The following is a 229,171-nucleotide window of genomic DNA, read 5'->3' on the forward strand; positions in this document are numbered from 1 at the left end:
AGTAGATTGGTATTTGAAAAACATTCTAATAAAAGCAACAATAACAAGGTTAAAATGGTTCCATACAGCTCGTCTGGTAGATTCTAGTCTCTGAAAAGCTCTGAGATCCCCTGTTGATTCGAAAAGACATTATTTACACCCTTAACGCACAGTTGAGCTCGTGCAGAGTCTTCAGAAAGGGTGCTGACTAACTCTTTTAGCTTCGCAGCTACAGTGAAGACCCTTAAAAACGGGTGTAAAAATCACATTTTCCAAACAATTTATGATCTCAGGGCTTCTGGAGACTTGGATTACGCTGAACAAGCTGAATGGAACCGTTTTATGCTTGTTTTTCAGTTGTTTTATCACGTTTTAAAACAAGTCCTGATCTAGGAGGAATACTGCAACGCTATGTTGTTGTTGACACTCCAGAAATGTTTTGTGGACTACAAAACTTCACCTGTCTTTTCCGGGGGGAAAAGACAGTTACTTTTAGAAGTAACTTGAACAAAATTAAAGGCACTATATTGGACGGCATCACGCTCTGCAGGTGTTTGTGATATTGTGGCCATGAGCCCCTGTGTGTGTAGCTTAGCTGCTGTTCATAAATTGAAGTGCATCACGGTCAAAACACTAAAAGATGCAGGAGAGAAAATGTAATCAGGTGGACGTGTTGCTGCAGGCCAGCTGTTAGCAGTGTGCAGCATTAACATATAACTAAACTGTAGTAACAAACACAGTAAATACCAAAAAAGAAGTCAGTGTAGAGTCGACATATCCTCAAGTCATGTTAATTTTTTGAGAATTGTTGAGGCTGCAAAAAGGCATAAATTATAATTCTTTAAAATATAGACACATATTTTATTCAATCCACATATAAATCTAATCAAAAATAAAACACAACATTTATTTGTGTGTTTTTTTATAAGAAAGACACGTTATTTTAAGGTAAACTATACAGAGGATCGGTCATAAACACAAGCAAAAAAACAAAAATACACAATCTTTTGGGTGGCATCCGGTGCTTTCTGCCTCTCTATCCTCTTTCAGGCAGATGTGAGCAGGCGTCACACAATTAAACACATATCTGTATAGGGTCACACTCAAGAGGTTGCACTTTTACCATCTGCTGTTGCTACGGCAACCCATTCTCTTTCCAGGTCTCTGGTGAACCGTTAACAATGAGCAGCAGGAGCAGAGATGGCCTGCAGCCCCCGTCATGGCCAAAAGAGGGCGCTCACCTCTTTCAGGACAAGTGCAGCATGAAACAGGTATTTTGAAAAGGGCTGAAGATCAAGTGTAAAAATGCTTGTAAATTATTTATAAAGCCATATTAAAAGTGTCTAGTAACTATATAGTCACAACATCTCCCTCATGTATTCTAGGCGTCCTCCACTTCTGGCTGGTGTGTAAACAACATGGCCGTTCTTTGTTCTGAGGTTCTCTCTGTTTTCCCCGTTGAAGGGTTGTTTTTATTGAGTTTTTTTCTGTTCAGTATGAGGTCTAAAGGTTACAGGTGTTTGTTACTCACATTTTAAAGCACCCCCAGGCTAACTTTTGTCTTTAGGGTGTATAAATAAATCTGACACGACTCGACAACACATCCAAATTTGTGTATGAGTTATTTGATTGATGGCACGGTAAAGCCTGGTGGTCACTTTGCTAACGCATGCTCGTGGTGTCGGATGGGCTAAAACTGACTTTAGCCAAAGCGCGTTAGCATGCTTCGGGGGGCTGGTGCCAAGTGTGTGGGCGCATTTAAAAAAGGTTGCTGGTAGCTTCGTATTGATCAGGTCAAAGGTTTTTGGTAACGGAGCGGTTGCTAAATAGTGGCTTTATTTGTGGAGCTGAATAAACAGTGATAGCAACAGCAATGCTGGTGGCGAGGCATAAAAATGAAACTGCCTATCAAGCCAGTGGGGCCAGCTAATGTCAGATTATAGGTCAAAACATTTATTAGCATTAATGCTGAGCTACAGTAGGGATCCTCATCCAACTTTTGGCACAATTCATAATGTGTACTGATAAAAACGGTGAATAAAACTGGCAGGATGTGAGATTCAAATCTTCTCAGAATATCATCATCTTCCTCAGGCATATTAATCGATTGATTGACTGATATTGTTTTATTTCAAACAAGTAACAAAGCAACAGTTAAATAAAAGCTCTCATAAAGAAAAAGAAATAAGAGTGAACCTGTACAACGAAATTCAATAAAGACAATTCAGTTTACATGTTCAAAAAGGAGTGGGAAGTTTAGAATGAGCATACATAAGAACACCATTTTATATGATTGGCACTTTAAAGGGGCACAATTTACAATATTAATGAGGTGATAACACAAAGTTAGAAATATGTACTTTTTCCCATGACTGAATAAACAAGCTGTTCTCAGAGGAAAAATAAGGATAACAAGCTAGATAGGTGGCAGGGTCCGCCAAATAGAGCAAGTCCTTTAAGGGTCCGTTTGTTTATTCAGTCATGAAAACAAAGAGAGTTTGTTTATTTAGCTTGTTAAGCCAGAAAAAATAAATCTTTTCTGATTACAATTTCTCCCCCGAAACTACATAGTGCACCTTTAATAATGAGGCGAACTAAGAAGATTGCAAATTACGTTGCACAAAAACAACAACAAACCTCAAATATCGAAACATAATGCTATTAAATCTTTGCTAAAAGTACCTTAATCCCCCATACCCCATAATCACATATTTCCCTATAATTCTACACTTTGTGAACACTACTAACTTTAAAACACATACATTCCTCTATGTATGCATAAATAAACACAGGGAATGTACAGTGGATTAGCTACTTGGTTTAAAATACTCTTTGCCCACCTGATGCTGTAATTCTTGGAAGTTGCGCTGATTGTTCTCACAACACTACAGATGCTTTCAACAACTCACATACACATTTGTAACATCTGAACCAGCTAAGACAGATTTTAATGGTACAACCAGATCTAGTTTGCTAAAGCTACCAGACTGATATTAGCTCGTTGTCTATTCAGGAGAGACTTCCCACTCAAACTAAGTGATGGATTCATGATTAGCTTGTGCAACCCAGTCAATACTTAGAAAAAGAGCAGGAGTCTAACTCTGAAATGGACATAATCTATTAATTTCCTCCATTATAGTAGCAGACAGACAGAGCAGTCGCGCCCAGAGCTTCACTGTGGCAACGGCAAATGAGGAGGTGAATTTAGTTTAGCTTGAGTGCTGTGTCCCTTAACACGGCAATCCCTCTGAAGACGTATGACACACAACCAAAGGCTATGCAGCGGCTGAGGTTTGGTTAATCGAAGACTAAAAAGATATTGGCAACATTAACCTTTCGAGCACCCTTTTTTTCTCCAGGTAAATATGCACGTTAATGACCAAATAAGCAGGAGATTGTGTTGTTCTGCCCAAGGCCAGAATAGATTGTGCTCGGCTGCACACATAAGAGAAGCAATTTACGATGTTGTGGTTTTTCTCTCGCCTTAAAGCGACACCACCGCTCTCATGGTATCTTTTGTTGAAAGGTATCTGCAAGCTGACATCATCTAAAAAATCAACAGTTTCTAATATATATCATCACACGAAATCAGTTGTATTGAACACTGGGGAAAAAAAGCACTTTAAATCCATCCTTTCAGTAGGGAAAATCTGCTTTAGATGTGTAATTATCACATAAATCACTATAATTACACTTTATAAATGAGTATTGTGTGTCTTCACTTTTTCTCTACCGTGTTTTTTTTTAATAAAAGGCTCAGATTGAAGCCTGGTGTGAAAAAAAAAAAACATGTTGTGTTCTGATGTAAAGTGCCATGAAAGGCTCAAACGCCTACCTCACATAGAAAACCATTTAACATCCAAGGAAGTTAAATGTCACGACCACCAGGGGCTGCTGTCATGCCAGTTACAAGCGGCTCAGACTCATATTTCCAGTGACATTCAACAATTCAACAGCAACCTGTTTTTTAATGGCTTGAGAGCAAGAAGATCATGTAAACAGTGTATTTATAGAATATGTAACCGGTGCAATATCAACAGTGATATACAATAGCTTCATATGCTTATATTCCTGCTGTGTTTCCAGTAGCGGGCTTGTAACTGCACAAACATCCGTCGCGCTAAATCAGGAAACTGCTCCGTGAAAATAATTAGTTTATGTTTGCATCATTTAGAAAATGGCAAAATAAAAAAGCACACATGAGGTTTTAGTGAGAAAATGTGGGATGCTTTCAGTCTACTCAGCAGACACCCACAGAGGATTGATATTTTTAGATCAAAGGTACATAGAACATCCACATAATGTACTTTAATGCCCTTTTTGTTGTGATTTTGGCATCCCACTAGAAGCAGACTTTTCTATCATCTCTGAATACCAAAATGCACGCACGCACACGCACACACACGCACACACACACACACACACACATCCACACACAGGTCTTTAAAGAAATTTACTGGATAGACATTTGTCATAAAAAAACTTTTTTGCAGTTCATCATTGTCAGCAGCTTTTTTTTGATGACCGGCAGGCTAGTCATTTTTTTTACACCTGGTGAGTCTGTGTGTGTGTCGTCATGGCAAAATGTGGTTCCGGAGACAACGTTTGTAGCGGGAACGAGCGCAGAATCTGCTCTGAGGATCTTGGCAGGTGTCTTTATGTCCGTCGGTCTGTTGGTGACAACCGTGTGAGATGTAGGCTGAAGACTCCCCAGGTGTGTAGTTGAGATAAAAAAATGAAGGTGGGGTTTGAAGATGGCCGTGGTTTGAGCAAAGGAGGCCGGAAGTAGACAATTTACACCTCATGAAACTTTACAGATGTGTAGTTAAGATCAAAATGAAGGCTGAAATCGAGGATGGGTCTGATCCGGCCCATCAGCACCGACTGCTCATGCAATATTGTTATAATGACAACGGAGAAGTCGTGGGTCAGAACTAGGGCTGTCGTGATATCTAAGTTTTACAGGACAATTATTGCAGCCAAAAGAATTCACAATAACAAGATATTACATGTAGTAATCCTGCTCTCAGTCCAATTCATCTTGACTCTGTTTATTGTGTGTTTTGTCATCATACGTGTGTAGGGAGGCGGAGAGAGACTCTCTACGTTATCATACATGTCTGTCGTTTCAACATGATTTTGCACAGCAGTAGTAAATCAGTGAGCAGCGGCCACACGCTAGCTAGCTAGCAGTTCACTGTTACTGTGCGTTTTGCCCTTATTCTCTATTGTGTGCGGCTGGCAACCAGTGTTAAAGCCTATTACCGCCACCTACTACAAGACAGAAAGAAGCATAAAACTATTTAATCTATGAAAACCATGAAAAGTGCCAATCACAATTTCCTGAGAGACAAATCCGTCCATCCATTTATCCGTACGTGCTTATTCTTGTGCAGGGATTGCTGGGAGCTGGAGCCAATCCCAGCTGACACTAGGGGCAAAGGGGGGTACATCTTGGACAGGACGTCCAGTTCATCGACACACAGGGACAAACAACCACCTGCATGTAAAGACGTTAACGGAGCAGTTTGTGTTTGACAGAACGCTGTAGATCCAGTTTCACTTGTGCACCCTCTGTACCTTAGATGTTATATACACTGTAGCCGGCCCCCTTATATAAAAGACACATTGAAAGGTCACACCTGTGACAACTGTCAGCCGGCCAGCATCTCAAAAAATATATATCACTCACGCGTGGAGCATATGGCCAATCTCTGTCCCGGCTGACCCGTTTCATCTTTGCACAAAATTGCTTCAAACAGACAGTGACAAACTGGCTCATTTCTATGTCTACCAACTTGTGGGCGTTTTTAGACAGTCAAAAGCTCAATTTTATATAATCAAATAACAGCAGATAGTCTGTGTACCCCCAGAGTTCAATAAAAGGATGACACACTGATGAAAAGATGCGAGACACAAACATCATGTTTTGTCACAACCATCAGATTATGGTTTATTTCAGACCGAGGGTCCTCCATGTGCCCCCCTCCTCCGCTGTATTCTTCTTCCACTTATCATCATTGTTATGCTTCAGCTCTTTAAATCTTCCTCCATCAGATTGATTCAACGCTCATTTAACAAAGGAGGACTTTTACAGTGAAGTCTTGAAAAAGCAGCACAGTCGCCAGGATAACATTTTTTGCAGTTTATTTCTGCAAAGCACGGACGCGTTCACATTTGTACGTGTAACCGGCTACGTACCGCATCGATCATATCACCTCCAAAATTACATGTTTATTACCTGACTTCCATATCAGGAGGTGCGGGTGGTGGTGGAGTTACAGGTGACCAGGCTGGCAAGCCATAGTGTGACGACATTGGACAGTTTGTTACACCCCAGGACGTTTTCCAGCCGTCTCTGTGGCGACAAAACTGGTTGTTTTTAAGAAGACCATGTCACATTTCCAGCTGTGTTTGTGGTGACCAAAACCATATAAATAAACCCCCGGAGTTTGTGGTGACAGAAGCAAGAGTTTTGAATGAGACCTCTCGACAATTCCAACTGTTTTTGCGGCGACAAAACTGGGTAGTTTGAAGGAGACCTTGGGATATCTCCAGCTGTGTTTGTGGTGACAGAAGCACGTACTTGTTAAACAGACCTCGGCACATTTCCAGCCCTGTTTCTGAGACCATAACAGGGTGTTCTGAAGGAGACCTCGGGACGTATTCCAGCCATCAATGCGGTATCAAAACTGGGTGTTTTAAGAAGACCTCAGGACGTTTCCAGCTGTGTTTGTGGAGACCAAAACCGGGTATTTTTTCACGGGAAGTCAGGCGATCTCCAACCGCGACAGATGCAGGTCTTTTTAAGGAGACCTCTGGACATTTTTCGGCCCTGATTGTGGTGACCAAAAGAGGTGTTTTAAGCCAAACTGAGTGGTTTTTGTCCTTAAACATACAGAGGGCCGTGACATAAAGAAACTCTAAGTTTGAACTCAACTGTGGTTTCGCAGAAATGTACTGTGCCAACATTTATTCTGCAGATTGGGTCAGAAAAAAACAGGCACACGGGCTCTTTGTGGGGGAATGAGTGAGCGGACGGAACAGCCAGAAACAGGCCAGAGCTGTCATCAGCAGAGGGGTCACTCTAAATCATACAAGTTCTGCAGGAGCTCTAATGAATCCCATCAACAAAGTGAAAATCTCGTGACCTCGGGAATTTGCATTTTGAGTAATTCCCCCTAATGTGTCCATGAAATGGGAGACGTCTGGGGGCAGGCGATTATGCCTCGGTGGCTAGTCTTTTTTCACTGGGATTTTCACTAGTCACCGGAATTAACATGGCTTAAATTCTCTCCGCCCCATAGCTAATTGAAACAAGTAATCTCCGGAGTTCGCCTTGCACAGAGGGGACGAGGGAGGACTCAGCAGCGTGACATGTTATCCTCCGAGCAGACACGTTCAACAAGACCGTTGCCCCCCCCCCCCCAGAAAAGCAAAGCAGGAGCAGAAACGACTCCCCTGGTAGAAATAACTTTTGTATCCATTCTCCACGGCTAAATAATTCACTTATTATGCTAACTGTGCTAAACAGAAATAGAACGCTGGTTTGAGGAGCTGACAGATGGGAGAGCGTCGATGCTTTGTAGGGTGATAAAGAGATGTAAAACACTCTGTTCAATAATGTGCACAAGTGAGATCTGAATCCATTTTTTTTTTTGTCTTTTTGTTGTTGTTGTCGATGCACGGTTTATACAGTCCCCCGACAGCCTCGCTAGACTGCCAGTCAGTCTAGTCGTGTAGCTGGAATTTGCTCCAGCAGAGGTGGGGATGAATATTCAGAGGCTCAGCTGCCTCCAAGGCCCACAGAGACAGGGCACACACACCCTCCAAGGACCCCCCCCCCCCCCCATCTCTCTCTCCACACACATACACACACACACACATACACTTTCCCCTTGATGTGGTGGAGTCGGTCCAACACTCCACAGGTGTGACCCCACTCAGACCTGTGAAAGCCTCCACACACCACTCGGGCCCCTGTGATCAGGGGAAGGCAGAAAGAGAGGGAGCAGCTGCGCATATGCAGGAAGCAGAGGCAGTATTATCAGCACGAGGCTTCTATTGGACATCATGGAAAATTAATCAATCCCTCCTCCTCCTCCTCCTCCTGCAGGATGGGAGGTTGCACCGATGCCAGGGTTCAAACTGATTGATGAGGAGATTCTTCTTCTTCTTCTCTCTTTAGCAACACACTTTGTAGACTTTTTTTTGTGAAGGTTAATAACCAAATGATTGATCAATCAATCGCATGAGAGTCTCAAATAATAACCCTCCGTGCCTGGTTCAAAAACTCACTTCTCACCTTTTTTTGGGGGGGGGGGGGGCAGAAGGATGTCGGACATCATTCAGCAGGCATGCCCTCGAACACGATTCCACACGCTCTGCTGCAGAGTGCTGTCCGTCTGTGACACACACACACACACACACACACACACACAATTGTGTCAACAAGATTGACTTTTCTCACTCGGTGATTGGACTTGATGTGTTCGTCAATATCCACGCGCAGCATTCTATAAGCGCCGCAAAAGGTTTTTTTTTTTTTCTTCTTTTTTTTTCTCTTTTTTGCGCAACAGCACCTGTAGAGAAGCCAGAAGCGTCATATTTCCAACAATCACACCACGTCTGCCTGCTGCTGGCTGTCAGCGTGAAGACTGGATGGATTTTTATTTTTTATTTTTTGTCTTGCAAGTACCCCCCCAAAAAAACTAAATTACCCATTCACTGCCTTTAAACAGTGAGATTCTCTATAAGCAGACACATGCGGTATGATCTCCAAACCCTGACACACTGAAGTCTGTCTTTTAAACAAATGGCTGCAAAAGGCTTCATCTAACATGCTGTAATCTGGCACTCACACCTTTTTCTCTCTCTCTCCCCCCCTCCCCACACACACACATGCATTGATGCTGCATTTCTTCCCTGATAAAGGCGGTGTGTGTGTATGTGTGTATATATGTGTGTGAGTGTGTGTGTGTGTGCGCGCGCGCTGCGATGCATTTAACATCAATCACATCCAGTGCACGGGGCGCATACACTCTCCCGTCTATCAACTGGAAAGTGCTCACGCCTAGGGTGCGGGATGTGCGCCGCTCCGCTCCGTTATCCCGTTCAAATCTGATCCTCTCATCGCGGGGAGCTGTGTAAATGTGCGAGCGAGTGGCCCTGCCGGACGCGGACATCTATCCCTCCACCCCCACCACACACCACCACCACAGTCTGCACAGACAGGAGCCCCTAAAGTTGGGGACTTGAGACTTTTTTTCTTTTCTTCCAGCAGCACTTTTTCTCGCGGACGGCGCTCGGAATGGTCTCGTTGGATCGACGCAGCCTCGAAACGCGTGCGGATTCCCTTTGGATACTATAACAGTGTTTAGATGTTTTTTTTGCTTTGTTTTTTTTTTTTTGGTGGAGGGGGGGAAACCCTTCCGTTCGCAGCTTGATGGACTCAACGAGACGCGGTTTTGCTTTGGATATGGGTCACTTCTTATGAGAGGATCCTTCGCGGGCAGGAGAGAGGGGTAAGTACAGCCACCCAGGCTGCAAAGGAAAAAAAAAAAAAAAAAAAAAAATGGGTCATCCACGGTAATCAATTGTTTGGAGAGGTGGGGAAAAAACATCGTGACTTAAATTTACTGAAGTGCCAAGGCGGGGAAAAGAAAAGATGCCCACGTTGATGCAAATCTGGAGCATTTTCATTTTGTATTTCTCATTCTGATTTTTCTTTTATTTATTTTGCATCAACCAGTTAATGACTCATGGTGTTAGGACAGTTTTTGAAAAGTGCATCGCCTGTAACGCGCGGTGCAACGCCCCGGAGCGGAGCTGCAGCGGTTGTATTTTACGCGTTAAGGCGCTGCGTGTTTGTGCGGAGCTGCGCGCCTCCCGCGCTGCGCTGCAGAGGCGCCCCAAGTCTCACGAAATGTGATAAGAGAATGACTCAATATCCGAACTGCTGGAGCCACAGGGAGGGCTGACGTGTGATTACACTGACAGCCTTTTTTTTTTTTTTTTTTTTTTTTTTTGGAGCACGGATCAGACCATGGAGACGTCTTTGCAAAAGAAGAAAGAATAAAAGAAAAATAAGAACCAGCCTCTTCTTCTTTTTCTTCTTCTTCTTCCTCTTCTTCATCACCTGCTCCCACAGATTTATCTCATCTCCACCTCTCTCTCTCTTCCCCCCCCCCCCACTCAGCCCTGAAACAAGTTGAGTCACGTAGGGTTGGGGGGTGGTGGTGGTGGTGGGGAGCACCCCTGCTGGGTGGTGTCTTGTAAGTGTGTGTGTGTTTGTGTGTGTTGGGGTAGTGAACGGTGTGTGAACCATCGATTGTCAGTCACTGTGCTGTGCAGATGTGCAGCCTCCTGGCAGTGGGAGCCAGATTGGAGGCAGTGGTGGAGCCGCTGATGTGAGACTGCTGCTCATTGTACCCCTGAGCAAAAAACTTTAATGGGTTACTTGGGCATGCATGCTTGTTACTGTGTTGACAGGAGTGCGTGTACATGACGCCTTGACTCCCGTGCAACGCTTGCATCGCGAAACATGGCCGGAGGCGGTGGTCAAGCACAAGGTACCTGACACACAGTGCAGCCCTGGTATCCACACCGCCGCCTCTCTTCCATCCTGCTCCCTCTGGTTCCCTCTTTTTTTTTTTCCTTTTGTGGGGCCAGAGATTAGCTTTGTGCTATCTTACTCTCATGGCTTCAATTCATGATGATGATGAGGAGAGGAGGAGGAGGAAGAGGAAGAGGAAGAGGAGGAGGAGGAGGAGGAGGAGGAGGAGGGTGGGGGGGGGGCTGCTATGATTGGAGCGAAATATGCCATTGTCTGCATTCCCTCTGAACTTACAGCCAAGAGGGGAAATGTGCCTCATATCAGTGGGTAATTATCTAAAGAGTCTGACTCAGCAAAAGGGGAGATTTTAATTCAATCACGGGCCAGCCCTCTGAGCGCTCCCACGAGATAGATTTTATGTCTTACGTCGGGTTATTCTTGTTGGCATGTTCTTCACAACCGCGGTGACTGATAGCCTACCTGGATCTGGCTACAAAGCACGCTTAAGAAATCTCCCCCAGAGAGAGATTGGGAGTGAATGCTGGTAGCTGGCAGCGAGGTGCGGCAGGGCTTATTCAAACAGCCCTAGATTTACTTTTCCCAGCTTCGCCTGGCTTATCTCATCCTCTGAGTTAGTTTAGCAAGTGCAGACTCAGCGTAAGACCCCTCGTTTTTTTTTGCTCGCTGCTAAGTTCTTGTTAATACGTCACGGGGGCCAGAGTGTAAGCCGCTCTGAGGAGATAACTGTAGCATTGCCTCATTCTCTGCTTCATATTACATGAGGAGGCGCCGGCGCACCGTGGAAAACACAAGTGCTTCTTCTTTATGTCGCTCTGTTGCTATAGGGGTGGTCCTATAAGACATCACGTTCAAGTGGTGAACGATCAAAGTGACTGGAATCACTCCGGCAGAGGAGGCGAGGCTCGATTCCTGCTCTCCAGTATCCACATCTCTTCCACGAGCGAGTCTGCGATAAACAAACATGTGCACTGTTTCCCAAAACAGACCTGTGGTGAAATTCCCAACAGACCCCCATTGTTCCCCTCTTTTTTTTGTGCTGGAAATGGGGATGTGTGTGTGTGTGTGTGTGCGCAGCGTAGAGAGCCCAGGTTCCAGCTTCCAGTCTCCTCCCGGCAGACGCCATCTGCTCGCTGGGGAGGTTTTCCAAACAGTCCCGCAGTAAAGACGGAGGGGGGAAAATGAGAAACATGGCTACACTACAAACACAGCACGCTCAGGTTTTTCCCTCTTTTTTTTTTCTCCCTCCCTCGCTGCAAAAGGAAAAACAGGTCTCTTAATCTAAAAGAAGAAGTAAATGAGCGTATAAATACATGAGTAAATGAAAAAAAAACAAAAAACAGCAAACCCTGCCCTAGTTCGTGCCCTTCGCGTTGCATTAGCACACTTACAGATGGATTTCCCTCCTGTTCATCCAGAGGCGTCCATTAGAATTATCGGTGATTTGTCAGGTTTGCAGGAAAACATGCCATTAATGGACGGCATGTCGCCACCAGGTAACGCTTCATTTTACAGGTCTGCAGATTTCACGGTTAGTAGGTGGTAATTACCGAGCAACGTATCGGAAATTTCTATGAAATTACCGCTGAATGACATGGTTTCATGATAATATCCTGCTATTTTTCATAAATAGCAGGATACTTCTGTAATGCAGTTTCAAGGAAGCTTCCCACTGGTTTCTGCTGATCATGCCGTCTTATTTCCCAACGAGTTTCTCTCCTATTTCCCCTCAACGGGCCACTGAGTCGAAGCGAGTCGTGGCAGCTTAATTTCCAATAAGTTTCTGGCTAACATCCGCTGATCACGCCAATTTAATTTCCAACTACTTCCAGTCTAATGTCCCCTTAGTATTAAAAGAATGCGTTTTGATACATTGACCTGCACAAGTTGAGCAGAAACAATAACGTTAAAAGCGGGGCTTGGTGGAACTTCTGTGTTGTGCTGGAAGCCGGTCGTTTCTGCGAAACCACACAAGCTCAAGCTGTAGGTTTCTTGATGTTGCAACTTCAAGTTTGTTTGGCTTCCGTTTTGTATTTCTCTCATGTCACAACACTGTGGTCATGCTCTGGTTAGGTTCAGGCACAAAATCCACTTGGTTATGGTGAGGAAGACAAAGTGGTTTGGCTGAAAATCTATTGCCCGCCTCGTATCTATCGCCTCGCAATGTATTTTCATTATGTATTCGGCTGGAATATTTCGGCAACAAATTCAGCTGGAATATTCCTCGAGGTCTACGTATCAACACTCGCTTCTGTGTCACGAAAACGTCTGAAGATGGCGAGACTTCCCAGGGAAAAATATCCAGTCTTGATCGCCACAAACACACGGCTGGAAATCGCCCGAAGTCTCCTTGAAGACAGGCAGGTTTGTCAGCACAAACACAGCTGGAGATGGCGCGACTTCCCGTGGTGTGACGCTTACAAATGATGGAACACAGCCATTGACTAATGACACGTATCTGTTGTTTGTAGAAACTAGTTTGAATAAAAGGGGCTCTGTGGAATTTTCCTGTTGCGCTCGACGCTGGTCGTTGGTCATTAGCGGACTCCATTTCTAAAATAACGTTAGCTACTGTTGCTTGGAGAACGGCACTGAGTTGAGCCACTCGAGAACGCGCATAGACATCCTATGCACTATTGAGAAAAATACAACCCGGGTTCTTCACAAAGAAATCCACAGTCCAGCAGCAGTAAACAACATCAACAAATCATCCAAAGGCCTGTGTAGGCAACTGAGGGGGACGGCGAGGGTCTCATTTGTCACGTCATGTTACAATCTGCTCACATATTGACAGTAAAAAAGAGATTAATGTGTATAAATAGCTGCCATTCTTTTTACATAGCGCTCCTTAAAGCTGCAACAGCTCGTGATTTTAGTGTAGCGGAACACAAACAACCTGGACGTTTCCTGGAAATTAAATTAAATAAATTACCAGCTATTTATGTGCTTGTTGGAAAAGAGCAGAATACTGTTATTAAATCATGTTGGGCTCATTTAAAATAGGTTGCCTGGTATTTACCACCTTCTTACCATGAAATTTCCAGACCTGTAAAATGAAGTGTTTTGTTAGGGTTCTACATGTTGACAGTGAAAGTCTCCGTGATATTTAAGCCCATAGATACGCAATGGGTTTAAATCGCATGAGGAGGGGTTCATGAAGACGATTTATTCTGTACTTTAAAGGAGCACTGTGCTAATTTCTACGGGCTTTTAAACAACGACAGATTCATCGATACCAGAAACAGCAGTTTGTGCGACCAAACTTGAGATTTCGAAGTCCTACAGCTCGAGGAATAAAGGACGATGACCGAATCTATTCCTAAAATGAAGGTAATGGAAGGTACTCTGACAGGGAGAAGATGTCCAATTCTTCGGCTGATGGATGTAGATTTAATGTTTGTCCTTGTAACAGGTAATCACATCCAAGCAGGCGCTATTATCTCTCGAGGTTCGGCTATTTCACTTTTTGTGCGTCGGGGGTCGTCCATTTTTAGAGCAAAGCAACAGGTAGAAATTAGACCTCCGAATAGCATTTTAATGTCGGTAATACATCTTTTGAAGTAATTTGCTCCTAAATATTGACTTCCATTGACGAGTATGAATTTCCCAAAGAACACAGATTTGGGCCCTTATTATATTCCTGACATATCATTAATTCTGAAACAGTGTGGAATAAAACGATTGGATTTTTATTAACAATGGCGAAGAAACAACAACAGAAAGATCCCGAAGAGTGATGTTGTGCATTTCCTGAGTCATCATACACACAGATTCTTCCCGGGGCAGCGTTGTGTGAAATGGAGTGTGAAATGAGTGCACTTAACATCCCTGCAGTGGATTATACACATTACCTTATGATAGGGTTCGAGAGCATCTTCGCCTCTCTCCCGCGAATCTGTCATTGGGTTATGCTCACCTTTGCTCGAGTCCATTTTAATGTTTCCTACATGCCTGGGCCCATTTGTTCGATCAATCCGTAACCATGCAGGAGTTCAAGACGCGAGTGAAACAGTATCTTCAAATAATACTTTACATTTATCTGACCTCGCGCAGGATTCTCCTCGTCTGTGTCTCGTACATCGATTGGCAGAAAAGTTTCTCAGGCTGACTTTTTAACCTGTTTGAACTTTCTCCTGCTCCTCAGTTTGCCCTTATTTATTAAGGACTCCACACTCATCTAGAGGTGGTGGTGTGGCTGTCTTAATGATCGAAGGGAAATGTGCTTTTGTGCTCATTTATATGAATAATAAATGAACACCTCTACCGAAGCAGCAAATTCAACTCAAAGCACTTTGACACCCGTAAAAGCAGCTAATGCACTGTGCAGATTTTGGTTGGTTTGTTTTCCGTTTTGACAACTGGCCTAATGTAGACGACATAGCGGCACATTAAAGCAACACTATGTAGAAAATTGGCCTCGTGTGCGATTTGGCACCTCCCACAGTGCCTGAGTTCAACACCACGACCGTAAATACCAGTCCAAGGTGTGTAACAATTTGTGAGACGTAACATAACTAACTGCAATCAAAACTCATGATGTCGTAACAGTGTTGTATCTTGAAGTGAACGTGTTTGTAACGCTGTGATCTCTCCCTCTCACTGAGGTGACATAGTGCAGAAACAGGCGATAGAGGGGCGAAGAGGCTGAGACGGAGACATCATTCATCCTATTACGATACACTGCACCATCAAAAAGCTGCTATTTCAAGGGGAAAAGGTTACATCATGTTGCTTTGATATTATTCAAGATAAAATTTAATTATCATTATACAACCAGGAGTGTAGAACTAACCGAGGGCTTTTGTCCCTTTATGCTACTCACAAAAAAAAAATTATATCACTAGATGATAATAATAAAACATAAAAATAAAGATTATTTATTTCAGGTGAGGATGAATTAATATTGGAAATTGTAAAAATGATCATTAATATTATGCTTTTATGTATACTAATACATCTGCAGTGATTAAATGTTAGTACTGTACTTAATTGCAGTTTTGTACTGTCCTTGAGTCTTTCCATTTTCTGCTACTTTGTATTTCTACTCTAATATTGTACTTTTAACTAAATCTAATTACTTTAGTAACTAGCTACTTTGCAAATTGCTCATTTTCAGGTTCATACATTTATTCTGGATCACTACTAGAATAGGTAAACATTCTTTAATGCTCAAAAACACATCAGTTTTCTCATCCCGCTGCACTTTATTCTCCTTCTGTCTGAAACGCTCTATTCGAGGTCCGGTCTCTTTAAGGATCCTCCTCCCGAATACCCGGTCTCCTCTGATTGGTCCGCTCACACACGCCTGAGCCAGCACCGCTCACCGTGTCAGTGGTTGACTCTGTTGTGTTTTCACCTTCCAGTTAGCTTCATTTCTATCGTGAATATGACAAAAAATTCTGCAACTGTGTGACATGATGACATAGTGTGATGTCAGGGAGTCACAGAATTAAAGGCGGGACTACTGACGAGGTGTTTCAGGAGCAGTGTTTTCTGTGGGAGAGAGGAGTGTTGGAGTTCTTTTAACTTTCAAGATCTTTTACATGTACAATAAACCTAAATAATGAACTGAAAGAAAGGAGAAAAAAATGAGCAAGCTGATAAGGTTTCCTTTAATTGGTTGTATTGACAGTCACATTTGAAAACACGGATTCTGATAATCAGTGAAAAGCTTTAAATTGGATCCAGATTCATAGTTAACAGTGTGTACATACATGGAAATACATGCGTGATATTTTCTCGTCACATATGAGTTTTGAGTACTTTTTACCACACTAATGCTAAATTTAAACAATGCAGCATGTTGTAAACAATGTAAACATATTTGATGATGACCTAAAATACAAGAAAGATACAAAATAAGGGAAGAGCAACTCCTTATGGAGATCAGTGGTCCCACGTCACAGACAGGTACTATGGAGGTTTCACTCCCTCACTTTTACTTCCTCCACCATAAGTGGCCTCGACAGACCAAAAATTGCACCTGGGGAAAAGTGCTGCATTCCAAGAGTAAAAGGAACAACAGGGATCGCAGTTACAGCCTCGTGTGCCCACAGGTTCATTTCTGCTGGAAATGACTGTAACACAGCTCTGGGAAAGCGAGACTGTAGAGAACCACAAACTGTAATAGATAAGTAACAGAAACAGCTGGATTGAACACGAGCTCACAGAAATGAAATGTCACCATTTCCTCATAAATCTCCACAAACAAATGCATCAAATACATCAGACGCTGATGATGTGGAAAAACTTACACTGGCATGTTGAAAGAATCATCACCCATTAAATTGCTTTGGCAAACATCTGCCTTTCCACAGATTCAGCAGGAACGGAGCAACATTAGCATTCATTTGTATTTCTGCCCACCTGGTGACTGCTGGACCCCGATTTACCCTCTTTTAGCCCTGTTTGTAGTTCTTTGGCTGCTACACACCTCACCAGCTCGTCACTAAAGTAACTTTCCACCGCAGCGTAGGGCTCGACTCGACTCGCTTTTGTACCGAGTCCTCTCTCTACTGTGTTTCTCACTGCAGATAGTTACTCTTCAATGTAAGCAGGACTCGGAGCTGGTCGTCTCATGGTGTCGTGCCTCCTTTACTTTTCCAGCAGTTGGGGAAACAATACACAGAAGCTTTACTGTGCTCTTCAGAAGCTGCAGCCTTTATTCATCAACAAACTGTGATCACATGCATTTATTGCTAAACTGACAAGTTCACTGCAAACCCTTTCATCTTTCTTTTCCTCTCAACTACACACTTAATACATGAAAACATATGAAGAGGCCACTCTTATAACAGAGGATATGGAAAGGATAGTGTTCTTGATGCGTTGAGGGTGTGTTGTCTTTCCTTTTTCTGGGCTGCCACTTAAAATTTGGGTCGCGAGAATAAAAAGATTGCAGCTGCTATTGATGGTAGCTCGGCAATTTAAAAATGCTGAGCTTGTGCAGGATGCCCCAAGTTGCTCAAGCGACAATTCTTTGATCAATCAGTGCCTCGACCAAGGAAAATATACCAGGTATTCAGAATCTAAGAGATAAAAAGTGAGTCGAGTCATGTCGAGCTGCACCATGCAGTGGAGAAACAGCTTAACTCTGTTAGCTGTTTGTTGCGGGGCAAGTCGCAAACAGTGAGTCAGTGAAGCTTGTTGGGTGTAAACAGCTGACTACAGTGGCCTTACAGCGATGTCATGAGTGAACCAAAACAGTGAGCAGAAAGGTTGTTATTGCCTCTCAGTTGATAGTAACAGAGGATTCAGGTGACAATTCACAGTTCTCTGTTGGTTTGTGATAACTTATTTTTTTTTTACTAAAAGCACACACGTTTTCTTCCTGTTGAGTTTTCATTTCTCCGTGTACAGGTACTGTGTGTTAGCAAGTTATGTAACATTACTGTCATATCTTTCTTTTGGCTAGAAATGCATTGTAATTGGCGCTAATCTGCCATTAGCATTAGCTAAACTGACGCTAACCAGTGTTAATAGCTAACAAACAGCTACACCTGGAAGGGGATGTCACTGAGAGATTTCACCTTTTTTCCATGTGGACATTTTAATTGACATAAATCAGACAAAATGGAGATTTCAATAAACCCGTAGAGGGAGAAAACAAATGCGTGACGAACGATCCTTTCGGTAATCATACATCAGACCGACTTAAAACCACATAATGCGAGCTGTGCCTTCCCTCCCTGAACCTCCCGCGGCCCTCAGCCTTCCCGCAGGCTGCATTAACATATAGACCTAGGCATCTCCAAGACAATATATATTAATGCTCAGCACCTCAACGCGTTCTTTCTTTTTTCTTTTTTTCCCCCTCGACATGAAATTATGGCTGCCATAAAAAAAGCGAGCTGCAGCCTCTTGTGTTCTTTTCTCTTCCACCCATAGAGTGACAGTTACAATGATACCAGAGACGAGAGCCTCGGCTCAGAACGAGAGCTCTGACAGCTCTGGTGTTACCCATAACAGTTGCCTCCTATTTTCCCAAACTATCGCCTGTGATTTCTTTTGCTGCTATTCATGTAGGGGTTTGTGCCATGTTTGCCGATTTCAGTGCTTTTTCCTGTATTCCATCTGCATAATGAAATAATGGAAAAAGGAGCTGCTGTCATGTAGGCGCAAACCACAAACCATATTTAAAATGTATTTTATTTCTCCTCTAATATAGATAGATAGATGGATAGATGGATAGATAGATAGACAGACTTTCCAATTCTGTTTGTCTAGTTGAGCTCAAGTGTGGCTGGAGTAAAAATTTAACACCACAGCAACACTCCTGCTCAGATATTCTTTCCACCTCTGAATGTGGGTGTAACTGGACAGGAGGCACCGGTCCACTGTGATCACGCTGCACTGCACTCCTATATATCCCACTTGTGTTCACTTTCCCTTGAAACCTCCAGAGGTAGTTTAAAAATGTATTTTTATCTGCAGCTTTTTTTCTTTTCTTTTTTTTTTCTTTTCCAAAACTATATATCAAGAGTTTATTTTATTATTTAAAAGTTCATGGTTTTTTGGTGTGCAGGCCTGCATTGTTGGGTTTTTGTCGGCGTTCTTCAACCAGATCCAAGTAAAAGACGTGGACCAAAGAAAATCTTTCCGGTCATATTATCTTATTATTATCTTAAAGGGGCACTATGTAGTTTTGGGGAAGAAATTCCAATTTAATGACGTGATAATACAAACTAGGAAATCTACATTTTTTCCATAGCTGAATAAACAAGCTGTTCTCAGAGGAAAATAAGGTCCCCAGAACACTGTTTGAAGCTACAAAGGTGGCAGGGTCCGCCACAGATAAACAAAGTGAATCAGTATGAACTTGTGTTTTGTCCTTTAAGGTCAATTTGTTTATTAAGTCATGAAAACAAAGAGTTTGTTTAGTCATCAGTCAAAGATTAACATTTCCCTCCCCAAAACAGCGTAGTGCACCTTTAAAGAAACATAAAAATGAAAACTCAGTCATTGTCCAACCATCCCCATGTAGATGGAAAGTCAGGAGAAGTTTTGTAGTCCACAGAACAATGCTGGAGTAGATGCCCTACATGAACTGGTTACATAGGCTCAAACAAGTGTACACATGTAATTTTGGACGTTAATCCTCCGGTGAAAAGTGTTCACAATGCCTCCAGACTGCACAGAGGGATTCAAAGCTGAGATTCAGATAAAGAGCGATCGGCCACAGCCAAAGTCTTTCTGGATCATGTCGTGGTCGTCTGTGGCGATCCAAATGTTTGTGAATCGTGTTTTTTACAATTTACTTTTGAATGCAGCTAGAGGATTTAGGATTCAGGGTCCACAATAACAAACAGACAAACAAACAAACAAACAAACAAACAAACAAACATATCTGGCTGGGAAGGTATGAACGAATGACTTACTGTGTCTCCCCTAAAAACCCTCTCTGGAAACACGAATGCATCAGCGTGGCAAACATCTTACAGACTACAATGCAGACAGGATTGCTGGGAGCAGAGGGAGATGAGTTGTGCCCTGAGAAACGACCACCTCAATCTTGGCCCCCGCATATAGACGAGTGGTATCAGGAATGAGCCGATAACCGGCACACCTGTCACACATCGAGCACCATCAGTGAAACTGAGCACACATTCATAGCACAACAAAATACATCCACAGTCGCATCACTGTCATTCGGTGCTCTGTTGAAAGATGCTCAAAGCGCCGACTGAGGAGTCAGATGGCCATTTGCTGAGGGGTTCGTCAGTATAAGCAGCCATGCTAACGTCACAACACAGGAACAGACGTGTAAAGGAAGACATAACTAATGCAGAGGTCCCCCTATTGCTGTTTTCATTCCATACATGCACCAGTACTTACCTTAAAGGAGAACTTTGGCCGTTTTTAACCGATATCCCTGTTGATCGAGGTTACCGAGTGCTGTCATTAGGTAAAATAATGAGAACATTTGGCACAATATTTACCGAGTATCAGAGCGGCAGCTAAAGCGAACCTATGGGGGCAGACATAACCGAAAGTGAAACTTAAGGATGTCTGCCCCCATAGGTTCGCTTTAGCTGCCGTCCTGATATCTGGTCAATATTGTGCAAAAAATTCAGGTTATTTTTCCTACTCACAGCACTCGGTAACCTCGATCAACAGGGATATGAGTTAAAAAAGGCAGAAGTTCTCCTTTAAGTCCTTATAGATGGTTTTACCTCCTCCTGTTTGTTGCTGGTTGGTTTGTTTGTTTGTCAGCAGCGTTACACAAAAACTACCGAACAGATTTCCACAAAACTTGGATGGAGGATGTGTCTCAGCACAGAGTAGACGCCATTAACTGTTGGTGTGAGTCTGGATAAACGGACGGTTCCAGGATTGTTTTTCTGGGAGATGGATGGATCTTAATTTTAAAAATCAGGCGTCTTAGACGGCTGGTGTCTGTGAGTGAGTACGATTCGATTCACATCCAAATAAAAATCAGGATCTAGCGGATTTGAATATATTTGATTTCATACTGGATTAGGCTTGATTGAATTAAAGGGGACTGTTGGGCCTTGGTGGACACGGCGCCAATGGACTAAATGCAACAGATTTAACCGTAAAGCTTCCAAAAGTCTCGGCGCTGAATGGTGCGACGAGTATGAAAATGATGTAAATCGTGCGGCGGTCGCAGTCAACAGATTTTAACCCACTTATACACCTATAGGAAACCCCGCGTTCAAGAAACATTTCCATTTATATACTAGTTCAACAATTTGTTGTACCGAATACATTTTCAGATTGAATGAGGCAGATGTCAAGCTTTGTTAAAATCTTTCCATTACCTTAGTCCAGCACGTTGAGTGCCTGAACAGAAACAGTAGTAATGAAAAGTTTAATAATCCTTTAGTTTGCTATGAATGGATGTTGTTTTGCATGAGCAGATGTAAATTACAAATACACAAATCACATTCTCTGTCACATCTCTGATACTTTAAATCGTTTTAAACACTTTGTGGAATTACATTTTTCTCTCAACGCATTTCTCTGTCGCAAGTTAGTTGTACAGCAATATTTGCAGGCGTCGTTTGCGGAGACATTGTTTTGCAATAAATCACGAATTAATGTGCATATTGCAGTTTTTCAATCTCGTATGTGCGACTATTAAATGGTTTTAAAAGTGCATATGGAATATCAAAGCATTGCAGTGTAATTTAGCCCGACACACATTGATTATTCACTTTTAACAAACTCTAACTTTGCGGCTATGAGTCTGCTTCAGTCGCGTGTGTTCATGTGCGAAAGGCGAATACCGTAAGTGGTCAAAAACAACTTTTATGCACTTTTGTTGGAGTTTATGGCAAGCTTTATTGTTGGCTTCTATTATGGTATAAGGCTTTCTGTGTGGATTGCATGTTCTCCCCTGTGCTTGCGTGGGTTTCCTCGGGGCACTCTGGTTTCTCCCACCATCAAAACATGCACAAGTAGGTTTATTCTCCACTCAGTACCCTTGACCAAAGGCACAGGCTACGGTCTGGAGTTGTGCAAGGGTTAACCCGTGCCCACTGCTCCCTCAGGATGGGTTAAATGCAGAGTACCAGTTTCACCATGTTGCACGATGTGATCAAATAAAGATGCTTCGTCCTCTTCATAAAAGCTTTGCCTCCCTCAGCACAAATCTGCAACTCCGCCTGTGTTTCCAGGAGACGATGTTGCGGCAGTAGATTTTCAACCAATGTGATCAACAGCACTCCCCGACATTATCATCAAAACACAAGATGAGAGAATATCTTTTGGGAGAAATGATGAGAGTTCATCGAAGGAGCACTGAAGTTCCTCTGGCTGCTTGTGACGGCCATTTTTAAATCACTTTATTGGGCTTTTTTCCATTTAATTTCTCCCTTAAATGTATTTGAAACTGTACTTCCAGATTAGCAGTTTGTTACAAATCCATTATGGCAAATGCTTCCCATATACTTTAAAAATGCTGCTTCTATCCTACGTATTGCAGTCAGGGGTCGAGTAGGATCCACTTCAGTGAGAATAACACCCTAAAGGAGGTGTTGAAGGGTCTTCAGTGCACACAGGTTGGAGGACGGTGCAATGGAGAAGTCTTCTTCTGTCTTCCCAAATGTATTCCCATGTAATGAGCACAACTATGAATTATACATTCCACTTTTTTAAGGCTGTGCATGAACCTACACCCATTCAACACACTGAAGGTGACAGGTTTGTTGAGTGGATTTCAGGTCAGGAAGTGACAGTCATATATAATGAAGCCTTGCAGATGTGCTACTTTTTGCCTTGCTGCTGCTCTGTTGCTTCACTGCCAATTGGGATACCATGAAATAAAAAAATAAAAAATCTGTTGTTTTAATGGTGTTTTGTGCAGGTGGAGTTTGTTTCTACAATGACTCCCTCTGTAGCAGAACATGTCTATGCAGCCCTCATTTATAAACAGTGGTGCCGATAGTGTGGCTGCAGTTATTGGCTCTGACGTCAGCATCACAAAGGATACCTGCCGACCGCTCCGGCTCTCACATTGTGAGTCTTCCGGCTGGAGGAAGGTGTTTGATTCAAAAAAATGACTCTCTCCTCAGAAATAGATTTCCGAGCTCGCTGGGATGAGATTAGTGTGGTGCAGGTTCTGGAGAATCGACAGAACACGAAAAGAGCTTTATAGCTGGTATATGGCTGATGTGCCCTGGCATTAGTGTCTATGGGCACTAAAGTGAAGCCTGAATCCTCTGATATTCTGCGGTGATTCATTTTATTTCGCGGCGGCTGATTAAACTGTCTCTGCCGTCGTTTTAACAAAGGGTGACAGGATGACAGCTTGACAGAGACCTGTTTTGTTTTGAATCCGCAGTGCACCGTTTACAGCTAACAGTGGCATATCAAAGTGAAACTTGCCATCACTGGCGCAGATGTATGCAGGCACACAAAGGCGACCTGGCATAAACGTATGTGATAATAACTCAGATGCGACGCCATCGTGGCAATTTAGGGTTTCAAAAGTGGTTGCAAGTGAATGTGCATGAATGTTTTTGCACCCACGGTTTTGGTTTTAACTGGTTCCTGTTTTATTTTGGCGGATATATCCTCATGTGCCTTGTTGTGACTTTCCACTTCCTGTCTTTGTACTTTCCCTCCCATTTTTCTGTGTATACACCTGTGTGTGATTTGTTCATTAGCCCGTGTACGCTTAAAGTGATATTTAGGTCTTCTGATGTGGAGTTAGGTACTTATCTCTACTCAGTGTGTTGCCACCTAAAATGTATATATATCCGTTAAAGTGTGTGCTTTGTTTTTAACATTAATGGTGCCATCAAACAGCCTTTTGGTTTGGCACCACATTTCCTCGACCATACGTATTCTCAACGTCTGTATTCCTAGTTTTTTTGTTTATGGGTTACTACTGCTTCGTTTCCAGCCATTCTGTAGCCAAGTTGCTACAATATAACAGCATGTTAGCAGTTAACCTACCTGCAAACACCTTTAACATGTAAGGCTACCACACAAACATAGCATATCACTGCTTTATAATGCTTGCTAGTTGCCCGTTGCAACAGGATGTGGAGGTGAAGGTGGCGGCGTTATTACATCCAACAAGGCAGCCAAATGGACGACCAGAGTTTAAGTCATGCCACTGGATACATTTGCAGCCTTTTCTGCGGTGTCAAAACTGGGCGTTTTTTAAGGAGAGCTGCAGGCATTTCCAACGTTTACGTGGTTACCAAAATCAGGTTTTTGTTACTGGAAGTCGCACCATCTCTATCCGTGAGCGTAACGTGAGTATTTTAAGCCAAACCATGACACTTTCCTAACCCTAACAAAGATGGTTTTGTGCCTAAAGCTAAACAGAGCAGGAACTCAAGCATTGTGACAAAAGATAAAAATGTATTCAACCTAAACTAACGTAGAAATGCAACATAAAGACACATCCAGTTTGAAGTTCTATGTGGTTTTGCAGGAAGGTACTTGTCTTACATTAACCTTGGCAATTGGTTTGCTTTTTGCCTGACTTTTGTTTTCGGATTATCGGCTTTTAAACATCGGCTCTTATTAAAGCCCACTTTCAGCTTCTAACCCACATGCTCAGATTTATGCATTGGGGTCCTCTTTTGACAACACTGACAACGTTCTCCCGACGATGATTTTTGATTTATGGAAGATTTTACTGAGGAAGGAAGGTGTAGAGAACATGAGGGACACGCAGAGGGGGATTTGTGCTAAATTGAGGTGAGCGCCAGTTGTTCTTATTGCTGTATTTTTCATATCAAAGCAAATAAAAAAAGTCAAGCGGACTTATCAGGGCTCACACATGTTAATATTTACTGAATCTCGGTGCTAATATTGCCTTAATCCTCTGCATGAGGGTATCATTAACATGGGCCTCTTAAAATAAAATCATAAACCTATATCTCCTCTGACCAACTGCTGTGCCAAACACATAAAAGGCAGAATACGATTTAAGTTCTGTGAATATCCGTCTCAACCACATCCGCCCACACTTAACATGCAGAGCTGTGAAAAAGCACATGCACACGGCACACTGAGAAAATGATACGTGCTCAGGAATAAAGACACTTATTACAGCGTGCTATACACATGACGTATCACATACTGCATCAACAAACATGCAAATCACAAATGCACGCAGGAGCTAAGGGGGCGGATGCAAAGAGAGCGAGTCCGTGAGCTGTATGAGAGCTCCTCTGAGATCTCTCTAGCCCACCGTGGGTGTTTTGTCTTTCCCGCGAGGGATGCTCGTTGTTTTGCGGAGGCAGGTTCAGCTCCAGGATTAATGAAAAGCTCCATCTTAGTCATGAAAAGAGCATTTTCACAATCTATTTAACATCATGCATACCAAAGGCTCACATTAGGCGCTGTTGACTTATGCTCGCCTACAGCAGTGTTTTCTGATGCATTCATTGCCACTGCTGTGATCTTCAGTGGGTAGGCTGCCCCCCTCCAGCCGTGCCCATTGAGTTTCTTGCATTTCTCATGTTTGCTGTCAGAAAACTCATTCTTCAGTGCCGAGATGAAATATGGCACGCAACTGGAAGTCTGAGGGAGTTATTGAAGAAATGAGAGTAATAAAGCTTCCTGGGACTTTCGTGTTCTTTTTGGATAATGTCTTTTATTTCCTGTCTGCCGATGGATGATTGGCCACAGAAACAGAGGATTCAGTGGCACAGAGCTCGCTATTAGCCAATTTAGTCATGCCTTTATAGGTCAAACACAGCACTCTGTGGGCTCGCTGTGTGAGTGGGACCGGGTCACGGGATCGCAATGTTGGCTGTTTCTATCTCAGTGGCCGGGCTGACCCGAGAGAGCCTAAAGTGGTGTAATAGGCTGCGGAGGAAAAGCTCACAGAAGTGCATTCCATGAGTGCTTGATGTGATTTCAGCGGTTGCACCTGGTGAATTATTTAGCGCGGATGGTTGTAATTACACAGCGGCTACAGTGAGGGCGTTTAGGGTTGTGGTGTGTCTAGATCTTCACGGGGATCACAGGACGACGTGATGAACTCAAAAGGCATTCCTGGAATCTGCTGCGCGCTCCGGCTCGCCTCCTCCCTCCCTCCCTCCCGCCGCCTTTAGCTCTGTCAGCAGTTTCTCTCCTGTGAGTGGCTGGCGTCAGGCCGGCCCTCTCAGAGCTTTTAAAAGGCTGTTAAAGGTCCTTGTGAGACACGGCCCCTATCCCTCCGCCGCCACCCACACCGTCCACCCAGTCCACCCACAAAGCCCTCTAAGCAATCACAGCTTCTCAGCATGTCAGCTAGCATTACTGTAACCCCCCCGTACGCCTGCAATCAGGGCTCACCCATGCAGGGGAACTGGGGCAAAGCGAAGGCACTCGCTCGTAAGAAGCGAAAGGGAGAGACCGGTCATCTCCGCCACTATGACCTTTGAGGGCCTTTCGAGGATTGTGAGGCGATGGCGTGGGCGATGAAAGATGGTGAAAGCGATGCTCTGATTCAACTGTTGGCGTAAACACAGAATGACCAGCGCAGCAGAACAAGATGCAGCGAAGGACACAAATAAGACACAAATGTCATCCAACTCCATTTTTTCAAGAAGGAAGACAACTGGAGGGCCCATTATGTGGCCGCTCTCCATGTCCTGTCCAGGTTGGTTTGTCTGTCAGGGTAAAATGGCAGCACTGCAAATTCTGCATGACAGCCGAAGCTCCCCTTAGGGAGACTAAGTGGCATCAACCTGTCGTGGTCACACACTGTTGCTGACAAGGTGATGATGAACACCTTTCATTAAAAGGCAGAAGCTGGGCTTTTCCTGTGAGGGAGCATGTTCTGGTCTTAATGTCAAAGGGAAAGGATCGAGGCTGGAACAGAAAGCCTTGGGGGTCCAAACTCTGGATGATTTCCAGGACATGCCAGGAACTCCTTCGTGACACCACGATGCACTCAGAAATTCATAGGAGTAAAATCAGAGGTGCATCCCTGCTCGGATTGGAGCACTCCCACGGAAATTGTTTGAATCCTGTCACAAGCTGTCAGCATTGTCGATGCGGCAGTCAACATATAAAATGTGGATTTATGTTGCTTAAAGCTGCACGACAGCAGGAGGCGACTTCTTCAACAATTTTACGGGCGCACTACGGAGAAAGTCTGATCAGAAGAGAAAGATCTTCACCGACTGAAATTGTTTCAGCTCCTGAATAAACAAACTCTCTTTGTTTTCATGATGGAACAAACCGAATGAGCAAACTGACTGCTACTGACATTTACTATTGTAAATATTAAGAAATAGACTTTGAATTTCCCTTTAAGTTCACTTCTAAGAAAGCATGCCTTGAGGAGTCATTGAAATAGACACAGCGATACCGACCCGTGTGTGGCACAGGCGAGGCGACAGCTCATAACTGGCAGAAAAAACAGTGTAAAGTCCATTTTGGTCTGATCACAGCACTTGCTTCCTGCTAATTAAGAAGCATCTGAGACTCAGACTTTGCTTCACACGTCTGTCCCCAACACCAGATCTTAATTTAATAAACAGGGTTAATCAATGCAGTCTCGGTAACCCTAGATGTGGAGCGTTGGATGGCAGCCGGATCTTCACGAAAACAAAAATGTTTTGGTTTCAAAATATAATGCAGTGCTCCCATTAGGTTTCGAATAAATACTGTATATTGTAGCTAAAAATACTGACTGTTTTTTTGTTGTTGTTGTTTTTTGCGCCATCACTTTGTCACACTGCTGAGAATTTTTGACAGATGTTCAGAATCTGTTAGGGAGTTAAGGAGTCAAACCGTGTGGCACAAAAGCAAATCCCCTGCCAGGATTTCACACAACGGCTCATCACAGGCACACAAAAAAAAGATGAGCCACCTGCTATAAATGTTCCATCATAAGTCCAAAACACACAACGGTACCAATAATAATTATGATAATAGCGACAGTACTACCACTCGTACCTCTGGAAGGGAGACTGGCGATGCTTGTAGCACTTTCTGTGTCAGCGGGAGTGACTCACTGAGTTTTTGTGTTCGAGCTCTCCAAATTTTTGACACAAAGTACCCCTCGTTTGTCTGCCACGCGTAGAGCTCTTTCCAACTATCACGGAATTAATTTAATGATTTCACATGTAAGAAGATTCATTATCTGCTGCTCCGGTGCTCGGCTCAGTTGTAACACAACACAGGTTTTATTGCACCTGAGAACCGATCCGCACCCGCCATGTTGTTTTATCATCCCACGACGGATGATTGATGAAGCACTCTGCTGCAAGTTGATACGCCGACTTCCTGTCTTAAACGACCACTGCTCCAGACCACTCTGAGACGGCTGTCCACTTCCTTTTATAGCTGACAAAACCGGGCAACTTTAGCTTACCCGGTGGACATTTTCCAGTTGAGTCTGTGGCGAGAAACAGTGGCGGTTCTAGACCGGTTTTAATAGGGGGGCAGGTTGGGTCCGGCTTTTTTGTTAGGGGGCACATACAACCCGGGAAAAGACAAATCCCTCATTCAGACAAGGGATAAATGGGACTTCAAACAATGTTTACAATTTCAACAACTTAGATTGGGTAGTAAACTGCTGAGACACTTTATTTCCACCTTTCCCTTCAGTAAAAAATCTGTGCAAGAAATCTGTCATTGTATTATTAATGCAGACTCCCTGTCGGGGGGGCCACAGGGGGGTCCAGACTCAGAGTTAGGGGGGCACTGGCCCCTGTTGGCCCCCCCCCCAGAACCGCCCCTGGCGAGAAAACTCAAAACACGATCTTTAATATTATCTTTAAACCTAAACAAGTGGTTGTTGTGCCTTGACCTAACTAGACCTCAACCACAGCGTCACAAACACAGCAAATTCAAAAATTTAAATAAGAAGAAACAGAAAAGTTTTCACATACACCATCCATGGTTTGCAGTAAACTAACGATTATTACCTCCGCCAAGTAGGAGGATCGCATGTTTTCACCCGTGTCCGTTAGTTGGTTTGTCAGCAGGATTCCACAAAAACTACACACTAGATTTCCATGAAACTTGGATGGAGGATGGGTCTCAGGCCACAACAGGCCCCCACTTAATTATCAAAATAGTTGCCAATTGATTTTCTTTTTATTGACTAATCTTAGCAGCTGCAGCAGAAACGTACAATGCCGACGCTTATGCTGTTGATTAGGATGTAAACTGATAAATACCTTACCTGTAACCTCTGACCTTCCTCCAACTTCTAGCTGTCAGATGCTTTTTGATTGCCGTGATAATCCACATGTGCACAGCTGTCAAGATCCACGTTCTCTGAGGTTTTGTAATTTCTTGCAGTATGTATGTTGGTACATGTGCAGGCACTCCTGTATCAGATTTTTCTGACCTGCTGTAGTTGCACGCCGACAGAACGGAGTGTCATAGATGTGTTTTGTTCTCATTATAATTTTATTTGCAACACTCTTTTGATAAAGGAGTTACAACCACCCCCAACCTTGTCAGACACTTGTTTAGCTCCCTGTCGCAGCGTGGTGGCTTGAAATTTGCATAGATGAAATGCCTCCATTTTTTACCTGATGTAATACGAGTAAATACAACTGACTTCAACTTCATCAGCTCAAATTAAAATTATATACTTTCTCACCTGAATGTCAGTTTACTGGCAGAAAGTTCACCATGCCATCTCAGGATACAGCGACTCTTTTCTCGGTGAAAGCGGGGCGATGCCGTCATAAACACAGCGCTGCCTGAGTCTAATCAAAAAGACCGAAACCTACGTTTCCATCGATTATTCAGCTCAACAAAAAAGGGGAAGATGCATAGCAATGGATCCATTAGTGTCCAAGAGCGGAATGTAAATCATGACATTAGCTCGGATTGCTCAGTAAACACTAGTGTCTGAAGTACCCTGGATGCCAACGCACAGCTTCAAATGAGACACAGCCCCCACACCTACAATCTATCCACAAATCATTACCGGCCTAATGAGCAACATCAAACCCTGACATTACGACAACTTACTACCATCTCCATGACAACTGGGATCGCAGAAAAAGAGCGGTCTGTCACCAGCACTTCCCTCTTTCCTTTGTCTGCCGCAGGTTTCATACCCCGAAACTTTGTATCATCAAATATTTCAGCATTTGCAGTTTCAGCTGTGCGGGACGATGTTGCTTCTGCACATTTTAACATCAGAGGATTTCTATCTACACTTGCTTTCTCGGTGACCGCACAGTGTTCAATTACAATTGATTTTTTCCCCCTCTTCCTTTGTTGTCCTGCTGGGTATTTTAGAAGCTCGCAAGGTGCACTGTGTAAAGGGTAGGCGAGTGGAGGGAAACAACTGCAAAATAAGATATCATTGTCAGTTATCGGATGATTAAAACGTAATAAAAAAAAAAACGAGGATGAAAAGAATTTAAAATGGGTAAATTAACATATTACTGCAATTCTGGGAAACCTTGAAATCCCCAGATATTAATGTTTTAACACAAGAGGAAGGACTCCGCTTGGAAGAAAAGTGCACCCTTTCAAAATAAATGAGAACAAGCTTTGTCTCGCTTGTCACGGCACCCCAGTAGTCCTGGTGGAGATTTGACTCTCTCTGTGTTTCACAAAGCAAAGTCTCCCTTTTTGTGATGATGATTGTCCGTATGTCTTCAGTTGAATGAAAGATTCGGGGGTTGTCATACTCACATATTGTGCCAATTTTTAAACTTCGTGCAGCCCTTTTTGTGAATATATTTGCGGCCCTCGTGCACCTTTGACAACATTCATTGCTGACTGCACTTATTCCATTTGGCTGTTATGATGGCGAAGCACTTTGAGGGCCATACATCTTGTTTACATGCATATGGAAAGTGCACTTGTAATGTAATTAAGACGGTAATGTGAGTAAGGTGAGACTCGTGTGCACTGTGCTGTGATTGTTTGTACGATGATGCTCTTAGCGAGAGAGAAAGCACTGTTGTGACGCGTGCGGAGTATTCAGGCGTTCACAGAGACCGTTCAAGAAAAGTTATTGTTTTAATGGCATAATAATTGATCAATTTGTGGCTAAGTGGTGTTCTCTTATGGCATGATAATGTGATTATTGACATATAAATTGCTTAATTGAGCTTTTGTTTTACACAGACTATAAGTAACTATTGTCTGAACGGTTTGATGGTTTCTTTATCTACAGCGTGTTCGTGGCTCTAGAGATTAATTTATATATTCATTTAAACCTTTATCTAAACATGGAGTGGCATAAACAACGAATGGGAAAATAAAAAAAAGTAGTATAAATTTTTTTCTTGGCTCCAGAGGAAGCTTCATGCAATCTGATCTCTCTCAAGTCATGTCACTCAATGGCTAAATTGCATTGTGGGTAGTGTCGGCACCAGGCTTTTCAAAAGATGTCCACTGGTCTAATATTGCACTCATTATGGATCAGTCAATACGGCAGAACCAGAGATTTCGCCTCTGATATTGAATGCATCCTTCTTCCTTTTTCAAAACCAGGTGCCTACATTACCCACAATGCAACTTAGCCACCGAGTGACATGACTGGAGGCACTATACTACTTTTTTCACACCCTTTAAATAAAGGATGGATTGCCGTACGTTTTTTTATAGACAGTAAAGGACCTGAGAGGATAAAGCTGATTTACGTATAATCCTGCTTAAAATTGGTCAAATTCTTCTCTCATCCTGTGAAATATCAACATAAAGTAGATGTTTGTCCAGACTTTCTCTTCTTGTAATAGCTTTTGTGATCACCTGACTTTTCCACCACGATGTTCATATTTGTGGTTTTGTGTGAAGTTTCTCAGCAAATATTGAAATTTGGCCCTGACATTTTGACGTCTCTCTTCTTATAAAAACTATTTACTGTCCAGTATTTCAAGGCTCACGTTATTGAAAGAGTTGTGGCATCAGAGAAGCAGAAAGCTTGGTCACGGTTTCTCTATCAGCCTAGTTTCTTAATGATTTCTGGCCTTTATTAGTTCATTCAGATGAAATTGTAAAACGTTCGGGTTTGGCGCCGGTGTCACAAATTACAGATCATTACAGGTGCTTTTCTGGAGACAAGGTTGTTGTAATGGAGTCCTTTGTGTTGCAGTGAGTTTGCATGTATTTGAAAATTTGCATAAATAATTAGCAATCACTCTCACTTTGTGCTGAGAGGCCATTTCAAGTTTTTACCGAGCACATTACACCTGTTCATGAATTTATGCATGTCTCATCAGCCACACTTTGTCGCACAAGAAGCACCTTTCACAGTCACCGACGCTATTGTTTTGCATGTGGACGCCGGGCTTGAGTTCGTGTGCTCTTGTCGTCGGACGCTTACACTCATCACAGCAAATGGGGTGGCTGTCCAATAAGTGGCGCTTACTTTTTAAAAATTAAATTGATTGAATTGACACTGTCATTTCCTCGTTTCCGTGTTTGGTTGTTATTACCTTGGATACCGATAATTCGGCGCCATCTTCCAAATGCGTTTCTGAATATATCTTTGTTAGACATAATGGGCTAGGAGCGGGAAAAGAGAGGTAATCACAAATTGGTTTTTAAGGTTGTGCCAGTTAATTAGCACCTGATTAAACGGTCAGTGGAGATGTCCACTTACTGCTGTGGGGTGAGGCTGTGAGCACCGTTAACAAAAACAGTTTGAAGTGAAAGGAGAGGTTATTAGGCTGCGCAAATGTCAGACGAAAACAAGGCACAAAACTTTGGCAGACAAAAACAAGTACGTAGAGTTTATGTTAATGTACATTTAGCTGTGCGCAACGAGAGCAGGAAGTAAGTCGTAATCGGAAACACTGCCGTGGTGTTGTTCTCATTCATAAGAGGTGATTCTGTCCAGGAAATGAGTTGTTGTGTTTGCCACTGGTATAAGAAATAAAAAAAAAAACCTCATTAGCAGTCAAGCTATGCACTCAAATCTGTCAGTGACATCCTTCTCTCCTGCCCCCGAAGACTTGTTACAGTGTTCAGGGCAACTTGTGAAGTCATGGCAGTGTAAACTGATGTTTGAATTGTGACATGAATGCAGACAGAAGAGGCGGTATTATTTTCTGGAAGAGACGTCTTTCTCCTCTAACAATGTCCCTTTCTCTTTCAGTCAGATAATCTCATTTGAGATTACATTGTGGTGCCGTCTTCCACAGTGTCACATAGCAATTACACACTTGTAAAGACCTGCAGAGTTCAGACAACTGTGGATTATTCTCATCTGTAGGCTGATATGTTGGACATCTCTGGCGTTTGTTTTTTTCTTTGCTCCTTCCAAAAGATTCTGTGGAATCACTTAAGTTGTGCTCCTTTTGTCCTGTTTGTCAGGATCTCTACCAACAGTCACAACAGTGTTAATCTATCTGGGGTTGAGGACTGACAAGCGGCTACATTTCGGATCCCACAGAATCTAACTTTTGGCTCCTACGCACCGTGCAATGTTGGCCCGTCACAGAGGAAAAACTGACAGTCTGAAGAGAAACAGGGAAATCTTTGGTTATCAGTTTGAAACGGCTGCTGCTACGACCGCTGTCTTCAAAAGAACCAATTGGTTATGTTATATAAAAAAAACAGAAGCACAGTGACCTCTAGACTTTCATCCTGGATACTGCTCTTTGGCCATAGTAACTACAAGGGGAGCAAAGCAAGAAACCGAAGAAAGAAGCAAGAAGGAATCTTACTTTGGTGACAGCTGTATTGAATTCTATGCGAGATGCATGGAGCAACACACTAGAACCTGACATTTCTATGTCGTATGACTTCTGATGAAGAAATGCCTCCAGTAAATGAAAGAACACACTTCACAGAGTAGGTTAACAACTGATGTTTTTGACAGGGCTGATAATATTGTGACCAAACGGGGCAAGCCCGGACAAATCCTGCTGATTAGATTGCAATTACACTGCCAACAAGACCCTTTTCCCAAATGAAATCAAGGGATGAACAACATGTTGATATAAACATCAGTTGTTAACGTACGCTCTGAAGTGTGCTCTTTCTTTTTCTGGAGGCAGGCAACATAGTTATGTTGGGTTTTAGTGTGTATCTCACATCGACTTTAATACTGCTGGCACCAAAGGAAGATTTGGTGACATAATGACCCTTCCTTCTTCATTAGATTCCTCGGAATGCTACCCGTGTAATTACTATGGCCAAAAGAGGTCGCTGCTGAACAGTAAACATAAATTTAAACCATACTAAACTGCTTGCACAGACCGCTCATACACTCATTTGTCTAGTGAGGACTGGACATCAATTGTGCCGTACATTGGCCTGTTTTTATCTATTGTAAATGCGATTTTGAAAAATTGTACAGAAATTAGTGTCAGGGACAATTGTCACAGCAATTTGACAGTTTAACAAAATGGACATCAAGTTAAAATCAGATCAATTTTGATTATGCAGCCGAAAATCACAATCACATTGCCTCAGCGGGCTTTACAATACTTAAAGTGAACGACATCCTCTGTCCTTAGACCCTCATTTTCAGTGAGGATAACCTTGCCAAACTGAAAAAATACCCTTTTAACAGGGAAATAAAAGATGACAGAAACCTCAGGAAGAGCCACAGAGGAGGGATCTCCGTTCCAGGACGGACAGACATGCAACAGATGTTGCGTGTACAGAACAGAACAAGATCACAGTTTACACATTTCATTGACAGAATGTCTGATACAATTAAATGATATAACACATTTGTGAAGAAAAGAAACAAGATTTAATTAGGCTCATCTCTAACAGTGTGACAAGCAAATCTGTAAACCTGTAAAATTGCTGTTAAATCACTGCACAGAGGTCTTTGGCAGAGATGTGCTAATCCCCACTCAGGCAAAACCCTCCTCTTATCCAATCACCTGTCCCTACAGAACCAGTAATGTCAGTGGCTAACGTTAATGGTCTGTATTGCAGGATTTTCTGCTGCAACCCCCAAACTCTCTGAGCTCAAATCCAGTCTGGTGGAGATGCTGTCACATTTCAGCAGAAATTTATCCGAGTCCTCATTGACAAGTGCTGTCAAAGTCCTCCAAAAAAGACAAAGACATCAGCCGTGACTTAGAGACTTTAGAGTTTCCAGTCACCATTTTGCTGCTGAAGCTGGTGAATGGAAAGCTTTGTAGCCTACACACTGACCATGCATTACACGCTGAGTGCTCGAGCCCACCTGCAGCTTCGGAGGAGACCCCGCGCTGCCAACATCTGCTGAGGTCTCACCGGACCTGTGGGCTGCAGACCGCTCATCTGCACTTCTGAGTCTGTTTGTCTTTGTCTTCACATGGGAGCTTGAAGGATAAAAAGAGCATTGTTCTTGAAAATCCACATTCATTTTCTCAATGCAGAAAAAAACAATATTTTACCGGATCAGGAATTCATCCTGAAGCCGTCCGACAGGCACATTTGTAGGTTAGGGAACAGGTGTTCATACTCATAAGCTGGCAGAATAATTTGATCAATTATGCATAGAATAGCTTCTCCACAAGCATGATAAAGTCTCTCTGTAGAACAGCCTATAGATCTAGCATCTGCTGCTGCAAGAGGAGGCTCCATCCTACACAACACAATACACATTTTTAACACGTATTGTCAATGCAGGTTAAATAGTTGTCTCTGACTTAAAACACAGCCCTGCAAAGTAATTAGACATTGGTCAATAGATGTTCTGATGGGGGCGATGGTGCCGTTTTTGCTTCAATTTGGTTGTGGTGATGAATTCTTGTCTCAGACCGTTTTATTTATTTTCCATCCTTACTGATGGTCATTATGGATTTGATCATTACTAGCAGATGTCTTCTTTTCCAAGGCATTAGAGTCATCAAATCAAAAGAGCATTTGCATGTGTTGTAATGACTCTTCAAATCTCAGAGTTGTCCAAAAGAGGTCTTCTTTGACGTTTCTTTAGATATATACTTCTGGCTAGAAACAAGAATAATAAAGCTCCGCTAAACAAAAGGTGAGCCGGATCAGCCAAGTTCGGAAGATGATCTGCGACATCAAAAAAGTTTTTACTTTCAGTCTTCGCTGCAATGTTTCATTTTGGTCACTTGGGGGCAGATATACATCAAATCAAGCTGACAGACAAAGAAATTACAACGCATCCTGTAGCTTATAAAGTTGTTATCACTACTTCAACCTCATCCAGACATAAATAGGGCCTCAACTCATTGTTTTCACTAACACTAACCAATCACATAGTGTTGCGGTTAGGACACTGAGTGAGAGGATGTGGCATCAGCGCCAAAGTAGTACATTTTTAAATATGTTTATTTTATCGTCAGTCTGACAGAAAAATCCCCAATACCAGTAATCTATAAAATGCTGATTACTGGGCCAATAACCGTAACCCCACCCCTTGTCCATAGTATGTACTATATAGCCTCTCTATTTAAATATATGTAAATAATTTATCTTTACATGTACTTTTGATATTTAAGTACATTTAATATCAGGACTGTTACTAAAGCACCATTGGTTTAAAACAATGGATCTTCTTTTGCTTAAGTTTAACTTTTTAGTACCTTGATAACTTTCATTGCATTAAATATTTAACATAGCCTACAACATTCATACCATTGTTTTGTGGTGCTCGCAGTTTTTCCATTGAATTGATGTTGGCGCCCGCCCCCTACAGGAACACTTCCGGTCACTGCTGCCTGTCAATCAATCAACGTTCAGAGACACTCCTGAAGTCCTCGCGGACGGCAGGTGAGGTCAGCATCGTTGAAGGAGTATCGAGCCAAAAGAGACTGTAAATGGTCAGCAAAGTTTAGTCGAGCCTGCTCGTCGGAAGTTATTTCAGTAGTTAAGTCAATGAATTGAAAGTTTGCAACGCTTTTTTTACGCTAACGTTAGCAGGCGACAACAGGTGCGTAGAAGAAGAAGAAGAAGAAGAAGAAGACGAAGAAGAGGTTGACGGTTAGTTAACGTTAGCTAGCTAACATAAACATAATGGTTTCCGCTGTTTTAGCCGAATTCAAGTCCAACCAGGGAGAAATTATTACACTATTCAGCTATTATCCGCCATGAAGGACATTAATCTTCATCTACATCTAGTTGGTAAGTGAAATGCACCGCTTTTAGCTGTCACTTGTGTGATTATTTTTTGGTCCCCGAAATAAACTTTAATATTGTCGAAGTTATTATTTGGGTGCGTTCCATTGCAGTCGGAACTCTGAAAGCTTCTCCGACATGAACACAGATGACACGATAGCCGTAGTGAACAATTGCTTTGGTTAAAATACAAGAATACAAAATTGTACAATCAATTACATTACTAGAGTAAATGTACTCAGTTACATTCCTTGACTCTGGTTTTGTAAGGTTGGCTAATAGAGATGAAATGGACTCCATTAGAAATATTAGCAACGTCACAATATGACCAAGTGCAATTTCCAAATTGCAAGACGCTGCAATCGTTTAATAAAGGTAAATCATGTGACAAAACAGCAATATAATAAAGTGCTGTTGTGCTGCAGAGATGCCCTGGCCTACATATTTTCTTCTCTAGCTGTAAGAGAACATGTTTGTTTGTTTCAGACCCGAACAAATGTCACATCATATTAAACCACTCAGGATAAGTTGGTCGTGGTAGTTTCCAGTCTTGTACAGTCTCACATAAATGACTTGAAAAAGCTATCAACAAGTAACTGCCCTATATTGATTTACTGATTTTTTGTGAGTGGATTTATAAGTGGTTGCTCGCTAAAAAAACATTTGTATCCTACCTGTGAGACAATTAAAATATGTTTCTTAACTGTAAATGTAAGAGAAATAGATTCATTGTCAGCTTCCGGTGTCATTTAAAAGGTTTCAAGAATGTTTTAGAGAATTGCTGGATAAACGCCATGAATTGCAGTTATTTGTAATTGTAAAGATATGTCTGACATTGATTTTTTGTGTCTTCTCATGTCTGGTCACATCATCATATTATTAGTTTAGTCAAAATGAAAATTGTGATGCAAAAATGATGAGTTGCTCTAATTGTGAATCATTTTGCAATCGTAATATATGTCATAATAATCACAATCTGATTTTTTTGTTTTTTACTTATATCATGCAGCCCAATTTGTTTTTAGGCATTTTTTTTTGTATTTGAAGATGATGCGAGGGATAGATGTGCACATTTTCTTTTACTGATTTAAAGATGATTTTTTTTGCACAAGAAACAGAATATTATGTAGTTTTGTTCCTCAGGCTCTTGACTCCAGATTAAAGTATTTTCCGGCGTTTAAAGTAAAGTGTGGGGGGGCTAGCTTGGATTTACTGGAGCACTGTGAGACAGCCTCAGCAGGTAACTGAATAAGAATTGACGGGCAGAGGCTCTGAAAGCTGGACTGGAGCTCAATTTTAACATATTTTGGTTTGGCACATTTTCTCACTATTTTATGCTGAATTTGAGAAAAGATGGTTATGTGAGAGTTTTAAAGATTAGTTTGACGTTTGGAATACTTTAATAACTTGTCCCCTATTGTCTTCCAGTGTTAGTTAATTTCATAAAATGACCCATTAACCTGTCTTACCATCTTTGGTTGTAGACCTTGTGTGATTCCAAATAACTGATAAATGCAGACACTTTAATTTTCAGCCTTTCTGCACATTTTGTCAGATACCTTGGAGCAGAACAGTTCTTTTCTCTGTGTGTTGGAGATTATGATAAAATTGTACACAGGAGGGAGGCCTTCTGGTTCTGGATCTACTCCCTGGAGCCCCTGGGGTCCCTGGGTCTTATGCATTTTGTATTAGCTGCAGGAGATAAATAGTGTGCATTGAGTTTTGTGAAAGTGATGCGGGAGTTTAGCAGACTTTCCCAGCGACATTGTAAGAGAGGCGAGAGACCACGTCCAGAATTTTGAATAGAAAGTTTGTAACGCCAGAGGTTGGCAGTTGTATGACACATATCTTGCACGATCGTCTTCTATATCATAGCCAAACCAGGAAAGATATCAGCGAATCATGTTCTTGCACTGACGCAAGTGCACAGTTGAGATTAACAACACTGATTTGGTTTGGCTGCAGACAAGCTTCTTATACGTATGAAGGAGGAGAATATCACTCTAATGTGCAGGATTACTAAATAGAAAGGTAAGGCTATTTGAAGATAAGACATTAAACTTGCATTTGTTCAAGTGCTTTGGTGGGATGAGCTGACGTTGTCACTCACAGATCTCTGGATTGAGTTGGTCTTGTGAATCCTGTGGATTTAGAACCTAACTTTGAAGTCACTCCAATTTTTAAGCGGCCTTTATCTGATTTGACTGGTGATTCTTAACTTTAAGTTTTTATGTCCTTATGAACATTGAAAATGTAGACATGGCTCTCTCCCCATTCATTTAGATATGGGCCTGGTCTTGTATGCCAGAAATAACTGCCAAAGGGTTTTTGCCAAGAGGCGAGTATTGCCCAGATGGACTTGGACTTCACTCAGCCATGCTTTTTTCTTTTTCCCAAATAGTTTATACAAAATGGTTGGATGAGAGACGGTATTGTATTCAGAGTGAATAAGCAGATCTGAGGTCAGATTGAGACTCGAATCTCAACAGCGTCCACTCATATACGCTGTTGAGTGTTGTTCCCATTATCTTGAAAAATCCTAACAATCATAGACTGTACTTCGAAACCACTCACTCACGCTGATATGCCCTAGTTTTCCATATGTTGCAGCTTGAAGTGATTCTGTTGGAAACAGGTTTCCCATGGGCACAGGATAGATAAGACAAATTATTTAATCCTGACAGACAGGCAGGTCTAGCTCAACAGATACAGTAAATCAATCAATGTGTCTGAGAGGTAGCAGCATTCTGTATCGACTGTGACCCCACTCCTCCTTCATAGACACATTCTAGGACACGCTACAGAGTGATGGCTCGTGATACGGTCTGTCTTCATGTTCACAGCTCTGTACATGCTAAGCCTTTTTAGGTTGTATTCTAAAAAAACAAGGTTTTAAAAAAAATAAAGTGTATTTGACCTGCAAGATGAAGTTTGCTAGGCATCATTACCAAGCCTCGTTTGGAGTCAACAGGAGGCTGGAGATGGTTCACCTCATGCCATCTTTTCACCGGACCATTAACCAGCCTTGGAGAGCTGGTGAGCGAGAGAGCAGCCTTCAGCGCCAGAGGCTTAGAGAGGCCAGGACGTTTGGATATATATTTTAACCTGTAGATTCAAGATTCAAGCCTGCCCTCTGACTCATATTCAATCCCAACCTCAAGGTGTGCCTGTGATGATAGGTGAGAATTCAAAGCTTTATAGGGAGGAAACCCAGTATCAGGGATGAATAACAAGTGGAGTTGGTGCCTTTATTCCCCCCACGAGAAGCCTAAACAAGAGTAGAGTCAGTGAATAAAGGATTAGACTCTGTAAAGACGAAGGAAAGGAACCGAGGAATATGTGGGTGTATATTTCATCATTATAGCGAGATGTTAGTCATTGAATCAGTCAGTCAGTGAATGGGAAGTCAACAGTTTTTAATATGCTCCTCTGATTCCCCGATGGTTTCCCCCTCATAGCATCTTCATCCTTTCAAGCAGCATGAGATTTCTCCCCCTGCTCTTTCCAGGGCAGGAGAATCAGAGCTTGTTCTCACATTTCAGCCCATTTATCTCCTGCTAGCTGCAGCTCAGTGATCTTAGTCCTCCATTAGCCTGCACAGAAAAGCATCCAGTGCAAGTAAACAAAAAATTTAGGAATGGCCCATTTCTTCTTTCCTCCAACTGTTGTCAACCTTGTCATCCAAATGACTTACTGTATCTTCAAAACAGCACATTACAATTTGCCTTGTTGAAAAAAACATCAACAACCCAGCTCTGGCCTTGTGTTAATAGGCCTTGTTTGCATGTCCTAAAATGTCTGTATCTGGCACAGAAATGGAGCGACTCTCTGGTGTGTTTGTCATAAAGTTGATGTTTCAAGAGATAAATTACACCCGTGTGTCCTCAGGGTTCTCAGTGAAGGGAAATCAAATGGCCACAGTCAGCTATTGCATAATGTCATGTCTTAGCAAGATTTACCACATATCTCAGGGTTCTAAATAAATCACAACTGTCAACTGCGTTTTGCTATTTCTGTAATTAACGCGCCCCAGAGTTAAAATATTAAAGCTCCCCGCTCCCATCTCTGTTTATATTCAATAGTGACAAAACACTTTACATGTCAAGGGAACAAGATTGGGATCATTTGATTCATTTTGTTGTCTGTAAAAATGCTTTTCTCAGTAGACACTTCTGGCAGTGATGTGAAAAATACAGACATCATGCTGAACATGATCCCATCAGTTTTGAAGGAACATGGCTATTAACCAGCTTGCTACTTCATTTTTGAAGAATCTACATGTAGCCACAAAGGTAGGGCTCATGTAAAAAACACATTGATATTAAGCCTAAATTCATATTAAATGTATTAAAAATATTATAGTTAGCTGGCGAAAAACAACTTGACTTTTGTAATGAAGTAAGACAGTCACAGGAAATGCAAAGTGTCCAGTGAGTTCAGCACTTAGGCCTACTACTTTTGCTCATCAAAAATACGTTTACAGAGCACAACATTAGCCATTTTTGGCTTTTGTTGACAGTGGATGGGATATGTCAGGTATTTAGTTTTATTCAGTCTGTGGGAGTAATGAACAATAAGGAGCTGTTTCATCGAGGCAGCTGCACCCTCCAACTTCTCAGTGAGGTAACCAACCCTTTTTCCCTCATTAACAATATGCTACTGGCAGCGCTGCCGCACGGTTCACATGAGTTTATAATTGAAGCTTCTGTTGTACAACTAAATACTGTTTGAAACAGCAAAACAGGGGCGGGAAAGGTGAGCAAGTAACTAAGTGGTGTACATGCTTTTCAAGAAACTGCAGCCACTTGAGTTCACCACCTTACCATAAGTGTAAATATACGTCATAATAAACTGCTTGTACAGTCGATCTATAGTGTAGTTTTTCTAATGCGGATGGGCCACTTTACAGCACATACATACAATCTGCAACAACTTGTTACTCTTCAGAGTATTCATATGTGGTTGTTGGTGTCGGAGTAGTGTTGCAGCACTGTGTACATGAAAGTCAGCTCTAGTACATCACAACAAAATGTAGGGAGACACAGGCCTGTGGAGCTAGCTACTCCTCTGTCGTGGGCCTCCCCCTTACTAGCTGCAAGCTGTTAGTTTTTTCACCTACACCTGCAGTTCATTTGGTTTGCAAGAAACCACATCAAAGCTCATTCACCAGACTGGACCAGCAAAACCAGGAGCTTACCCAACCCCAGCAACCAACTAGTTTTGTCTTTTCGATGATTTGTTTTGACTCCTCAGACTGGATGAGTGTTCATTAGCTGATCAATTAATCATTAATTGGAAACATTTAGATGTTCCCTTATTAGCAAAAAACTCCAGAAACTTCTTCAAAAGGCTCTTTTTCTTCTCAAATGTGAAGATTTGCTGCATTTCTCTGTTATTAAATCATTCTGAATTAATATCATTGCGTTTTGGTCTGCTGAATAGTCAAGTTACCAATCTGAAGTGTAACCTGGTGTTTTTCTGGGAAATTGTAATTAGAGTTTTCTCAATTTTCTGATGTTTTCTGCATAAATTATTGAAATAATAATCAATGGATGACTCAATAATGAAAGTAACCCTTAGTTGCATCCTCACACTCATTCCAGGTGAATTCTGGTGAGACACACACATTTGAAAATAATATTGTTGCACATTTAGTAAGAAACCAAGCAATTAGGACATCTCTTACTCTGTGACATTGGCATTAACTTTAATGCAGTAACTAGTCATAATTAACTGTCGTCTGTATAAAATTTCACTGCTGAAAAGATGTTTAAAATATTATTAAAAGTCAGAAACTGGAGTGCTCTGATCAGTGTGCCGCAGAAATTCTCTTAAATTGATACTGATATACTGATAATTGTTGCATGAGAAGTGCTTATTCCAGCTGATTTCCTCCAGATTCTAAAGATGATCACACTAAGTAAAGGATGGATAAGGAATTACTGTTGAAATTGTTTCTGATTGGTTGTATTCTGGCTTTTCAGCAGTATTTTTTACATTGCTCAGTTGTGTAAAACTGCTTAAAGTGGTATAGAATAAAAATGAGGGCACACGGAACCAAACAAGTGTTGTAATTAGAGAAAACCGAAAAAACATGGTCAGCTTATATGACAATTGTGTTGAAAGCTTGAGCGGTAATTTTCTACAATTTGGTCCACTTTGTTGCAGCTTATAGCCAGCTCTGCCGTGTAAGGTACTTTCCTCTTTGGCAACTGTTTACTCTGACAAATGTAATCAGTTATTATTGTGAAGTATTCAAAAATGCAGGGAAACATGACTCAGACTCTGCAAGGTTTGGCTGAGGTGCTGCAGCTCAAAAGCACTTTGAAACATAAGAGAGAAGAAACCCCATGTTCAGGCTGCACATATCTGAGCATGTGGATGCTTCTCACTATTGTGAAGTATGACACAAGCTGATATAGAGATTTCTGTATGTCTCAAATGCTTGGTTTGACAGCTGGCAATAAAGACTGTTCATCAAGACTTTTTCTGTACTGATGCATGAGGGTGAATGCAGGCCTGAAAATTTGCTGTCAAAATGATGCACATATTATAGCAGCAACTGTGCTGTGACAGAAATTCTGATACTTGAATATTTCCTAAAAACCCTATGCTTTGTAACATTTGCAGAATAACAATCGCATAATTGTACTGATGATATACAGTATCATCTTAAATTCATCACCATCTAAGAACTTAAGAGACAAATATACTGATTGAGTAGTCCATAGATGAAAAATGAATCTTCAACTATTTTGATAATTCCAGTGTTGGGTTGGCTGCTTTGAGGGGCGGTAATAATGTGGATTAATACTTGCAGAATGGAATTATTACAATTGTACAAATGCATACGTGTGAGTTGTATTGATAGCCAGCATTAACTTGGAGAATTTTAAGTATGTAAAATGTAATTGGCATACTTCATGAGACAGCAGGTCAAAAGATGTACCTTCAAGTTCACTCATAGTATAGTATACTTCACAATACAGATACAAGACAAAATAAATCTTTGTGTGCTCAAAGTTTAGTAATCTCATACTTCACGTATGCTCAAATATATACTTTTATAAACTTAAAAGTTAGTCCCAAGAAGTACTGAAGTACACAGGGCTACGAGAATGTATGGATTCGTGATTGTATCTTGCACAGTTGTGATGACAGACAGACAGACAGACTGCTGGCAAGACACTCAAAACGTATTCTTTGGCTGTTCTTGGTACTAAGGTGTCTCCAGGACCACATTTTGCTATCATGACACACAGACACACACACTCTGAAGGTGAAAACATTACCTGCCGAAGCTGTCGCGGCTGACGATGAAATATTGAGTTTCTTTTAGGGATGGCTTGGGGACCCTTTGGGTGGGCGGGCTGCCCCCTCAAGGCAGTGCTAGGAGGGATGCTGAATTGTGATTACTTGTACAAAAACATCAGTCATCATCTAGTTTTTGTTTCTCCAGTGTGAGGATTTGCTGCTTTTGTCTGGTGATATTATTGTGAAGTGAATGTACCTGGGTTTTGACTATTAGCAAACAAAATAATTTGACATTTCAGGACATCACTTTGGATCTTGGCATTTTTCAAAATTTTATGAAATTTAGGTGAGTTTAATCGAATTGATGATAAGGAAGGTAAATCAATTTTCATTGCAGCCATAAAAGATTTACTATTTTTAACTAGCCACTATAATGCAGCTGAATACAGCTGACAATGATTATAAAACTGCTGGCAAAATACAACATTAAATGCTTTCACTGAGAACAGTGTCAGAAATTCTCAGGCTTGGAAAAGCTGTGTTGATGTGCTGAAAAAGCAGATCAGTGACAGATGGTGGGCTCAGTTTTAGTGTAATGCACTAATTGCATTGCAGTTCTCTGATGTTGCTGCTCAGAAACTAAGGTATCACCCTCAGACCAGTTACAAATGTGAATAAAGAACGGCACTGGAAGTTTGATCCATTCTTATTGATGTATCTCTTTGAGGCTCATTTTAGGCATTTTTTCTTTACTATACAAACATCGTGGCAGCCTCTTCTAAACTCTCCAGGCCTTGTGTGCAGCTTAGCCCTGCTCTCTCCATTCATTTTCCTCAGGGCAGCCTCCCTCTACCTTCCTATTGATCTGCTGTGCAGCATCAACATGCTGGAGTGTCAATTAGAGAGCCCCTCCTGCCCATCTGTGAAAAGAGAGCTACAGCACTTCTCTAAAAGTTTCCCTAGCTGGCTTTGCCAACCAGCAGATGCTCAGGTCTGTGAAGATGAAGAGGGAAATAATCTGCTGAAAATAAATATACGTTTACCTCGGATATGTCCTTGTTTGTATTTCTTATGTTTCTTATGCAATACTGATTGGATTGTGAAATTCTTGTGCTTGAGCTGTAACATTTCTCATGTGAAGTGTTGAAGAAATATGAGGCTTTTGAGGTGAAAGGGCTTGTCTGCAAAACACTTTCTTCATCTTCAAAGACAACACATCAAGTGAAGTGTATTTGTAAGGGCAGGCTGGTTGAGGGACACTTTTTCTCAGTGAAAAGATATTCTGTTCGCAGCATTGTTGCTCTTTGCAAACTGAGTATTTGCAGTTCTTTTTAGTTCACATCGTCCCCATGACATCTGTATTTATGTTCTTTTAGAGCACAATCTGTCCCTAGACCTCCCTCAAACATCAACAAACGGCTGCAACACTTCCTAAATATTAAAATGGCCTGTGTACTTGAAAACTAGTCTTTGTGACAGATGTGTAGGCGAAGCGAGACCGACACAATGTAAAACACCACCCACGCTGTCTCTTCCTGTGCACGTTAAAAATCAGCATTTTATTTGATAGTCTTTCAGTTTAGAATCCTCAGTAAATTTAATCTTCTATAATTAAGTTGCCAAAAAAAGACATATTTAATGTGCAGAAAGGAAAATTGGGGAAAATATATTGTAAACAGACAGGTTTTGCCTTTTTCAGATTAAAGGTGTTTCTGTATGCTGGTGTAGCTTGTATGGTCATGTAACAACAAACACTTATTTGCCTGAAGGTTATTGTATGGCCTTTTGTAACAATGCATAGTCTGTTGCAAAACATGCTTTTGCACCTGAGGAAAGGTTGTTTCCTGATATGAATCTCTCCTTATTCCTGCAGCTGTCTGTGACATTTGTAAGCTGGTAAACAGTTTCTCTGTTTTTCTTGTGTCTCTGTTGTACATGGTTATTGAGGTACACATTGTAGGTTGATCTGTAGACATTATCACATTTTGTCTTCTCATTCAGTGCCCTTTTATTTTCCTTTTTCAAGCACTATTTGAAAGCAGAGGTGTGAATCCTCACTGGCCAAACGATTCAATTCGATTATGAGTTACCTGTCAACGATTCAAATGCACAACAGTTTTTTGATGCTTTGTGATGTATCACAATGTATGGCATCTTGAACTTTCTGTATTACTGCACATGGCTACTTTTTAATAAAAGCAGTAATATAAATCTTTCTTGCCTTGTTATTCAGAACATTTTTTTTTTAAATCCACCTTCAACAGTCTACAAAATAAATAGCTGCTTCTTTTCAATTCCAAGATCTGTGCAGCACAATCACCAGAATAAATGTTAGCGAAGGACATTTCTGAAAAACCACAGGTAGGTTAAATCTGAATGTTTCTTTGTGTTGCAACTTTATGTTTGTTTAGGTAAATTTTTCTATTTCTCTTTCGCACATTGCTGTGCTTATGCTCTGATTAAGTTTACACACAGGAACCACTTGGTTGGGGTTGGAAAAATAATCATCGTTTGGCTTGCAATACTTGTTTTTGATGCCACAATCATGGATTGAAATAGTCTGACTTCCTGTGATAAATAGCTGGTTTTGGCCACTACATAAATGGCTGAAAATATCTGGAAATGTCTGCAGATGTTTTCAAAATATCCAGTAGCACAACTTGGACTGCAGTCCACCACCTGGCAGCCTTGTTGGCTTGTAAAAACAGTTTGTTTTTCCCAGTATGTTCTGAAAATCCCAAATGTCCTTATCCCTATTTTTTTATCGCCCTCAATTTTGCATCTGTATTGTTATGTTCTCCAGTAATTCATTTCAAGAGCACAATGTAACTTTTAACCACTTTTTGTCACGCTAAGAAAATCAAAAATCAGCAATCAACATAGGCTGCAAACTCCAGATTGTGCTCCGTTTAATCTTCCCCGTTGGCATTGAGATTCGAGATGCGAGAATTTTCCGCACCTCTTTTGAAAATCAGACCAAAGCCAAGGTGCAGTGTCTCAGACTAGTGTTACATACAGTAAATTTCCTCAAACTGAAAACAGTCCTAATATGTAACCAGAATTCACACTGAGTATGCTAATACTGCATTTTCCATTCAGATACTGCATCACTACATGTCATGTTGAGTAGAGCTCTGAAAGGTGGTCTTGATTAAAATGGGATTTTTTTTCCAACGTTGGCGTAGTTTCTAAAATGATTTATTCAGTAGATATAGCCAGCCCACCCGCATAGCACCGAGATCTTTTAAGATTAAAGAATGAATTACCTACATCCTGGCCAAAAAGGAAACATTATAAGATATTCATGTGGAACAAGACAAAAACAAGCCGATTAACATGATAATGCATGATGTAATCTTGCGAGGTGTGAGATCTTTTTTCCCTCAGCTGCACTCGAGATACTCCTTCAGATTAGCTCACTGTTTTTCAGTCTGAGGGATACATACGAGCTGTCTCCCCACCAGCTCTTCTTTTGTACAAACATGAAGTTTGATGACATCTGTCTTGAAATCTGCAGTCTTGCAGAACAATTTCTTATTTGAACCGTTCAATGTTTACAGCTGTATTTTTTTCCCTTTTGCCTTTCTATACTGCACTGTGTTGGCAGCTTGCTGCCTTCGCCTCAGTGAAAGCTCTGATATGAGATGTGCCGCTGCATGGTTTGTATGTGGTTATGGGGGCTAAGGCGAGTTGGCTGGATTTCCAGTTGTCATCTGTGCTGCAGCAGTTAAAGTGGACCTGCAGTGAATCAACTCTGAAAAATTACTCCTTGCTCAGTAGGAGATAGTTGGGTGTATTCAAAGGACCTTGTCACTTCCAATATGCTCTCAATGAATCTCAGCCGTTGCCGATCCAAGGCTTCCACCCACTCTGCTGGAAATCCAATGTCTACAGCCCTATTCTGTGACTGTGTGCAGGGAGATTGTCCCTTCAGAGCCTATTACAGCTTCAGGAATGAACAGGGTGTAGATATGTACATACAAGATGGCTTGTAGTGGCATATTTTGTGTCTGTAAGGTATGCATGTATTGTGTGTGTCAGAGGGAGAAGGAAATAGAAGGGAGGGAATGAAACTGTCAGAGTGTATAGGCGTGCATTACAGGATGGAGATTAGAAACTTAGATCTAGTTTTAAATCTGCACCTGTACCTCAGCAGCTTGTTTACAACAGTTGAATCTATGCAGGATCTGCATCTTATAGCCAACACAGCAGTGAAACGATAAACAGCACCACATGAAAACAGATGTAGGCATAGAGCTGGAAAACTGAGTTGGTGGACAGAACATAATCTGCAACTATTTTGATAATCAAATATGGATTTAAGTTTTTTAAGGAGAAATGCCTCATTTGAGTCTCAAACTGTGTCGTTTATTAGTAGATTAGTGGTTTCTCATGGCCAACATGATTATTACCAGTAGTTACTACAGCAGATCAAAAATAAATGGAAAATGTTAAAATAAAAGGTAGCAATTTATCAACTATAGTTAGTATTGTCCTTTGGTAAATTAATGACTATAAGTACCTTTTCTGAATATGTGAGTTAATGCTCACAAAAGGTAGCTGATAAAACACTGCATAGCCTTGTTTTTATTATTTTTGCGTATCTACATATGTATAGGTGCTACATATTACTCTTGACTGCAGTATTTATGAAAATGAAATCTATCTTTTTCTGGCCTTTGTCACGGCTTTATTTTTAAGGACAGCTTGAAGTAAAAGGGAGTGAGTGAGAGTGAGAGACTGAGAGAGAGAGAGAGAGAGAGATTCAGCAGAGGACCACAGGCTGGATTCAAAACCTGGGTGCCGCTGTGGCAAAGACCCAGCCTCGCTCTACAAACTGAGACCCATGGGGCGCCCATGAGATGTAGTTTTTGACCTCTACTATGACGAAATCCACCTATGAACCCTGGACAAACCATATTTGCTGCAGCTGGATATCCTTGCAGAAGACTGACTGCGGGCAGAGAGAGGATGCTGCATCAGAGCCAAAGTAGCACATTTTGAAATGAAATAATTTCATCACTCAGTCACACACACATTAAAGAAAGCTAAATATTTGATATGATAATCAGCTAGGCCGATTATCGATCTATTCTTAATTCCAAGAACTCACTTTGTGCTCTGGGAAATGATTATCTCAAGCCTTCACAATTTGTTCATGCTTTATAGATCAAAAAGCTCACCAAAGCAAGTGATAATGAAAATAATCATTAGTTGCAGCCCTCATGAGCTACAACAGCACTAATAGAGCTGAGCTTTAGGCTTCAAGTTTTCAATATGTTGAAACTCTGTTTTCTATATCAGATCAGTATGTGTAGAATATTGTATGAAATATAAAAATATGTATCAAATATCCCAGGCTAAATTACAGGCACCAGTGATCTTGATGATATATCAGTCAATTTCGGAACCTTAAAGTATCCTCTGCCGTGTTAATGGCTGCTTAAAATCAGTGTGCCTTCTTAATGCAGTGATTTCCTCCGGTGGATATTTTTCTTCTGGCCATCTTTGGATATAAAAGCTGCTCTCTATCTGTAATAGCATAATTACAATTTCAGACTTATTTCTTAGACCATACCCCCGTTGTGCTGTTGTACTCTTCTACCATGCGAGGCAAAGACTCAGACATGCTTAAGGGACTCTGAGACCAACATGTGAAATCCATTGTAGTATAGGTAATTGATTTAGCCCGTTTTTTTCAGCAGAAATACCTGGGTAATGCTGCAGTTGTCAATTTGGCACAAAGAGGTATCAGCTTCATCATTAGCCTCTTCGTAACTTTTGATCCTTCCTTTAAAACTTACACTTTGAAATAATTTGATGGGTCTGATGAAGTATTGTCACGGCAATGGTGATTTATTTAGAAATTAATATTTTCTCACAAAATACCGTCTCATAGTGGCATTGCAACGGTGCAGACAGCGCAGTCTTGTGGTATTGGAAACATACATTTTTTATGAAATATGTTATCATATAAACCAAGATTATCAAAATGAGGATGAGTGTGCCTGTAGACAAGGTTGATAGGTGAAAACGGAGCATGGAGCTATGACACTGAGGCATGTCAACCTCGAGAGTTCATAGAAACCTTTTGAATTCAAAGAGGTTGACGTAGGAAGAGAGTATATAAGAGGAAGAAATTAGTTCGGGAGCAGAACTGTCTCTTCCTTCCACATAATGCTGCAGTAAAAAGGTTAAGCAAGAAAAACGGCATTGAAAAGCTCATACCAATACAAATGCCCTTTTTCTGTTTTCTCTGTGCACTGTCTCACTGCTGTTCTCTTTTTCATCTTTCAGGAATACACTCTGAAGCCTGTGGACCTAAGCAGGCCTGAGGGCTCTGACATATACCAAATCCCTGCCCAGGGGAACGGGGGAGATTAAAAACTTCTGATTGAGGTGGAGAGGAAAGAAACACAGAGGGAGAGGAAGAGAGGAGGGGAGAGGCCGAGAGAGAAAGCTTATCATTTCACCTTTGTTCTTCCTAATGCCCCAAGTGAAGGATCTCCATAGGCAAGTCTGTGAATAACAGCCGACACAAGAGCCGCTGCCCACCAAGGTGGTCAGATGATGGAGTGAGGCAGTGAAAGAGGAGAAGAGAGCGGGATTACATTCCTGTGAAAGAGCCAAACTCGTATTCTGCATTAATTGAATGCCTGGGAGAGAGAAGAGACATGAGAGGAAGCCTTTTCTGTGCCAGCTGCTTCAAGAGGTATTGCAATTAACCCTCTGGCCATCATAAGATAATACCTGGCTTCTGTTGTTTTCTGATTGCTGGGTTTGGTTGTACAGTGTGGATTTGTGCTCGTGCCGTGGTCATGTTTCAGCCCCCGGTGTGTAGACCGGATCGGACCGGCTCTCAACGAAACAGCCTGATTGTGCCGCTGTTGCTGCTGCTGCTGCTTCTAAACAGCTCCCTCAAGGCTGCTCAGGCTGCCAAACCCAAAGGGCCGGGACACACACATTTGAACTCCATCCGCATTGACGGGGATATCTCCTTAGGTGGGCTCTTCCCAGTACACGCCAGGGGCCACGATGGCAAGCCATGTGGAGAGCTTAAGAAGGAGAAGGGTATACACAGACTGGAGGCCATGCTCTTTGCCCTTGACCGTATCAATAATGACAATAATCTGCTGCCTAACATCACACTGGGAGCACGTGTGCTGGACACCTGTTCCAGGGACACTCACGCCTTGGAGCAGTCGCTCACCTTCGTGCAGGCTCTGATAGAGAAGGACGGGACAGATGTCAAATGTCTTGGTGGGGGATCGCCAATCATCACTAAACCTGAGAGGGTGGTGGGCGTCATCGGAGCCTCTTCCAGCTCCGTCTCAATTATGGTGGCCAACATTCTACGCCTGTTCAAGGTAAGACAACAGCACACTTATTTAGTTTGTGTAGGTTTCTCAGGACAAGAATTAAATCATTTGCAAAGAAACTGAGTTTACCAAAATGGTTTAATTTAGTGTCTCAGAGACCATGTAGTAATGTCGTCTTGTATGAGGGGTACTCATAGGTTCACTTCTGATCTTTTATTTAAGGACAGTTACTAATTAGTAACTTCATTAATTTCACATCTCTCAAATCTCATGTCTTTAGTTAGTAAAAATGAAAAAATCTCTGGTAGACTACCTTGAACATTACCAGATATATGCTACTTGGGGACCTGTTATACAAATGTATGATTGAGCTTGCCGATGAAGATTGTTTTTTAAATCTTTTTTTTTAAAACTTTCCTTCTTAATTAACCTTTGTGGCAATTAGAGTACAAATTTCTGGGTTAATGTGGTGCACCTTAACGCACCATGATGTCCCTGTCGACGCACATGACCTCTGACATATAAAGTGATGTAGATTTAATGAATCATGAGCATCAAAATCACATTTCTGTGGGGATAAATAACACCAAAGTGCAGTAAAGACTCTAGGCATCTTTTATTTCATGACTGTTTCCGCATGAACATAGATTGCCAGTGTGGCGGAGAGCCTTATAAGGTTTACTTGCAAAACAGAAAATATGCCCAAATCCAGAGCTTGGTAGACTCTGACAGCAAATTCTCTGGTGAAAAGTTAATGCATGAACCCGGCAGCAGCAACACACAAAACTCTGCCCAGTAGTTAACATGGACTTGGTTGCTGTAAATACTTCATAACGTATTACAGTCTTCATAAAAGAGTTTTTTTGCCCCAGCGTGGCTTGTGTCATCCTGAACCTTGTGAGGATTCTTCCTTCATACCCAGTCATGATTCTGTCACCCGTTACCAACTCGTGTCCCTACTTGTGAGGTTGTCAGTTGAGTATATGCCAAAAAGGAATAGCAAATGATTACATGTAGTTGTATTTGTTCTACACAACGCCCCAACTTTTTTGGGGAATCTGGGATTATAAGTAGGAAATGCACAGACTGAAGAACAGGAGCTGTGTCTGCTGTTGAATACTGCGTAAAACATAAAACCATGTTCTTGCTTTATTGATCTTCCTTATATATTAGTTTGAATAATTAATAACTGCGGCTGGAAAAACAACAGGAACTACTGAAGATTGTGAGAGAACAATATTTGTTAGTTATCTGCTGCCACGCAATGGACGCTTTCATAAGTTTGGAGAGGAGATCTCTGGGCAAATCTCATCACTCTGACTGTTGCCCTGCAGGAGTCAGTTGCTAAGCAGTGAGAGGTATTGCCTGTCATAATACAGAAGTGATTAATAGCAATACTACTCGATTTCATTTCTACCCCAAAGCCTTTCCTCCAATCAGTCTTGTGTTTACGTCTGCTTACACTATTGAAAGAAATTATGTCCTGTTCATGTACATTAGGACATTTGATGAATTATTTAACACACATTTTATTTTCTAGCCAGCCAGCCATGACGAGTGTAATAGCTCTTTCTACTTTACTGAAGGTGTGATTGCTGTTTACTGCTCAGCTTACTGCAAAAATAACATACCTTTCTTTGACTTTGAAAAGAATTACTTTTTATAAAGTACTGTCATGTGTTTGAAATTGTTTCATGGGCAATTACACATTTTATAACAGATTTTACTGAAATCTCTTTCTGTGGGATCGACGAAGGTGGTGGCTTTTTTAAATTCAATGGTAATTAAAAAGAGGGATTTTTCCTCAGATAACAGTCAGACTTCAAAATGTATTTCAGATCTTCAGTGCCCTGCCTTTACCTAAAAACCTGATTATAATCCTGGCTCCAAAGTACTAGTACTTTCACCTTGATCTCACATGAAAATTCATGCCTAATCCAGACACAAATTCCCTCTTGTCTTGCTTAAAAGTACTGGGAGGTGCTGGCTCAGTCACAAAACTGTCCCTGCAGCTGACTCAGTGTCTTACATAAGGACACATCAACAGACCAGGTGTTAACTCTCACCAAAATGGGCTCTAAAGTAATTGAGGCTTCTCAAGATTGCACCTAAATTCTTTTTGCTGTTATTGCAAGAGCAACAAAAAGGTAATAATTTTAACAATGATAGTATTTGTATAGCACTTTTAAAAGCACACAGTTACGATGTGCTTCACATGCAGGAAAAAGGATGAAAACGTGTAAACAAACATATCAACGTGCATAAACACAATCAAGATGCACGGACAAAAAAATAGACAAAAGGTGGCGTAAAAGGGAGTTTTTATAAAAACACTAACCTATAGAAGTGAGTTTTCAGCAGCAGTTACAGCAACATTATGTAGAAATTGGCATTTATGCGATTTGGTGTCCCCCACAAAAAACTTCTATGTTGAAGTAAACATGTATGTAACACTGTGATCCTATGTTATATAGAGCAGAAACAAGTGATGGGGGGACGAGTGGCTGAGACAGACACCATTCACCCTATTAGAAGACACTGTATCATAAAATGAATTTGAAGCTGTTATTATAAGGTTTAAATGTCACATAATGATGCTTTAAGTCATTTTGCTTCTGGTTTTGACAAAACAAGCAATCTAAAGGTTTCCCTTAGGCTCTGGAAAATTGGCAAGACCATTTTAACTTATTTTAATGGCCAAAAAATTAATATAAAAAAATAAACCTTACTAGTTAATCAGTAATGAAAAGTAATCATTAGTTGCAGCCGCAGGCGATGGAAATGCTGTTTCACCCTTGTTTCTGCTCTCGACACTAGAGCTCTCAGCTCTGGTGCTGAATGCTAGACTGCTTTTGAACCAGACCAGACTCTGGCACTGCCTCCTCTACTGCCTTCCAGTGTGATCAACACTGAGCCATCTATGCCAACATCATGGAGGACAGACGCTGTGCAGTGTGTCTGGATATTATTACAGAACTATGATTATGACACAGACTTCTTATTTTTTACATGTTTTTTAATGTTTAATGAGTGCAGAAATCAGTTTCTTCCTTCACATAACATAGATCATCAAGTCAGATACTGTCTGTCTGTACAGCCAGTGAAATGTTAGTCTTAATGTCGAACATAAGACTTCACATGTTATACTGTAGGAGTTTTGTTTGGGGTTCCTTGTCTGTTGTTGTGTTGCACAGCAGTGTAATTTTGCAATTACAGTAATTATTATGTTATTCTTTATTAGTCTCGGTTGGGTGCATCACTTATTTATTGGAAACTATGACTCATTGACTTTGGAAACATCTTTCATTTAACTTTTTATAAAGAGACTTTTCATCTTAAAAGTAGATTTCCCTGAACTATGAATATAATTAAACTGAAATACAACAGGAAACAGCAGCATAATTGGCTTCACTCTGCCCGGTTTGTTTCTCTGATACTGATACATGTTCAGTTTTTCTCGAATTCATTCAATATTGAAAGTGCTTGGTGAACATTGCATCACTGTCATCTCCGGGCATGTTACGCACACAGTGATCATTTTAGTGTTGCATTCTGTCTTTTAGCGTCTTTGTACAAGATTTTTGGACTACCAAAGTGTGTAATGACCGTCCCTGCCTGTTCCACCAACATAAGATCACTGTTGACCCTTTTGGACCAAGACAGTTCAGGTGATGGTACGGAGCCAGTGCCTGCTCTGGAACCAGTTTTTTGCATTTTTGAGTGGTCCAAACATCAGTCATGTTTGGATGCCAAGTAGGCATGTAAAGTCAGGAGCAACACTCGTAAGGAGTCGATGAAGTCCAGTAGGGCTGCACGATTCTGGAAAAAATGTGAATCACGTTTTTTTTGCTTAGAATTGAGATCACGATTCTCTGGCACGATTTTTTTCACAAAATGTTTATTGCACTGATGAACTTGAGCAAAACAAAAAAAAACATTGTAGTATGGCAGAGGCATACTACTATGCCTCTGCCAAAGCAATGTTTTTTTTGTTTTGTTAGTTCTATTATTGGATGAGAAATGATTTTTACAAAAGTAAAAAAAAAAATAGTCTCCAAGATGAGAGAGCATCCTCTAATACCTCATGTTGTACAGTGTTTATTGGGGCCGTAGCTTTGGCTAGGTGATATGTGATAGCTGCTGTGATCGGCTTTCTAAAACGGAGGCATAATATTCTTCCTTTTCCAAAAGCCGCCTCAGAGGTAGACGTAAACATGTGACGTGACGTGAAGCCTGAAGTTGGGCTGCGAACAGTTGACAACAAATTTGTCTTCAAAATAAGAGCTTTACATTGCACCCCATTGGAGTTTAGAACTGGGTTCTTAGCGGGGGGCTTTTAATTTGAAAGTAGCAACAGTTCCTAGTTTGTCGCTACAACAACAAGCTAGCAGTCGAGGTGGAAATAAGTGTACCGTCCGAGGCAGCAAATCGGCGGACCAAAACAAACCCCCAATTTGCCGCCCTCTGTCTAAAACCGCGGACCTAGCCGTCAATAGGACAGGCAGATAAGCGGCTTGCTGCCCCGTCTAAAAACGGCTTCTCACTCACTCCTTCCAAACACTTAACTGCAGGCGGGCTTCCTCCACTGAATCACGTGTTGTAAAGACGCTTTACCACAGGTTGAGGGAGGAGGCAGCGGCCGTGCTGCGTTTGGGGGCGCTTCAAAAAATCCGGGAGGAAATAGGAGCATTTGTTTGTGATTCGGCTCGAGATATAAAATGCTTCAGAATCGCTGTGTGTAGTAATGAGATCACGTGTATGTGTGAATCGAGATCGCGATTTTTTTAACGATTTTTTGTGCAGCCCTAAAGTACAGCATAGTTGTTTCTAGCAATGCTGGGAATATGTAGACGTATACAATCACTGAATGGTAGAGGTGGGTAAATATATCAATTCATCAATGCATTGCAATATATTTTTTTCCCAATTCAGTCTCGATTCAGAAAATCCTCTGAATCGATTCAGGCAAGCAGCGGCCACTGACCACCCGCTGTCCCTCGCCGGACGCTGCAAAACACCGTCGGAGCTGCGGAAGCGGGTAGCCGATTTCTGACGCACTGCTCTTTCAGAGACTGTAAACTCCCAGTGCAGCGGGTCTCACCCTGGCTGCTGCACCATGCGCCCGCGGGCAGCACTCTCCTCCGGGGAGAGAGGGGGGTTTAGTGTCAATGTTTTACCCCCTCACGTCTAGCCAGAGGAAAGAGGGACTGTGGTTATGTCTATGTTTATGTCAGACAAAAATGTACCATGCAGTTCTAGAAACAATGGCACTTTTTCAGCTTAACTATGGTTGCACTATTTTATAACTAAACACATAGTGTGCCTTTGTTTACATTTCAATTCGAAATAGAACTTCCTAGAGGAAAGGTTTATAATTTAAGATTACTTTTTTGAATTCAAAAATTATCAACAGGTACTCAAATGAATTATTTGTTTATTACTACTTATTACTGAATTGATATCGAAGCATTTAAATCAATATTGAATCGAATCGATATTGAATCGAATTGCGACCTAAAGTATCGAAGTCGAATCGAATCGTGAGGTTCTTAACAATAACCTGCCATGCTGGATGGTGTGACTTTACAGTGGCTCTCAAGCCGGTTGAAAAGCAAACTGGTTCTCAAAACTAGAGACCAACACATCATTCCAGAACCAGCGCTTGATTCGCTTTGGTTGAAAAAGAGCTATGTATACGAATATGGTGTGATATCTTCCTGTTTAACAGCTGATTTTGTCTTTCCTGTTTTGTTGACTGAAGGCTCTCTTTCTATCATTGAAGTAAACTTAACATGCCACAGCCTGGCTGAGAGTGAGTATGGGCTTTTCTGGAAGAACAAAGCCTTCCTCTGTAAAGGAAAGGGGTGCATTGGTTTCAATACAAGACTAAACGAGAGCAGCATTGTTGTACAATAATACCTTTATCTTGATTATCTTGTTTTCATAATCGTTGGTAGGCAAATAATTAAGATTACAGATGACAAAGTAGAAACCACCTCACTGAATATAATCACTATCAAGTATCATCCCAAAGCAGTGAGTGGATTTGGGAATTGTGCTTTTTCTTTTGCATATTAGTTTATCTAATACTCCCCAGCAACAGCCTCCAGTACAGTATATGTATAATTTGATAAGCTCCCAGATTCCAGAGTCTTACAAACCACACGGGATGTATCTTACTTGTTGAGGCCCCAAGCAATAACCAGCTGAACCCAGTATGACAGAACACACACACACACACACACACACACACACACACACACTGAAGTTTTCTGCAACTTTTATATGTTCTAATGTATGTATGTTATTTTCTTTATTTTATGTATACCTTTGTGCATGGATATGCCATATCTATAGCTGCTGGTACATAAAAAGACTTGAGACAAGCATGCAAAGCCCGGCGCATGAACTCTATATTTCTTTCTGTCTCCCACATATGAAATATGCTTATATGCATGCTCACACAGGTAGGAGTCAGTGTGTGCCACAGTAATGAGCCTCTCCAGCAGCGTGTTCTTGATCCCACTCTCACATGGAAGCCTCAAATCCTTCGTCATTAACACAGTGCTCGTTCCCTCTTCATTAATGCACGTAAGCGGTGTCCCTGCATATTTAATTTGGATTTCTCTGATCTCCCTTCTCTTTATCCTCAATGTATATATTAGCATTCCCCTCTTCTTCCTTTTTACGTTCAGACAGCTGGAGGTTAAGAAAGCAGCTTCAGTCAGACGGCAGGTTGAGTAGATCAACACAGTGAGATTTTTTTTCAAGTTCACTTGGCCTTCTTTTGCGTTTCACTATTGAAAATCAAACACTTTTAATGGTGGTCCCCAATCAGTCAACATCCGTTCTAATTGAATAATGGTCATTATAACAATCAAATAAGAGAAAATGCTCCTGACATGATGTAAAGCGGTCTGGTCTTTTATATAGATTTAACAGTAAACCTTTAATGGAGAGTGCTGTGGTCACTTAGATGGGGTCTTGAGTTATTGCTTCACATGGAACCACGGGTCAGCCAGATGCTTGCTGGTTCTGCTGCTTTACAGCCGTATCATAACACCCCCCGTGCCAGCAAGACATCATTTGCTGCATGATCTAGCCTGCAGAGAGGAGAGGGACAACCACATCTACATGCACTGCGGCTAGACATAAATGTTTGCTTTAAATGGAGGCAATGCATGCACACGAGTACAAACTCAGCATACTGATGAAGACAGGCAGACCCTTAGACGGGTGCATTACTGTATGCTTGTACAACCACACACACGCCACGTGCAAAATTGCACCACTCAAACAAGCATGTATATAAACACTTCACACAGAGACACAAGCATATACACAAAAGCAATCAAGCATATTTGTACGTAAACCACTTTAAACCCAGCAGCACCCGCCCCGATGTAGTTAGCAGGTTTAGAGCAAAGTGTTTCCTTAGCACTCAGCTGCATACAGATGTGGTCCAGAGCAGCTTGATGAATATTTTACCCCAACCTTATGTAACGGTAACACGGGTACCAGGAGCTGCAGCTCTAGAACATTTTCGCGTAGTTGACTGAGAAGTGGGAGATGCTGTGACAAGCAGTTGGGGGAAATGATAATTCATGATCACAGACAAGCAATGTCAGATGATTATATTATTCATTTGCATATGATGTGTTTGTAAGGTTGACACGCATCACGTCCAACACGGATTGCACCACCAGGTCTCTCCCTTTTGACTAGTGTTTATCTCAGCAGGAGGTCCCGACAGGGGTTTCCTTTCAACACAGCTGTGGCAAAAGTTTGGCTCTTGTTCAGAGAAAAGAAAAAGTATTTTGTCGTAACTTTCATTTGTTTCATAATGTGGAGCACATGAGTCGCACAATAGAGGGGCGCTGACCCAGCAATAAGAAACTTGCAGACATCTAGCCGTTAATGCTCACTGGAAAGCATTTTGCTGGCTCCTTGTTCTGACATTACAGTTACTGGCTGGCTGGACAAAGCACTGACCATTCACTGTAGCAGTTTCAGAAGCAAACAGACCACAGAAGATAAAAAATAGAAATCAATTCAGTGGAAGAAAAGTAGAAGAACATGATTTTTCATGCAAGAGCAACCAGGCCCTCAGCCTCCCACTCATTCTGACATTTCCCTAACCCTCAGGTCATGCTCTTGTTTCCAAGTTTTACATTGGAGACGCAGCTGACCCACTGAGTAACTGTTTATGTGCCTTCACATTGTGTAGGAACCCTCACAGCTAATGGGCAAAGACAAATCATCTGTCTTTGGTTTGCAAAGGCGTCAGAAACAAACAACTTCAGTACTGTGGTGATCATTTCCTTCACATTTGATCCTGACCCGCTACTACGCTGCTCTCGCATGACATTAAGGTAATTAGTGTTAAGCAGTTTAATTGGTCCGAACCCTCCGTGAGTTAAACGCTTCAAACTGTCAACAGCAAGTAAAGCAAATAATATTTAGTGCTGAATAAACAGGATAGATTATGAATAGTTTATTAGAGTTTGCCCTGAGCTGCCATCTCTGAGCCTTATTTTCTCGTGAATCCTTTTGGGATTTTGTACATGGTAAAATTGCTGGGAAAAGCATGTAAATAATGAACTACGGTGTTAAATAATACATCTTTTAAGGCAATTTATTTTTTAGCAATTATAAATATCCAGTCTGTTATTCCAAGCTGTGTGATCTAATACAATGGATCAAGACATCTCAGATTTAAGTAGAGATTCTTGCTATTATTATTGGACCAGAAATGGAAAAACAGCCTTTTAAAATCAGATTCATAGCCCTAAGTATCGAATGTTAGCTTTTACTACTGTCGTGACTGTGAGTCGTTTCCGAGCGTGTGCGCGCGCTTGGGGAAATAATTAAAATTTTAGAGAAGCTGCAATTACATGACAGTTTTCAAGATAGAAGCTATCAGTGTCGATCTCATTTATAGTATATAGCGGAAAAACCCAGTCACACAGGAGACTGTCAGGAGGATGTCAGACGTCATTAGCAGTTGACAGTTTCTTTCACGATTCCTTGAGTGAGAGAGCTGATCCATTCTGCAGCTGTTGTGGTCAAAGCTCCACCACATCCCTCTCTCCCAGAGGTGCTCGCCATCTGCTTTGTTGCAACCTCTCTTAGTGAGTTAATGGTTATTTCTCTCCAGTTGATCCTCTGCTCCGTAAACATTTTAGCTCCGGACCAGTTTGGTAAAATCTGTTAGTGTTCGGTTAGTATGATTGGTTAATGCATATTTACTCTTTTCTGTGTGTGTGTGTGTGTGTGTGTGTGCCAACAGTGGATGAGCCTTGGTTTACAAAGAAAGAAAAGCTGTTTGGTTTGGCTTTGAAACTGCAATTCAAGTGCAAGCTTTGTAGCAAAAAAGTATCCATCCATTTCATAAAAGTAGATCTTAATTAACATTATGTTCATTAAAAGTTTCTGTGATAACCGTCTCCTCCTTGTCAGCTTTTCAAAACATATTATTTGAGCAGCATTTTATCTCTAGCCGCCGGGCTCATACTCATTACAGATGAAGCAATAACCTGAGCCGAGCCTCTATAGAAAATTTAATCAAATCTACAACTTTAAATGCATGCTCTTTGTGTTAATTTGAAAATTTCAGATCACGCAGAATTAGATCAGATGTAAAAAAAGAAATCCACTTGAATAGCGGGGTATTAATCTTGCTTCAGAATTGTGTTATTTCTGTCCCTGTTTTTTCCAGGGGATTTTAAGGTTTGACAGTCCTTCAAATTTAGTATGAGACGTTTTATTTTGTAAGGCACTTATCATATCCTTTACACCGAGTTTCATCACTGCTTGTTTGAAAATTAGTTACCCTGTTTATAGCATTTCATCATTGTATCTGCCCACACTTTTAATGAGTCTGGATCAACCTGATAATACCACATGGTTTCTTTAATAGGTGACAGTCCTCAAATATCCGGTACATTTCATTTCATTTTAACCTTATTATGGTCGTCATATGGGGAGTTTTTTGAACGATAAAAAACAGGTTAATGTCATGAAATTTCATGCTCAATCTCACCTTGTTCTGGTGGTTTTTAGTTCCCAATAAACCCTCCAGTGACACAGTAAAATGACGGCCCTGTGTCACAACTGATTTAGCAGCCCATTTCGAGGGAATGACAGCTAAATCAAGATAAACTAGTATCAGCCCATCGAGGCAACTCACTTCAACCAAGCCCATTCATTCAGTGAGCCAGTGACAACACCATAGTTAACATTGGCTGCTTCACTATGAAGCCATTAAAGACTGCTCTCTTGCTTTTAAATGTACTTTCATGCGACAAGGTTACATGGTTAAACTTCTAGGAGAGAGCAGTATACCATATATTATGTAGTAATGAAAGGGGATGCTGTTGCAGATATATATTATAGTGACAAAGTTGTATAATTAACAGAAGCACATGAAGTCCGACTCTGAAAAAAGAGCAATGATTGTCAGGTTTCCTCATAGGTTTCAGTGTAAGTACATTTCCAGTGAGAATATATTACATTCTCTGTTTGGTAGACTGTATCATTATTGCTTCCAAAAGGGAAGCTGCAGCCCAAATGGATAGATAGTATAGAGCATTGTTACTTTGTAATTTTAAAATGAGAGCCATTTTGGCCACAGTACTGTAAGTCATTGTGGAGCTGCAGATAATAATTCTGCTCAGTTCAGGGAGGTGATATTTTTCCATTTTCTGTGTTTTCCTATGCCATGTTTTGTCCCTACTCCCTCCTCTGCCCTGTCTGTCCTCCAACTACTCCATTAACGAAATGCTGACTGTCCAATTGTGTAGCTTTTGAACCAACACTTTGTTTCGCCCTTCTTTGATATTTAATTTACAGTAATAGTATTGATCTGTCTCAGTTTTGGGCTTTTACCAGTCAGACATTATTAGATTTGGTAGCCTGTTGTTCTTGGACCACCACAGGGGCTTCGGCATTATCCTTGTCATCTTATTCTGCTCATGCACACTTCCGCCTCCTACCGTGCAGGGCCCTACCTGTCTCTACACCTGAGAGGGGCTTTTTGTGGAAAGTGTTTTTGTATCCTGATTTGCTGATCCTAAATCAGACCACCAAACATGTCAGCTTTTCACAGAATGGGTCAGATTTGATCGATATGCAGCTGATCCAGTTTCTGCAGGTCATACATGCCTGTAAAGCTGTAGGTCAGTTTGAAGCCATAGGGCCCGGTAGTTTGGCCTAAAAATAACATTGGACTGGGTAAGAAAATTAAAATCTTTTCAAACATCAAAATATTTTTCAGCAAGTAGACCCTACTATGATATCAATATTGCGACAATATTTTTTTGTTGACTATTGGCACTAATCATCAGTAATATGGATATAATGAATAAGTGTGTAAAGATTAGTATTAGAGGAAGTAGAACAGTTCAGAAAATGACATAATTTCACTAAAATGCAACTTTTACAATCAGGAAAAGACAACACCTTTTACATTTCACGATATCCATTATCTAAGACGATATATATTCTCATATCACTATAAAGATATATCCTCAAATACATTGCCCAGCCCTATTTCCATGCAATGACTTAAAGCAACTTAAGAGGTGATAAAAGGCTTTTGTTGCTACCTATTTACATTGGTGTGATGTGATTTTATAAATGAATTGTTACAGACAAATCAAAAACCTCTATTTAACCAGAACGTGGAGGCTGGTAAATAGAAGCCACAAGTGCCCATAAACTGCCACTTTTCCAGTGGGAGAATAAGAATATTTTAATCTTTAGCACTAGTGGAGATAAAACACAATGTATTTAATTCTTTTAAGAAAAAGAACAGATAAAATGATAGAGTAACAATGGCATTTTGCAGCAAAAACAACAACATTGTATTGAGGGAAGTGACGGGCTGCAAAGATTGTTATCTGTGGCTCTGCAATCTTTATTATGGCTTGATTCTCCGCTTGTGTTATTTTGCTGCTGGATGAGTAAGTGTTGATTCACGGTGACTCATTTGTCTGAAAAAAAAAGTTCTGACAATGCACAAGGTCACAAGACAGACACTTCATGATAGCAAATGTAAGAATTCATGACACATGTCTCGGAGTGGAAATATTTAAAGTGATTTAAATCATTTTAAAACCATTTCAGCAACCATTTCTGATTAAAATTCTTCATGATAGTTGTGTTTTTTTCTCTCCTTTCTCTGTTTGTTGTACCTGCATTAAAAACACAAATTACTGGTGGCAGGTGTTGGCTGCCTCTGAAAGATTTTTGCACGCTTCATGTTGTGCATTCCTTTATAATTATATCGTTTTACTCTATAATTATATTTTGCCTTAGATGTGATCTCATCTCACTGAATTCAAGCGACTGGCTGTCCAATCACATCAGATGTAACTACCTTTCTTTATCTTTGGGAGCTGACAAACGTCCATCCAGAATTCAGATGCAGACCTTGTACCATCTGTCAGTCTTTTTCGCACGCCAGGCACTCTGGCGTTTGTCTGTATGTGTGTGGGTGGGTGTGTTTGACCGCATATGTGCATGTGTCTCTTACAGGCTGTTTATTTACATTTTTAATTCCACGATTTGAAAATGGACACATGTTCATATGAAATCATGAAAACAGACAATGTGAAAACCTCCTGTATTCACTCCTGACTCAACATGCTGGCATTGAAAGCAATTTTTTACAACACAGAAACAGTTGATGTGTATTTGTGTTGCTTTTAGTAAACCATGTCGGCTAATTCTAAACAACCATGTAGAACTGGTCAGTTTTTATATGCAATTCCTCAGCTGCCTTTGCAAACTAACAAGTGAGCCCTGTTCTAGACCTCTGAAACACTGTTTGAAACTTTGATTTCTTTAGTGATTTGAAGTGAAATGAAATGGAAATTCATTGTGATTATCAGGCCGCTAACAGGGGACTTAAGATTTATTTTTGTGGTAATGTTACTGCAGGCAGTTTCATTTTTAAAAAGCAGCAAAAAGCCTCATCTTTATCCACATTTCTTCCATCATGGTGTTGAATCCAAACTGCTCATTACTTTACGGATGGTTTGATGTCATGGTTATTTATTTGCGTGACAAAGAGGAGAATAATTGTTAGGGTTATTAAAAGTGCAGGAGAGCCTGCTTTAGATAAAAGGAGACAGAGGATATGACAAACAAACACTCCTTGCTGGTGACCTGACCCTTCTGAGCTTTATACACAGTTAATGTTGTCTTTGGACAGACAATTATAGATTGAATATTGCGTTTTTTATCAATATTGAGATGGTAATTTGAAGTATTTAGCTACTACTATTACAGCAAAATCCACCTCAAAACATTAGACCTGAATATTGGATAGTCCATAATCGTTCACAACCAAAAGTTAGAAAATGATATTCAGCCTTACAAAACAAAAGGGGTGCACTGATTTAATGGCTGGAAATTGAAGGTGGTCGATATTCGACGTGCTGACTGGTATCAACCTATTGACAATTAAGATGTCGATCACCGATGGCAATGGCCGGTGTTGGGTGCAAAGCAGGGTGCACACGCTATCCAACCCTGACTTCCTGTAGAACGCAGCCATCACTTTCTTTACTACTCTTGCAACATGGTGTGCGGATGGACCAAGCATCGTGCTGTGGGCCTGTGTGTTTTGATTTCAAACAGAACAAAAAGAAAATTGCACCATGTGGGAGTATGACACTGTCTCGCTGAAAGATCACCACGTTGCAGTTTGCAAGATATTCAAGTGACATTTACTGACATTATACCCACCGTGAGAGCCCTGAGATGTCTTTGAAGTGGAGGTTGACATGGACCATTTGGTAAAACAACAAAGAATGCATAATTAGAGGCTATAAACAAGCACTTTGCTCAAATAAAGTCTGACCCCATTAACTGTACGACTGCTACTTTGATCAGCATGACAAACATTGGGCACAAGCTGATCACCCAAAGAGGAGGAGGGCAGAAACGGAGAGGGCCCGGTCCATTCTGGATGATATGCTTGAGGAGATTGTGGAGGAAATCGGACCAGATGGTTAACCCAAGATTGTTTGATACATTTGTGTGATCGAATTTGTAGACTTTCAAAAATGGTGTGATGAAGGGCCAAATTACATGAAATAGGTTCAGTTATTTTTTTAATGTAGATGTATTTGTTCCACTCGCACAAAAACATAAACATAAACAACACCTAAAAACATCGAAGTTTTAAACACTGCCCAGATGTTAAACTATTGGTGCATCCCTACAAACACTGTCACACTGTTTGTAATAGTAATAATGTAATAATACAATCGACACCTCAGAAAGTAATGATTCAGTCCCTCCAAATGAAAGTATCCAGAGTAGATTTCAGAAGATATCAGAATATACTAGAGCTTTAGAATAACTTGAAGATCCACTTTCTGATGTTGGGAATCTAGTTAGATAAGTATTCAAAATGCTGAAAGCACACATCAAAAAGAACTGGACCAATTACAATCCATCTGATCCCGCACAGCAGCTGGCAGTGTGACTCTCTCCCTCTCTCACTCACACACACACACACACACACACACACACACACACACACACACACACACACACACACACACACACACACACACACACACACCATGGCTGCAGTGTTGCCTAGGGTAATACGTTATTATAAAACAAAAATCTCATGTTGGTTTCCTCGAAAGGGCAAAGTTCACTTTTCTTTTGTACGGCATCTCAAAACTGATGAAATGTATTCGAAGGTTATGAGAGAAGTCAAAAATACAACTGAATACATCAATAGATTATAATGTTAGTTAAATAATGTAGTATAGCCTCTAATCAGTTACTAGGAAAAGCAAGCTTCTTTTTTATTTCATTGATATTTTTATGCAAAACATCATGTATGATTTATGTACCATGTTATACCTCTAAATTGTGACTACTCTGAAAGCATTTTAATACATAATTCAACCTTATGTTTGAGATTCTTACTGAATGTGAAAAACCCATATCTTTTTTTCATCATCATCATAGCAGAATTGACTTAACATGAGATTGCTTTTAATTTCACTCAAAAACAACCGACTGTGCGAAGGCCTTTCATCCGTTTTATTGTGGGGGAGCAGTCCTTGTCTTCAGTCTGTTCACCACGAGTCTCCAGTCTCCTCCCACTTTCTGAAGAGATGTAGGTCACGTCAGTTTGGACACCATAAATTGTGTCTTGGTGTTAGTGTGTCAGTGTTATGCATTAAACGATATTATTTGCCTCATGTCTGATGCCAGCCCATAACTCTGTAAGACCCTCGATAGCAATAAGCAGGCATGGAAAATCATGTATTGATTATTTTAGATAGATATGAGCGGTAAATGTCAGGTTTCGTTTAGCCCTGCAGGACTCATCATTTTGTATTTGACAGTTGCAATGATCTAATGGAGGAAGTGGATATAGTAATTTCTGTATAATGTTGCCTCAATAGACGGCATTTCAATTCAAGGCGGAAACATGTTTGTGAATTAGCTTGTGAAATGCATCTTTGAGCAGTAATTCCAGCCAAATTGTCTTATTGTTTAAAGAATTCTGTCACCCAAATGAATGACTCTAATTTGATTATTTTATGTGATTCTGCATACATCATTTTAGACAAAGAATAAGAATCTTTATTTATCACATACAATCACACAATGTAGAATGTAGTGAAAGTTTTTCTCTGTATTTAACTCCATCCCTGAGGAGCAGTGGGCAGCCAACACACGGCACCCTGGGACCAACTCTCAGACCTGAGCCAGTGCTTTGGTCAAGGGCACTGAGCAGAGCATTTACCTAATATACATGTTTTGATGTTGGGTGAAACCGCAGCATGCAGAGGGAACCCACGCAAGCATGGCAGGAACATGCAAACTCCACACAGAAGGGCCACGCTACAGCCAGGAGTCAAACGTACGACAGCAAGAACGTTCTCAAGCAACAGAACATTTATCAATAATTTCAAGAATAAGTTCATTTTTATTTGTCATTTTTAAGCACAAATGTCCCAAATGCACTTGTTCCAGACATGTCCCCCATGTGAATATTTGTCGGTTTCCTTAGTTCTCTGGGACAGTAAATTTGAAGCATCACTTATGGCCCTGGCAAATAGTGATGGGCATATTTGACTATTGTGGAATATTATAGGAGACAAATAGATTAATTCTCTCGCTTTTTCATCTGTCACTCTGTTAAATATTTCACTTTTCCCTGTATGTATTGTTCATAGTTTACAGTTCGTTTCTGCATATAGTGTTTTTATCATTTTTTGATTATTTAGATAATATCATAGGTGTTTTTTAACTCTTGAGGTTAGCCTGTCAGCTAGCCTGTCAGCCAGCCTAGTTGGCTTCCTGAAAGCTCTGCACACATAATATAGAAGAGCCAGTCAATCTTCTCTCTGACTTGTAATTTCAATTCCTTGTCCACTAAACTTCAACTGAATATCTTGAGGTCTTAAACTGCTGATTGCTGTTGAATTGTGATCGGCATTTTTCACTATTTTTTTTACTTATATGGACAAAACAATTATTTGATTGACGTAGGAAATGATCTCCAGATTAATCGGATATTAAAACACTCATTGGTTGCGGTTATTGAAAGAATGCCATTTTAACCAGGTCTACATTAAGGCCCAATCGTATTTACAAGTTCTACACCTTGTTTTGGAGTGCCCCTTTGGGCCTCAGAACAGAGTTCAAGGGAAGTGGTTGAAATCTCCAACTATGATATGGAACAACCTTTCAAGCACCTTTTACGTCATCCGCGGCATTATTGTAAACAGAACCGACAGGACATTTCTACTAGGCTGTCTTTGGCTGGGATGATTTATTTTACGTTACTACGGCAATCCTGGTTTTATCACAATTGGGGTTGGGTAAAAAAATCAGTTTGCATAAAAATCTAGATTTTATATCCTACGATTCAGAATCTGTTCCAAGAATGTCAAAACTCGATACTCTTTAAGTTAGTGATAGTGTGACGTTGACGGAGGCAGAACTGAACTGCCATCGGCCCTTACACTTACCTTCCCAACCCTTCATCGGTGCCCTGCGTGTAGTCATGGTGATCTTTGGCATGTGCTAATCTGGCTGTGAAGAAAATGGAAGTGTATTGATTTGATATTGAGCTACACAAGCTTGCTTAAATATTTTCATGGCAGGATTTACAGATCAGTGAACTATATGATTGCATCACAAAGCCAGTATTGTGCATTACGGAAAAAACTAAGCGGCACAGCACTATGTTTTATGATACCATATCAAGGTAAATACATGATATCAAATGCTTTTGATGGGGAAACGTGCTGATGTAGCCAAAATGTTAATTGTAGGTGTCACTTTATCTTGAAAGGTCCATATCACACTGAGCTCTAATATATCGTTGACAGTTAAAGGTCGGTGTGGTTTATTATTTGACAAGATGATGTATCGATCTTTGATGGTCAGGGTCAGTCTTTGGTGGCTCAGCCATGCTCCTTTCATCCTTATCATTCCCACAACACCTATACAGGTGATTACAGCTGCTTACTGATCAGTGCTGTAATAGACTGGTGTCAGACAGGCAGAGGGCCAGGCTGAGCCCACAAAACATAATCAGCTGTCTATGGGAAGTCTGAGCACTTCTTATCGAGCAGCTTGGCTGAGCAGCACAGATCGATTGTCAAGATGCTATAACGTCAGTTTCACCAGACTGAAGAAAGAAGTTAAATCCTGTTGTGGCATTTTATTAGATTTTTTCCTCTGTGACATCTGGTTCATGACATTGGACATATGATAACCTCTGTGAACATAAAAAGACTAAGTGTTTCTCCTGGGGCTGCTGGATTACGGTTGAGTGAGTAATTATTTAGGCAAGTTTGTTTTCAAGACACCTTGGACAACAAGCTATTTGGTTTGACCTATAGTGATTGTCAGTCTGACAGTGAGGTAGACAAATGCCAAACAGTGCGGAGAAACTGCAAACAAACCCTGCCTGTGTGTTTTTCCTTCCTGCGCACGTACAAGCACATATTAGCAATGTGGGCATGTGGGTCCTCGTATTTGTGCTTAAATGCTGCCAACCTGTGTGCGTGTGTGTGAGTGTGTGCAGTCTGGGCCATCTATTTGTGAAAAGGCCACTGGACCTGTCGGGAATTGTCGAAGAGCATTTGTCAACCCCCACCCACCAACTCATTCTGTATGTAGTTTTCGCAGACTGACGACAGTCTGCAGCGAGGCATGAGAGGGACCATTACACACATGTCTAGCACGCTCTAGATGATGAAGAGATCTGGGAACCTATCCTCCCATGAAAACTGCCTCTGGCCACTAGGCTGCATGCGGCCAAGCCTTGCCAGGCTCTGCTGAAATAACCTACACATGGTGGAGCCAACCCGAGAAGACTTGATGTCACATTCAAGTGTTAATAATGCAATGAAATAAACACAGTGTTCTCACTACCGGAGGACAAAGGGAAACAGCAGAAAAGAGACCACAAAACCAGATTTTGAAATAAAAAATGATTATTTTGAATATATATTATGGTTGCAGAATGATTCATAATTGGTGGAAATGATCATTTTTGCATCATACATTTTTTGTTACTAAAGACATTTTAAAGTTTGTGGGCCAAAGAATCTCTGCAGCACTACAAAATGTCATTTTAATGCTGTTTTGCAGACATGTGACTCAAGTAATTTGTTCAGGGTTCGGCTGCCAAGTAATTTTTTCTTGGGCAATTTAAACTGAAAGTTGTGAAAAGTCAAGTTGCATTCTTAGTTAGGGAAAATCATGCTAGCATGCTATTTGCGTAATATTTTGATTAATTGTGCAGAACTGATTGAGAAAATACTTTGTCCACAAATGGCTTGAATCACATACATTAAACCTAAACTTCAAATATTTGGTGTAGTAAGAAAAATTATAGTTTAATAAAAAAAAAAACTGTGTTATTAGAGCCCGACCTATATATCGGTTCACTAACATTATTGGCCTATCACGGATCAGTGTCAGCGTATATTTTGTCCAGTATGAATTATTATTTTTTTTTTACAGTACATAATGCAGAAAAAGATGCATGGTGTAATTTATGAATATTAAATTCCCAACATTTATTGTTTTGATGAACTTTGCAGAACTGGAGTACCACAACAGCACGTCAACAATGAAGAACATCTGAACCGAAAGCATCCAGTTGTTAGTACCAGCTCACCAAGCGTCGCCGACACAAGATAATGTAAACACTCAGTACGTTTACATGACACTCAAGAAAACCGAATTACTGCGTTAGTCTGACTATGATCGGATTTTTAAGATGCATGTATACACCTAACTGTGCGTTCAGACCGAAAGCGCACAAAGAGGAAAAAGATCCCGGAAGTCATTCATTGTGTATTGGGAGCCAGGCGGACAAGGAGGGAAAGGTGGAAAAGGCGGAGGCGGGAGGAATAGGCGGATTAGGAGGGAAAAAAAAGTTAAAAATCCTCCAACTTTATGTAATGAGCTATGACGCGTCTAGGTGGAAAAGGGGGAAAAGCCATGTGATAACCAATGGGGATGTCTCGTTCTGCTGTCGTCCCTCGGTCAGGTCGGGCCGAGAGAAACACCCGCGTAACTTTGGTTCCTACCAAACATTCGTTCAGAGATTTCCCTGGAAACCTTGATTACGGTCATTACTCGTCACCTCTCCGCTGTGTCTACAGCTGAGCATTGTGATGCATGTCTCTCTCCCGGGCGGGAGAGTTATCATACCGTAAATTACCAAATAATAGCTGGGGTGTTTATTTGGGGCAAAAATCTGGGATGAAAATGTCACAAACTTCGCCAGCTTCTCGGCAAATTCTCTGGCATCTTTCTGTTGTTGCGGCGGAGGAAACGATTCAGCCAACCAGCACTCGCGGCAAACTCCTCATCTCTGCTGTCACTCACGGTGGCGTACATTTGTGTCGCCATAGCCCTGATCATCATGCGGGGCACTCTCTCATGGCGTGCCCATTTGCTGATCACCCATCCCCGCATGTTTATCTCAGGCTTCTCGCTAGACTTCTTCCTCCCTCCAGCAGGCAGCCTGGCCCTGTTGCTGTCCTCCTCAGACAGAGGCTGAAGCTCAGTTTGATTTTTTCGCCAATCTCTCACTCTCTTGGGGTCGACAGAGAAACGATAAGCGCAGCAGAAATAAATAAATCAATGAATAAAAATAAAATAAAAAACGGCCGTTCATCGGCCCACTGAGAAAAATCCCGGTACTCCCGATGGCCGGTCCACCCCTGCAATAGCAGTTTCTCCAGTGGCTGTGCGTGTGTCCAAGCGTGTGTGTGTGTGTGTGTGTGTGTGTGTGTGTGTGTGTGCGCGCGCGCGCGCGTGCGTAGTGCATTATCAAGTTACTGTTCATCAAGTAACTTTCCGTGATCAACGATGTCGGTAAATGGATGGGCTGAACTACAGCAGTAGTTGCGTGGTGGTGTTTAACGCGAGTGGCGTGCGGGCCCTTTAAATTTAGAAGCAAGACCGAACAGGGTGACTAAGCAACTTAGGTGGAGTGGACAAGGCGGACAAGGCGGATTTTCCTCTTTGTGCGCTTTTGGTCTGAATGCACAGTTAGTCTGACTAAAATCGGACTGGATCGGATTTCTCATAGTCGAATTACACCACGTAGATTATTCGATTGAAAGTCGCATTAACTCCTGCATGTATACGTTTCCAGCGGATCGGATCGGATTTTGCATTCTGCCCAGGCGCGAGATTTTTCCCCAGGGCCGTGAGCCGGAAGTAGATGGACGGCGGCGGCGGCGTCTTTCCTCCGAAATCACTGCAAGAAAGAGCGCCATTGTGCATCTAGTTTGTGTAATTATCATGTACACCATATACGAAGTGTACAAAGATGTAGCTTCGTCTCGCTCTTCGTACGCCATCTTTCTTGAATGCCGAGGCAGCTGGTGACGTAAAGAGGTCAGCCGGAGGTGGCCCCGTTAACACTAGTTGAAATGGGCACAGCGCCACCTAGCGTACCGGGGTATGACATGCTTTCGGCAGTAATTCGATTTTCTCACCGGCATGTATACTTGGATAATTGCAGTTGTCCGATTGAGCAGCATAGTCGAACTATGGCTGTAATCTGACTAAGCTTGTAATGCATGTAAACGCACTGATGGATGTTAGCTATTTTAATGTAGTCTACCATCGTTAGTTAGAACCTATGGTATTTGTAGAAGCTGTAGCCTGATTTCGGTATGACTAGACATCATGTTAAGATGTAGAAACTAATTTGTGTTGAATTGCAAGAGAGTGATAGCCTACACCGAATAAATCCTTTCCACACACACACTCATCTCGTCTCTCTCACTCTCCCTCACGCACGTGTACACACACAAACAAACACACACCCTTACTCCCGGTCTTAGAAATAGTTGGAATAAATACCTGTATTTTTTTTCCAGTTGCTTGGTCTATTTAACAGGCGTGTCATATACGTTATGCATTATTTGGTATTGTTATTAAATAATACAAAATATTGTTTTATTAGATTAATCTATGGGATAATCGGTAGAATACTCGATTCTTAAAATATTCGATAGCTGCAGCCCTAGTTTACATATATGTTTTATGAATATAAGAATGTCACCCGATATATCGATATCAGAATTTTCATAATGCCCTGATAACGGTATCATCCCCAAAAATCCAGTATTGGTCGGGCACTATTTGTTGTCATGTTAGTATAGAACTGATTGGAATCAGTGAGTTGTATGTAGTTTGCTGATGTCATATTCAATTATTCTAGACGCTGAAGTTCACATATATCAGTCATCTTATAACATACCAACTTATCTACCTTTCAAAATAAAGATTGATGTTAGTTGTTGAAATATGTTTATATTGAAAGAGAATACCCATTAAAACAATGTCCTGTGTCTCACTTTCTTTTCAGGTCATGTTAAATGCCAAGCTCATGTTCTGTGTGAGCAAACCACATCAATGAAGCAATTAGGGGAAACTGGACTGCTTGGGAATGTTAAGTAGCCACGTAGCGTGTCTGTCTGATCAATTCTGACCAATATTCTTGTCAGCTGCTTCAGTGGAGGCAACATCTGTCCTATGTGGCTGGGAGAGCAAAGGGTGGGAATCTTTGAAATTTCTCACGATGTGATTTCATCTCAGAGGGGTGCTTCGATACCGTGAAAGACGGTGGCAATTGAAAGAATCAACACTTTCTTGTATCTGTTAATTATCAGGTCTCATCAAACTGGATGTGAGGCAGCCAAACGAAAGAGACGTGTCTTCAGGGAGACGATTATATGTCGTTTTTTTTCCAGATTTAAAACCTCTGCAGTTCTTATGGGTTTATCTAGTATTAGAAACCAATTAAGATGAGCTACATTTTGTGGTAGAGTGAGCAGTTATAACAATCAAGTTTATTTATCAGATTTTCAAAAGTGAACCAGTCGTACAGTGAAGCAATAGAAATTCAACATATTTTATGAAATGATTTTGTTTCAAACTTCTTGCACAACTGATTTGCTCTCATAATGAATAAATTACTTGACAATCCCCCGAGTAGTACGCATGGTCAACTGCACGGTCACATTCTCTGCAAAGGTGTTATCATTTATTAGCACAACGAAAGTATGCCAACTGGCACTTGCATGGCATGGCGTGTTAACTCCTCCATTCAGTGAGAGAAATTAGTCTGTTGTTGTGGCGATATTATGAACCTTGATTACACAATGTCAGTGCAGCTGTTGTCTTTGAACTTATTTTTCATCAAGCTGTTTACTCATTATCGCTCGCTGCTTTCCTCACTGTCCGAACGACGGTGACTGTCACTGCTCAGCTGTCACTCTGAGAGACACCTTGTTGTGCTCCGCCATGTAAATGCATGTACACGACTGGACAAGATGGAGCAACAGACCGACAACTGTCCAGCCTGCAGTTGACAGCTTGGTCTCAGTCTTATCAAACAGCTGTAGACTGTTGCTGCTCATGCCTCCTCTTTAATAAAAAAAAATAATAATAAATCAGACATCAACTTAACAGAGGGTGAGAAAGAGGAGGAACTGTGAGACTGATAGACTAGAGCTTACGTGCTGTATTCTAAGATTTGTTTGGTACAAATTTAAAATGGCATAACTTGCAACTAAGCATTAATTTACCTTTTTATTATTCATTGGTGAAAAATGGAGTAGAATGGCAAAATGTCCAACACGTTAACTTCCTTTATTTCGTCCATAGGTGGAAGAAAATAGAAGTTTTTGGCATTGTAGTTGCCTGGAAACCAGATGAATCTGCTGAGCTCATTCTCTCATTTTTTATGTAGTCAGTCATTGTTGATATAAGGCAGGTTGTTAACAATAACTGATGGTGAGGCATTAGTGGCCCAGATTTGAAAAGTCACATGTTGCATATCTCTGACTGGTCGTGGTGCTGTCCAAAAGAGTCCAGTTTACAGGTTCGCCCAGCAGCGCGTCAGACTCAAAACTCAGATCAAACTGTCAAACCAGGCAGTGTTGCTCTACTATAAATCAAGATTATGTTACTACATAGCAAAGAAACTTTGTGACCAGGCGCCATTCTTTCCAAAGGCCAAAGATTTTATTCATTTTTAATGAAACAAGAAATGTTGAAGGTAATTGTTCATGTAAGACATTCTGTAGATACATTTTCACAGTATATGGTAATATATTAATAATGTAACATCTTTAACTGAAGGATTAGATAGAAAACCATCATTTAGGCCCACGTACTTCTTTATGACTTGTCAAATCATATTCCAAATCGTGTGGAAAGCCTCACATCGCAGCTGACATGAGCTTATCTAATTCTTATTAGAATGACTCAAATCACTGTTTGAGACTGAGCGTCAGCATGCAGTTTTTCTTTTTTAAAATCTTTTTGGTGAACTTGTTCCATTAGGAGAAAGATTGAAAAAGAAAGATCTCAAAGACCACAAATACACCCTGGAACAGAGTGGGCAGCATAATTAAAAGGTGGAGAAAGTATGTCACCATCAAGACCTCACCTAGATCAGACTGTCCCCTCAAGATGGATGATAGTGCAGGAGTGAGTCTAATCAGGGAAGCCAAGAGGCCACAGTAACCTTAGAACTAGGGCAGCACTGTATGGTAGAGTCTGTCCACTCTGTGTTCAAAAACCCTTTAGAGTGTCTTGTGTTGTTCTGGGCTGAGTGGTACGATGGTAAATGGAGGCTGGTCCCATCTCAATTGTGCAGGAAGACACTCAGTGCGTTTACATGACACTCAAGAAAACCGAATTACCGTGTTAAAGCCGTTTCACACCGGTGTGATACGAAAATGCGGCACGGATTTGCGGAATATTCGTGCAGCAATGTTCCGCATGTGAAGCATGCACATTGAGTCCGGTGCGAAATGTTTGCATTCTTGTGCTCTAATTTCGCACCAAACGAAAAAAGTTGCGGTTCATTATCTGACAGGAGTGCTCAAGCTCTTCAGCACCTACAGAGCCGGCTAATAACAATAGAAATTGTCTGGGTCCTTGATCAAGTATGTGTGTGTTGTTGTTTTTTTAATAACTCAAAACAATGACTGTATTTCAAGCTAGAAAACGTGCATCTCTCTCCTCCCTCCATTGTTGTGTTTGTGTCGCTGCGTGGTGTTACACGTGAGTTATCCTCATGCTGAAAAACGTGACTTGTCGCACACGTGACATCACTCCCCGAGACGCAAGAAGAAAGCGAAAATATATATTTTTACTAAGAAAACTGACAAAAATGATAGTAACACACAGGGACTTGAATAAGTAACTTTAATCTGATTACTGGTTTGGAAATATTAACGCGTTAGATTATTCGTTTCTGCAAAAAGTGGTAAGATTAGAGTAACGCGTTACCAGCATCACTGATTGTGTAACTTAAGTGCAACATGGAGCTTGAAGATGTAAAGAAAAAAATAAAAACAGGAGAATTAACTTTGAGTGAGTTTGGAGGTAAGTCGGAGGTGTGGAACCATTTTAAACAAATCCTGGGCAGTAGTGTGGTTCAAACAACATGGAATTGTAGTTGAGAACGCTATTTATACAAAGCAAGCGATTTCATTGGTCAAGCATGTAGTTTCGCAGACGGAATTCTGCAGACGATAAAGTGGTTCCGGATTTTTTTTTGGCCGCACGGAAGTTCCGCCCCGGTGTGCAAGCTCCCATTATAACCCATGAAATCATTATTTATACATTTCCGTGCGAATAACGGAAGTCACGGAAATTCGCACTTGGTGTGAAACTGCTTTTAGTCTGACTATGATGGGATTTCTAAGATGCATGTATACACCTTAGTCTGACTAAAATCAGACCGGATCGGATTTCTCATAGTCAAATTAAAGCACCCAGATTATTCGATTGATAGTCGCATTACTCCTACATGTATACGTTCCAGTGGATCGGATTGGATTTTGCGTTCTGTGCAGGCGCAAGATTTTTCCCCGGGAGAGCGCCATTGTGCCCCTAGTTTGTGTAATCTTGTACAACATATACGAAGTGTACAAAGATGTAGCTACATCTCGCTCTTTGCACGCCATCTTTCTTGAATGCCGAGGCAGCTGGTGACGTAAAGAGGTCAGCCGGAGGTGGCCCTGTTACCACTAGTTGAAATGGATACAGCGCCACCTATCGTAAAGGGGTATGACATGCTTCGGCCAATAATCCGATTTTCTCACCGGCATGTATACTCGGATAATTGCAGTTGTCTGATTGAGTAGCATAGTTGAACTATGGCTGTAATCTGACTAAGCTGTGCATGTAAACGCACTGATTGCCAGCCTCAACAAGGGAAGGAGCATGCTCTTTTGCCTGATGTAACCAGGATAAAAGACTTTTGGTATTAATTACTAAAGAAAAGTGTGGCAAAGAGCCCTTTTGTGCACTGTAACTCAGCGGGTGCACCACTAAAGATGCATCATTTCACACCCTTCAAATCCACAGAATATTGTGTCTGCTGGTAGGCAGTATGATGAAAGCACCATGCTGTGGGCTTCTCTTCAGGAGGGACAAAAGCTCTGGTCAGTCAGGCTGGAACGGAAAATGACTTGTTCCAAATCCCAACATATGCTATGAAAACTATCTCCCGCCCTGTGCACGAAAATGAAACATGAAAGAAGGATTTCATCTTTCAACATCGCAACCATATTGGACAAAAAAACAAAAAGAAGGGATTGTATGGACGATATCGGGATTGAAAGGCGTGATTTGAGACATTTCTTTTAAAACTGATGCTGAGTTGTTTAAAAAACAAAACACTATCCTTTCGCATTAGATTCATGATGATGATGATGATGATGATGGTGCACAGGTGGTATCTCTACAATTTGGTTACATTTAAAGTGGAAACAGACAACTTTCCGCCCCTAGAATTAACGAGTGGTGTTATTATTGGCACCGCTGTTACAAAGACAGCTGGGTCACTTTCTGTTTCTTCCTTATAACAACACAAGACAAAACAAGACTTTATTTGTTCATTTAGTATATAACAAAGAAGTGAAAGCAGATAAATGGTGACAAAAACTGCACAATGATTGCAAGGTTTAGAAGTAACCAATCTTATTCTATGGCCAAACATTTTGCAATTGACATTTACTTTGTAGTGATATATATATATATATATATATATATATATATATATATATATATATATAGCAAAATTATTTTCTGTTGCCAGTTTAAAGGGGCACCTGACTGATTTGACATGTGCTACACATGAAAATGCTAACCCCACTGTTCGGGATTTTATCAGTATTCTCTCAGTTTGGGATTGGAGCATGAATGTATTGTAGAGCTGTACACAGTGCCGTTACTGAGTCATATTTCCAATTTTGCCCTGTGGCCACTGTGTTCACAATGTTCTCACCAATTTAATTGCAGACATCTCAGAGTGGCATCCCCACAGGAAGGTCAGACAAGTTGAGAAATACGGTTAACCATATTGAAACCAATTTGTTTGGAGGTAGAAAAGAAAGTTAAATCACCTGAATTGTTGATAATGTATTGATTGAGGAAGTTAGTTTGTACTCTATGAAGATGTGAACAACTGACAGATGTGTTTCTGGTTGTCTTTTCCTAAAAAGTTTCTCACCTGGCCTGATTTCTTTTTAGCAATGTCATTGCATACTCAGGAACTGTCTGAGTACATGTTATTATTACGAACAAAAAGAGTGGCATAAAATAAGATCGAAGTCTTCATAAACCCAAATTATCTTTTTTAAACTAATAAGAAAATGTCTTGAAACCTTGAATTTAGATGAGATGATGAAACAGCCCTATCAACTCTCATTGCCTAAGTGAAGCTTGTCTCGGTTCCCTTCAAGTATTAATTGAAGGGTGTGCACAGTTGTGTATCAAAGGTGTTTTAGTTTCCTAGTTTCAGCACACTGTCAAACACACACACCACACAGCAAGCAGCTCACAGCACACCACAGCATGCAAAAAAGCTTCTGGCAGAGCACTGTGGGATGATGCAACAAGGTGTGCAGTTGTTCACAACTCTATTAAAAAAGGCCTTTGTAAGTGAGCTAAATATAAGAGATGATGGAGTAGATGTAGGCCTATATTCATAGTTCAAGTATTTGGCCGTGAAGTGCTTCACTGGTAGCTTCACCAGTTGAGAAACATGTGAGCGTTGATAGGGTTATATGACATATGGAACAACTAGGAACAAATGTGAGCAACTATAGTGGTCATAGTTGTGGATATAAGGAAAGGGTATACAGAGATGATGTATTTTTGTGTCTGTGTGTAATTTATTTATGACTCCTGTATATTAGTGACGCTTTTAGATCTGAAACTCATCTTTTGCCCCTCCGTCTTGTAGCCACTTGTGCAGTCAAAACTGGTATCTCAATATTATTATTTTGGTATTAATATGTTATTTAATAAAATATGTATGATATGCTGGGTGCTTGTTAAATTTGTTTCCAAAAGTGTGAGAGTGTTTGATTTAAGTGTTGGATTGGCAACACAAAATTATTCCTCTAATAAATGGTTTTATGAGACAAAATAAGATAAGATAGAAGTTTATTCATCCCGAGGAAGATTTTTGTGTAGAGTATAATTTTTAAAAGAATAAAGCAAAAACACAGTTGAGTAATAAGAGTACGTGTAAAACGACAGCTTTCATTTCTGACAAAATATGCAAAACTGGAACCAATAATTTTCAACTAGGTGTCACTTTTCAGGTTTTTATCTTGAGGCCGATAATATTGCTGACTATTAAGAATGACTTTATATTATATATTTCATATGACTGAGATGTGTGAGATGTTAAGCAAGAATTGAAGCCTAAGATTAAAAAAATTATTTAAGTCTCCTACCTTGGCATCGCAAGACGTTAGGCCGTGATTCGATCCAAGCAGAATGTGCAGATGATGTTGTCTCACATCAACTGAAGGTCCCTAAATTGATTAAATCGAAACTGTATTGAGGCAGACTTTGGGATATTGGCATATCTTGACGCTGTCCAAAGTAATCAATATCATGTTGTCGTGTAACTGGTCACCCAGTCACTCTTGTTGATCTAATACGAATGAAGATTCAGCACCCAGGTCACTTATTTCTTATCTTGAATTTGTTCAGAATCAAATTTCCATGGAAGGTAAGGTAAGGTAAAATAAGTTTAAAATGTACTTACCCCTAGCCTCCTTCATGCAACAGAACCCCACTACTCATACTGAAACCCCATTTTGCTTTACAGAACGTCCTATGAGACCATAGTGTCTTAATATAAGGTATCTAGCCTGCGTCAATATAAGATACAGTTGTGATTGATCTGTCACAAACCAGGATGGATAGAAATCTGTCCAAATTGGAGAGCAACCAGGCAAATCTGCCAGAGCTAACAGATTTGTTCAGTTCCCTGACTAAATCCTTACTATACTCATGGAACCTGATACTGACCAAGATAGATACTAAGATATGTGACACGCCGGCATTGCTCCAACAATGTCTGATGAGGCAAGACACCTGAGAAGTCAAGTATTCAGACAGGTTGTAAGGTAAATAACAGTTTAGCCACATTGTCTACCCGTTTATTTGCATGTACATCTATGGCAAGTGCAGTAGGTTAGTAAAAGTTAAAGTTTAACTGTTCACTTTTATTTTTAATTCCAAATGAGTTTGAATAATCTGGAAAAATCACAATATTCCCAGAACTGGAAATATCTTAATGAGAATAACATAATTGTTAAAAACCTATGGTAGAATAGAAAAATAAGGTCCCACTTGTAATAAATCCAAATTATCCAGTAATGTAATAAAATGCTTTGAAGTAAGTTTAATTGCATATCCTACTTACCCGCAGTAATTACTATGTACAGTGGGATTCATTAGCAGTGAAATTGAGAGATAAAACCATGTTAAGTTTAAACCGTTTGAGCGTCTTTAATTCCATATTTGAATCATAGCACATCACTGCTAAACAGATGTTTATATTTTTATGACTAAAGATATTAGCCTTGCCCTTGAAGTATATGGGATCAGATGGACCCAAATGACAAGACCTTGCTAATAACAGGGAGTCTCTGATTAGCTATTTATGAAATTATTAACATCTTAAGTGCTATTTACATCTTCAACAATCCCCTCTATCCCACACATGCAGCTTCAATCTCTACGAGTCTTTTGGAAGAATGCAGAAGTACATCCGTTGGGACGGGGGAAAAAAAACACTGGCCTCACTAATGCTAAATAAGTAATCAAAATAATTGGCCTATTCATGAAGCAAACAAAAGCCAGAGAAATAAGCTGCTCTCTGCAACTATCTCTCTAAGTGAAGTGGGCAAGCAGACGGAGAACGGCTAATAAATTCAACTCATCCAGAGGATTATGGAAAACTTTAGTTGCTAAAATTTGTCGTATTTAACAGTTATTGAACACTTTCCATAAAACAAATCAATTTGCTGTTCTTACCTAAATCTGACCTTATTTTGTTTTGTCATCAATCACATGAAAAGACCAAAAACAACAATAAATTGATCCTACCAACAAGTATTGTCTGTGTAGTCAAAGCTTGATTCAACTTATTCAATCTAACAACTATACTGGAAGGTATAAGGGATCCCTTGGTGCCGGAAGTCTGCAAAGGTGGTGCACTGTACCTCCATCCTGATGGTTACAACTTATATTTGCCATGGAGAGAGTGTGATACATCACCGAAGAATGCCTGTCCTTTCCCTGCCAGTCTAGTCTCACAAAGCGATGATATACTGTTCTGTTGTTGACCTGCATTCTTGCTAGACAGATAAACAATCTTACCAAGTTTGTTCTTTTTTACCACAGGCAGTGAAATATACCAGCAGTGAAGCAGAAAGTTAAAATCCACTCCAAACTGTCGAAGCTTCCTCATGAAATATAATCGCTGTAATCACATTGTCCTGCTGTTGTAAATACTCACTAGTGTACCAAATTTGGATTTATCTGCAGATGAAAATAGTCCGCAGCAATTGCACTACTCTAGAAACTACAGTTACCAGAAGGAATCAACAGGCCAGTGCTACAGACAAGTGGGGAAGGCTGCAAATTATTGACAGAAAAACAAATGGTTGGTTTTGGTCAAGTTCAAGATCAGATTTATTTGTCCCCAAGTTTTGCAGCATAAAATGCAACCAAAAGCAGACATGAAATAACACAGGTGCAGCAGCACTACATCAGTGAGCAAGCATAATTATCCAGACAGCAATTAAAACAATCCAATGATGACTATCTTGCCACCCCCCTAAATAAGGTATGACAAGTGGTAGATAACAAAATCATCCAGCGACAGCAGCATTATCAGAATCAGCACAAACAAGCACAAACTTGACCTTTCCAATTAAAATATATCAACAAATCTAATCCAGTGGTAACAACATGATAAAAATGTACACAAATCATCCTTCAGTGACACCAACATGCTGGTAATGGGCAGCATGATTTTGTCTTTTCATGTGATGAGAAAATTATGGAATAGTGCCAGTGTGTATCCTTTAACTTTCAGTTTTTGACGTGACAAATGGGTGAAATGGTGTCCAGATTGTGCAACTGTCACACAGTCTGATTGGTGGTGGAGAAATGTGGTGTTCACATTATTTGTGCCTGAGTGAGCTAATTTCCCAAAAAGTGGTGTCTGTCTGTCTGTCTGTCTGTCTGTGCGTGTGTGCGTGTGTGTGTGTTTGTGTGTTGTCTTTTTAAGTATAGGCAGATTTCACTCTTTCTGTTAATAGGTTTTTTACCATCTATGACAACCTCGTGACGCTAACAGGCAGGGCTCTACGCTGACATTTTTCCCAACAAGCACATTTGCTCCTAAAGTAAAATATCTGGCAGCACAAAGACATATATGGGAGCACAAAAAAAATGTATTTATCGATTTATCGAACACTTCACACTTAAATAGGCAGCACAAACAAAATGATTTACACTGTTTGATTTCATTTTTGTCATTTCAGACAGCTCAAAATAATTTCTTAAATTTACAGTGATTTCATTTTTTCATTTCATTTTGCATCCAATGTGTACTAAACACAAAGGGTCCGTGTATCTTTTGGTCATTCGATTTTCCTTTCAGAAACGGGTATTAAAAAACAAAAAACTAGTGGTTATTTGATTTTTGTTTTAGAATACAAAAATTAATTGAAATACAAGGCGTTTTTCTTTTTCATGGTCAAAAAGGGATGAGCAGGAATTATAAAAATGATTCGATTTTCATTTTTCTATTTCATATAACAAAAAATAAAATCTCTAGAAAACAGAAACGGAAAAAAGGCCTGTTTATTCATATTCTGAGACCGGATGTTGTCATTTACAGGATGGTGCTGTGTAGAAGAAACAGTAGGCTAGTAGGCTACTGCGAGGTAATCTACCGTGGCAGTATGGAACTGCGGTCAAGCCAGCCGTCACCCCGATCTCCGTGGTCAAATCAGCCGCACTTAAATTTCGAGTGTGCAAGTATTCTCAGCATTATGGTAAATGCGGAGAAACAGTGTATTTACTTTCGGCTTTCAAAATAAAGGTATTAAGAACAGTAAGCTATAATTCGAACCTACATTTAAAATAAAATATGTTACATTAAAGTGTTTCATGAGCCCATGATGAAGAAAAAACACTTAATATCAAGTATCTTTACTGCACCAGTGTAGAGACATGCCAAAATAAGTCCCATATTTATGCCTCCAGTTTGCATATTTGACCATATTTGAGGTGCTGTAAAAACACATTGCTTAATATTACTGATTGTATATTTGACATCTACACATCTAAAACTACCACTATACTTGATATCAAGCATTTTTACTGCACCAATGTGGAGAAATTCAACAATAAAATTCCCCATTTGTACCTCCAAGTGGCATATTTTCATATATTTGAGCTACTGTAAAAACACTTTGCTCAATAATTCCTGGCTATGGATGGTATACTTAACTTCTACACATATAAGACTACAAGCATACTTAATATCAACCATTTTTACTGCACCAATGTGGATAAATTCAACAAAAAAAGTCCCATATTTATACCTGCAGATTCCATATTTTCATATATTTGACGTACTGTAAAAACTCTTTGCTCAATAATTCCTGGATATGGGTGATATATCAAAAATCACTAGTTTTTTGTTTTTTAATACCCGTTTCTGAAAGGAAAATCGAATGACCAAAAGATACACGGACCCACAAAGGATGTCAGTTGTCCAAGTGCATATTAATATTCATATAAAATAGAGGAGGCACTAGAATACAATAAAAGGAGGTGTGTCTTATTTGGCCAACTTAGGAACACGATTTGATGCTGTGTGTGAGGAGTCACTGGGTCATATGACATGGAAGCTATTTAGAAAAAAAATCATTATTTCTGCATATTGATATTCATATAAAATAGATGAAGCACTCAAATACGATAGAGAGAGGTGTCTCTTATTCGTCTAGTTTACTAATACAATCTGCTGCTGGTTTGGAGTCACTGGGTCACATGACATGGAAGATATTGAGAAAACTGCAATTTTGTATTAATATATTTATGCCAAGTCATTTCATGACTTAGACTTTATTTTATTGTCATTCGAATTACGCTTTACAGTGCAATGGGAAGGAAAATTTAGTTTCAGTGGCTCAGGATAGTGCAGAATAAAAACAGCATGTAAATTTTGGACATTGGAAAGTAGGATGGAGGGAAACGGCCTTCTCTGCAGATTTGCCTCCAGCCCGGCTGTTAGCCCCCCTCGACAGCCGCGCCTCCGTACTTGGCAACAACGCATTCGGTTGCTCCTCTGTTGGCTTGTGATGCTAGGAGCATCCATAGCAACTGGGTCTTCTCAGCGTAGGTCCCTAAATCAGTTTCCAGCGATTCAGCGCGAGGCTCTTGGAGGTGAGCTAACTGTCCTCCTGCTGCTAACACTGGGCAAACCCCAGTAATGTCGCGGCTGGGACCTGAGTGAAGATCCGCTGAATATCCAACCTAAAACTAACTTCACCACAGTCCGTTGACCTGTCACCTCTCGTGTGATACTGGTAGCGTCATTACAGAAACCTACTGTGATTGGTGCCTTGCGGCCAGAGGATTGTAGTTTTTGGACGATAACAGACAAAGTACAGCCCTGCTAACAGGTTCTTTCTCAATTGCAATTAACTGAAATACAAATAATTGTATAGGGTGTATACATTCAGACAGTAGTTCTCACAACTAAAAGTGAATGGTGTATTCCACTGACAAGATGAAACATTAAACTTTAATTTGTCCACAGTTAAATATTGATTAGTATTATTTTTCTCTCAGAAGTCATGTAATTTTAATCAGCTAAAGTTACACTTTCTCAGCATGAAATGTATTTTAAACTTGCTGTGTAATCATCCAGTGTAAATAGATATGTAATAATAAATAATAAAACATACATTTTTAATTGATCAACCACAAAAGAGAGTGCCAAAAGGAAGTGAGTGCTAATAAAAGCAGCAATGGAAACTTTTCTGCTTAGTGGAAATTCAAAGTCAGCATACCAAATCAGGATTGGTCAGCTTCATCACAGAGCATCGCTAAGCCTTCAAACTAACCCAGTTTAATGTGTTTGCCACAGTCGTTTGCTCGTTCTCCATGTTCCTCTTCAATTTTCCACTGCAAGGACAAGAGGAGGAATATCCTGAATAGCTGTAAGGAAGACATGTTTATCACTTTCCTGCAGATACACGCAACAGTAAATATGTGTGATGTGATGCCGAGGAAGAAGATTTTCCTTTAGTCGTTCATGACCCAAGCTACCTCTGCTCTGACATTTGCAAAAATGATCTGCGGTGGGAAAGCTATCTGTCCCCTACAGCCCTCAAAGTCTGCAGGCTTTAAGTCAGTCACATACAGGCCTTGAAGCCAGAGAAAAACTTTTTCTGAGTATTTTGCTGAGGGGTATGACTCTTAAGATCCTAATTTGGCAGTTTTTTGTGTGTGCAGCACATAGTTTTTTAACGGATGGAGCTGCTGAAAATGTTCTGTGGGTGAAATTAAGGCTTTTTATGTTTAATGATAATTGAATTGTCAGAAATAAGTGTAGCATATAATTGTATTTTTGACGTTTTGCAGGGAGAGCTTATTTTTTAAAAATTGAGCTCAGAGGTGAACAAGATGAAGTTAATTAAGCATCTCCTCCTTACAGTGTGTATCTGAACCTGTGAGAGTGAAAGAACGAGGAATGTAACTTTTAACGACAAGAAAATCCCTCTTCTCCCCCACGTCTGTATCACCGCCTTCATTTTTCTTCCTCGTTTTTGTGTCTTCAAAGCTGACCTTTTTGTTGTCTTTATCTGATAATGTGTTTTGTCAGTTTCCCACTCCATTTAAATAGACATCCCCTGTCCCTTTCTATTTCATAGTATTTTTCATCTTGTTGTTGATGGGGCTTCCAGTGGGTGAATGAGTTCACTTCCATTCTGTTATCCTCACTTTCTTCTGCTGACTGTGTCCCATTCAGCAGAGGAGTCTCCGAGGGGCCAGGCGGTGAAGCGGGTGTCTGATGCAGACCTCCGTATTATAGCAATTGATAGCGTTTGTTGAACCATAACTTCTGCTGTGAAATAATAAAAGTCTGGTGTGTCAGCAAGGGTATTATTTGAAATATACCACTAAGAGAAGAAGAGCGATTATTTATATATATATATATATGAGGATGAACCTCAAGTAATGAATTTCTCCCTCTATTTCTGATAAGTTGGCTATAGTTATTCTAATTAATTTGCCCTACTCTGAAAGGTTCCACTTCCGTCAGGCATAGTCATCTTCTGTGGCTTTTATCAGGGGGCAATGTAATTTTCTCCCCTCTACCACATATCACAGGCACTGAAAACCGAACTCTGATGGCAACTATAGAATGTAGTCTTTCAAAGGAACTCCAGTGGGTATTCATAAAAAATGCATGAGTGGCGACTGCACATGGATGCTCCCTTAAGCTGAGGCTCGGAAAATATGACAGTGACAAACAATGGTCTGATATGTCAGCGTTACTACACGGAAGAGGAGTATCTGAACGAATGTGTGGGTGTGTTGCATGCTTATATGTATATTACAGACTCAGTGGAGCCAGTCACAGTCCCTTAGGCGCAGACTGTTGTATGGCTAAACCTCAGAGGCATTCTCTCGGCTGCAGCTCCAACTCTGAGTACAATAACCCCCAAAATGTACAAGAAGAAACACTCAGGCTGCCTCTTGTTCTAGTTACATGTTAAATCAGAGATTGTTAGACTTCATCTTCCCCCCGTGTCTTTGAATTCAACATCATGAGATCATCAAAAGACCAATAAATCCCACTCAAAGAGTAAATTATTATTCTTTTCCTTGAAGCAGGCTTACCATGTAGTCATAAGATAATGTTATGGATGTAGATGGAAGATAGAGCAAATCATAAAACGGCAGCAGTGCTTGATCAATTGTCAGTGACAGACGAAGAAGATGAGTTCCGCGATAATTCACTCATCCTGAGTGGCACATGTTGCTTTGTATTCCCCCAGTGAGCCTCAGCCGATTAGAACTATAATTGCAACGCTTTAGAGCTTTATGAAATACGACCTTTCAATCTTGAACCCTTACCTCAATTCTCTAAAACAAGGGCCTCTAAATCAAATTGAGCGATTGAAGTATGAAACAAGGCAATAAATTAATTTGTGTAATGTCTTCCTGTAATGCTGTTTTGTGGTCACGGCCATCACAGGGGTGTCACGGCATGGGGCGCTGATAAGTCAGAGTCATGCTCACATGAAAGACAGGAACAGCTAACAGGCCAATGTTAAGCCCGTCTCCCCTCTAAAGCTGATAGTCATGGTCTATTTTAACCAGACCGCACTGAGCTGATAATTTTTGCCGGTACATGTTCGGTCCCACAGTGATACAAGATGTAACTACAGGAGGTTCGGAAAGCCGATTGGGAGGCGTAGAGGAGTTGCTGTGCCAGACATTATCCATGAAAGGGAAGTAAATGAAAACAGACAGATAATAAGAATCCAGGGACCAACAGCAAGTTAGTGAAGTGAGAAGAATGAAATTAACTTGAAAAGATGTTATTGTTGTTAGCAGTATGCGGCATTTTTTTTTTTACGAAATGTCAGCAAGTGCATATGTTAAGCTTTTGGGCATGTCTCTTTAATCAGCTGGCACAAAGTGTCATGAATTTAATTTTTTCTTTTCTTTTTTTCCACAGAAGGACCAAATTTTTACATATTTTTTTGTAATTCGAGTCATCCTAATTATTTTGCGACTCATTTCAGCTGGGTGTTGCCATGCTTTCACTTTTAGCTTATGCCCAAAGCCTCCTTGGTAATGGAATTTGAGCCGCCCTTTTTGGTGACTCATCCCTGTTCTATGAAAGGAAAAGAAGGTCACATTAAATGGGGATTTACATAAGGCTATCTGCACAACTATGAATTTCCACGCTATTATGGCAGATTTCAAAAGGCACACAAATGCTTTTGGAGAACCATCAAAAATTAATCGATGACAAGATGATGGAGGAATCAGTGGCAAGACACTCTCCCATCTTGCCTGTTAGTTTTGCTTGTTGAAGTGTGCCCCGTTTTGTTATGTGGGAGAAGAGATGATGTCATTACACCATCTTCAGGGACCATTGTTTTCAACATGTCTAATGGATGCCTATGCTAAAAGGACTCAAATAAAACCAAAAAAAAAAAAGCAGGCACAGTGCTGGCCCCCACAATAAATCTTCCTGCAGCCTGAGCCCTTCGTTGTAACTGTCAAAATCTGTAAAGCTTCCCATCACTTGGAGAATAAAGGAAGAAATCTTTGATGTTACAGCAGGGGACACTGCAACAACCTGGAAAGTTCTCACTTGCCAATATTAATGTTTGCTCTATCCTGTTGAGCAAACTGTTTGTACCACAATTTGACACACAGACCGAAATATTGTACAACGATTTACATCCCAGGTGGTCCTGTTCACAATATTGAACATATTTGTTATATTGGACAGCACAGAAAAGATACTGATCTGTTTAGGCTGGTATTATTCCATATGGGCAGGCCATTGATAAGAGGTGTCTAATTGAAACAGCAAGGTTGAGAAAGGGATCGATGCTTACACTGGTGCAGAGAGCTCTCCTTGTGCGAGTCATATTATTAGATTTCATAGAATCTGATAACCCTTTTGCTTTTGATTGATCTTTTCCATTTCAAACATTCAGACCCTGGATCAATGCTTCTGCCCTGCAGCTACAACTGTCAAAGCAGTAGCAAGCCTGAAAAAACAGGACATGGTCATTTCGAGGAAAGATTGTGCGTTGTGAATTGTTTTGACACGGGACATGTTGCCACGCCACCTTTTTAACTATCTTGCCAGTCCACATCATCAACATTATCTCACCAAAGCATGAAAAAAGCGAGTTTTGTACAGTTTTTTCCTTTCTTGAGAAGCTTCTGTCAAAAATAATTATGAAACAGTGACGCTTTTATGGAGTCTGTCAGATGAGAATCAAAAGGAGTCTTTCACTCTCATGGTCTTCACATTATGTCATTTGATCTTTTCACAGTGGGTTTCTAAAGAACAAGGATTTGACAGGGAAGGGAGGAGAGTGAGTAAGCAGAGCTAAGTGCCCCTCTCTAATTCTCTCAGCCCAATCTCTTGAGATATCCTGCTGGAGCTGGTGGGTGTAGCTATATGAACCAAAGGGCTGAATGAACTGTAATGAGATTAGTAACTACAGTACACAGGAGCAACCATTTTTATGAGGCTGCATGGCTAGTATTGAATATCCTCCTTCAGCTGGTCATGTGGTGTGGCTCAGTCTAAGTGTATGTAGCACAAGATGATATAATCCTGAAGTGCTTAATCTACACAGCATATACATGTGTTCCTTAAGTCTTCAATGAAAATGTTTGGCATCTGCGGATCTTGTCGAAGGTCACAATATGTCATTCATATGTATGTTGCATAATTAACACAGTGTGTGTGTGTGTGTGTATATGTATATATATATGTATATGTATATGTATATATATATATATATATATATATAATATATATATAGATATATATATATATATATATATATGTAGATATAGATAGCTAATATATAGATAGTATGTGGTATATGTGTATCATCTATGTTATCTAGGTAGTATATATATGTAGTATATATTATCTGTATATATATAATATATATCTCGCTATATATCTATCTATAATATGGCTATAAGATATAAGATAGATATAGATATATATATATATATATATATATATATATATATATATATATATATATATATATATATATATATATATATATATATATATATGTATATATATATATATATATATATATATATATATATATATGTGTGTGTGTCGAGTTTTAATGCCCCCGGACTATGTGCTGAGACCCTATTTCTACTGTTGCTGAAGTTTGGTGCTGTTCTGAGTATTATTTATGGCTTTTTGGTGGCGGTTTATATTTGGATCCATTTACTGCAGTGTATTGTTGTCGTGCGGTCGTTTCTGAGGTTGATAGAACTCCGTAAATTAGCGGTCTGCTAACTTGATCTCTCGAGAGGGAGTCTAACACAGTTTCACGGTGTGTTAGACAATGGATTAAATTTACACTGGAATATCCCTTTAAATACTAACAAAAATATAATGATTATTGTATTATATTTCTGCCAGTATATCTCCCGAAATCCCACTAAATTCTAAACTCTGGACCCTTAATGAGAAATAACCAAATTAAATGATAATGGACAAAAAACAACACACCTCTGTTTGTGTACGGAGCTCATACAGACTGCTGTTTTTATAGTTACTTAGTTGATTAGTTGAGCTTTTGAATACAGAGTATAATCACTTAACTACTATCGTAAAATTCTGTAAACACTACAGATGAACAAAACCAATATTTCCTTGGGGGACCCTCCTTTTTAAGGTCTTTGTTTGACTTTGTCCACTTCAAATGAACACCGTTGTGGTTCGTGTGTGGTATGAAAGCAAAACAGACCAACCACAGAATGTTATGAAAGTACATTTGTGATTTGAATTCAAAAGTAACACTACTATTAAATCCCTCTGCTGATGTATATGCACTTCACTATGTGAGTTCAGGGATTTTCTCTGTTCTTCAGACAGTTGAAAGTCCTTGTGTCCCCCTCTATGTGTTTTGGTAGTTTGTCATTAAAAGGCAAGTGAAACAACCACACAGTAATTATCAGTGATACCAGAGGACACAAACACAAAAACATTTTAAGTGCTGCATGACTCATTTTCAATTGCCAGAATTTGTTTTCCCATGAGGATCCATGTAGCAATAATGATGCTGGATGGAAGTCACCAAAACTGTTTCATGAAAGAGTTACCCGTCAGTCTGTAAGACTTCATTTTTACAGTTTGCTTGTAAAAAGTTAGTGTGAACACAAACTGGACCAGAACTTTAAGGTCTAAACAATTTATTTATGTATTTATCTATTTTGGAAAGAAAATGCCACTTCAAAAATAAGTGAAAAAATAAAAAGGAAGAAGGGAAAATTATCCAAGAAAAAGTCTAATTTATCCCTTTGAAATGTTAACCTCTGGGGGTTTGTGTCTTAGATTAAGGGTAATAAAATATTTTTGACTTGAAATTTGACAAATATACTTGGTAGGACTTTGAGTTGTGGTTTCCTTCTTGTGACAAATGTACAAGTGTACAGCTGCTAGCTTGTTTATGTTTGTACCGTTAATGGCCAGGTAAGTTTTATAGTAACTTGCCAATTTGAGCCTGTTGTTTTTTAGTTTAGAGGTTGGCCTGAAATGGGTTCCCAAGGAAGGCATATACGTCAGACTTGTGTGGACCTAATGAGATAAGTTTTAGCTGTGATAGTGAAGACTAATTTCCACAGCATAAAAAGCTGCATCACTGTGCAAGAAGAACAAAACATAATACAGCATGCACCATGTTACTACTTCTCTGGGGTTTAGCATACGTTTACTATTCCACTTCCCTGACGGAATGTAGATCTGACATTTTGATTTTTTAATAAAAGAAAACTCTATAGTTCACACACTGCATGCTTTTTTACCCTTGAATTCATCCTCATGAAAAGTTAATGTGCTCTTATATACGAGCAGAGGAAAGATCAGCGGCTGATGATGGGAATACAAGCAACATGCCTTCTCCAGTGAGCTTCCACATTTTTATACGAATGAAAACAGAAGCCAGAATAACACTGTTATGCGTTATCTTCTCATTTCACCTTATTAAATCCAACCGTGTACACACACCCTCACACATTGAATTAAGAATGAAATACCAGATCAACACTCACTATTCATAGAAACACCTGAACCTTAGAAACACTACACTGCAAAAACTGACATGAATTCATTTTCCATTCATTAGTGACAGAATAAAGGAGGCGTACTTAGCATCACCAATGATATTATTTACCCTCTAATCAAGTTTAACTTCCACATGGACCTTAAGTGTTTTCTTGACCACCTACACTAATCATTCAGATAGGCAAACCAGCAGAAATCCTCCCATGCTCCTCCTTGTTACTGCTGCTCTTGTGCCTAATTTAAATCCTTCTCCGGGACATGTTGTCTAAATGGATGAAATGGGGAAAGAAATGCCCTCTCTGGCTCTAATTTGGACTTCACGGCCAGTCTTTGCTACAATAGTCATTTCGATAATTGTTCCTCTAGTTACTCTAAACGGTTGGAAATCGAGGGTGGGCTTATCTAGTGTATATTCTATATCCTGATGTAGTTAATATGGTGAAACATAACTAAATTTGTTACATTATTAGCCTTTAATAGCTTAAACCAGTTTGCTTAAAGCCGTTATTGATTAACATATTTTTCATAAGCCGGCCTCTCCACTTGTAGCATGGTAATTGCTCACCCCGACCCCGATGATCTGTGGTGCAGTCACTAATGAGCTTATGAAAATCGTAAGTTCCTGGCAGGAACAGCGCTCAATATTAATGAACAAACCCTGAGCTGATATAGGATATGAAATTAAATATGAGGATAAACTGCACTCTATCTCAAGATTTGGATGTATTTCTTTTCGTTTTAGCTGACAACCATCGCAGATCCTCCCCCCGCCGTTGTCGTATTAGAGAGAGGAGAGACAATACAAGTGATTGGGGGCAGGGTCAGTGAGACAGGAGTGAAAGTGAGATTGGTGTGTCTGTGTGTGTCGGGGGGGGGGGGGGGGTCAAAGACGGCAAGATTGAGAGGCAGTGTGTATAATTAGGTAGAGTAATTAGGTTGTATTTATAAGTCAAACAATGTATAAACAGGATCTTAGAGGCATCTCCTCGATTATCCAAGGAAACTAGGATTAATTTATTTCATTACTCGATTTGCCAATCAACGTCAGCAAAAACAGTTTCGATCATTGAGTAATTGTTTGATAATTAACTGGGTCTAGCTTCTCAAATATATCAATTTTCCTTTGTTTGCGGTTTTCCACTGCAAATTTGACAGAAATAAGTAACTTGAAGGTTTCACTTTGGGTTCTGATATTTTTCTATGCTATTTGATATTTTATCGGCTACATCCTGCATTAATTGATTTATTTTAAGCCAATAAAAATCAGGAGAAACAAGCTGAATTACAACATTGACATCACCTTTTTAATCCACTGTAATCCACATTGATGATATAAAAGAAGCCCTTTTGTAGTAATGTTGCTATGCCTGTCACTATAGCTACTTTCTGTTGGACAATATGTTGTCCCAGAAATAATTGCGATGGATGACCAAATTGGTAAAGGCAGATGGCCACCTGCTATAAATCCCGATCTGAACAGAGGTTTCTGCCTGTTAAAAGGCAGTTTTTTCTCACCACTTTTCCTAAATGCTCATAGGGGGAAATGTTGGGTGTCTGTAAATCAAGTAATCGAGTATGGTCCAGACCTGCTCCAAATGGAACATGTCATGAGATAAATTTTGTTGTGGAATTGGGTGCTATATTAATAATATGATAATTTGTATTCTTGTCCTTTTTGAGACCATTTTAAGCGACTGTTATAATGATGATATAATAGTTTAAGCAAGTACACCCTTTCAAAGAGCAATTAACTTTTTGTTGATAATATACAGACATTGCAAAGAGTATCACACAACCAAAATTATAAATAAAATTTGAATTACATGCTTGGGTGCTTTACCCAAGCCTTAAGGGGCGTTCAGACCGAACGCGATAGACGCGAATGGAGCGGCAACTCTACATTGAAAATCAATGTCAATGGCGCGATGACACACTATTCAGGCGGCGGTGGCGCGAATGAAGCGTCTGAGGCGTCTGAAGCGGTGCGAATAAAATTAGAAAATATCCAATCAGCAACGAGTTCAAGCCGACGACGTCACTTCCCTCACGTATGGTTGTTTACGGTTGCTCAGAGCAACGATGGAGGAAAAGCTTATTGTAGCTGTGTGTGGGCACCCGGTGCTGTACGACACCACTGCAGTGTTCTACCGGGACAAATTTAAAAAAGAGGAGGCGTTCAGACCGCTCTCTTTCCACATCGATCATGGCTGATGTCACCACCGTTGCTGCACTGTACCGCCCCGACCCGAACTGGGCTTTGGTCAGCCTGAGGTAACGCTGGAACTGGTCGTCATCCAGACGGAGCTCCTGGAGGAGACAGTGAAATTCCCCCAGCTCCATGCGTCTCCGGAGGACTTCATGAACCCAGACACGACGGCGGGTGGTTTTCCGGCGTTTCTGGGACTTGTACAGCAGGTACAGTGCAGCAACAGTGGGGACATCAGCCATAATCGACGTGGAAAGAGAGCGGGTTGAGAAAGACCGGTTCAAAAATGAGCGGGCAAGCGCTTCGTATGTTTTTTCTCAAGCGCGAATGATTCGAATGGCGCGAATGACGCGAATGAAGCGAATAGTCCAAAATGATCAAGCGGCGTGAATGAAGCGTCTGAAGCGATTGTATTCGTGTCTGTCGCGTTCGGTCTGAACGCCCCATTATAATGGTAAGGGGAACTCTGCTAGTTATTTCTGGTATAATATTGGCTAAATGTTGGTGATATTCTTATGTAACCAAACAGGAATGTTAACACAACGGCAATAGCAAAGTCAGAATTAATGATCGAGGTCCATGTACTTTCATCGATTGATGAAATAAGATATGTACATAGGATAAGAAATGTACCGTAAGTCCATGACGTAATTGTCGTGATGGGGAAAGGTATCTACAAGTAACCCTGTGAAGCGACTCCTGTTGTCACCTTTATTCACACTTTGCAGACATGGCTGAATTCAGTGCAACATGTCACATCCAATATTCATCCTAAAATTATGATTATGATCATAGATTGCATTTTAAATCTCTTTCTACTGCCCGTCGGATCCAATTAGCCATGGGTAGCTTTGTGAGTGGGCTTGTTTTTTTCCCCCCTTCTTCTTCTTCCTGTCAGGGAGTGACTCGCCAGCCTTCTGTGACCCTGTCTGTGTTATAAAGCTGCCCATCATGCTGTTTTAGTCATTTATCCAACCAGTCCTGAAAGCAAGCTGTGAACTGCCAATCCCTCCCATGATGTGCCAGGTTACCCAAACCCCCTGATCAAGGAGCGCATGCCAGAAATGGAGTGTCCAGGGGCACCATCCCAGGGCTATTTGAGGGTTGCTGTGACACATTTCCTCAACCACCCTTTACTAAACTGTCTGCTGTAGCATCTAACACATGTATCACAAGATGTTTCCCTGCATGGTGTGGCAGGAGGCCTGCCTCTTTGAAATCCACTGAAATACTGAGTGCAGCCTTTAGGTTTGAGCCTTGCTCTCATAGGTCATGACAAGAGCTAAAACATAGTACACTTTATTGAATTGGTAGTCTTCTCACTATCAAATAAGAACTGAACGGATCGTGAACCCACACATCTTGACAAGTGAACAGTCTGTACATCATACTGAATGTGTTAATTACTTCTGAATTCTCTCTTGAAGCGTGATAGTGGGATCTCATTAGAAATATGCCACACCTTTCGTAAAAGGAAAAGCAGGATTTCATGGGAGACGCTCACAGCTCTGAGACTTCCATTTTCAATGACTTGCTGTGACCAATAGCATTTGCTCCAGCTGTTGCAATTCTCTAGCTTATTCTCGGGGCCGGGGAGACTATCTCACTGACTTGCCAATAAAATGTCTGTTGCCACTGGGAAAGAGCAGGAATCGTCAATTGGTTTCACCTTATCTACCTTAAACATGCCTCTGCTGACTTCATGCTTCTTCCCATTTCTTTTTCATTGCAGTTTTTCATTGTTTTCTATGCCCAATCCTCCCTCTGCACATGCACATAAAGAAGCCAGTCAATTACTGAAAATACATTATCGAGAAGAGGTTTTTAACAGAGACATCAGACAAAGTTAAAACAAGTTACTGTGCTTTAGGAGCCAAAAGTTAAAGGTCTACTCTTTCATTTAATTGTTGTCTGTTCTCAATTATCACAGAGCAACAAATTAGTATTCAGAAGATTCAATTAAACATCAAAACACATTTTAATAACCCTTTGATTTGATTCTGAATCTTTACTGCAAAGGCGTTTGCTTAATATCAACAATCTTAGACATAATTGAGTGCACATGTACGATTTGACAAGGACTGCATATCTCTTCGTCTCTGGAGACAAGAGAGGTGGTCAGGCGAGGTAATACCGATCGCCCCCTCAGTGCTCCTCAAAATCAGAACTCCAAACAATTGTGGAAATATAGATGACAAAGCCTGGCCAGGGAATTGCTCTCAAAGACTCTGATTGAAAGCTCATGTCAGGGAGGCTGAAGCAATCAAAGGACTTGTGTATTTCAAGTCGAAAGAGGTCATGTTGAGAGCATGATAAATCCAAAGTCTGATCCACCATTCAAAGGCAGCTGTTTTCTATTGCTGGTGCTGCTCGCCGTTGTTCCTTGCTCTCTGAAATATTGTCTCTCCATCTGCCTTGATGTGTAACAGTTCCTTAAGATGTCAGAGGAGAGATTATGCATCGTTGCTTCAGTGGCATCTAAATTCACTACCTGTCATATACACTTTGAGCCTCTTACATTGTAGTGACACAAATCCAATATTATAAAGAGGGAAAGAATATTTAGTTGCAAATGTTTTTTAGATTGAGGCAAACTGAGCACACTGAGGTGCCCATACTGGCAGGTTTGTAAGGGAAACCACCCTGTAATTGAGAAGCTGCCTGTTGGCTCGTAATGCTGCCAAAATGCCAATTAGCACACAGGCACACAGCACCTGCCTGCTTCACAGAGAGAGTGTAACACTGGCTAAAAATACTGTGATACTACGAGCTAGCATTGGCTGAAAATATAGTGATACAATGCATTTTGATTTCATCTGGCCCTGTATATACAGTAGTTTTGGGTATACTGGTACTAGTACCCAATGCTACTTTTTGGTACTTTAGTCTCTTTGTAATAACAAAAATGTCACCAGTTGTAAAAATTTCACCAGATACTACAGCATTGCTTCAAAGGAGGAAGCTGTTTAAAGTGTGTGTATGTGTGTGTGTGTGTGTATGTGTGTGTGTATATATATGTGTATGTATGTGTATATATACATATATATATATATATATATATATATATATATATATATATATATATATATATATATATATATATATATATATATATATATATATATATATATATATATATGTATATATATATGTATATATATATGTATAATGATAATGTCTATATATATATATTATGTATATATGTATATATGGTATAGTATATATATGTTATATTTATATATGATATATATGTCTATTATATACATGTATATATATGTATATATATGATATCGTGTATGTATAATGTATATGTATATATATGTAATGTAGATATATGTATATGTATATGTATAGTATATATTGTATATGTGATATATATTTTATACGTATATATTGTATATGTATGTATATGTGGTATATATGTATATATATATCTGTCTATGCTTGTCTCTGTCTCTCTCTGTCTCTCTCTCCTATGTCTCTGTCTCTACTGTCTCTAGTCTCTCCTGTCGACTCTATCTCTGTCTATGTCTACCTCTAGGTCGCATCTGTCTCTGTCTCTCTCTGGTGCTCTCTCGCGCTGTCCTGTCGATCTCTGTTCCTGTCTCTGGTCTCTGTCTCTCTATCTACGTCTCTGGTCTCTGTCTCCTCTCTCCCTCTCCCTCTTACATATGTATATATATATGTATATATATATGTGTATATATATATATGTGTGTATATATATATGTGTATATATATGTGTATATATTTTCTTAAAGATGCTCTGACCAATATTTTATTGATGAAATAACAATGTTTGATGTGAAAGTGGGTGTTTTGATAAGCCCACAGAGAATGATCAGCCCTGCAGAGTTTCAGCATCAACAGCTCATTGTTTTTATTTCCCAGTCTGCAACTGCTGTTATCTGCAGCCACAGCATGCTGATGTTTTCATCAAAAAATCCGGCTAAACCCAACACACACTTCCTGCCCAGCACCAAATGGTAGACTGACAAGGTTATTGACTAGCTGGTAAATATGGTGGAGCATTTAGTATGAACAAGCTGGATATTTCCCCCAGGAAATAAGAGCAAAGCCAAGCTGAGTGAGAATATTGGATGTTAATTTATCAGGTGGACAGAAACATGACTCCAAGTAAAGGCAAATAACCTTCTGGGTCTGCTGGAGATGTAATTTGGCAACTGTTTGCTAACCTGTTTGTCATATCAATAAGGCCTCATAAGATAATAGTATGTTAATTTTGTGTTTAAAGCTTGTTCCACTTTGACCTCAAGGAGCACTCTCCCACCCAAGAAAAAAAAAAAACAAGTTCAGACTTAACACCAAATAATTATCCATCCCTTACTGCAAAGATAAGCTTATAAAAAAGGTTTACACTCATACACTATCTGTACTTTTACTCCGGTGTTCCACCTTGTGACACAGTGAACCACAACAGAGGGCACCTGTTGCTAATCATCACAATTAAGCAGGAGGTATTTTTTTCTCGAAGCCGCCATATTGCCTGCATTAACCCTGGCGCTTTCAACTACAGGCACATTTTAATAATGAAGAAGCTCTGAGATCATCAATAATTGAGTCGTTTATTCATGAAACAGCAAAAGGGACGCAAGAGAGTCAGAGTCAGTAAAGAAGACTATGCACAGTAAAGAAGACTATGCACGGTTTACTCTGAGCTGACAGGGAAGCCTGATCCTTAGGTTGTAGATTGACTAAACAACTTTATGAATTAGGATGTGGGAGTCAGGTCTCTTGTGGTTTCCAGACAGGTTCTCCAGTAAGATGACAGATATGTGGTATGGATAATTGGGCCGAAGATAACTGTCATCTGGCCACTTAATGAAGATAATCAGCTTTTAGTTTGACAGCTTAGTAAGGGCTACCCAGTATTTTACTCCCTCTACATACATTTCTGAAGATGTAGCAGATCACACTGTCAATTACAGCTTAATATATACAATGTTTGATATATAATGATTTTCGCTAGCTCACCACAGAGTAAAGACTTGAAAGAGTTGTAGAGTGCTCTACCTATGCCTACCTTCTCCTGGTCACAATCAAGACAAAAAGCTGGTCCTAACCATGATTTTAAAGCTGAACAATGATAGAAAGGAAACAAGTGTACTGCCATTAGTTCGTCTTTTAAAGCATTTGATTTTGCATTTACAGAGTGTTAGAGATTATTTGCTTCAAAGACAAATATTTTTTCCTGTCTGTCTGTCTATATATTATTCGCATACCTCAGAAAATCTTTCATTTGATCAACCTCACACTTGGCAAGTTTGTTGCTGGTGACCCAAGGAAGTACAGTGTCGAAGTTGGTGCCATTCGGTTATGAGACAAGTTCAGTATCAATACATTTTGAATAAATGGCAAACGCCGCTCTTCACAGCAGTGGGGATGTGGCTTCATGGCTCTGCAGACTGAAGTTCAATCTCATGGGGAAGCAGACATGAACGAAATGGACATTAGCATGGTGCAACAATTTGTGTTAGTAACAAGTTGCAGTTCATGCTTTCAATTACAGCTTGAAATATATCATTTTTGATATTTTAGGTTTTTTCATTTGCTCACCAAGAAGTTCATGTTCTCAAGGATTTCAGCTTTTTCTTTGTGGAATTTTCTGCAATTTTTTATACTTCTCTAAAAAGATGCAAGCGAGAGTACTCTACCCCCACCCACCTTCTCCTGACAACAATCAAGACAAAAGCCGGCCATGACCATGATTATAAAGCTGAACAATGATAGAAAGGAAACAGAAGACTGCAACTATCCCTCCATTAGTTTGTGTTTTTCAAGTCTTTTTACTGCGTTTTTTCCCTTGCATTGCAGACTCTGTGTGGATATTGTTAACAAATACAGAGCTGCTGCCGTCAGCACCCTGCATACTAATGAAAACCATGGGAAGAATTTCCATTATTGCCCTCCCAATTTATGCACTATTAACAGCTAGAAGCTACCCATCCCATGAAAAGAAGAAAATAATAAATAAACAAAGCAGCCGTTTATACTTTATGCTTTGCCTGCACCTGCCTGCAAAAAAGTGATACTTAAATTTGAAGTGAAAATCGGGCAATGTTGTTTTGTTGAGTTAATTAATTTGCAATTTTTTCAGAGATGAATTCGAGATAGATAGCTTCTCAAAAGACCATACTTAAATGTGTGGGTGAAGGTGTGCAGCAATCTGCCTTTGGTGGTTTTTGTTTGATTTGAATTCAATACAGGAAACACTTGAGCTGTTTCTTGCTCTATAATGCAGTGCAGATTTTTATATACGGTTATTGTCTATAGCAGCGGTCCTCAATAGGCGGCCCCCGGGCCGCATCCGGCCCGCCGGCCTCCTGTTTGTGGCCCCCGAACTATTATTCCCTCACTATGTGTTTTGGTTGGGTCAGCACGTGTATACCGGGACTTGTCTCCATGCCAACGATACACAGACAGAGCGCAACTTTTAACTTTCACTCTCGTTTTCGGAGCACTTCGCGTATTCACATTTTGCTGGTGGTAAGAGATTGAATATGGCGTGTTTCCAAGTAAACTGTTATGACAAAGTGGACAGTGATAATCGGCAACTCGCAGACATAGGATCTTCGAAGTTGCATTTATTCTGCCTCCAACCGGGACAATCTCCACGTATCTGGTAGGGCTGCGGTTTTAAATCCTTCGTCTTACGTTACCACCTTGCGCAGTTTGACAAGTTTTAGCTAACGTTAGCGACGTCATGTATATTCTATGTTGCAAAGAGTGTAACGGGCGGGGAGTTTCTCCCGGCAAACACCCTTTTACTCACAGTGCCAAAATGTGTATCATCCTTGTTAAAACACCATTTAATCACAGAACAAATGACGTGAAATAACCCACAACCATCTTACATATCATCTTATTCACAAACACATTCACGAACCATAATTACACCAACAACAACAGAATACCCAAGAGTCATTGCGCCACAGTCCACAAGTGGCGTTACAATATGCCAGGAGAAGCTGTGATGAAGATTTCCAATTTGAAACGGCATTATGAGACGAAGCATAGGAATTTTGAAGAGACATTTCCTCAAAATTCAGAGATAAGCACAACACCAATAAATGCACTGAAATCGTCATATCAAGCTGCAAGCAGGATTCTTGTCACATCTATGTCACAATGAAATAAAATAATGCATGACTGAAGTGATGGACACAATGTTTGAAGGCAAACCAAAAGAGGAAATATTCAACTACGTATTTTAATTTATGTTAAAATGGAAAGTACATTTTATTTTAGTTCGTATTTTGTTGTTTAGAATGAAAAGGACATTTTGTTTTGAATATTACAGTATTATTGCATGTGGCCTGACCGACCTCAATACATGGACCTCTGAGTCATTCAAAAAAATCTTTGTGGCTCTTTAAGATTTGTATTTGAGTACCCCTGGTCTATAGTGTCACCTGTTTTTGCATTGTAATTGTGTTTATGGTCAGTGACAGAGAGAGAAATAAATCATTTTCCTGAGTACAACCATACATGATTTCAGTCACACACCCTAAATCATGACGAACAGACTCGCTGACTGTTCCTATTAGATTCTTCTCAGGCTATTTATTTTCATTGAGCACTTGTATAAGAGTCAAGCAGTGTGTGTTGTTTGTGGAGTGGGTTAGGTTTGCTGTTTTGTTTGTAAACTGTTTAGTACCATTGCTTGTGACAAAAGATGAACCAATTATAGTATTCAGTAGGGCTGCAACTTTACTAGGGTTGTTGAGATACCAGTATTGCAAATGCCTTGAGCTCATGTTGAAAAATCTATTTAACAGTCGCCTTCTAAAAAACAATTGTGTTTCACAAAGTGGTGAACCTCGCCCCATCCTTGCTTGTGAATGACTGAGCCTTTTCGAGGATTGCACCTTTCATACCCAGTCATGATACTATTACCTGTTGCCAAGGTGTTTCTACGGGTGTCTTTTGAAGAATTCCACAACTCTCCCAGTCTTCTCTTGCTCTTGTTCTAACATTTTTGAAACATGTTGCCGGCATCAAATTGAAAATAAGCGTATATTTACAAAAGTCAGTGATGTAACAGATTAGTAAGAATGTTATGTTAGAATCTTATATGTATTGTCTGTGTAAAGTTTAGGGATGAATACCAATGATTTTCTCAGTGAATAGATTAAATATTTGGTCTGTAGAATAGAAAATGGTGAAAAATGGAGCCTAATGTCTCCTTTTTGTCCCAGCAATCCAGACGAGATTTACTTTACAATGATATAAACACAGAACAGCAATGTTGACAATGTTGAAAATTTCATTATCAAAATAGTTGGTGGTCTTTGTGCTGTTGATTGATGCTTTTTCAAAAACACATTGAGTAAATGATTAGTTGACAAACCAAACAGCTGAAAACTGTGCATGGTTGGTGTCTGGGTCCAATTATGTAATCAGTTGTAACTTTAAAAGCTTGGTGTTCATTCACAGCTGGGGAAACTACAAGCTTTAAATATGTGGTATGGTGGATCAATCATTGTAAAATTATACACTTGACTAAACTTGACTGTCAATCTACTCACATCTGACATTCCCATAAACTAATGGATGTAAGGGAATGAAACCCACCTACTAAATGTTTTTCTTAAACTTGACTTCATTGTGCAGCATGGGGACTTGGTTTTAATTAGTTCCTGCCTTGTTTTTATTCAATGCGTGACAGCTATTCATCAATTAACTCAGAATATAGACACAGTTTTGAGAATGTCCAAAAGTCACTGAAAACAGGAGGGTAGGGTAATAATCATGAGCAATCGTGCATATCCAGCTATTTCAGGAGGAGGACTTTAATAGGTTATTGAGCGACAGTGAAGTGAGACTGAAGTTGCTGTGAAGGCTTTCCTAATTGCAAACTCTCAATGTCAACGTCACATCCAATCATTTCTTTTTTTATTTAACAAAATGCAGGGCTACTTCCAGCAATTATTATCTTGATTGGTTTTTCAGTCTTAAAATTGTAAAAAAAGAAAAATTGTGAGAGTGCTCATAACAATTTCTCAGAGCCCAAACTGACATCTTCAGATTGCTTCTTTTGTCACTATCATGAATGACAAAATTATGTAGAAATGGGCATATTGTGTGACTTTGTGCCCACCGCGGTTATTGAGTACTGCTGCAAATGCACAAACATATGCTATGGTAGCTGATTATTACTTGTAGCAAAAATAGTGAGGGCCAGAACACAAGACACTCAGAAGGCAGGCATGGTAAGAACAAAAGATGAGCTTGGACGATGAGGTCTGAACACAAAATCGAAAGTGCAAATACAAAAGGCAGCAAAAACTGATGAAGCAGGAAAGGGCTAATCTGAGAATAAAAGAAGAAATGAAAAATGCAAAAACAAAGAAAGTACAAACCAAAGAAACAGGCAGGAACACGAGGCACACAAGGAACACAGGAGACACCGATGGGGAAATGGAACATTAGGATCAGTAGAAACTGATGAGACACAAGATGACACAGCTACAAAATAAAACAGAAAATAACTGATCCAAAACCATGAGATTTGAGTATCAAAATAGTTGGCAACTAATTTTTCTCAATTGACTAATCGATGAAACGGGGACTACACAACAATACAAACACTACAAACAATTGGTCACAATCTACATGCATCAATCACTTTTTTAATGGTCATATGTGAGCAGATTGTAATGTGACATGAATAATGAGGTCTTCCCCACGCTTGTGGATGTTTTGTTTAAATGTTTTTAATGCTGCTGTACTGTGGATTTCTTCGTGAAAGACTCGGATTAGATTTTCTCGACAGTCTCAAAGGATGTGACTTGGCATGATTTGTAGTACACCGTTAACAGATACAACAGCTAACATAAACAAACATAAATGACCAACTCCCAGCACACCAGAGAAGTTCCAAGGAGCCCCTTTAATAGACTAACGATGCAAAATGATCATGAAAAGACTGAATTAATTGGATCACAACGGATGCTGTTTGCATGTGTGCTGAGTGCAAAAAAAAATCTGTCTTTGCTTGTTCTTTGAATTGATATGCACCAGAGACTCTTTGAGCACAATGTTGTGACTTCTTGCCCTTTTTACGTTTGAAGCAAAGGGAAGACGGTGACAATTTCTTTTGTTTGTTCAGGAAGACGGCATATCGACATTAAAGAACAGAGAATCACACAGAATTTTAAATAAGCCCTCAAATGCAGCTGCGCCATTTATATTCCCCTCTTTTGGATGGATAGCTGCAAGTTGAAATGAACACTGGAGATGTTCAGATATGAGCCCACACAAAAGGCGAACATAACCTCAGAACATAACCTGCCAGTTCTGATAAGACTCCTGATTCAGTCAAGATTGCGTGTTTAAAGTCAGGCGGATTAAAGGATGACATACAGGCGACGGGGCCTTTTTTAAGGGTCACTAGATGTGACACTCTGTACTGCTTTGTGGCCTGCTCAGTTTGAGGAAAATAATTTTATGTTGAAGGAAAACATCTTACCTTGCTGTCATTCTACACCCAGCAGTGCAATAACCTTGATGGCTGGGTATTGATGATATCTCGGGATCTTTATGAGGACATTCAGTACCTTTGTTATTAAGTGGCATTTTATTGGATTGTGAGGTTTTATCTTGGGGTGTTTTTAAGCACACTGCAGAGAAAGAGACTTGGCAGAGGGGAAGCTTTACCCCCTTCTTTCTGGCTTTTTATTTTACAACCATGATTAATAATTCCTGCCAATTGTTGTAAAGGATGAGTCACTTGTATTTAAGTTTGGAGCGTCATCACACTGCATGATTTAACATTTTGTTGGAAGCTGGTGGGTCTTTTAGAAGCCAAAGAGGAGAGGATAAAATTCTGTCTCGAGCATTTATCTTCAAAGGTTTGCCTCAACTGTTCATCTTTAAGTTTTTTTTGTTTCATCTTTTATCGTGCCCAAACCATCCCTAAAACTTCCTCCTCATTAACTACCTGGTGGAGGTGTTGGCAGAGGATGTGTGTTTCTGTAGGTGTGTGTGTGTGTGTGTGTGTGTTTGTGAGAGTGTATGTGTGTTTTCTCTGTCACCATATGGTTTCAAACGGGGGTTGTCACGTATTGGTGCATGTCTCTGTGGACTAGTGAACCGAGCTACTACTGTGTTGGGCGGGGGTTATCTTTCGTGCTTGTGGCTATTTTTCATCATGTGAGAGCCATGTTGTGTCCTACCGGTTGCATCAGTGTTAGTGACAGATGATCAGCCATGCACAGCAGAGAGGATTCCCCCATGTGCTATACGTCGTGGAGGAGGACACAGGGATGTGGCTGGTGTATATTTTGCACCCTGACTGCTCAGATTTGTTTTGTTTTGTAGTAGATAACCTGGAAGCGATTCAAGCATGTCTGGACGCTGTTTCTGGTTTTTACTCTGGCAAATAAAATCAAGTACTGGCTACTGTCAGAGTCGACTTGTGACCAGAGAAGAGCCACTACACAAATATTCACCTCACCTTTTAGTTGTAGCTGTAATTTATCTCAGCAGCAAGTCGGTGTGCTGCTCACCTTTTATGGCCCTTTTCACAGCAGGGTGTTTAACTTGTCATGAAAAGCGCAGGTGTAATTAATAACATTAATGATGGTCGCATCCCATTTAGTTTAATTTCAGGGTTCTGGTACCATGCCTACTAACTCACTGGAATGGCTTCCTCTGACACTAAAATGGACTTGAGCATTGTAAATGTTATTAGTTCCACCTGTGCTTTCACAGTGAAGACAAGTCATTATGTTTGCTATTAAAAAAAAGTAATTACTCATGTTTAAAAAACACTGAATTTTTGGCAATGACATATTTTTTAGTTGTTTTGAAGTTTAAAAAAAATTGATTTTAAGTTCTTTCGTTTCACAAATTCAGATAGAAAGATTATAAGACATATTGTGTTTATTTTGACAGGGATTGCCATTGCGATATGAGTCAAGATTTTTGTGGGAGTGGTCATTTTTGTATGTTAATATAACAATACAAATGATAATAATGTTACTATTGCTGAGGTGTTCACCAAACAAGCATTTTCCCTATAGCAGTGTTTCCCCTAGGATGGAGTTGTTGCAGTGGAGATGAGTGTTCGCCCGCGTGCAAAAGCAAAGTGCAAAGTGCACCCTGCCAGGAGGTTTCTATGTGTCTGTCGCCACCAGAGGCTTAGGCTTAAGTACATAATAGTACATTTATGCACAGTAATGAGCAGGGGAAATTGTCTGTCTAGCTTACACATGAGGTGTCTCAAGCCTTAGGAAAATACACTTTTTTTGAACACAATGAAAGTGTAATCTTTAAAACAATTATGGACAATAATTTCACAAAAAATATATTACCAACCATATACAGTAAAATCACATAACACAAATACTAGAACTATCCAAAAGGTCTGTGCCTCTGTGAAGTAATCTGTCAGTAACTTGAGATTGACAGCTTTCGCGCGTCACAGTGGCCCTCGCGCATAGTAATGCTGCGTTCGAGACAGAAGAAATTTTCTGACTTCCTACCAGAAAAAGTACACTAGAACGCCACTCAAAGTCGGAGTCCTTACTTGTGAACTCGGCACAAATCCATCAACCCCGAATGATAATCCTGAATCAGTGATCAGTGTTGCTTGCTTCATTGTTGACATCTACCCGGTGCTTGTTAAAATTGTTGTGCTGACATTATCAAGTAAACTCAAGTTTCTCGTTGCACCTTCTCCAAACCTGCCGCTAACGTTACCTCTGTGGTGGTGTATGCTGAGAGACAGCGCAGCATGGCACGGCACTGCACGGAATAGCGAGTTTAGCGCGGCGCATCATCTGCATCAACTGGTAACGGTATATCTGGATGAATGTAGCGAAGGAGATCGCTTGCAAAGTTACTTTGACAGAGACAATGATAGTTGCCAAGCAAAATATGACAATAGAACCATGGATACTGGCAGCCGAAATTGTTATATTTAAGTTCATTATTCTAACAGCTGTAAGAAATAGCATAACATGCTTTATAGTCTCTATAGGTGGCCCACTGTGTTTCTGGATTTATTTTCATAAATCGTTTCAAACAGGTCTGTGATTGAACTGGATATGAAGCGTCCATAGCGCAAAATGATATAACGTTAGTTTCTAAAGAGACAGACTGAGCCCACTCTCCACCTCTCCTCTCTCCTCGTTAAAAAAATAAATGAAAATAAATAAATCAGCAGCGGCGGTCATATTTCAGCAGTGGCGGTCCGCCACTACTAGGTGCATATAGGGAAAACACTGCTATAGGGTTGATCTGATGGCTGATCCTCTACTGTCATCTTGCCATGGAGACAATATAACAAGGGTTAGTTCTAATACCAATGCACTCTGTCACCACGTCCCGCTTCATCTTTTCTTATGAAACCAGCTCAGTTAGGTGAAACCAAGATGTTCGGTTCCATCATTGTTAGTGTGTTCATTTCAATTGTATTGATCTTCTTTTGCTTAGCTTTCTCTGTGTAGCTAGCCAGATAACTATGTTTCAAGCTTCAGAGGCTGAACACAGCTAAGTTATGAATACGTGGTGTGGAGGAAAAAGGCACTTTTAAAACCAACGTGGGGATGTATGTAGGATTGTTCACCCAGCTGGAATCTAAGGAAAGACACTTTTCTCAGCTGGGTGAGACAGTTGGAGGTTGCCATCAGAGTGACAGACGGGGGCGTTTGTGTCTACAGTGGTGAGCTCATAAGCAGCTCCTGCCTTAAAGCAACTGTAGGCTACATATAGTAAACCCTGTCATCCTCCATCATGATGTTTCACAGTGGACAGCGTCAAATACCAATTTGGTAGACATCGACCAACCCTAGTTCCTTGCACATCTGAAAATATGATCTATAGGCAGGGGCATCTCTTCCATGTCAGAATGCTTCATTTATAATGGCATGTTGTGGCAGTTTGGATAATGCTTTTGTTCATGTTGTGTTTGCGATAATATTTTGATTATAAGCGCCCTATCAGTATTCAAAAACACTGTGTTGTTTTTGGAGTTGTTGCCCATTTTCAGTCGAAAAAAATGCAAGTCTAGTCTGAAAATGTGGCTTGGTAAATCAGAAGGTGGAAAGTCAGACACAAAAGTATATAGTGAAAAATTGAAGAAATCAAGCTTGGAGCATTCAAGCACTGAGGGTAATTACTCCTCTTTGTAGTTTAGACAAATTGATACATTACAGCTTTTAAAATATAGCTCTTGAGTGGCTCTTGAGTTTTCTATCTGAATATGAGTAACTATAACCACTAGGGGTGGTTAATCGGCCCAATTTCCCGATTCGATTCCGATTATTGAAGTCTCGATTCGATTACAAATCGATTTTCGATTATTAACGATTATCAATTTGATTTTCAATTATTAACGATTATTGATCTTCCATTTAACATCAGTCAGCTGCTGAATTATTTTACTTATCTTTTGAGTAACACCTCACAGCACCTTCAATATTGTATAGTGTAACTGTAATATCAAAATTATTATTTTTTAATTTGTTTTAAATGTAGTGTTTCACTGTTAAAAGAAAGCTGCCAAGCTCAGCAGCCGGACTCATGTTAGAAGCATTGTTGGTGACGAGAACCAGGGCGTGTTTCTCTATTCCCCACTCGTCTGCCATTGCTTTGAGAAACTCACACATATTTGCGCTTGTGTGGCTATCATCCATAGCTTTCGCCTGAAGTACATAGGACATTAGCTTCCATTAACTGCTGACATAATGAGCTGTAATGGCAGTGGCGGTTCTAGACCAGTTTTAATAGGGGAGCCAGGTTGGGGCCGCCTTTTTTGTTAGGGGGCACATACAACCCGGAAAAAAAGATAAATCCCTCATTCAGACAAAACAGTGTTTACAATTTCAGCAATTTTGATTGGGTAGTAAACTGCTGAGACACTTTATTTCTGCCTTTCCCTTCAAAACAAAATATTTCTTTACAAGAAATCTGTCATTGTATTATTGATGCAGACTCCCTGTCGGGGGGGCCACAGGGGGGTCCAGACTCAGAGTTACGGAGGCACTGGCCCCTGTTGCCCCCCCCCAGAACCGCCCCTGTGTAATGGTCACTTTTGAGACTGTAGTTTTGGATGTCCAGGCATCGCAGGTTATTGCTACCCTGTGAGCAGAACTGAGGGACACTTGCATGGAAAGCTTTGTGTCCTTGTAAAGATTTGGAATCAATTTAAGTGTGAAAAAGCTCCGGGATGGAATAACATATCTTGGCTCCAGACTGTGGACCATGTAGCGGTAGCCAGTAAGAGGAGGACTCCAGTTTGTATTACTATTTAAAAAATAAAAATACAAAATAATTCTTTTTTTTAAATCGATTTTTGGAAATTTAATAATCGAATCATAATCGTCAATATTATTATCGCGATTAATCAATAATCGATTTTTTTCACCACCCCTAATAACCCCATATTTGAATTGCACCACTTGAAATTACCTTTTTAAAAAAGGAGAGTTCAGAGTATACAAATTCTGGTAGATGGGTTGGAAAGTATGTTGCATTTAAATTCAATAGATTTATTTTGTAGCGGTTACATTTTACAGTACATAAAATTATAAATGTTTAGTTTCTTTTAAAAGACTTAAAGTATTTCAACCTTATGTGTTCTTTAAAAATATTTCATTAAGAAAAACGTCATTGGAATTAAAACAGAACATCTAGTTGTCAGTTTACAAGATACTCCTAGATGTAACTAATGCAGTCAAAGTTAAAGTTAAAAGTTAAAAAAAAGTAGAAATGTAGTTAAATTACTTCAGGAATATGTTTTTTGTTTCTTCGGCACAAAAAAATGTCCACATTCTTCATTATGTCTGTGAAGTAGTCACGCATTAGTTTGCCATGTTGCCTTATCAAAAGGTGCTATTTACAGAAAATTGACGACTGCTTCTAGGCTTATATATGGTGTACCTTTATGATATAAAATCCTAGACATCACCCTCTTCAGTTACATCTAAATGCAGTCTAAAGCCTGGAGCTATGATGTAAATATTTAAAGTGTGAAGTGTCAGCAATCTCTGCATTTTGACTCTCATGTTTGAAAAGAAGAGTGTCCACCCATGTGATTTAAGTAAACCAAACAGGTGGCTGTCCCCGTCGGCAAAAATCTTCCTTGCCTTTTACCTCACCCTGTTCTAGTGCAGGTGTATGTGCGTGTGATGCAGTGCAGCCAGGTCTCTAAAACCCCCCTCAGAGGTTTGAATGACACGCTTCCCTTGGAGTGGTGGGAGGCAGAGCCATATCAGACTGTGATGGATGGCGTGAGGATGCTTTCAATGATGGATCTGTAGGACAGGACCAGAACTGACTGTGACACAGTGAGCTGCCAAAAATGGTGCTGCAGAAACATCCTCTGTGGTCACATTAGAGATAGACTCATCCTGTTTTCACAAAAAATTTGAAGTGCTCGTCTGTGTTCACATGATTACACACAGAGATCATACTGTGGATTTTGGGGGAAAATCAGTCCTCGTCCGCACTATAGTGAGTACATTAACTTGTTTTTGGCTTATTTAAAACAGCAGTCAGTCCTCTTATGTACCATCAACGGACTCGGTTGTATTTTGTTCAGCATCTTGAATAAAGGGTCACCAAAGGTGCAGTGTCTGGTGAACACAGAGAGGAGAGTAGAGAGATAGAGACCCAGATAGCAGGAAGTCGATTCCTCACACACTCGGTCTTATAGTCTTTAACAGATGGGGGGTGCTATGTTTAGAACAGATGAGAAATGCCTCAAAGAACCTTGGAGCATCTTCAATATCCAAAGAGACCTGAAAGAACCCTTGTGACAGAGTTTGAACTTTGAGCACAGACCACCAAACACCGCATTGTGGTTGTATTTTGACATTGAGAGTTTTTAGCCAGGTTTTAGTGATGTCAAATGTGTTTTTTTGGAATATTTTTTGGTAAAAGCAAAAGGTAAGGACTTTTTTAATTGATTTGAACTTATTGATATAAACGCTGTAGAGGTACTGCTCCTGAAAGTGATTCTTAAGATTATTTTTTAGGATATTTTTGGACAGTTCAACAGCAGTCCGTGGCAATGTTGTGATTATGTGACATGTGCTTTAACCATTAAGCTCCCAAATACCTCCAAGGTGCTTCTACCCTACCTCTAACTATCAAATTATCACAGCAGAAAATGATATGATTACTACATTTATACAATGTGTGCATGTGGCAACTTCAGTGTGATGAAGGTTGAAAATACAGTATACTGAAATATGGTTAAGGCATTGCTGGCATTGGGCAACTAAAACACCTTGAACACATTGGACAGATGGTGGCTACAGTTAAAAAAAAATAAATAGAAATGCCTCAGCCGGAGGACATGATTAATCCAACATTCATCAAAAAGATTAAACAAACTTTTTCACGTCAAGGACCTTTGAACTGACACAAATTAGACCACAAACCCCAGTTTGATATGGTTTTGTCCCAGTCTTGTAAAACTTAAATTTTCAGGTGCAAATATCATATCAAACTATACTGTACAGTATGATGTGCCTTTCTCAATTTTTTTATTTTCTGAAACTAAACAATTGACTGGCAAAAGACGTGCTTTTTTGCTTTATGGTATCACTACTAAGTAAATGGTGATTATAAAATGTAATGGCTACAGAATAATGACACCATTGGCTTCGCTTTTACTGTGCAATTTTGTCTGCCACCCGGTACGAAATCTCCCAGAAAAATTACAGACTGGGACTGTTTCTGTCTGCTTGTTACGTGTCCATTATAGACTAAATAATTCAGTAGTGTTGTTGTTGGTTGCTACTATGATGATAAAAGAAACAGATCTAGTTTTATTTGTGACAACAGCACTGCTTGAAAACGCAATTGGACGGAGTATTTACACTTTTATCAAACAAAACAGTAGATTGATAAATAGTGTGAGAAGTCGTTGCAGCCCTAATGTTTCTTGTTTAAAAGAAAGGCTACTCATGTTTGTTTACTTGGGTAAACTCTTTCGAAGTCAATTTGGTAACGTTTAGTCACCAAGAAAGGAACAAATCTTCTTCATTAGAATTAAATTTTCTCCAGATCGACATAGAACGAAAACGGTCTTGAAGCAAACTTAAAAGGGATCTCCAGCTGAATTTGCCATAAATCCAAAAATGGACCCTACTGTATTATCCTTCAGTTTCTACGTGTTTAGATTGCAATCAAAAGTCCAGTTGTGCATACAATGTATGAAAGGTTTCCTTGTGAAAGAGAACCATATTTACCTATATGTTACTTTCAACCCCTCTACAGGACACATTTGTACCCTGTAGTACATATGCTATAGCATTGACCCATTATCACTGACTGGTATAAAAAGAAACAACATTCTCTTACAGGATGAAACAATAAACTACATTAAATATTACTGCACTGTGACAACTTTATTTATCCATCATTATTGTTCGGGTTACTTGAGTTCCTCCTTCATAAAGCGGAAGAATTGAACAACTAATTAAGAGGTCTATGGGTCTCTGCGACAGGTTTAGATAACATTTAAAAGTTCAGCAAGTTCTGCTTTTCTTGCAGCACAAGGCGATTTCCCTTTAGGAACTTTTTTCCAATTAATTCCTAGAGTTTCTCCAAGAGGCTCTATCATATATACATAACTTGGAATTGCGTCACATCAGCCAGTGGGTCTAGTTTGCAGGTTAATGCGAGTAACATTTATGTTGCTGTCTTTAGTATCTTTCATGCAAACTCTGGTCAGCAAAGCTCTGCTCAGTAACAGTAAGATCATTTGGCTCATCAATTCCAGACAAAATCAAAGGGATGACAAGAGATGTGGAGCTGATTTCAGCATGCAGGGCACAAGTGTGACACAGAAATCAATAAGTGGAGATCATTCAACTGAAAACTGACAAGCATGCACAAACAAGCTCACAGGAACACCCACACAAATGCAGTGTGGTAGACGGCATGTTACTCTCAAACTATCTGGGTTGGTGATATCAGTGTTGTAGTCAGGACCGTGTAAACTGAGACCAAGTCACGTCCAAGACTAGAGTGCATCAAGACCAAGTCAAGACCAAGACCGGATCAGTGCAAGTCCCACACTCAGATGACCCACCAAGTTACAAGGACCTGTAATCAACCATGCCATTGTTATTTAACACTCCTTACCCATGTTCTACCAGCTACCTAACTGGAAACAGTTGTTGTGCAATTATTAGGTTTTCTGGGTGACTCTGGGTATCTTCGAGATATCCTAGATAGTTTCCAGATTATTTCGCATTTATATCTTTTCAGTCATTACAAAATCCTTACCAGGCCTGATGATACAGCTTGTCCAAGGTATCCCCCACAATCAGATTTGTGAAAATCTGCTCCAACTTCCATCTTTGTTTGCACAATATTAATTCTTTACAAAATGTCAGGTCAAGTGATTTGAGTGCCATTATAACAGTTTTAAGCCGTTTTAATTTGATGAACATAGTGATGATATTGTGAATCGTAATCATTTTGCCGTGACAAGAAATGTTCATATGGTCCCATGCCTAGTCTGGACCAGTCTTGAAATCTCAAGTAATACAGTCTCAAGTAATACAACACCAGCTCATGCGTGATAGTCCAAACAGTTGTTGCAAACACTTCTCTGTTACAATAAGTCATAATCTGGAGAAAATCATATCAATTTGTCTCATATACTAAAGCTTTGATTGACCTGAGTTGGGTATACATTTCTTCTGGAGAGTATTTGACAAACAAGGTTAGCTCTATGGTTAGATCTGAGTTAGATTGGGGGATTTCCATGTTTTGGGACAAACATTTTGAGGCAACCGATTCATCTTTCCTCATCCTCAATGGTCACATCACCAGCAGGTTTAGCTCGGTTCACAAATCCTCTTTGAACTGGGGAGTTGCCATCACTTCAGTAGAGCTGGAGTTGACAGCAGAGAGAGTTCGGCTCCCCAGAGTGATCTGCATGATTGAAGCAGAGATGATGTCAGCCTGGAAGACAAAGCGGGATGAGCTCAGTGTTATTGGCTTCTGCCTTCTTCTCTCAATTCAGTCGAATGTCAAAATATTAAAGGTCAAATCTGAGAGATGGAAATATTATGAAAAGGTCTGAAGCATGCTCAGAGATTTTATCATCATCCTCTGGGGGGTGAACATTTGACAGTGTACAATATGGCTACACTGCATGGCTGTAACTGACTGCACTGAAATTAGGAAGCATCACCGTGCACAGTTTACCATTTAAGCTCAATTAACTGTTGACCTTGACCTATTATGAGTATGCAGAGCAGCAAAATAAACACCCAAACACAGATGACAGAAGAGATGAGGTGCCGCCTTTCTGACAGTCCAAGAAAATAATTGAGATAACACATTTATTTCCACCACTATTCAGACACTAAATACAATATTATTTCAGACTGAACCATAGCCAGATGTCCCCATTGTTTTTCAGTGCTACGTTGTTCATTCCCAGAGCAGTGAGAATCTGTTTTGTTATATCATTATGCAGGAATTGGTTTTCTATTCAGGAGGCTCAGCTATTTGCTGCTCCACTTACCCTGACAGTAACAAAGTGAAACTTTAATCTCCCTTCAGTGTCAACAGCAGCTGATAGCAATTAAGGAGAAAGCCTGGATACTGGAGTGGTGCGTTTGACTCAAAGAGTTCGCCCCCCATGCCTCACGGCAAAAGTCTAAACGACTTCTCTCTATGTTTGCAGCCACTGCCCAGACCCAAATTTCTATTCAGGCCTGAAATTGAATTAAGAAGCTATTGTGAATGAAATAATTATGTACGTCCATATTGTCTGTGTCTGCGCAGATGTCATATGAAAAGAAAATATTACAGTTGTTTTCATTGCAGATTGTAAGTGGCTATTATACAGTTAAACAACACAAATTAGATGCTGTAATTTCAGTAAATCTAATCTGCTTCAAGCTGGAGCAGCAAGCTGCAGGCATTATCGCTGCCTGAATATTGTGTGTAGACTGCCGTTTTGCCCACTGACTCTTAGGTATAATGCAGCTCTTTCTGTATTGCAGCCAACACACAAAGCTCCTGCTGTGCGAGAGTGAGGAGCTTTTTGCACAGTGAGCTCTGCTGTTCTGTAGCTCTCTGACACAGAGCAAAACAAAGCCAAAACCCACTGTTCATGGAGTGCAAAAGCAAACCTTGAACTGTTTAGACTCTGTAGCCTGGCAGATGTTTTGGTGTATGATTATCACTTCTGTTTGTTTCTGCATTGACGCTTGTCTAAAGACAGCAGGCAGAGCTGCTAATTGTTGATGATGTCAACAGTCCAATGCACACTGTGGTTTAAAACATGTTCCCATGTTTCATCAAAATGTTTTCATGTTGCTGTGTGAAAAATATGCTAATCTAATGAGGAAGCTGGGGGGCAGCCTTGCTTTTGAGGGGTTTGAGGCCAATTTTCATTTAGCAGCATTTTTTTTTTTTTCATGAAGAGATGTTGTGAAGCAAAAACATTTAGCAAGTTTAGCTCAAACTTAATAAAAAAGCCAATGTTACTTCTTAGCCAATACAAAATTAAACGACAGAGAGCGAGAAAACAAACATAACCAGACATGACATAAGCCCATAAAGTGTCAGACAATTGCAGAAATTAGCATATCAATTCTAAGTTAAAAGTTTAAAATCAGCCAATGGGGTGAAATATTTAGATTTTACTACCCTCTGAAATTCAGTCCATTGTTAAGGTGCAAATTAGAGGAAGTCTTTTCAAGTAGTATTCAAGATTTACCTGAGGGGTAACTAGAGTTAAACATACCTGAGATATTTTTTAGTGGTTTAAAATGTCAGGGGAGAACTCCAACTTTTTGCAAGAGACCTCTACAGAAAACCCAATAGAAAGTGCCATTCTTCATGTTGTGAGTGAACAGTCTACGTTTTTATACAGTACATAGTGATGAAATTAATATTTCTCTCCTGTAGTGAAACACAAAGCACATTGTTAAAACACAAAGGTTTAAGAAGCATGTGAATGAAAGAAAGTAAACCACAGATATGACAATTTACTGTGCAATCATTCCTGTCCTTGAGTTAGAAAATACTTTATTCTGTTTGAAGAAATCTGATGAAAAATATGTGCCAATTACAATAAGAGCTAAAACTAAGTAGAGAAAAAATGATATAGTTATTTTAAGCTCTGATATGATTTAGTGCTTTAATTTTGATGAACAATTAATTTGGATTCATTTGGGATTATCTAAAGTGTTCACTATAAAACATTGTAATCATCCTTGAGGCCTATCAAACATGCTGAATCATTTTCCTTCGACATACAACTTTGTTGTTTGAAGTTTGAAAACTGCATTTGATTACATCCGTGTTTACTAGCTAGCTGTGTTCTGTTTCCCAGCCTTTGGTGACACATTTCTGTGTAACTTGCCATATTACCACCACCTGTAAAATTGCTAGAATAGTGTGAAACCATAGTGTGTGTACATGTTCTCATGCGCAGGCATGATACAAACAAGACCTATAAAGAAAACACAGTGCAATGATAGCGAAAACTCTATGGGGTTCCTCAGACCGTTGATCAACATTTTTGCTGATTAATGTTGTGCTGACTGACCAATCAGTTAATCCATGAATTGTTTAAACTTTAATTACAGCGCAAATGTCTCATTTCCTTTTATTATGTTTGTAATAATTATCAGGATTTGTTTTTAAATTGAGTGTTTTGAAATTGGAATGCAGTCACTGGTTTCTTAGTTTAGTATGTCACTCATATATACAGTGTATGTGTATTTACATGTGAGACATAAAGGAACACAGCTTATCTATTTTGAAAGTCAGAGTTCCTCTGTGGTGAAATGGGATTGCCAAGTAGTGAGGAAGTATAAACTCTGTTTACCCATCCATATTTTTCATGTGAAAGTTGATTGTAGCAGATGCTCTGCATTTGGTCTGCACTGCAGGTTGCAAAGATCTGTCAGGTGTCTGAATTACAGATGCAAATAGAGTCAGCTATTTTGTATTCCAGCATAATTTGCACAGAAAGTACTGCACCTCAACCTCGGGTCCCAACATTATCATCATTAAGTTGCTCCTCATCTCAACAGGATGCTCAACAAAGCAAACAGCAGTTGAGATAAATGTGGCACCAGACAGTCACTAAAAGGTCTTAAATGGTGCTGTAAAATATAAAGGGATGCAATACAATATTTCTTTGCCAAATTGTGATTTTCATAGAGGCTTTAGGACCTAATTGATCATTTGAACAATGTTACAATCAAATGTCTTGATATCAATGGGGCAAAATTTGAATCATAAACAAGGCTTTTCAGAATGTGGTTCCCAATGGTAGAGAGAGCCCAGATGGGACTGATACACAAAACTGTGTGCCCAAATATCTTTACATCTCCACCTAGATTCAGGGAATAGTGTGTCATATTTAATGTGAGTTATTTGTGCTGGAGTATATTCAAGTGAAGTCTTGAGACTCAGATGTAATTTGAATAAGAAGCAGGAACGATGCTGCAAAATATCATCATATCATGTTTCACTGAGGTGTGATTCTCACCGAAATGCATAATGTGAAATTCCAACAAATGCGTAACTTGTTTTTTAAATTATTGAAATATGTTTTTTTCACACTGCACTATCAAATTTAGGTGCCAAGTGGTAACATCACGAATGAACGTAGACAAGTGAGATCATGCAGTATTCTGGACATGATGGAATATTTGCACCTCTATCTGAGCAAACAGCAACTTGTCAGCTTCACAACAACTGACACAGTGTTACAGAAATCTGCTATTCCTGGCCCAGAAATGTACTTGTTAATACTCACAACAATTAAACAGCTTTGCACTCAGCTGCGCCCTTAGCAGAGAACATGTGGGGTGTCAGAGCTGAGAAAGTCACATGCCAGGCTGGCGAACATACTTATACTTGTAATCTATTCTCTATGGGTGGACCTTCAAATAACAAACTTTTGTTCAATTCAGATTCAAGGTAAATAACAAGATGACCTAGACCTTAATCAGTATGCATCATGTTGTGCATATTTAAAACTTATCCAATATTCAGCAGACCACCCTGCCTGGTTTCTCTCAGTTTAATAATGTGTATATTTCTGAAGGAGCCTTCGAGTTACATGAAAATGTCTTTTTAAAATCCTTAAAAAACCTCCATAAGTAGAATGTTAAGCTTTGTTAAGCTCTCAAAATTCCCAGGCCATGAATACACTTAGTTCCATCATAATGGTTTCCATATTATTATGTTTACCTGCCACTGAGGCACGCTTGGGGGATCAGCTTAAGGTCTCAGTACTGAAGTGAAGTACCTCAGTGACTCTGGACTCTAACCTGTCTTCATGAATACATTTCAAACCAACCCAGACAAAACAACCAAGCCAAACAAACCCCATGTACAATGAGAACATTTTTTTTTTCTTTCATGTCTAGAAAATCTGCATATGTATTATATATATATTTATATATGTGTGTATATGTGTGTATACACACACACGCACACACACACACACACACACACACACACACACACACACACATATTTTCATGGTGGTCATACACAGAGTTGCATAATGAAATGATAGATCGGGATAACATATATACAGTGATATAGGCTATAAGCATCTATACATACAGAAACATGTATACACCCAGGAAATACGTTTGCACTGTATTTTTTAGAATTTTGCATTTGATGTACATCAAGATTCTAATGATCAACTTTGACTGCGTGTGAGCACCAAGCATCCATGCTCAAAACTCAGAGTCCACCTCTCCTTGTACCACTTTAGACCTGCGCTCTCTCGGCTCGGAAACAAGGTCGGCGCATTGAGTGCCACAGCTTGACCCAGGATGTTGTGGTAGAGACAGGTCTCTGGAATGGTTTCTGATTTCCTATTGTTTGGCCAGCCTGAATCCAATTTTGTCCATTTCATTTTCCTGCTACAGGACATTAGCCAGGAGCTGCCTTAAATCTAAGCTGGTTAACGTGGCTCTTATCAGAACTATCTTCCTCTACTCCTTCTTGGCATTGGTCAAACGATGCTATGGGCAGTGATTGTCTCAAAGTCTGCTGCACTTAATCCAAAATCTGCACTTTCTTCTCCAGTGCTGATAAAGCTATTTCTGCCGGCTATAGGCTAGGCTATATATCTTTCAGCCCAAAAAATTGGTAGTTTAAAAATACAAAAATGAAGCAAAATTTGAAGGAGCTACCCGCTGCAGCATCTACATGCACCACCGTTGATGTGAAACGTTCTTGTTATTATTATTTAAGTAAATACAAAAGTTTTGAAAAGCTGATCCAATTTTTAGCCCCCACACAGTGAAAGGATTTGGATTCAGAAGAGCCATATCATTTCATTTCTTGTGTTACACCTTTTCTGCTATCTGGTCCTGTCAAACACCTGTTAATATAGGTGCCATATGGCCATTTAGGTTCTCATATACAAGACTTGTAGCTAAATAATTAAATACTTTTTTTTAACTCTTATTGTGGTGCATTAATATTTTTAACACAAAATGTGGCATAAAGCACAAACTAACCATCATCTACATGTTTTTTATTTCTTCTTTTCTATCCTGTAGTCTCTGTGTATGCACTGTATCACAGACAATCTGTGGCCAAGGGATAAAGTCCAGATAAAACTCGAGTTTATTTATATATTTTTACACAAATAAGAGAGTCAGGCCACAGTGCTGTTCATCTTGGTGAGAGGAGGTCGCCCTGAAGTCAGATGTTTAATATCAAGGGTTATCTGTGTGTCTATGTGTGTGCCTGTGCGTGTGCGATGTGCAGTCTGTGATAATGAAATGCTGCATGTGGCAAAGAGGCATCTAGATTGAAAACAGGGCTGTTTTTCATCAGGATAATGTTTCGCTGAGCACACCTACTCGTCATTCTGTTTAGAGACACAAAAACATGACGACTGTGCCTCATCAAAAAGACACATTGTGTATCATTACCAGGAAACACCCATGCCTTCTGTTTTGTGAATCACTGGAAAAAAAAAATCTATTTTCAGGAACATGGTTTACCCATTACAAAAACTGACACTGTGCAATCCCGTAACAAAAAAAAAACCCTGTGCTGAGAAACACAACCACCACCAACATTCTACCATTATGGTCACTCAAGAAAAGGCTTTGTGCTTTAGCTGACCTATTTATTTCTTATTTAAGTTTCTTATGTAATGTTGCTCTTTTTCATGCACACACATCAGTAAAATCTTTGGAGCAGTGGGAGCAACAGAAGCCTGCCATGATGCAAGGTCTTGCATTTATAAAGCTTTACTATTCTAAAAGCTACCACTGTGAACCCTGAGGCAATGGAAAATGTCAAAAATATGATTAAAAAAACCCATAAAATTACGTTTCTTTTCTACTATTTTTATCACAGAAAGAAGCTACAGCTAAGAGGGCACTGTTCTGCTCTGTGTATAACATACGATGATAAGATGCTAAGAGACCTTTTATGTTTAGCAAGTGACCTGTACTCAGGAGTCTGACATTCCCATCATCTCAGCTTGTGACCTGGCCAGCCGGCTGCAGCATAAGGGAGCACTGAGGCAGGGTGTTAAAAGGCTCGGCGGGGGTTCAGGATCAGTTGCTCTGTTTTGAGTCTCAAAAGGACGACAGCTTGTTGGATGCCATCAGACCTCTCCCTGAAAATCTGGGTCTAATATCTACAGTATTTTCAAGATTAAAAGGAAATGGGCCTGATTGTTTGTGGAGCCAAAGCAGGATGATTGAAAGTCTGCGCTTAGCTTCCATGGCCAACGTTGAAGATCACAAACTAAGCCCGAAATCATGGCGCCATCATGGACTCCGACCTAAATCTTGATAGCCACATTAAGATCATTATTAAATAAGCCTAATGATCACCTCAAGAACATTTCAACAATTAAAGGACTTAATTGACAACTAACATTTCAATGTATTCGCTATTGTAATGGTATCTTCATGGGTCTCTGTGAAAGGTTGATCAGATCTTTACACCAAAATTAAGGTGTGTATTGACTGCGTATTGACTCCTTTCACATTGCCAGTTGTTGAGTTTGATTTTTTTCTTTTCTGTTGTGCCTCCTTGGATGTCACAAACTCGCTGGAAAACAAGGAACAGTACAAAGCAGTTCAGAGGCCAGTGGCAATGTTACAGTAGTTACTTTACTTCTGTAACATTGTCAAGGGCTGTAAATTAGAATTAAATTGTCCACCCAGGTGTTTCCATCACTACCTATTGTAGCTGGAGCTGATATATGCTTTTGACTACTGCAGAGTCATTTGACTTTGGAAGGAATGCCGATTGTACCCTTTTCTGATGACAAAAGATTTTTTGGTCCATTGTGAAAGGGTAATCAGACTGCTGCTGCTAGAGCCCTAACTGAAACCAGCAAAGTGGATCACATCACTCTAGTTCTCAGATCGTTAGTGTGGCTTCCTGTTTGTGAAAGAATTTTGCAGCTCTGTTATGAACCGTCCAGACCTCTTAGATCGTCTGGAACAGGTCTGCTTACGCTCCCCTGAGACAAAACTAAACACAGAGTAGCAGCTATTAGTTTTTATGCCCCACATATATGAAACAAACTCCCAAACTTTTGTCAAATGAAGGCAAGAGACTTTTGTGTTTGCCAGCCCCTTTTTTTAAATCGAATTTGTGCGTATCTTCCACTACACTGTAGCTGCACTGGAATATTTACTCTCCTGTGTAACTTATCCCCTTCTTTTTTAACTTTATTTATTCTTATTTAATCTTTTTATTTTACCCTATTGTCTGTTTTAATATAGATTTATGTTTGTTTTATATCTTTCTTGATGCCTTTGTGTCTTATATAAAGCAATTTGAATTTCTTTGTTGCTGAAAGGTGACTTCTTCCCTTTTGCATTCCCTTCCCATTACTGTTTTGAAACTTATAATATTATCAATATTCCCCCCTGCAGATCCCCCAAGTGAGCTACGCCTCCACAGCTCCAGAGCTCAGTGACAACACCCGCTACGACTTCTTCTCACGCGTGGTACCGCCAGACACCTACCAGGCCCAGGCCATGGTGGACATTGTAAAGGCCATGCGCTGGAACTACGTCTCCACAGTGGCTTCCGAGGGCAACTACGGAGAGAGCGGCGTCGATGCTTTCATCCAGAAGTCTCGGGAGGATGGTGAGTACACTTGGCCTCATATATCATTTCTGCCTGTCTTGCACCAGGCGTGGGAAGATATTATTCCCAGCGAACTTTCTGTACACGCGAAAAATCGGTGAAGCTTGCAGACATGCAAGTAAAAATCAATTAGTAAGGTCATATGTTAGATTTGATCCTGGGACATGCAAACAGCTAAAGGTCGATTACAAACTTTAACATGTATCATCCCAGTACAGCCTGAAACGAGCACAGGATTTCTGTTTGTTATAAATAAACATTTGCTTAAGATGTGAATGGCTTTAAAGCATGATGATATACAAAGATTCACTGCAGCCTTCCTCAACTTTTCTCATAAACTAATCCCTGTTTTGACACAATACTGCTGTATAATCTACAGTGCTATTTAAAATTGTATTAATTTATCTTTTATGTAAATGGTTAAGCCACATTGTCGGTAAACAAAAAAGCCTTTTTAGGACACACAATAAAAGAAAGAATGACATCCCCCACAATAAATCACAATTACACAGAAATGTCATATCATCAATAAGTGGATTGAAAGAAAATTGATTGGCAACTCTTATGACATGATTGATTATTTCAGTCATTTTTTAACCAAAATGTCAATCGTTTGCCAATTTTACCTACTTAAATGTGAGAATTTGCTGTTTTTCTTTGTCATTTACGATAGTAAACGAAAGGTCTTTGGATTTTGGACTGTTGGTTTGACAAAAGAAGCAATTTGATGTATGCACTTTGGGATTGCATCTTTTCTCAATGTTTTGACATTTTATCGACTAAAGTGTTAATCAGTTTAATTGTTAAAATAATCAGCGGGTTAATCGATATTTAAAATTATTGCAGCTCTAAACATTACTTCACAGTATTCACAGCAGTAAACACTATCTGATGCTTACTGTAAATTTCTACATGGCAACGAAATAGACCAAAGCATCCAAACAAACAGTCCAGGCCAAAACTACGCACGCAAAGTCAGGGCTTGACACTTGCTCTACACTCATTATTAGTGGCACTACAGATAAAAAGTTCAATTCACTTTTGCCTCTAATCAACATACTTTTGGAATTCATGTTAATTATTAACAGCTAACTTGTGAATTCATGGCCATGACCGGCTAAAAATGAGAAGCTGCTACCTGAATGTGTTGTACACCACTCTGTGCTAGGCAAGAAAGAGGAGAGAAAACAGAACAGCTCAACAAATATATCCGTCTTGCCAGTCTAGGTGTCAGAGCTCAGAGTCCGTTGCACCTGTGCCCCAAAATAACGCTTCACATTTTCACACTCACACTGACTTTCGCTCACAAGTGCAGTGAAATGCTCGCACTATCGAGCCCTGACAGTGTGAGTGAAACACGAGCAGTTACGAGGTTGTTGTCACAGTTGATAACTGAAAGCTTTCCTGTTCTGTCAGAGTCGGATAACAACTGAAAAATTCTGATTATTTTTTTGTGTCGAGTGTAGCAGGGTGTTTTTGAACTTACTGTTTTGGGTCTCTGGCTCAAACAAGAACTATATATTTTAGTGCCATGGTGCTCATCACCAAAACCACCAAAACAAACTGCAGGCAGTCTTTTTCCAAAGCACAGAGCTCAGACAGGCAAACTAATGTTACCTCCCCAGAAACTGCAGAAGGCCGAGTGAAACTAGTGTTTGTGTAACCAAGCTGAGCATCTAGCAGATGTTTTCTGAGGAGAGGGAGAAGATTGACTCCAACGGGATGCTCATATTTCTCTGTATCTGTTGAATGTGTAAGTAGGTAGGATAACATGACAGGCTGACAGCATGTTAGAGTTTGTTGTGGAGTTCTTTTTGACAACAACATTATGACCTTAAAATGGCAGCCTTAAAATGCCTTAAAATGGCAGCTTCAGAATCATTTTGATGGTACAGTGTCTTGTAATAGGAGGAATGGTAGCTCTGTTTCAGCCACTCCGCCCCCATCACTTCTGAAGTGTGTAACTTCAGTAAGAGGGTAGGATAACAGCGTTAAATACATGTTTACTTCAACATACAAGTTTTCAACACATAACATGTTATGACGTAAGTTTTGTTTGTAGTTAGCACCTACGTTGCGACTGACAAATTGTTACAGACCTGGGATTTGCATTTACAAACAGTGGTGGTTGCACTCAGAAACTGTGGGGGGCGCCACATCGCACAAATTGCTAATTTATACATAGTGTTGATTTAATACCTGAAATAATGAGTACAAATATTTTTTGTGCTACATTTGTGCTATTTTCAAAATGTAATTTAGGTTTCAGCATTAGAACTTTGAGTACACTTCAAAGTTATTAATTTCAGTAAAACACAAGACCAACCACAAGATCTGACCAGCCCGTCCTAGTCAAGAGAAATTGATTGTATAGATTGTGTGAAATCAGTTTATTACCACCCATTCTTTACGTTTCTTTTAGGCAGTGACCCATTGACTGCTGTAATTATTACGGCCGCAAAGGAGGAAGTCAGGTGAAGTAGTATAAAGAGCAACAAAGTCAGATAGGAAGCAGGTCAGGGACAGATAATTGGGTAATTGCATTAGGTGCTGTTATACATTTCTTTGATTTGAGTCCCACACATCATGGCATGCTCATTTTGCTGCACATTTTTGAGATGTGCCCTCATGTTGCTAGTGGTGGAACGGTAAACTAACCGCTTACACAGCTTGCATTGTCTAAGGACCAAAGTCCGAAGTAGTCCGCCAAGTTGCAAAGCAGCCGCTGATGTGTGTCGCGTTTGGTTCATAAGCATGCGCAACTTCTTTTTCTCATTAACTAATGAGGCAAAGCGTGTACACTCCAGGGCAGCATATGGCAGTACTGAGCTGGATGCCCACCACCAGTAAACAAGAAGAAGAAGCAAAGCGGTGTAGCAGTTAGTAATAGAGTATCTTTGGGTCAGTTGTGGAGAAGTTTGTGGGCATGGTGAGTGGAAAAGAGTCGGAGCTAGAAGTTGCACCAGCAGTGCTATATGGGTCTGCTGTATGGGACCACTTTGCATTTAGAGTGACCTATGATGACGGCGGTAAGAAAGTTGTAGACAAAAGTGTGACAGTGTGCAAGCATTGTGCAACATGTGTTGTTTTATCACGGTAATCCCCGCACTTTATGAAGAGACCCGACAAGGAATTGGAGTTGTCTGACAGACATGTAGTGCTTACCAGTGACCTCCAGGGCTACTCAAAGTTGCCTGACTGTGACTGCCCATTACATTACATTAGTGACCGTGAATAACTATTTGTTCTTGGCATTTGTTAAAGATAACTTTCTTTGCCAAATAAAATAAATGAAAAGTATGTTGGAACTAGCAATGTCTCCTTTCTTGCAGTGCCAGAATCTTACCTACTTTTAACCTAAGACTGTCACAATGATGTATCAAATGTCAAACTGCCTCATTCTTTCAGTTATAACCTGACTATACAAGACATAATTGATTTTCCTAATGATCAATGTATACCGCTGTAGTACACTGCAACAGTCATGTTGTTTTGGGAATGGTGATCAAGTTTTGGGAGTGACAGATCTCGGTCTGTTAGAAAATCAACTCAGGAGCTAAATGTATAGGCTCTATCAGCATTTTGTGGTGGAGAGAGAAAATGATGCTGAGTTTAATGAACAGAATTTCTCCCACATTAGAGGTATTAACATTTTTTCATCACCCTCTTTTTGCGTTTACCTTTTTTCAAAAAATTACTCGACTGAATGAGTTCCCAAGGAGTGTTGTGGTTGGCTAAGTACGAGATTAAAGGATAAGACTTAAAGGTGCCCCAGTCATGTCTCTGGTTTGCACTGTGCGTGGACAGAATGAGACGAGCTTGGCTGTGGTTGCTCATTAATTATGTCTGTCACTCTCTGATCACTTAATCGGTTGGGCAGACATCAGGCATAGCTTAGGGATGGAAAAAAACTGATGCTGGGTCAAACATGCTCAGGATTTTATCAAGGCAGAAAAATCAGGTAATGCATGTCTCGTAAAATAGTTTACAAGGATAGACAGATCGCATCTGATAAGTGAAATACATAACCCAAACTGAGGTGCAATTTTTTGATAGTGTCACATGTGGGAATGTGAGAAAACAATAAAAACACAGTCAGTAACTTACAGTGTCATCCATACTGCACCGCTGCATGATTTAGACTCAAGGACAACCTAGAGGTCACGTTCATTGTAATCAAAGACAACGGTAGAACTATGCAGGGTAAATTTCTGTCATTTTAAATAACTTTTTGTCCTGTTTCCAAATCGTGGAACTCATTTGCTGTACAGAATTATTATATGCGCATCACTTACAGACATAAGGCTTGTGGAAACCAACAGTAATGAAGAAATGATATTTGAACACATTCCAAGCCACAAATATATTTGAATACATTCAGCATGGAACTTCTCTGTGGAGAGTTTGGTCTGGAATATTCTTAGTTTGCAGAAAAGACTTTGAATAAATCCTTGCCCTGTATCTGCAAAGATATATTGAGCCCATTGCAATGTGAAGAGCCTTTTTATACTTTCAGTCATACAAAATCTGTATCTTTTATTAACATGATAGAGAAACATGATATGAATATTAACAACAACAATAACTTCCTCACTATATTCCTTGTTAATCATTAGTTAACTAATTAATATCTCTTTTGTTGGGTTAGTCCAAATATACAAAATTTGATGTATTTATCTCCAATAGATTTAGATACACTTATGTCCAGACAGCAGGCAAATTAGGCAAATCTTATTTCTATTTATCAGATCTGAAAAATAAAGTGTCATTACTATTATTTGTTAGTGATCAGATCGGTTAACTGGATACAGAAGTCACCTAATATCTACATAGGTTGCTATGGTACCGCCATAGCCGCCAGTAATGCTGGTTGCTATGGCGTGATCAATTGTCTTGCTCTCCAAGTGAACACTAGTCAAGTCACAGTGATTGTCCACATTCTGTTGTTCTCTGTGTTGTCTTCCAGACCACTCTGCTAGTAGCAGCCTGGATTCTGCATAGCGACTCTGATGTACTTCCATCTTTCTGGATTTGATGTCACCATTGTGTGTCGTGCTGGACAAAAATTTGTGATTTACTAAAATTGAAATCAGGCTGACTGAGACTTCCTAAAATCAATCCGGATATGTTCTGGTTATGCAATAAGCTGGGCTGGTAGTGTGAACATAGCTAAAACTGTGACAACATAGCTTTAGTTGATTAATCAGTCACCAAACAATCAGTCAACATGAAATATCAGCTTATGTTTTGACACTGGTTTGTCTTTTTTAAATCCAAAAAAAAGATTTCCCTGTTTTGACATTTATTTATTTTTAAAGGATTAATTGATTTTAATGTGAATGTGTGATGGTAAACTGAATATCATCAGGTTTTGGCGTGTTGTATGGATGAAGTTTTGTTGGACTCGAAGGAAATTTTGCACATTAGGCGCTTTATCTTACGATTTATGAAGTGATTAATCATGATAATGTCTGTCAGATCCGATGACAATAATTGTTTGTTGCAGGTGTAACCTGTGGTACCTTGCACTCTATTGGCGGTTGTTTTGTTCTTTGTAGTGACTGATTACACCAACCCTTTGCCTTTCTACTTTTATCCACGTATAAAAAATTTGCCAGGCCTTTGTCATAGTTTTCATTGTTTAGTTCATTCCAGGTCAGTTCCAGCTCTGACTGGATACACATCTCCCCAACCAAGACTATCAAATCAAAGTAATTGGCTCTGAAAAAGCAACCAATATTAGTTATTAGATATTTTCCTGCCAAGTGATTATATCAGTTTGATCTCTTAATTGAAATGTTCTCCATGGCGCACTCAAACAGTATTAAACCAGCAAATCTCTTGACAGTGGAAAGATTTTATATTGATATATATTGCAAATACACTGCCATGAATTAACTGCTGCACTTGTGCACTTACTTTGCCAGATAGCATTGTTTTGAGCTAAATGTACCAAGAAAATAAGCGGAAAAGGCACATTTTCTGAGTCAGATCCCACAGCAACAACCCTGGCAGCCCAGCAGCCTCCTGCTTGGAGTTATACCAACACAGCTTTCCCCCTTAAGAGAGCCCACAAATATAACTCAGTACAATGCTGATAAAAAGCAGTTGATACAAGGTAAATATGAATTCCAGGTGGATTTTTATTTATTTATTTGTTTATTTTATCTCTTTTTGTGTGTCTCTTTGTTGGCATACAGTATCCTAAAGCTGGGAATTGGTGTCCTTAAGTTTTCCTCTTTGTGGGGTACTTGAGGTGAGCAGCTTCTCATATCCCATGTACTGACCCAGGATGTGATCCGTCTTACAGGGAGAGACACTGTACAAGAGATGGACGATACACAAAGATAGAAAAAGAAATGATTTTGCTTTGGAAAACCACTCGAGGAAACATCAGATGTGCGAGAATGTGTATGTCGTCCTTGAACTGCTTACATAGACAATGTCCCAATAGCACTCCAATAGTTTTTCATATGGCAATGTGCATCTTGCAATAATATTTAAATAGGAGGTAAGATAATGAGCTATAGAATAAACACTAAGTGTATTTTGACAATAGTTTGGTAAGAACACCTTAAATGATGTATTCCCAGCTGATATGGACACAAGGTGCTTTATTTCCTTAATTTCAGGGGCCTGTTTTCTGGATCACAAACAGTTTCTGAAATGGAAAGCTCATAATGGTCATCTGGAGTGTACTTCGTGGTCTCTTACTGCTTACTATTTTGGTATTTATAAATATGAGTCTCTTTTTGAAAGCAGCCTTTAAGAAACGAACAGGACACAGAGAGGCCAGTCAAGTGTGGGCAGAAGAAGCCCAGAGAGGCCCATCCTTGACTGCAGACAGCCCTTCTCTCTGCAGAGATGTTGATTACTGTGGAGCATGCCCCAATAGATGTCATTAATCAAGTTAATGAAACACAATGTCAATAAGAACCCTAACAAGATTCCCTTGCAAACCAATGGCCTGCCTGACATCAACATGAGAAACCCTGCTAATGGAGTAACTGCTGTCCCTGCTTGACGAGGAGGATTACAAGCATTAGCCACAGAGTTGGGATGAATAAGCGCATGTGGGGAATGTAAAATGAAGATGAAGAAGAGAAGGAGAAATAAAACAACTCTGCATTGCTCCTGGGTGATTTATTTGGAGATGCAGAGAACAGACAATATTAGACTGAGTTGAGGTTATGCCTGGTAGGAGAAAATAAAATATGAACTGTGATAGAAGAAAGTAGAGCCTAATTAAACTGTATTATTGGATTCATACAAACATAGATCTTTTGATTTCATCAGAAGTTCTTTCTTTGAATAATTTATCTTAAGAACAAGGCGATAGTCAAAATTCTTTCTTGAAATGAAAAAAAAAAAAAACCCCATGAATAGACCCCAACCAGCAAAGTGGTAATCCATCTCTGAATACCCTCTACATCCCTGAACTTTATGTTGCTTTCAGCTCAAAGCCCTTTCATTGTTACTGATGACGTAAAGCTTCAAAAGCAGATTGGAAAATGTATCATTGTACTTTTCAAAAAGCCTTTCTCTTTAAAAAAAAAAAATAAAACAGCCTGGCACTGCAATTTTTAGCGAATATCACTCAAACAGGAATAGAGAGCTGCTGGGATGACTTATTTTTGTGGGCTAAGTTAGCATCAACCCTGGTTCCCTCGATGAAAAGCCTACCGGGTTTTTACATTCTATTCTGGATCGTTGCCCAAAATAAGCTATGTGGCAAACACAAGTTTATGATACTTACACATTTTGTTCAGCAAGATAATCGTCACAAGTCAACACCCATTTTTTGAATGCAACATAAAGGCTAATGCTGGGCTATAAACAAACTATACCCAGATCACATGACGTCAGGGTCAACACCACTAAGCTTCCTGCTCCGCTATACTTTACACATTTTACTATGAATTAATCTATCTACAAGTTCCAAAGTTAGAATAGTATGCAACATAAGTCTGCACGTAAAGACGCACTAGTGAGTTGCTGAGTCTCTGAGTTTGGCGTAAGGACATTTAATATCTTTAACAATCTCTGTTGTCTCATTTGGCCAGTTGTTAGTAACTGCCTTTAATGCATTATTATTTGTGGGGAAATTACTGACATATTTTATATTATAGAACTAAATGTGAAAATCTCTTGAAGGATAAATTCACCCAAAAAATGTACAGTAATAATTAAGTCATTTTTTACTTACCTTGATGTCAATGAAAAGTCAGGTGAGGTTTTGCAGTCACAGCAAAACAACAACAACAACAAAAAACAAGCATAAAATGGCTTCATGCGGCTTGTGCAGTGTACTTTAAGTCTCCAGAAACCCAGAGATCCCTGGGATTGATTTGAAGAGATGTACTACACTCTCAATGGGCAGTCAGGCTTGTGCACCCATTTCACAAACAGTGTGTGCTTTTTAGCTAAGCACCTACAGTGAAGAATATGGCTTGAAAAAAATATGAAAATAAAGTCCTTCTGGATCAGTTTTGTTTTTCCAGGGCCTCTGGAGATGCAGACTACACTGGACAAGCTGTATTGGCCCATTTTTGCTGGGATTCTCCAAAAATGTTTTGTGGACTATCTAATTCATCCAACTCCATACACCCATCAGCATAACAAAGAGTAGATAGTGACTACATTTTGGGATGTATCCTTTAAGCTTGTGTGAACCACAGATTGTATTTCAGGCATTTAATGAAACCCCATTGACTTTCACATGGGGGGAACCAGAAGTACAAAAATGTGAAATTATTTGTGGATTTTGCAACTCATTCCTTTATAATTACTGAATTTGTTGGGGACTATTTTCTGCTGTGGATCGATACATATTTGGTTCACTGGTATTTATTGCAGCAAGATGATGTGGTTCTAATAGTGTATGGACGATATTGGAGCTCTGTAATACACAGCTTTATCAAGTTTAAACAGGAGATAGTTGAATCCGTGTACCCTTCGTTCTTTGGTTTTTCCGTTTCAAAACCAAATTAAAATAATTTATAAGAAAACATTATTTTGTTTTAAAACCAGAACGGAAAAACGGGAAAACAGAATAACACAAAATCACAAATTTTGTAGCTGTTATTCTGTTTTAAAACAAAAAGGGGAAAGGGAAAACAGAAAAACAACGGATTTAAATGGCCGCACTTGAGCCTTATGCCGATCTAATCTGCAAACTTTTTGAGAGTGGGAAGACACATTCAGAGATAAGAGATGTCCTGCAGCGCGAAGGTGCCTTCCTAATGAGCATTAGGAGGTTTTGCATGGAGCACAACCTTCGCCGTAGAAGTACTGTTTCAGACGCCGATCTGGAAACGGCTGTGATTACTTCTAAACAGGGTAGGCTATGTGTGTATGTAGCCTATACTGATATAATATTGATTGACATTCTGCTCCGGAACATTAGCTCGTCCGGTCCGCCCCAGTCTCAGGAGAGAGAGAAGGAGAGACGGAGCAGCTCCAACATTTTAAGTGCAGGATGGGAGGGAAAAACAAAAAATCGGAAAAAAGATTAAAAACAACAAAAATCACGAAAATTCCCCCCATGTCGAAATGCAAGTGGTTGGACTAAAACACAAACAAATCATCCTTCTGGCGACTTTTTTTTTGTCAAAAGCGACTACCGACAAATCTAGCGACTTTTACTGGTGTTATTGGAGACTTTTTTGGTGTTTGGAGACTCTGACTTGAAAGCACGTATCACTCTGCAGTTACTGTGCTCAACGAGCAGCGGGTGCTGCCGTGAGTCCCTCCCCCGTCCAAAAGCACTCACAGGCGGTCAGTCTCTCAGTAGCCTCGCGCAGCAGTCCAGCCTGCAGTCAGAGCAGAGAGGAGACACACAGCACTCCGCCTCCAGACTGCAAATGAATCGCGGATGCGCATGGCCACCGCCGCTCCGGCGTACAGAGTGGGGTGTAAATGTACCATATATTACCAAATAATAGCCGGGTTTCAATTATCCGCAGGGTCCCTTTAAACGCAGGGCGCAGGTGTATATTTTGATAAATGACCGCAGGGGAAACACCCCGACGTCATCATCCTAACGTCTACCGTCACGTCTCCTTAGGAGCGGCAGCGCAGCTTTCTGTGTGAATTACGTGAATTACAATTACTGCGCTGCCGCTCCTAAATCCGAATTTTCCAAATATCACAATAACAAAACAGTAAAAATCTAAAAACTTAATTTTCACGTTATTCTGTTTTTGTTTTAAAACAGAATAACAGCTACACAATGTGTGATTTTGTGTTGTTCTGTTTTTCCGTTTTTCCGTTCCGGTTTTAAAACAAAATAACAATAAAACAAAGTTGTTTTTCTGTTATTTTAATTTGGTTTTGAAATGGAAAAACCAAAGAACGAAGGTACACGGATTTAGTTGTTCATTATTGGTTTTGTTTTTTCCAAACATATCTCTAAGAAATATCCATGTTCCTTGGTAAATTAGAGTAAATTAATGGAAAAACGTTGCAGGATGTGGTGATTGGATTAGAGAAAAGCATGTCCCCACCCGGAGGACCAGGGAGACATTCGAACATCTGTATTCTAAATGACCATAGTCACCGGGGGAAGAGATCACAGCACACTCAACGATGTTCCTGCTCCCATCCATATGGCCTTTTAATCTCTAGCTCACACCCTTGTGTGGCGCGTCAGGCAGTTATGTCTTTATTTATTATATGACATCACGCAAATGACCCCTGAGTGCCTCAGATATGTCCAGTTGCAATTTGTTTAAACAATTACTTGTCATTGCTTAATTGGGCAGGTCAGGCTGAATAATCATCACTTGCCTCCCCTTGCTCTCCTCTCTCTCTCTTTCACTCAGGGGCTTTCAGTCAGTGACATAATGGTTATGAATCAATCTTAATGCAAAGATATCGTAAAAGCCAATTTTCATAAGCAAGTACTGCTGCTTGAACTCCGATCTGTAGTGCTAGATACAGTACTCTGCAGAAATGGTGGGTAACTTCAGCACTTCAGGTCACATCATGCTGCACCGAAATGCCAATGATGACATTTTCGCATATGAGAGCATGTACTTTTGTAATGTAAATGTATGTTGGTAAAATTCCAATGAAAAAGGAAATGTAAGGAACAATGTGGTGCCGATCCAATCAGGAGAGCAGAAATCCAAAGCAATGGATTAGGGTGTGGGGGAGGTTACGGGGGATGCTGCAGTTTAATTTATCCTGAAGTACGCGGTGCATGCTGCACAAATTAGCCACAAAAAGCAATGTGAATTGGAACAGATAAGGTTAGTGGCTGCTAAGCTGGTAGAGTATATGAATAATTACATGGGACATTTTTTAAAAAAAAGGTTAAAAAAAGAGCATACTGACTGAAAGAAGATCAATACCACTTTGCTTTGAGTCTGTAGGCTGCCGATGTGATGTCACATGCCTACAGATGGAACTTAAATTCCATTCATTGGGTGTCACGTTGTATCCAATGGCAGGAAATAACCAATTAACAGTACATGAATTCTAAGAAGAAACAAATTAAGAATACATTTGTTAACAAATTTGTAATGGTTTGTTGGAGAATTTAAAGCAGGTGTGTGATAGCTCTGTGATTTGGAAAAAGGTACTTTAAAGTTATTACCAAGGTTGCAAGGATACAGGATTGCATTCTGAAAGATCCTTAAATCTGCCTTTGTCTCTCCCAACTGTTAGGAAGGAAGGAAAGGAATTCAATTAGACAACATAAGACAATAATGTGAATTGGACAGCTCACGCAACTAATCTGTTATACAATTCTGTAACTAATCCAAACAGCTCCTCTACTCTAGAATATATCAATATCACTTCTGTCAGATGGATAACATTTTCTCAGCTTCCACTAAGCACTTTTTATACGGCTTCATGTTATAATCATTAGACTGGGTTTACATATTCTATTATTCAATATTATAGAGATTTGATAAACACCTGTTTCAGACTCTGACATATTCAACTCCAGAATAATAATTCAGTTTTTGAAATTTCTTGCCACAATGATGACATTTTGAGCAAACTAACTGAATAAATCTATTAGTGAATCTTGCCAATCCTGGTTAGTCATGGCTGTGTAATTGCACACTGTTAAAAGCAAACAGAAACTCATGACTTATTTTACAGTATTATGTATAAATATCTCCAGGAACCATCACCTTATCGCGTTGGAGAGGTTTGCATGTCCCAATGAACCTGGGAGTTAGGTTGTCAGGAGCCATGTGCTCCTGGTAGGGTCTCCCAAGGCGAATTGGTCTCAGGTGAGGGGCCAGACTAAGTATGGTTCAAAATACCCCATGAAAAATAGAGGTGTGAGGTGAGAGACCCTGCCCGGAAGAAGCCTGGGGCCCAAGTCCGGGGCCAGGCCCGGACAGAGGGCCCGTGAGCGAGCGCCTGGTGGCTGGGTTTGCCACGGGGCCTGGACGGGCAGAGCCCGAAAAAGCAACGTGGCACTTCTTCCTCCCCCATCCCGTGGACCCACCATCCGCAGGAGAAACCGCTGGGGTCGTGTGCGCTGCCACATGGGTGGCAGTGGTGGTGACGTTCCTCTGCGACCCAGACCTGGGCGGCAGAGGCTGACTCTGGGGACATGGAATGTCACCTCTCTTGGGGGGAAGGAGCCGGAGCTGGTGCGGGAGGTTGAGCATTACCAGTTCGATCTGGTAGGGCTTACCTCCACGCAAAGTGTTGGCTCTGGATCCAAACTCCTGGATAGAGGCTGGACACTATTCTTCTACGGAGTTGCCAAAGGTGCGAGGCGCCGGGCGGGTGTGGGGATACTCACAAGTCCCTGGCTGAGCACCGCCGTGTTGGAGTTTACCTCGGTGGACGAGGGAGTCACCTCCCTATGCCTCAGGGCTGGGGGGAAAACTCTGACTGTTGTCTGTGCATATGCGCCAAACAGCAGTTCGGAGTATGCAGCCTTCTTGGAGGTCCTGGCTGGGGCCCTGCAAGGGTCCCTGGTGGGGAACTCCGTGGTCTTACTGGGGGACTTCAATGTGCATGTCGGCAATGACAGAGATACCTGGAGGGGCGTGATTGGGAAGAACGGCCTCCCCGATCTGAACCCGAGTGGTGTTCTATTATTAGACTTCTGTGCTAGTCACTGTCTGTCTATAATGCCATGTTTCGAACACAAGGATGCTCATAAGTGTACATGGTACCAGAGCACCCTAGGTCGAAGGTCAATGATCAATTTTGTGATCGTATCATCTGATCTTCGGCCATGTGTTTTGGACACTAGGGTGAAGAGAGGGGCAGAGCTGTCAACTGGTCACCACCTGGTGGTAAGTTGGGTTCGGTGGCAGGGGAAATCCCTGGACAGACCTGGTAAGCCCAAACGAGTAGTGTGGGTAAGCTGGGAACGTCTGGGGGAGGCCCCTGTCCAAGAAGCCTTCAACTCCCACCTCCAAAGGAGCTTCTCTAGCATCCCTTTGGAGGCTGGGGATATCGAATCTGAATGGACGATGTTCAAAGCTTCCGTTGTTGAAGCTGCGGCTGTGTCCTGTGGCCATAGGGTCTTAGGTGCCTCAAGGGGCGGCAACCCTCGGACACCGTGGCTGACACCGTTTGTCAGGAAAGCCGTCCGACTGAAGAATGAGTCCCGAGGGACTGCTGAGGCAGTTTTGGGGTACCAACAGGCCTGAAGGTCAGCAGCCGCAGCTGTGGCAGAGGCAAAGCAGCGGGTGTGGGAGGAGTTCGGCGAGGCCATGGAGAAGGACTTTCGGGCGGCACCAAAGCACTTTTGGAAAACCGTCCGCCACCTCAGGAGGGGGAAACGGGGAATCATCCAAGATGTGTACAGCAAGGATGGGACCTTGTTGACTTCAACTGAGGAGGTCATAGGGCGGTGGAAGAAGCACTTTGGTGACCTCCTGAATCCCACTCCCAACCTCTGTAATGGAGACAGAGTTGGAGGATGATGGGGTATCATTGCCGATTTCCCTGGGTGAAGTCACTGTGGTAGTCAAACAATCCCACAGTCGATTGATGAGATACCGCCAGATATGCTGAAGGCTCTGGGTTTTGAGGGGCTGTCTTGGTTGACACGCCTCTTCAACATTGCTCGGGGGTCGGGGTCGGTGCCGAAGGAGTGGCAAACAGGTGTGGTGGTCCCTCTCTTTAAGAAGGGGGACCAGATGGTCTGTGCGAGTTACAGAGGTATCACACTACTCAGCCTGCCTGGGAAAGTCTACTCCAAGGTGCTGGAAAGGAGGGTTCTGGATCTGGAGAAGGCGTACGACCGAACGAACGGATCCCCCGGAATGTTCTGTGGGAGGTGCTGCGGGAGTATGGGGTGAGGGGGTCCCTTCTCAGGGCCATCCAATCCCTATATTCTCAAAGCGAGAGCTGCGGGCATGTACTCGGAAGTAAGTCGGACTTCTTCCAGGTGGGTGTTGGCCTCCGCCAGGGCTGTGCCTTGTCCCCAATCCTGTTTGTGATATACATGGACAGGATTTCGAGGCGCAGTCGTGGTGTGGAGGGGTTACAGGTCGGTGGCCTGAAGATCGCATCACTGCTTTTTGCAGATGATGTGGTCTTGATGGCATCATCGGCTGTAGAGCTACAACGCTCACTGGATCAGCTTGCAACTGAGTGTGAAGTGGCAAGGATGAGGATCAGCACCTCTAAATCTGACTCCATGGTTCTCAGTAGGAAACCGGTGGAGTGCCTACTCCGCGTGGGGAATTTTTCTGTAAATATAATTGTTCATATAATGTCATGTTGGTATAGATATGATACATTTGTCAAGCCACACAACAGAGCCTGACAACATTGTTAAGATAACAAAGGATGATCAGTTCTGCCTACAAATATTTCTTATATTACATTGAAAAGTAGACTAGTAGACTAGTAAATGAAAGAAATTCGGCTTCGTATTACTGGCTCGCTCTATCAGCTATAATTTCAATACCAGAATATTATATGATAATATTAATTATCAGGCTGATCGATATCAGTTTCCAGCTGCCTTTATACTCTGTGTTGGTGTGTCATAAGGCTTTGATTCTCACAAAAAAACATTTACTGTATCTGTTGTTATAGGAAGTGCTGTGAAGTTGTTTGTCCGATTAGCACATCTAAAGAGCAGGTCTACCAAGTTTAATACAGTAACCTCTTACCAGATTCACATAACGCCCTTAAACTTGATGTGTCATCTCAAAAATCTGCAAATAACAAAAGTCATTAAAGCAATTGTAGAGACCATTTGTGGCTCCATTTTATGACTCATACTTTTGCCAGTGGATAGCACATTTTATTCATTGCCCATTTACCCGTACAGTTCTGCTATGAGTAAGAAACTTTATTAAATATTTATCCTATAGTTTGTTTTTCTTTGGCAACATTTTAAGTATTTATGCACCACACACCCCCAGAGATCCTATGGCAATTAATCAGTGTGGACAGAAATGTGACATCTGTTTCCTCAGCCTTTTTGTTGCTTTACATCAACAGAAAATAATGTTCTGGTCCGCTGGGGTGGCTGTTGCTGCTCAGGCTAGGATACTGAATTGTTAATTGATTAATCCACACAAATCAATGTTATTGCATCTGAATATAATCTTGTTAACTTTGGAAATAAAGCACATTGCTTTCTGTGTGCCAGGTATCCACCCCGATTCTTTAACAGACAAAAACACTGACTGACAAAATTGTTTTCTGGGAACAGCCCCCAAACTTGATTGTCGTTCCATGTTCCAACTGTCTACATTTTCCAGGAATTAAGTTGTCAGTTCTGCGATATCTATTTGGGCAGCATTAAATTTGGTTCTCAACAATGCAAATCATCACATCTAAATGCCGTTCCAGGAGAAGTTTGTTTTGTGATTTTATTTAAAACTAAAACGAAAATTTCCTTATTAATTTGATTTCAGCCAAGACTTTCTCCAATCTTATCTAAAGTCTAATTTTTTCCCAAACCATTGGAGCCTGTGGCTGAGTAGAGCAGCAATTTTTAAATTAGGTCATTCAGTTAGAGGTATTGATGCTTTCGGGATAATTAGGTAATTACCGCTACAAAAGTGATCAGATTTACCATAGGCAAACAACGAGAACAATCATATAGATCTGAAATCATCAAAAAAGGAGTTGGAATTGTATTTGAGGTGTATTTGAGCATATTTTTACTGAAAGGAAATATGTTAGGGTTGAGAACAAAGTGGGAATTATTCAGTGATCTGTTTTATGCCAATCTTATCACTGGGTCTTTAGAGACAGTTGACACCGGTACTGATACCTTTACTTTGATATTGCCCTAAATGACAATCACCAGCACAATTTTATCTTTGCAAAACAAGCATGCCACATGCTCATTGGCCCAATGATGCTGATGAGATGAACTCTTTAGGTATTGAAATTTGGTATTGTATGACAAGACATTTTAAGATACTCAACAGTTTTGAGACAATCCAGTCTGTGCCATAAATGTATCAGGGTTCGATGCAAGGCCCCCAAGGTCCCCCAATTGGGGGACTTTAAGACATGCAGAACAACCACAGAGCCACTACTGCACTAATTATGAAAGAATATAGTCATATTTTATATCAAATTAAACAGCAGAAGCTAGGCTACAAGTAGTAAAAAACATGTTTATATGACCCAAACACAGCCCAAACACTACTCAAATAAACAACTAAACATCAAACTTCGAAGTATTCAAATAAACTTTGTGGTTGCAGAGATATACTCATTTTATTATGGATATGCAATTTTCGAGCAGAGGCCTAGAAAAATTGGCTTGGGGCTTTAAGGCTTTTATGATATTTCATAGAGATCCAGTTAGAGAGATTTTTTCTCAAACAAAGGTCTAGAACATCATTATGTCTAATTTGCATTATGATTTAGTGCCATATGCAGTATATCTTTCCAGTTAAGGCAGCTGGCAAAAATCAAACCAGTCCTTCAGAGACAGCAATTTGAGACAGTAATCCACGCCTTTGTGACCACTAGGCTGGATTGCTGTAATGCACTTCATATGGGGGTTAGCAGGTCCTCCATTGCATGTCTTCAACTGGTACAAAATGCTGCTGCACATCTTTAAACTGCCACAAGCAAGTATGAGCACATCTCACCTATTTTAGCTTCACTCCACTGGCTGCCCGTCCATTTTAGGATTCATTTTAAAATTCTTTTATTTGCTTTTAAAGCCTTGAATGGCCTTGCCTCACTGTACCTCTCTGAGCTGCTGCACCCCTACATGCCCAGCCGATCTCTCAGGTCAGCTGACCAGCTACTCCTGACAGTGCCTAAAGCTAGGCTTAAGCTCAGAGGGGACCGAGCATTTGCCATAGCAGCTCCAAAGCTTTGGAATGGTCTGCCGCTGCACATTAGACAGGCCTCCTCTCTGTCTCATTTTAAAACTCTTCTTAAAACCCACCTCTTTTCTTTGGCTTTTAACACCACGTAGAGTGTAGATTTTATGTGTTTTTATGTGATTTTATTTGTTTTATGTGTGCACATGCATATTTTCTTTTTTTTTTAATGTACTTATTTATTTATTTATTTGATCTCTGTTTTATCCTTTTGTGCAGCACTTTGGAAACTCGTGCTATATAAATAAAGTGGATTGGATTGGATTGGATATTGAAGTAGCATAATTGTGCTATAAATGTCTATATGTAGTCAAGGTATTAACAAAAGAACAATTCTTAGATATTTCAACAAAATCATCAGTGGTAACTGATGGAATAATAGATAAGTAACAATCAAAGGCTGCGTTTTAATGATATAATACATGATACATTAAAAAGAGGACATGTCACACACAAACAATCTCGACAACTTAACAACTGAACAGCTTTAACACCTTCTTTTCTTATTTCCCACTCCCCCACTTTGTCTTGTTTAGTGAGAGAAGTGAGCTCTAATGTTTATTTTCAGTGCCCATAGTTCAGATTTGAGTGGGTATGTTTGCTCAAAAGACTTGTGCTTCATCTCATAGTGGTGTCTCACATTGCCTCTTTTAATCAAACACTCTGGTTTGGAACATATGAGACATACTGGTATGTCTTGTAGTTAGTGGTCTCAGCTGCTGTTGTCCAGTCTTGATTGAAATCGTATCTCTAAGTAAATTCCAGACTGGATTGAAGAGATTTTCCTGTTATATCACACTCCAAGCCTGTGGTGGGCTTTGAATGAGCTTGCTGAACAATGTGCAACAGCAACTCACAACCAAACTGCATATTTTGCTTTGTTTATCAAATCAATATTTAGTCTAACCCACTAAGTAGTAAATGTTGCCTGGCTTCTGTCTCCTTTGCCATTGCGGGTCTTTCAAAAAGTTCAATTTTCTCTTTTGGTTCATTGGCTCTTCCTGACTGAACCTTCATTTGTGCTGGCATTATATAGGGGGAAATTACAGGGCAGGTGCTGTCAGTTTCAGTGGTTTAAAGATTTAGTAATCAAAGGTACTTACGTTATGAATAGGACTCTTAAAACCTGTTTAAAAAAGCTTTTTAAAAATGTGACTCCTGGGTGAGGTGGTGATATGAGATGATCTGGTAGCTCATCTGCCACAACCGGCCATGGAGAGGGGGAAAAAGGTTATCAAAGATGGCCCTTATCTTGTCCCTCACTTCTCCGTCACTGCCTCCACACTGTATAGTTCCAACCTGATCCCCTTGCTGGCCTTTTTTTTCGCAGCTTATTGAGACTATTAGCCTTCAAGGCTGATAGAAGATCTACAGCATCCTGTTGCTCGCACAGAAGAAATCCAAGTCTCCTCAGGAAGAACAGTCTGTTTTGTCTTTTCCTGAAGAGGGCTTCAGTGTTGAGCCTATTTCAGTTTTCATTGATATGGATCCCAAGGTACTTGCATGGGTCAACCCTCTTCACTCCATGTTTGACATCCAGGACAGGGGCCCTATTGTTAGAAGCTTATTAGTTTTGCTTATATTGAGCTTCAGTTAATTGTTGTTGCACAATGTGACAAAACTCTCTGTCAGCCCGCTGTACTCCTCTGTACAAATGGTCTCTATGTGAAAATTATTCACTTGAATTATACATGTTAATATAGTGAAAATAGGCTCAAGACATTTTGTTAAAGTACCTTCAAAGTGTACATATGCAGTATGATTTTATACAGACATGGATTTTAACTACAACTTCACTGATAAGCAGAGGCATACAACCATAAAGTGGTAATTCTAGTCTTTGGTATTGCAGGGAAGTTTCTGTCATGTACAATACCTGCATCAGAGCAGACTTCACAACTCACTTTTTTAGCACTGTATAGCACTACTCAGCATGGAGCCCTGTATGACAAAGTCCAAAAGAAAGCAAAAACATCTGTCAGTACATTGTCCTTCAGAACTGTTGTTCCTTTCAAGGTAGTTCCTGTTAATGAGCAGGTGGAAGATAATATTGTTTAGTCAGCGTTTCATCTAACCTCAATCTTCTGCCTGATAAACACACTCTTTCAAAGACACCAGCTTTAGCTTAAGCCTACAAACTTCTACTGTAACCCCTATTTAAGTTTAATCTTTGTTGTAAACCAATGGACTATTCTTTATGGAGAGAAAACTGATTTGATTTAACTGCATGTGCAGAAAGGTGTGATTGTTGAAAGATTTGTGCGTATTTTGTTTGGTCTTTGTAGTAAAACCTACAAGCACAGCATGGGATCAACAGGAGATGTATTGTTTTCCAGGAGCAAGCATATTTTTAGGATGTTGAAGTGGTGGTGGTATTTTGATTAGACCTTTTCTCAGAATTGTGTGGGCGTTTAATGTAGTCTTGTCTGCAAAGACAGGGCAATGTTCACTAATCATTCTTTGTCATAAACATGTTTTAAGTATACAGTATTTTACCTCAGCAAACAAATATTTTTTCCAGTTAAGATACAGTAAACTTAACAAGAGGTCTTTCAGACTAAATAGTTTAATACAGTGGTTCTCAACTGGTGAGGCCCGCCCCCCTGGCGGGGCGTGGACACTCTCCCGGGGTGGCGCTAGTAGCCTACAGGATGGGAGGAAAAAAAAAAATCACGAAAATTCCCCCCATGTCGAAATGCAAGTGGTTGGACTATTATAACACACAAACAAATCATCCTTCTGGCGACTTTTATTTGTCAAAAGCGACTACCGACAAATCTAGCGACTTTTACTGGTGTTATTGGAGACTTTTGTGATGTTTGGAGACTCTGACTTGAAAACATGTATCACTCTGTAGTTACTGTGCTCAACGAGCAGCGGGTGCTGCCGTGAGTCCCTCCCCCGTCCAGCGCTCACAGGTGGTCAGTCTCTCAGTAGCCTCGCGCAGCAGTCCCAGCCTGCAGTCGGAGCAGAGAGGAGACACACACCACTCCGCGTCCAGGCTGGAAATGGTGGGGTGTAAATGTACCGTATATTACCAAATAATAGCCGGGTTTCAATTAACCGCAGAGTCCCCTTTAAACGCCGGGTGCAGGTGTATAGTTTGATAAATAACCGCCGGTTCCAAATAAATGCCGGGTCTAATTCATTAATTTTTTTTAAATCAAGGAAGAAGACGTGACCACTGACACTGCACGTTTTTCTTCTTCGCCTTTTTCACGTGTTGTGCTTGCTTTCTGTCAGTCAGTATCACATTGGTGATCCCCATGGCTCCGGTGCAGCAAAAAAATTAAAAGTATGACTTAAAATTCAAACTTTCTGTCGTAAAATATGCAGAGGAAAACTCGGGAGAATCAGCCGCTAGACGTTTCTCTGTCGACCCCAAGAGAGGGAGAGACTGGCGAAAAAATCAAACTGAGCTTCAGCATCCGTCCGAGGAGGACAGCAACAGGGCCAGGCTGCCTGGTGGAGGGAGGAAGAAGGCTAGCGAGGAGCTTGAGATAGACATGCAGGGATGGGTTATCAGCACGCCACGAGAGAGTGTCCCGCAAAATGATCAGGGCGAAACAAATGTACGCCACCGTGAGTGACAGCACGGATGAGGAGTTTGCAGCGAGTGCTGGTTGGCGAAATCGTTTCCTCCGCCGCAACAACTTCACTTGCAGAAGGATGCCAGAGAATTAATCGAGAAGCTGGCGAAGTTTGTGACATTTTCATCCCGGATTTTTGTGAGGGAGGAATTAAATGCCTGTCCCAAATTGCCGCCTGGTCCCGAATAAACGCCTTAATACATATGTAGCCTTAAACATTCATTCTGTTAAATCTATATGTCACAGAGCTGGGATGTATTTGTTTTCTGAAGGATTATCCTCCATGTGCTTGTTCCTCTTTAAATGTAAGGGAAGCAAACAAAGTCAGCAATTAGTAATGACAGAACTCAAATTGGTGTCTCAAAACTGTCCCATTTCAATTTTAACAATTTTTTCCATGCTCTTGATAGACTCCATCTAAGCTAGGGGCTATATCCACTATCCGCAATAGACGATATATAATCCTCTTACTGCAAAGACCTCATGTAGCCTCTTTCAGAAACCTTGACACCCCCTTTTCTCCTAATTCAAACCCAAATTATTGCCAAACCAGTGAGCTGGTGTGTTCTCTTCGAACCTAAGTCTTTTTCATTGGTATGTTAAAGAGCTGCGTGAATGCCTCTAGCCTGCAGTAACCTCCGCCAGCCCATTCTCCCTCGTACCTCGCCAAATATTGATGCCTGTTGCCTCCGCTGCATTGACAGCTTGGCGTTTATTTTATTTTCAAAGTAAAAGTCCAACGATGCCATGACAGCTGGTTGCTGTCCGAATTTGCATCAATTATCGCAAGTAACTACAATTATCATGATAATTAATTATATCTAATATCAATAACTGTCATTTACATTTTCAAATTCTTCTTTAAAAAGATAAGGGTATTTTAGCTTGCCTTTATTTTGGTGGCTTTTTGCATGTCAGGGTTAGGCAAGTCCAAATTATATCCACCAAAAATAAATATTTCAGAATTCAACCAAATTTCAGTTTCTCAAATCTGTCCCGAGTATACAATCTTCTCCAAACAAATAAACTAAGGTCTCTGACGAAGTTCAGTTCATTTAATCACTTATGAGTAAACCTTCTTCTTTAAGAGATCAATACAGGATCTCTTAAACTTCTCTGACGCTGTGACCAATAATGCCCGAGTAAGCTAACTAGCAAGCAAAGATGCGTACTTTACCTTTCCAGCTAGCTATTCCACTCCTCAGTTGAAACTGAGCAAACAGTCCTACACATCACACAGTATGTTTAGTCCTAACAGCAGGTCAAAGTCTCATTTTTTCTCTGTTTTCATTAAGTTACAGCTTGTGCCTGAGGGAAGATGTATTGTGAACTAATTCCATTTCTTGCAAGCAGGTAACCTCACTACGTTTCCCATTTGCCAGGTAGTTGGCTCACTAGCTAACAGGTATGTGCTCACAGGTTTTCTGAGTTGGCAAGAGTGTTTGAACACTGAACGACTGTGACACGGCTCTGAGGATTTAAAGAAAACAACTATCATTATTTACTTTGTCCATCACAGTCTCTAGATTTAACACCAAGGCATTGACTGTAAAGGTGAACCCTCGTTTCCACTCACACAGCAGCTTCACCTCAAAATAGAGGAGCACAACTTTATTCTTTTGAGTCAGAAATGACCTTTAAAAGAGCAGCAGCCAGCCATTAAATGAAACTGGCTAGAAACAGATCGGAATTCAAAAACCAGTGGGAACCACAATTCCTCCGCTCTAATTATATATCTGGACATTTTTCATATCCTCTTCCAAGTCATTATTTGATTCTGTGATTCAAGAGGAGACAAACTCAACACCTCAGTGAATTACCATTCACATATGAATAATCTGTCCCTGTATCTGCATTTAAAGTTTAAAGACTGTGACAAAAGTATTAATATCCCAAGCAGATTATTCACACATCTGTTGGAAGACTCTGAAGTAAGTCCTTGGTCTCTTGTAACAAAGAAAACCAACCTTTTGCATCGTTTCCATAATAACTTTATTACTCCAAGGTGTTCACCATCGGCCCAGTCCAAACAATTTCTTAAAAACGTTTGCTTCCTTTAATGGGGGATAAATGCAATTTCCTCCCAGCACAAGGACCTTGAAGGATCAATTTGGAAGCGACTGGAAAGGCACCCTTGTGTTAGCGAGGCAGGGAGACCACTGTCATGAGGAGGGAGGAAACAGGGGCTTTGGTGCCTCATGTGAGAGGCAAACATTGGCCTAAACCATACACTGACTATCGAGGACAAGCAATCTCCATACACAGTATGCTGAAATAACCTTGATGGTGGAAACTGAATTTGATTTAGCAAAAAAAAAGGAGCTCTATTTTGAACAGGATTTCCATATGGTAATAGGCTGCACAGTGAGACACAAATAGGATTCCAATTGTCCCATTAGCCCTGATGAAATCAGGAAAATGTCTAGGCTTGGCTAAACATCCAGTATTGATTGAAGGGGATGTTGGAGGAATTATTGTTATTCCTGACCGAAAGCATTAGCTTTTGCAACTACAGCTGCAAATATAAAGTGTTCTGCCATGCATCAGTGTATTGTGGGCAGGGATTTTCCTCAAAGCATTCAGTTAAAAAATATCTTTTTTGAGGATAAGCACACACCATTGGGATTTATGTTCCACAATATGCTGATTAATGTGTTTTCAAACCAAGTCCTGGTGGTTTGAATTTCTGACCAGCGATGCATTTTCCCTTTTTGGCTTTCCTTATCCACCTGTAAAATGAAACCTAACCTTGATTTAAAAAGGAGAAAAAAAATACATTTCACAGCTTCATAGAAAGGTGACGCTGCCCATCAGTCTCCAAGATGAACAGCAGGAGGCGGAGGAAATGCCATATCATTCACTTCTTTGTTGAAGTATAAGAAGAGGCGGCCATTTCAGTGGATGGGAGGAAAACAAACAGCCTTTTATTTTTTTGAAGCCATTTAAAAGTTGAAGATAATCCTCCATTTTCTCTGGCAGATTTCAAATTCACCAGAGGTACTGAAGTTAGCAACTTTCACAGTGAAAAGTGGGTGAAAGGCATCAGCCAGCATTCAGGATTTCAAGTGTTATTGAAGACATTACACTGGAAGCTTTTTCAAGTTATGGGGACCCTGCAAGACTGTTTCTAATTTGATTCTGAATGAAGAATAGAGCAAGAGCGATATAGCCTGGCAGGAATCACAGGATACATTTTTGACATAATGTCACTTTGACTCAGGGCGTGTCATTTCTATTACGAATGACAAGACTCTTAACAGTCAGCTGAAACAGAGGGGGGGGGGGGCAAGGATGGAGATGCGTGTGGGTGAGACAACGTGGGATTGGATTTGAGGGTATGAAAAAGAAAGGAATTTTTTGCAGAATGCAAAGAAACAGTCGTTTGATCAGCCAGTTGTTAGCACGCTGCTGCTACTGTGGGATTTCATTACTCATTTGTTGTTTTGTCAGTCTGCTGAAGATCTGATCAAAATAAACAGTTCATCCTTACTGTTTGTATTCGCAAACAAACGTGCACTATATTGCGATCACATGGCAGACTGCACCATTTCCCTGTAGGGGTTTGTTTTGAGTGTTAACATACATTTCCTGGTTTGTTGTAGAATCCAGGTCAATCAGTTGCAAAGGAGTGGGGTGGGATGTTGCCGTATTTTTCAGGGATAAATCTATCATTTTTAATCTCATACTTCCATTTTTCCTCTCATATTGATCCGTTTTGTACCATCAGCAAGCTTTGTGCATGGATTAAGCTACCATGAAAACAAAGACAATGTGGTGTCTCAACATCAACACTGTGATCAATGGCAGAGACAGGCCGGGTCAACAATTTCGATGCCTGTGTTTACTGAGGCAAGGTATTGGAGTAAGAGGGGCCGGTGGAATAAAGGGTGCAAACCAGAATCAATACAACAGCTATCATCATTTGCAGGGTTTATTAATGGCTTCGCCTCAAGCCGTCAATGAGAGTAACACTCACTTGCATTTAGGGAACCAACACTCCAGTGTTTATGCAGCTCGCCTCCTATCAATCATCACAGTCTAAGTTGCTCTCAGCAATGGTCTGGCTGCCTCCACTCACCTCACAGAAACACCCACCTAAATCATGTAATGAATGGCATCAATTATGTGGCCAGGCTGCCAGGATATACAAATGATTCAGTGTGGGTCATAGTCTGAAGGCTAGCAGAAGTGACTCTGCAAGGCTTGGTTTAATTCACTTTCTTTCTCTCTGCTCGTCGCCGCGGCTCGATTGAGTTTTCATGAAATTCCAAAGGTATGTTCACCTTTTCACGACAGGTGACAGCAGCATCACTCACGCAGGAAACAGCCGTAAGGCAAAGAGCGTTTCCGACAACAGTTGCTGCGTTTCCGACAACAGTTTCTGCTTATTATTGTGGTAGACAGGAAATTTCACATTGGTAAAAAGCCTTCCCATTTAGAGACTACAGAACATGTCATCTGCCATGTCAGACAGCAGAGGAAAAAAAGAGTAGGTGCTTTTCATGCTGGTTGAATTGTTTCTACAGTATGTGGCAGCTATTCTGCTGAAGAATAGGTTCTATTCAAGTCAAATATCATGGTGGTGTAAAGCAAATGAACAAATCAATTTTTCCTGCTGTCAAATAAAACTGTTGAACTCTGGGTGATAGATGAACGAAAAAAGATATGAAGGTCTGCTCTGTCAGAGCTCACAGAAAAATTATTGAGGATTAATGATTAATATGGAAGATGATATATGATTAAAAATGTATTTGGACTTAGTGTAATTCGATCCCCAAGCTATCAACCAAAAGCAAGACATGAACCTTTAACTGAATGTGTTAGGGTTTCCAAGACAAAAGAATGATGGTGGGATTATCACTTCTTATGATCCATGAAGATGTCAGCTGATGAATTTTGCTGACCGTGCAAGCTTATCCTGGTTCATCTTCTGTACGGATCTCTGCTCTTCAGTCTCTACAAAGATTAGACAGCGGTTTGGCCTTGGGGTACAGCACAATGTCCATGGGATTAGCCTGCCTTAACACAACTCCCACTGTGCTGACCCGTGGCCTTGAAATTTGAAGTCCTGCTTGACGAGGTCTGCTGTACAGGCCAGGCTACCGCAGCCAATATTACCATATTTGGACCCAGAGCTCCAAAGCAGACTGCCATGAACAGTGCTGCTGCAAAGATCTAGGGATGATCCCCTGGGGCTTTTTCATATATGTGCTAGTTTGGCTTGTCATGGTTTGACTTTGCAAGTCAGCCCAGTGCAGCAGGGGTTTGCATTTTCATTACAACAGGGTACCCGCTTGAAGTTGTGTCTTCAATTTGTAAGAGAGTTGATTATTGAGCGTCATTCCCAACTTGTCCAATAGTGACACTTTGGGATTGCAGGTTGGGTAGGTCGGCATCCCAGAAGCGTCAGTATTTAACAAGTTGTGAATGAGACTCAAAAATCATCCTCCGTACAAATTGGCCTTTAACTGATGATGCGCTTTTCTTAAAGGGACAGTGTGTAATATATCAAGTATTTAGCGCCATCTAGCTGTGAGGTTCTACACTGCAACACTTCTTTGCTCACCCCTCCCGTTCTGAAGACGTTGGAGACGTTCTGGAAGCTACAGTGGCCCTGATGGACAAGAAACTCATTTTCAAAATATGGACTCTTTCCCAACAGTGTCGAGTATTTCTACTGATTTAAGTAATGAGGTAAAGATGTAGTTAGTTTTTAAGGCTATAAAAATATAAAACTCCCTCAGTGAGCTCCCTCTCAGTTCCGCAGTCAAGCTGGCTCTGAGCGAAAGGCATTTAGCCTTACTACGTAGTACCACGTAGTGCTTTGTGTCCCTCTCGGCAGTCCATAGTTTTTTTAAAACCGGAAAGACATGGCGGCCTCCATATAGCTTGCCCGTGCTATGTATATTCAGATAGGTAATTCTTCGCTCAGGAGGATAAGTCAGATTGTTGGCAGAGGTAATTGTACACCAATGAGGACTTACTTATGAACAAAGACGTTGATTTGAGTTAATAAATTACTTAAATCGATACACACTGTCCCTTTAAGTAGTGGTCAGTGGAGCAGCTGTAAATACTCTTCCATCCCAAAGTATTAACTAAGAATTACCCAAACAAAGCTCAGTTTATTCAGAGATAAAACACTTAATTTCCTATGAACTCTTTACAATATAAGTGTCCCCTGTTATTTAGTTATGAAAAAGCTTTTATTATGAAACAGCAAAATCAGAAAATGTTGGGTTTTGCCAGCAGTAATTTAATAAGACTCCTGCAACAGCTAAGGCGAACATGATGAAATTGTAAAATGAAGCATATATCTGAATGCACTAACAGGGACACTGGAGAGAAACGAGAGGGATTCTGTTTAAAGCTACAAAACTACTGAGAGCTTAACACACACAGACTTTTAATAATGCCTTTCTCTCTGGTGTCCTGCATAAACATTATAGTGTAGCAGCTAATTGCACTTTTGCATGAAAATCTTTCACAAGTGGAAAGAAGTACCAAAAGTTGCAGGTATTCTTGGGCACTGTTTATCCATCAGCCACACACAAAAATGAAGATGGCTACCATTCTTTTTTCAAGATGGCCTGCATTTCCAGCCAGGAAGGAATATTTGGGGGCAACCTTCTGAAATATCATACATTTTTGTCCGTCCTACCATATTATAGCCATTGATAGTATTATTGTCAACCAGGTCATTCATGTGAATCGTGTAAATCTGCAACTATGGCAAATGAGTTTTGCAAAAAGATTAGTGTTGTGTGTATGCATATTTTACACATTACTCTGTTTTATATTTTGACTTAATGGCAGAGGGTGATGACAAAAGGGACTTTTTGTGTAGTGATAGACCGATACATCGGCCGGCCGATATTATCGGCCGATTTTTGCGTTTTTTACGTGTATCGGCGTCGGGCTGCTGGCAGAGATCCGGCATTATTTACAGACAGGCGTCCACAGGCAGCTCCGTGTTGCTGGAAACGCTGCAAGAAATGGCAGAGCAGAAAACCAATCCAGTTTGGCAGCATTTCACAGAGCACTGTTCTACCTCACCTGTTTTTAATATTTGTTAAATATGGCTACTTGTTCTTGTTCTACCTCACCTTTTTTAATTTCAATAAATGTTTCTTTTTTTTAAATTGAGACTTGTAACACTTGTTATCATCATTGTGTAATTTTTATGATGTAAATTGAGGGAGCAAAAGTAGTATCGGCTCCAAATATCGGCTCAAGAAAATTGGCAGTCCGTATCGGTCATTCGCTAAGGCTGATGAAAAAAAAATTGGCATCGGCCTTAAAAAATCCATATCGGTCGATCCCTATTTTTGTGGATACATTTGAATTTTCTAGTTCAGTTCGAATCCACAGTTATCTAAATTGGCCTAATGGATGACAAAAAGGAGTGAAAATAAAGGCAACCATCTTCAACAATGGCAGCTATTTTAAAATGTAAGTGGAATTTTTCAAAAGAATGCTCAGAGATAAACTCAGTCATATTGAACAGCCTCAACCTCAACCTTGTCTTGTTTTATGCTGCAGTAGAAAGCTGAAGTAAATGTGCATCACCTTGTCTAAGACTAACTGTGGCAAAATAGCAATGAAGGCATCTGTAAAGCAGTCTCTGTCTTAAGGGTATTCAAATTTTAACGTACTATATAGTGGTAACTGCATTTACACTGTCCCTTTGTTCATCTGACAAGTCATACAAGACAAACGCTTTAATTAAAAACATCATATAACATGATCATGAAGCTGTTCTGTGCTTCATGTATATTTTAAGGTATGAGAATCTCCTGTCTTTAAAGTAATTTGCCACAAGACAAAGATGTCATGGAGATGTGCGTTATTCATTTTATATTTGGCCCGTATTCCTCCATCAAGTGCTCCTTTATTGTAGAACTGGGAAATGAACAATGTGTGCACTCTGCTGTGAATTCTCCACAGAATCCTTGACAAGGCTTGAAAGATAAAGCAGGCATCGAATAGTCAGATCTTCATGTGTTTGATTGTGGAAGTGGAATATCTGTCTGTGCATGCAAATGAGACTTCCTTTTTTTTCCCCCCACTTTTGTCTCTTACTGTAAAGTTGGAGTTTCGCCCATAAATCTCCATCTACAGGAATCATACAAAGCATTTTCAAATGAATCAAAAGAGATTTTTCTTTGGAAGTTCAACAAAAAATTTGAATTGTGCCATATTGCGATAACATATTATGTCCAGACAGTAATGCTGTCTTCATATGATACACAGACCGTTTTGTTAACATTTCAGAAGAGACTGCACGTTTAAACCCACATTTTAAACAAAGCTGCATCTATTTTGCACATTAGCTAATCTAAGTTATCGTTAAACACAACGCTCATCCACAGCTTGCCTTCAGTCATAATGTTAGCTACATTATGCATACCAAACACAAATTAGCACATGAAAATAAACTGGTCTGGCTGAGTGGTTGATATGCCATGTCTTCAGGAGAACATACAAATCTTCCAGTAGCAATCCCTGAGGCCACAGGCAAATTAAAGTCTCATCGTTATCTGACTTTGCTCATGTTGTTTATGCCATATGAAATGAGTGGGATTGTGTCTGTAAGGAACGGGTGAGACATTTCTCGCTGTTGGCGGTAGTTAATGTGCCAGCGTGCATTAGAAAATAAATTAATTAATTATCTGGGGTACAGTGGTAGCCTGGAGGTGAAAGAATTCGACTTGTAACAGAAAGTTTCCCAGTTTAAGACTCATTTAAGCTGGGAGAGGCTGGCTGTGGGGGGCTGAATTGACTTTGTAACTACTGTCAGCATGAGCCCTAGCCGGGCACTGAAGCCAGAACCCTGAAGGCTGGACTAGTGAAAATATATGCATGTATAAAAATGTGTGCTCTCGTGGGAGTGTTGGCCGTTTCAGTGCTTCTGTAGTTTAGAGCTTAGATCGGGCCCAAAAAAATCAAGCCCAACCCGACCCCAGCCCGTACACGTTGTGTCGTAGCCCAGCCCAGCCCAGCCCAACACATTAACTGTAATCATGAACCCAAAGCCCGGTTTAAACCCGACAATTTTTTTAATATGACAGCTGTTATAACTGACGTTCTCAACTACAATTCTGAGTTGTTTGAACTACAGAAATCTGTTTAGAATTATCTTAATGAATGAAGCAACAAGCACCGTACTTAATGTACTCGACAAAGTCGACACATATGTTGTCACTGCCCATAACTTGTTTAAAATGGTTCCATACCTCTGGCTTTACTCCAAACTTGCTAAAAGTTAATTCTCCTGTTTTTATTTCTTTCTTTACATCTTCAAGCTCCATGTTGCACTAAACCTACACAATCAGTGATGCCCGTAATGCGTTACTCTAATCTGACCACTTTTTTCAGTAACGAGTAATCTAACGCGTTAATATTTCCAAACCAGTGATCAGATTAAAGTTACATATTTTGTCATGGAGGGAGGAGAGAGATGCACGTTTTCTAACTGGAAATACAGTCATGGTTTTGAGTAATTTAAAAAAAAAAACGAAAAAAAAAACCCAAAAACACAAATGCTTGATTAAGGGCCCAGCCCGGCCCATCCCAGTCCAAGGATAGTGGAGGGAAATATTGACCCGACCCGGCCCGCAGTTCGGGTTTGGGTCAGGCTTGGGCTTGGGCTCAGGCAGAGAATCTAAACTCTACTGTAGTTGACCCAATGGAAATGCACTGTAGCAGTGTTGGACAGCTCTCAAGTGCACATGTAAATGACACATTCATCTGGTTCTGAACCTGCCTGTTATCCCAGAGGCTATTTCTGCTAATAAGAACAGACAAAGTATGGAGATATTTAATTGATAAAACAAGAGATGAATTATAGGTTATATAGATGGTGATAATCCTCTTTCTTAATTTTTCCATTTACTTTCTTTGAAGCACCAGATCCACTGGCAGCAAAAAAGCCCCACTGCATCATACTACCAGCACCATGCTTGACAGTAGTTATGGTGTTCTTGGGATTAAAGGCCTCATCTTCTGTACTCCAAACATATTGCTGCACCGTCTAACTACACTTTTGTATCATCCAACCACAGAGTTTTCTTCCAGAAAGTTTTTTGTTTATCCGTGTGATCAGCAGCAAACTTTAGTCAAGCTTTAAGATGCCACTTCTGGTGAAAGGGCTTCTTTCTTGTATGGCAGCCTCCCAGCCAATGTTGATGCAAAGCACACTTGACTGTGGACACTCAGTGCGTTTACATGCACAGCTTAGTCTGATTACAGCCATAGTTCGACTATGCTCCTGCATCAGACAACTGCAATTATCCGAGTATACATGCCGGTGAGAAAATCGGATTATTGGGCCAGAGCTTGTCATACCCCGGTACGCTAGGTGGCGCTGTACCCATTTCAACTAGTGGTAACAGAGCCACCTCCGGCTGACCTCTTTATGTCACCAGCTGCCTCGGCATTCAAGAAAGATGGCGTACGAAGAGCGAGACGAAGCTACATCTGTGTACATTACATATATGGTGTACATGATAATTACACAAACTAGATGCACAGTGGTGCTCTTTCTTGCGGTGATTTCAGAGGAAAGACGCCGCCGCCGCCGTCCGTCTACTTCCGGCTCACGGTCCGATTTTAGTCAGACTAAGGTGTATACGACACAGTAATTCGGTTTTCTTGAGTGTCATGTAAATGCACCGACTTTACCTGTCTTCCAGCAGCTTCAAATATCATAGCAGACTTGCTTTTTGATGGTTTTTGGTTTACGCTTGACTATCCCTACCAGTTTTCTCTGAGCAGCAGGTGATAGTTGGTGTTTTATTCCTGATCATTGCAGTGACATAACTGTGCCATGAACTTTATCATTACAGTTGTTTGTGCAGTTGATCTTGGGAGCTGTAACTGCTTTGAAATGGCTCCAAGTGACTTTCCTGACTTGTCCAATAAAATAATTTGCCCTTCAGATCAATGCTGAGCTCCTCAGACTGTCCCATTGTATTGTTTGTGGCTGAGTTTAACAGATGTATCAAACAAGCCCTATTGAAGTGGGCACAGAGCTGAAGTCACCAGCTGTTCAGTCACTTAAAAAAAGTTAAGAGGCAATGCTACAACAAAAAAAAGATTCACACAACTGTCTATAATCACCAAAATGAATCATTCAGGTGACTGTGTGTATATTTTTGAGCCAGTAGATTTGGTCACATTTTCAGAAGACCTAAATATTATATATTAAATGTAATTTGATAAATTAATTACTGAGCAAATCTTCATGTATGTTTTTTGAGTCAAAGTAGTATGTGTTCAACTCATTCCATCAAAGAAAAATAAGAGCTGTAGAAACAGTGGAACTGATGTCTGCCATGATGAACGTTTTCTTAACTTTTGACTGCGACTGTCTTTTCTGAGAATGCCTGACTTATCTTCCCCCACCCTAAACGCGTCTGAAACCAATCCAAACTGCCTACAAATCTACAAGATAGCGTAGCCAAAATACTACAACAATGCCTGAACTAAAAGCTACAGCATCTCTTATTTTCACATAACTGTAGGTCTGTCAAATATATTGTACGCAGCTACATGAGGCATATGATGAGGCATTTTATACCAGCTTTCATCATCAAAATTCTCATCTTCACCATAAAAATACCTTCATACAAAAAGATGAATAAAGCACACACGGACTTGCATATTAAGGCTCTATGAAATCTGATTATCGTTGAGAGACCATCTATGCACACACACTTTAAAATGCTGTAGTGAATTCTAAGAAAGCATAAGAAAGTCATTGAAAATATGCAAACAGGTTTTGCAGGTAATTCATAATTGAAAGGGACATCAGCACATGACTAATACAAACTGTTAAAAAAAGTATTTTTTATTATGAGGCAAAGGTCAGGCTTGAAAACTGATTAAGAACACTTGGTTCATTTTTGTTCAGCACTGTGATATCTATTGACATTTTGCAAGCAGAAAAAAACATGTTTTTTGAATTGTGGCAAAACAAGAATGCTGCATTTGCAGAGAAAATGTTGCTGCATGAGATTTCTGGGAAAATTATATCACTGTCGCTTTGAATTCTTTTCATCTTGCTTCTTTGATGCAAAATTGGTTTGGTGCAGCCGAGCACTTAACAACATCAGGGTGTTCACAGGGTGTGTGCAATATTTTTCCTGTCTGCACACAATCCTCTTTCAGGGATTGTTTTTGTGAAAGGCAACACATACTTCTTTGTTTAATGCTGTTATCTCTTAAGTGCAGTATTAAGATCAGCATGTAGGATTGCTATTTTCCAAAGACAATTTAACATGAAAAGGACTTTTCATTAGAGACTGTTCTTAGACTACCAGTAATTGAGAAATCTTTTTCCAAAAGAAAAGAAAATTGTTTTGTCTGGGGGCGAACTGAGACTTTGTGAGGACATTTAGGAAATGTTAATGAGTCAATCTTTATTATCAGTGAAAGTCAAATTCACGCAAGCACAAAGATGCACACAAAAAGATTTGAACAGAACCACTTGAAAACATCCAAAATAAATCACCCACAGTTTATTTTAACCAGTATTCTTACTAGGGGGGCTGTCTCAGAGAGAACATGGTACTGCGACAGTATGGTGCAATTCTGAAAAATATGACCTCTGGACCTTTCGTGTTTATTCACTCCAAACAGCAAGTGTTTCAGCTGCACATGTGTTAGCTGTGACGGACGCACCACCCATATGTGGGACTTTGTGTGTTTGTTTTTTAACTAAGCCTCTGACGAAACTCAGAACTCAGCAGGGACTCTACTTATTTCTGTTTGTACCCTCTGGTCTCTTTGTCCTCCAGCAACTTTATCAAGTAGACTCACAAAGTGCTGTGATGAGTGCCAATTTCTTTACTCAAGTTGAAACATTTTTAACTCGCACAAGATGCACGGCAGGCACCCCACCTCAATAATTTATTCAAATTTAGTTTGAATAGCGAGTAATGGTTAAGGTGCATAGTAGATACACAAAAATTCCACAGTAAGGTTCCAGACTGCTTCTCTACAATCATACAATCAAATAAAGGCAAAAAGGTGAAAAAAAAGGAAATAAATCATCTTAAAAGATACACAAGGGACTCCTTGGCAGATCTTTGGGACTGCACTTGGGCACTGTGGTGCTTTGTGCCTCAAGCTAATTTCAGCAGGCTAACATGCGCTCAGTGGAAACGTGCTAATGTTTGAGCAGGGTTGTGAATGTTATTAAGGCGAAGGACTCATTAGCCCATAGAGAGATCAGCAAGGAGCCTCTCCTATATATTTAATAAAATTGGACCTATAATTACATGTAGTGTAGCCTGTACTGTAGTGTGTATAAACAAGTCAGTAGCTGTAGCATGGCTAATGTTTTAGACGTTAGCCTCATCTATCTATCCTGTACCTGTGAATCTGGAGTCTCGTGCTGGATAAGCAACAAAACAATGCACTGTGGCTTGCAAGATTGTCCATCCACTAGGGATAATTATACAGATAACTGACCATTATGTTTCAATAACATTTACTAGTTTTCCTTAGGTGCTTCACAGTTATTTGAAACGGAGCTAGGTTATCCTGCTCACATGATTGGTAGACTGTCATCAGAGTTTAGAACTTTTTTTGCTTATATTATGTTGGACTACCATTATGTGTATTTTCACACAAGGTTGCATAAAAAATTTTTTTTATCAAACAATAATTTGGTGACACCCTCAGCAGTAATTCTTAGGACCTGAGTGGTCAAGATCCAGGGTTTTGAGGGCACAGTATATCATGTTTATCGTTTTAGTTTCATGTGTTAGCATTTGATAATTAGCACTAAACAAAAAGACATCTGAGGCTGATGAGAATGTTGCTGTCATCTAAGCAATGGACAAATTTACATTTTGATAATGGTGGCACTAGACCACAAGTCCATGTTTCACCAAAGTTGATACAGTTAATCCTGAGGGGACAATGACCATGTGGCAAATTTCTTGATAACTAATCCAATAGTTATCAAAACATTTCACAAAGAGTTACAACTGTGAACCTTACAGTGGTACCAGAGGAAAAGCCAGAGAGTCACTAAAATCAGTAGGATTCATCTTCTGGGGACTATTCATGTTTACGCAAATTAGGGATGTCCTGATCAGGTTTTTTTACCCTGATCCTGATCTGAGTCCTTAAATATTTAGAAAATGCTGATACCAAATCACGATCCAATACTTAACTAATATTTTCCTGGATAATACAGCTGCATTAAGAAAAAAAAAAGTACCTGGATCCAAGCTGTTAGGTTTTTTATTTTGTTGAAACAAAGTTCATACTTTCATATGGCTCTCTCTTATTCATGCTATTGCAGCATTCGCCTACCATCTTCCTTTGCGTTAGCAGGAGAGTCTGTGACGCCGCGCTGTGACAGCAGTCCCTCATGTACAGCCAGCTTAAGTGTGTGCGAGACGCAGCCCACGTATGGTACCTCCATATCATCCATTCCTTTTTTCATATTCCTTACATAAAATGACATGGACGTCTTGCTTGTCTATTTCACACACATTCAGCATCTCCTCGATTGCCTGTTTTACATGCTTTGCTGTATGAGATCTATGAAACGAGTGTGCATACCGGCACTTTGTAACTCGAAAGTGGAGTCAATGTAATGTAATGCCGAGATCGTAGGGCATACCGGGTATTCAAAAACTCCAGATGACGAAGAAAACCCTTATACTCTAACATGGAGATGAGCTGGTTATCCAGAGCGATTAATTTAATTACCTTCTCTGTCATATTTTATTGTATCAAATGAGTAGTATCAAAAGCAGCTCTTTTGTTACCCCCTCGCAAAACGGTCGTATTGCAGATGTTACATGTCACCATTGGACTGCTTTCACTTTCTAATTGAAGTTATTTCCAATCTGCAGACATTTTATCCACAGGTTTGACAGAGTAACATTACGTGCGCATCTGAGTCCTGCCACAAATTGGGCTATGATGTTAAAATAAAAATCGGCCCTCGGTCCACGTTCAAAATTGCAGATCCCCAAAAATTGCCCATATCCGCCTCGATCCCGATCCTGCAGATCCGATTGGACATCCCTAATGCAAATACAACCAGTAAAAGTTTGGATATATCACTGGATAAGAGAAAACGTTGACTTATGGGTGGGACTGGAAGATAATTCAGGGGATCACGAAAGTAATCACGATTTGTCCTCTGTGGAAAATGAATGTCTGCACCAAATTCCATGGCAATCCTTCAATAACTTCTGAGACAATTCAGTTTGGACCGAATTGGTGGACCAACTGACCGATATTGCCATGCCAAGAGCTGTGGTGCTGGGATGGCTGAAAAAATCACACAGTTAGGCTTTCATAGAGTTATCAGGTTTGGCCTGGATGTGTCCCACAGAGCGCCTTAACAGCCAGGTCTTTTTAACCAGGAAAACCCCCCCAAAAAATTCATAGAAAGCCAGACTACCGCATGATGAACTTGATTTATGTGTCAGCTCCCTGTCCGCTGCTGGCATTCTCACTGTTAAGCTCTGTTCATGCTGGAGTGAAGGATCTGCCAAAATGCTTTGTGGGTATTCTTTGCTGAATTGGGCTGCTACTGTCTGCCCTGCTGGTTTTCCTGCTGGCACATTTAACAGCTTTTTCAAGTAAACAGGCATTGTGTCTGCTGAAATCCAAACATACTGTACGAATGAGGTGGAAGGTGGATCAAGTTTTCAGCAAGTCCAATTCAGTATTTAGAAGAGTTAATTAGAATGAATCTTGCAATATTAGAGTTGTTTTTGTAGAGTGATTATGAGTTGTGAAAACTAGGCTAAGAGTTTTTAGAGCCTCAACAATGCAGTGAAAAACAAAATAATCTATGTAAAGATTATTTGTATCTTTTTTTACTTTAAATGTTCCTATTTTTTTCCCCTACCCGATTGTCTGTTAATGTGATGTCAATGTGGTTGCTATGATATCAGATTGGTATTTTGTGTGTAACTTCCTTTACAGAAATATACTTGCCAAAATGTGTTTCAAATCTAATCTATTTAAATGGTTTTATAATGTTATGGGTATTTATTTCCTGTCTTCTGTAATCAGTGTTGATTAAATGGAAACACTCTAATTCCCATGATTTTACAGATGACTAAACTGAGCCCTGAATTTCGACAAACATGAGAAACGTGAACTTCAGCAAAGATAATCAAATTGACACATGCTAAATACTGGTACAAGATATTGATCAAAGAGTCTCTAATCTAACCCAAATCTAAAAATAGATCGTTTCAGTCCCAGTAGTCTTAGAGAACCATCTTAGTCAAACCCTAATTCAATAGAAAAATGTTGTTTGAGAAAACGTCTGTTTTCCCTTTTTGCCTCAGAGGGAAAACTGTACAACAAAGCTCTTTTATGCTCCACATGATATCAAACTTGTGTCAAAACTGAGAAGAGTCTTCCACAAAATCCTAACCAAGAAGCTCTCCAATGATAATGTCTTTCATGAACACTAGTCATCCTGAAGGGTGGGGTGAATGTTGATCCCAGATGAATGGAAAGTACCCAAACAATAGCACATCCTGAGGGCTGGACACGTCTCTCAAAACATGAACCAGACAAAATCTTTTTAAACAACTCCAACACTGGGTAGTCTGTCTTTTGTAGCTTCAGATTTTGGATATTTATAAACATATTGAAAATGTACCCAGTTTTGGATTATTTCTGTCCACATTTATGTCTATTCTGCAGGGACTCCAACAACAAATTAGCAAAACAAAACACTTGCTTTGTTTCCTCGGCCTGTACCGTATGAATTCACAAATGGTGTTTAGATCACCTTCCCACATCAGTGCACCCGCTAAAAAGCTGCGTTCTATAAATCAAATGAACTACTGTTGGGTTGCATCATAAAAACATCTTATAGGGTGATAGAAAAACAGGCAAATCAATCAGTCAATTAGGAGATGAAAGCAGCTGCTGCCTCTGCAGTGTTTTGTCGGCATTTAATTGGTGAGGAGATGACGAATGGACAGAGGTCATTCATGTCCTGCAGAGGTTTTCTTCAGGACAGGCACAATCGCAGACTTCATCTCAAGGACAAGAAGGCAAACAGAGTCAGGATCCGTTTTTTGAGGAAATGCATTTGGTTCATTATTCAGCCATTTTGCCACTTTAAGCAACAGTCCTGAGGTTGCACTTATTTTGGACTGCTTTGCAGCGCTGTATGAAAACGTTCCTCCAGGTCTGCATTTATTATGTATAACAGAATGCTTGATATGATTTCTGCAACCCGGCGTAATGAATGGGCAAAATGGGCTTGTTTGTGGTCTGCATATTTTGTCCATATCTCTGCAGTTGTGATAGTGCAGCTCTGTTATCTCTCAGGCCTGGCAGCTTAAGGGCTTGGATTTTTCCTCCTTGGAAGCTCCTGTGCTCCAAGGCAACAGGTCCCTCTAATGATGGGAAATTATGCTTGTGGCACGTCAATTATGGTGCAAAAATACTCCCAAGCAGCTGTGTATCATTTCTTGAGGCTTAGCATTTTCTCATAAGAGGTTTTCTGTGCTATTGCAAGTCTGTTTCCCTCCCACTCACAGTATCTCTCACAATAGCACCAATAAAATATTAAGCAAAAATATATATATATATATACAGCAGCAAATATTCCCTGAGTTCACTCAGAGAGAAGTACTTTTTAATAAACTGACAAATTACTTTTCTCCTCAGAAACGAGACATTTAATTTCACAATTTTACTCGAAGGAAAAAAGCAAACCATTGTGGCCAAATTTGTGAGTGAACCTTGTGTGATCCAACAGAACAAATTTATAAAGCACCAGCGGCCTGTGAAGGCCTATTACCTAATCATTGTCAACCTGCCACTGCAGATGACCTCATCTCCACAGAAACACAAAGAAGAGCAGCAAAGTGAAATTCCAAAACAGTAGGAGCCTGCTGTCAGGGAGCCTCCTCCATATGGCGCCTGGATTCTTTTTTCTTCTTTTTAATTAACACCTTTTGAAAGTAAGCAGCAGTCCTTTTTCACACAGGACAGGTCGGAGGTGTGAAAAAAACTTGCTGGAAGAGGTACAGCCTGCCTAAAATTGCCTAAAACAGTAATATCCCGGTCCGAAGTGTCTCAAGCCCTTAGTTTGAGGAATTAAAACTCACTTACACTTAATGAGAACCAAAACATGTACATTACCGCTTCAACAAGTTAAACATTTGTTGTTATCCTTGATTTTGGCCATATAAAGCACATATAGTGTGTTAGCATCACATTTTTTATTTGGTGTATCTGATATCGCCTTGCTGGTGTCCAGGAACATCATTGCAAATGGCCCAAAAGCGACAAAGTTCGCTTAGGGATCAAGTCATGGTTGAATTCAAGCAAAGGACTCTTCCTCAGTACACACAAATTTGGGTCCCGTGTCAGTTGATTTATTATTTTAAGACTGAAGGCCTTCACACACCGGCAACATAACGAAAAAACAACATGAAAAGGTGAAGTATTAAAGGTATGTGGTATTAAAAGTAAGCAATGCCTGTGATGTTGCGTTAACAAGTTATTAACGCGTTAAATTTGACAGCCCTACATACATACATATTATATATATACATACATATTATATATATACATACATATGCTTTAGAATTGATCTGCTTTAGAATTGATCACTCCAAGCCAACTACATTAATATACCAGATATATGTATATATATACATATGTATGTATATATATATATATATATATATATATATATGAATATAGAGATAATATAGAGAGATAGTATATATATGTATATATTGTATAGGGGATAGAAGGTATATATATATATATATCTATATAATAGATAGATAGTATAGGGAGAAGATGGAGATATATTAGATATATGAGAGATATGTAGATATATGATAGAAGGAGGATATAGTATATGAGAGGAGATATATAATAGAGATTAATATAGAGATAGATAGATAGAGAGGGGAGGCTCTAGATAGAGATCTATATCTTATATATTTAGATAGATATAGAGAGAGATATCTATTATATTATCTAATATATATCTGTATATTAGTATATATATATTAATATCTATATATATAATATATATGTATATATATATGTATATATATATATATATATACATACATATACATATATATATATATACATACATATACATGTGTGTGTGTGTGTATGTATGTATATGTATATATATATATATATATATGTATGTATGTATGTATATGTATATATATATATATATATATATGTATATGTATGTATATGTATATCATTAACTTGTTAATGTAGTTGGCTTGGAGTGATCAATTCTAAAGCAGACGGTAAAATTGACTGATACATCGCTGCTGTTTTGTTGCTCATTGTTTCTCCTTGATAGTTAAGGCGATAAACTTAGAGTTGCACTGGCTGGCCTTTTTGTCATTTTTCAGTCAATTCGTTCGCACTGAACTATGACACTATTACAGAGTCACTTAGGTAGGCCACAGTCTAAAGCGCTCCTATTCTTAGGGTTTAGTGTGCGGATTTAGCTCTGCCTAAGGCGCTTCTGGACTGTAGTCATAGGAAAGGGGTCAGGCAGAAGTCAATTGGTTTGATTAAAACCGCTGCCCTTGCTTTAGAGAAAGGGTGAAAAATAAAATGGGACCTTATGAAGCCATGTAGTTTTCCTTAGTATGGCTCTTTGAGGAGCGATTGTGGTTGAAGGGCTTGTGTCAATCCATCTGTTAATGGGATATCTCTGGTGATATCTCAGAGGAGTAGATCGGCTGGCCTGATGGAGGATCTCAGTCACCATTTTTTTCCAACTTAAATGTGAAATGACAGACACCACCTCCATTAATGTCGCTTAAACTTTGAGGAATGATTCATTCCGGCATTGTGTCCTGATGTTTCAAAACATTACAGTGATTAGCTTGATGGTGGCGATACTAACTAAAGGTCAAATTTTAAATGATGACAGGTTCTGACTCAACCCACATGACCTGATCCGAAGCATGCAAAAAATTAGGTAATTTCGTACACCACAAGTTTGGGATGCCAAATTTCTGTTAGGTCAATCTTTTTCCACTCAGTGTGCCAGGTATTACAGGCAACAACAGAAAAGACATATTATCAGCTATCATTTGAAAGTCAGAGGACACAGAAAAGAGTTGTATGCAAACGTTTTGTAGCTGTGGTGATATTAACATTTCAATGCCGACCATAACTGGTGACATAAGACACAATCAGAAGACGTTTTCCACGCTAACATGTCAAATCTCCATTCTCTCTACTAGATCAGTAAATATCGAAACCTGGCCTCTGACTAATACATCTGTGTGTTTTCCTCTGTGTTTTCATAGCTCTAAGATCAGGGTTTTGTAGTTCAAAATGGAATTCTTGTGGTTGTTTTTTGCTTTTCGACAGTAGCCAGGCTGCTAATGGCAGTCATGTTGCAAACGCTGTCTTCGCAGTGCTTGCGCCAACCATAATACCACAGGGAAACGCTTGAAGTGGGGAATTTGATAGGTGTCCATTTCCCCTTTTAAAAAATGGCAATTGCAAGAATGCCAGCAAGCAAAAATGGATGTGCACAGTGCATGGTTTGAAATATTAAGAAATCTGTATTGCAAATGTTTTTATTTGAAAATAAATGCACATGCCATGTAGACTTTGAAGAAGAGTGCTTGGGTGAGAAACACTGAATGTAAATTGACTTCTAACTGGATAAAAGAAATTAATTAAAGAAAAAGTACTATGTAGTCACATTATAATTGTTCCCCATTTAGCGTAGGCTTTGTAAAAACACACAGCTCTTTGCATTGTGTTGATTTTATAAATTTGGGTGTATCATGTGGAGCTGTTGCTGTTATTCTTTTTTATGTCACTTTTTATGCACTAACATTGGCTGGTGAATTCATTTAATTTTTTACAGAAAAGTAAACTAGTCTTTAATTTAAAAATGATGAGAAGCCATTCAACAACATACAAAACACCAAATTAAAAAACTCCTACTATGTTGTCAGCCTTCAACAGTTCTTTACACTGACATGTAAAAAGGCCTGGAGCCTGTTGTCCTCCATAATTTGTGCTTCAGCAAATCAACCATTCCAGGAAATATAAAATTTTGATGTCTCATCTGAGCTGCAATTCACAAAAATGTTGAATTGTAGGTATTGGGACATTAGCCTGTAAAAGAAAAACAAACAAAAGAACCTTCTGAAGATTGCGAAAACGGATAATAGTTCAAAGTAGCACAGCGGTATTTTCGTGCTTGCCATCTGTCCTAACCTTGTGATGATAGAGTAGATCAATTTTTCACACTTGAAAAAACTACAAATGTTTTTGATCATAGAAAATCGACAGACGACACAATAGTCAATAGTCTATGAACACATAATGACTTTGACAGAAAAGTGCTGATTCAATTCTATAGTAATCTTCGAGGTGTAGAACGGAGTATTGCTGTATTGAATTATTATTTTGTCTTCTAAACAAACACCTTACAATAAAAAAACAATTAAATACAACACCACAATGAGCTGTATAGCCAGTATTGCCTGCTAGCCTGCTGTCGTTAGAGCGCTTGATGTCTACAAAAAACAAGGAACAAGAGCGTATATATGTTTTGACCTCATTTAAGACTGCAGGAAAAAAAAACATCTACAGTAGTCCATCTTTATAGCAGCATTAGATCATTTCTTTTGGCAACTCAGTGGGAAATGTTAAAAACAACACGACTAATATATAGAGTTTGAAACATTAGCTCTCATTATGTTTACTGCCATTGTTTGCTTCAATCAGTTGTAGAGCATTTTTTGCAGGAAATCAGGGTTGCAGGATATGGTGAAAAATCATATTGTGATTATTTTGACAGCTATGACTGTATCATTTTGTTTCACAAAACATAAGAATTATCATTTTTGGATCACAATTTAAATCATGATGCTGAAACTTTTGTTGCTATCTGTATTAAACAAAAACACATCATCTCAATAGATCTGGATAACAAGATTTGCATACCAGTGCATCTCTGCAGCGCTACAAAACTTTTTCAAACTGCCGTTTTGTTGTAAATTTGACCTTTATCAAAAATGGCAGCTTTTGTAATTATATGTTGATTAATTGAAAATCAGAACTAAAAGCTGAAGGATGCTAAAACTCAACATACAAATATTGACTGCTGCAGTTTGAAAATATCTGTAAAGTAGATTGTGGTTAGAAAATAAGCTTCACAAAACACTTTAGTTTCCATTTTTTTCCCACTGAAGTAAGTGCAGTAGTTCACGAGAAAGTAGTGAGAACATAAAAAAAGAAAATGGGCGCCTCTCGCAATGTTAAACAGTCTGTTCTGTGCCTGGACCATCACCAAAGAATAATCGTCCCTTGGCGCATGGTTAAGGTTTTTACCAAGTTTCTTTGAAATATGTTGAGTTTTGGAGAGCCAGCTTAAAACACAACCTCGCTGGCAGAAGTAAAAATGACTAAATCTAGTATTGATTTTTTTTAGTTAGGGCTTATTTTACTTTGGGTTGTTTTTTAAAGTAGCTGATGAACTCTGACACCGTGTGTGTGTGACAGCCAAATAAATATTGATATTGTTTTAAACATGAGCAAACGGGTTACACACTTAATAGGCTGACCGACATTATTTTAAAGTATTTTTTTCTAAGGTTCACTGTCCTGTTCCAGAAATTATAGTCTGCAAGTATCACTGTCTTTTTTCCCCCTGTTATGCATCCTAAATTGTTCTCTTTCAGATATCAGTTTACAGTGTATGCCACACACCACTGACTGCAATTAAAGTAATTATTTTTATTTTGCATGACTGGCATTGAACTGGTATGTGTGCTCTCACTTGATTTAACACAATGTTTCAGGCTGAAGTGTGAGATCAAACAACTTTGTTCCCTCCGAAAGCACAAAAAATAAAACAGCCCCTTAAAGTCAGATTCATCTAGATCTAAAAAAGAAAACAAAAAAAAAAGATAAAGCAAAGATGAAGACGGTGCATTCCACGTTAATTATTTACTTGAGTGGCTCCATAGACTAAACACACAAAAAGACATGTGTGAAAAAATAACAGGGGAAAGATGTACAATTAGGAAAGTCAGTGGAGCAGAGAAACAACAAATTGTGTTTTCAGACCTAATACTATTGTGTTTTGTTGGTTTAATTGAACATGAACTGAGCATGGACACAGCATAACAGATTAAAGTGTACAACAAGCCACGCTGACGGTGCTTGATGTGGAAAATATGTCTTGGAAATGTATTCAGAAACAGCAAACTGCCTGGTTGGGCAGCCTTTTCTGGCACGTCAGAGCATATAAGGCAGTTTAAGTTACACAGGATACACTTGGCAAGAAAAGAGAATAATTTGCGAGAAGAGATTATTCAAAATCTTCCCACATATCCATGAAAACAACCTCATGACACAAAGCCAGCCAACAGCAAACCTAGAAGATTTGTCTTTGTATTGTAAATGCAGCAGGAAGGTAAAACCGGCACAGACACTTACTTTTTCAGCATCAAACAGTGTTTCTCAGGATCTGGTTTTCCCCTTTGTCAGTTCAGTACTTAAAGTCTTCCATGAACTTTTGTGACTTTTCTGCAGTTCACATTTCATTTGTGAAACTACAGCAAAGCTGCTGAGAACATTATTATTATAGTGAGCGTGTATTTTTTAACATCGCTAGTTGCCACTATAATATTAAAACATGATCCCATTCAGTTCTGACCACAGTCAAACTGCCTGTGAACAGACATCCTCATCCAGCAATAACTGAACATTATTGGCACTTTTGTGCTGTCAATATTCAGCTTCTTGTATTTTTTTTTCTCAAAGAAGTCCTTACATAATATAATCAAATTGAAGCACAGAGGAGGAACTCTGTAGTTTGCAGTGGAATAAAAGATAACTCTTTTTTTAAAAAAAAGGCTGGCTGCTGTTTTTACAAGTCCTGACTTGAGTAGGAAATTACAGTATGCTTTACTTAGAATTATCACATGAAAGCCATGTAATTGGAAATGGGATGTTGCTAATGTAAAATACAGGCAGACTGAAGGCAGTGACACTAAAATTGGTTAAGTACGAAGCTTTTGTCAGCTCAGGTGGAGGATTAAGACTTAATACTGTATTTATGGTGCTGATTACAACACATGGAGCTGATGTCATACAGTATACTGCACATCTCATACAAGATATAACTCACATGTTAAAACGTGCATATTTATGTGTAGTCATATGTGTCTTCATTTTAGTTTTAGTGATTATAGACATAGTGTCATGTGTACAGTCTGTGTTGCACAAGTCTAGGAGACAAACAACTTTATGTATTCTCCCTCCCTTTGTTTCCCTGTGATGTTACTGATGGTGCCGCTGTCTCAAAGACAATGTTAACAACATGGCTAACGGAAGCAGCCTGGCTACTGTCCAAAACAAAAACAATGGCAGAGTAAACTACTCAGTAAAACACCATGGAGTGAAAGCCTGTCCCTTTTGTTTTACCTCAGTTTCTATCACTCTCCTTCTTTCCCTTTTTTGACACACATGACAAATATCGTAGTTAAAGCGAGACTTATAGATAAACGATCTATATGCGGAGGGTATGATTTTTCTACAGACATGACGTTGGGTTCATGTGCTGTCGGAATTACATGGAAAAACGTTCTTCTGACTGGGAAAATTCTCAGGAATGCCCTCTCGCAACAACAACTCTGAAAGTTGGAGAAAATTTGGCCATACGAGTTGCAGAGTTGATATCATATGATGCTAAAACATGGCAGAGGAAAGTAAACATTGAGTTGATGGTCAGAAACTTTTACCAAAGTTATGTATTGCGTAGTCATTGTGTTGTTTTATAAGCCCATCCTTGTCATTCAAATACTGGAAACCGCTGTCAACATGCTGTAGAAACGCTCCGAGCGGTAAAATTGAAAACAATATCTTTTTGGTGTCCATGTTGCTCCTGCGTACGGTGTACATTTTAGGACATCCTCAGGATCAGGCTTCAGCGTCAGACCTCAGATGAAAAGGTATAAGGTCTCAGGAAAAGCTGTGTCACACTCGCACCAAACAGCCACATAAAAAATAGTCATCGGACCAAAAGGCCTAAGAAAAAAATATTGTCACACTGAACTGCCTCAGGACAAAAATTGTCACACTGAACGCATCAGTAACTAAGTTGTCACACTGAATGGTATCAGGAAAAAAATTATCACATTGAACGGCATCAGAAACTAAGTTGTCACACTGAAAGGTATCGGGAAAAAAATTATCACATTGAACGGCATCGGTAACTAAGTTGTCACACTGAAAGGTATCAGGATAAAAATTATCACATTGAACGGCATCAAGAAAAAAAATATCACACTGACAGGTATCAGAAACTAAGTTGTCACACTGAAAGATATCAGGATAAAAATTATCACATTGAACGGCATCACACTGAAAGGTATCAGGACAAAAGTTGTCACACTGAACGTCATCACACTGAAAGGTATCAGGACAAAAGTTGTCACACTGAATGGTATCGGGAAAATCAGTTTCCTACAGAGGTCACATACAGATATATATATAAATATATATATATATATATATATATATATATATATATATATATATATATATATATATATATATATATACATATATATATGTATATATATGTATATATATGTATATATATATATATATATATATTATATATATATATATGTATATAGATATACACATATATACACACAAAAGACAAAGAAAATATATTTTTGACCTATTTTGGCCATAAGTGGTCGTATTGACCGCGCATCATTTTGCAGGGTCTCATTAACAACGAGACTCTACATTTATTGTGCTTCTTTGCGAATTTACTTTCAAGTTAATTAATCTAGTTGTATATCCTGGTTGGCATGCGCAAACATAAACGGGAGTTCCCCCTCCGTGAAACAGCGTGCGGAGCTGTTCGGTGCTGAAGAGATGCGACTCTGACTGTGTACCAGGGAAATCCGAGGAAGAATGTCTGCATACTGAGCACCATGCACACAGGTGTGGGCACCTTTAGTGGGGCGAAGGCAAAACCTGTGATGTGCTATAACAACACCAATACTGTGTGGACGTCCCGGACCAGATGGCGAGGGCGTACTCCGTCAAAGGCGGTATGGAAGATGGCCAGTGGCGGTCTTCTATAACATCCTCCTCGACCTGGCTGGGATCAATGCCCGCATCTTATTCAAGGAGCACCAGCAGCAGGAGAGCCCGGAGGAAAGTCCTGCAGCAGCTGGCAGAGGAGCTGAGGGCAGAATACATGGAGGGGAAAGCGGCCGCGGCAGTCGGCACAAGGTGGGCAGCAGCGGAAGCAACCATCGCAGCAGCAGACATGGAGACGGAGGCAGTGCCAGTCTGAAAGAGCTGCAAACGGAACCAAACCTCGGACACTTGAAATGCCACAAGCCCGTGTGTGGTGACTGTGAGGAGAGCGGAGGTAGTCTGCAGACTGTGACCAGTGATCAAAACGGCTCTTTTTTGTTTTAGATCAGCTCCTTTCAAGCTTTTCTAGTATTATTGTTATTATTATTATTATTTTAAGTGTTAAAATAAAATGTTTCATAATCAAATAAGTTATTTTTAATTGTTAATTTTCTTGTTCTGTGTTTTCTCTATTTAAAAGCTTGTGTAAATATATGCAATAATTACGGTTTACTATGTGCATGATATGAATATTGATAAATGTATAATTAAGCATGTAAAAATGTACATATTGGTATTATTTCGTTTTTTAAAAAAATATCATGACACAATGAATGCATTCGTCACTCAGTTGGGTATTTACATGAGAGATTATAGAGTTTAATATCTAGCGGTCACAATGACCGGTTATGACCGTTCTAGTAGAGTTGGAGTTCAGGCCCTTCTAGTGTTAACAAGAAGCATTTTGCTTATGCAAAAAAAAAAATAATAATAATCTGTTTAAACCAGATATATTATATTGAGGTTTGTGTCATTTTGGTTCTGCATCGTTTCTTTGTTTGCAGCATTTTGTTGTTGCATGTGTTTTGCGTGTCTTTGGTTCTACATCGTTTATGTATTTGCAACGTTTGGCCGTTACTGCGCGTTTGCCCTTGTCGGCCACCGCACTTATGCGATCTTTGTAGGAAACTGATTTTCCCGATACCATTCAGTGTGACAACTTTTGTACTTATACCTTTAAGTGTGATGACGTTCAGTGTGACAACTTTTGTCCTGATACCTTTCAGTATGATGACGTTCAATGTGACAACTTTTGTCCTGATACCTTTCAGTATGATGACGTTCAATGTGACAACTTTTGTCATGATACCTTTCAGTGTGATGACGTTCAGTGTGACAACTTTTGTACTGATACCTTTCAGTGTGATAATTTTTTTCCTGATACCTTTCAGTGTGACAGCTTAGTTTCTGATGCCGTTAAATGTGATATTTTTTTTCCTGATACCTTTCAGTGTGATAATTTTTTCCTGATGCCGTTAAATGTGATAATTTTTTTCCTGATGCCTTTCAGTGTGATAATTTTTTTCCTGATGCCGTTCAATGTGATAATTTTTTCCCCAATACCTTACAGTGTGACAACTTAGTTACTGATGCTGTTCAATGTGATAATTTTTTTCCTGATGCCGTTCAATGTGATCATTTTTATCCTGATACCTTTCAGTGTGACAACTTAGTTACTGATGCTGTTCAGTGTGATAATTTTTTTCCTGATGCCGTTCAATGTGATCATTTTATCCTGATACCTTTCAGTGTGACAACTTAGTTTCTGATACCTTTCAGTGTGAAAAAAATTTTCCTGATACCTTTCAGTGTAACAACTTAGTTACTAATGCTTTCAGTGTGACATTTTTTATCCTGAGGTACTTCAGTGTGACAAGTTTTTTTTCTTAGGCCTTTTGGTCCAATGACTATCTTTCATGTGGCTGTTTGGTGCGAGTGTGACAGAGCTTTTCCTGAGACCTTATACCTTTTCATCTGAGGTCTGACGCTGAAGCCTGATCCTGAGGATGTCCTAAAATGTACACCGTACCTGCGTCCTGACATGATGCACATGAACACACAGGAGTTGGAAGAACGACTTACCAACTCGGGAAATGGGATCATCTGAGGTGCACTTGAATGCAGCATTACACTTTCCCCTTTTTATATTATATACTTCAGAATGATGTATTAAAGCAAAGAAATTGTCTATTGCCAGTCTAACATTGCGTAGTCGAGGGAGCTCAACACTCTGAAACTTAAAGCAGTGGGGGAAACCAGCTGTAAATACAACATTTAAATTCTATCACCTTAAAAAGTTGTAAGCAAATACTTTAGTTGCTTATTTAAGAGTTCAGCACACATTCTAATGTTTATATATCAACCTGGTGTAAGTCCAGTACCCACATTTTTCTAAACTGTGTCTATGTCCCAACTTCTTAAGGGTAATTATGTTGCTAAGTTAGCTGCTAAATGTTCCATTATGTTTACCAGCTAGTTGCTAACTCTGTCTTTCGCTTGCTGCTGAGCAGGTAGCGTACATTGGATTTTTATCATGCTCATAAAGGCTACCCACAGCAGCTGGTGAAAGCAATGAGACTGAAACCAAACAGTAAAGCTGTGGGCTGTAAAACCAAAACATTGAGCTGAAAATCAATAAAACAGTTCCTAGACCTGAGGGAAACTGCAGAGCAGGTAATCTTGGTGGTTTTGCGAGTCACGGCAGTGACGGTATGAGGTCTTCATGGCACCATCTTTGAAAATGTCATGGTTATAACCCTAACGCTAACCCTGGCAACTTGTACTGTTTGGTAAGTCGGGAGTAGTGAAACTGGTAACTTACCCTGTTCTGCTGTTACCGGTAAACAGAAGGATCCTCCGCTCTGTACGACAGGACTGCCTGTTTATGCGTTTCTCTGTCTTGATTGGAAAAAGTCGTCAGGGAATGGAAAATGTCTTCTCTCTTTTACGGCATGAGAAGGAGGAGGATAGATATGGATCATTGACCAAACACTCTTAGTTACTACTACTATTGGAATACAGAGCTGTTTAATACTTATTTTAATAAGAAAATAAAACTTGCAGCAGCTTTAAGCAGCAGCTTTTCACCATATTGACTTCTTACAGTTGGAAAGAAAATTACAAATCCCTCTCCAAAATGATTGTGTGGAGGATACATAATAAGTCAAATTTGCTGTTAAGCACTGTACAGTAGCATTGTAATTGAAGCATTTATCATGTGTGTTATCTTCGAAAAATTGTATTTAACAGAAAACTGGTTTAATTTTTATGTAGTTACTCTATTTGCTACCCCTGTCAGTTGAAATTGCAACAAATATACAGGAAGCAGATAGAAGCCTTCTCAACACAAGGCACCAAATGGGAAGAGGAATACATTCAGTATCAAAGGGAGACACAGACCATGCCGTACACTGAGTCACTGCAGTTAAAACAATCTATACCAAACAGTGGTCGATTGAGGATCTCATGCTATAAGAAGGGGAGATGCTGCGTTACTACCCGATCAACGCAGTGACCTCAATTTGATGTGCCATTAAAAACATGAATCAGCTCTCATTTTGACAGTTTCTCATCTTCTTTTCTATACAAACCCGTCTTCTGTCTGCAGTCTAAATCGAATCGTTGGCTTATTTGTTCATGTGGTGAACATGAAAGTGTTGTGTGTGTTCTTTGTGCGACTGTGACATAATCCAATTTTGCAGTGGTGGAATCAGTGTTCACATAATTCAAAGACAACAAAAAATGTAATGCTTGTTGATGTCTTGACATGAAAATTTTATGAGATTGTTACGATTTCGCATTTAGTATGTCTGTTTTTATCTTAAGGCATCTGAATATGAATGAGCAGTGGAAAGAGAAAGCTGCGCGACTATTGAGGCAAAGACATGTTACATGACTGTGGCTGTCCTGACGCTGCAGTGGCTACTTGCCACTATTTCGATTAGTTTTAGTGGACACATTTTAAGATTTAAGATTTTAAGATAACACGAGGATAGTCCTCTGCCCGACTGTGAGAAACTGCAAAGTGATGGCATGGCATGGCATGCCTCTCACTTATCTAAAACCATCAATTTCCGTAAACATTGAAAATGGTCGATAATAGAGCTTGTTTGAGTTAACTGGACAAGTGGGTCATCACACACAAATGGCTGAAGTGATGAAACGCTCTCACAACTGCAGTCAAGACACACACTCCCTGCAGCAATCTACCATAACTAAAAGATGATGTGAAGTATCCAGACAGTTCAGCTGTGATTCTTTGGTAGACCACACATCACATCTACGATCAAACACACAATGAGCAGGAAGTGCATCTAACCTACAGGTGACGGACCTTTCAGAAAAACTGAAACAACAAGTGCTCATCACAACATGAGACTTGAAAGTGAGGCATGAGGAACCACAAATCCATAATTTAGGCTTTCATGTTCAAATCCTGGTTTCACCAAGGAGTCACCACCCAAATCTTGTTGGGGTCACAACCATGCTAAAAATGTAACTGCTTATCGTACTGCTATAGTGCTGGTATAAATGTGCTTGTTTCCACTGAAATGTATTGCACTACGAGACTAAAAGCAGCAGTAAACTGTCACACATATTTGCAGCAGTAATTCAACAGATTTGCCAATTCATTGTTCAGGAGGTGAAATAGTAAAAGTATCTTTATTGGAAATGAGCGAACTAGAAACTTTAAAAAAAACACACTAAACAAAAACCCAAGACATTGTCACAGCTGATCTTTGAGGGCTTTTAAACCTAGATTCTTCTCTGTGTGACAAAGGAACTAAAAGACTCAGCACAGGTGGGGGTAACAAATTAAAAGATTATATGCTTGTATTTCCTGGTCAGGGGGATATCCTGCTGTCTTGCCAACATCCTTGTTGATTATTATCCTTGTCATGACTGAGCTGAAGAGTAAAGAAATCTTAAAGATTTACTAATTCATGCTGGATAAAGAAAAATGTTTTAACAAAGCCAGATGATACATTCAGAGAAAATAAGTCAGATGCACAGAATGTGTTGATTTATTTAATCATAAACTCTTACTGGATATTGCAGCCCAAAATTATGGAAACTTGTCTTTGCATCAGCTATCTATTGCAAAATTTGAAATCTTTGCATGTCTGAGGACTGGGTGAGAAATTTTGTCTGACCTTCTAAAACGAGGTTCAGTGACAGCTGTGCAAGAAGGAGACTCTCAGACCTCCAAACTTTTTTTAGACAGCTAAATCGGGATTTAGCTGCCCCCTTATTGAGCAGGGCATCAGGGTGGAAGACCACAGAATTAATAGAGTCTAGACATCCATAAATTTGCCAATCACACACAGAGGACAACAATCTAAAAGTCCTTAAATGACAATGGTAGATGCCTTTTTGCTGCTGTATTTCTTCGTTGTTGAGTGTGTAGGTGGTGCATAAATATATGACTCAGCAGATGGAGAGGAATGTGTTTAATGTGATTAATTTGCAGTTAATTGTTTAAATAAGTTCAGTTGTCTAACTTGTAGTGGTTGTTTCCTCTCACTGCTTTCCCGACCTCAACTTTTCAGGCTGAACAGTTCAGACACAGTAAATAAACACAGACTCACTTTGGCAGAGTTATCTGCAAAGTTACGCTTCCCCCACTCTAAACTGTTCAGTGATTGGTACAGTATATATCTGTGTAGGTTATACTATGCACATGATGTACAGAGACATTTCTTGGCAGTGTCCCTGCTGTTCTGAGAGCTGCAGAATGCTACAATCAATCCTTCTGACAAACATGCCACACTGAGGCACTCTGAAACTCACACAAGAAATCCTGTTAAAGAAGTGCTGAAAGTGTTGGTTCAACCACAAAAAATACAACATATTTGTTTTGTGGGGTTTTTTTGTTTTTGTTTTTTTCAGATTATAGTGCCTCAGTCTGCGTTGTTTAATGTACCAGTGATCCACCAGGAATGAGCCAGAGCAGTGCCTTTCCAGATCGCATTGCATCACAGCAAAATTCGAACCTGGTTCAAATCTTTCTTTTCTGTTGACTCCCGTTGGCACCCCTGCCGCTCAGAAAGACAGGCTCCATTCAAAGGCCAGAGAGGGCTGTGTTATTTTAAGTCAGTCTGAATGCAGTCAGGGTCTGCGTTGTGTTGTATTGTACCACACTCAGTAGGACTGCCTTACAGCACTTTATTGCAAGACACAGGGCAACAGTATAACCTCCGTGCAATCCCAGGAAAACAAAGTATCCACAGCATCTTGTACAAATGTTCTTTTTCAACAGAGCAGCAGACAGACAGGAATATGATAGGCCAGATACTCGGATCAGCTTCTTTGGTAGTTTTTGTTGTATTTTGCCATAATGACTCACAGATATGTACATACAAAGTAAAAACATCACCAGCTGAAGCTGTTGCTACTGGTGGTGAGCACTAAACTTCCTGTTAACATTTCCTGTTATAGAAAAGTGTGCAGACTTGAAAATACATTTGATGTTATTTCCCATAGAAAAAGCCCTTGATAAATAACTTAAAGTTATTAATTAAAGTTTCAGACAAGTCCTCACAGGAATTTACAATGGCTGCTTCAAGATCATAGAGCCACAACATACACACTATTGCATAATGTCACTTCATTCAACATCCCACAATGCTACCAAAAAGGTTTTCCAAGTGGGACAAAACACACATACTGTAGATACAAGGTCTTACCTGAAGAAACTCTCAAAACCAGCCAGGCTGATTCTTTCTTTTGGAAGTTAATTTACCTCCTGATGATCAGTCTCTCTTCAGGGAAATACAGCCTTTCATCATCTGAGTTTCAGTCTCTCTCTTTACTCCCAGGCAAACTGATGAAGTAGCCACAGAGCCCTTCATTTCTTCATACCACCCATGAATGCGTATTTGCACCAAATTGTATTTGAACAAAAATATGTAGAGCACCATTTTTAAAGTGTTTAAATCACTGTTGGGCTGCCTGATATGTTGAGAAAATCATATTGGGATTATTTTAACAGATAATGAGTTTTATGTATGATTCAGGATTAGTGGGAATGATTATTTTTGCATCACAGTTTTCATTTTCACCAGAAAAACTATAAAATTCATGATAATGTGACATTTGTTTGAGTCTGTGCCAAACAGATATGTTTTCTTACATCTGGAGAACAAGATATTGATGCTGTGTTGTCACACATTTAAAAAAAAAAAAAAAATGTGGCTTCTTGCGATTCAGATACACTTGGCCATATGGAGATTTTGATTACGTTGCAATTAATTGTGCAGCTCTAATTCACTGTATGTTTTTTTCTCTTTGTCTAAATTATCATACTGACTCCTATAAACTTCTGTTTGTTTAGGAGGTGTGTGCATCTCACAGTCTGTGAAGATTCCCCGGGAGCCAAAACAATTAGAGTTTGACAAGGTCATCAGACGTCTCAGAGAAAACCCAAACGCAAGAGTTGTCATAATGTTTGCCAATGAAGACGATATCAGGTAAGGCCCAGTGGAAGCTTCACAACACTCCTTTGAAGATTAGAATTACACGACCGTAGGCACACGGCACAGAAACTTATGGGAACACAGCCGTTTCAGTCCAGTTCTGCCAGACCACTGTAATGATTTGCAAAACAAAATCAAAGTGGAGCTGGTCAGGATGCTGACCTTATCCACGGCAACATCTGTTTCTTCACCTTTGCAGGCGGCTACTCCATGCAGCTAAAAAGGCCAACCAGACAGGTCATTTCATCTGGGTGGGCTCAGACAGCTGGGGCTCAAAGATCTCTCCGGTTGTGCACCAGGAGGAGATGGCAGAGGGAGCAGTCACCATCCTGCCCAAGCGGCAGTCCATCAAAGGTACAGAGAAGAGCACTATGCATATATCAGATGTCCCTGTATAATAAAAGCTTGTGCATATTTCATTGAAATATTCTTTTCATGTGATACAGAGCTCTGTCTGTTTGCAGGAGAATAAGAGTTGCTTTGTAATGCTTAACCATTAATCATGTGATCAAAGGTCCACAAACTAAAATTCGATAAAACAAAGCCACAAGTAAATTGAGCATATGCAATATTCAATCAATTATACTGTAGAACACATCAGAGCACTGTTGTTTACACTGACACTGACTGTGTCAATGACAATGAACCCATTGATCTGTCTAGGGTTTGATCGTTACTTCATCAGCCGAACTCTGGAAAACAACAGAAGGAATATCTGGTTTGCAGAGTTCTGGGAGAACAACTTCAACTGCAAACTCAGCCGTCACGCCGTGAAGAAAGGGTCCGGCCTCAAAAAGTGCACAAGTAAGATATTCTCCTGTTGGGGGGAAAAGCTGTTTTAATGTTGTTTTTGTTCAAACTTTTAAGCATCTTGAATCCCTTTGATGTCTGGAGGAAGATGACACATTGGGCTCATGGTGAAAGTGTTATGACAGCACTGTCCACCTCTAAAAAGTGGAACCACTATACGTTCAATATTCAGAATCAATCTCGTGACTCATTCCAGGGCTGTGCTGAATTTCTGCTGAGTCTAGTGTGTTTACCCACATGGCTATAGCAAGTGAGTGGCTTAGCTGGGTGATGGTTAAAGCTTCAGGCTCAGTGCCATTCGTTATCTAGCTGTGGTTGGCATAATCTGTCTTGAGGCTGAAAACACTCCCCTTTATTTATTTAGATTTAAAAGCCAATAACATGTAAGTATTACAACATATATTTAAAAGATGAGGGTAAAACTACTGTTGTCCGTGGTTTTTCCTTTCATTAGACTTCCTGACCTTCATCATTTTTTAGTTTAATTACTTTCTTAAATATCTGCAGAGATCAGTAACTGCTTGCCAATGCTTCCAGTGATTATATACATTTGAACGGTTATACACAGGCTATTGGGTTTGCGTTAAAGATGTTCTTGGTACAGTATTTTACCAGGGCGACTGTCTTTTTTGCAAGTAATAGCACGTAAAGACAATTTATTGATATGCCAATCAGTATTTTTTGTTCCCTGCAGGTTCCTCAAGATATTTAAGATGATCAGCTCAAAGCTAACAGGGCAGCTAATGTTTATAGTAACAAGTGTCTTCAAGGACTTCAAAGCATGTATTTTCACGTCCTTTTTACCTTTTTATGTACTGGATCTAAACAAGCCACCAGTGCTTGCTGAAAGAATATATTTATGGGGTCTTACAAATCAACTAACTAGATAAGAAATTAGGGCTGCAGCTATCAAATATTTTTAGAATCGAGTATTCTACCAATCGATTAATCGAGTAATTTAATAAAAAATAAGGAGTTATTTGGTGTAGGCTATTACTGTCTTGCACTTTAACACAAATTAGTTTCCACATCTTAACATAATATCTAATCATACCGACATCAGGCTACAGGCTCTACAAATACCATACGCTCTAATTAGCGATGGAAGGCTATGCTAAATTAGCTAGCATCAATGTTTACGTTAGCTTATGTCAGCGATGCTTAGTAAGGTGCTGTTGTGGTACGCCAGTTCTGCTTTGCAGTAGTCACGTTGCACTTTATTATCGTCTTTAAGTGGGAAATGATCGCAAACTTTGGACATTCTCTGACTTTTACGGACGGCTTCTTGGCTCTCAGCCATCGCACTAACTGAATTCTAAACGTAGTGGTGTGTGTCCGCAATAAAAGTCTGTGTGGAAAAATTAGCCCTGAGCTAACCAGGCCACATTACGCGGGTGATAGGAATTAAACAAAGCCTCGAAGCAGAGATTTTGCTTCGACTGTTTTTGGTAATCAAATTAATCAAATTATTACTCATCTATAAGAAATGTAAGCTTACATTATATACCAAGAAGAATAATGAGCTCACAGTTAAATCTATTACATCCACTCGCATTTTTTATTCTAATGTGTTGGAGCTTTGCTTGATTCATTACCAGGTATTTCTTTGGTCAGTCTTTTGTTGAGCAAATTTAACAACATTAAAGGAGAATTCTTTGATAGTTGAACCGCAATATAGAAAAAGCCATTTAGGCTATTAACAAGACTCTTACCTTTGTTTTTTAAAACAGTACTATGCATAGCCCAGCTTACATAATAGCTGGAGCCTAATTGAAATAGCAATCAGTTTATATTATTGGCCATATATTAGCATATCACACATATATTGGCACACTCCTGCAGACTATATGCAAAGACTAAAGATTATAATGCTGGAAAAAAAATGCATTGGGAACATGCATTGTTAAACTGTCAAATTTCCTTCCTCCATTAGGTGTCATAGTTACAAGTTTTGGATCACCACATTTGAGGAATCACTGCCAAAAATGTATAGTATCTGCCAATATATAAACAGTCCTACTTGTCATATGAGCATCTCCAGAGTTTGATCTTAAGTGATACTACAAAGACGAAACGAAAATGGCCCCTGCTCACAGAATAGATGCTCCCAAAAACATATTTATACATTTAAGTGCAATTATGCTTGTGCTAAATACATTTTAATTACATTTTTATATTATGTAAAACATTTCACCAAGAAGGTCAAAATATAGGTTTTGCCTGATTGAACACAATCGTACAAAACTGAATCATTTTGACGCCTCCACAGTGATCTGAAAGTATGATGGAGAGGACTTAAAGCAGGGGCACAAACCTGGCCACAGATGGCTTGGACATCAGAATTGTAAGTTCAGTGAACTCGTTCAGCAGCATTTGTTGAAATAATAGATGTTTGTCTTCTACCTTTGACTAATTTCAAGGGACCAGACTTTTTATCTGCGCCTGGGAATGTTTGCTCTCCCAAAGTGATGAGGCCAGCTGAGGACAAAACTCATATCACAATCTAAAAGCTCAATCCAGTAAGTCTAATGCAAAAATTCATGTTATCAAGTTTAAATTTACATTTATAAACAATAGCTCCATTCAGATTCTGTTTATATTCTAAATATGGCGGGATCATGCCACATATCATTGAACCCTAAATAATGCACACACAAATATGAAATGAAAGCAATGTTTATTCGAAATTTAAAGATGGCTTGGTTTATATTAATGTGCAACAAATAAAGAAAATGTGAAAAAGTACATAAACAGTACAAAAGATTACGTTATGTAACATATTGGGAGATGGGTTGTTGGGTATCCACTGGGAGGAAAAGCAGGAGGACATCCCAGATAGACCAGTATATCGTTACTGGACACAAAATCACTCACTCTCACATTCATACTTGGGGCAGTTTTGAGTCTCATGAATGTCTGAATAATATGCCTTTTGGCAGGAACCACACACATACTCCAGAGAACCAAGGCAACAATCTTCTAGCTGTGAGGTGACGGTGCTAACCGCTGAGCCACCACGCTGCCCTGGAGGCAGATGTGTGTATGCACAAGATGTACATAAGCTGCAGACATTGGTATTTAAAAGCAGCAATGTGTCGTGACAGTATGCCAACAGGACATCAACACATGCATTACACAATAGTTTCCTAGGCTTCAGTGACCAGGCTGAGTTTCACATAAGGCAGCATTCTGGCTAAGAAAAAGAAAACATGGAATATAGAATTTGGACAAAACATTTTAGTCCTATTTGCTTTTATTGGGTTCCATATTCAGTTGCATTTATGAATGTGTAACATTCTTCCTCTGCAGTTATGATCTTGTTGTACCTTTAGCCGAAATACAAAGTGATGTGTTCCTGCTCAGCGTCAATAAAATTAAACACAGCACAATCTACAGCTTCAAAAAGGACAATGAAGTTGAACAAGTACATTGCATCCTTCATGAAGGCAGGTTTAAATGCAGAACTGTTTTGGCTCGCTGTACTGTAATAAACTAGAAGCTAAGTGAACAACAATACATATATGCCAGTCACAGCTGTGCATTATGGTTTGGTGATAGCATGTAGATATCATGAACTCTTACAGTAATGTGAAATATTAGAGGTTTTGCTATAACATTTATACCATGGGTAGCTATCCCTTTAATGTCTCTGGCTGTAATAGATGACTCACTGTGCAGAGCTACCTTATAGCACTATTGGATTTTCAACATGTTTTTATCATTTTGATAGTAAACCTTGATTTGTCAGGTAGTTAATTCACTGGATATTCCACGAGCAGTTCCCATCTAAATATTTTTATTAAAAGGTTTCTCAATCAAGTCTATGGTAAATGTGATATCACATTAGGGCTGGGTTAAAAAACAAATGATTTTCTTATTAAAATTAATCTTCTTTTAATGGATGCCATTTAGTATGGATGATGTTCCAAAATGAACATTTGCCAAGTACAGGCCAGCTATAAATCGGTATTTTATCGTTATGATGATATGAGACTTTACAGTCTTAGAATTTGGATATTGTTATACCGCAATATGTCAAGGACATATTGGACAGTACAAGGACAGGCACTTTATGGTAAACTCAGTTGCGCATTTCTAAAGTACTGCATTAAAATCTGCATTCATTTTATTTGTTGAAACATATTGGGGCGGCTGTAGCTCAGTGGGTAGAGCTGGTTGACTGGTGATCAGAAGATCACTGGTTCGAATCCCGGCTCCTGAGCTACATGTCGAATCCTTGAGCAAGATACTGAACCCCAAAGTTGCTCCTGATGTGCAGTTGGCACCTTGTGTGAAGGCAGCCACTGCCATCAGTAAGGGTCCTGCGATGAACTGGCGACTCATCCAGGGTGAACGCTGGCCTACGCCCATAGAGTGAAACTGGATTTGGCCCCAGTAAGCCCCGCAACCCCTTAGGGGGGAAAAAGCGGCAACATCCCGCGACCCTCACGGATAAGCGGAAGAAGAAAACGGAACGGAAACATATAGTCCCACATTTGTCATTACTTTCTTGTTCTTTCAGTAGACCATTATTAAAAACTAGATTCCTAAACATAATTAAATACTTTTAATAATGCTCCACATTAAAGAGCTCCATCTTCTTGATTGTAACTGAAATGTCCTGTAATGAATCAATACAGACTCAAACTGGATCGTAAATCAAATTGGGACCTTGTGATGCAGTCAAATCAAGTTTGGAAGTCAGTCCCAATACCCAGCTCTAATATATATAAACTGTAAAGAATATTAAAATTATATTGCCCATCCCTGCTATGCAAAACTACTCAAATCCTGACAGTACAATGTTACCAGTGCCAGGCAAAGCACAGTGATTTTGATATATTAGGTCCAGTTATAACTGTTGACATGCATTTTTATAGAAATGTGGGAGTGATCGACACTCATATATTTGATGTAGGAGGACCCCAGTGTAGAGACTCAAAACTCAGGAGAACCTTGATGCTCATGTATTTATAGAATCAGGATTTATAAAAGAAAGGTTTTGGCACAACACTAAACAACTATAACAGCAATGCTGAAACAGTACAGACTCACTTAATGCACTTCATAGAAACTAAGACTTTTACTCAAGAGGTAGACTGTAAAACCAACAGCTGGCAACATCTTCACAGGCAGTAACACTTAGTAGAATAAAGTACACATAGGGCTATATGTAGGGTTACACTCAGGTGGCTAAGATGATACTGATAGATGAGTTAGTCTCTTGGATGGAGTGACCCCTGGTTACCTGCCAAAGGAAATGCTAGTGAGAACAGAGATCTCCTTGGAGAGCTTAAAGGACGGTTTAGGACATCTTATCAGCATCCTGAAGAATACTCGGAACATTTGTTTACATTAGCTGAGGTAAAAAGTGGCACAGTGTGCATAGCTGGTGTATATTTCTGCTGTTGTGCATCCATGATCTTTTGGTCTTGAGTTTTATAAATCTGTCCTTGGAGTAATAATATGGAAGGTTATGTATAGTATGTCTTACCGAGGGGACCCAAACACAATACAAGCAGAGGCAGGTAGGTAGAAAAACAAAAAGCGAGCTTTAATATCAAGCAGAAGTCTAAAAAAAAAATCTAAAATGCAAGCAACAAAAAGGCAGGTGACAAAGAAGCTGGCATTAAAAATTGCAACAAGGCGAATCCAAGAAAACTAAAGAGTAACGCAGAAAAATGGAGGACAAAGCATAAGACATGGGGAGCAAAGCAGGAACACAGGGAGCACCATGGACCAGGCAACGAACACAGGAGACACAGGACTGATATATGGACAGAAGCAGACAAACCGACAAAGAGTAAAGGTACATGTCCACAGGGCATCATTTGGTGCAAGCTTCCACTCTTTGCAAGCTCCGGCAACCGCACAAAGGCTGCACATGATTGGATGAACGCTGCTCATGCACTGTGTGCGTCATGGTTTCAAACCAGGTCCACATGGCACCTCTTACAGGAACCTTTTCTATTTGGCAGACCCTGCTACCTTTCTACCTTCAAACAGTGTTCTGGGGACTGTATTTTCCTCTGAGAACAGCTTATTGATTCAGTTATGGAAAAACATATAATCCTGAGTTTATTTTATTCCCGCATTAATATTGTAAATATTTTAGAATTTCTCTCTCCAAAACTACAGAGTGCTCCTTTAACAGGGAAGTGAAAAAAACAATCAAGTTAAAGTGACAATAGATGAAAAAAATAAGGTTTTTTAGTTCAATGTATCATTATGAAGTAAATGTTAATAAAATAAATAAAATGGCTATAGAAAAATCATACCATGGTTCCTATAATTCTTGCTTGCACTGCTATTTGGTCTAGAAGCTTCTCCTCCTGAGCTCATCCTCAACACTCCAAAATGAAAATGAAAGGGGCAATGATCTATATCATTCTTTTTGCCAATAAATACCATTAAATGACCAAAACAAACAATGCTGCAGTTTGTTTGGAGAGTCAGGTGTGTTTTGCTTGTAGCAGCTAAAGTGGCCTGAAGCTGTTAGCCTCAAGCAAAAATGTGGAGCCTGCTACAGAGGTCTGCTAATTTCCCTCTGAAGCCACACAATTTACATTTACATTTACATTTACATTTATGGCATTTAGCAAAGGCTTTTTTGTCCAAAGCGTCTTACAGTAATTCATACATACATTCATACACTGATGGGGGTGGCTGCCATGCAAGATGCCGACCAGCACATCTGTAGCAGTTTCGGGTTCAGTATCTTGCCCAGGGACACTTTGACATGCAAACCAGGGGAATCGAACCAGCGACCTTCTGATAACAAGATGCTGGCTCTACCCCATGAAGTCGTACTCCCCAATTATGTCAATGTATTTTGATGTATAAGTAGGTGGCATGCCCCTTTATTCAGGCAGGTTGATTTGTGAAAACTCAAAATAAACTTCAATGATTGCGAAACCCCGTGAAAAGTGTGCCTCAGTTATAGGGTTTTAATAGTTTCTGGAGGTCTGTGGTAGAAGAATAAGACTCAAATATCAGAAATTGGCTAAATGGGCAGCACTTAGTAGTAAAAATCAAGAGAGTTCATTGTTTCAAGGGTCTTAAGAAAATTATGAAATATCACCAGACTTGGGCTGCTTGAAAATGTGACTCCGTTCACAAGGTTTCTATTTTATTTTCAGGCTTGTAAACAAGTAAGACAGGAAGCAGTCAGCCAAATAATTGACTGAAATGATCATAATACTGTAAGACATCAAAAACCCAGTCAAAGTTAATACACATATAGTGTCTATACTGCTCATGTGCTTGACGCATTTTAACTCTTTTGGTGCAGAAGTGCCCATATCAATATGGTAAACACTCACTTTAATGGGAGGCAGCTGTATAATGCAGTCAGTAGCTTGCCTTTCTCATTACCGATGTTTTAGTGTTTGGCTTTGCATCGTGAGGGAGTCTTGCAGCATTTGTTTGAGGTTAAAGTGGGAAACTCGTGCCTCATCATTGGTAGAGAGCTTTTCATTGTCTCTGAGGCCACTGCGAGAGAAGCTCACAGGGTGTACCTCGGAATTATCAGTGTCCTGAGAGGGTTAGTCTCCTCAGCATGATCAAAGGATAAGGAGGGCATGAGTGACTTGGAAAAAAGTATGACTTGTCTTTTATCTGTGAATGAAGGAGATGTAAAAGTGATATTGATTAATTTGGAAAGGAGAGGCAAGGTAGAGCAAGGACCAATCTCATAGGCTGCTTATTCCTCCAGCGTATTAATGATGTGGGGGAGCAGCAGAAAACACAGCAATGTAGATAAAGCAAACATGCTCTGCTTTTTCATCCAAGCATCTATTTTTTAAACCGCTTATCCGTTCAGGGTGGCAGGGGGCTGGAGCCTTTCCCAGCATGCACTGGGTTAGAGGTTTTGTGCCAGTTGGTTACAAGGGGGATTTTCTTTTGTACAATGAAAATAAATAGAACATAGAATATTGCTTTGATGAAAATATCTTCTTATTGTTATTTTATATGAACAGTGTGAGTTGGATTTAGAACTGTGATTCATTTATAGAAATTAAATTAAGGATGCATGATATGCATTTTCTCAGCCTTTGGCAGACACCGATTACCTCTTCTCAAGATAACTGATAATCCCACATTTTTTAATTTTAAAAAGGTCTCCCTAACCTGTTTGTGCACATTTAAGGGGTTGGAAAGGCTAAGGTGGAGGGAGCAAAGATGGATGATTTAATATTCCATAGATTTTACAAGATTTGTGTTGTTAAAACTCTCTCCTCCTCTCTGAACCCCCTCAGAACATGTGTTGGAAATTACACTAGCATTATTTTTTCTCTGAAACTGAAAAAAAACAAACAAAAAAACATCCACACCAGAAAAGAACACGTCTGACTCTAGTCTACACTGCGCTACTCTTTCCAGGTGCAGCAGTTTGATGTCATCAAATGACAATGTCATGCTGTGCTAGTTGTTGTTGTTGTTCTCCTTCTCCCTCTTTTCTTTGTGTTTATTGTTGGATCACAAACCATCTTTGAAGGTCAATTATATTCAATCTGCCCAAAAATCATAAGTGGGCTTCACGATCTGTACAGTGCACAACATCCTCTACCTTTAGAGCCTTTTTCCGAATGAGTGGGAAACTCCCACACAAAACCCTTGTTGCGCAGGAAAAAAAAAAGGAAACCTCAAGAGGAGCCACAGAGGAAGGATCCCTCTCCCAGGATGTTGCATGTACATAACAGACTAACAAACTCACAGAGTAAAAACCTTTCAATGAATAAAATCTGATACAAGTAGATTATATAAAATACATGTAAAGAATATAGATCCAGGATGACGACTGAAGAGGTCTGAGCCACAAAACCTTCTCTTCACCATTGTGAAGTACAAGAGGACAGGCAACACAAGATAATTAACAAGAAAATATCAGAATTTTAAAAAAAGGACAGACACAACAAGGTTGTAACATGTTGTAAACAGTGATCCATTAGGCGCCAAGTTCTAATGTCCCACCATCTTGTCTTCGTAGTATTAAACAAGATGAGTTTATGTTAAGCATAATGTTTATGTTCATACATAAAAATAATAAGAAAACAAAACAAAAGACAGATCAATTATGTTGCTTGTTTTTAGGAAGAGTAGTAGCTGACTAAAACACGTTAACAAAAGTCCGATTGGCTACTTAGACAATTATTTATAACTACTCTGCATTGTTAGCTTGAAGTTCAGTGTTATATTGCTTTAATGTAACCAGATCTGCACCTCTCAATGCGGTTCCACATCTTCAGGGCACATTAACATTGTATTGTATGTGGAGGAATTAAGGTTAAGGTTAAGTAAGAAGCAATAATTTATCAAGGGCCAGTAAAATTGTTTAAATTAGATTTAAAAAATCTAATCATTGCTATCACTAACAGGAAGTATAAATTGTCACAGATCAACCAAACGGCAGCAAGGAACGTTAGAGAAAGTCTGCATGGAGCATCCACAGGTGAACAGGCAGGGATTGTCGAACTGAACAATAGGTCAGGAAAAGACACTGCTTGTGTCAGTGAACTAACTGCTGTCTAACATGAGCCAAACACCAGGAGCCTTTAGATACAAGATAAAAGTTCACTTTGGACAGCAACAAAAAACGTTTAATTGTCTACCGTTTCCTTCTAGACATCAAAACAATACAGACTGTGGTGTTGTGATTGAAAAGAAAGTACAGACAACAGTATATGGAGAACGTTAGAGAAAAGAGCACTGATAAAATCAACAATCAGCGACCGAAATCTGAGTAAACTTTTCAGAGCTTGTAAAGACATAAACGCTGTAATTTATATTGAAATGAAGGGCTCTTAGAATTTGAAAGTTCACAATTTTGATTTTAAACAATTATCTTTTTTCGCTCTGAAATTGAAGTCTAATCAGTCAGTTTGTTGAATTCCAATTCCAGGTTCTCAGATGTACAAAAATTGTGCTTTCTGTCTTTTGAATCGTTGAAAATGTAATATCTTCTTTTGGATTTTGGTTGGAAAAAGCCAGTTATTTCAAAGACATCAACCTAGGCTTTAGTTATGACGGAGATTTATTATTTTACGGTTTCCTGATTTTATGTAAGAATATCCATTTAATCAAAAACACATTTCACTGATTAGTCAATGATGAAAATAGTTGATAGCTCAAGCTGTAAAGAAAGACAAAAATACCATGTTCAGCTATAAATTCTGAGTCGAATGAACCAAGTTATGAAATAAAATAGCATATACAGCACCAGTGTCACATTCGTTTAAGGGGCAGCCCAACTGCCTTGGCAGGAAAAGATGGAATGGCCCATAGCCAGCTGTAAGCTGAAAAAATGGTCAAAGGTCTGAGCCCACACACACTGTCACAAAATGTCTTGTGTGACACCTCAGAGTGGAAAACACCCACACTTTGCTGCCGCTTTGCTTAATCTGAATGGATTTCACTGCAAGCAAAACGCCAGCCTGGAAAATGTGTGTGAAGGAGCCAAAATGCCAATGAGGAGGGAGCCGGAGAGAGACTGGCAGGTTGGGAGAAAGGGGAAACGGTCTTATGGAGAAGAGACAATACAAAGTTAGTGTGGGTGGCCTGCCAAGCCTGCGAGAGAAATATCACTCTCACACCCATTCTGGCTTGCAGGATTCCCCATGGCATAAGCATGTCGGCCAGACTGTGACAATCTCGGTCCAATCAAGGCCCTGTGGCCCTTAATTACTGAGCCGTAACCTCCAACAATAATTCATGCATTTCAAAAGCTCATGAGATAATCGGGGACATTAAAACGCCTCTGGTCTTCGGCGAGGAGCTGGAGATGTAGTAAATGAAAGATGGCTAACAGAGAGAGACCTTTGCTGATTCGGGGGCTAGAACTCTTTCAGATTGAAGTGGCTGTTGAAAATTGCTTGAACCTTAGGAGGACAGATGTTGCATGATAAATGACTACTCCGTCACAGAATGTTCTATTATGGATCGCTCGTATCCACCACTTCAACCGAAGCTGATAAGCTGTTAAGACCCCCACATGTATAACACATATATATACATGACTTTGTCATTATTCTGACTGTCATTCAACACTTGAGGGCCATTATTCTCATCCCCTAGTGCAGTTGAATAGAAAACCTCACGCTGTGTGTGTGTTACATTTACATACACCGATTAGCCATAACATTACATACAAACACATAACTTCGGGGGTTTCCTGTGGTGTCTGACACAGGGACATTTGTAGTGGATCCTTCAGGTCCTGTGGCTTGGATGCTAGGCCCTCTATGGATCAGACTGGTTTCTGCACAGCCCACAGATGCTTGTCAGATTGGGATCTGGGAACTTTTGTGATTAGATTAACGCCTTGAGCTCTTTGTCACGTTCCTTGGGCCATTCCCGAGCAGTTATTGTGGTGTGTCAGGGCGCATTGTCCTGAAGGGGGGACCACAGCCATTACCTAGTGTTGTCCAGGAGGTTGTTTACATGGTCTACACTGGTGTTTGGATGGTTGGTGCATGTCAAGTGGCATCCACGTGAATGCCAGGACTCAAGGTTTCCCAGCAGAACATTGATTGTAACGAAATGATCAATGTTACTTACACCACCTTTCAGTGGTTTTAATGTTGTGGCTGATATGTCTACAGTATATAGAAAGCAAACTACTTGTCAAGGCTCTGGACCTGAAAATATGAATTCAGTATCCCCACAGATACCCTCAATATGTCATAATAATGGATGAAATCACTTAATATCTCACCACAGGTAAGATAATGACTCAGGGTAATTATGGTAATTAGACACTAGCAGGTACAGGGATGAACACATATTTAAAATAGATGTTTCTTCTTGTATCTCGCTGATCCATTCAGTATTTGGGCTCTGAATCAGTTTTAGTCCACAAGATGAATCAGTAGATGTGTCATTCCTCAAAAACACACATTTTGATTTAGGGCTGATAAGGGGATTTACTGTTGCCTCTGTATTGTGGTGCTGGAGTCCAAGACAACAAAGATGTTTTATTTTGTAATCATTTTCGACAACTGAGCCGTTTATACGAAGCCAAATTGCTTTCACTGACTTAACAAGCGCAGTAGCGGGGAATGTCCACCACAGCCTGACCGGATACAGGATTTTTCCTGTTGATACTGTTAATAGGGAGGAAAAAATATCTAATATCGATATATCGGCCAACATTCTCAATATATACATGAGCACACGTGTTTTGCAATCTGATGTGATTATCAAACACTTGTGAGAAAAGATACACACATAACGGAGGCCGGATATTCAACAGTTGCACAATAGTTTTATTGTCCAAAATGACATCAATGCACTGCAACAGTAAATGTTACTGGGAATTAGATAATTCCAATATGTTGAGCTTGAAAAATAATGACTGCTCTTTAAGCTGTTTTGCAAAAAAAAGAGAAGACATTTTTAACTAGATGTTTTTTTTTTTAGCTACTTTTGTTCTGTTGTATCCTGTATGCTTTGGGTGTTTTTAGTATGAATGCAAAAAAGCATATTACCCAAACCAAATTGTTTTTTAATTTTAATCACAGTTGCCACTATTTCACTTTTTTTTGTACTAAATGCAATTGCAAACAATTCAGCTGCACAGCTACACACAGCATCATCAGGTAATTTTGCACCCAACATTCATTATTCCGGGAATTTCCGCAGGAGATCCCCCTACTGTGTGCTAATTAACTCGCTAAGCTTAATTGAATTCCATTTAGCAGGTAAATAAATATATGCTGCTCTATCATTAGCTCATCCCCGGTAATTAGTCTATTGTTATTCTAAATTGAACACACCTGCTTTTTATAATCTCTTCTCCACATACAGTGGCGTTTCATTGTGACAGCTTTAAGATTTGAGGCTCGTGAGGAGAAAGTTAGGATTTACATGTTGTATCCCCACACAGACCCCACCTCCGCATAGCAATTAACAATCACAAAAAACTATGGAACAACCTGGGCCAGGATTAATAAAGCCCTATCACAAGTTATTACACTGAGCCTATGAGCGGATTATCCCTGTCCTGTGAATGGATGTCTCCATTTCCTGCTTCTCTGGCTCCTCACTGTATTGGCTTCTAAACACACCCAGGCAATAAAGACTTAATTCACAGTCGGACACTCAGTCAAGCAGGTCTGGTTTCCGGGATTCGATCACATTGTAAGGTGTATCAATTTTGTGAAGTCGCTAATGGAAAATGGCAATGCAGGTAATAGTGACTGGCACTGACATGTGAGTCCAAGACCTAATGTGAGCAAAATCTCACCGAGGGAAATTCATGTATTCCTTCTGGAGAGACAAGAAAGAGTTTTTGTTTTTAACTGATGAGATTTCCCAGAGGAGAAAACCTTGCACTCCAGATATTGGAATTGATTTACTCCTCTGCAGTGATCCAGATATTTACCTTCTAGCTAATTGCAAGCGGCAAGACCCATTCAGTATAGAAAGAATAAGACTCACCGAGGAGCAATGCATTTTCCTCTACGCCTTTTGGACACATGCCACACCCTCCATTTAAAAGCTTCAGCTCATTCCAAGCGGTTTGCACAGATTTGTCCTGTTTAACATGAGCTGTGTTCCAAGTTGGGGGTGAGACAAGGCCAGAAGTGTTGAAAAGACAAGTTTTAGAGACTGTTGGTAGTATTTTCAAGTTATTCTCTAATTGAGTTTCAAGATGGATCTTTTCAAACCCTCTTTTTGGTAGCATTATGCATATTGGTTGTCTGGAACTAGCACTTACTGCGCTGCTTCATCATCAGCCTACTTCAAACAAGGGTCGAGCAAACTCACAAGTAGCTAATTCTTAAAGCGTGAACCATTCATAAAAAAACACTTGAATCTGAATAAATTTTGCTTGATTGCATGTGTTACAGATCTTCTTCTTGATTGAGTGTTTCAAATCCATTTTAGTCTCCCTCACGATTGTTTAACTACATGGATACAAATCTGGCTCAACCTCACACTTGACATAGCTAACAATGAGCCAAACGGATGAACAGAGAGGATGCATTTTCCATGATTTGAGTGTATGTAACTATTTACTAAACTGCACGCTTTCAATATAATTATGCATCTAATGTCGGCTTTACATCTGTTTTTTTACAGATCAGGAACGGATAGGAAAGGACTCCAACTATGAGCAGGAAGGAAAGGTGCAGTTTGTAATTGATGCAGTCTATGCGATGGCTCATGCCCTGCACAACATGCACCAGGAGCTCTGCCCGGGGAAGGTGGGCCTCTGCGCTAGAATGGATCCCATCAACGGCACTCATCTACTAAAGCATATCCGGCGTCTAAACTTTGCAGGTTAGTCACGTTTGTCTCAACTCAAGAGACATCATAATGGGAGCTTTTTTGTACATTTAAATCCAGACAGCGTGCAACAAGAACTGAGTCTGCACCATGTTCAGGTTCACAATACACCCAAAAGCTTTACCACATTGACTTCAGTGGGCTCAGATTACAGGCAAGTGTTTTTTGTGCATTTGCTTTTTTAAACGGGCTAGAGACACACTGTCTACTGGAGTGTAAGCCAGCAGGTTTCAGTTTCTGCTTTTCTGTACTAAATACCAAACAAAAAGAGAGGATAGTCTCATTAAACTGACATGGTCTGATCAAAAAGTGAAAAGATGAAAGAAAAAAAAAAGGGTATGAGTGCTCCCTGAACTCAAATTCAGTTTGTTAGAGGTGCTTTTTGGACAGGGATACACAAGTAACTCCAAGGCTCACTCCTTTGAGCAAATAAAATGCCTTTATTGTCACGACATGGTCAAGTAAGACTTTAAAAACAAGCTTTGAAAGGACATGGAGGTCTAACATAACCATGCCGTGACAATAAAAAACATTTTATTTGTTCAGAAGAGAGTGCCTTGGAGTTTTCTTGTTATTATTTGATACTTGAACTGACCTGGACCTGCAAATATAGCTGGGTCTCTAACACTATTGCACAAGATCTCAGATGAGATGTGATTGCATAATTTATGGTAGATCCAGGGTCAGTTTGCTGTGAAACATTACTGACATTTTTTGTGTACTGTTGATAATCAGGTTGGTTCAAAATCGAAATTACCATTTCACTATTATGGAAAAATAAGCCTGCTTCAAGCTAAATGCTAAGGTCCTCATGCTAACATTAGCACTACAGCTATGCATTCTTCGGTTAAACAGGTATATTTGTTATGCTGTTGTGCTGTCTTAATGCCAAAATCTGATGAGCTCTATAAGGAGCTAAGAAAAAGGGTTAGATGTGTTTAAATCTAGCAAGGGCTTTAAGAAAATATCCAATATATTGGGAATAAATAATTCCACTGCTCAGAAAATCATACACAAATGGAGAAGGTTTCAGAGTACTGCCAACTTGTCCAGACCAGGCTGACCCAGCAAATTGATCCCAAGATGTCAATATTGGTGACAATGTCACAGTCTGCGGCTTCTTTGCTGCATCGGGACCTGTTCAAATGTGAGGCCATCTGTTAAGAAGTTAAAACCGAAGAACTGGATCTTCCAACAGAAGTAAATCTGTCAAAAAAAAGACTGAAAAAGAAGGAATGCAGGCTTCATGGGTTTATTTGTAAAAATGTACATGCATTGAGATACTTATGCCGAATACTAGTTACTGATAAAGCCATGTTTATATATGTTAAATTCACTCACCCTTTAACCATACATAATGTGTCAATGAAGATCAAATATCAATCAACCTTTATGTCCAAAAAAGAGAAAAGTTCATGAGCTGCACTCACTTTTTCACTTGACTTTTGCACCGAATTTCTTAGCAATCCATCCAATAGTTGTTGAGACGTTTCACTTTGAGCCTAAAAATGCCAACATGCTGCTTGCGCAACAGGAAAACTCAGAGAATCACCAAAGTCATGAGGATTTCCTTTTTGCACTGACGAATGTTCAACAAAATTTCATTACAGTCCATCAAACATTAGCTGAAATACTGAAGCAGTGGATGAACCAACAGGCTGAGAATGCATTCCTCAGAGCTATGCTGCTTCTTCTGCTGTATGACCCACTTTCCATTTCCTCCACGTGGCTTTACATTATACACCAGCTATCACTCAAGTTCACATTCATGACTAGCATATTAAAAATTAACTGCTTTCACACTAGGCGCAGTGATCCAGAGTTTCATTATGTAGACAATTTCTTTTTAAAGCAAAGCAATTTAGGACAATTAAAATTCTTTCTCAGAGACTTGAGTATGCAGTGTTTGCACAGATAAATTATTCATTTGAACACTAACTCTTCAAGCTAATCTTTCATTCTAATAACTACTTGTTGCATTGGCAGAATGTCAATTCAATGTTTTATTCATATTCAGAAGCAAAAGAAAATATTTTCCTTTGCTGTGCAGGCTTTCATGAAACAGGAGATCAGGGACATTTTTATTATGGCGGGAAGGGTGCCACAGTTAATAAATGGTTTTGTACACGAGGCATGTTCAGGTCGAGACATATATTACTGTTCTGTTTAGTGAGTACAAACTAACTCCTGCCTGGACTGAACCGCTGCTGCCAGAGCCAATCCCAATCATTCTGCCCGAGGTGGTGTTGATTACTGAACACAAGAGCAGAACATGTGCAGTTTGTTTTTGTCAGACCAACTTGAGTGCCAGACCAATCCTTAAACAATCTAATAAACAATACCTCACAAATGGTGATAATCAGGATGAGATCAACACAGGTTGTATCTCTGTTGCTGAGTTGACTTCCAGAAAAAAACGTTTAAATTGACACATTTGTCAGATCAACCTGTAGGACCTTTAGTTTACTGTTTTGTGTAACCCAGCGCTTAATTTGTAGATTAAAAGGTCCCAGAACACAGACATAGTGCTGTTCCAGCAAGTAGGAAGGAGCAAAAAAGTGAGAGAGCACATCAAAAATGTAATAGGACATCTTTGCTGTGCCTGCAGCACAGTGGACAATGTCTGGGGGCTTGCAGTTAACAAAACTAAAACTGTTGTGACAAAGTGAGCATTATTTATTAATCAGGGCATTCACAATAATCGCTCAAAATCAGCACAGAGAGGTGTGTAGTTACAGCGGATTACCATTACTGTTTGCACACACTCTATTTCCTCTATTTCTCTGTCTCTCCTTGACTTTCCCTTCACCTCTCTGTCAACTCGTCTTTCCTGTTCCTGAGCTGCTACAATGGGGGAAAATGGAATTATGCCTAAAAGATCTACAAACAACTACAAAAAGCAGAAGGCTAAGACACCAAACTAGGTGACAATTTCTGTCTGTCTTGGACCATTTCACTACTATGGACAGCGTTGCACACTCGCACCTACACTCAAAAATCACTAAATGGATTTACATGAAACTTGGATGGAGGATGGATGGGAGCCCAAAAAACGGCCCATTAACAGGTTTGGATCCGGATAAAGGTAAAAATCTAGGACTTTTGTCTCACTTTCTTTAACATTGTTAGATATGGTGTTTCTGTTTTTTGGTTAATTTCTCAGAGATTAATGCATTGATCTTGATTGAGAAATGAAGAAAAAAAAAGTCAGGTTTATGGAGAAGGTTGGTATCTATGACTGAGTACAGTTTGATTCAGGTCCAAAAAACAAAACAATACGGATCTAGTGGATTTAAATATGTTTTCATACAGGGTAGTCTAGGGATAGAAACCTGCAGCTACCACCTGCAGCTGAGATAATAGGGATTCAGAGGTTTTAGAAACGTATCCAAGCGGATTTGACAGATTTTGGTGCAGATCCAGATCTGTGGGGAGAGTAAACTACACAACGCACAGCAGGTGAACGTTTAGCAGTGTTTTAAATCTTATACCCAACGAGATCAGCTTAAATTATGGGTAAGGTGTTATGGTGGTTTGACTTTGATATTGGATTAGGCTTGATTGAATTAAAGGAGACTGTTGGGTCTTTTATGGAGGTATGCACTCTACCTAATGCCATTCTAGTTTTTCAAGAATTACTCTCACTTATAAGAACAAGCTATTAGTTTAAGTTATTACTTAGCCACTTATCGGGTTACTTCCTTTTAAGAGGGTTGTTGCTGTGGCAACCAAGCTCTCTTCTAGTTTTGGTGCTACAATAAGAATGTATACAGGTTTGTCTAAGAATGGAGAATAGGAATTTTGACTGCCCTCAGTAACTTGAGTTTTTCAATGAAATATATCCCATTACTTGATAGGAAACCAGGTGCAAAAAATAAAACGGTTTGTTCAATCATTAAGATGCCCTAAATCCTCAACTGCAGCAGCGGAGCTGCCCAGACTACAAGAGCATGTGTGAAAAAAACAACTGATGGACTGCTGTTCACAACAGGCACTGCTGGGTTCACTGGTTCTCATGGTCTGTTTGAAACAGCATCTGTCTTCTGATAGTCTTCTGATAAGTACATTTGAAATACAGTTGTCAACTGAAGAATATGGTAGTTTTCCCTCAGCACATACTGATGCTTAATTTCTAATTATGTATATAGATGTTTTTTGTTTGATTGTTTGTTTTGTCACATAATAGACGGTTCTGAGCTCGGCATCAAATTCAGAGTTTGAGTTTTAAATGCAAACATTCCCCCTTATGGTACTGAAGTTGAGGACCAACTTATTGACCTTTTTGTGTTTTTACATACATTTTCTGTTCTGCCCTTTTAACTCATCTTAGACTAGACTCCCCTTGTGTTTGGCTTGACTGTTGAGGGTTCATTCCGTAATATTATTTTCTTGGTTTGCTTTTTTTTCTTGATTGTCAAAGCACTTAAACTCTGTTTTTAAAGGTGCTATAAAAAATATAGTTTATTATCATTATTATATTATCAGAAAACAAAGTCACCGCATTCTGAATAAAATATTGATAAAAACAATAGCAGCAGGTACTTATGTTAAATATCATTTGCAATAGTAGAAATAAAAGTCATATTTATGTTGGTAGATCGGCATTGCACCCCCAAAAGAGATCAACATGTAGAAAGATTGTTGGCACAGTTAGGACTGAGAGGTGCTTTTTGACAAGTGGCTTCAACAAGGTTTTCAGCCTGAAGTGGGGACTTGAAGTTCCATTGTAGTTGGTCGTTTTCAGCTGAATTTTGTTCTCACCAGCAAACGCTATTAATGTTACAACATCATCTGACCAGAGGGGTTGCCTTGAGGTTACACTGCACTCTATCTAATTGCATCAGCACACAGCAGTATATTGAACTTGTCCAGATACATAAAACAACAGCTGAGCCTGGACTGCATATTACATTTTCAAAGACGATATTTATCTCTGTGCTGTGTGCTATTAGTATGTTATGCACCAGTAAGCACACTGAGCAATCATCCCATTTTTTTCTTGCAAACAAAATGTAAAAGTAGGTCATTTTTTGTCATGATGAATCATTCTTGAGGCTGAGCCAGCAAGAATCTATTGTTACAGATTTCTGTTTGTTGTCAGCAGTTTCAGCGGACAACTGCTAAAAATAATTCACATTTCATCCTCTGCAGGGCTGCACTGCTCTCGAGAGTCCAGCCAGACCATATCCATAGCAAATGTATTATGTCTTAGGTTGCATTTGTAATGAAGTTCAGTGGATAAAGGTCAAATGTCAAAAAGCTTTTTGAAAAGAGTTCATAGTGGTCATACTCCAGGCAGGCTCAAAAAGCCATGCATCTATGATATCTCAGTGGGCTGTCAGTGTCTCACCAGGGGACACAGTTAGCTCGCTGATGAAAGATAACCTTTGAGAAAAGATGAAAAGCAATCTGACAAAAATGTTTCCTTGGTCTGGAGTATTTGAGTGCTCTCTCAATCATACTTTTTCACACAGATGGATCCAAAGTTATGGCTGTTTATTTATTCCAAATCAGCAACCTCTTAAGCTCATTCAGCAGCCGCCATTGCTGCGTCCAACAAAGCAGAAGATTCAAACACCTCCAGCCCATCCTAATGCACAGTTTGACACTCTTTAGAGCTTCTCTCTTCCACCTCTGCATCTGATGCATCTGAGAGTTGTTTCGACTTCAATAGGCCGCAATTGAATGAAGCTTCCCACAGTGTTTCACGTCTCTTGCTATCACATCAGGGAAAGTGTTTTTTGCTCTGCTGCAGACAAACAAGCTGTGGCCTTTAGGCCGTCGCTCTCACCTGGGACTGCGGTTATGAGTGTTGAATAAGGTGAGCTCCCAGGGTTTTCCATCACTGCTCAATACCTCTTCTCAAGGATGTGCTAAGTCAACACTGGTGTGCAATTCAAAAGATACTTCTAGAGTGTACATGTTTTTAAAACATGGTCTTTGAAAAAATGCAAAATGTCAGTTTTTTTCTTTTATTGACTTGACACCCAGCCCTGTTATTCAATAATCTGACTGTCAGCACCTTGATATGATAAGAATTTACCGCTCTCTCCATAAAGCCTCTTTATCATAGCATGGTATCTACTTCTGTCACCTGTTGTACACATACTGGAAGATTTCTACAAAAAAATAAAACTAATAGGTTATGTAAATTAGGGCTGCAACGATTAGTCAACACAATCGATTACGACAGCAAAAAAATGTGTGGACGCGTCATATTGTTGTTGTTGTTGTTGTTATTATTTTAAAAAAGCCGGAGCAAATCGCTTTAGCATCGCTACTAGAATGTGGTTCCGCAGAAGCAGCAGCGGCAGCAGAAGAAGAATATGAATGATGACGAACATGTTGAGGAGAGCGGGAAAGCGAGACCAAAAATGTCCGAAGTACATCACAGGAACAACAGGGCAGAAACCTCCTTTCTTCAATATATGATATTAAATTTATGTGTGACTCTGTAGTAGAGTTTAGATCGGGCCCAACAAAATCAAGCCCGACCCGACCGGAGCCCGTGCACGTTGAGTCCTAGCCGGCCCGGCCGGACACATTAACTAATTATGAGCTGACAACTTTTTTCAGTAACGAGTAATCTACCGCGTTAATATTTCCAAACCGGTATTCAGATTAAAGTATTATTATTATTATAAGTAGTATTATTCAAGTCACTGTGCATTACTATTAATTTTGTCATTTTCCTTAGTAAAATATATATTTTTGTTTTCTTCTTGCATCTCAGGGAGTGATGTTACATGTGCAACAAGTCACCTTTTTTAGCATGAGGACAAGTCACGTGTAACACCACGCAGTGACACAAACACAAACAACAATGAAGGGTGGAGAGAGATTCACGTTTTCTAGCTGGAAATACAATCATTATTTTGAGTTATTAAAATAAAAAGAAGAGAAAAAACAGGCTGGGTCAGAGAATCTAAACTCTTCTCTGTACTAGCTTACAAACCTACAAGCAAATCAAACTGAAAGGGATTTGCATATTTTTTAGACATATTCATCAATTAGTGTACAACCAAAAAGTGATTTAATAAAATTCATAGCTGTTAAAAATGCAACAGATTTTGAATGACAACAACAAGTGCGATTGTTGTGAACCCATGCTCCCCCATGTATCATCAGACAAGAGGCCGGCTGGAGACGAGCTCTTTGAATACATTCATTGGCTAATAATGTGTACAGACGTGAAGGGTGGCCAGTAAAATCGATTATGAAAAATAAGTCAAATTTGCAAATAAGAGGTTTCTGTCTGACAACAACAATATCAGTACTAATTCATGTGTAGCATATTAAATCATTGCAAAAAAGTAATAATATAAATGGGATAAAACACTGAATAGTAAACCTCCACTTAATGCAATGATTTATAACATAATAACAATTCTTTTGTAAGATATGTAATCAATTAAAAACTGTAATAATTGGTATTAATTAGTTCAATTGATATATTAAAAATCCAGTTGTGTTTCAAAATATTATGTTTTCAAATGCATGTTTCATGGGTTTTTAATTTGCTCTGAGAATATGAGGTAAACCAAAGTCGAAACAGATCCTGCCAAAATAATCGTGACTAATCGATAAATTAATCCATAGATTAGTCGACCACCAAAATAATCGTTTGTTGCAGCCCTAATGTAAATAAGAAATAGTGACTAAGACAGGCTTTTATTTCTAAAACTGAATCTTATTTTTCAGTTATGCATCACCATCTTCTGTGACCCTGTTTCTTTTCTAATACACTATGAAAATTGAGACTTTGTCACTTGAAAGTAGAAATAACACAATCCTCTTCTGAGGAAAAGTTCAAAAGAAAATTCAAAAGTCATAAAAATACAGAAGTATGGCCCCAGCCTTCGCGGTACTTGCTGTGGCTTGACCATCTCATAAGGTGTCTTAAATATCATGAGTAGCCCAGAATTGTGCCGCAGTCTAAGGACACAGCCAGTCTATCATTGTTTGGTTCATAGGTAGCGCCCGGTTCCTGGCTCCAAGGTTGGAAACAGCAAGACACATCTTCATCATGTTACGGACACAATACGGTCACCCTAGCTGATTGTGACCATTCTAGACAGTGCTCATGGTTCCACCAGCACTTTTCAGTAGCATCTTCATCAGCTGCACAGAGCAGGTCAAGCAAGACAGGAAGTCAGACAGCCAGACGGCATAGTGCATCTGCTCAGTTTTCAAAATATTAGGATCTACAGCATAACAAAGTCAGACGTGTTAACAATAAACACACTTAAAACAGACAAAAAACTGAACTATCTCAACTACGTAGCCTCAACCACAGTAGAAGCCCAAAAATCAACGCAAAATGACAAAATAAACACAGTCTGAGCACGTCAACAAGATCAAGCAGGCATGACACTCCTCATGCTCATCCGCATGCTCCTCAAACACTCCCAGTGGGATATAAAGCCGCGTGAAGAATGGAACAAAACAGCATCGGACATGCCAGGTAACAGAGAAAATATCTAGTGGAATCAGGGGCATAGAAGATTCCTCCATCTGCAACATATTCATAGCAATTTGGTGGATATCTGAATGTTTGTGCATGTGTCTTTTTTGGAGTATATGACAGTATCTGGTTCACCTTGACCAAGAAAGTGCCATGTCAGCCAGCACATAAAACATTTCCATCATACGTATAGCACTAGGCTGTATATTTATTGTGTCATGGTATATATTTGGTGTGAGCAGCCTAAATAACAATACTGTTGACCAGCCAGTCCGATGCTATAAGTTTGTGTTGTGGAACAGAAATGCTGTTTTCATTCACTTATTTCAAGTTGTTGTTTCTTAATTTTAGTTTTAAATTTTTCCAGCACTGTTAAGTTACAGTCACAGTAGAGATGCACCGATCGATCGGCAACCGATCGCAATCGGCTGATAATGCCCCTATCGGTTTTGATCGGAGTTCTCAAAATAGATCACATCAGGCCGATCAGATGACGTTTAAGTATAAAGACAGTGCATTAACTGCATGCAGGGAGGGAATTTCATGGCCGCCGTTGCCCCGCACTTTGGCCTTGATGCCCCGTGAAAAAAAACTCATCGTATGGCCACAGTAGCCTCTGTGCCCCTGGCCCGGCCCCGGTCAGCGTAGCGAGCTTGCCCTGAATTACAGCCACCTGAGTGCACAGTAGTCACTCACAGTAACTTCAGTGAGTCCACGGTTCGCGCAGGTGGAGTCTCATCATCACGATGATCTCACGTGAAAGCCTCTCAAACAGCAGCAGCGTCTCAAAACAGAAGTACGAAACCTACAGCACAGGTGCGAAAGCGAGCGCAGTCGGTTTTGACATTATATGTAACTGACTTATGTGGTAGGATTTAGTCCGGTAAAGTTGGAAATATATTCACAGATTCGAACTTCCCGGATCAATAACTTATAAGTGAAACCTTGTTAAAACACAAACGACGGCTCTTTTCTACCGTAGTAAGGTAGACAACGAGCTACAACCGTATGTTAATCAAAACGAGCGTCTGGACATTAACTCCGGTCTGTATGGTCAGCCAGCTGTGAGACGAGGGCGCAGGGACCGTCTACAAAGTGCAACACCGAAAAGAGAAACTACAAAAAAATCAATAACTTCACTATTATTCAGAGTGTAGTGTTAGGGAATTTCTATTGGGAGAAATATTCAATAACACTAATATTCAGTGAGGTGTCACAAAAATCACCTTACCCTAACCCTACTTAACAAAAACTACTTTCTAATGTAACTTTAACTTGATTTTGGTATAAAAAAAATGTTTTAATACACAATCCATGTTTTATTATAAATTAGGATGTTATGGTATCAATCTGAAAGGTAAATCAACACATTTTACCCAGTGGCCTTTGTGCTCTGTCATGTGGCCTTGGTGCCCCTGAAAAAAAACTGAAGGCCAAATGGACTTGCCCCTAAAAATGACAAAATTCCCCCCTGACTGCATGCATTCCCACTAGTAATCTACAGTTGCTCTATGTAAGCTGAGTCCAAGTTGTCTCTAAGAGAGTCTCTAGAGTGTGAAATATTGCACATTGCCTCAGCCTGCAATAAAACGGTGGTCAATTCATGATACTTTCTCATCTCCTAATTTTTATACTTAATAATACAATGTCAATGTTGTGTAAGAAGAATCATTAATCAAATATATTAGAGTTACACAAGACAACAATATAGAAGAATTTATGGATTTGACGCTGTGATCGGTGATCGGCAATATCGGGATCGGCAGATACTGCTTTTGGTAATCGGTGATCGGTGAACGGCCCCAAAAATCCTGATCGGTGCATCTCTAAGTCACAGTGGTGGAAATGTAAAAACAATCCAAAACCGAGTAGGGCTAGGCCAGCAGATGTGATTGGAAAACTGCATTAGAAAGGGAAAGCATGTAAGGCTAAGATAACACACTTGCACCAAGCCAAGGATGTCGTTAAAAAGCTTTTATTTTTTAGGGCATCTCAGAGTTAAAACTCACAAAGGAATTGAAGTTGTACTGATAGAAACTGAATCACACTTGCAAACACAGCAGACCCAGCTGGAATTATTCAACAAATGGAAACAGTATTTCTGTTTGAAAAGGAGAAACTAAGAGCAGCAAACTGGTGAATATTCCATGACTCTGTCGTTATACTAAAATAATTAGTGCTGTGAACGTGTACATTATGGTGAATTTATCATGGTAGCTTATTGAGAACTTCTAAACCCTCCTCAGTGTCTCAACCTGCCCTCAATTTGTTCATGCTGGATATTATAGGAGTCTCATTAACTGAATACCGGCGTCTATGGGACAATTTACATTATTCATATTCTCTCCTTTGTAGCACCAAAACCCAAATGCATTGTAGTTATTTTTCAAAGCATGCCCCTTGTTTGTTTACAACACCTAAAGCCCACTTAGAGAGCACTTGTAGATAGCAGAAGCTTATACGCAGTGATTGAGTAATCATGCTAATGTCATGACAGTGACAGAGGGGCGGAAAAGACACGCACACACACACTTCAAAAGTGAAGTGGATCTGTGGTATATTCTGCATGACTTGCCTGTGTACAGGTCATTAAGAGTTAATGACCGGTGCAGAGGGCAGCAAGCTGTGCTGCCATTCTCCAAGGTGTCCAGGTTGTGCATCCATGCAGAACAAGCACATGTTGGATTAATGATCATACTCGGGTAATTCTTAAGGTGTGTACGTGTGTGTGGTGGAAGCAGGCCCAATACCACAGTCATTAACTATTAGATATAATTACAAGCCCTCCATTAACCCCAACCTTTCTTTGAGAGCACACAAAGCAACGAGTAAACGAGTCGCCTCTGGTGCACGTGTGGCCTCGGGCTACCTTGTCACATTAGTGCACAGCACAATGCATGGGTGGAAGAGGCCTCTGTGGGACTCATTATGCCCCTAACTAGTGTGAGGACTGTTTAGACAAGCAGTTTGTGCCACATGACAGGCCTAATTCCTCATCTGCAACTCAAACGTTGACCACACTGGCCCAAAATGTACCGCTCTCTTCACCCTTAATGAAGAGGACACACTGCACACACTTCACATGAGAGAACGACAGACACCCACACAAATGTTTCCCCACAGTGCCCTAATGTGTCATTTCATTAACTAGAACCAGATTTTGTCTTTTCCACTTGTTTCACCATAATGCACCACTTGAGAGGTATGCTGCTTTGACGATCTGGTTACTTGTTTTGTCTGTATTACTTTTAGATGCTGAGTTTGTGTTTTTACACATTACAAATTAGCTATGAATACTGTGGTATGTGGCATCTGTTTATACTATCTGTCCCTATACAAATATGGAACTTCTGTCGCTAGGGGTCTCTCTATCAGAACAAAAGAAGACACATTTGCTGAGTGCAGAGCTGCTCCTCTAGACTTTCTGGAGGAATAAACACCCGGAGTCACATCAGCTTTGCATCTGAGACCTCAGAGAATACATTTTAACTCTTAAAAAGTGGATTTATTTACACTCCTGTTCATCAACCTGACTGCAGTAGCAATTTGCAGAGGTGACCTCCCTGTTTTTTGGTGTATCTGTGCTGTAAAGTTGACTGCTGGCTGAAACTGGAGGGGAAATGTACTTGACCTCATGAATGTAATGTAACTGAGACGAGAGGGTGAAGAGGTTTTTTTTTTAATCACTACCTAAATCTTCCTCACCTAGCTGTAGCTGAAAGCCACACAAAGAAAGCTGTAAATCCATCAGAAGCATGAATTACAAAAAGACCCATAAAGCTGTTGAATATAATCACACTGTGTCGTCAGCGTTATGCTGGTACTGATGCTGCATTATTCTCTCAAAACCACCAGTGTGGTATTCAGAGTCCATTTTCCTCTTTCATTTACCGCGGGGGTCCATGGGAGCACTTACAGGCTCGAGCACATGACCCTAGCCGTGACAGTGGAAGGCTGAGGGCTTCAAAGCACTTTTAAAAGCTTTGGAAACTGGAGGGAGGAGATAAAAATCTTAGATAGAAAATATGACAGTAGTCCTAGTGTTGATGTGCTTTATATGTTTATATAAACATAATGCTTCTCTGCTTGGTGAAGTCACTGTAATCCTCCCATGATCATTTCCTGCTTTGTGATGTGGGCGGTATTGTCACAGAGGCGAGGCAAGTAAAACGGTAATGCTGTAATCCAGCAGGGCTGACTCATCGAGATGTGGATTAGGGCACCGCGTCTTCAAGCATCGAAACAAAGAGCAAGAAAAAAAATACTCATCAGCAGAAATCCATCAGAAGCAATTGGCCACGTTTAGCTTTTGTTCTTAACTGGGATGCTCGTGTTTTGGGGGGACTTAATAATAAACCATTGCGCGAGAAAAACACAGGGGCTTACAGCTTTCATCAGTGTTTGAAGGTATGGATGTTTGTGGAATTTGATGTGAAAAGCAATTAGACATGAAGTTCCCTCGTTCTGCCTCTAAGGAGAACCTTTCCACGTTCTACCGTGATTAAACGGATCGTTGGACTAAAAGTGTGGCTCATCTAGTTTCCACAGGGGAGCTTACGGAGAAGTCTTTGGTGTGCTGTCTTTGTGACACATCATTACAGCTCATCCTAAAGCGGCACACAGGAATACGTCATCTTTATCATTGCGATAACAATTGTTATCACAATGATGAAGCGCAGAAGACCTTGATTAGACCTCATGAGTGGTGAGAAAAGTGTGTGTGAGGTCAGGAGGAGGTCAGTAGTCAATCTCTGGACCTCCTGTGCAGTTCCAGCTGTTTGAAATCAGTTTGTCACTGTCCAAAGATGCTTGCAAGCACAAAGTACAACAGCTTAATGAATGCTGCTCGGCAGCCAGCAGAACAACACTGGTTGCAAAAGGTAGTTTGAGTCCTCATAATTGCACCGTGTGAGCACCAAGTTTTGAAAATGATTTCTTGATACAATATGAACACATGGCAACACCAGTAACACCTATCATAATCATGATTAATAAATGATACATTTATGGTCAATTACATTTGGGTTAATAGTTACTTAGCTGTTAAGAAACGATAAAAATCATATCGTATCTCAACAATATAGTGGGTGATTAATTCAACGGTCAGCAACTAATTGATTAAGCATCCACTCGTTGCAGCTCTATATCATATGCCTGAGGATGGTCTACTATGACTGCAATCCTTGGTGTATACTGTATGTCCTCATAAGAAGACATGTCCTGTCTCCAGAGATGAGTATGAGAATATGTTTTTTGTTTAAAAAGAAGAAACGTCTCACATTAACAATCATCATTTTAGTTTTTAATGTCGTTAATTGGCTTAGTTTGCTTTCAGAGATCAGATTCATGCTCACTACATCGAAATTAACTCAGTATTGTGCAGTAAATTATGGCTATTGTTCTCTCATTTAGGCATAGCTGGCAACCCCGTGCTCTTCAATGAAAACGGAGATGCCCCTGGACGCTACGAGATTTACCAATACCAAATCAGAAACCGAACGGCCGAGTACAAAATAATTGGCCACTGGACGGATCAACTCCATCTCAACGTGAGTATTGCCTTTCTATCCCATGCCCACACATATCTACACAAAAGGATTGACTGCATTTAACCTACAAGCGCTGTGCTCGCATTAGTGTTTGTCCTGAAAATCCTCCTCTGAAAAGTTGTATTTTGCAGCTCTGCAACCGTGTGTTTGCTCACTAACTCCTCCCAAACCATTTGATAGCGCTTACTGCCATCTTCAAAGGTGTAAATATCCAGAGGGCGCTTTAAATGATTAACGGGGCGGACTGTGATGAAAAGAAGAAGCTTAAGGACAGACACATTTAATATCATCTCTCCAGACGGCATCACTGACTTCCAAAAACAATACAGCGAGCTGAAGCTGTGATGAAGAATCGGTATTATAACAGTAAATTACATAAAGGAACCAAACAAATTATGTTTTGACAAAATGAGGAGGAAGCCTAGGGCAGGCAAAAACAGAGTACAATTGAACACATGAAGCAGCTTGAGAGGAGCTGTGCCTTCTTTACTTCTTTCAACATGTGCTGTGGAAGAAAAAGAAGGGAGGTTTTTTGGTAGGCACCTACTGAGTGCGCCAGCGCTGACTTTTAAGCTGGCTGTATTTAATTAGTGTTCTTTGAGTTCTTAATTGAATGCACATTTGGAGACAATTTTAACAGCTTTGAATGAACTGCCACAATTGAATAAAATTGATAACATAACATTAAAGCGAGCAGAGCCGTTTGAAATGATGAATTTAATTTATCTTAAGTGTTCTTGTAGAAGGAGGGAAAATCCACAGAGGAGAGGAGCATCCTGAAACAGAATTTATCTTTTGTTTCTTAGAACGTTGACAGCTGAGTATTGATTTTTTTTAACACAAACAACTATTTACCAAAACAGAAAAAAAACAAAACATGGTCAGTTCCCTGTAGAGCAAACAATGGATTTCCTCTTTCCTCTCGTGTCTTGCCCTTAATATTATTTGACCTCCCGCTGGTAAATTTTGCTGAGTCTTTGAGGAATGATTTATTTGACCCCTAGCTTGCCCTTTCCTACCCCTGACTCAAATAAATAAATGAAACCAAGAGGCATGGGAGCAAACAGAATGGTATTTCAGGCCTGATTCAAACACCCAAAAAGGCAAGTAACCACGTGGCAGTTTGTCCTTGACCTCCAGGTGTGCTGGGGATATTTTGGATCAATAAAGTATCACCACCTCTACACGCCACCACTTTATAGGACATGGACAGTTTAATACACTACAAATCTCTCCTCCTCTGTCCTTGTCTCACTCTCTGAGTCCATTCATGTCTATCTGTGTCGCCTTGCCTCCCTCGCAGGTTCGTTCAATGCAGTGGCCCGGTGGTGTCCGTCAGATCCCTTCCTCAATCTGCAGTCATCCCTGTCAGCCTGGCGAGCGAAAGAAGATCGTGAAGGGCATCCCTTGCTGTTGGCACTGTGAGCGTTGTGATGGCTATCAGTACCAGGCAGACACCTACACGTGTAAGATGTGTCGCTTTGATTTGCGTCCCAACGAGAATCACACGGGCTGCGTTCCAATCCCCATTGTTAAACTGGAGTGGAGCTCTCCGTGGGCAGTCATCCCCGTGCTCATTGCAGTCGTTGGCATCATGGCCACAGTGTTTGTGGTGGTCACATTCATCCGCTACAACGACACTCCCATTGTGAAAGCGTCGGGCCGAGAGCTGAGCTATGTGCTGCTTACTGGCATCTTCCTCTGTTATGCCACAACATTCCTGATGATTTCGACCCCTGATGTAGGAATCTGTTCCCTCCGGAGGATCTTCTTGGGTCTGGGCATGAGCATCAGTTATGCTGCCCTGCTCACCAAAACCAACCGCATTTATCGCATCTTTGAGCAGGGCAGCATGTCTGTCAGTGCACCCAGGTTCATCTCTCCTGCCTCCCAGCTCGCCATCACCTTCACCCTGGCCTCAGTGCAGCTGCTCGGAGTGTGCATCTGGTTTGGAGTGGATCCCTCCAAGGCCATTATTGACTATGAGGACCAGAGGACGTCTAACCCGACGATGGCCCGCGGTGTGCTCAAGTGTGACATCTCTGACCTGTCTCTGATCTGCCTGCTGGGCTACAGCATGCTGCTCATGGTCACCTGTACAGTCTACGCCATTAAAACCAGAGGGGTGCCGGAGACCTTCAATGAGGCCAAACCCATTGGTTTTACAATGTACACCACCTGCATTATTTGGCTGGCATTCATCCCAATCTTCTTTGGCACCTCACAGTCCACAGAAAAGGTAAGCTTATACACAACCATTTTTTCCATTTTGCCTGCCACCCTTTTTTTTTCAAAGTCATGGTGATACTTCAAGGTTTTTAAGAATCCTAATAGCTATTCAACAGTTTCATTAATTCCAAATCAAATTTGCTGTGCTTCTTAATTTCTGTCTTTGTTTCTTTTTCTCTTGGTTTGTTCAAAAGAATGTTTTAATAATGAAAATAATTGCAGGAAAGTGCAGATAAAAAGCAACAAAACAAAACAACACATGATAACTACATGTGATAAAGTAAAATTGTGAGATACTTTGCATGTCTTTTTACTACATTTCAGTGAGAAATGTATTCTTGACTCCTACATTTAACTTATCAGAATAAGTTTTACACATAAAACACAAGTAAAAGGAGATGCATTATAACAAATTAAACTAGTACTTCAGAATATTTTGGCTTGTTACCCTTTAAAACAAAGGAATATTTTCTTATCGTCACCTCGAACTCTACTCTACCACCTGTCACCAGTTCAACCAAAAACGGCTTTTTATCCTTGTTTTATTTTAATGACTTTTGGAGAAGAAATGGCCAAAAAACATCTCATGCAAAGATTATAGGAGAGTCTGACAATATGCATAATTTGGTATGGCAGTATATTTTTTTCCTGCTTTGCTATCCTGTTTACCTTCTTCACACCTCAGATATGTCCCTTGTCGGGTCCTGAGTCCAGAGCATCTAGATTAGAACTTCCCAAAAGTATTTCAGGTTTACATGTTAACACATGATCAATTATAATATTCACATACCCCTTTTACACTGGATAAACAAAACACTAACAGCCACTAACATTTTCCCTTTGGGAATGGGTACAATCGGGGTTCACTCCCAAGTCAAATGACTCTGCAGTAGTCACGTCTGAGTAGTAGTTTTATCAACTCGACTGTGATGGAAACAAAACGGCCAGATGAACATGTCGATTTTTCCCTGCTTGACAGGCGCAATGATATGGCGTATGATTAGGTTGAGGAAGCTTCATCATTCAGTCGTACAACTCTCAACAGAGATGAAAAAGAAGCAAGGTCTCTCACTCCTTACTACTTCCATGATGTAGTATAATCCATAATGTTTTTGATTACGACTTTTAAAAACAACTTCAGCATCTTCTGGATGTAGTCTGAGATGTATGATTTGCTGCTTTCTACTGCTCCCTGTTTTTCCCGCCTGATCTAGATGACAAACTTGACACACACAAGTCTCCTGGCAATGAGAAAGGAGTCTATTGGTCACTGGGAACTATTCAATGATTAATCGAAGATCAGCAGTTTGTAGCAATCTACACTTGTTTTAACAGAGCTTGATAATAATAATGTGGTTCCTTAAGAAGTTCTTTCACTACTTCACATTGGTAACTTCTTAAAACTGCAGTTCAGCAATCTTTACACTTTCACCTCAGTCTCACACGCAATGCCAGAGTTAATTTTCTTATTAAATATCCCACTATGCTTTTATTTTCACGACAAGCATTTTTAGAATGAAGTTAATAAACCTCAACAGCTTTAACAACAACTAAAAAGGGGATGTCATGATGAAGCCTGATATTTTAAATAAATTAACAACTGTGACAAGTGTGGGCACAGTTTTATGAGAGCATTCTATAATAACTCTGCAGGCAGCACGCAAGACTGTGACTCACGTACATGTGACTGTTGCATGCCACAGTGAATTAGACACCCATGAGCTGTTTACTCAAACACAAGCTCACACTCATATTCCCATGTCAAATCAATGTGCCTGACCTCATGAACCGTGGACCTGGATCACATCCAGTGGGAGCGCTAGGAGGCTACAGGTCAAGAGGGATCCTAAAGGGACATCGAAATGGGGGCTTGGCTTGGAACTCGCACTCAGCAGAGACAGTCTGGGTGCAAAGCCAAAGGGCTACAACAATGGCACAGTAGAAATGTGTAGATCTAGTTGAAAGAGTTCTTTTGGCACTGTAACAAAAGCTCAGTGGCTACAAGAGAGGACAGTGGTAAGGGAAAAGCCTCACACTGGCATGGACACTATCAGTGGTGCCAGCATGGGTCTGACAGATGCAACAAATTAATCCTTACCTCCCTCCCCTTTGGGATTATACAAAACAATGCATCAAAATGCTGGCCTGGAAAAACTGGCTGTGATAGTTACCTTTGTGGAAAAACGTTCTTGAGGGACTGAGATGTGCATTGTGTCACGCTCCGCATCCCAAAATAATCTCTACAGTCTACAGCAGTGCAGAAAATCTGCATATGACTGCAGCCAATTGAACTACATTAATAATGCAGGATGTGACCAGCAGTACAATAACTTACTTTCACACCCGGCATGTTGTGTTAACACCGCAAACTCTAAACTACTGTGAATCTGCATATTGGCCTCCTTTTACCCCATAAATCTGATGTTAACACTAAAACTGAGCAACAGCATCTACATGATGAAAACAATAACAAGGGCTGCTGAGCTAAATGCAAACTGCTATGTATCACAGAAATATATTGAGGTAAATGTCCTGAAATGTCATCCGTCATCACTATATGTTCTTGATCATCAGACCCACAGCACACACTGTACGGAAAAAAGCAGACCAAGTCCACAATTCACATTACTTTTTAATGCGAGTGTTGCACATCTTAAGTCGCATGTCAACAGCAGCCATGGATATCAGTGAGTTCTTTGTTTAATCATTCCATCTCCTCTCTCTGAAGATGAAAGAGAATTATACAATCACAGGGAGATTGAACAGCTTTTTTGGAGGATGAGGTAATCCATTAGCTAGCATGGCTTTGAATAGTAAAACCGGAGTGAATAAAAATCTTTGAAGGGTAAGTTAAGCCCTACTTTTGGTTTCTTCTTCTTCTTCTTATTTTCTTCTTCGCCTTCCATACCTCCCATTAATTTAATTTACAAGCTTCTTAAAAACTTCTCTCACCCTCAAGACTTTCAGTTCCAAATATATATTAGTCACTCATTAATTATTATTTCCTGTAGAAAGCTGTACACACAAAGGCTGGGAGAGAGTTCCACTTTTATCATTTGGAAAACTTCTACCATTGCCTTGAGCATTGTTAAGGTAGGACATAAAGTGGAACACAAAATGGAAACCTCGCTTCAGGGAAATGTCCTACATTTTTTCTTTCCTAATTTGAGAGAGAATAATCATATTTAATATATAACCAAAATGGCCTTTAAGTGTCGACTCTGAAAAACCTAATTTAACTCACACTCTAATATGGTTTAGTCTAGTCAGACACAAGGTACTTTGTTGTTTTAGACTGCTTTTAAGAGTACCCAAGAAAACGGATAGCATCCATCTTTTAAACTATGCCCCAAAAAACATTTTTTTTTATCCTTCTAGTTAGCGAATGAGGAAAAAGTGTGATGCTATTTTGGATCCACAAACTCTGCATTGGACTGTTCACACTTTTTGCCTATTTCCTACTGTAAGCCACTGTTTGTTTAATTTAACCGTGGCTATGATTATTCCCTAAGGCTAACCAAGTATTTTGTTATTATAATTGTGATGAAGGACGTCCTTTAATCTTAAGAAAGTAGTCATTTTAACCTAAAATGTGATCTTTGCCTAACCAAGTTCATTTTGTGTTGGCTTTGGCGGCTCCTGTGGACAAAAGCGACATGAGTGTTTCCAAAACCTTCAAAAATGAGTGAATCTAGACCCCTGCACTATAGGATAGAGTACAGTTTTAGACTGGCCATATAGGATGGCTGCGGACTGTTTCCGTCAAAAATAGACATGGTGCGTATTCTCGAACATTGTGTAGAATGGCCCCATGACCAGCTCTGGCAACCGTGATGCAGACTGGCCCAGGAGTATACTTTATTCTTTAAGGTGGAGAACCTGCGTAAGATCTCTAATTCGCTGAATATGTGATGGTGGTGATTCTGTCCCCTTTGACAACACCAAAGATCCCTTTACGCTGACGTACTACTCACTTTAAAACTTTGCCTGGAAAAATGTAAACCAAGGCTCTTCCGGTCTGCGCTGTAAATAGTTTAATCTGATTTCTTGGAGAATCCCAGTGACGAGCATGAAGAGTAAATATATAGAAATAGAAAATCTTCCTGTGGATGGTCTCGTTTGCTTATGCAAGTCATATAGAGGCACCGGTATTTATTTGAGACGGTTTCATAACAAGTCAAATTCTCCCTGCGGTATATTTAACCATGGCGTTGTCGGATCATAAAACAGATTTTTAACAGTAATTTGTAACACTTTTTGGAATGCACTGACGAAAGATGTCATCCCTGCCTTGTGGACGCCAGATCAGATGGCGCTTAAATGCATCGTCCTTCAGGGGCTTTCATAACCTAACAATGAAGTAACCAGTTTTGCTGTGCAAGGCTTCATGTAAAAAAACAAACCCTGTGACTGATTCTCTGCGCTGTTACATAAACAATGTTCTTATTTAAGGAATTAACATGTCAAAGCAAACACACCTCATAATCATCGTACTGTAAATGACAGGCCCCACAAAGCCTCACAGCCCACGTTGACATGTCTTTCAGAGCAATTAAATGCTCCACTTCCTCCGGGTCTTGATTTACCTTATCTTGCCGCCTATGCGCTCATCACCAGTTTATAGCGGGCCTCTGCCTCAGCAGTACTAGCACAGTCATTTATTTGTCATCTGGTGCCAGGATAAATGTAACAAATGCCATGGGAGGCTTTCTCTATCATTCAAACAGGGACATCTGGTCTATCTATGGAGTCTGATCACGGGCTTTATGCAAGCTGTAGGAATAGAAGTGACACCTGCTTACCTGAAGAAACAGTGTAAATCAGCGGCTGCCTCAAAGACAGAGGCAGGAGGAAAGGCGTCGGACAATAGCATGCATGGGAATGAGGCTTCAGCACAATAGGCTCAGTTCAAAGACAATCAACCCACACAAAGAGGTCCTGCTTTTACAGTGCATGAATGGACTGATGAATTGAGTGGTGTTGTTTATTTCTCTATGAAGTCTCCATCACACTATTGGTACTGCCAACTCGATGACAAAAAACTGCTGTTAGTGCACTAGTCAGACAAAGAGTGGGAGTTGCAGGGAGTTCAACGAGACCAGATGTCAGACAGGAGTGTGCTCATGACTGTGTCGGCTCGATGTTCTTCCCCGCTACCTGTTACCACCCCCCTTCGATCCTTTCTGTTTCTCTCTTTGTCTCTTTTCAGTCCAAAGATAAACAGCATTATTCACATGCTCATGTCCCGCAGGCCCAATAATTCATAATGAAGATAGATGCTACAGAGCAGAGGGAGCTGAGCATCGTCATGGACTTAAGAGAGCAGTCTTTGCATTCATTAGGCCTACAGCACAACAGTCATCTGGGTCCTGCCTGTTGACCTCTGGGTGCGCCAATAATGGGTGAACAAGCCGTGAAGCTAATCAAGGCCAAAGAATTGTGATCTTTATAAATGACATTCTCCCACAAAGCCATATCACTGCGTCCCCTAAGGCCTCTATTTGTTTATTAGCTTAATTAGAGTGCAATTATTGTGAATTCTCATGCAGCAAGCTCCTCTGCTGAACGATTCCATATCATGCTGAGAAATAATGCGGAAGCTTAATGTAGAGAGGGAATTATGCCATTTAAAGGAATTTGATAGTTTGCATTCAGAAGCAGAAGCACTCTAGAGTCCCTGGTTGAAAATGGAATCTGTTTACATTTATGAACCCTAAAATTAATCTTACGATATCAGCTATCATTCTCACTCAGTTGTGCTGCACTCTGTAGGCAGCGATGTGGGATTCATATTGACTCCTATCATCATATATGTACTGACAGATAGTCAAGTCAATAATGCTGCCATACGGTGCTTCTCCTATGTTATGTTTTGCCTCCGGCATGATCTGCTAATAGCGGTGTGATGATAGGTGTGTGAGATACGCAGCAACTCACTTTTATGAGCTCCGGTATGTGCATGCTCAGGTGCACTGCAATCAGGAGGAAACAAATTAATGGATTGAACACTGTAGTTTGTCTGACAATGAAAACAGGACTCCATTTGAGCAGTACAGTGGGCATTGAAGGTTTTCGTTTTCTACCAGATAAAATATTCTGATGATCAACTACTGGCTGGGCAAAAATTAAATATTATCAGTCTGACATAAAAAGTGAAGTGTACTCAAAAGAGGCATAGTGTGAGAACATTTTCATCCAGAGAGGCAAAAAGTCAAATGTAAGTAAAAATGTGTGATGCCACTCTTTAGTTTAGTTGTACTGTACTGAAGCACTATTCTGTATCACATTAACAAAAACGCTGCTGCCATGTCCAAGGATGGGTCACAGACAAGGATAAAGTCGCTGCTAAGCCAGTGGGCGGAAGTGCGATGGGTCCACGGAGATATGCTGTCAACCAGTGCAGTAGAGAGTGAGGTAGGGAAGGGTAACAGAATCTATTCATGTAAGAATCGTGATTCATATCTCCCACGATTCAGAATCCATATAAAAGCGTAAGAAAATTGATTTTCAAAATATTAATTAGCAGTGTGATGTTGACAAAAAAAAAACCTAACTAGCTAACAAACACACACCCACTTTTGAATTGAGAATCATTTTAAGATTGCAGATTGACTCCGAATCGAATTGGACACCCCAACATCAAAATCAAATCAAATCATGAGATTACCAAAGATCCACACTCCTAGAGTGAGGGATCCAAAGAGCTACTTTGGGACCTCAAGCCTGTGACTAAACATATGGAAGAAGAAGAAAGATGAGCGAAAAGTCAAGTTAGCCAGGAAAGGGGGGCGCCGTTTGGCTCAGTTGGTAGAGCGCGCGTCCCATGTGCCGAGGCTCTGCAGTTGACCTGGGTCGACTCCCGGCCCGGGTCCCTTTGCTGCGTGTCACTCCCCCTCTCTCTCCCCCTGTTTCCTGTCATATCTTCAGCTGTACTATCAATAAAGCCGTAAAAGGCCAAAAAAATACTTTTAAAAAAAAGAAAGTTAGCCAGAAAAGACAAGCTAATTAGCTATGACAAGCGACTGCTTACACATGTCAGACAATCTCACAGAGAAGCTGGAGCTCATTGAGTGGACTAAAAGAAAGCTCCTGCAAACTAACTGTTAATAAATGGTCATTTAATCATTAATTAAACTTAAGTTAATAGTTATTACTGTAAACAAACACTGAAATGCATTAAACCAATGCATTAAACCAATAAGCGACTGGTTATTGTAAAGTTGCAACTGAGGTGTAAAATAGCTTAATAAATGGTTTATAAAGCATTTACTCTCCATCTGTTAATTGGCTGAGCGAGGTTGTCCCATGTTTTTGCCCACAGCACTCCATCACTGTCTTCCTCCACTGTCTCTTCGTTGTTGTTGTAATTTCCTTTCTTTTCCTCTTTGCTGATTCTGTCAAAAATTAAATTCCCCTCAGAAAAAATCTCCTCCTGCTCCCTTTTAACTGGCTAATGTGCTCCTAACTGCAAAATATTTTGCTCTTCCAGTCCATAAATCTTTTCATCTGATTTTGTGGGGAATCTGACCCAGTGCCAGGCATTAAGCATAACCATGCAGAAATAACCAATCTTCCCGCGGATGGTCTCATTTGCTTATGTAGGTCATATAGAGGCATCAGTATTAAATTGAGACTGTTTCACAACCAGTCAGAAACTCCTTGCAGTACGTTTAATTAACTGACAGCGAGGGTTGCTTTGAAGACGGCTATTCTGGGTTGAAATACAGAACTTTCTCTTCCTGTTCAAGTGAGTAACAGCCTGGGTTCAACAGTCGGTCCCTTAGGCAGCAGTGAGCCCAAAGCAGTTCACTGGTGAACACTCCCTACAGCTGGGAAGAGGGACTGCTGCAGATGTCCCTCTCTCATACTGCCTCAATTCTTCCATTGTTCTCTCCAGCCAGCAGCCCCACATTGCACCACAACTGGCTGCGATGAGTTGCAGCCAGTCTGGGGGAGGGGGGCACTACGGAGAGTCACAAATAATAAACACAAACACGATATTCAAAAAGGGGTCACATCTGGAGAGCTAAATGTTACTCGCTTTGAAATAAAAATAAACAAAAAAAAAACAGCAGGGATGTAGAGAGGGTCACTCGGCAGCTGATGAAAAACTCAGCCAGTCAAAGGAAGAGATACTATACAGTCAGTTCATATCAAATATTTATAGTTTAAGGTAGAAAGCCTGTGAATTAGAGCCGGTGTTAGTTGAGTCTTACATCATGGCGCAAGAAAGTGTTTGATCCTGATGTGCCAGTGCATGTCAAGATGGTTTACTAGAATATTTCAGTCAACATTTGTTTTGATTACAGCTGTAAATCAGCTCTCATGATGACCCACGAACAGTCATATATTTAAGTCGTGCACCCACTGATTTTCTAACTTACAGCACTGTTTTACATTTTTAAAAAATGCCTGTCACATCCTACAGAGAAAATAAGACATTTTGTTTTAATCAGACGAAATATTTCTGTTTCTCAGTTGTTCATTATATGGAAGGCCTAATTGGTCATGGATCAAACATAGTATTATCTCAGTTAAATTAAATTAGTTTTCTCAAAATCACGCTATCATGTCATTATGACGGAAGAAGAGTTGTTGTTTTTCCGGAGATAGAAAGGTCATTATGAGAAAATGACTTAAGAGTGGACCATTCTCTCATCTCATGGTCTCAAGATGACGGTGTTAAAAAAAATAGTTGCACCTATGGGCATTAAAGGCTTCGTTAATAGTAAACCACCCTTAGAGGACAGTAACTGAACGTTTGCCTTATGAAACACCTGCACTGACAGTTTACAGTATGTTGCAGAATACACAGCCCAGATGTTTGAATGTCAGGTGTTCAAGCAGGATTGCATTTGTTGCTAACCGATCAAATTTGGATGATTATTGCGCTGTTTACCAGAAGACAGTGCAGTTATCTGCATGGTAAGGCCCAGTAATAACAGTCCTTTATATTCTCAAATAAAATTGTATCTGCTCCAGTCCATGTTAGAGTCAAAAAACTGCAACACTGTGTTGTGGCCCTCAAAAGTGGAAACACATGACAGGAAGTGGAAAAGTTCTGCCTTGATTATTATTGTCACCTACATGTTTAATAATCAATATCTGGTTCTATCTGGTGACTTTCCTTTAGGATATTGATTTGCAGTTTGCGCAGGTGGCCCTGGTCTTTGTATGCAATCCATTCTCATTCCCAACACTTTAAATACAGCAGTCTGGTCAGTGTCACAGTGATTTTGAGTCTGATGCTGTCGTAACCCCTCTAGTGTCACTTCCTGAAGTGCCCCTATAGTGCAGTGGTTTAAAGAACGAGAAAAGTCAGAGTCTGGAGTGATTGGGGTGGTTGGAGGGGTCACACACTGGACTTTTTCTTCAGAAGACTGGGGTTGGTGTACTGTTTCTTATCAAGAATAAAGAGTGATTTGTTTTGAAGTTATGTTACGAAAGTAAGTTAACGTAGGTAAGTGACACAGCTTACTTACGCTACTCAAGTGATGAAAATCAGTGTAGGTATTGGCCCAAGATATGATCTTTTCCTAACAATAATAATAATAATAACCATCTTGTTTTGGAGCCTTAATCTAACCAGCCCGTAACCGTTTGGCAACATCAGTAACAGTCCAAAAGTCATAATATGTTGTCATATGTAAAGTGCTTGTCAGCAAGCTTTATTTTGAAAGCGTTCTAGTTTTTGAAGAGCTGGGAGTGAGAAAGTGTTGGTCTTTTCTGCATCTTTCCGCAAACTTCCCCGTCAAGCTTACATCGGAATACTGATTCTGAACTAAAGTAGGACATAGGAACACCATCAATAGTGAGGTTGGTAAAAAAGGAACTGTTTAATCCAGGTACCCATTATTCCATCAGCCAGACTTGTAGCGACACTTGATAAATACCCTAAATTAGCGGATTTGTCCTTTTAAATTAGCAAGGTAGTAGATATAACTGCCAGCAGTTCTGCAATACTTTCACAGTTCTTTTGTTCTTTTCATCAAGTTGTGGATATAAAAAAAAAATCGTGTTCTCAACAACGTACTTCCCTGACATTTAAATGGTTTATACTTTGACTAGTTGATGAATCTAAAAGAAAACACTCAGAAAGCCGTCAAACTTTAGCACAGATTGAACTATGAGGTTAAACATTGTCAGAAACCACGAAGTATATATTATGCAAGCTCTCTAAAACCGTTAATCACATCCTCCAATAACCAAATCATAATTTCATCATAAATAGAAATCATTGACCGACAGAGGCTAAGATTAACAGTTTATTTTCCCACTCTGTGGTGCGCTGTGATGGTTGGAAGAGTGCTTGCTTGAACAGTAATATTCTGCAGGCACATCACAAACAGTAAAAATCAGAAATCCACCTGAGAGAACTCTGGTTCCTTCAGAGGTGATCGTGCTGATGAAAACCCTAAAGTGTGATTTTTATTATGCAAATGCACGACTCACCTCCCCTTTTCAATCAGACTACAGATGGTTGGAACCTCCATGTTGAGAATTTTGTCGTCGTGTTTGGATGCATTCAATTTTGCAGTCTCTCTAAATAATAACTTCTGTGACACAACTTACAAGTTAATTCTTCTCAGCCGGCCAGTCAAGCACTCAAAACGTACTACGATGTAAAGAAATTACACAAGCTTTCATTCATTAAAATGCTTCTCTGAGGATGACTCATTAATTCAGCTGCGGCTTCTGGAAACAATTAAAAAGGAACGAGTGAGAATGATTCTCGGAGTATCATCCCCCTTGATTCAAAGGATTTGACCATGTGTAAAGTTTTCACAAGCTTGTTTATATTTTACAGACCTACTTGTTGTGAGTTAGAAAAAGGATCCTATCGAGTGGCGTTTTGAAATGTGTGCTCGGGTTGACGTGACGGCCATACTAAAACTAGTACGGCAGAAAATTAAACCAACAAGGTGGCCTTGGCTGGTTTGGCAGACTCGCCATTAAAGCAAATGAGATGGTGATTTAGAACAAGTTTTAGAACATCACATGCATCGGATAGTTTTGAAGCCTTGATTGGACGCAGTGGAAACTACTTCAACAACAGCTTGGCCAACAAACGGGTCATTGGGTGCTCTAATTATAATGATACACAGCAGATGTCACTTGTACTGTACAGCCCACTACCCATATAAAAAAATCTGCACAATCCAGAGCCAAATAAAGGTCTTAACTGTTTGTATTCTGCATGTTTTGTTTTTGCCTCTTGCAGATGTACATCCAAACAACCACTCTGACCATCTCTGTGAGTCTGAGCGCCTCAGTGTCCCTCGGGTTGCTCTACATGCCGAAGGTCTACGTGGTTCTCTTCCACCCCGAGCAGAATGTGCCCAAGCGCACACGCAGCCTCAAGGCCGTGGTTACTGCAGCCACCATGTCCAACAAGTTCAACCCCAAGGCTGGACTCAGACCCAACGGAGAAGCCAAGACAGAGCTGTGCGAAAGCCTCGAAACACAATGTAAGAGCAGTAATGCTAATGAGGAAAGCTGTTGACTGAAAAAAAGCAAAAACACTGTTTATCTTTTCTTGGTAATATTTTGTCCTTCAGTGTCTGTAAATCAAACACATCGGTGCAGAAATTGGAAGCGTAGAGTAAAAAATGATTACTTATTAACAGATGTGTAGCATGTTATTTAACACTCCATTGAATCCAGTAAATGTGCCACTGTTCATTTGAGTCAGAGGGAAACATTACAGGAATCTCAATGATGTGCGTGTGTGAGGTGGGAAGTCATGAAGCAGAAATCAGTTGTCAACACAGAAAACGTATTCTGCTGTTCGCTGTCATCACTATATCACTGAATTAAATGGCTACACGTGACATCTGCAAATGTTTCACAGATATGTACTAGGGCTGAACGATATGGACAAAATTTCATATCTCGATATTCATGCCAGATATCTCGATATCGATACGATAGGATATGACTACGGGTTCGGTGAAAACCAAGCATTTTTCAGAAAAATAAAGAGATTATTTTAAGCCATATACAAATGGTTGATAGAGAAATCTTTACCAAATAATCACAAACTCACTACAGAGACAAATATATTTGAAGTTACAACAGTAAAGGGAGGGAGAAGATCAAACGAACTATGTGTATTTTTACAAGATGAACGATGACATCCTAATCTGGAGAGAAAGAGTGAGAGTGAAGATCGAGACTCAGCAGCTTCAGGTTTATCGCTGGTAAAGTACCAGTGGAATTTAGCAAGACTAAGAAGTCAGAGAATTAACAGATCAAAACAGAGTAGACGGCAGCTATATGGTCTCAAATCCACAGAGCGAGCGGCCGCAGCGTCCGCTCCTGCTGCCACAGCCGGCCCCCCACACACACCTGCCGCTTGCAGCCGCTCAGGAGGGCAGAGACCCCGGCGCTGCTGCAGGGGAGCCGCAGACTGTGATGACTCTAAGCAGCAGGAGAATTACAATATAATATATTTCTCGCCTTTCCCCTGATGATCTGAATAGGTCGCAAAATTTGTTGCTAGTCGCTTTTCAGAAATAAAGTCGCTAAGAGGGTCTGAAAAGTCGCTAAACTAGCTAGAAAGTCGCCAAGTTGTGTGTGCGTCTCAGTCTCCGTCTCCCTCACTCCCGCCCTCGTATGTTTGTCATTGGTTGGCTTCAGCTGTCGATCCACAGCAAGCATGAAATAAGGTTTGTGGTTGGCTGGCCTTAGCGGTGCATTCAAGGGCAATCGTAAAAAGGATGTTTGTTGTGAATGCCAGAGCTGTACGTGCAGGGCGAGCAGGATAATCTATATCGTTTATATCGTTGCTTTTACGATATGAATATCTTGAATGTTCATATCTAGATATAGATACGATAACGATATATCGTTCAGCCCTAATATGTACCTTCCGCTTTGACTGTGTGTCTCTATATTTACACTCAGAACTGAATCAGCCGGTACTGTAGCAAAGACTTGATAAATTGACATGCATCGACAGAAAACTCTCGGTAACTGCATACTTTTTTAAATCATGTGTCGCAAACTGGTTCTGTCCTGTTTGATCTTAGTGTTTGGTATAGATAGAGACTGTTTGGCGCAGTGTGCTCTACAGTGCTGCCGGTCGTAGCTAAAGGGTTTATGTTGACGAGACAATCGATTGTTTTGTTGATGAAATGTCAGAAGTCTGAAAAACTGTCATTGAAATCTGGCAGAGCTTAAGGTGACCTATTCAAGTTGCTTGTTTCTATTTGACAGCTAAAACCCTAAAGATATGTATTTTACATTCATATACTAATAATCACATTTAGGCTTAAACCAGCTGCCTGAGTTTGACATTTTGCTTGAAAAATGACTAAAATAATGAATCTATTAGGATAATTATCCTTTCAGTTTTTGACAATCAACAAATCAATGGATCGACTAATTGTTTAACCCCGTAGACCCCATTAACTTTGGTGCAGATCCAGATAAAGAGACGGATCCGGGAATTTTTACACGTTTTTCTCAACAAAGCAAGTAATTTTCTCTTAATTTCTGACTGAATAGTGCATCGAACTTGATATAAAAAACATATTTAGGTGTCTGGTATCAATGAGTGAGTACAGTTTGATGTAGATCCTAGATATGGTGAGCTTTAAATTATTGTTAAATAGTTATAGTCTAAAATTTAGAATGATACAGGGTTATTGAGTTTGATATTTGATTAGGTCTGATTGAATCAAAATTGACTGTTGGCCCTTGGCAGAGGTATGCACTCTTAAACCTAAAGATGTGAGACCTGTCAGTTCATCCACAGCACTGTACAGCACTGTGCCATTAAATGTTCTTTAAATTTTTACAATTTATCAGATCCTGAAAAGCTGGTATCCAACCCGCTGACAGGCATTAGAAGCAACAATACTGTCCTAATTGTCATTATAGCCGAAATTGAACTTTTAAATGCCTGTTTATGTCTTTATCACTATCTCAAATTTCTATTTCAAACTTGCAAACAATTCTAAAAATAGGTTCACATAAATGTTGCAGTGACACTGAATATATCAAGCCAACTTGATAAGTTAAACCTCACTTGAGGATTGCAAGATTCATTATAAACTATTAATCTATTTCAACTTTTATTTAAACGTGCAAACAATAAAACAATTAAATACAGATAAGAATTAAGATAAGATTTAGATTTTCTCAAGAAGAAGATAAGATGAAGACTGTAGGTACTGCAGTTTGCCATTACACTACCTATAAATTGTTTTCAGGTAATACAAAGATAGTCGTATATCCTATTAACTATCTAATAGTGGAGTGCAGTATGTGCATTTTTAGGGTCATATGTCAAATAATTGTTTATGACATGACATGAAAATAACTTGAAAAACACACATTTAATAAGATCATAACTGCTGCTCTTCGTATAACACTTTTGGCTGAACAGTGTCATACATTTTCATATGTAGCATAGTTACGTTAGCGTATTTAGCATTCGAGCGTGCATGTAGAACACAACAATCTTCTTGCTATATATATATATATATATATATATATATATATATATATATATATATATATAGATATATATAGGTCATAGAGAGGCTGTTTCATAACCAGTTAAAAGTTTCTTTCAGTGCATTTAATATGTTTGAACAAAACACCTCATCTTGTGTTCATGGAAACTGTGTCAGGCATTTTTCACAGTTTATCGACATTAACCAATCAATTGAAATAACAATCGAGACATCAATCATGAAAAACACCAGTTGCAGCCAGAGTTTTAACACACTGTAAATAATCACGAGGCATCTGACTCTCCTCTCTGTGGCAGCTGCACCTCCAAGCGTGTGCCTCCACCTAATCTTAGTACCAATAAAAGTGCTTGGCTCTACTGTATCAGTAACACACCCTGGATTTATACAAGTGAAGTAAATAATGACTTCAGCGATTGAGTCAGCAGAAATTACTCATGTGACGTCCAGAATGCTCTTCCCACCCGGCTCGCCTCGGGCAGGAACAGGTTTCCATCGGTCATGTCTGTCATCAGAGATACAGCCCTTCCATCTGGCTCGCACTAACCAGGAATCGAGCCCGTTGTCACTCATTTTTAAAGCTGTGTTTACTCCTCACTTTCCATACCAAACAGTCGAGAGAAATCTTGCCCTTCATGGGAGAATAATAGAGCCGACATTGTATTTTTTGTCAACACAGAAAACTGAAATCGATATGTGACAATGCGCTGGAGTAACAATGGCGCACTGCAGTGAAGGCCATAAAAATAGAGACATGTAAACAAACATTAATTCCCGTCTTACTTTAAATTTCTGTGGGGGGTTAATAGGGCCTTTTGTTACAATAAGTGGCGAGGAGGCAAAAGGCACAGAATTGATAGCCAGCAGCAATTTATCCTGATGGGGTTAGCGTTTACAGGGGCCCGCACAGTGCATGGCTATTTGAATAAGCGCCATTTGTCATTGTCATCGCCGCTGTGAATATACGGCTTGATGAAATTGAAAAATTCCTGTCTGGGCCAGCTCCATGCAACTGCCAAGATCTGGCGGTGATATGTCAGGATTTATCTGCTCCACCTCAGCGAATCAGCTAACACAGTCTGGGGAGACAACTGGAAAGTTGAGGCCTGATAGTTGAAGGAAAGGGTAGTGGGGGTGGTGATGGTGGTGGTGGTGGTGGGGTGGGCAGCAGGCTTTACTGAAACTCTCTGGTGAAGGTAATACAGCGTAGAAATGTAGCCGGAGACCCAGGAATTTATGGTCATTATTGGCGTTTCTGCTACACTGCAGCACGAAGGCTAAACAGCACCTGAACACTCATTTTCAGCCGTTAGACTGGGAAAACATGTCCAAACATACGCCCTCGCCTGCCTCATCCCATATGTCACAATACTTAACCTTGACTCGGCTGGACTCTCAATCGCCCCTCTCATTCTTCTCTTTCAGCTTTCTCAACAAAGCAGACCTACATCAGCTACAGCAACCACGCAATCTAAGGGGACAAAGGCTCTTATCATAATTCAGGATTTTCCCCCCTGACGGAGGGAAAACACAGAGTGGAATTTCACATATACACACAAAAGAATGGATGTGTTATTGTTGGCGTGGAGATCACAGAAGCATTGCCCAAAGACGTGACACGGTCGAAGGGGAGACCACAGGGACAGACAAAACAAAGGGGACCAGAGCAGATAACAGTGCAATTGTAAAGTTCCATCTTCTGTCTGCCTCACAAGAATACACACAGAAAAAAAAAAAAGAAGAAAAATACTTGCATGGCAGAGGCCTGAAGATCGAAAGATGGAGCTTTCCTTTTGAGTGTTTACATTTCAGCTATGCCCTCTTTCAAAAGACTTCTCTGTCATCTCGAGCAGTGCGGACTGAAACTGAACTGAAAGTCAAGAATCCGTTCAGGTGTTCTCAATGTTGTCTGCCAGTTCTTTTCTCAAAGACTATAATTAATCTTCAAACCTCAGAGGCATCACGAGGGATTAATCAACACCAAAAAGGCATGAAAACATGGTCCATGGATTTCTAAGAGGAGCTCGTGTTTGTTTTTATTCCGGCCTCATGAGTCAAAGGACTTGGTGATCATCTCAACAATGCAACAAATCTGAACCTGACGTGGAATTTTTTTTCTTTTCTTTTTTTTTTAAAAAAAAAAAAACTCTCTTGCAGCTTTCCACTCAGTTAAAAAGAATGACTACACGTATAAGATGGTCTCTGCCGATTTTGAGCATGCCAGTTTCAACATCCTGTGTTGTGTTGTTAAAAAAAAAAAAAACATATAAGAAAAAGAAAAAAATAATATCTTTGGAATGCGTTTAAACTCTGTTGCAGCGTTGTTAACAATTGTTTGGGCCCGGGCCTATTGTGCGTTAAAAAAACTGTTCTCAAAATGGTGAAGGTCTAGTGAGTGATTATTTATCTGTGCTTAAGTGAGGCCATGATTTGTATTACCAGCTAGCCTAAGGCTGCCACTGCCCTCCGCATACCTGTATGTGCTTTGAAACAGACTTGTGGTTAAAATAAACAGTATTCTAACCAGGAGATCTTACTGTAAGCTGTCATCCAGGATGAATCCCACCCCCCCACCCCCCCCAACCATCACTGCCACCAGCTATTCTCTTGGTCACACAAAGTGTAAGGGTAAAGCTTAGCTGTACAGATCCATTAGCAGGGGAATTAAGATGAAGTATGCCCTTGAGGGGATTGTGCGAAATATATGCCCTTAAGGTGATATTCGTAATGGAGCAGCCACTGAGAAAATTCATTACTATACATGTCCTCCCCGGGCACTCTCATGATAAGAAGGAGGTGTCAGGAAGTTGTAAGGCTCTTCGACAAATGAAAATCTAATTGCGAAAGTATACAATATCTCTATCAATCACCCGGAGCTCGCTGAACAGATTAATAGTTGGCTTCGTGCAGTATAAAAGCCCTCTAATGTCTTGGCGGGGGGGGGAAACATTGTGGGGTCATTTGTGTCGTGAATTCAATGCTGCTTTTCATGCCTCCCCCTCTGTATTACTTTTCAACACCATTTGTGTTGCAGAATAAAATGTGAGTGCTGACCAAAATTAAATGGCAAGTTAATGTATGTTATTAAATAGATTGATGATGTCTGCTTTATGTCCTGACATATCCTAAAATTGGGGAAAATGTACAAAAAGATACAGTGCCTGGCTATCTGACTATGTATTTGTAAAACCTCATGAGAAACTAATGAAGTGTGTGAAGCATGTTTATTTTTTTTTATACAAAAATTTTATTTCTATTAAAAATGTTTTCAAACTTCAACAGACATTTTTTTTTCTCAGGTTTGTGTGGAGAATCGAGCAGTTTGTTCATGAATGCGACACTTAGCTCAAAGAGAAGTTCTGGGATTCTTTTGGTTTTCAAACTGGACCTTGTATTTACATGTTCAGGTGTGTAAATGATTCATTCTTACCGAAAGGTTTGGAACTGGTCCAGTGGATCGCCTCGGCCTCATCACAGCTGCAGCATAATTCTCTGGGGCGACTCAGAAGCGCTGCTTATCACTGAGACGAAGATTTCACTGATGTACAGATCTGATATTTGAATCATGGATTGTTCTAAGAAATCTGTAGTAGAGAGCTGAGGTCACGCCTTCTCTCGTTTCCCTCATGGGACCTCATTTTCGGAAGCTCTTTGTATGGTAGTGAATGGAGAATGGAATTTTTTCGTGATTCACACGTGATGTTTGTCAATTTAAAAGATCATTTTTCAAGTCAATAAAGTCAGTTTGTCATAAAGAAAGTAAAATATCATCTGGTTTTGTGTCAAACTGCTCACTGAACTACATCATCTCGCTCAGCACACGTCACCAACACCAACATGGTCGCCATCTTGGCCCAGAAAGGGAAATTTAAAAAAGATCATAAATAATAAATCTGCTCATATCGACAACTGCAGTTATGTAGTGAAGTTAGTTAGTCAGTTCTGCCAGCTGCTAATATACAGAACCAGCTGTGAAAGGTTTGAATTCTGGGTTTTGGTGACTGTTCAACGTGATGACATCACTAATGCAACTCTTCTTTATAATTACATATTCACAGTTTTATATTCCATTCATTCTTTGACAAACTGCAGCTTTCTCGAGATAAAGATGTATCTTTTAAATTGACAAACCTCACATGTGTAGTTAATGTCAGCAATCAAGTCAGATCAAAAAATTATTTTAGTCTCTTCAATCACTACCGTACGTATTTTTCTTAAATAAGGTCCCATGATGGAAACCAGAAGGGGCGTGATTTCAGCTCCCTTCCATGTTTAAAGGGCAGTTCCACTATTTTGTATGTATTCACATGTTTTATTGTGTAGATGATTCATACTTACCAAAAGTTTTGGAATCAGTCCAGTAGATTGCCTCAGCTCCAACTTAAACTCGGACCGTCAAAGTTACTTCCACCAAAAGAACTTGTTTTTGTGACGGGCTGCCACTGTTATCCGGAGATTCCTATGGAGGAAAACCTTTCTGTTACCTTTTGTAACTGAAAAAACAAGCCTTGTTCGAGATTCTCTATGAAGATTTGATAGTTATCCAGGTCATGGTATATGTAAGTGCTCAACGACTCTGACACGGTGATGACCCCACAAGGGTTAAAGGCTCGAAACTCCTCACCAGTCAGTTAGAACTAAAGAAGAAGCCTTTTGGATGAGAGGTGAAGCATCCTCAAGAAACTCAAGCGAGACAAGTTGCCTTGGTATAACACTTTACGGAGAAGTCTCACTCTAAAATATCAAGAGAGGTGTTTCATGTTCACTTGTTGCCTCATCCTGGTTGTTAAAATCAGTGAAATCGTCAGCTATCTTGACTTTGGAAATAAATTAGTGCTGACGATTTCTCCACCGTCGTCTTTTTGCAACAGCTCGCATCTCATGACATGTCAGAGTGAGTCCTCTGGTTACAAAAATAATCTTGTTACGTAACAAAAGGCTCTCTCTCTCTGTGGGAGTATTCTTTATCGCAACGTTGTCAGACACGTAAAATAAAAACCTCAGCCTGTCGGTGGCAAAAACAAGCACTTGGTGGACGTAACTTTGACAGCCGGAGTTGCCCCACAGGATTACACTGCAGCTGGACTGACACACCAAAACATGCAAACATTAAAGCAACATTATGTAACCTTTTTACCCAAAAGAACAGCTTCAAATTCATTTTATTGATGCAGTGTTTTGTAACAGGGTGGATGGTGTCTCTGTCTCAGCCTCCCCCCCCCCCCACATCACTTGTTTCTGCACTACGTGACTTCAGTGTCGACATTGTTACAACATAATGATTTTTTTGTAGTTAACACCTACATGATGTCTGACAATTTGGTACAGACCTGGAATTTGTGTTAATTATTTAGATTTCTACATAATGTTGCTTTGAAAAATGTAATTCCTCTTTAAACATAAACGGGAGTAAAACTTTCAATACACGATAAAAAAATTAAAAAAAAAGAGTAATGCATATATTAACGTTCACTATCTTCAGCTCGGTGACTCCTGTCTGACTGTTTTTTATTCCTGTTGTGAATAATAATACTAATTAAAAACCAGTTCGTCAGCCCTCAGGAAAAAATCAGACAATGGCTGCCATCCTCTGAATAATATGTTGCCACAGTTGGCTCTGATAATAACACTGGAAGGCCAGAGAATTGGTGGAGGGAAACATGAAATTATTTTAAATGAATGGTTTGCAGCTACTTGAATCCAAGGCCCCTGCGTGCAGCGAGCTCTCAGGATCCATCATCTTCTCCACGCCTCCTTGATACCGCAGCCCACTGTACAAAAGGCTCAGAAAAAAACAGTTGTTGCATAGCAAGTGTGCTAAATGCACGTCCAAGCACCAGATTACTCCAACATGCAGAGCACGGTATTCATCATCTTCACACGGCGGAGACAGAATGAGGCGTCTGCAATGTTTGGTCTCCTGAGATTACAAGGCTTTGCATGAAACACGCTTTTTTTCTGTGGCAGTAAACAATAAAGAACACATAATATCAGAAAATGATGAAGCCTTTTAAGACACAAGATTCATGTAACACAGGCTTGTACAAGGACATTTTACTGGTAGTCCCTGAGCAACTCTGTCACAGGTAGGGGCTCATATTTTTTGTCTTAATTTGATTACTTATATCTAATAGTTAGTGACAATTTGAAGATGAACACCAACATAGGAGGTGAGGAGGGAGAGAAATTCCCCAGACTCCTTTACAAAATCACTCAATTTTGTGAGTTGTTGAGTTTGGAGGAACATTGTCAGCTTTGTGAATCGCCGTCTATGACAAATTCTTAATTATTTGGGCCTTTGTGTAAATTCGGCATATGTTACATGTGTTTTGCACATAGAGCAGGAAAGTGAGATCTGATCACAAGCAG

At 40.0% G+C, this 229,171-nt stretch overlaps 1 protein-coding gene and 1 long non-coding RNA gene across 4 annotated transcripts; both read left to right on the forward strand.

Moving 5' to 3' along the window:
* Positions 1-8,891: 8,891 nt before the first annotated feature.
* On the forward strand, positions 8,892-226,567 carry LOC115583949 (metabotropic glutamate receptor 4-like). 2 transcript variants are annotated; one of them, XM_030421234.1, is made up of 11 exons: positions 8,892-9,503; positions 50,540-51,609; positions 122,417-122,633; positions 176,840-176,975; positions 177,181-177,335; positions 177,645-177,785; positions 191,874-192,074; positions 205,957-206,093; positions 207,397-208,332; positions 219,544-219,790; positions 224,228-226,567. In XM_030421234.1, the coding sequence occupies exons 2-11, from the start codon at positions 51,061-51,063 to the stop codon at positions 224,275-224,277; spliced, it is 2,769 nt and encodes a 922-aa protein (XP_030277094.1). In that variant the 5' UTR covers positions 8,892-9,503; positions 50,540-51,060; the 3' UTR covers positions 224,278-226,567. The 2 variants fall into 2 exon arrangements, with proteins under 2 accessions (XP_030277094.1, XP_030277095.1); XM_030421235.1 differs by lacking the exon at positions 8,892-9,503 and adding an exon at positions 36,638-36,994.
* On the forward strand, positions 177,920-180,971 carry LOC115583950 (uncharacterized). Of its 2 annotated transcripts, XR_003984458.1 has the most exons (4): positions 177,920-178,174; positions 178,486-179,778; positions 180,212-180,310; positions 180,731-180,971. It is a non-coding gene; the product is annotated as an uncharacterized LOC115583950 (long non-coding RNA). The 2 variants fall into 2 exon arrangements; XR_003984457.1 differs by having other exon boundaries at positions 177,920-179,778.
* Positions 226,568-229,171: the final 2,604 nt, after the last annotated feature.

Source organism: Sparus aurata, chromosome 6 (assembly GCF_900880675.1).
Source record: "Sparus aurata chromosome 6, fSpaAur1.1, whole genome shotgun sequence".
Classification (NCBI taxonomy): Eukaryota; Metazoa; Chordata; class Actinopteri; order Spariformes; family Sparidae; genus Sparus; species Sparus aurata.

What these genes read in the sequence shown, in the direction of transcription:
- LOC115583949 (XM_030421234.1), top strand. Translation starts at nt 51,061, where the DNA reads ATGTTTCAGCCCCCGGTGTGTAGACCGGATCGGACCGGCTCTCAACGA. An exon ending in CAAGCGGCAGTCCATCAAAG is followed by an intron (nt 177,336 to 177,644) that starts GTACAGAGAAGA and finishes TGATCTGTCTAG; the next exon opens with GGTTTGATCGTTACTTCATC. An exon ending in CCGGCGTCTAAACTTTGCAG is followed by an intron (nt 192,075 to 205,956) that starts GTTAGTCACGTT and finishes TCTCTCATTTAG; the next exon opens with GCATAGCTGGCAACCCCGTG.